The sequence below is a fragment of the Thunnus albacares genome, chromosome 15 (assembly GCF_914725855.1).
Source record: "Thunnus albacares chromosome 15, fThuAlb1.1, whole genome shotgun sequence".
NCBI lineage: Eukaryota > Metazoa > Chordata > Actinopteri > Scombriformes > Scombridae > Thunnus > Thunnus albacares.
In genome coordinates this window covers 1,676,906-1,940,711 of record NC_058120.1, presented here as the reverse complement: position 1 = coordinate 1,940,711, position 263,806 = coordinate 1,676,906, and the positions used below count along the sequence as shown (strand labels likewise).

Here is a 263,806-nt window from a genome sequence, read left to right as displayed (position 1 = left end):
TTTGGTTCATATGTGTGCAGCAGAAAAAAGTACAAAAGGGCTGGGTGAAGGTGAATATAGATCATAGGCAGATGGTGTGGGCTTTTAACAGTTAACTATAGTTGAAAGATGATAGATAGATAGATAAATGAAATAAACAATAAAAATCAATCATCAAAAAAAAACAAAAAACAAGCTATAACCAACCAGGTGTGTGTAGAGGTGTGTGCGTGGTTATTCTGGTGTTATTTGCATGTGATTTAATTAAGTTAAACACAGACTATGTGTAATGGCACCGCGCTCTGGTGCAGCACTTCAGAGGCAATCAGAGGCTGCAGATTTATCAACATATCAGTCCTGCTGCCTTCAGATGCTGCAAGGATTTAATGAACTGAAGGAGAAGCTTTTCATACAGCATAAAGCAGCTGTGGACAGCAGAGACTGTAAGAATCAACCATGTTACTGACTTTCCTGTTTTAACCACATTAAACGTTATTTTTGTTGCCAATTTAAACACATCTACTGGCTGGGGAGTGTTTAATTAAACATACAATACTAGGTTATCTGCATTATGAGCATTATTCTATTATTGTGGCACAATTGCTCCATTTAAGTTTGTTTGCTCTTGGCGACAAAATCAGATCAGCATTGTATTGATGTTCCACAAGAAACAGTTGTGATTCTGAGAGGTCTGCTCTCAGCTTCTCTTGCTTTGCATTGCTTCATTTGAATAAACCTCCCACCTGTTTGCGTCTCTCCGCCCACCTGCGCACCATGCGCTGGGCACCAAAATACCACACAGATGGGGACAAAAATACCCAGTCACAACTGGGCAACTAGAATCCATGTATACAAACTGAATGGCTCAACCCACATTTGTTCTTTCTTGCTTCAAATGGTGGTAAGCAGAAAACCCAACCTCTGGCTTCTCAACATTCCTTCAGAAACCTACAGTTGGCATCACAGACATGATTATTATTATTAATTATGTTCTAATATTTTCTTGACCAATTTTTATATGCGCTCTAATACTTAAAGAAATAAATACTCTGTCACATTAGGAAAGGTTGTGTGCGTGGACCTGTTCTCCATGCAGAAAGGAAGCACAGGAAAGGTAGTGTTTGTACATGCCAGTGTATGGAGGAGCCAGCCTCAGGTCTGCACTTACTCCAGTAGTGACAGTTTGTATACAGATGGGTTACAAATGAATAGAATGTCTGACTTCGTCACTGTTTTAGGTTTGGCAGCCGGAAAGAGGACACCAATGCAGACACAAAGGCAGAGCAGCTTGAGCTAAAGGTACTTTCTACTTGCTGGTCAATAAATTGACTAAATAGTTGACAATAGAATTCAGCCCTAAAGGGTAAACACATGTGACAGGGCAGAGGCTGTGCAACAGGTAACACATTGGCAGCAGGTCAAAACACTGTCAGTTAATGACTGGTAGTAACTTTCCAAAAACTGGGGAAGAAAACAAACAATCAGGAATGTCTGGAGCACAGTGGTAACTAAGCAGCACTGAGCTGGCAGCAGATTGAAGGACAGAAGCTGTGTTTGTATTCTAGGACTTAATGAGCAAATGAGGGACAGATGTGCAGTCAGTATTGGTTTATTTTAACATATTTGACCACAATCTTTCACTAACCTTAACCAAGAAGTTTTAGTCACCTAAACATAACCATACCTCAACCACAGATGAGGCAGTTGTTTCAGTAATATAGTCATATAGGTTGTTTAGGACACCTATGGGGTATTTTGTGTTAGACAGCGTGCCCCACTACCATCCTCAAAACACCAAATGAGAGAATATGCTTTAGAAGAATGTTGTTCAACTCTTCAGCAGAGTTTCACACACTTGGAGACTCAATGACAAGATGCACTCATGATGGAACAATACCTTAATTCATCACCATCGTGTAGTTAACATCCAAGTGGATATATGTGAAGAGAGTGAAACAACATACTGTATGACGGCATATCATAACTAGCTTCTAGCATAGTATAGCTTCACTATTTACTGAATTTTTTGACTGTTTCAAAATACAGAACAGCTGTTTCAAATGCTTGTTGTTTCACTGCTGCATCTCATTGGCTCATTTTTGGCAGTTTGAGAGAGAGAGAGAGAGACAGAGAAGCGGTGGTCGAGCGAACTAGAAAGTAGATGAGGAGACCGAGCAGTTGTAGTGAGAAAGCCGGTGAATGAGAGGAATAAAATGTTATTTTCTGATTGTTTCACAGCAGGTACAAATAATAAGCAGAGAAGTGCCACAATGCCTGATAATGGTGCTGCAGCTGCCAAATACACATCATACGTGAACTATGGTTTCGTCTATGGTCTATGGTCTATGGTCGTTTTCATGTATGAAAAGATGCAAAATGAACAGTGTAAGAGGACTACTTGATTACTATAAGCAAATTTAAACAATATTTGTATAGGAATTATTCTGTCCTGAGCTTTTTGATCCATATAAGTGGTTGATCACTGTAACCGTGATCACTAAAAGCATTTCAACTGTATTTTCAGATTCAGTTTCTGCATTAAAATGCATTTTGATACCATTTCTAGTGAGAAATGTGTATCGTTCAGTGAATGTATATGATGTTTAGTTTGTCAGTTATTACAAAGATGTTTGCAGGCTTTCTATCGTGTGCATGTTATTAGAATCATTGTTAGGGTATTAAATATCCTCAGCCACATATTCTTGGAAATACCAAATTAAATGAGCAACTTCACATTTAACAATCACAGGCTATAAAACACTTATTCTTTACAGAGATAGTGGTGTTTCGATTCGGGTTACGGCAGACTGGTGCCAATTTTAAATGGAATGAAGCCCACTGATGGCAGCCAACCCAAAACAGTAGTCAAACACATCACATCTGCCCACAACACAATACTCTTTTGTAGCCTACTGCCATCAAAAACTGGCAAAAAAATTTTTTTTCCAACGATCGAAGGAGAAATAATTAAAACTGGTGGCCTTAACATTAACCTATTATATTGTTGAGTTATCAAGGACACTTTCATATTTTTGTGTTGAGAAATGTTCAAGACAACATTAAAGATAACCTTAACATAGTGACAGTGAGGAAAGTACTGTGATTGTGAAAATGTCTCACAGGTTATCTCATCTGTGAATGCAGTTGTCAGTGCAGAGATGTCAGTGTGGACATGAGGGGAGCTGCTGGGTATCCACTCTGAGAACTTACACCCTGGCTTAGAACTACTCTCAGTTCTGCCAGCTGTGTGCAGGGTTTTCAGAATAAGTGGACCATAGATTGGTGGATGAGCATTTTTTCCCCCAATACAATGTTTAAAGTATGCATTAGTCTTGGTTTCCTTTCCTTTTTTTCTTTTTGACTTTTAAAGACAGAAAAAACAAAAACTACATAAACAAAATTAACACCATTTTCAGCCAATTCTTAGTTGGAGATTTCTTACAAGCCACCAATAGTGTTCTCAACAAATATTTATCCTTCCTCCTTCACTCCAGTTCCTCCAGCTTAATTGGGTACATCAGCTCAAAACTAAAAAAAACTTTTATCACGACCAACATTCTGCTTTTGAGTCCAAGTTAAGTGAAATGTCATGTTGCTTTCCTTTTAGGAATCAGACAGTGAAGTAGAGGACAACTTGGACGACCTGGAGAAACACCTGTGAGAGAAGGCCATGAGGAAGGCCCAGGTGTCTCCATCACAGATGTCCTGAAAACAAGGGGCTTTTTCTCTAAATTTTCCACCTTCTCTTGATGTTTAGCATCAATCTGGTTCAGCTTTAAAATGCACAAATTGTTTATTCTTGAGTCTTTTGTTTTCTTTTTACAACTATGGTACATTTGGAACAGTGTGATTCAATAAGAGCTTGATTTGTCAGTTAGTGTATTATCTAAACTGTGAAAAAAGCTTGTGTTGGCCATAATTTTAAATTGTTTAGCAGGGAAACGGTTTAATGTCGGAGGTTTGAGTTGGGCAAGTTTCAGATCTTTTCCAAAGGCAACAGTAGATTCCATTGAGAAATTATTGCATGTGCAGTGGTTGTCTCTGATGTGCATGAACCACTGACCTTACGGAGTGTAGAGAAAACAGCAACACACAGTTACCATTGCCTTTTTATTAGTGGAAACAGTGGCACAGCTGTACCACGGAAGTACATGTGAAGTCCACGCTCTAAGAAGTCTGGGCTCTGCTGTAGTAGATGGCATTGTAACGCCATCGATGTGCGGCGTGCATCGGCCCGGCGGTGGACAGTGAACCCGGAAGAGCAGGAGGATTTGAGCTGTCAGCGAGAGAAAGTAGAGTCTTCATAGCGTTGGAAAGTTTGTCTTTATCATCTTTTCGTAGGAGTGGGACGACCATCTCCCTGAGATCTCACCGGAGGTAAGCAAATGTCCGGTTGAAGATATTAATCGCGGGGAAAAGAGCCGTGTCCAAGTGGGCTATTACATGGATGCGTGTGGAACGTCTGGATTCCAGTTTATCAGAAGCATGGCGTCTGGAGGAGAAGGGTTCCGTGCGGATGTGGTGGCAAAGGAGGTATCTCGTTGGTACTTCTGGATCGAGTCATGGACAGTATGTTGCCAAGGAACGTGGATCACAGAGCACGGGCAGGAGGTAAGCGTTTGCAAGCCTGTCATAGGTCACTTGACAACTGAGATGAACGGGAGAGAAAGGGGTTAGACACGTCTATATAGGTATGCACAGGTGAGACACGTCTATATAGGTATGCACAGGTTAGACACGCCTATATAGGTATGCACAGGTTAGACACGCCTATATAGGTATGTACAGGTTAGACATGCCTATATAGGTATGCACAGCTTAGAGACGCCTATATAGGTATGCACAGGTGATTGAAGTTAGTGAGAGAGAGGGGCGTGGTCTTGTTCCTGAACCTTAGTTATAATAACTTCATTTAAAAAACTCTGAACCTGGGTTAGGGTTAGGGGTTAGGGTTAGGGTTAGGGCAAAATAACTGCCTCTACTGAGGTATCGTATCATCCAGAACCTTTGGTCCATTGGCAGTTAAATACTTTAAGGGCATGACAGTTTGATAGTTGCTAAGATATGCAGAAAATATTTTAATTTCCTCATACCAGCTTGTCAGCAGGTTGAACAATGGCAGCATGAGCACGTCATGTCTGTACATCCCTCCCTTGTTTATCCTGTTTGTTCAGTTAAACTCAGTGGTAAACAAATAACTGAGATTGACTACGTACTCTGATTTTTGCTCCTGCACTCTTTTACTCTTTTTGAAAACCAAGACAATGGTGCCACAGGATGCAGATGAAGTGGATTAAACTTTTAATTCACTCTGTGGTACATATCATGGCAGTCTGCCCATTGATGTGTTTTTCTCTGAAAACCTGTTTCCTGTTCATACTGACTATTAAAAGATCTCCTTCAAATGTGCTTTCAGTGTAAGCAATGGGGGACAAAATCCACAGTGTGTCCACACAGTCATTTAGTGCAAAAATGCATTTAAAAGTTCATGTGAAGCTTATATGAGGCTTCAGCAGTCTGAGTTAGTCAGGTGGATATCTGACACATTTACAGTCTTTTTAGCATCTTTGGTGGAAGAATAGTAACAAAAAGAAGGACTTTGGCACTAAAAAGAACAGAAGATTGAAAGATATCTACTTGATTGGACTCATTTGGACGCAGAAGCTTCATATTAGCTTCAGATAAACTTTTAAATACATTTTTGCACAGAAGGAGGATTGTGGATTTATGAAGGGATCTTCTAATGGTCAGTATGAACAGGAGGAATGATTGCAACAAGAAAAGCATGTTTACATGTTCATTTGGGCTCCTGACTGTTTTCAGACAGACTTGAAAGGTTGTGAACTTGTCCTTTAAACTAAGATGATGAACATGATAAACATTATCTGCTAGACATCAGCATGTTAGTATTGTAATTGCGAACGTGTTAGCATGCAGATGTTAGCTCAAGCACCACTGTGCCTCAATACAGCTTCACAGAGCTGTTAGCATGGATGTAGACTCTCAGACTCTTGTAATATAAGAACTGTGAAAATAAACATTCAAGATTTTGATATTTGTTTTGCAGAAATGGAAACATTGACCCACTGGTGATGCTAAAGGAAAGGTCAGTTAGTCACCTAGATTGTAAGGAATGATGAGGAATGACATCCTGCTCTGGACCAAAGTGGTGGACAGACTGACAGATTGTCCATACTGTCCATGAAGTGATGCAAATGAAAGGAAATGAAAATGGAACCTTGCAGTAGTTCAGGCAGGCATTGTAGTCAGTTATGTATGTCCATGAACTATCTCTCACATTGGTGCTCATTCAGTCTGCATACAACAATGCAGAGTTATGTCTTCGCTGTTACACTGCTGCCTGCTTCAGATCTCCCTCCACCTCCCAGTCTCCTCCTGTATTAATGTTCAATTGTTTGTGAATTCTCAGTGTTTCTTTTTAATGTATTCATGTTCATCAAATGGTATGTGTCTCAGGCTCTGCTGGGGGGTTTGTGAGCTCAGGTACAGTCTGTGTCAAGCTTGATTGTTTTAGTATTGAGTTCTATAAATGCTTTCAGGATATCTTGACTCCCTTTCTTACAATGTTATATAATGATGTTATAATGTCTAAATAAATTCCTATCAGCATGTGAACAGCTGTAATTTCATCAATACCCAAACCTGGCAAAGATCTTTGAGCTAACTAGATCAACAAGGCAAGGATGTCCAGTCTGATCAATAATTTTGATATTGGCATTGGAACCCTTAACATGTGCTATTAGAGCTAACCAACAAATAAGTGGTATTAATATATATGGTAATGATTTTAAGATAAATTTATATGCAGGTGATATATTATTAACACTCTAAAATCCAGCAACCTCAACCCCACACTTATTTAAGCTCATAAATGAGTTTGGCAATCTTTCAGGATATAAAGTAAATTGGAACAAGAGTGAAGCATTTCCACTCAACTGCATGACTTTTCCAGCCCATCTTACCAAAACTCATAGTTTGGAAGAAAGAGGGACTGAAATATCTTGGTATTAATATCATCTCCCCCATTGAGAAGATGTTCGAGATAAACAGTCCTAAATTGATTAAAACAATCAGAGAAGATCTTGCCAGATGGGGAACACTTCTGCTGTCTTTGTGGGGTAGAGCAGAGATAATTGAAATGAATGTTTTCCCCAGACTGTCTTTTATGTTATCTTCGATTCCACTTAAATTACCTGATTATTGGTTTAAAGAAATTAAAAAGCTTTTCATAAAGTTCCTTTGGGGGAATCAAAAACCAAGAATTGCTTTTAATAAACTGACAAAACATAGGAATAAAGGAGGATTAGGGATACCAGAAATGTATACATATTATTTGGCCTTTAATGGCAAATGCCCTATGCTCTGGGCCTATCACAAACAGTGTGAGGCCGGCAGTTGGAAATGGCTGGAACAAAAAATTGTTGGTGAGAGCAAAAAACAATGTATCCCTTTCTTCTTTGTGGTATTGTACAAAGCTCAATACAAATATTAAGAACCCAATTATCAGTTTTTCATGTGAAATAGCAAAAATAATTCAAAAGAAATGTGCAATTAATGGAATACTTTTGTCTTCATGTCCATTATGGGAGAACCCCTTATTCACTGCTGGAGGGAAGACTCTTATTAATAAGGAATGGGAAAGCCACAACGTTAAGAACCTAGGCCAAATCATAAAGCAGGAGAGAATAATAAGATTCAATGAGCTTAAAGCTAACTTTGACCTCAACGTTCGGTGTTTTCCGCAGTATCTACAGTTGAAATCTATTATGCTGACACTTATCTCTCAAGGTATCATACTGGCCTCAGATAAAAATGCAGATAATAAACTGAAAGAGATTGTAACAAATAGAGGCACAGTATCTAAGCTTTACAGAGTTATATCTCTCTCCTCCTGCTGTGGCGTAGATAAAGTCAAATCACAATGGGAACGTGATCTAAGAAAACACACACCCCTAGAACAATGGGACTCTATAATGCGACATAAAAATTATTTATCGAAATGTGTCAAATATAAACTTATACAGAAAATTTTGTATCGAATATATATAACTCCACAGAAGCTGAATAAAATTAATCCTAATATGACAGATCTATGTTGGCATGGATGTGGAGAGAGAGGATCTCTAATACATATGTTATAGAACTGTCCAGAAATAAGACAGTTTTGGGTAGGAGTACATAAAATGTTCAATATTAAATGTAGATGTATCACTATGTCCAGAAGTGTGTTTACTGGGAGTTAAAGTGGATGGATTGAAATCTGTAGTAATACAACATTTGATAACATTGGCTTTTCTTCCTGTGAAAAGAATCATTCTTATGAACTGGAAAGTAAGGAAATTAAATAGTTTTTGTTTGAATCACTGGCTAAAGGACTTCATAGAACTGATAACGTTGGAACGTGCAGCCTCAGCCCTGCAGGGGCTTTATAGAGACAATGGCTTAGATGGACCATGGACACTTATATAAGACTATATAAATAAGAGACTTTTAAGTTAAGTTTTTTTGACTGTTAAGAATAAAACCAGCACAATTAAATAGAAACCTGATCCTTGTAGATAGAACGGAGTAGTTCTGTTTAAGAAGGATTGGCGATGTAATGATTTCTTAAACAAGTATATTATATTTCCTTTGCTTATTGTCTGTAACCTCTGGTGTACTGTTTTTGTATTGTGTATGTGTGCTGTGTTGGGTCTGTTTTTGTTTGTTTTGTTTTTGTCTTTCTTCTTTTCTTTCAAAATTAAAAATGTAAATAAAAAAAAAAGCTTGATCAGATTTGTTCCAGAACATCATCTGAAGAGAGCCAAACTAAAATGCATGTTGTTGCACTAAATGATTAAAACCTTGATGATGTGAGTGTCCTGACTGAACTATAATGGTTCCTGGTGGTCCTGCTGACAAGAACTGTGGAATTTCTAGGACAGAGATGATTACAGTGACCATTAACACTTTTATCTCTCATAAGAGCATGTGTACTGTGTTGTGTTAAAAAACTGTGAACCTGTCTTTCAACACCTGCATACCAGCTTGTCAGCAGGTTGAACAGTGGCAGCATGAGCACATCATGTCTGTTCCTCCCTCCCTTGTTTATCCTGTTTGTTCAGTTAAACTCAGTGGTGAACAAATGACAGATTGACTGTGTACTCTTTCACTCTTTTTGAAAAGCAAGACGATGGTGCCACAGGATGCAGATGAAGTGGATTAAACGTTTAATTCACTCTTTTCTCTTTCTGTCTTTCTGTCTGAAACCTGGATGTGGTGAGTGACATTTCATCAGTGCTACTGCAGAATTGAGGCATACTGTGTAAAGACAGAACTGTAGCAGTCGACTTAAGACAAGACTGTAGTGTCTCAGACTTAGTAGAAGTTGTATTTAGAGGAAATTGTAATTCTTAAACTGATCTCAGAGCAGGATCTTTAAATTAGAAATGCAGGACTTCTTTTACACAGTGGTATTGCTGATTTCACTAAAGCAAATGCTTTGTCATGTTACCTTTTCCTGTGTTGCATGTTGTCAAGAGAACCATATTTGTCTGAGAGTCCTGAGATGTGATTGATGTACGGAGATCAAACTACTTTGCTGCAATAACTTAAATCCTAATTGTGAATTTAATAGATATGTGTATAATTTGCATGTCACATAGCATCCATGGCACTTTATCAGTTTATTTTGGAATTGTATGGAAGTAGGTGGGAAGATGTTTGCATTAAGGATAACACTGTACTAACTTGATTATTCTTGGATTTATTGACATTGACATGCAAAGAAGAAACTTCATGGTGCAGTTGTAATCAAGTATAAAGTATAAATACGCAGGAACAAGGACTTCAGACAGTATCATGACTGCTGTACAGACAAATGACTATGAAACCTGGAAATATGTTGTCAGCCTGGTATGTAAAACAGACCAGACCAAGTATTGATGTTTCAGCAAAACCCCAGGTGACATGTAGATGATAACTGGTTGGACTCTGATGTTAATTTATGAGATGTGATTCTCATCATTAATCATAAAACTAAACTTTGAAAGGCTGAAAGTAAAAACCTTACCACATATTAATTTGCCTTAATCACATTAAGTTGCATTTTGATGCACTTTTATGAGTCTGCAGGAGATAAAAATGTACAGCAAAATGAAAGAGGCAAAACTCAGCATATATACAGACAAGTGCTTTCTGATTCTGGAGAGATCTGTGTGTTTGCGCTTCTGGCAACTGAAGCCATGAAAATTACCTTCTACTGTGCTGCTCAGGCTGTATTCATCCAGTAAGGGACAAAAATGAGCTGGAGGCCCCTGAGCTGCACCAAGAATAGAGTTTCAGATGAAAAAGAATTCTTTTTAGTATTTTAGAGAAACACTGAAGAAATGATTTTGGTCTGTCGTTAAAGGTACTGTGTGGAGTTTTTGTCCACCATGGAGAAATGTTCTTATAAGTGTGTGAACATGAGCATGAAGGTACTGCAATCTTACATCCTGCTGACTGTAATTAATGTGTTGACAAAGAATCAAGATGGATTTAAAATATTTTAAAAGTTGATCTGTATTTTGATCTCTGGGTGCTCATAATGAAGCAAAAATCAGTTTCATAATATTATGGCACTGTTGTCATCAGATGTTTTTATACAAAATAATAATCTGCAAGCAACTGGTAACTAGGGCCTATAAATACATAATAAATGTAGCTGAGTAAAGAGTACAATATTTTTCCTCTGTAATGTAGTGGAGAAGATGTATAAAGTAGCTGAAAAAATGGAAACACAAGTATGAGCTAAGCTCAGAATTGTACAATTAGTGCTTCACTTTGCTTAAATGTGGGACTGTATTATCCTCATAGATCAGATGACTGGCTGTGTTCAGAGTGGTATGACAGTGAGCACATATGGTGTTCTTCATGAATATTATGTTGACAGTCTGATTGGGGCCTAGATATGAATCATATATGATGAAATCCAAATTGAAAGCGTAAGTGTGTGATACATATCATGGCAGTCTGCCCACTGACGTGTTTTGAAAACCTGTTTTGCTATAGTCCTTCTCAGTAATGTGTTTGTTTCTGTTAAAGGACTATGTGCCAAACTAACTGTGGTGTATAACAGAAAATTAAGGAAAAATTCTCCTGCTGTCTTGTGTGTATATATTGAATATCCAGCAGCAATTCAGCCCCCTTTAGGAAAAGAAGGGGGTAGATGGGTGGGTGGACTAATGTCTTTTACCTTTGCAAAATGATCAGTACAACAGTGGAGTGGAATGTAAGAGTGCTGTCAGTAATGTTCTTTATCTACAACATTAGTAAATGTGTTGCACAACTTCCAGTGTTTTTCTTTGTTTGTTTGGGGGTTTTTTCTTCTTGTTTCTGGAAATGTGTTTGTTTAGCATGTAGTTGAAACACAAACAAAACTACATCAGTTCAAATAAGGCTCAAAAAAGTGTTTTGGTCCTCGTCTACAATGAGTCATATTTGAATAACAATAATTAGAAAATTTTTATCCCAGAACTATGCAGAACACCACATAGCGTCTACATCTTGTCAACCTGTATAATATTCCAGACCTCTAGGCCTAACCTTATGGGAGCTAGGGACTTTTTAGTTTGTGGTGTCACTGCTGTCCCTGAACCTCTCCAGTCATCTCCCATTGGCCAAACTGTGCCAATTGCTTTGACTCATTACTGTGTGATGCTACCGATTACAACTGGCCTAAGGATTTTAAAAGGTTAAATGACCCACTTCTTGACTGTAGAACTATTTTATTTTTCTTTTGATTGATAAGCATCAAGTCTTGTTGTGAGCTCCAGTTGATAGCAGTATGTGCTGTGTGCTTTGGAGGAAGATCACAAGAACTTGTTTACTATCAGCTACACTATTTTACCAATTTTTACTTAACAATCTGCTCACTACATCATTACATGATTAGAAAACTCCCCTGGTGAGGTCCTGCTCATTACAGTGGACTGTCCTCAGAGAGACTACAAACCTGTGTACAGTATGATCAATGGTAAACATTCAGTCCAGTGTCATGGCCTCAAGATAAAGCCCAAACCTTAAAAACATCACTGAATGAATTCAATCAATATGTGTCAGTGCATTTAACACAGATAATCAGGGTGTCTGAGTTTCAATTGTTCAAATATCTTTTCTTTTTCAGGTTCCCACTCTCTGGTGTTCTTGTCTACAGGACGTGTTAGGACTGGAGATCCTCCATTAACTGAGCAACTAACTGTATTTGATGGAACCCCAATCTCTCACTGTGACAGCCTGACCAAGAAAGAAGAGTTCAAACAATCCCTGCAATCCAAACATTTATCCCCACGCTGTGATAATGCAATTGTTGATATTTTAGAAACACTCTATGACATTCCAAAATACATCAACAGCTCAGTGTGTAAGTTTTCCAAATAACTTTCTGTGAGATATTGATCACATTTTGGTGACTGATATTATGCAACAAAAACTAATGAATCTTATACTTCCTAGATATTGTGCAACGGCGGCGTGGCTGCATCCAGTCAACCAATGAGACTGTCTCTGCTTTTGAAAGCTGGGCAGTGAATGGGAGCGACTTCATAAGCTTTGACCCTGAATCCCAGAGGTGGACATCCCAGTCTCCCTCTGCAAAATATGTTGAACATCTCTGGAACAATAACAAAGCAAGGAATTCAGTATTTAGAGGCTTCATCAGATATCAATGTCCACAAATGATCCAGATGATCAAATTAAGACCAATAAAGCAAAATACAGGTGAGAGCTGGAGCAGTCCAGATAAATATACATATGTACACAAACATGTATATATTTTTTGTCAGAAACGCTGCATCTCAAGTCATGCTGCACTGAGCAGTGGTCAGTTGGTGTCCCCTCAGCATCCGTGTTACACACTACATAGCCACAAGGCCCTACAGTTGTACCCCTCCAGTCCTCTGTTGCATTGTTGTTGGGATGGAGGGAGCTAGTAGAAGTTGAGTGTGTAGTTACCCTTTAAGTTTTATGATCTTTTAAGGCCTTCTCAGATGTTAACATTGTTGTGTATTGTGTGGAATGTTCAAACCTAGAGTGAGTGAAATCACACTCACTGTTAGCTTCAGCTTCACAGGAGATTCAACTGCCTCATTAATTTACACTTCATATTAAATTCTCAGTGCTTTTACAATTTACACTTTCCCTAACACTTCAACTGCTTTCACCTCTTACATGCCAATTGACACTTGAACCCACTTTTACTCTTCAACTAAAAATTAATCTACTAAATTAATCTACCACTTACATGTTAACTGATGTTTGAACTGCTTTCATCTTTTACTCTACAATTCATATGCTTCTTTGACTTCATTCTGTGTTGACATTCTACTTCAACTCCGACTTCAGTGTTTCAGTATTTCCTTAACCTTCCTTAACATGATGTTCTGTTCATCCCACCAAGAGCCCAATGACATTAGCAAAGATTTTAGTTGTATGATAAATGGTCAGACAGAATGTCAATGCTGGAGACAGTGGATACGCAACTCAATTTTGTGCACCTTGGATAATCCATAAAACTTCAGTATGGTCCACTGTCAGATATAACTTCTTGAACTGTAGCAAATTATTTCTTCTTCTTCCACTTGTTTTCTACTAGCTTAGCTTCTCATTGTTGTGTCAGATCTGACTCGAGTTTCACTTTCACGGGTGTTTTTATCATTAAGAAGTATATGTACTTTGTTTCGTATGGAAACCCCAACATCCATGGGGTTGATGGATGAACCTATAACAGTGACCCTAAGTCATTTTTGTGTCTAAACCTAACTGAGCCTTGATGAGGTGTGACAGAGTAGAAAATGCTTGTATAGGTCCTTTTGTTGTTTGGTTTTAGGGACATATTGTAGACACACACACACACACACACACTTCTTTAATGGTATATAATGCTGATATATTATTTCATTCCCCCCAGAACTGCATGTTTTTGCAAAGCCCACTGCTAACAAAGACCAGGTACTACTGAGATGTCATGTGACGAGTACCGACAAATCAGTGAGCTCGGTGCATCTGATTGGAGACGGGGTTTCCAGGGCCCGTTGGATCACAGTGACTAGACCATTGCCTTCTGGAGATGGATCAGTGATCATTAGACTGACAGCTGAGATCTCACTGAGACGAAAGACCAACACCTACGGCTGCACAGTACAAACTGGAGGTGACAACATCACTGTCTTTTGGGGTAAGACCTTTGACATTTTACAAATGAATAGACATGTGTTTCTGAAATTCCATCTCTCTAATATTTTCTCAGTATTCTATAAATCCTGACACTAATGACTGATAAAACATTGATATTGAACAAATATGCAAAACCCTGGATTATGTTCAGTGACAACATGCCAGCATTCAGTGCCTTTGTTTTTTGTTTTTTTTTTTGTTTGTTTTGTTTTTTTACCGGTATCTGTGCATGGCATAGTAGCCTACGGTTTAGGTTAGGTTACCTACTTTATATACACCATACTACCAGCCATATGCTGTAAACTATACTCTCTATTTTATTAAAACTCTTACAAAGGTTGGATTTATTGCAGTTGGGTTGAATTACCATAGATTCTACAGGTGCATCTAATAAACTGGTAATTAATCAAATATAGATCTAGTTAGACCTCTTAAAAATAATGGTTTACAAGAGTCCATTATAAAGGTTCTGAAGTGATTTTGCTTTAAAGGTTTTGGGTGAGATAACTATCAATATGCTATGGAAGATGATGAGTATCATGAATAATGATTTTATAGTTATGCTCTGTAAATGAAAAAAGTTAGATTTTGTAACATACTGGATATGTGGCTCTAAGGTAAAAGAGGAATCAAAACTAATCTCAAATTCTTTACTATATGACTCTAAGAAAGATAGATTTGTTGTCAGAATAGCAATGAATGAAAATGTATGCTGTATTTTTCTGACACTGTGACCAATTGTAAGCATGTACACACAGAAAAAGTGTTCCAAGTTCAAATGCTATATCCTATTAAGCATTTAACCTTGGGAGGAAACGGCTTTATTGTATATACACTTTGTGTTCTGTCAGAAGCTGGTGCTGCCTGGTTCATATCTTCAGCTCATATCTGATTTATCGACCGATTTCCAATCTCCCCTTCATGTCCAAACTGAAGGGGATATGGGGAATTGCTAAGTGTGTGGATCAGTCTTTTCAGTATCAGATACCAGAAAAATTAGACTTACTGATGATCCTGAGAATAGGACTTCTCAGCAAAGTGAACTGTTCCTTTATGCAGTTGCGTAGAATAGGATCTGGAACATGTGATTGATTTGGAATGATAACAAAGTGTAGGATAGAAGGGGATATGAGAGACGTAATTTATTTCCTGAAGTGTTCAATCTGTTCAATCTCAAATTAATCACAGAATTACAAAAAATGTAAATACTTTAAATGGTATTTTGAGAAAAATTAAAGGTAACATAGATTTACATGATGCTATGTGAAACCAATAATTTATGATGTAACTGGTGATGGTGTGTGGGAAATATATGCACACTGTACTGGTTGTATTTTTTTTAAAAGTGAATTCCCTTCAGACCTTCTGTTCTGGTGGTATTGTGTATGATTTTTGGCATTAGAGTTCTCTTAATCATAGTTTTAAGGATTGTAAATACCTACACTGACATGATGGCTAACCTCAGTGGTCAGAATGTTTTCAGAATCTTCTTTCTTTTCAGATGGGAGTACCCTTGATGGCAGACACCTTGTTTATGACTTATACAAATGGGATATTCTTATTATAATAACTGGATTCTGCTCTGTGGTTTCTATGGTCATTCTGATTTCTTGTGGAATGATGTTTCTGCTTAAATGTGGTAAGACTTCTTATTTTTATTACCAGTCTTAAAACCCATACAAAAAACACGAGACAAATTTAATTAATTCAAATTCTGTGTATTAACAAGCGTGTTTTCTGAATACAGAATACACTGAAAGTGTAGTTCAGTCTCTTTACTTCACAACGTACATTAAAATAAATAAATATGTAGGCATAAAGCTGAGTACCACACAGAATATCTGTACACTACATGCATCTGTAGTTGTGTCATGTGCCTGAAATGCAGCACAAAAAGGCCATGAAATCTGCCTCTCAGTATACTTTACTGTTGTCATAGTAGAGACATTTTTAACAGTGTTAAAGCAGTTGGGATGTGACTGTAGGCTTGCAAAGTTTCAAGTGTCTTTTAAGTGCAGTCTGCTGTACCAATCTGAGTGCCTACACAGTTACACAGGTCAGTCAAATATCCCTGCTTACTACACAGGAATAAAGTATTTTTAATGACATGTTGTTGTTTGTGTGTCCAATTTTCCTTGTAGTCAAGAAGAAGCCACGCCCTCCACCAACAGTTGATCCACAGCTGATTGTGCAGTTTACCAGGATGATGGAGAATCTTACCTCTCCAGATCTGCAGAGTGTGATGGCTGCATACAAACAAGGTTTCAAGAGAAACAGAGAATACCAGGACCAGTGGGAAGAGTGGATTAGATCTAGGGATCGAAATTACTATGATCCTGAATACTATGCCAATCAAGTTTATGTAGTTTAAAATATTAACTGTAAACATCCTGTCCCTCAGAAGAGAAATTACTTCTCTCCGGTGCTGCCATTTTACACTGATCCATTTATTACAGAACTGTGGTCACTCCCTCATTCATTATAATAAATAACACTCATGACTTTACACAATAGTAAGTAATAAATTGATATTACAGACACTTATACATCATAATCATTTTGTGTCATCATTGGAATGTTGTAATGGAACATAATTGTAATTTTCACAGCTATCAAAAGCACTTTAAGTGGTGCACATGCTATGTTCACTACTTTTTCCGTCCATTGTGGACATATTTGGAGGCAATATTTAGTGCATAAACTTTACACTGATCATTCTAACAACTCAACAAAATGGCCGAAAGTAAATATAGTGATTTTGGACACAGCTTCCCTCTCAACTCAATGTGCCATTATTCTGTAATTCCCACTTGAGGCCACAGTAGACACTGTTTAGCAAACATTATACAGTCTTGCTTTACATCCATAAAGAGCAGCCATCACTGATCATATTTTAACTTGATCATATAACTTTGTAATCATATTTTCATTGATTTACTTCAAGAGATACCTAACTAGTTATAGGTGATATTATGTGCAGGTCTTCCTTTCTCCAGGCAGTGGTGCATTGTGGGCATGCTGCCATTCAGCCTTACCTGCTGTCTGAGGGTCGTAGAAATGCATTCTGGTAAATGTAGGACATTATTAACCAATGTAAAAGTAGGAATGTCAGGATGAGGGAAACTCTTAAATATTGTTTGACTTAGCAGTCTAGTCTATTTGTTGTTTACATCATGTATATTTATCACTCTTTTATAGTCCAAGTACTACTGTTTGTAAATAAACAAAAAATAATTACATTCATATTTTCTACTCTTCCATTTTTTTTCTGCCATTTTTCTTCTTCCACTACTGCTGTCGCACTGGAGGGAGGAGGGTCACAAGGAGGGAGTTCATGCAGAAGTTATACTTCAAACCTAAGTAATTCATTAAAAACTAAAAAATCACAAACACAAACAAACAATAGTGTTTGTAGGCCAGTAACATCAGAGGTGAAAGCATGCATGCAAGTGTGGGATGTGGAAGTTCAAAAGCAAAAAAGGTGCTGCAGGGTGAATGTCTGCTGAGAAGAAGAGAGAGGGGACTAAGCATATTGGCCAGTGTTTAACTTTATATCGCCCAATATCACAAAACTGTCAAAACAGTCAGACAAAGCTGTCTACCGGATGAATGTAATGAAATGTAAAGATAAAGGGCATCTCTAAGCAAACCTGCCATTTTAGTTCATATGTGTGCAGCAGAAAAAAGTACAAAAGGGCTGGGTGAAGGTGAATATAGATCATAGGCAGATGGTGTGGGTTTTTAACAGTTAATTACAGTGATAGAAATAGATGATAGAAATAAACAATAAAAATATTGCTGAAGCTGTTCATATGATTGCATCCAAAAAAAAAAAAAAATACAAAGTTATACCCAACTAGATGTGTGTAGAGGTGTGTGCGTGGTGTTATTTGCATGTGATTTAATTAAGGTAAACACAGACTATGCAAAATGGCACCACGTTCTGGTGCAGCACTTCAGAGGCAATCAGAGGCTGCAGATTTATCAACATATCAGTCCTGCTGCCTTCAGATGCTGCAAGGATTTAATGAACTGAAGGAGAAGCTTTTCATACAGTATAAAGCAGCTGTGGACAGCAGATACTGTAATTGTTGCCAATTTAAACACATCTTCTGGCTGGGGAGTGTTTAATTAAACATACAATAATAGGTTATCTGCATTATGAGCATTATTCTATTGTTGCAGCACAATTGCTCCATTTAAGTTTGTTTGCTCTTGGCGACAAAATCAGATCAGCATTGTATTGATGTTCCACAAGAAACAGTTGTGATTCTGAGAGGTCTGCTCTCAGCTTCTCTTGCTTTGCATTGCTTCATTTGAATAAACCTCCCACCTGTTTGCGTCTCTCCGCCCACCTGCGCACCATGCGCTGGGCACCAAAATACCACACAGATGGGGACAAAAATACCCAGTCACAACTGGGCAACTAGAATCCATGTATACAAACTGAATGGCTCAACCCACATTTGTTCTTTCTTGCTTCAAATGGTGGTAAGCAGAAAACCCAACCTCTGGCTTCTCAACATTCCTTCAGAAACCTACAGTTGGCATCACAGACATGATTATTATTATTAATTATGTTCTAATATTTTCTTGACCAATTTTTATATGCGCTCTAATACTTAAAGAAATAAATACTCTGTCACATTAGGAAAGGTTGTGTGCGTGGACCTGTTCTCCATGCAGAAAGGAAGCACAGGAAAGGTAATGTTTGTACATGCCAGTGTATGGAGGAGCCAGCCTCAGGTCTGCACTTACTCCAGTAGTGACAGTTTGTATACAGATGAGTTACAAATGAATAGAATGTCTGACTTCGTCACTGTTTTAGGTTTGGCAGCAGGAAAGAGGACACAAAGCTAGACACAAAGGCAGAGCAGCTTGAAGTAAAGGTACTTTCTACTTGCTGGTCAATAAATTGACTAAATAGTTGACAATAGAAGTCAGCCCTAAAGGGTAAACACATGTGACAGGGCAGAGGCTGTGCAACAGGTAACACATTGGCAGCAGGTCAAAACACTGTCAGTTAATGACTGGCAGTAACTTTCCAAAAACTGGGGAAGAAAACAAACAATCAGGAATGTCTGGAGCACAGTGGTAACTAAGCAGCACTGAGCTGGCAGCAGATTGAAGGACAGAAGCTGTGTTTGTATTCTAGGACTTAATGAGCAAATGAGGGACAGATGTGCAGTCAGTATTGGTTTATTTTAACATATTTGACCACAATCTTTCACTAACCTTAACCAAGAAGTTTTAGTCACCTAAACATAACCATACCATAATGTTCAGTTACTCCTCTGCCTCCTTTAGTGATAGTGATAAGTGTAATAAGTGTAGTCTATTTGCAGCACTGGAGGCAAGGCTTAGTGAATTGGAAGCGCGGCTCCGCACCATGGAAAAACAATCAGCTGCTAATATAGTTAGCCAGCCCCTAGTATCCGGTGCGGGCCGACCTAGCGTAGCTCCCACTCCCCCGGTAGCTCCCGAGCAGCCGGGAAGCCAGGGCGGCTGGGTGACTGTCCGAAGGAAGCATAGCCCTAAGCAGAAGCCCACGGTTCACCACCAACCAGTTCATGTTTCTAACAGGTTCTCCCCACTCAGCGACACACCCGCTGAGAAACAAACTCTGATTATTGGCAGCTCCATAGTCAGAAACGTGAAGTTAGCGACACCAGCAGCTATAGTTAAATGTATTCCTGGGGCCAGAGCGGGCGACATTGAGTCAAATTTAAAACTGCTGGCTAAGAATAAGCGTAAATATGGTACGATCGTCATCCATGTCGGCGGCAACGACTCCCGATTACGCCAATCAGAAGTCACCAAAATTAATGTTGAGTCGGTGTGTACATTTGCTAAAACAATGTCGGACTCCGTAATTTTCTCTGGACCGCTGCCTAATCTGACCAGTGATGACATGTATAGCCGCATGTCACAATTCAACCGCTGGTTGTCGAGGTGGTGTCCAGCAAACGATGTGGGCTTCATAGATAATTGGCAGACTTTCTGGGGAAGACCTGGTCTGATTAGGAGAGACGGCATACATCCCACTTTGGATGGAGCTGCTCTGATATCCAGAAATATGGCCAAGTTTATTAGTAAACCAAAACCATGACAACCCAGAGTTGAGACCAGGAGGCAGAGCTGCAGTCCTACACGCTTCTCTGTGCTTCCATTAGAGCAGTTACCCACCCAAAACCACATAGAGACTGTGTCTGTCCCCCGACCACATAAATCAATTAAATCCAAAGTATATAAAAGAAGAGTCATTCATGAAAATCTAGTAAAAATTAAAACCACTACTGCAATAGTACAACAAAATAAGATAATTAAATGTGGACTCTTGAACATTAGATCTCTTTCATCTAAAGCAGTTTTAGTAAACGATTTAATTTCAGATCATCGTATTGATTTATTTTGTCTCACTGAAACCTGGCTGTGTCATGAAGAATATGTCAGCCTTAATGAATCCACTCCCCCCAGTCATATTAATACTCATATTCCTCGAGACACTGGCCGAGGAGGAGGAGTTGCAGCCATTTTCAACTCAAGCCTAATCATCAACCCTAGACCTAAATTTAATTATAACTCATTCGAAAGCCTTGTTCTTAGTCTCTCCCAGCCAACCTGGAAAACTTTACAGCCAGTTCTATTTGTTATAGTGTACCGTCCTCCTGGCCCGTACTCTGAATTCCTATCTGAATTCTCAGAGTTTTTGTCATATTTAGTCCTTAGTACAGATAAAGTAATTATAGTAGGTGACTTTAATATTCATGTGGACGTTGATAGTGACAGTCTCAGCACTGCATTTCTCTCATTATTAGACTCAATTGGCTTCTCTCAGTGTGTAAATAATCCCACTCACCGTTTTAACCACACCCTAGACCTTGTTCTAACTTATGGGATTGAAATTGAACATTTAATAATTTTTCCACAAAATCCTATTTTATCAGATCATTTTTTAATAACTTTTGAATTCCTATTACTGGATTACACACCATTAGATAAAAATGTCCTCACTAGATGTCTATCTGATAGTGTTGTAGATAAATTTAAGGAAGCAATTCCGTCAATACTGAATTCACTGCCATGTCTCAATACTACAGAGGACTCTTATGTTAACTTTAGTCCCTCCCAAATTGATAATCTTATTGATAGTGCTGCAGGCTCACTAAGACAAACACTCGACTCCATCGCCCCCTTAAAAAAGAAGATAATAAAACGTAAGAGGTTAGCTCCATGGTATAACTCCCAAACCCGCAAATTAAAGCAAACATCGCGAAAATTGGAAAGGATTTGGCGTTCCACCAAAGTAGAAGATTCTCGCTTAGTCTGGCAAGATAGTCTTAAAACATATAGGAAGGCCCTCTGTAATGCCAGAGCTGCCTATTACTCAGCATTAATAGAAGAGAATAAAAACTGCCCTAGGTTCCTTTTCAGCACTTTGGCCAGGCTGACAAAGAGTCATAACTCTACTGATCCATGTATTCCTATAGCTCTCAGTAGTAACGACTTTATGAGCTTCTTTAATGATAAAATTCTAACTATTAGAGACAAAATTAACCATCTCCTGCCCTCAACAGGCACCATTCTCTCCCCAAACACAGGAACCTTGGTAACGGCAGTAAATCCTGACATATATTTGGACTGTTTTTCTCCAGTAGACTTGTCTGAACTAACTTCAATGATTTGTTCAGCTAAACCATCAACCTGTCTCTTAGATCCCATCCCAACTAGGCTGCTTAAGGAAGCCTTACCCTTAGTGAGCACTTCTTTACTAGATATGATCAATCTGTCTTTAGTAACAGGCTATGTACCACAGTCCTTTAAAGTAGCTGTAATTAAACCTCTTCTTAAAAAGCCTACTCTTGATTCAGGTGTTTTAGCCAATTATAGACCTATATCTAACCTTCCATTTCTATCCAAGATCCTTGAGAAAGCAGTCTCTAATCAGTTATGTGACTTTCTACATAACAATAGTTTATTTGAGGATTTTCAATCAGGATTTAGAGCGCATTATAGCACAGAGACAGCACTGGTGAAAGTCACAAATGACCTCCTAACTGCATCAGACAAAGGATTTGTCTCTATACTTGTCCTGTTAGATCTTAGTGCTGCATTTGACACAATTGACCATCAAATCCTTTTGCAGAGACTGGAACATTTAATTGGCATTAAAGGAACTGCATTAAGCTGGTTTAAGTCCTATTTATCAGACCGATTTCAGTTTGTACATGTTAATGATGAATCCTCCGTGAAGGCAAAAGTTAGACACGGAGTTCCACAAGGTTCTGTACTTGGACCAATTCTATTCACCTTATATATGCTTCCTTTAGGTAATATTATTAGGAAACATTCCATAAATTTTCATTGTTACGCAGACGATACCCAATTATATTTATCAATGAAGCCAGATGAACCCAATCAGTTAAACAAACTCCAAACATGCCTTAACGACATAAAGACCTGGATGACCTGCAATTTTCTACTACTAAATTCAGATAAAACTGAAGTTATTGTGCTTGGCCCTAAACACCTTAGAAACACATCATCTAATGATAAAGCTGCTCTGGATGGCATTACCCTGGCCTCCAGCACCACCGTAAGGAATCTGGGAGTTATCTTTGATCAGGATATGTCCTTTAACTCCCACATAAATCAAATTTCAAAGACTGCCTTTTTTCACTTACGTAATATCTCAAAAATCAGGCACATCCTGTCCCTAAAAGATGCAGAAAAACTAGTTCACGCATTTGTTACTTCTAGGCTGGATTATTGCAATTCCTTATTATCAGGCTGCCCTAACAAGTCTCTAAAGACTCTCCAGCTGGTCCAGAACGCAGCTGCACGTGTATTGACTAAAACTAGAAAAAGAGATCACATTTCTCCCATTTTAGCTTCACTACATTGGCTTCCTGTAAAATCTAGAATAGAATTTAAAATCCTTCTCCTAACTTACAAAGCCCTTAATGGTCAGGCACCATCATATCTTGAAGAGCTCATAATACCGTATTATCCCACTAGAACACTGCGCTCCCAGTATGCAGGCTTACTGGTGGTCCCTACAGTCTTTAAAAGTAGAATGGGAGGCAGAGCCTTCAGCTATCAGGCTCCTCTTCTATGGAACCATCTACCAGATTCAGTCCGGGGTGCAGACACCCTCTCTATGTTTAAGAGTAGGCTTAAAACTTTCCTTTTTGATAAAGCTTATAGTTAGGGCCGACCAGGCTCGCCTTGGATCAGCCCTTAGTTATGCTGCTATAGGCCTAGACTACTGGGGGACTTCCCATGATGCACTGAGCTCCTCTCTCCTCCTCCTCCTCTCCATCTGTATGCATTCATGTAACATCAATGCATGTCACTAACTTTGCTTCTTCCCCGGAGTTCTTTGTGCTTTCTCATCTCACAGAAAAACCTGACTCCCGGGCCGAACCTTCGCGGTCCTTCACAGTCCTGATGGCATCCTTCCCTGTCTATTGATGCTTGTGTTTGTTGTTGTTTGTTGTTGTCATTGTTTTTCTTCTGTCCCCCCTCCCCCTTTCCCTCTCTCTTTCTCTCTCTCAACCCAACCGGTCAAAGCAGATGGCCGCCCACCAAGAGCCGGGGTCTGCTTGAGGTTTCTACCCGTTAAAGGGGAGTTTTTCCTTACCGCTGTCGCCAAGTGCTTGCTCATGGGGGAACTGTTGGGTCTCTGTAAATTAAAGAGTACGGTCTTGACCTGCTCTATGTGAAAAGTGCCTTGAGATGACTTCTGTTGTGATATGGCGCTATATAAATAAAGATTGATTGATTGATTGATTGATTGATTGATTGATACCTCCACCACAGATGAGGCAGAGTAGAAAACACTCATATGAATTCTTTTTGGAAATATAGTCATATAGGTTGTTTAGGACACCTATGGGGTATTTTGTGTTAGACAGCGTGCCCCACTACCATCCTCAAAACACCAAATGAGAGAATATGCTTTAGAAGAATGTTGTTCAACTCTTCAGCAGAGTTTCACACATTTGGAGACTCAATGACAAGATGCACTCATGATGGAACAATACCTTAATTCATCACCATCGTGTAGTTAACATCCAAGTGGATATATGTGAAGAGAGTGAAACAACATACTGTATGACGGCATATCATAACTAGCTTCTAGCATAGTATAGCTTCACTATTTACTGAATTTTTTGACTGTTTCAAAATGCAGAACAACTGTTTCAAATGCTTGTTGTTTCACTGTTGCATCTCGTTGGCTCGTTTTTGGCAGTTTGTCATAAGTTTCAAGGAGACTATGCTTTTCACTGAGCTAAAATGACTTTTTCCTTTTTTTTTTCCCGTCATGATTTCAATGTGCACACAGCACCAGCCTCAGGTCACCAGCTGGCAGCAGACTGTTTTAGGCTGTGGGGGTGGGGGCCGCAGGGGCGCTGCAGCGAGAAAGTTGAACCAGAATCAACTTTTAGAGAAATGCAACCTGTAACGCTGTACAACCCTGCCATGAGGGAAGACAAAAACATTACTAGGAAGAGGGGAGGACATTTCTCTTCCTTTGATAACGTTACAAGTAAAGTTAGGCTTTGCTGACAGCTCCCCGACTCATTTTAAAAAAGATGAGAGAGAGAGAGAGAGAAGCAGTGGTCGAGCGAACTAGAAAGTAGATGAGGAGAGCGAGCAGTTGTAGTGAGAAAGCCGGTGAATGAGAGGAATAAAACGTTATTTTCTGATTGTTTCAGAGCAGGTACAAATAATAAATAAACCGCACCCCACACCTCCACACAACCCTGCAGAGGAGTGCCACAATGCCTGATAATGGTGCCGCAGCTACCAAATACACATCATACGTGAACTATGGTAGTAAGGTAAAAAGAAAATAGAATTACCATAGTTTAAATTTTTTTCCCCATATGTTTTCATGTATAAAGAGATGCAAAATGAACACTGTAAGAGGACTACTTGATTGCTATAAGCAAATTATTTAAACAGTATTTGTATAGGAATGATTCTGTCCTGAGCTTTTTGATCCATATAAGCAGTTGATCACTGTAACCGTGATCAGTATAAGCATTTCAACTGTATTTTCAGATAGTTTCTGCATTAAAATGCATTTTGATACCATTTCTAGTGAGAAATGTGTATCGTTCAGTGAATGAATATGATGTTTAGTTTGTCAGTTATTACGAAGATGTTTGCAGGCTTTCTATCGTGTGCATGTTATCAGAATCATTGTTGGGGTATTAAATATCCTCAGCCACATATTCTTGGAAATATCAAATTAAACAAGCAACTTCACATTTAACAATCACAGGCAATAAAAACACTTTTTCTTAACAGAGATAGTGGGTAAATGGATAAATGGAATGAAGCCCACTGATGGCAGCCAACCCAGAACAGTAGTCAAACACATCACATCTGTCCACAACACAATGCTCTTTTGTAGCCTACTGCCATCAAAAACTGGCAAAAAATTTAGTTATCAAGGACACTTTCATATTTTTGTGTTGAGAAATGTTCAAGACAACATTAAAGATAACCTTAACACGGTGACAGTGAGGAAAGTACTGTGATTGTGAAAATGTCTCACAGGTTATCTCATCTGTGAATGCAGTTGTCAGTGCAGAGATGTCAGTGTGGACATGAGGGGAGCTGCTGGGTATCCACTCTGAGAACTTACACCCTGGCTTAGAACTACTCTCAGTTCTGCCAGCTGTGTGCAGGGTTTTCAGAATAAGTGGACCATAGATTGGTGGATGAGCATTTTTTCCCCCAACACAATGTTTAAAGTATGCATTAGTCTTGGTTTCTTTTCCTTTTTTTTTCTTTTTGACTTTTAAAGACAGAAAAAACAAAAACTACATAAACAAAATTAACACCATTTTCAGCCAATTCTTAGTTGGGGATTTCTTACAAGCCACCAATAGTGTTCTCAACAAATATTTATCCTTCCTCCTTCACTCCAGTTCCTCCAGCTTAATTGAGTACATCAGCTCAAAACTAAAAAAAACTTTTATCACTGACCAACATTCTGCTTTTGCGTCCAAAAGCAGAATGTTGACGACCATGTCCCTGAGATCTCACCGGAGGGGAGCAAACATCCGGTTGAAGATATTAATCGCGGGGAAAAGAGCCGCGTCCGAGTGGGCTATTGCATGGATGCGTGTGGAACGTCTGGATTCCAGTTTATCAGAAGCATGGCGTCTGGAGGAGAAGGGTTCCGTGTGGATGTGGTGGCGAAGGAGGTATCTCGTTGGTACTTCTGGATTGAGTCATGGACAGTATGTTGCTGAGGAACGTGGGTCATGAAGCACTGGCAGGAGGTAAGCGTTTGCAAGCCTGTCATAGGTCACGTGACAACTGAGATGAACGGGAGAGAAAGGGGTTAGACATGCCTATATAGGTATGCACAGGTTAGACATGCCTATATAGGTATGCACAGGTTAGACATGCCTATATAGGTATGCACAGGTTAGAGACACCTATATAGGTATGCACAGCTTAGAGACGCCTATATAGGTATGCACAGGTGATTGAAGTTAGTGAGAGATGGGCGTGGTCTTGTTCCTGAACCTTAGCTATAATAACTTCATTTAAAAAAACTCTGAACCTGGGTTAGGGTTAGGGTTAAGGGTTAGGGTTAGGGTTGGTCCATTGGCAGTTAAATACTTTAAGGGCATGACAGTTTGGTAGTTGCTAAGATATGCAGAAAATATTTTAATTTCCTCATACCAGCTTGTCAGCAGGTTGAACAATGGCAGCATGAGCACGTCATGTCTGTACCTCCCTCCCTTGTTTATCCTGTTTGTTCAGTTAAACTCAGTGGTAAACAAATAACTGAGATTGACTACGTACTCTGATTTTTGCTCCTGCACTCTTTTACTCTTTTTGAAAACCAAGACAATGGTGCCACAGGATGCAGATGAAGTGAATTAAACTTTTAATTCACTCTGTGGTACATATCATGGCAGTCTGCCCATTGATGTGTTTTTCTCTGAAAACCTGTTTCCTGTTCATACTGACTATTAAAAGATCTTCTTCAAATGTGCTTTCAGTGTAAGCAATGGGGGACAAAATCCACAGTGTATCCACACAGTCATTTAAAAATTGATGTGAAGCTTATATGAAGCTTCAGCAGTCTGAGTTAGTCATATCAGGTGGATATCTGACACGTTTACAGTCTTTTTAGCATCTTTGGTGGAAGAATAGTAACAAAAAGAGGGACTTTGGCACTAAAAAGAACAGACGATTGAAAGATATCTACTTGATTGGACTCATTTGGACGCTGAAGCTTCATATTAGCTTCAGATAAACTTTTAAATACATTTTTGCACAGAATGAGGACTGTGGATCTTCTAATGGTCAGTATGAACAGGAGGAATGATTATAGCAAGAAAAGCATGTTTACATGTTCATTTGGGCTCCTGACTGTTTTCAGACAGACTTGAAACGTTGTGAACTTGTCCTTTAAACTAAGATGATGAACATGATAAACATTATCTGCTAGACATCAGCATGTTAGTATTGTAATTGCGAACGTGTTAGCATGCAGATGTTAGCTCAAGCACCACTGTGCCTCAATACAGCTTCACAGAGCTGCTAGCATGGATGTAGACTCTCAGACTCTTGTAATATAAGAACTGTGAAAATAAACATTCAAGATTTTGATATTTGTTTTGCAGAAATGGAAACATTGACCCACTGGTGATGCTAAAGGAAAGGTCAGTTAGTCACCTAGATTGTAAGGAATGATGAGGAATGACATCCTGCTCTGGACCAAAGTGGTGGACAGACTGACAGATTGTCCATACTGTCCATGAAGTGATGCAAATGAAAGGAAATGAAAATGGAGCCTTGCAGTAGTTCAGGCAGGCATTGTAGTCAGTTATGTATGTCCATGAACTATCTCTCACATTGGTGCTCATTCAGTCTGCATACAACAATGCAGAGTTATGTCTTCGCTGTTACACTGCTGCCTGCTTCAGATCTCCCTCCACCTCCCAGTCTCCTCCTGTATTAATGTTCAATTGTTTGTGAATTCTCAGTGTTTCTTTTTAATGTATTCATGTTCATCAAATGGTATGTGTCTCAGGCTCTGCTGGGGGATTTGTGAGCTCAGGTACAGTCTGTGTCAAGCTTGATTGTTTTAGTATTGAGTTCTATAAATGCTTTCAGGATATCTTGACTCCCTTTCTTACAATGTTATATAATGATGTTATAATGTCTAAATAAATTCCTATCAGCATGTGAACAGCTGTAATTTCATCAATACCCAAACCTGGCAAAGATCATATGCAAATGAATAACTACAGACCTCTTAGTTTGCTTAACAATGACTACAAGTTATTCGCTAAAATACTTGCAATACGTCTTGAAAGAGTGGTTCCCTCATTGGTCCATTTTGATCAAGTAGGGTTTGTTAAAGGCCGTCAGGCCACAACTTACATAAGAAGGTTCTTTCAGATAATGCATAGAGCCACTTCACTTCATCATCCAGCAGTAATGTTATCGCTGGATGCTGAAAAAGCATGTGACAGGATTGAATGGCCATATTTATTTTATACTTTAGGAAGATATGGCTTTGGACCTATATGTATGCAGTGGATTAGGGCACTGTATCACAAACCACTTGCCTGTGTGAAAACAAATTGAATTCTGTCCTCACCCTTTGAGCTAACTAGATCAACAAGGCAAGGATGTCCAGTCTCATCAATAATTTTTAATATTGGCAATGGAACCCTTAGCATGTGCTATCAGAGCTAACCAACAAATAAGTGGTATTAATATATATGGTAATGATTTTAAGATAAATTTATATGCAGGTGATATATTATTAACACTCTAAAATCCAGCAACCTCAACCCCACACTTATTTAAGCTCATAAACGAGTTTGGCAATCTTTCAGGATATAAAGTAAATTGGAACAAGAGTGAAGCATTTCCACTCAACTGCATGACTTTTCCAGCCCATCTTACCAAAACTCATAGTTTGGAAAAAAGAGGGACTGAAATATCTTGGTATTAATATCATCTCCCCCATTGAGAAGATATTTGAGATAAATGGTCCTAAATTGATTAAAACAATCAGAGAAGATCTTGCCAGATGGGGAACACTTCTGCTGTCTTTGTGGGGTAGAGCAGAGATAATTGAAATGAATGTTTTCCCCAGACTGTCTTTTATGTTATCTTCGATTCCACTTAAATTACCTGATTATTGGTTTAAAGAAATTAAATAGCTTTTCATAAAGTTCCTTTGGGGGAATCAAAAACCAAGAATTGCTTTTAATAAACTGACAAAACATAGGAATAAAGGAGGATTAGGGATACCAGAAATGTATACATATTATTTGGCCTTTAATGGCAAATGCCCTATGCTCTGGGCCTATCACAAACAGTGTGAGGCCGGCAGTTGGAAATGGCTGGAACAAAAAATTGTTGGTGAGAGCAAAAAACAATGTATCCCTTTCTTCTTTGTGGTATTGTACAAAGCTCAATACAAATATTAAGAACCCAATTATCAGTTTTTCATGTGAAATAGCAAAAATAATTCAAAAGAAATGTGCAATTAATGGAATACTTTTGTCTTCATGTCCATTATGGGAGAACCCCTTATTCACTGCTGGAGGGAAGACTCTTATTAATAAGGAATGGGAAAGCCACAACGTTAAGAACCTAGGCCAAATCATAAAGCAGGAGAGAATAATAAGATTCAATGAGCTTAAAGCTAACTTTGACCTCAATGTTCGGTGTTTTCCACAGTATCTACAGTTGAAATCTATTATGCTGACACTTATCTCTCAAGGTATCATACTGGCCTCAGATAAAAATGCAGATAATAAACTGAAAGAGATTGTAACAAATAGAGGCACAGTATCTAAGCTTTACAGAGTTATATCTCTCTCCTCCTGCTGTGGCGTAGATAAAGTCAAATCACAATGGGAACGTGATCTAAGAAAACACACACCCCTAGAACAATGGGACTCTATAATGCGACATAAAAATTATTTATCGAAATGTGTCAAATATAAACTTATACAGAAAATTTTGTATCGAATATATATAACTCCACAGAAGCTGAATAAAATTAATCCTAATATGACAGATCTATGTTGGCATGGATGTGGAGAGAGAGGATCTCTAATACATATGTTATAGAACTGTCCAGAAATAAGACTTTGGAATTGAATTTTGGGTAGGAGTACATAAAATGCTATGTTCAATATTAAATGTAGATGTATCACTATGTCCAGAAGTGTGTTTACTGGGAGTTAAAGTGGATGGATTGAAATCTGTAGTAATACAACATTTGATAACATTGGCTTTTCTTTCTGTGAAAAGGATCATTCTTATGAACTGGAAATTAAGGAAATTGAATTGCTAAAGGACTTCATAGAACTGATAACGATGGAACGTGCAGCCTCAGCCCTGCAGGGGCATAGAGACAATGGCTTAGATGGGCCATGGACACTTATAAAAGACTAGTTTTGACTATTAAGAATAAAACCAGCACAATTAAATAGAAACCTGATCCTTGTAGGTAGAATGGAGTAGTCCTGTTTAAGAAGGATTGGCGATGTAATGATTTCTTAAACAAGTATATTATATTTCCTTTGCTTATTGTCTGTAACCTCTGGTGTACTGTTTTTGTATTGTGTATGTGTGCTGTGTTGGGTCTGTTTTTGTTTGTTTTGTTTTTGTCTTTCTTCTTTTCTTTCAAAATTAAAAATGTAAATAAAAAAAAAAAAGCTTGATCAGATTTGTTCCAGAACATCATCTGAAGAGAGCCAAACTAAAATGCATGTTGTTGCACTAAATGATTAAAACCTTGATGATGTGAGTGTCCTGACTGAGCTATAATGGTTCCTGGTGGTCCTGCTGACAAGAACTGTGGAATTTCTAGGACAGAGATGATTACAGTGACCATTAACACTTTTATCTCTCATAAGAGCATGTGTACTGTGTTGTATTAAAAATCTCTGAACCTGTCTTTCAACACCTGCAGGGTAAAGTAATAATTTGGTAGGTGCTCAAGTATTGAGAAAATATTTTAATTTCCTCATACCAGCTTGTCAGCAGGTTGAACAGTGGCAGCATGAGCACGTCATGTCTGTACCTCCCTCCCTTGTTTATCCTGTTTGTTCAGTTGAACTCAGTGGTAAACAAATGACAGATTGACTGCGTACTCTGAGTTTTGCTCCTGCACTCTTTTACTCTTTTTGAAAAGCAAGACAATGGTGCCACAGGATGCAGATGAAGTGGATTAAACTTTTAATTCACTCTTTTCTCTTTCTGTCTTTCTGTCTGAAACCTGGATGTGGTGAGTGACATTTCATCAGTGCTACTGCAGAATTGAGGCATACTGTGTAGAGACAGAGCTGTAGCAGTCGACTTAAGACAAGACTGTATTGTCTCAGACTTAGTAGAAGTTGTATTTAGAGGAAATTGTAATTCTTAAACTGATCTCAGAGCAGGATCTTTAAATTAGAAATGCAGGACTTCTTTTACACAGTGGTATTGCTGATTTTACTAAAGCAAATGCTTTGTCATGTTACCTTTTCATGTGTTGCATGTTGTCAAGAGAACCATATTTGTCTGAGAGTCCTGAGATGTGATTGATGTACGGAGATCAAACTACTTTGCTGCAATAACTTAAATCCTAATTGTGAATTTAATAGATATGTGTATAATTTGCATGTCACATAGCATCCATGGCACTTTATCAGTTTATTTTGGAATTGTATGGAAGTAGGTGGGAAGATGTTTGCATTAAGGATAACACTGTACTAACTTGATTATTCTTGGATTTATTGACATTGACATGCAAAGAAGAAACTTCATGGTGCAGTTGTAATCAAGTATAAAGTATAAATACGCAGGAACAAGGACTTCAGACAGTATCATGACTGCTGTACAGACAAATGACTATGAAACCTGGAAATATGTTGTCAGCCTGGTATGTAAAACAGACCAGACCAAGTATTGATGTTTATTATTATTATTATGTTATGTTTATTATTATGTTAATTTATGAGATGTGATTCTCATCATTAATAATAAAACTAAACTTTGAAAGGCTGAAAGTAAAAACCTTACCACATATTAATTTGCCTTAATCACATTAAGTTGCATTTTGATGCACTTTTATGAGTCTGCAGGAGATAAAAATGTACAGCAAAATGAAAGAGGCAAAACTCAGCATATATACAGACAAGTGCTTTCTGATTCTGGAGAGATCTGTGTGTTTGAGCTTCTGGCAACTGAAGCCATGAAAATTACCTTGTACTGTGCTGCTCAGGCTGTATTCATCCAGTGTCCAAGGGACAAAAATGAGCTGGAGGCCCCTGAGCTGCACCAAGAATAGAGTTTCAGATGAAAAAGAATTCTTTTTAGTATTTTAGAGAAACACTGAAGAAATGATTTTGGTCTGTAATTAAAGGTACTGTGTGGAGTTTTTGTCCATTATGGAGAAATGTTCTTATCAATGTGTGAACATGAGCATGAAGGTACTGCAATCTTACATCCTGCTGACTGTCCTGCTGATCGACAGTTTGACATTAATGTGTTGACAAAGAATCAAGATGGATGTAAACTGCAGGATTTCAAATATTTTAAAAGTTGATCTGTATTTTGATCTCTGGGTGCTCATTATGAAGCAGAAATCACAATATTATGGCACTGATGTCATCAGATGTTTTTATACAAAATAATAATCTGCAAAACAACTGGTAATGAGGGCCTATAAATACATAATAAATGTAGCTGAGTAAAGAATACAATATTTTTCCTCTATAATGTAGTGGAGAAGATGTATAAAGTAGCTGAAAAAATGGAAACACTCAAGTATGAGCTAAGCTCAAACTTGTGCAATTAGTGCTTCACTTCACTAAAATGTGGGACTGTATTATCTTCATAGATCAGTTGACTGGCTGTGTTCAGAGTGGTATGACATGCGGGTGTGTTTTAAATATGATGTTGACAGTCTGACTGGGGCCTAGATGTGAATCATTTGAAGAAATTCAGATCGAAAGCATTAGTGTGCGATACATATCATGGCAGTCTGACCACTGACGTGTTTTGAAAACCTGTTTGGTTACAGTCCTTCTCAGTAATATGTTTCTCTCTGCTCTGTTAAAGGACTATGTGCCAAACTAACTGTGGTGTATAACAGAAAATTAAGGAAAAATTCTCCTGCTGTCTTGTGTGTATATATTGAATATCCAGCAGTAATTCAGCCCCCTTTAGGAAAAGAAGGGGGTAGATGGGCGGGTGGACTAGTGTCTTTTACCTTTGCAAAATGATCAGTACAGCAGTGGAACAATACTGTAATGTATAAGTCTTACATGCCAATTATTATGTAAGAGTGCTGTCAGTAATGTTCTTTATCCACATCAGTAAATGTGTTGCACAACTTCCTTTTTTTTCTGACTGAACACCAGAGGCTGCATATCAGAACCATATTATCTACTCAAAATTTATAAGGTGGAGTTGTGGAGACTCAGATTTTCATATGTTGAGTTTCCACACCTCCAATAAGCTAAAAAGGTGAGGTGGTGCCTGCAGTAAAGTTTCACCTTTGTAACATGATTTCATTCCTGTATCAACTGAGCAACAGTTGGGTGGATGTTTGTGAAATAGTGACTGACTGGGCTACGTTTTCTATGCTTCATCATTAAACAAAACATTAGCCTATGTGTCTAACATAGACTGATTACAACTTACAGTCAAGTAAAATGTGGAGGAAAAGTGCAGTCTGACAAACAGCCAGTGCATCATAAACATGTACTAAGTTACTGGCCTCCTACTGAGGTGAAGACAACATAACATTAAGTTATTTTTTATGGAACTACAGAAGTTTGTTTGAGTTAAATGACCCACATCTTGACTGTAGAACTATTTTTAATTTTCTTTTGATTGATATGCATCATTCTGATAGGTCACATGGCTCGTTAAACTAGTTAAATCACTAAGTTAGAGCTGTTTCTTTCTTGTTGTGATAGCAGTATGTGCTGTGTGCTTAGATGGATTTGGAGGAAGATCACAAGAACTTGTTTACTATCAGCTACACTATTTTATCAATTTTTACTTAACAATCTGCTCACTACATCATTACATGATTAGACAACTCCCCTGGTGAGGTCCTGCTCATTACAGTGGACTGTCCTCAGAGAGACTACAAACCTGTGTACAGTATGATCAATGGTAAACATTCAGTCCAGTGTCATGGCCTCAAGATAAAGCCCAAACCTTAAAAACATCACTGAATGAATTCAATCAATATGTGTCAGTGCATTTAACACAGATAATCAGGGTGTCTGAGTTTCAATTGTTTAAATATCTTTTCTTTTTCAGGTTCCCACTCTCTGGTGTTCTTGTCTACAGGACGTGTTAGGACTGGAGATCCTCCATTAACTGAGCAACTGACTGTATTTGATGGAACCCCAATCTCTCACTGTGACAGCCTGACCAAGAAAGAAGAGTTCAAACAATCCCTGCAATCCAAACATTTACCCCAACGATGTGATTATGCAATTGCTGATATTTTAGAAACACTCTATGAAATTCCAAAATACATCAACAGCCCAGTGTGTAAGTTTTATCTGTCTTTGTAAATAACTTTCATTTTGGTGACTGATATTATGCAACAAAAACTAATGAATCTTATACTTCCTAGATATCGTGCAACGGCGGCGTGGCTGCATCCAGTCAACCAATGAGACTGTCTCTGCTTTTGAAAGCTGGGCAGTGAATGGGTTCAACTTCATAAGCTTTGACCCTGAATCCCAGAGGTGGACATCCCAGTCTCCTTCTGCAAAAACTGTTGAACATCTCTGGAACAATGACAGAGCAAGGAATGCAGTCTTTAGAGGCTTCATCAGATCCCAATGTCCAGAAATGATCCAGGGGATCAAATTAAAACCAATAAAGCAAAATACAGGTGAGCGCTGGAGCAGTCCAGATAAATATACACATGTACACAAACACATGTAAATACCTTTTGTCAGAAACAGAAAAGCAGGTGAGAGCTGTCCTGTTAAAATACAGACATGAACACACATGCACACACACACACACACACACACACACACACACACACACACACCGTCCTCACAATTAAAAAGGGACAGCATTGGTCATTTGACAAAAAATCAATTAACTCAAGGTCCACTTAGAAACTGTCCTCCCAAGAAAAACAAACAGCATCTGACGCAAAAACAGCATTTATGTTCAAGAGACAAAGCCCTGTAGATGTAGTCAATTTTAACCCAAACCGTGATCTTTCCTTGATTCTAAACAAGTAGTTTTTGTTCCTAAACCCTCCTAAACCTCAACAATATTACATCAGAAAACTGTTTTATTTCTGAAATGGTGATTCGTAACACTTTTCGAAGGCACAGATAAACAATGTTGTCCAGCTGATAGGGGCTGAGATTAGAAAACACTCAAATACATCATTCAGAGATGATTTTATCATTAAGAAGTATATGTGCTTTGTTTCATATGGAAATCCCAACCTCCTTGGGGTTGATGGATGAACCTATAATCCTGACCCTAAGTCATTTTTGTGTCTAAACCTAACTGAACCATGACGAGGTGTGTCAGACTAGAAAATACTCATATAGGTCCTTTTGTTGTTTGGTTTGAGGGATGTTTTGTAGACACACACACACACACACACACACACACACACACACATACACACACACACACACACACACACACACACACACTTCTTTAAAGGAATATAATGCTGATGTGTTATTTTATTCCCCCCAGATCTGCACATTTTTGCAAAGCCCACTGCTAAGAAAGACCAGGTACTGCTGAGATGTCACGTGACAAGTACTGACAAATCAGTGAGCTCGGTGCATCTGATTGGAGACGGGGCTTCCAGGGCCCGTTGGATCACAGTGACTGGACCATTGCCTTCTGGAGATGGATCAGTGATCATCAGACTGACAGCTGAGATCTCACTGAGCCGAAACACCAACACCTACGGCTGCACAGTACAAACTGGAAGTGACAACATCACTGTCTTCTGGGGTAAGACCTTTGACATTTTAAAAATGAATAGACTTGTGTTTCTGACATTCTGTCTTTCTAATCTTTTCTCAGTATTCTAGAAATCCTAACACTAATAAATGAAAAAACATTGACATTGAACAAATATGCAAAAGCCTGGATAACTATATTGGCACGAGATGTAAATTGTGAGCTGTGCCGTCTAACAATGTGTTCTAACAGAATGCTCAGTGAATTTTTCGCACAGCGTGATTAGATACAAAGTCAATGCAAAGATGCAGTAGATGTGAATTTGCCCCCGGCAGTGCGAGGGAACATGAATACGTGGTGCATGTTGTTGCTAGCTAGCTTATAGTTAATATACAGTAATGTATTTGGGCTGTTTGGAGCAAATTAACACAAATGATCCAGTGGTTAAAGTCATGCAAAAAATCGCTTTGTGTTCTCTCTGAACACAGCTAAATACAAATATGTTTCTTTGGATGCTAGGCTGGTAATTCAGCACTGATATTAATTACGGCTTTACAAATGGCAATATACAGTATAAGTAAAAATATACTCTACCTACTGTACATACTACCAGCCATATTCTACTAGCAAAAACTATACTCTTTACTTTATTAAAACTCATACAAAGGTTGGATTTATTGCAACTGGACTGAATATTTAAGGATCAAGGATTGGTCTTTTCAGTACCAGATACCAGAAAAATTAGACTTACTGATGATTCTGAGAATAGGACTTCTCAGCAAAGTGAACTGTTCCTTTATGCAGTTGGCTGGAATAGGATCTGGAACATGTGATTGGTTTGGAATGATAACAAACATGTAAATGGAGTGTAGGATAGAAGGGGATATGAGAGAAGTAATTTCTTTCCTGATGTGTTCAATCTGTTCAATCTCGAAATACAAGGTAACATAGATTTACATGATGCTATGTGAAACCAACAATTTATGATGTAACTGGTGATGGTGTGTGGGAAATATGTACAGGTTGTATTGGTTGTATTTAAAAAAAAAAGTGAATTCCCCTCAAACTCTCTGTTCTGGTGGTATTGTGTATGATTTTTGGCATTAGAGTTCTCTTAATCTCAGTTTTAAGGATTGTAAATACCTACACTGACATGATGGCTAACTTCAGTGGTCAGAATGTGTTTTCAAAATCTTCTTTCTTTTCAGATGGGAGTACCCTTGATGGCAGACACCTTGTTTATGATTCACACAAATGGGATATTCTTATTATAATAACTGGATTCTGCTCCGTGGTTTCTGTGATCAATTTGATTTATTGTGGAATGATATTTCTGCTTAAATGTGGTAAGACTTCTTATTTTTATTATCACTCTTAAAACTCATACAAAAACACATTACAAAAATTAATTAATTTGAATTCTGTGTATTAACAAGCGTGTTTTCTGAATACAGAATACACTGAAAGTGTAGTTCAGTCTCTTTACTTCACAACGTACATTAAAATAAATAAATATGTAGGCATAAAGCTGAGTACCACACAGAATATCTACACACTACATGCATCTGTAGTTGTGTCATGTGCCTGAAATGCAGCACAAAAAGGCCATGAAATCTGCCTCTCAGTATACTTTACTGTTGTCATAGTAGAGACATTTGAAACAGTGTTAAAGCAGTTGGGATGTGACTGTAGGCTTGCAAAGTTTCAAGTGTCTTTTAAGTGCAGTCTGCTGTACCAATCTGAGTGCCTACACAGTTACACAGGTCAGTCAAATATCCCTGCTTACTACACAGGAATAAAGTATTTTTAATGACATGTTGTTGTTTGTGTTTCCAATTTTCCTTGTAGTCAAGAAGAAGCCACGCCCTCCACCAACAGTTGATCCACAGCTGATTGAGCAGTTTACCAGGATGATGGAGACTCTTATCTCTCCAAGTCTACAGAGTGTGATAGCTGCATTCATACAGGGTGCAGAGATAAACAGAGAATACGAGGACCGGTGGGAAGAGTGGATTAGATGTCTGCATCAAAATTACTATGATCCTGAATTCTTTGCCAATCAAGTTTAAGTAGTTTAAAATATCAACTGTAAACATCAGGTTTTACTTTAAGTCTCTCAGAAGAGAAATTACTTCTCTCCGGTGCTGCCATTTTACACTGATCCATTTATTACAGAACTGTGGTCACTCCCTCATTCATTATAATAAATAACACTCATGACTTTACACAATAGTAAGTAATAAATTGATATTACAGACACTTATATATCATAATCATTTTGTGTCATCATTGGAATGTTGTAATGGAACATAATTGTAATTTTCACAGCTATCAAAAGCACTTTAAGTGGTGCACATGCTATGTTCACTACTTTTTCCGTCCATTGTGGACATATTTGGAGGCAATATTTAGTGCATAAACTTTACACTGATCATTCTAACAACTCAACAAAATGGCCGAAAGTAAATATAGTGATTTTAGAAACAGCTTCCCTCTCAACTCAATGTGCTGTAATTCTGTATTTGCCACTTGAGTAGCCACTGTTTAGCAAACATTATACAGTCTTGCTTTAAATCTAAGAGCAGCCATTACTGATCATATTTTAACTTGTATACATATAACTTTGTAATCATATTTTCATTGATTTACTTCAATAGATAACTAGTTATAGGTGATATTATGTGCAGGTCTTCCTTTCTCCAGGCAGTGGTGCATTGTGGGCATGCTGCCATTCAGCCTTACCTGCTGTCTGAGGGTCGTAGAAATGCATTCTGGTAAATGTAGGACATTATTAACCACTGTAAAAGTAAGCATGTCAGGATGAGGGAAACAGCTCAGTCTTTTTGTTGTTTACATCATATATTTTTATTGCTCTTTCATAGTCCATGTACTACTGTCTGTAACTAATATATATAAAATTATAATAATATTTTCTACTTTTCTATTCTTTTCTTCCATGTGTAGCATTAATTACAATATAATACTGTGAGTTTTTTCTGAGACCTTACACAGCCTCATCTCCTTATATTCATGTGCTATTGTTTTGCATTAGCAAATACATTACAGGGGAAATTTAATGTTCACATTGAACGTATAATTAATATTTGCATATGTCTTGTCATGAAGTCATATTGACTTCAGTGTCAAAACCAAATTCTTTGTGCTATAGGTGTCTCCATCACAGATGTCCTGGAAACAAGGGGCACTTTATCTAAATTTTCCACCTACTCTTGATGTTTGTCATCAATCTGGTTCAGCTTTAGAATGCACAAACTGTTTATTCTTGGGTCTTGTTTTCTTTTTACAGGTATGGTACATTTGGAACAGTGTATTTCAATAAGAGCCTTATTTGTCAGTTAGTGTATTATCTAAACTGTGAAAAAAGCTTGTGTTGGCCATAATTTTAAATTGTTTAGCAGGGAAATGATTTAATCTCAGAGGTTTGAGTTTGGAAAGTTTCAGATCTTTGCCAAAGGCAACAGTAGATTCCACTGAGAAATGATTGCATGTGCAGTGACTGTCTCTGATGTGCATGAACCACTGACTGTATGGAGCATACAGTAGCACACTGTTACCATTGCCCTTTTATCAGTGGCACAGCTGTGTGAGCTGTTAAAGAGGCAGTAACAGAATGTCTTGTCCCATATTGTAATTTAATGGAGGTGTTTGGCATTGTTTAACCTGCTGTTTGTCTCTGACTTTGAAATAGTCTTGTTTGATGATTAAATCGATCTGATGTGATACTGAGTTTGCTTTAATTTTTACAACTGGATTGAAATGCAATTTTATGTTGACACTCTTGCACCAAGCTAATCTCTGTGGGATGTCTTTATGATGTGTATGTAGTACCCCTGACTCCTGTCATCTTGTCATCCTCTCAGAATTAAAACATTTTTAAAGGATCTGTGTGCATTCATTTGTGTTCAAATTTAAAGCTCTGTAAGATTTTGACATTTCTGATTTGGTGGGGATCTGTCTAAGTTGATATAATAGAGGAGATGCAGAAAGAAAAATGAAAGCAAAGTCAGTAGTTATTGAGTTTGGATTCAGGCTACTGTATGCAGTAGGTCTAAATCTGGTGGAGTTGGTTATATAATACCTCCATGTGCTACTTCAATAAAAGGAGACATGAACGACCAAATCTTCTATATTTGGCCAACAAAGTCAAACCTCCCATGACCCAACATACTGCAACATATTTAATCAGAGAAGTGTGTCCATTGTAGCTAAATCAATAGAACTACTTTCTCCTTTGTTACTAGCATGATCTAATAATGAAAACCCTGATTATCAAACCCCCAATAATAATATTTGTATTATTTAATATCACTGAAAGGTATTCACTTCACACACAACATATTCCTTACATTGAGTGGCATTATTAAATGACAAGCAGCATTATGGAAAACCAGGCAAAGCACTAAGTTCTGCATTTATGTTAATATAAATTGAACAATAAAAATAGTTAAGTAACATGCTAATAAAACAAATATACAATCGAGAACTGTGTAGACTAAAGTAAATGATGGACAAAGAAATGCCTCATTTGTCTGGTCTTTCTCTTTTGTTTGATATAATTCCAGTTTTGCCATTTAGATTTATACATGACAACACTCGTCTATATTAAAAAGGACTTGACAAAATCCTACAGTTTGCAGGTGTCATAAATGCAGCAAGTTAAACAGGACGTTGACAAGCTTCAGAAATTCCCACTTGTCCTGAACGAAGCATGGTTGATGTCCTGGAGGTGGGCGGGGCTGGATGTCCAACCCCGCCTCCCTGCAGGCTGCAGCTGCTACTTTTTGAATTTTAGAGCTCTTATTGTGAAACTAATACATTTTGCACTGTGGACCAACGTAGTCTCACATTTTGATGTGAGACTGGGTTGGATATAACTCAGCTGTCATTATATTATGACTTTACTTGAATTTCATATTTTATCAGAGTGTTTTTTCTCTATGCTGTTTTGTTATCATGTGCAACAAAAGCTGAGATTAAAATGACAACTTTCAAAGCAGGACAAGTCAGAGATTTCATCTGGGCTTCCTGATCCTAATCCTCATGGAAAACATTTCACAAAGATTCACCAAAGACATGCAGGCCTGTGCTCACACATAGTGTGTGTGTGTGTGTGTGTATGGGTGTAATAGAGATTCAAAGCATGCTATTCCCCAGATGAGCTGAAAGTCAGCTGACATTTTTTAGTTGTAATTCCACATCACAGATGATCTGGTCATAAACATGATTAAACCTTTTCACATGACAGAGTGCACATGTGGATGGAGGGTTAAATGTTTTACTGTAGATGCATGTGCTGCTCCAATTCTCTCTCTCTCCCTCTCTCTCTCTCTCTCTAAGCTGTAATGCACTAGAACAGCTGGCATCCTCTCAGCACTTCTTCACACACTGAGTAGCCAGCCTGCTGTTGTTGCAGCAGCAGAATCATCCTCTTAAACACAACAAACACAGTCACACTCTTTGAAAGGCTTGTTGGGATTTTGCGCAGATTCTCCTTTTTGCTCCAGAGAGGATCAGAAGTCTGCAGGATCTATGGAGGATAAGGTAAAATGTACAGATTTGTAATGGCACTGGACCATGCTCTTCCTCTCTGTGAGGATCCGTGATTGAACATACTTTTAACAGCCTTAAAGCCAGTCTCATGTGGAAAACCAGTAATTATATTGAACATATATTTTAACAGTAAACACTGCATCTTCTCTTTTCAGTCTTACTGAACACACAGTTCTAAGCAGTTTACTATTTGTTAGATTATTTGTTGCCTTTAATTACTGTAGAAATCCCTCATTTTCACTATACTTGCTTGCTATGCTTTTATAATGACAATTCACATTAGTATGTGTTATGTATCAAATTTATAGTATGATTTTACAATATGGAAATACTTTATATTAATATTCTAGCAAATATTTTTAATTTTCCTTTTACATTTTCCCAAAAGTGACATGAGAGGATCGATATCAATCTCCAACCCTGGCTCTTTAAAATGATGTGTACATACAGTACTACTAATTTGCAACAGCAGTAGTTTTAAAGGAAACATAATGCTGCCTGGATTATGTTTTGATCAGAATAAGGAAGAAAGATTCATACTAAATACCTGCAAAACAATATCCATAACATCTGCTTGTAACAATGGAGCAATATGAAAGTTTGTCACACAAGTATGTAAAACTGTAGACTACAAAAAGCATTTGCCAGGGATCATAAACCAGGCAACAATTATGTTTCATATATATATATATACATACATACATATGTAAAATGTCTTAGTAAGGTGTTGGACCACCATATGCCACCAGAACAGCTTCAATGCGACTACAGTCTCTGAACTCTACTGGAGGGATGAACACCGTTCTTCCAAAAAATATTCCCTCATCTGGTGTTGTGATGATGGTGGTGGAGAGCACTGTCTAACACGTTGGTCCAAAATCTCCCATAGATGTTCAACTGGGTTGAGATCTGGTGACTGTGAAGGTCATAGCATATGATTCACATCATTTTCATACTCATCAAACCATTCAGTGACCCCTCGTGTCCTATGAATTGGGGCATTGTCATCCTGGAGGAGACCACTCCCATCAGGATAGAAATGTTTCATCATAGGATAAAGGTGATCACTCAGAAAAACTTTGTATTGATTAGCAGTGACTCTTCCCTCTAAGGGGACAAGTGAACCCAAACCATGCCAGCAAAATGCCCCCAAGCATAACAGAGTCACCAGATCCCCTCACTGTAAGGACATAGCATTCAGACCTGTATCGGTTTTTCCTTTAGTCTGGAAGTAAATGGAAGTAAATTCTTTCATTTCATTCATGTGCCAGTCGGACATCAGCTCAGTCAGAGGTAGTCTCCTACATGCATGCTCTCAGCCAGTCTCTATGCTGTAGTAGGGATGCTCTAAAAATGCAGGAGGTTTAGGTGCCTGGTGAGAAACGTTTCTCACCAAGATGGGGTGTCATCTCAAAATGCAGTATCAAGGTCTTTTTAATATATCCATTGTGAATATGTTTAGCCTAGCTTAGCACAGAGATGGGGGCCAGGAGGAAACACACAACTCCCATCTAAAATGGTCATATTTACATTTCTGTTTGTGTACAGATTAAACAACACGTTAATCAGTGAACTTTAGAGGTGTTGGTAGGTGTATTTTTGAACTTTGAACAGAGCCAGGCAAGCTGTTTCCCTACCACATCCTGACTCCAACTCTGTACATGACACACAGATCGATATCTGAACATCTCATTCTTGGAAAGGAAGCAAATAATTACATTTCCCAAAACTGAGGAACTATTCCTTTAAGACTTTGGCAATGCTTGAGAACATCTAAGTAAATTTTTTTCTACTAACAGAAAAATATGGGGCAGCAAACATGTTTGGAATATTGAAAGCAGACAAGCTGTATTGGGTGAGAAGAAAATGCAAATAAATGAGTTCTTCCCACTGAACCTGAGACGACCTCTGACTCTCAGCACCATTGATTCTCTAATCTAAATGAGAAGAGATGAGATGAGAGATTTCTGATGCAGACTCCAAATGCACTCATATAATCTATGATCCAATGTAAACACAGGAGTCATGGTTAAAAAGTTCTGATTTGTCCTTTAAATTATATTCAAAGCAAGCATTAATGTGTATATGTATGTTTATTTGAGATGTTTAACAATGGAATGTCCCTTTAGCACAGTTCATTAGTGCTGTGTTGAGTGTGATGAAGGGGTGTCAATACCTGTGTTGGCAGTTTTATAAGTCTACTCTGTAGTCTCACTGACAAAATAAACTACAATTAAAGCGAGGAGGATACACCAATACACAGATCAAACAGTTCCTATGATATTACACAGATATCAGAGTCCATGTTGAGCTACAACAGAAAATGTTACTGTTTGAATATAGTGAGTCAGTAGTGATGACAGACAGATGTCATATAGCCTAAAAGCGTTAAGCTCACTGTAAAGTTAGTAAAACCTACCAGATACTTTAAGCTTTTTACAGGAGTATTATAACTTTTGTGGAAGGAATGAAATTATTGATAGTATTTATTTATTTAGTTTAAATCAATTTTTCTTGTAATCATAGGAAGCTTCCTGGAAAGAATTGTAAGTTGCTATTAAAGGGAAATAGGCATTGTCTTGAAATAAAAGCTCAATTTAATTCAAAATCACTATTACTCTATGTTGAAATTTTATGTTGAATTTCATACATGCCTGTAGACAAATTTCACATTTTTAGATTTTCAGGAAACCTGTTGTGCACTAATTAGTTGCAAGTGCACCAACTGGAAATTGTCTCTATTTTTCTTTTAATTAGTAAAGGTACATACTGTAGTTCTTTCTAGGAAACACCTCTGAAAATATTTGGATTGTTTTTTGTTTTTTTTTAGAAATTACAGACCCTAAAAAAATGATAAAAAGCACTTCCAACAAAACTCCTCTATGTATCGTGGTTAGATAATGCAATCCAAATAAAGCTAGCTGTTCAGGTTACAGCTTAAATGATACTTTTACACACATACACACATTCTTACACACATTCTGTACATTTCAACCTTTTTTCCCCACAAAAAGGGAAAAATATGCTACATAAGTCACTTTGAAGTAAAATAGGCTAGATTAGGTCATTTGAAGTTGTAAAAGATGTGTTTCCTTATTGTAAAGATGATATTGAGTCATCATTTTTTCTCAAATGGACCAAAGAGTATGTCATAGGTAAAGTTTGAGCCAATGGTGTTGCAGGAAAGATCAGAGGGTCAGCGCACCACACCACAATGCATTTAATGTAACCTGGATCTGCCTGACAAACATCACTGACCCAAAATAAATCTGTTAGTAAGTCATTAAGATGAGAAAACAGCATAAATCATAAAATATCATACAGTATACAGTTTATTATTTATAAAGCAATTACAAATATCCAGACCCAGTCTTTATTAAGCAGAATAGTAAAGTGTATTACTACCAAAATAAAACTGGAACATTATGATACATGTGGGCTTAGTGAAGAGAGGAAAATAAAAGTGTTTCATGTTGTGTATGAACACATGCCTCAGCTGTTCAGAATCACCAACAAAGATTAAAGGTTGACCCATGGCATAGAGTATAATCTGACTATCTGCTCAAATACTGACATGAAATCCTTTGTCATTTGGGTCAGATGCTTAACATTAAAGGAGCAGGGCATAAGAATTCAGGTCAGTGGTATTCATGAGTGAGCTATGACATGCTAGTGAGCTGTTAGCATGACTGATGACAACTGAAAGTGAAAAATGTAATTTTATATAAGAAAATTAGGATGATTTGAAGTTTTAAGATAGATGATTATTGAAATAACTGAAACTTGGTGTATTACTTTAAAGCTGCAATAATCAATATTTTTATATTAACATTGGATAAAAAAAATTAATAAATAATCTTGGCCACTGTATCAGCTCATATTAGCTTATTGTGAGTTACTGGAAAATATGTGAGCTGCTTAGTAATAAGAAATATAGAAACGCCAAAGATGTATGTGATAGAACTGAAAACCAGTATCTCCATTATGTAGTTTGTCCACCACAGAGCACTGACAAGCTGCTAAACTAAACTTTGATCATGTTTATTTAGTTGCCCCTAATTTGTGTTGTGTGTTGTGATCCTTGCCTGCTCATTTTGAAATTCCAAAGTTGACTTTAATATATATATATTTATCGATCTGATGGAGGCATCAGACACATAAGTCAGAGGGTCAAAAGATTTCTTTTTGCAGACCATGAATATCCACAGCAAATTAAATGCTTATTTAAACCAGCAGTTGTGATAATGTTAACAAAATATTGAATGAACCAACCAACAAACTGACTAAATCCTCATCATAATATGTAGATACCAGTCCAGTAATGTAGGGATTACGCTCATATTGGACACCTCATGATTTACTGTATGTCCGGTGCCAAGGTTAATTGAAAAGCATTCCAGGTGATGACCTCATGAAGATGGTTAAGATATCGCCAAGAGTGTGCAAAGTTGTCATCAAGGCAAACAGTGGCTACTTTGAGAAATCTAAAATCTAAAACATATTTTGGTTTGTTTAACACTTTTTTGATTACTACATAATTCCATATATGTTATTTCATAGTTTTGATGTCTTCAGTATTGTTCTACAAAGTATAAAATAGTAAAAATAAAGAAAAACACTTGAATGAGTAGGTGTGTCCAAAGTTTTGACTGGTTCTGTACATACATACAATACATTTTATTTATAGAATGCTTTTAAAGATACTAAAACAACAAATTAAAAATGATCCAGATGAACTGTGCAGCTTTTTTTCACACATAGTCCCAATTTTAGGGGACAGAAAGTAATGGGACAAGAGTAGTACAGAAGTCATACCTATGCGCGTGCGTCCGCATGTGTTAGAAAAGCGTGTGGTGTGCTGTATGCGCATGCGTACCTGTGGACACATCCACGTGTGACGTGATGACGCATATGACGTTGCTGGATATGCCCCCCTAGCGCCGTGATTGGATGGTGACTCGGATGACGTGGCTGGGCATGTCTGAGGTAAGTAACACCTTGTTTTAACACCTTGTTGGGCGTGTTTAACCAGGGACCAGTATATATATATATATATATATATATATATATATATATATATATATAAACAGCAGATGCTGACAGAAACATCTAAAGCCCTCTGCCGTTGATACCGCTTGACCACCTCCACACCGTTTTTATTTTTCTAAGCAGCAGAGGACTTCAACAGTGATGGCTGGTGCCAAAGTTTTCGGATTGCTGCTGTGTCGCCGGAGTTAACGGCATGTCTGCTGATGCTACAACTCCCAATACAGTCATGGATGCGCCCCGCTGCAAAAAGAGACGTGGAGAGGGTAGTCTTACTGCTGCAGTATTGCCATAGTTAAAGATAGAAATTGAAGGGGTTGAAGGGTATGTCTACTCTGTTAACTATTATGACGGTAAAGTTACGCTGTGTGTGGGTGGTCATGTAGGTGATGACGGTGATTTTGCAGCTGATGAAACATTGAGTGGGTGTTTGTCTGTAAAAGATTGGAAGATGTTTCGTTATTTTGCATGCTTAGACTTTGACATGGCTGATTCCCCTGAGACACCCGCTGTGTCGCGTTGGAGTAGCACTACAGGTCTGGAGATGTATCGTTTTGAGGCGTTTTGTTTCAACAAACCGGCCAACAGATTTATTTCTCTGAGTGTTTGTGAAAACAGGGAGAGAATGAGTGTAGATTACGAATATGCCACGTGGTTTAAACCACTTTTCTCTATTCAGTGGTGTGACTGGCAGTCTCTGCAAAGAGTGTTGACAAGGCTATCAGAAGAGACAGAATCAACACTTCTTAGAAAACATCTTTTTTTGACAATATATCAACTGGTGCGCAAACTGGCAGCCCTACTACCCTGTGTAGGGAGGAAATCAACAATCGAGTCTGACGACCAATAAGAAAATGGTGGGTTGTAATGTGTGTTTGTGGTAAACTTATCTGTGATGAGTGTGTTGGTGTTTTCCAATCTAATATAATGTGTTTATTTTGTTAGAGTGAGTGCCCGGCGCTGAGATGACTTCTACAACACCATCGTCTCCTCCTCCTCCTTCTCTGTTCGTCCGGAGCCCGCCAAACCCCAAACTTCATGATAGTCTAGTAGTGGATACAGAATATGTCCCTGCAAACTACAACAGATACGGCTCATACACGGTTGGCCCAGAGGGGTTCCTAGACGGTGTTAAAATAGCACGGTGCTGTACGACCATTGGAGGAAAATCTGCAACGGGTGCTGTATTGACCATCCCAGCCAGGACCAGCACGAGTGTCTGACAGAAATCCGTGAGTTTTTCTATGAGAGAAACTACACCTCTCTCATGAACAAACTCTGGACCCCGCACTTTATTCCATCCATCCAAGCTTTCTTGGAAGCATGTGGCATCCATGCAAAAGACGACAGGATCGCAGGTGTTGCAGCGTATATATGCTGCACTCCTTGAAACCGACCGTGAAGATCACAGATACACTCTGTGATGTGTTGTTTTGATTTTGTTTGTTTTTACTATTATGCATGTACTACTGCTGTGTAAAATATCATAATGTCTTAGATCATCATGATGATGCCTATGATAGGGGTATTAAATAAAAAAAAGTTGTAACAAACACATTGTGGTCATTTGTTCGGTACAACCATGGAAAGTACACTGCAGAGGATTTATTATGACCCATCACATCCAGGGGGTCTCAGGGGTGTGTATAAGCTCTGCAAGGTGGTTAGGAAATGTACGGGGGTGACGCCTAAGCTACCCGAGGTTAAACATTTTTTATTGGGGCAAGATGTGTATACACTCCATGCAAAGGCAGCCAAACATTTTCCAAGAAATAGGGTACTTGTTAGTGGTGTAGACAAACAGTTCCAAATCGATCTGGTTGATATGAGCGAATATTCTGAGGAAAACAATAACGTGTGATATCTGTTAACATGTATCGATGTGTTTTCTAAATATGCCTGGGTCAGATGTCTTAAAAACAAATCTGGTACAGCTGTTACAAACGCCTTTAAAGACATTCTGAGTGAGGGTCGTGTACCGGAAAAACTCCAAATGGATGCAGGTACGGAGTTTTATAATAAACAGTTTCAGCATCTAATGGATCAGTATAAAATTAAGGAATTTCCAACATCAAATGAGACTAAGACTAGTGTGATCACAATACGGCAACGGGTTAGGGGGTATATTTCACAATCTGTTTAGGATGGCTATAACAGCTGCTACAAACATCGTGGGGGATGTGGTGTCCAATATAGCTAGAAGTACTAGTCAAGAAAACAGGAGGGAAACGGCATGATGGTATACACCTGGACACCTTTGAAAAGACCCCCATCTGGTCATGGGTGTAAACATCCTGTGTCTAAAAAATGTAAAACAGTTGCTAAGACACCCAAAGGTGCCAAAAAGAAACGAGTCACCAGCACAGGCAGAGCTCCAATCAAACACTCCAATCAAACGCTCCAGGTTTTTGTCTAAAGACATATTCTAGCCAGAAACCAGTGGAAAACAAATCATGGCTCTCATTCATAATCAGTCAGAAGAATGTGTGAAAACTGAACTGGAACTGTTCACCGTACCGTACACACAGACCTCCATTGAAAAATCCACAAATGTTGAAATCCCACTGGTTTCAGCAATAACAGACACGGGGCAGCCGATGTGGGTTTCATAAACTATCCAGGATGCACGCTTTTCTTCCAGGTCTCATAACACAATCCTCCAACACGTATCCATACCGTGGAATAATCAAGTGTTTGATTAACGATGGGAAAGACACACTGGATACACAGTTTAGCCCAGGCCTGTTCTGTGAAGACACAGCCGGTCACATGGACGATGCGTCTATAGGTGGGGACAATCAGGGTTTGGTGGCGAGAGGCCGATACACAGGAGACAGCCGCATCATGGAATTAATTGCACCAATACACACCGATTTGTTTTCTCAAGAAAAATTATTGCTGAACGGTGTTGATGTTTCTTTGAAATTTATACGGTCGAAAGATGAATTCACACTAATGACCCCTGCAAATGCACAATAGTGTTAAGAACATGTTGGCGAGTGTGTTTGTAAAAAAAGTTTCTGTAGCACCTACAGTCAGATTAGCACATAGCAGGGCTCTACAGCACACTAATGGGCAGCTGTGGCTCAAGAGGTAGAGCGGGTCATCCACTAATCGGAAGATCGGCGGTTCGATTCTCGGCTCCTCTAGTCCACATGCCGATGTGTCCTGGGGCAAGATACTTAACCCCAAATTGCTAAAAACATATTGAAATAGGCTCAAAACAGCCCTACAAAAACAATAGAAAAACGCGGCAAAAACAGATGGGATAAAAACAGCTTGAAATAGCAACAATCAGACCAAAATCACAACAAAATCGATATGATTGTGTAGCATCAATACCATAAGGCATCAGCTGTTTAACCAGCATCTGTTGTTTATATATATATACTATCTTCTGGTTAAACACGCTCAACAAGGTGTTAAAACAAGGTGTTACTTACCTCAGACATGCCCAGCCACGTCATCCGAGTCATCATCCAATCACGGCGCTAGGGGGGCGTATCCAGCAACGTCATATGAGTCATAACGTCCCTAACCAATCACGGCACTAGGGGGCGTGCCCACGAGTATGCACGCGCATACAGCACACCGTGCACGTTCACGTGCACGCGCATTTCTAACACATGCGGACACATGCGCATTATTTACTACTGACAAGTATCTTCATATATACTGACACACTCCAGTAGAGACCTGACAGAGGGATCCAGCCTGTGGATTAAATACTGTTGGCTGTCTTTAATTCTGCAACACACATGCTCATGTAACTGCACAATGAACACATGCACAAATCCAGCAGCACACAAGATTACACTTGTGTACTGTGGGTAGACTTTTGTGTGTATCACAACAAAAGCTGACAGTCTTTTTGAAGCACCACATCTGTTCTGGATATTACTTCAGTTGAGTTTAATATTTTATTTTTGGTACAACAGAAAGTGCAAGATCCATCATGCCCGAGCATTGTGGGATTGAAGTCATTCCACTGAAGGTGAGTAGGAATGGGACATTATTACTGTCATTGCTGAAGTTAAAAATGTAGGTAATAATAGCTAGAATGTGTCTCATGTATGCATTTGTTTCTTAATCTTTTTATCTCTTGTGCAGTCGTGTTTATGTACATGCATGAACATGTACAGGTACACAGGCCTGCATGCATGAATGTGCGTGTGTCAGTAGTGAATGCGTGTGTGTCAGCAGTGAATGTGTGTGTGTCAGCAGTGATGAGTGAACAGGCACTGGTTCTCGTCCCTCCATCATCCTGCCTGGGCTCAGGCCACCGCACGGCTCTGCACCGAGCTGCCATGGTGGGAAACAGTGATGCCATAGCTGCTCTCATCCAAGGAGGCTGTGCTGTGGACCTGCAGGACAGAGTGAGTGGTGGACATGCAAAGGAAAATCTATTCCTGTATATGTAGTTTACATAACATAGTTAACATAACAGTAATTCACAGATAGTTCATGATGATAATGCTTCGTTCTGTGTTACTTTGAGGATGGCAATACTGCGCTGCATGAGGTGTCCTGGCACGGTTTCTCTCAGTGTGTCAAACTGCTGGTCAAGGCTGGAGCTGATGTACACATCAGGAACAAGGTATGATTACTGAGATGGACTTTGCATTTATATAGTTGCATTGTAGTAATATTTTCTTGTGTAGCACTTTTCAAAAATACATTAAAACGGTGATTAACACAACAGAAATTATGACGACAAAAGGCAAACCAGAGACAATAACCAATGAAGGATGATAAAATCTGAAATGAGAGCAGCTAATGGAAAACTGGATGTTGTGAACATTGAAATGAAAAAGCTTCTCTGTAGAAATATGTAAGGTGTAGTTGCACATTTTAGGGAATATGTATTCTCTTTATTTCATTTAGTGAGATGTTCAGATGAATATCAATCTCACAACTGTGTATCTGGAAGCAGAATGTGGTTCATACCCTGAACCTGCTCCTCCTAGACCGACAAACCTGCCAAATGTCAAGTTTATATACATGTACGTAAATATGCATGGGTTGAAAATATATGAAATATATTTCCAGACTCTAAGTCATGCGTCTTGTTCTTGGGAACTTCAGGGACTCTGATATTATAAGATTTACACACAAAATCGCTACCATCTAGCGTTCCTAAAATTACATTTGGACCATACAGTATTAATTTCTCCAAGACTGTCATGATTTATGTTGAAACATGACACGTCTGTCACAATTGGAAATAGAAGTTACACTGACATTAGTTATTACTGCTGTGATAAAAGTCAGAGATATTTTTTATGAAAATGCACAGAATATTCCAAAACATTAAGTTATTGTATTCATATTGCAAATAGGTTTTCTGAGACTTAAGGTGGTCTTGGATTAGCTGGTTTTATGACTTGTGCACTACAGTATAGTAACAGTATTGTGTTGATGCAGACGGGGAACACAGCACTTCACCTGGCCTGTCAGAATGCACACGCTCAGACTGCTCGACTTCTGCTACTGGGAGGATCCACACCAGACACCAAGAACAACGTGAGTCCTCCAAGATTAATTAATAAAAAGTCTCCACACTATGTCACTGTTGAACAGTCAGGAATTGTTTCATAATGTGACACGTCACTAGGCATGGTGGTACACCTTGATGAAATGAGGACTGTGATTTGGTTCCAGGTGGGTGACACCTGTTTGCACGTGGCTGCTCGCTACAACAACCTGACCCTGGTGAAAATCCTGCTGAGTTCACTGTCTTCTGTGACAGAGAGAAACCAGGTACAGGATGTCGGGATTATTAAAACTGTTATACTGGGTTCTAGTTGTTGACTAATACATTAATAAACATGTATATCTGTTTATATCTTCATCATAGTGTGTCATAAACTGTTTCTGTTTAAATATTGCTTATATATGCTAAGTAGGGGGACTTAAAGGAAGGGCTCACGATCTTTCAAGTCTGTCTGAAAACAACAGTCAGGAGCCTAAATGAACATGTAAACATGTTTTTCTTGCTGTAATAATTCCTCCTGTTCATACTGACCATTAGAAGATCCCTTCATAATGCACTTACAATGGAAGTGATGGAGGACAAAATCCACAGTCCTCCTTCTGTGCAAAAGTGTATTTAAAAGTTTATTTGAAGCTAATATGAAGCTTTAGCATCCAAATGAGTTAAATCAAGTTAATATCTTTCAAAGTTAGTAATTTTGGGACCCTTTTTGTTAAAATCCTTCCACTGCAGCTGAACAGGCAAACACTGTCAGATAAACTTTTAAATACATGTTTGCACTGAAGGAGGACTATAGATTTCGGCCCCCATCATTTACATTGTAAATGTGTTTCAAGGGGATATTCTGATGGTCAGTATGAACAGAAGGAATGATTACAGTGAGCAAAACCTGTGTTCAATTGGGTACATGATTATTGTTTTAAGAAAGACTTGAACAATTGTGAACCTATCTTTTAAAGTAAAGTGCTACCAATTCATGTTAGTGCTTGAGTTTCAGTCAAGTTCAATACAACCACATATAAGGTTCTGAAAGAAACATCATGTTGTGTTTGACTGTAGGGAGGCGACACAGCTCTGCATGTGGCTGCTACTCTGAACCATAAGAAGACAGTTCAGCTCTTACTGGAGGCTGGGACTGATGGAAAAATCAGAAACAATGTAAGATACATCAACAACCCACATTTAATACCACTAAATATAAAGCATTTTTATGTTAAGATAATTTGATATTTTGACATACAGTAGTTAGAAAGCTACATTGTGATGTACGAGTGCTTACAACTCTGTCAGTCACATTGATTAAAATGCTTTTTGTTTTTTTTTTTTGTTTTTTGACAAACCTTTACCAGAGCATTCATGCTCTGTAGGTCCACAATCTAGCAACTACTATAGTTATGTAAAAAACATATTTAAGCACAGTCTGATTTTACCAATTGTAATTATCATTTTTGGCTGTCTGTTTATGCAAGCAAAAAATACTACTACTACTGCATACTACTGTGCAGAAACAAGATGCATTGCATAATAGATCCTTCAAAATGTCATCATGACACACCTCAGGGACTGGCAAAGTCTGGCATTTTGACCTGTTACAGTGTTGTAAACCAGCAGGAAACAGTGCACAGTGTTTTATTCCGATTAAACCGACAGTCCAATGATTAAGTTTTATATAAAGATGGAGGACTCACATGAGATTAAGAGATTAAAAAAAGAATGGTCAAAGTCTGTGCTGCAGAGGCTGAAATGTCTGGACATTAGTAATATGGATCCAACTCCTAAACCTCTGGATCCTACACTACATTTCCCATAATTCAACTCAACAGCGTCTTTCATCAGACCCATGAAATTATGACATCATCAGGGGTTTTTTAATTTGAAAGGTTCCTTCGAATAGCACTCTTCATGATGAATGAACTGAACTCTGTTGGAAGTGCTCTCATTATGACAGTGGAATACAGCGTAAAAATCACATTCCTGTTTTGTTCCAGGCAGGTAAAACAGCGCTTGACAAGGCCAGAGACAACAACCATAAAGATGTGGCACTTCTCCTGGCCAGAGCTCCTCAGGTTGGTGTCTGTATCATAAGTTTGGCCTCGATTTTATTAGATTAAATTCTATCAGTAGATAGATACTTCCATTCAAACATTAGGAAGCACAGTGTCAAGAATGTGATTTGTATGCATTTGATCTTTTTTTCTCTTTATAACTATCATAATCACAGTTTTTAACAACATCAGCAAACATCTTGTGTATCTTTGTAGGATTACTGTTAGCAATACAAAATCAAATGTAGTGATGTAAGTATAGTAGATTTTGTTATTGTCTTCAGGTACATCGCTTCATGCGAGGAAGAACAATAAGGAAACGAAGAGAAAGACTGACAGCTGAGCGCAGAACCCAGTCTGTCACCAGAGTAGAAATACTACAAAACAGAGTAAGAAGATACCAGAAACAATCATTCTGTATAGCATGTACTGTAGGAGATAAGAGGATGGGTATCAAGAGCTGCTGAAAGAAATGTTACAGTCATATTAAGTTAAATCCTCAAAATTTCAGAGTGATTGAAGCATTTGCTGTTGTTATTTCATTGTTTGCAGTTTTTTGTTTTGCACTGGATTTTAATTTCATTCTGGTCCTCCTGGCTGTGGCTCCTGAGCAGGACAGCAGTTCTGTGGTGGAGGAAACACCCAGCAGTGAACAAATGGAAAGCAGAACAGCCATCCAGGTGGGTCCCCCCAACCAGCAGCAGCAGCAGCATGACCACAAGACCCCAGCTGCCATCAGCAGCCCCCACAGCCACCGTAGGAGGAGGAGAGTCAAAGAGCAGGTGAGTCAACATAACAGAGACCTCTGCCATACCCAGCTAGTCCAGTGTTTGTTTTCATGTGAAACATTGTGCCCAGTACTGTTAAACTATCTTCTTTTAATTTGCTGCTAATTTAATATTGCAGGTGATTCTGTATTCTGTCCTTGTCCAATGTCCAAACTAGACAGACAGCTAACAGAGTCCAATAAAGACCCCAGGCTGGGTTTTCACTCTTTATTACATTTCTTCTGCTCCAATTGAAACCTTAACCGTACTCTATGTAATATTTCCTCACAGACGTACATGTCTACATCTCCACGACAATAATAATATTATTAACTATTAATTAATAATATCGCATGCTGCTGAGAATTCTGATTTGATCTAAACAAACAATAAGGCATATCAAGTATGTCAAATATGGTAGCTGACATTGTGAAGCTAGCCAATTTACACAACCTGTTAGCTCTTAATTATCTTAATTGACACATTCAACAATTCTTTAAAACAGAATATATTTGATGCAGTAAACTTCACAATTATATGTGAAATTCTGCTCTTACGCACCCGTCCACTGAAGAGAAGAGGATGGGAACTGCAGCGAGGCACTGCCTTTTATACTCTTTGGGACACATGAAATCGGTAGGCATGTCCTGATTGGCCAGTTACGTACATGCAAATTTCAGTGGCCGATTGCATGTGTGTGATTGGAGGAGGGTATTACCCATAGAGTCCAGTAGAGGGCAGAGTCTGTGTGAGATAGAACCACTTTTTGCGAAAATTTACTATCACTACTTTGTCTTCTTTGCAGCCTTTAAATCAAGAGGATCTGAGAAAAGGCAAAAATGACTTCCACATTAAGAAGAATCTGCATTGTCATGATGATGATGATGATGAAGATTATACTCCCCAGAATGGGCATGCCTATCAGCTTTACACACTGTACCGTGACAAGGATGGCAACATTAGACAGGTAAGATTTTTTTTTTTAAATCTTCAAACATTTCTTTATTTTAAAGCAGTGGTAATGCTCAGAGCTTAATTTATAAATCAGAAGGTCCCAGAGCACTGGAAGGACAAAATACTCGACGATGACAAAACTCATCAAAACTGTAGAGCTTGGCACAAAGTTTGAGAACATCCTGGTGCTAAAACTAAAAAACATGTTGAGCTATTTGAGGACATATCCTATATAAGACCTGATGGAAACCTTCCAATCGAGTGTGCAGTTTTTTGGCTTGTTTACAAGTAGCCATTTCTCTTTAGGCACCGGCCAATGGGTGCCACTGTAAACCTCTGCTCAAGAAGCTGGAGGGCCAACTGAGAGCCACGCAGGAGGAGATGAGGCTGCACATCCTGAATGTCCAGGAGCAGGTTGACAGCAGGCTGGGCAAAGTGGACCGCAGGAACAAACACCAGGTCTGCTTCCACTGTCTGAGATTACATGTATAGCACATTGCTGAACATTACTTTAGTTCATTTGGGAGTTTGATACCAATATCTATTTTTGAGTTTATCTGCTGCTCACCTATATTTTGTGTGTCTAAAGTGAAACTAAATTTGAATTTTGAACTGTTTGATGTGACATGACTCGGAAACTGGAAGCTTATTTTTTCAAAAAGAGGATCAAACCATTTTTAGATATACAGTAAACAATGTTGACTAGTCAAACACTAAGGAAAAAAACAGGATATCTGCAGATTTCTTAACATATTTGAATTTTAATTTCAGTTTGTCTTTAAGTTTGACAATTTCAATGCAATAGAGTTCTGAAATTCTTACACAATTGCTTGATTCAGTCAGATTTTCCTACACTTTGGTTTGGACAGATTAAAGTGTTGGACATGCTGAATCAGGAAAGAGCAGTAGCTGAGAGGAAGAACATGATTTACAGGATCAAGCAGGAGGTTGCCCGGAGCAGAGAGGAAGCCCTGATGACACAGGTATCACAGTTACAACCTACAGGATTTCTTTCCATGCAGGGAACACATAGGAAGCTCATATTATATGTTTATGTGTTATTATCATAACAGACCAGGAAAAAGCTGATACATTCATACTCTGATTATGACAAACCAGGTCATTATGACATTGAAACAACTTGCTGCTTCTAGTTTCAGCTGTCACACAGTGTGATGAATAAAACATGTGAGTTTACCCTTGAATGCAAAAAAAAGAGAAAAAAAATCTCAATTCTGGAATGAAAATCATAATTCTGAGAGATTGAGATTGAAATATGAAGATACAGGACTGTCATGGCTAGCAGCCTGTAGTGATGCTGATCTTTTAGTACAATGCAGATTGAGTCGTTCGAGTTTAATCTCACAATTTCAACAATGAAGTTCTTATGAAAATAAAGAAGAGAAGAGTCAGAAATGGAGGTTTAATTTAGAGTTTTGTGTTTGACAATCTTTCTGATACAACATGAAGAGAGATGAAAATACCAGTTGATAAGAGCTAATGAGTATGCTGAACATTTGATCGTACAGCTACTTTATTTCTCAAGCAGGCAGTAGTGAGTCATGAAATGAAGAAGTGGTGCATGTCCCAGCTGAAGGACATGGATGTCCACATCCCAGCCAAAGCCCAGTACTACAAACTGCTCTCCTCACCCTCTGTGGAGCAGTCTGTGGCAGACGCTGACCTGGAGTCACTCCCCCTGCTGTCTGTGATATCGGGAGACAGCAGCACCTCACTGGCTACCTACGTCAACATCGTACCATCCAGATCTACCCACAGTCTGGGAGGAACAGAGCAGGAACAGATGAGGAGCAGGACATACTTTGAAATGAAGGTGGACAGGTCACCAGGTAGGCGCTGTATGTCTAAGCTCTAACAGTAGGGGCATCTGTACGGATCACTAATAGTTTGCTTTAACTGTGCAATATTCTAAGTCTCCATCTTTGTTAACAAGGAAAACTTCTACAATGCAATCAATAGGGACCATTTTAAAGGTGTATTCAGTAATATATTAATTGCTCTATATCAACTGAAAAAGCATCAGCTGGTCGGTGGCACAGTTTACAGTGGCCTATAACTGAAACATGAAGACATTTTTTCACAGCAGAGAGGAGTGAAGCTACCAATGAGATCCAACAGACCAGTGCAGTGGAGAAGTAATGTATAAATTGGAAAAACCTTAGAACAATAATAGTCTGTTTGTCATGTTATTTTGATAAGAACTTTTTTATTCCATAGCTAAACTGAGTAGTGATGCTCTTTGGTTATGAAAATACAATCCCCAGTATCCTAGGAATTATTCCCATATTGGACAATTCTGACAATGTATGTCCGGTGCTGGATGTAGTATGTCCTATGTAGTAAAGTGGAAAGTGAAGGTGTGGAGGTTGAAGTACTAGATGGATGATAGATGGGTGTGTAGTGTGCTGAATTCTCATACAGGAGACTATAATTTACCTCAAGTAAACTCTAGTCTAGAGGACTAGAGTCCTAACCTTAACCGTACTGTAGCTGCAATGAACAGATATTACATAAAGTGAGAATTTTAATAACATTGGCTTTTGGTATAAAAAATATTGGTATTTAACATAAACCTGGGTTTTGAAGATTCGGCCAATACTGATGTGCTTGTGTGGCGATTAAGTTGTTCTGTTCAAATCAAATGCTCCCACTTGCATTAATAAAAACATTAGATAGCACTCCATCGAGAGATGACAGGTAATGAACAGAGAGATAGATATAGACTTCTGTGTGCCGTGTACACAGTGGGAACTTGGCGGTACATACACAGGTAGGGGGTTGGGGTGGATGATCAATGGGCGTGATGCTTAAAGTCAGGAATTCTGGCAGGATTGCTCCCTTGTTGAAAACAACGTATGATAACGTAAGTCTTGTATCTAACCAACTAAATGCTTGTCATTTGTATATTGTGGTTATTTGCTGTGGAAATATAAAAAACTTTATTGAACAGTATTCTGTCCCCTGCGTGCGTGGCTCTACATGAAGTGACAGATAGCTAAACAGGTGTAGTAGGTACTGAAAGGTTTAAATGATGACTCAGACGTGGAAGTAAAATACTTGTATATCTTCGTCAACTTGCTTTCTTGCAATGCTTTTCCAGAAACTCTGAAACTGAAAATAAATACACAAGAAAATGTTCTTAATGTAACTAAAAAGAGTGTAGAAATGTAAACACTTGCTTAATACTACAAAATTAGACCAATGTTTGCACTACATGTTGCCAAAAAAGGGATTTAGGTAATTATCTATAAATCTCCCCAAATATGAAATAAAACAACGAAATATGCATCAATCCTTATCCATAAAGATAAAACATACAACATAAACTTACAAACAAAGCTTCTCCAAGGTTCAACACAGATCAAATCAAAATCAAAAATGGCTAGTGTCAAACTATGCCCTACCCATGTGATCACAAATAACAAATAGAAAAGTACAATCAGCTGACAGCAATCTTCAAAGTAGCCACTAGGAGATGCTAAAAGGCTCTTTACCTACATGTAACAAAACAAACAGATCCTCTGTGTCAAAGTGATAACTTATTTTTCTCCCCACAACTCTCTTGTCAGATGACTATGAGAACACAGCCCTGTTCCCTTTGCCTGCCAGCCAAACCTCAGGGCTCCTGCTGGGCTCTACTGACCCCTGCTGGCAGCCCCTGGGAGTGCAGGACAATTCCACAGCAGCAGTGGTGCCACTGTGTGGGGAGAACTTCTCAAGAAGCAGCAGCCAGTCCAGCATCAGTGACCAGGGACCCTCAAGGATCCAACATCAGGGACCAGGCTGTGATAGACAAAACAGGAAACACTTTGGAGAGCTGATCAGAGCAGGGATACATGCTGACTGCACCAGAACACTGGAGTTCTTCATCGACCGTCCTGCTGAGCCCACATTCAGCCAGGAGAGGAACAATCTGCATGCTATGGAGGTGAGGATTTCAAAAAGACTTGGAAAATGTCAGTCAAGCAGACATGCTCCAAAAGATGCTTTTCCTTAAGCCTTAAAGGATACTGCTGGCTCTGTCCAACACTTAGAAAATACATCTACAGTACCAACATCTTTAAAGCTCACTAATTAACACTCTGTATCTCATTTGTGTAATCTGCTAGAATTATTTATTGGTTAACAACAGTTTATCCATTCACCCAGATTTTTGGAAGTTACTGTGCTCGGCTGTTGTTTGGTAAGAAATAGTTCCTGCACATAAAACCACAAACTGTTTTTACATTTGTGTTTGTGTACAGACTAATGAGTTACAATGCATTAATTAGTGAGCTTTAGAGGTGTTGGTATGTGTTTTTCTGAGCTTCCACTCTTTATGCTAAGCTTGGCTACTTGTCTCTTAGCTCTAGTCCTGTACGTAAGGGGCCCTGTGGAGTTTCCTTAAATAAAAGTCATGTTTACATGAGTGTTACTGACCAAAACACATTGTGTATAATTGAGGTTGTGTGATTCATTTTTTCTTCAAAAAAGATTTGCAAAGCTACTTTTTAAGTATTTCAAATCCTGCCTTGTTTACTTTAACTAGCTTGCAGTCTTCTTCTTCTCTTCCTTTGTTGGCACATTGCTGGGTTTTTTTTTCATAATCGTACATAATCGCCACCTGTAGATCAGTGGATAGTGTGAAACTATTGGCAGGACCGTGTGTATATATGCATCCGTGTACATGAGAGAAACAAAACAGGGACCCATTCATAAAAAACAGTTCCATAGTGCTACTAGTGGTCAGAAACTCCACAGGGTGCCTTTAATGCACGGACATGAGACTGATATCAACCACAGCCACTGATCTTAAAACTTCAAACCACTTTGAGTGTGTCGTTGCCTTCTTGTCAGGTGACTCAGCGTTTCTTTGAGACGGTGTCGGTTCAGTTGGAGCGCTGGTATGACAGGAAGGTCCTGGAGGTGGAGCAGCAGACAGAGCTCAGAGCGCAGCAGGACAGGAAGGAGCTGCTGCAGCGAATCAGCACGCTGGAGGAGGAGCTTCAGAGGCTGAAGACCAATGAAAATGTAGAAAGCTGACATGCCCTGACAGTGATCAATCCTGGACTGAGCCTGGATAAACCTTTTCTCTTAGACTGTGCATTTAAAAACTTAAATTGCTTAAATTGCTTTAGGCAGCAAAATGAAAAAAGTACATGGAATAATCCATACCCTATATACAATTAATACATCTTTAATAAACTTGAGTATTGCTCATGTTAAGCCCCTTTCAGATATACTCTTCTTTATGTAAATGTGATGTCAATCTAACATGTTGGTCTCATGTCTGAATAATCACTGTGTGAATGTCAGAATGTCAGTTTTGGAAAGATACAGAAATGGCTCCGCACAGCCCCTCCTAATCCACTGTCAGAAAGGTGGACTATATGCAGACTACATATTGTAAAACGTTCGTGTAGGACTGAAGGAAAATCAACACTCACAGTCACGTGGTAGAAAGTCATGTCATTTTCATGATGCTGGGATAATCATGACATAACGAGTTGCAAGTGTGCAACGTACTAAAAAGTGTGAAACCATGCAGACACTGAAACTGTTTTTTTTGATGACATCTAGTTTGTGAATGTGGAACATTCTTGAAAAAGAACATTCCTGCTTAACAAATCTACTGTTGTTATAAAAAATCACTCCAAAAAAGACAAAAACAAAGATTCTGATTAATAGAACAAACAAAATCATTGTTAATCACCAATTACTCATGTTTTACACTAATATATTACACAGTGACCTCCTGTTTGACTTGTAACACGTCTTGAACAACAAAATCAAACGAAACAAAATGAAATTAACATTTTGGCATACAACTGAAATAAATGAAACAACATTGCAAACGTATTCCAGTTTTTTGGTGGGGTGATTTGTTTGTTTTTGTGTGCTACTTTGGTTGCAGTTTTGAAGGCAGCCACTTGTCTTCATATGCATCTGAATTATATAGGGTTCTAATCATGTTCTGGCACGAGACAGCCAGGCCACTGGGGTTCCCTTGCATTTTAGGGAATAAAATGGACCGTCCCTCACTGGGGGGTAGCAGCAGTAATTCTGTGGTGTGGGTTTGTCCATGCTGCCGTGGGTGAGAAGATAGGAATGTGGGGTATGTGCAATCCATCAAACCTCTCAGAATTTATGCTGTTAGTGATTCCCCTCCATCCCAACACTCCTTCCTGTACATAGGTGTGTTCAACCAGACCATGGACATCCACCAGCAGGCCTGTGCCTCTGTTCATGACAATGGACTTGATCAATGTGACAGGGTCAGGGTGGCATGCGTTAGCTCTGCAGAAAACTTCTCTGTCCCAGGAACATACGCACTGGGTTTTAGGTCTATGTGGCATTGTGAGGCCTTACATGAGTCTTGGTCCCATGCTTATAAAGCAGCCGACCTCTGGCCAGCGCCACCTAGCGACTAGAGACCTGTGTTGAGTAGGCACCACCATCTTAGCCATTGTCTCTAACCAAAACACCTTGGTCACATCCACCATTTGATTCTCATGTGACATGACTTCTGCCCATCTGGACTCACGCAACGTCATCATCCCAGATCAAGTCCGCCATCTTGTCAGACACACATACATTCACACACATTGTTTTATGTGTGTTTGCTTAGGTAGTGTTAGTCTTAGTACAGTAATTTGATAACTAAAGCATTTGTTAATTGTATTAATTCTTGCTGAGATTAATGAATTCTGCTGTACATATAAAGAGAAGCTATTGTGATTATAGTGTTTACTTGTTGTGATAAGAGGCTGGTTGAGAGAGTCAAGAGCTCAGACTCAAACCTTCTTCCTTCACCCGTGGATGCTGGTACCCCTCAGATATTAGCATTCCTAAGTGAACTCTTTTATGAGACTACCTTACTGTTTGATTATTGGTCCTGGTTTCCGGGTGGTGCCCTGCTATTATTAATTCGTATTAATAATGTTATTGAGTCTAATAATTGTCCTTCCTTTATGGTCCATATTGTTTTGTCCAATTTCTTTGACATATGCCCAGTGAGCATTTTCTCCATCATCACCTTGTTTGCCTCCATCTGTGAACACATAAAAGACAGGTTTAAAATCGGATTTGGTAGATGCACTCGGTAGTTTTGGAACTTTTTGGCCTTCTGTTTTGAAAATTATCTGGCTGTTTGTGAGAATTAAATCCCACTTTCCCCATCTGCTTGCTAAAGCTGTTGAATCCACCAGGTTTTGTTTTGAGGCTGTCCTGGAAATGAAGAAACAATGTAGATCTGTTGGGCTTGGGCTTGCTCTCTGCGGGCTCCATAAAACTGATAGCTTCCCATTTGTTCCTGTGGGTTATATTTTAGCTCTGGGGGTTTAAAGGGAGGGTGTAGCTGTTCCAGCTACAACATGTAACAGAGCATCTTTTAGTTTTCTCCACTGTGTTCGGTGGGGAGCATCCCTTCTCCACTTCTAAGCTTGCCTTTTATTTTATGGAGGGGAGCTGAGAATGGTCTTCACAGTGAAGTAGGATATTGTTGTTTATGTTTACATGATGTCAGAGCAAGTTGAGATTGAGTCAGACACAAATTTGACTGACTCATCTCGAACTAGCCTAACAGAGATGATATCCCCGCTGTCTCCTTTAATTGGAAAAAAAAGTCCACACACTGTCAATTATCTCATTAAATCATAAAGGCACCATTTTGGTCAGATGGAGTATTTTTATAATTAGGATTATTCAGATCCTTTATAAGTAAAGGATCTGAATAATTCTTCCACCACTGCCAGAGGTCTAATCAGGCAGAATAACAGAAAACACCTGTGTGGGTATGCAGGGCTTTTAAGGAACAAAAATTCTGTATAATTTAGCAATAAAGGAAACATATTTTTGTACTGTAGATGTATTCTTAAAAGCACAAATATAATTGTATTCTAAAATAAGTTTGTGTGCATTAAGAGGAACTGACAGGAATAGCAGTGTCTCTTGAAATGTTTTTTGTATTGTATTGTCTGATTTTACCTGAATTTAAAAGTGTAACCAGGGACAGAGGATGCAAGTTGGTTAGATTCCCTACTTACATTACATCTGTTGCACTACTTTTTGTTATGTAACAACATTTATCTACAGTGTCTCTATTAAAGAAACTAACTTTTTTTTTTTTGAGAGGGATCTGGAAGATGAGGGGGCGTGTTCTGATCTGGTCTAGAGTGCCTCAGAGGCAAGAAGCAGCAGTGGTTAAAAGTTAGTGAATGAACTTGAAAGTCCTCACAAGGATATCAAGACTAACATGTGGGTGAGTTAAGGCACAGTGTCAACATACAGGCAGATTAGACAGTCCCGCCCTCACTGCTCAGCTGTCAGTCAGGCTGGTGGGCGGAGCCCCTAATGAGGCAGCTATTGGTTGTGTAACCCAATAATCCTGGTGTGACATCTGGCATTTGGCCTCAGCGACCACATAGCAGCAGCTTCTGAAGGGAAAATCAAATCAATGCTCCATTGACTCTGTCAGCGTGTGATGGAAACCTAATTAAAGGCCCTCCAGGCACAGCTGGTCATTTTATGCAGCCAAGCACCAGGGCTCTCAGATGAAGCCAGTAATATGTACTATTGCTTTACTCTGAGGGAGGGGTGCTGTGGGCATTCGCTGAGCAACACAGTGTCAGCATTCAATATGCTTAATTCATGCGTATGTGCTTGTTGTGCCATTGTTGAACCATTTTTTGACATACAGCACTGCATTCTGGTCTAAAATACATTGCCTCAGTACACTATACACAACCAAACCAATGCATGTTATGTCACTATTAGGCTGCAGTACAAAAGTCAATAGAATAAGTTCCAAAAAATGGTCTTAATACTGCAGAGACAGTTAAAACATCTAAATTAGATCATCACTTAATTTTGGTTTGTTTATGAATTTCATTTTCATGAAATGAACTACTTGTTGTAGTTGCAGTTTTCTATTTACACACCTAGCAGACACATGCATTAATTCAGCTTCTGTTTGGTCTCCACCAACTCATACGAAAAACATTTGTATTTTTGCTGCCATATGCTCCACTATGTTCACTAGCTAGTCTCTAACTGTGTCTGTCTGCTTCTGACAGTGGGTTTATCAGAACTTTTTCACTGAAAACAGCTGCTACTGGAGATCAGCTTGATGAGAGCGGTGTTTGTGGGATTTAAAACCAAAACAACAAGTTAAAAGAATCTTAAAAGCTCTGCAGAGCTGAGGGGAACTGCAGAGTTGGTGATAATGCTCTGTGGGTTTGTCACTATGAACGATCTCTTCCACGTTACACATAATCATTTGATTCATTGTTTATATAAAAATACTGATTAGTGCAGCTTTAACTTAACTAAGGTTACATTTGTAACTTGTTACTCTGACAATGTTAAAGGTTTACATCAATAATACTTTTAAAAATAACACAGGAAAGCATATAATTATTTTATATTATATTTTATATTTAAAAATGTGTTAGATTTGAGTTGAGATAAATATTTATCATCTGTCAACATGCTACTGTTTGGGTTTAGTCTGCATTAATCTGATACCATACATCTAATCTGATCTGCACATTTCTGTGCTGAAAGAATAAATACAATATTCTGCTTTTTAATACCAAGTATTACTCTTTGTCTATTTTTCCCAAATGTTTTATTCATAACAAAATCAAAATGATGCCACGTTCAGTCATGTTTGTACCTGTTCTTTCAGAGTTTTCATGTTGAGACTTCTGTGCCTGCACATACTTTTTTTTGATTGAACTGACACAGCAAGGGTGCCAGGCAGTCATGCATGCATGTACATGGACTCACATACATAACCCACATTAAAAGCTGTGTGCAATAAAGATGGCAGGTAGGACACGACACTGAACCCATTATCCACATCACATTGACTTAGAGAAGTCTGAGTTTGAACTGTGGCTTCCCAGTTCCGTCTTTATGTTGAAGCAGGCCCTATGTGAAAGACAAACCATAAACAATTATCTCCTTTCTCTGTCAGAGAGGGTCATGTTGATGGCACTGGTTGGAGTTGGCACTGCTGGCGTGGGAGAGGGGAGGGGAGAGGGGGGCATTGTCCCGTCGAGAAGTGATCGATGCTCACATCCTGTGAACCCAGCATGTAACACGGGAGAGCACTCCTAACACAGGCAGCCACAGCACACACAGAAACACAGAGAGACAAAGACACAGGAGAACAAGGGGATGTGTATTGGAGTTTGGGAGCGACACAAGAGGACTTCCAAACACCTTCATGGGGTAGCCATCCTGACGCAGTGAATTCCTAGGATGCTTATATAAACATGATGAAGTGCATCAAGAGGCAAAGAGGGAACCCATACCAGTGAAATGTAAGTGCTTCTGAGATTGCTGTTTTGTCATACACCTAAAAGTGTGACTTTGCAACCAACAGTTCCAGGAATAACAAATGTAAAATAATTTTCTCAGATGGCCTAAATGGTGTTTGTAAATGTCATACTTTTTATTGTTATTGTGAAAAGACAGTAAAGGCTCCAGCTGATTTTTTTAACCAAAACCAGGCTACACACATATTTGGATACTTATAGAAGGGAAAATCCACCCTAAAATATAATTTTCATGTTATTTCTATGACACTTTTGTGTGTGAATGCCACTGTATCAGGAGGAGTTGTCTGGTAAATGCATCAGGTGCTGGTCATAGCAGTGAAATATTTAAAAAGAGGATGACCGTACACTAAGCTCCAATAATTTTACTGTATCACCAATCTTTCAATTACATGGTTCACATTTCAACCACACTTTTCTCAAGCCCTTTAAAAAGATCCAAGTGTGGTTGAAACATCAGCGACACAATCAAATTATTGGAGTGTAAGTATGTGTAAGTGTATCCAAACACCATAATTGTAGTAATGATGTCATCCAGAAACAACTTATGGAGCTGCTCCATAGTCTGAATAATGGAACAAATGCTAGTTTCAATGACAGCAGCCATGGTGATGTACTGAGCTATAATATAAATTCAAATCAAACTGATTTGATCGAGTATCTCAAACAAAAGCCCAAAAACGTAATCAGTTCGCTATCTTGGATTGTAATAAACTGTAATAGATAGTGCATGTGCACTCAGGCTTTATTACATTAAAGTTGTGTCACAGTGCCGGGCCACTGTCTTGCTTGTCTCGGTTCGGTCTGACCTGACATTTGCTCAGGAAAAGCATAATTTTAACATAGGCTGTACAGAACATGACTCACAGTTATCTTCCTTAGTCAGACATCAGCAACACACTTCCTACACAAGACTGTATGAGGACATCACTTGCTAGGATGTCACTGCCCACTAGTGTTTCTGAATACATTTGTTGAGAGAAATGTGCCATGCAGGTGCAGAGCTGGTACTGATATCATATCTAAAACAGCTAGACAAAACAATGAGCCACACTGTTGTACTGGGTGACATGTTCCTTCATTACCATGAACACATACACTGTAGTTTATTTTGACTCAATCCTACACACACTGCCAGAAATACTCACTAGAGCACCAAATATGCAGGAATCAACTGCGGTAAATAATAGTCTAATAGTTATTACAACTTTATTTTCATAGCCTTGGCCACCAAATGGTTATGATAACATTGCACTCACTGAAGTAACTGCTCAGGTCTTGGAACGCAGCAACATTGATACAAATAGGTCCAATGTGGTAACAAACACGAACAGTCATGTCACATTTATATGAGAGAGAAAATGAATGCAAACAGAAAATTACAGCCCAAACTATCCAACTTTATATTTCAACTTAAAATAGTGCACTTCAGTTTGTTTACAGCCTGTCTGATCATCTGACTGTTCGTGTGTCTTGCCTTGTTGGACGTACTTTTAGTGATGTCTCCGCATCCTGAGATCTCAGTAATTACTTTGGTGAATATATTACCATCAATGACAAAACTGATGGCCAGAGCTATGAACATGAAACCAAAGTTGTTATAAACTGCAGTCGTCCTTCATAGTAGGTTTTTGCACCTTCATAGCAAAAATGTACCTAATGGCTTTGTGAGGCTGAAGTGTATGTGAGGTGTATGTGAGGCTTATCCAGGTGTGAATGCTGTGTCTCCACAGTTTGAGGTCATGTGGCAGTGAAGTGGTGAGAAGCTGACCATGGGTGACTGGAACCTGCTGGGCAGCATCCTAGAAGAGGTCCACATTCATTCCACCATCGTGGGCAAGATCTGGCTTACCATACTCTTCATTTTCCGCATGCTGATCCTGGGAGCAGCTGCTGAGGATGTATGGGATGATGAGCAGTCTGAATTTGTTTGCAACACTGACCAGCCAGGCTGCAAGGCAGTCTGTTATGACCGTGCCTTCCCCATCTCTCTCATTCGCTTCTGGGTCCTGCAGGTGATCTTTGTCTCTGCCCCCTCACTGGTCTACATGGGCCATGCCCTCTACTGCATCCGAGCGCTGGAGAAGGAGCGCCACCGGAAACGAGCCCAGCTGAAGGAGGAGATGGATGAAGCTGAGCTGGGATTGGATGAACAAAAGCGCATGGAGAGGGAGCTGAAGAGGCTGGATGAGCAGAGGAGGGTCAAGAAGGCTCCTCTCAGGGGCTCCCTGTTGAGAACCTACATCATCCATATCCTTACACGCTCTTTGGTGGAGGTCTCCTTCATCCTGGGCCAGTATGTACTCTATGGTATCCAACTTGAGCCACTCTATAAATGTGAAAGGCTGCCTTGCCCCAACAGTGTAGACTGTTACATCTCCAGGCCCACAGAGAAGACCATTTTCATGGTCTTCATGATTGCAATCGCTGGTGTGTCACTTTTCCTCAACATTCTGGAGATATCCCACCTGGGCATCAGGAAAATCAAACAGACACTCTATGGAGAGAGGTACATGGAAGATGACAGTTTGATTTACAAGTCCAAGGGGAAGGCGTCCTTACCGCACCTTTGTGTAATGAGCAATGTATCACCTTACAATGGGCCGTTGACTCAGACCTTCAAAGTGATTCCAGAGGCAGACATGAAGCCTCCTAATTACAATGCCGGGCTCAAAGCCAACCAGGAGGCCCTGAGACACAACAGCCTGGCTCATCTGGGACACAGTCAGACCAGCTACATTTGCCCCCAACCAAGGATGCCACCCAAGTCTAGCCAGAACTGCTCAATCCAAGCCCCCCAAACCCATGAAGGTCCAGAGGTCCACACAACCATGGTGGACCACCATCCAGCTTGGGGTTCTGCTACGTCCAATGTAGAGGGAAGTGCACCAAGCCATCAAAAAGATACCCATGAGGGAGAGCACCCTCACCCCAGCCATTTGGAGGCTCTGCTGTCCAGTAGCACCTTAAGGCCCAGGGCTATCAGAGACCTGCGTGAGGATGAGCGTAGGGAGTCAATGGGGAGTGAGGTCCTGCTCCCCAACCCCAGGAAGACCAGCTTCATGATCAGGCCGCCATCTGAGAGCTTGTCGTCAATCAGTGGCTGCACAAGCCCTTCATTACATACCTCGGAGGAGTCGGATGAACTGGGCTCCCTGCAGGGAGACATGCCCATGATGCCGCCTCCTGGGGGGCGGAGAATGTCAATGGCAAGTAAAGAGCAGAAATTGTCATGTGTCATATTATCATGTGTCCAAATCACATTTCACACTAGAACAGGATGTCAAAGTTATAAAGTAAAGAGTACAGCTGACAGCATCTCCCACCTGGGTTTCTTCTGCAATTGTTGTTCAGACCATCACTGTGGTAATCAGTCATATATATATATAAAACATTAAGCATCATCAAGACTGTTAGTATATTATCAAAGAAGTCAAAGGGAAAGAAATCATTCACTCATTCCCTGTTAGAGTCATGTAGTCCATAAGCTACATAACAAATGTGGCCAAAACATGCCACAGTAGAGTGAGGGAACAAATTAACTTAACTTAATACTTGAAGAGTGAAAGATGCAGGAGGAGATGAAGTGATGGATGGACAAGAGAAAAAGAGAGAGACGAAGATACGCTTCAGTTTTGACAGTAGACCAACTAAATGAAAGGCAATTTGAAAAGCAAAACAGCAACAACAAAAGAGAGGAGTCCATGTGCTGTCATTACAGGTAGTGCAAGAATGGATGGTGACAACCAGACCTGGTCCTAGCTATAGGCGATTTAGGCAACTGCCTAGTAAATCTATTATCTGCCCTGCAGAAGCACCAGATACAGCCTCCTCTGCCCAGCCTTGGGAGCTGGACACACCTGTTGCTGCTGAGACAGATGAGCCACTTTCAGCCAATCCTGCTGACTGGCCCTCACATCTGATAGACATATATATATATGATATCATACATTGTGATTGTAATTAGAATTTTTTTAGTAAGTATTGTAATAAATCTTCGGAACCATTGCTGCATGTATTCATTTATTTATCTATTTAATTTTGACTTTTATTTTAGTAACAACATTAAAATAAATTTCATAAAGTAATATTGGACATGAGAAATATGTTCATTAGATACATATTACTTAGTTACTGATACGGGATCTAAACGTAAAATATTCTGATAAAAACTGATTAAAAATGTACCATTGAATTCTATTTAAAGTATATAGATTATAACTAATCCTCTATAAACACACCAGCCGGACTCCATAGATTTCATGTTTTATATTTTAAAAAAATCCTTATATTGCTGCCTCATCAACAATGGCATGGCCAAACAACTGAGCATCAATAATGTTCCTGCAGAAAAATATGTATATCTACACACTGTGTTTTTCTTCCAAAGACTAATTTTAAAATAGTAGTAGAAGATTTATTTGTCATTCTTTTTGTTTTTCCCAGATGATATGTCATGTTTATAGAGATGTGTTTATGCATTTGAATGAATGATAGAATCGTTGCTTTAGTCAGTTGGACACATATTGAAAGATTCTTGCTTTACTGAATTGCATGTATGCTCTTTGTGGTTTATGTTCAGCACCAGCTGAGTTACAGCTGTCTTCTTGTCTTTCTCAGAGTATGTTTCTGGATATCTCTTCTATCATGAAGAAGTAAAAAGAAGAGGCTAACACCATGGCCATAGGAGCTGTGTTCCAAAGCCCAGCTCAGTGTGGGGGAGAAACTGTATCAATGATCCAGCCATCAACATTGATCCACCACTCAAGTCACATGGGGCCAAAACCATTCAAACAGTCAGTCATGATGAGGCAGTGGACTCAGTGCCAAAGCCCTTCTGTGTTTGGATTAGAAGCACCTTAGAACGCATACATGTGGGCACTAACACGAAAGGATTGTATCTTTTTAAAAATGTGGACATCTTTCCTTGTGTTGGCTGTATTTTTTAGAAACAGCACTGTGGATTATGAAGCAAATTCCTCAGAGGATCTGTTTGCTTCTATAACATGGACTGTATAAGCTTAAAATACATTTTTCTAAGTCAAAGACTTGATTATAATCTGTCTGAATCTGTGTATAGTCATTTACATACAGTCATTTCATGAAAAATTATGAAAATTTCTATTATATTCAGATTAAATGCTTATTAACAAAACAGCAAATGTTTTGTCAACAGATATTTAATCTCAATCCACACAACACCACACTAGAATTCTCATGCTTTTTATTTTATTTCTCAACAAAAATTGCCTAGACAAAATGTTGTTTTTTTTCTTCTTTAAAACCTTTTTCATATCAAATAAACAAAACATGACATGTTGCACAATATTTACAAAAAAATCAAAACTAAACACAGGTCATTTGAACATTCAGAGATATAAAATGAAAGTAAAAATGCTGAATCTGCATATAACAGTCATGTTGCAGGTACTCAAAAAAAAGGACACGTAAAAAATGGCTCACCAAAATCTACAAATACAATGATGTAACCACTGTAAAAAGTTAGAAACAACGCCACAGAAACTGTCTACATGTCTATCATACAGTCCTTACCCATATGAAGAGGTATGCTGAATCATCCAGGTAGATAAGTGTCAAGAGTCAGTTCAACTGAGGTGTAAATAAACCTCAAAAGTCATAATCTGAGATTCAAGCGAAGCTGGATTACAGCTGCAGTGGCCCCCGATTTACGCCTATTGTAAACAGATCGCTTTAATAACTACTCCCTTTAGTCTGCCACCATGTACTGTAATTACCAATGAAGGCCTTTGATTTCAAAATGCTAACTTCCATATAGGAAAGAGCTCTTTCCTGATAACCACTGTGCAATATTTAAACAATAATTGTTCCTAGATTAGTGCTGCATTCAGAGATGTTGGAAAGTTGGAAACTCTGACATCCTATGAAGAGAAATGTGATGTTACAGCCATTTGAGTATCAAAGTAGGATCATGTCAGTAATCTGATGTCATATTTATATGGCAGCATACAGTGGAAACAAAGTGGTTCTCAACCAGAGACCCAAGAGTCTGCAGGTTTTTGCTTTAATCTACTGATGAACAGACCTTCAGCACAGAGAGACGATCACCTGCAGTGTTTGAAAACATGCAGAGTCTTGGTGCCCCATGCTACATGGATTACTGTCAAAAACACAGTATGATATTTTTCTAAAAATGCACGTCAAGGGCCATACAAGTGGTTCTTGCAGTACTTACATTATTGCTGCGAACCATTTTCCATATACACTCCTGGGTTTTTGAATGCTGTCCAGGCAGCTATCGTATTTGATTTTTTCTGGTACAATCTGATAATCAATTTGCAGAGACTGGAAACTTGCTTGGATTAGCTAATCCATCAGAGTGAACATCACGTCTGCTTTTACTGTTGTCAAATTTTTGCTTTTGTGGCATGGTGATGCAGCTGTAAGTGCAGATTGATTTGAAAAGTCTGCATTGCATTACTACACGCCAATAATGTAACTCTGACAACATTAAAAGCATGTGATGGATTAACTAAATCAAGCAAGTTTTAATGTCTCCACAAGTAGATTGTGACACCATGTTGAAACCAATTCAGAACATATTCTACAGTCTACAGTGTGTTTTGAAGAATGGTTAGCAGCACATAGTATATGCAATATGAAGTAAATGGGTAAAAAAAAAAGAGAATAAACACTGGTATTGTTCTTTAAATGCATATTAGCATTTTTAACCTCACAGCTATCAAACAATATGATAAATTGTTTTGAATTCAAACTTCCACTTGTGTTACGGATGTTCTATGCTAACTAATACAATGCTGCTAGATACTGATACAGTACAGTTGCTGTTGCATGTACAGTATATGGAAGAGGACAAGGGCCACATGGAAAAAAGGGCCAAAATGAAAAAAGTGAGTATTCTTAAGAATTTTATATGTTTTGGTCTGATCTTATTCCAATTCGAGGGAAAATAAAATAACTAAAGAAAACTGTGCAGCGTTCATGTTGCTCCCTGACCTCTGCTGGACTTGGATCAACTTGAAATAACAGATTTTTCACATCTCTGATTGCAGCCTTCAGTTCAACCAGTGGTAAGAGTAGTTTCTATTACATTTTAGCATGAGGAGAAAAAGGAGGGAATGTTTATGCTTGATAACATCAGAAAGTCAAAAGGAGGTGAATCATTTCATGGCATTTATTCATCTGTTTTATGTTCTGCAAAATGCATATATGGTGCAAAGAATTGAAAAAGAAAAAAGAAACGCAAGTTTTGCGTAGTATAGATTATTAAATGCTACAAAATGATTTGATACCTCATTTTGATGTTTATTCAAGTGTAGCATCCTTCAATTTTCTTGAGCTCAAATTACAGAAAAGCCACTTATTAATTACATCGAGTAAATTGTCAGTTTTTAACAGTTGGTATTCTATTATGGTATATTCCAAGGTGATGCTAAGAAAAAAAGCATCTGGCTTTTCTATATGGAGATCCAAAGTGGTCAATACTGAATAAATAAGATGCTATATAACAAATAATCAAATTAAAAAATATATAATGTAGCCGCAAAATTGTGAAATAATCAATACATTTTTAAAACTTTTTATTATTATTATTATTATGAAATGTTAATTTTTATTTCATTCCAGGAATTATAATTTCTTTTTGTTTTTTTCCAAAGCCAGTTTTTATTTCACACCATTTTCATAAAATGGAGTAATTATTTCATAATTTCATTACATATTTTGCCAGTATTTATTGAAATGATTATTTATTTATTTAGTTACTATTGAACATTTTGTGTCTCCATATTTCCAAAGGGGTCATGAGAAGAAGCTTGGTGAACAGTGAAACAAAAAGTCAGAAGAGGAGTTGTACTGTTGTGTCTGTCCCTCTTGAGACTTTATCTGAGACAAATACCGCACATTGTCAGAAGGGGCCACATCCATGTCTTGAGAAACTTGAGAAACTGTTGCAACTTTTGCAGTTTCTTCATGCTGCAGTGTTGTTTCTAATTAATAAAATCCCTTGTTCCCTTATTGGATAGTTTGGCCTCTGTAACCTCTAAGGCAAGAAATTGTAGCTGCACTTGTCAGATGCTTATTTTTCTCACAAATTCATCAACACTTTTAAGTTATGTAAAAAAAAAAAAAAAAACTTTTCTATTCAACTTAAGTCTCAGCTCTTAATTTATATCTTTACAAAAAAAAGAATAGGTAATACACAAAATTGTAAACATACACCCCTTTAAGTTAAAATATTACAACTTAAGTTAAGTACATGTGTGACTTGTAAATAAAGGCTTATTTTTTCATGAAATTGTCAACAATAAAAAAATACAACCATTGACAAATCAACTATAAGAAAGAGTCGCAATTCTACATTTTACATCTATGCAATTTCCTCTAAACCTCACCCAAACCCCCAACAACAAGAGTTCAAATAAATAAATTAACAAGTTCACATTAAGGAATTTAAGTCTATGAAAACCAGCTGATCAGTGTTCTTCTGTGTATTCTGAGAAATCAGTACATCATAATGAGATTGTCATTGGTTTACAGGGTCCTGTGGTTACAGTATATCATGGGTAGTATCAGTTTATTTCCCTTTCAATACCGTGGGCAGATTTGTTTTTATTGTTAAAGCTAGTATGGTCACGTTGCCATTATCTACTGATTCAACTGGTTTTATAAATTCAGTTAACTTCCATTAACTCCCATTATTTTAAGAATTCCTAACCAATTTCCACAAGTGCAATGATATCATGTAAATTTAATTCTTTTTAAATTCTAGTTTGCTCTTACTTTACTAAATGTGACTTCACTCTAATCTTGATGGCTAAAAGCTCAAATGCATCCGGTGTTCAAATCCAATGAACCTGCTTCACTGTGAAGCTCCACTGTGAAGCTGAGTGTTGGGCAGCAACAAGGCAGACAGCAACAGCACTCACCCCTGCCACGTGCCTCACTATCGACTTTTCAACAGCAGATGAATTTGGCATCTCCCTAACTCAATAATGCACCAGTGAGTTTGTTTGAAGCTTTGAACTTCATACTGTGCACTATTAAGGATACTGATTTGTATGTGGATATTGATCATTTTGCTGTGTGTCCCCACAAAATTACATATGATATGCAAATTTGATAATGTAGGGTGTCTAACACCCAGATCCTGTACCAAATACTTTTAGTAGGGCTATCTATGTACTATACAAGAACAGTGCAGCTAAATACATGATTACTGTTAGGTACAAACACTAAATTTTTACTACATATAACACAATAAATAAATGGGTCAAAAAGAGCACTTATGACTTGTTTATGCTGATGTTTAAAGGACCTTACCAGTGTTTTTTTTTTACAATTTTAGCTCATTTAACATGGATCATATTTACTTTACTATAATACTGTCCATTTTCCAAAGCATAACATTATGTTTCTTCTACCTTCCAGAGGACTATTGATTTCCATTCATTTCACTCTATAATAATGTATGATATATTTATTAACTAGCAGAGTCGCTTGAAATACGAAATACATCACAGAAAATGTGTGTTCTTATTTTTGATAAGCATTTTATCCATTAATTATTTCAGTTTTGTTGTCCTAATGTGTAGACTTTTCAAGTCAACCTGGTATAACACTTTCTGGTAACACTTTACTTAACAGGTGCCGTAATTCCTTATCATTTCTAAAGAAGTTTATTGGAGAGGACTATGTTCTCTGGTACTAATTATGTAGAAATAGAGATAATGTAAAATGACTGACTTAAACCCACAGATATGAATTTGTTAAAAATGTTATTTTCTATATTTGGTGAATTGTATAATTGCCTGTAATTTACAACCACACAGAGAGATAAATAATTTACATTTTGGTTATTTTGGTACCAATTCATTTTAATTCAACTGAACTATGTATAATTATTACAAAATGACATAGTCCTTTTCCAGGAATATTCAAGTTTCTTGTCAGGAAATTATAAGGAAATTTAGAACCTGTAAAATAAAGCATTATCCAGTTTGACCACCATGTATGTAACTCTGACAACACCAGAAGTAGAAAGGATGTAATGGTTTGCCTAGCTCAAGCAACTTTCAACTTTCCTCATGTTGATTTTCATACTATACAGAGATGAGTGAAAACCAATGATAAACACACAGAAGCAGTATAGCAGACTTTGGAAAATGGCCAGCATTAATGTAAATGTACATTGGCATGATCCTTTAGTCTATTTGGATACCCAGTGATTGGCTTGGGACTTGAGTTAAGTGCCAACGTCACAATGTGTTTGTTCATATTCAATGCCCAGCACCTCTTGGAGGTGCTGGGCAGTGCTTCAACTTTGTAATGTAGTTCTGTCTCTTAGCGCAGATTTGAAAAAAAAAAAAAAGGCAGAAGAGAAACATGTAGAAACATCCATCTGAGTACAAGAAAAAGTAAAAGTGAAGTTTGACAAAAGAAATTTTGCATAATGAGAGTTCATGTCACCATTTCATCTAATGTAAAATTTTACAAATACACACCTTTGGTAACATTTTACTTTAAAGTCCTGTCTCACTCAACAATTACTTGGTCACTTGAAATATTAAGTCATATGCCAAAAGGAAGGCTATTTTATGTCGTATCATATAGTTAATAAGGTAAGGATTAGTTCAACATTTTGGGTAATATACTTATTTTCTTTTTTCTGAGATGAGAAGATGGATATCAGTCTCATGTCTGTGTGTTAAGTCCAGAGCTGCTAGCCTAGCTTAGCATAAAGACCAAAGTTCAAAAATACACCTCCAAATTTGTGGTTTTAGTAGGAGTTACATGCTAGAACTCTTTCTTGGCTAACCAGATGCTATGATTGTGTGAAGCTTTCTGAAATCTTGTCCCATTGTTCAGACCATGAGTATGAGGAGCGAAGTTGGAAAAAAAAAATCATTGATGTTAGCCTAAAAGTTGCCTCCACAGTTTACAACAGCCTGCGTTAATTATTAGAGGTAGTTAGATTTAGATGCATATTGATTACATGATAGCAGCTTCACACATATTAGCTGATATAGTTAGTTTTTTTTAACTTTCCCTTTGAAAAATCTTGTATAAATATGACATCACTGATATGCAAATTAGCACACAACATCTAGCGGCTTTTCAAGCTGGTTTTTAGCTACTTTTCATTGAATATAGTTGGCAACAGTGGTGTCAACAGGCCAGGAGCAAAATGGCTGCAAAGCCACCATTGCTAGAAGTTACATCTGAATAAAATTCAGTATTAACACTAATACAATCAATATAGCTGGTGTGACTTTTGAAGGCTAGCAGTGGGGGTAACCATCTTAGAGTAATGTGCAATGGGAGACTTTTCTGTTATTCCAATTCTGCCAACATTGCAAGAATGCAACATTATCACAGTGATGTTGCCAGGTTTGAGACAAAATCAGAGCCTGGACCAACTGCATCTGGTAGCTCGCACTATAGACAGACGTGCTGAGAAGATGGATAAACCTTTCTCAAGAAATACTAGTTGCAGCAGTCTCTCTTAAATTTAAATTGTGACATTTCTATTCATGTATGGGTTAACCAAACAAGATAGATTGTGTCTACAAGTCTGCCAAGTCTGCTTGTTGACAGGGATGTTTCACTTTGGACAGAGCCAGGCTAGCTGTTTCTTCCTGCTGCCACTCTTTATGCTAAACTAAGCTAAGCTAAACAGTTTCTGACTGCATCTCTGAACACACAGACATGAGATTATCAATCCTCTCATCTCACTCTGGGAAAGAAAGCAAAACCCATAATGTTGCCCTTTTCCCTTAAGTAAACCAGAGGTGACAGATTCTCAATATTAAAACTGACTTGGAGATCAAATATGAATAATTTACTTCAAACCACTCATATGTACTGAAGTAATTATCAAGATTTGACAGGACTGTAAAGTAAAGTGCATGTACATGTTAACAGGGACATTAGGCTACTGAACATTCTGAGAAATTCCTGAGTTTAACCTCCCATGATGCACGAGGAGGGAGGGAAGCTGACAGGAAGAAAAAGTCAGGATGAGACAGAGAAAGAGAGAGAGAGAAAGAGAAAGCTGCCAGTGCTTTTGTTTTATCACCTGTCCAAAAATACCTATTGAACAGTATTGCTGAGAAGACAGCCATGTGTCGTCCATTACAAAAAAAAGAAAAAAAAAACAAACTTCAAATATCAAGGTATAGACAAGTATGAATAGACAAAAACTTTGCCACCAGACTCTAAGTACAGTCATGTCTCTTCTGTTCCTCCGTTGTGCATTTCTCAGTCATTTCCTGACAGAAATCCACTGTTACAGTGGGGCTACATACTTCCTCAGTGGATCCAAGCACCAGTGCACACTCTGGGTTCTCCTGCTCCAGACCAGACACCTCCACCCCTGACTGCCTATCCTCTAGCCCCCCCTGACTGGAACCCATCTCCGACAGACATGTAGCTTCATTTTGTTGCGGTGACGTGCCCTCATCAGAAGAAGGCGATGGCGGGTTGGATGTGAGGTCAATACTGGCAGAAACAGCGGGTGGCTGGCTGCCCTGCACCTCCCTACACACTTGCTGGGAGAGGAAGGAGAGGTTCTGCCACAGCTCAGACATACACACCTTCAGCTGGTTGCGCTCGCTCAGCAGCTTCTCCTTCTCACACACCTAAGTTAATAAGACAGAGTGTCATCAGGTCAGCATGGCAGATATACTGTACATAGGGTATACCCAGACGGTCTTCACTGTAAAAATAACAGCATTAGTCATTTGTTCAAAGGCCAAATATGATCTAGGTATGTAGGTCCGTGTTCAGACTGACATTACACAGAGTGAATGAAGCCACTGCATTGACATCATCTGTCAAAAAAGTGGAAACAGGCCCAACTTTTTGTGTGATGTATCATCATGCACCGAGGCAGCGTGATGGTCAGTCACATACATGCAAGTGCACATTCCTGTTATATCTGAAATCTTTCTACTGTTTAGTTAGCGATTGCTGTGGTGAAAAGTAAAATGATTGTCCATAGTATATGTGCAGTTTTTGGTGACTGATGAACCTTAAACTTGTGGATCTGTTACTCAAACTGGACTTTCTGGATCATATTTCATGTCTCACTTTTACCTGAAGCAACACACTCCTACCAACATACTCTGTTGCATTTTAATTATGACTCTTGTCTCTCACAAGCAAAGGAGGAGCTAGTGTGATGTGGATGTAAAGCCTCATAACTCAGTAGGTCAGGGTAATTGGATGGGTCCACAAAGCATGTGACTTTGACATGGGAGACCACTGTTTGTTTCCTGCTTCCTTTATTTAATCAAAATCACAATCAATCCTTAACTTAGCAGTTTTAACCATAACAACAAGGGATCCCTAATCTTTGTTAGAAAGACATTAGAACAATTAACCATAGTTTTGGCTGATAACAGTCATAATCAGTTGTTTTATGATTGTCCCTGCTGATAGGGCCATCAGATCAGAAATACTACTAAGGGTTGTTTACAAAGGCAATGAAAAGTGACATATTTTGTTGATGAATTTGGACTTTCCCTGAGAGTCAAAAGCCAGGACTTGCCTGTTCTGAATGCTCCATTTGCAAAGTTACCTCCACTTTCCCGTTGAACTGATGCTAGATTGTTCACACATGCCCACAAGTAACATCTGTTGCGTAGCCTTTGTTACTAAGGTTGTTCCGTGGGCTGTCTGCGTTGACCACTTGCATATTTCAGGTTACATTACTTTTATATTTGATCTGCTTCAAATTGTCATATAAATTTGCTGGTTTTGTACACTTATGGAACGATAAGTGTGTGTGTGTGAGTGTGCTTATCCATGGTGTGTGGTTGTTACTCGATCGTACCAGTTTGCGGATCTCGCCCTCAAGATTCTGGATGCAGTCCAGTTTCCTCTTGCGACAGCGCTGGGCAGCGATGCGGTTTTTGCTGCGCCGGCGGATGTCGTGGATGAACTCCAGCTGCTCCGAGGTCAGCTTGTGCATCTTGATGAGGATCTGGAAGTCATTGCGTGGTAGGTTGGTGATCTGGTCCACAGGGAAGGGCAGCTTCACCTAAAAGCACAGCAGGGTTTTACTTCATGTTATGGCATTATTTGTCCACCAAAGCAAATTCACTTTCAGTACCAGCTTTTTCTGGAGCTTCCAACTGCATCTCATTAGTCTTCATCAATGGGTGAAGTTTGCTCAGTTGTCATGGAGACAAATTTCGTGTCATCATCATGTGATCGAAATATGGATCTTTGGTGCCATGATAACAGATGATGGTATATTGTGGTGGCTCCATGACTAGCAAGCAAACTGTTGACAAAGACTGTGAGATATCTTTGAAAGCCCCTCTCAAAGCAAATTAGTGAACCTTGAGTTCCGATTATTTTGTCAAAATACAAAATAAATAAACAACATACTAAATAAACATTCATCCTCAGAAAAACATGAAATAGTTAAAATAAGTTCTTTCTCAACCAGCTACAACATTAAAATGCTGCTGACTCAGTATTCCATCATAAAAAAATAATAAGATAATATAGAATGTGTACAATGTAATGTCTTTTTACTTATGATACAGTACTTTAAGTACATTTTGCTGATAATACTTATGTATATTTATGTGTGGGAAAATTTGAATGCAGGACATTTACTTAATAAGAAAGAGAGAGAGAGTGTGCTGAATCTAAAAAAGAAAGGACATTAATTTAAATGATTTTCAGACCTTCATTGTCTACAACAAAATGCATAAATCACTGACAGCACATGCTCTGTATGATACTGGAAAAATCTGTACAAATACTAATATAGTTGCAAATCTTGTCTTGGTTTTTGAGATAATCTTGTTTTTTTTTTTAGATAAAGTTAGCAAACTTTAACACTAAATAAACATTTGCATCGTTAATCATCTGTACACCAGAATATCTCAGGCGATTGTTGAACCATTTCAAGGAAAACTTTAAATCATCACAGTAAATTTGTAAAATACAAAAGAAAATTAATCTTACTTTTCACTTCTACATCACACAGCTCATACAATCTGTTTTCCTTCTGAATATTTTTGAATCTGTCGACCTTATTGGCCAGAGGAAGAACAGCAGTTCTCAACTAAGAAACTAAAGATCTTTGGCTTTTAAGTATGTTAAATATGCAATACAATATGTCCTTAATTTTGGTTTTGAAAATATATTTTTAAACCATTTTTCTTTGAACTTGAATAAAATCTTGCAAGTCATAGAATTAACAGTTCAACATAAATGATTCCTGCGGATATAGAGCAAAGCAGACTCCTAAGAGAGTGTAAGTAAAGCTCTTTAGCCCATGGAGATAAACTATATAGAAAACTATCAAGTCCAAGCAAATCTACAGTATGAACACCCCAAAATATAGCTCTATAATGAAAAAAGTGTGCAATTTTAGATTTTTTAAAGTCCCATATCTCTTTGGGGCTTTTAAAGAATCTCTGCATAGATAGGTAGATTCATAGTTGCATATGTGTATGAATGTATGTATGTGTATGAACAGTATTGCCAACAGGACTTGTACCATTACCACCACTGTACTGCTATAACATCAGTAGTGTCCAGTAATAGTCATATTAGTTTGAAGTTGCTAAATGGGTGAAATGTGGTGTAGTATCCACTAGGTGTCACTATAAAGCTGCATATGGAGTCCAGCAGCTCTGACACAAAGAAAAAAACAGGATGAGCTATTTGTGTCACATTTAGTTCAGTGTTCTCCTTTTTCTTTGATATATGTTTCACATATGTTTTTACTTTTTTGCTTATGTACTTCTTTCTTTCTTTCTTTTTTTCTTTCTTTCTTTCTTTATTTGGCTTATGTATTAAGCTACTTTGCATGTGTTTTTTTCTTGTTTATGCTTTCACCTATGTATACATTTCTTTCTTTCTTTGGGTATTCATTTATTTAATCATTCACTCTAGTATCTAGTTAATACTTTGTTAAAATGTGTTTGAATCTTTCTTTTATCTATTAATATACAGTTGTCTTATCAACGTATTCATTTATCCATCTATTGATTTGCCTATTTATGTGATCACCAAAAGCAGAATATCTGTTTTTCAAACATCACTCATTTTATCCATTAAAGCACTGAATGTTGAATACTGTACACTATATGTTGCTTTGTTCCCCCCGTGATATATTGCAGCAGTGGAGGCTACATCAGCAGTCCATGCTGTACAACGATGACATCATTCGCTTCTCTGACAACAGAGGGAAGGGAAAAGAGAGCTGAGTGTGTGTGTGTGAGAGTGTGTGTGTGTGTGTATGGTGTGTTAGATGCCGCCTGTCCTTTACTCTATAGATGTCTATATATAGCTCCATGACTCTCAGCAGTCACATAATAAGGTTGGAATGACAAAGTGAGCTTTGGATGTTTCATAAATCCCCTCACCAGTCTCTCTCTCTCTGGTGTTCTGCTTTCCATTTTTAACTCTGTGGGTTTCCTTTGAGACACTCTTCACTTGCTTTACTTTGTTTAAAGTGCTCAACATCTGCAATGTCATAAATAAAAAGAAAAAATAATAATTGTACAAAATGTACAAGAAAAAAACATGGACATGCAGAAAACCCAAACAGAAGAAGATTGGCACCACATGATGTGTGTATTTGAGTTCTGAAATTATGTCAACGTGACTTTTAATTAATTATTAATATTTTTTATTATCACAAGAAAGAAAAATGGTCTCAAGGGATATATCAGAAATGCTCCTTTAGTCTGAAAGCCTCTGAGTGGTGTACATGTGTGATTGACGGAGAGACAATGTAAACAAACTTGTGCTAGTAACTGTAGCTTACAAGCTTAAGACAAAATGCACCGTTTTGTTAGCAGTGGCAATGAAGATTAAGGCACCATTAAACATCTAAACTGACTGATGTTACATTTACAGGTAAGTTTTTAATCCATTCAAAGTGATACAGCTGATTCATAATCCTGGTATATAGTGCATGATGCTGCCTTAGACAATAAATGGATCTTAGCCATCATTAATGTTATCTATGTGTTATCTAATGTTATCTATTGGCTGTATGCAAAGAAGTTCACCATCTACATAGACAGGGAATCAAAAGCATTACGACACAGCATTAAGAAAACAAATTTCATACATTTCTCATTTTTGGCTAGTGAGGCTATCCCTACTGACCTAGTGACCACAAGGGCTTAAAGGAGAGGTTCACACATTTTTCAAGTCAGTCTTAAAACAACAGTCAAATGTCCATATGAACAGTGAAAGAGCTTTTCCTCGCTGTAATCATTCCTCTTGTTCATACTGGATATTAAAAGATCCTTCAAATGTGCTTTCAATGTAAGTGATCAGGGCCAAAATCCACCGTGTGTCCACAGTTATTTAGTGTAAATATGCATTTAAATGTTGATGTGAAGCTTATATGAGGCTGACAGTGCTTCCCTGTTGAGCTGCAGTGGAAGTATAAGTAAGTAAGTAATTTTATTTATATAGCACCTTTCAAGAGCAGAGATGTCACAAAGTGATTGACAGAGGAGGTAAAGCAAAAAGTGTGCATACAGACATAAAGATATTGTTTGAGACTCTGAGTAGAGCTGTTACTGTTGAATGCAACCAGCGGAAGCCAGACTGAAACTTATCAAAGATATTATGCTCATCTATTGTAGTTGTGAGCTGCTTAGCAACCACTTTTTCTAAAAGTTTGGCTGCAAAGGATAACTTAGAGATGAGCCTGTAATTTTCTTGTTCTTGTTAGTATATATACTTATATGCTTGCTTGTAGTATGCTTAGTCAGTAGTTTTTATGGTAACAAAAAGAGGGACTTTGGCACTAAAAAAGACTGTAACGTTGAAAGATATCTACTTGGTTTGACTCATTTGGACGCTAAAGCTTCATATTAGCTTCAGATAAACTTTTCAATACATTTTTACACAGAAGGAGGACTGTGGATTTTGTCCTCCATCACTTCCATTGTAAGTGCATTATGAAGGGATCTATTAATGCTCAGTATGAACAGGAGGAATGATTACAGCAAGAAAACCTCACCTGACTGTTTTAATACAGACTTGAAAAATTGTGAATCTATCCTTTAACCTAAGTAGTTACATGATATCATTCCAGTAAAATAGCCGTGATACATGCCAATACTTACTGCCATTAGGAAATTTTATATCTTTTATATCATATTGTTTATTTCTAGTGTCAATGAGTAATATTAACCAAAAGAAACCAGGGGCCTGGCTCCTGAAACAGGATTAATTATAACCTTGGGGTTATCTCAGTTCTGTTGCCATGGTCAATAGTGCCATAGACCAAACCTGCAAGAAACAGTTTTTTTTTCAGGCTTATGGATGAAACATATGAAAAAAACACACCTCCTCACCAATTCACTGTAAGGAAAATTTGAGTCAGCACTCCTGCAGGAAAATATAGTAAATGTTTACACTATAACCAGCATCCCAGGCCTTAAACAAACACGTAGGCAGGTTATACTAGTGTCCATCATAAAAATATTGACACTTTTATGCCTTTTTCCTGCTGCAATGACCACAGTTCTCATCAGGGATCAACAGTCTTATCTAACTGCATATTAAATAAACTGCTCTGGATCTGTTGATGTTTCATGATGTGGCTGTTTGTTACAAACCCCACTTCTTTCATGCGTGTGCATTAGAGCTGGATGGGAAAAGAGCAGGGTTAACAGAGGTGGTGGCTGGTAACCAGCATTGTTAGATAAATTACATTGGATCACCAGTGGTGAATTTAGTGAAGCCTGACTTAGTGAGACAAGGCCCTGGTCTCTGTATTTAAAGAGGATTTTTATTTGATTACTCATTTAATTGTTAGAATAACCTGTAGAATACCTGATCAACAAAATAATCAAGAATTAACCCAAAAATCAACTATGAGAAGTCATGTAAATACATATTACTACTTAAACAATACTTCAATAAGGAGGAAAAAAAGCAAAACTGCTGAATGCAAAGAGGGACAGAAAAGGGAGTCTTGGTGAGCTGGCCTAATTGGAAAGGCCAGTTCTGGGGTCAGAAGTAGCAGATGGTGGAGAAAACATGGACAGGACTCCTTCCACCTGCCTACAGGGCACCCTAGGGTGTGTGTGTGTGTCCGCTCTATGGGTAAGACAACTGGGTCAGGGCAAAGAAGTGGGACAGACCACACACACACACACACACACACACACAAACAAACACACACACAGGAGTATATATGATGTAGGTGTGTACAAGCACACACATACCTAAAAATTAAAACAACTAAGTATGAATATACAAAACTCTATTTTACAAGCTACACGTTTCCCAAAGTGCTTAGGTGGGTAACAATGTAACATTAGTATAACTTTGTGTCTTAGCAGTGATTCTTTTTCAGATATTGTTGACATTAATAGTGTCATCATTGTCAGCTGCCTTCTTAGATATTCAGACTGCTTACAAAACAGTGTCAGAAATCAAACAGCTCCACTAAATGATGACATTTAAGCCGTTAAACTTGTGCTTTTATTGAAAACAAGTAGTTGAGTTGGGAAAATATCTAAAAGAAAGAAAATAATATAATAATAATAGTCCTAACACTTTGTGATCACAACCTAGAAATTGAAAGAAGTGGAATTCTGAAAGGTTGTTTTTGACTTTGTGTTTCAACAACTAATTCAAGGCAGAGGAATGAAAATATGGAATGGATTACCATCACAAACACACTTATTTACACTTAAGATATAGTGTTGGGTACCGGTTGTCATTATTGTTTTTCATCATTATTATTAGTTTTTATTGGTGTTGACTCATTGTACTTTTTTCCCCTTTTCTTTTGCCTCAAATTTTATCACACTATTGTTTTGCATTATGATGTAATGTTTACTTGTGTGGAACCTAGGAAGAATAGTTGCTACCTTGGTAGTGGCTAATGGGGATCCAAATATAATAATAAATACATTAATCAATTAATTAGTTAAACGCACAAAATGTATTTCTGCCAGTGGGGGTCTCTCAATCAAAACAATAACAAAAGACGGAGTGTGATGACGGTGTGAAGTAGCATGGGATCATGGGAGTCGTTGTCTTCATTGTTAAACTATCAACTACCATCTATCTATCTATCTATCTATCTAGGCTATAGCCAATAAAAATGTTTTTGTAGAAACGCAGTAGGGGCAGATAAGATATTTGGCACAGACATTCATGTTCCCCAGACAATGAAGCCTATTGTCTTAGATATAACAATAAAAGTGAAAAACAAGTTGTTTTCTGGTTTTGGTTTAATTTCTATTCAAATAAACAATTTGAAGATGAAAATGGGAAAAGCACATAGATTTCAATTTTTCTAATTTACACACAAAAAAAGGAAAAACTAAATAATGCGTTGTGTATTTGTTTATCCTGGTATCAAACAAGTTGAAGACAGCTTTGGACAGAGGATAAAGCGACCCAGGTCACTATACCTGATTGTCTTTGTAGTAAATTAATTGGCTTGTTAGCCAATATATTATATTACAAAGAGGCTGACTGGTAGCTTAAAAAGCAGAATGACTTCAGTCAGCCTAATGAGCACACAAAAAATTTTGGATTTGTGACTATAATTACATTCCAACATGAATATAAGCGGAGATGGAATATCTGTAAGGTGCCAGAACATCATGGTTAATACTGTAGGTACACAGGTCTAAAAATAGTTATGCACATACACTTGTAGTTGTCATGAGAGCAGAGCCTGAAATAAATGGACTGGGTTTGTAGTTGTGACCCCTGTAAAATGGCTCTCCAAGTGTCTGGTCCAGTATGTCTATTCAGAATAGCTGACCACCTTTGGCCAACACATTCTCCAACACATTCCAGCACTTACTCATGTTCACTGACTCATCCACAGGCCAGAGGCCACCACCACTCAAATCTAATAAAGCTAATATCTTCTGTGTGTATGGGTATGTGTATGACACATAGAGAGAGAGAGAGAGAGAGAGAGAGAGCTCCGATATAAAACTCACCTCACATCTCATCAAATATTGCTATGTGCTAGGGCATCACCATGGCAACCATATAGCTCTTTTAACTCAAAGGAGTATGTGAGAGAAGTGTTTGCGTCATTTCTCCTGAGAGAGGACACTGTCTAAGAATAGTCCCAGCTGTAAATAACACCTATAATGTGCTTGAAAGAAATGACTGATACAAGCTACCAACACAAGAATATGTGCTTTTCAAGTTAGGGTTAAATAGAGGCCAGTCATTGCTCAGAGTCATTCTTGCTGAACATAATAAACTGGTGAACTGGTGAAAATGTTGCCATCATAAGCAGTACAGAGGAGAAAAAGTGAGTGATAGAATGGGAAAATAAGTTCTAAAAAAGCATGAACAATATGCACAGTGGTCCATTTGTAGATAATTACCAAGAACACTAATATGATGTTATATGAATGTCTTTTAAGCTCTTTTGAACTGAGACTATGTGGCTCAATATGAGAAGAAATGACACAATCTTCCTTTTATGAATGAAATGAATTTATAAGAAAATTCAATACACTCAGGGGTTTGTTGCCACAGTCTTACTTGGTCTTGTATGCGCAGCAGCTTATGGTGGCTAGTGTAAGCTTACTTAAGATAAATAACTGCTAATTAACTGACACTGAGAAATGGTTTCATCTTTAACAATGTGTTGTATTTTAAAAGCTTGTTATATTATCCATTGTGTCAAATCTTCATCTGATTCTAAAGCTGTCAAATAAATGTAGTGGAGTAGAAAGTACAATATTTCCCTCTGAAATGTAGGTGAATGGAAGTATAAAGTAGCATCAAATGGAAATACTCCAGTAAAGTACAGTACTTGAGTAAATGTAATTAGTTACTTTCCATAAGTAGCAATTGAAATGTTAAATTACCCTTCATTTCCCAAGGTTAAAACTACTAGTGTATGAAAGATGTGGAACATTTTGAGGTTTCAATTGAGTATTAATCAGTAAATAAGAGTTGAAAATGCACGAGAAAGGAGCTGAAGAAGTATGAATAGTTGGAATTGTGGGAAAGGGGTGAAGGATGCAAAATATAGACTAAGCAATGAAAGAAGTTCAAATAGGAGTTTAAGAGCAAGGACTTAAATGAGCTTAAGTGCACTGAGATGGAGTTGAGGTTTCCTGTAATTGTCTTTGTTGGATAAAACATCAACCGTAGTCTAAGCCTTGACAAGAGTTGAACTATAAGCACTTTTATTTTATAAAATTAGGTCCATTCCTAGTTTCCTCTTAACATATATTGACTGATATGGGCTTTTATTTTGAAAAAACGTGCCTAATTTTTCAAAATAAAAAAACAGCCATGTCCTGAGTTCCCTGTTAAGATACAGTTACCTTCTGGGGCTTTTATTTTGAAAAACGAGGTCCATCCCTAGTGTCCTGTTAACATATAGTGACCGTCGGGGGCTTTTATTTTGAAAAACAAACCTCATCCTGACCTTCTTGTTATGGTAAAGTTACCATCTTGAGCTTTTATTTTGAAAATCGAAGATGACTGTGTGTGTGTGTGCGTGCGTGCATGTGTGTGTGTGTGTGTGTGTGTGTGTGTCAGTCTTATGGACCAAACTACTACTTTTACTGCAGACACTTTAACTACATCAAGCTGATAATACTTATGTACTTTTATTTAAGTAGATTTTTTCATGCAGGGCAATTACTTGTAATTGAGTGTTTTTACATTGCATTACTTAAATAAAGGATCTGAATACTTCCACCACTGGTTGTGATCAGTGTTCAACAAAAGTTACATTGTCTCACTTTAACAAACCAGAGTAGCTGAATGTACCTTAACATAAAGATCAAGCATAATAAAGAAAGTATAATAAAGCACCACACCAACCTCAGGGCCAGAGATTCTGGTGACGCTACTTTCACTGTCTCCCTCTGAGAACGAGCATGATTCATCGCTGGAGTTGCCACCACTGGCACCAAATCCCATCTCACTTTTGATCTTGGTGCAACCCTGAGAGAAGACAACCTCTCCACTGTGAGGGTTTCTCTGCTCCACCACCCCAGCCAAGCAGTGAGACAGTCCAGAGATGGAGCCCGAGTGCGGGGATAAGGAGAAGTCAAACTGTCGCAGGCTGGAAGGTGAGCTGCCACTGCCTGCGTCTTCTGGGTAAGAGAACGAGGAACGGGAGCTGGAAGTCTGAGTTCGGGGCTCAGAGGGGGAGGGAGAGTGGGCTGATGTCTTGATGGGAACAGGGCAGCTGGCACTGAGGCATGACCTGCCAGAAGAAGGAGCTTCTATCTGCATTAGGTTTGAAACTTTTTCTCTGAACTTCTCCTCCATGTAGGAATGGGCCAACATTTGTTGTTCGCCAGTTGCTGAAGAGAAAATGACACTACGTCTGTCTAGCTCCCCCTCATGTTTAGAGGAGGAGGCTTTGGACACTGGCCTTTCCATGTTCCTGCCAATGCCAGTCAGCGCTGCTGGTATAACATCTGCAATTCTGTTCTTGAGGCCCACTTGAACCAGAGATTCCCTCTTATCCCTCTGCTTATCTTTGACCAGTTCCCTGTAGTGGTTGAGGGACAGTCTGTTGGTGAGGAGCTGCTGGATGGTGGTACTGGGCACTCCACTGAGATCTAGGCCACCTCTCTGAAGGTAGGAGCGCAGGCAGGAAGAGGGTGAGCCTCTGCTTGGAGAGTGCTCAGCTGCTTCTGGAACCCCTTCTACCTCTAGCTCCATCTCCAGTACCTCCTCAGTACACAATTCTGGGTTGCATCCATTCCTGTCATCTCCTTCCTCAAACACAAAGGGTTCCTCTTTGATCCTGGAAGGAGTAAGAAGAGTTTGTGGAGCAGCACTGCTGTCTGGGAGCTGGGAACTCACTGGGATAACTGAGGTATGGTTGGCCAAAATTACATCATCATCGCCATGATGGTTTTCGCCATTGTGCTTCTCACAGATCTGGTACTGGTATTTCCTGTATTTGGGACATTGAGGAAGGTCAGAGGGAAGTGACGCAGTGCTTGCTACATGATTGGGTTGCTGCCTGCTCTCTGCAGAATCATCCAAGGATACTGCCTCAGAAAAGACTGTGTCATCGGCCGTGATGTGATCACCATATTCCACCTTGCTGTTAATGGCATGTTGGCTGTCATTCTGTAGCTGGACTTGAAGGAACCGGAAGCAAGAGTCCTCCAAATTGTGAACACCCAGGAAGTCAGCACACAGGATGACCTCATGGATGTTGTCCTGACTTAAAATCAGCTTGGCTGTGTAGGCAAACTGGAGAAGTGGAGCAAAACCCTTAGCCGTCACCTATGGAAGAGGGAGTACAAATTTCAGTAAATAATATTTAAGAATGTATTACTTGTCAGTACCTTAAGCATACACTTAAAATTAATACATAGTGAGATTCTGACTTGTACACACGTAAACAGCAGCTTTAAATATCAACAGGTGCAATGATCTTAACATCATTGATGTGCACAATGTAAAAAAAAAAAAGACTCAACCTTTCTGTTTTATGGCTGCTCACACAGATCAGGGCAATGATGTCAAATGATGTCAGCCACTTTCAAATTTTCCTGGAAAACAATCTGCTACAAATTGAACCCTAACCCTGGTGAACCCATTACAGTTAATATTTACAAAACACCCATGATGCCTGACAACACTTGATCATGCTTATCTTGCTTAGTTGAACCAATCCTCACTTCTCCCCACACAGTGTAGCCAAGACTTGATGAACGTGTTCAGGAATAGGGCCAGCAGTTAGGAAGCTGAAACTTACAGTGCAATGCTTTTGTCCTGTATACCTGAAAACAACAATGTGCTGTCTGTAAATGGTTAACAAAATATTAAAGACACCTTTCAACAATACCACCACTAACTACAACCTCATAATTACCATGGAGATGAGTCAACTGAATTGTGTCATACAGAAGTTTGTATTTTTTCTATTTTGAGGCTTTGAAGAGATTCATTATAGTTAGTATTGCTTGTTCTCAGTAAAAGAAGAACAGTATTGTGTGTTATGACATCATTTTAGGGGGGGAAATACTGCATATTACAAATTGGATATTAAACAATGAGGTTGTGAGCTTTGAATGGATAAAACTGAAGCAAACAATCCATTTTATTCATAGTCAGTTATTTTCACACATTCCCTTTTTATCATCTTATCTTTGTCTTCTTGCATGGATCCTTTGCTTGTTCCCTCCTCTCTCACACTCTTCACCCCTCTTCTCCCTTGCTGTCTTCTGGTTCCTTACAGTCAGCATGGCTGCTATGTTTGTTCATATGTGTGTGTGTGATGGAGGGGATGTTGAGAGTGCGTGCTGCTGTATGCATGCGTTTGCCCTATATTGCTGTGTGTGCATGTGTGTGTACATGAAAATGTATGTGTGTGTATATTGGTGTGCAGTGCATGTAAGCCTATTTTCAGCTAGCATCAGCAGCTGCTGCATTCTGTGCAGAAGCACATCTTAAGAGGCACAGAGAGGAGCCAGGAGAAGCTTCACTCCACTATTCTACCAACCTTACAAACGAGCACCAGCACAGAGAGAGATGGAAATAATCAATCAATATGAGTGATTGTTAACCACGTAATATAGTGTTCCCCTTTTTCTCTTAAATGACTTCAAGGTGAATTTAGACTAATAAAAACACCAGATGAGAGCTACATGTGCGCTGCATGACCCCGAGCATGTTAAAAGATACAGCCATTGCAAAAATGGCAGTGATCAGCTGTCATAGTCATTATTATTTTCACATCTGCAAAGCATACTTCTCTATCTGATGAACAGTAAATGACCATCACACAACTGAAAATACATCTAGAACTACACTTTTAATGGCTAAGAAGCCAAGGAATTCACATTCAATATATACCTGAAGCAATACACAGATTTTTTGTTAGATTTAACAGATCAGATTTGTCAGGCGTGTGTAAGATGTACAACTGAAAATACAGCCCTTAATTTTATATTCTTTATTATCCCCATGTTCAATCATTCTAAAGTACCATAAAGGTGCATAAATCAGTATGATCTACCATCAGATGGAAAACAATAACCTAGACAATAAAATTTTCCATTTTAAGAGAGCCAAGAACACCAGAGTATCACAGTAATACAGCTGTGTCCTTAGTTGTGAAATTCTAAATTCCATATCCAAACTTGTATTCAGCACTAAGCCACACTGAGTTACAGTCATTCATGAAAGGGTGAGTGAAAGGGCGGCAGAAAGGATGTGGAACATAAAGCCATGCTTAGAGTCATTAGGGGATGGAGTTTGATTTGTAAAGTGGTGGCGGCCTTGCCAGTGATTACTGTATAAGGTAGTATCACAGAGACATATTAATCAATATGACAGATCTGGGACATTATATGGTAATGCCAGCCACTGGGATCATGAGCTGCTCCCTGATCAGCTTTAGTGGTGAATGGAGGAGGCAGCAACTAACAGGGTAACAGCATTAATATCAATGCCCAACATGTTTTGATACACAGACCAAGTTGTTTCAGCCCTGCTGTTTCCATCCATGTACCCTTCCTTCTCTTTTTACCTTATTTATCCAAGGAAGGTCAAGTTTGCTCCACGATTTTGTCCAGCATCCTCCTGCAGCTACTTTACATACATACTATCCTTCACAGTCACAAAGGTAAAGGTAACTACCCACAACCTTTACTCTTCAGTTCTTCAGAGGTCCTAGGAAACAAGGCCGACCCAGGACCCAAATGGTACAGGGTCCAAATTATATACAGCACAGGTTTTAGGTCTTTGTGTCAATATGTCAATACCGAAGTGATCACATGGTTTTTCACCATCATCACAGGCGAAAAATGTGTTTTTTGAGACAAAAGGAGAGTATGAACTGTGAAGTGCATAACAAATGACATGTATTGCTGCTATTTTCCACTGCAGCTGCTCAGTAATTGATGGAGCATCATGTTGCTGTCTGTGTTGCTGTTCACTTTCTTTCAAGTCTGTTCAGATACACTATATTTAGGTTTGGAAAGTCTCAGTGGACTCCAGACTGAGCAGTTATCGGATTGCCTAAAGGTCAATTTATGGTCAATCAGAACTGGTTTTACGACGTGCTGTACGACCACGTGGGAAATCAAATGTGTTTATAGACGTTCTGAATGGCCAGACTCAAAGGTGAAGTGAAAAGCCAACCATCACAGAGAGGGGAGGGGAGAGGGATGAGGGAGACATGCTATAATTTAAAAATTGGGATAACAGTGCATATTTCCAGACAGTCTCTCCTGGAAGACAATCATAGCGTTGCACTCTGTTGCTCACATGAAAAATGAGAGAAATAAGAATGAAAAAAAGAGAGCTAGTTTGAAATGTTTAAATCCTGGCTGCTCTCTCACCTCCACACAGTTCAACAGTCATTGCTGAAGTGGGTGTGAATGTCACTTGACTGTGTCAGAAAGTTACAGAAATGGCCCTACGCAGTCCCCCATAATCCTGTGTTGGAGAGGTGTGGGGGTGGGGGTTTTGTGAAGCTATTTGACCATCCAACAAGCTGTTCTGAAGGAATATACTGGTCCTTTATAAGTGTCTGAAATCCCATCCCCCTACTCCTCAGTCAGAACTCGGTTGGCAGCGTCAGATCATTTTTGTAACTTCACAAATAGACAAGCCCACTTCGAGCAGTGATTGGCCAGTTCTGTGAAGGTGTAAATGTTGGCGTGGTTTGAACTTCTCTTAAGCTCTCGTTTTTCATTCTTTACAATGTCCTTTTTCAGGTGTAGAACCAGGTGCAACACTATGAATGCCTTCGAGAAGAGACCTGCTGAAAATGTGTACGCCTATCCTACTTGTACAATACATTTCATCTCACCATTCTCTATAACAGCAGGCTCTGTGCAACGCCTGCTAGTGTGACCATTACATGTTCACAACATCAGATCTTCATTTTGAATTGATAAAGTACCCGTGTAACACTGGCTCTTACAGAGACTGTTGAATTATGGGTTGTTGGTAATGGTAATGTTGCTAGCAAGTGTCTTCATGTCTCTTTATAGTTTGTCTGTTAGAGTCAGTCAGCCCTGAAAGTGTTTGGTTAGCTCAGTTTAATCTACAGGGGTTTCTAACCATGTCTTTCTGCAGCAAAGGAAGTGTCTTTTGACGTTTTTACTGCAGAAACGGACCATGGACTGAATCATCTATCAAGCTGCCAATTACTGCTTTCAAAGATGGTGAGGAGCTCAAAAGGTCAAAAAGTCTGAAAAATGTTAACTGCCAGAGAAAATCATTTTGACCACTTCCATGAGCCTGACAAGAGAGTGTGAATGTCTGACTGATAGACAAGATACACAATTGTGGGATTTACATTCTGCTTTAATGGTATTATTGCACTTTTAGCAGAGAAAAGGGGGTGGGGGGTCATCTTATAATCAGGGTCATCTTACATTTGGTACATGTTAATGACTACCTGAATTCCAGTTTACTACTGTGCATTACTTTCTTGATAGAGTTATGGTGTGCATAAGACAGCTGGAAAGCAATAAAGTGTGTGAATCCTTGCACCAAATCCACAAAGAATGGATTGCTCCTGCTAACAGGACCGTGAATTGTGCATCATTTACACCTGCAATTTGCTCTGTTTTAAAGCCCTGTTCACAAAAGATTTTGCGCAAATGATAGGCCAGCGCAAACACGCCCATAAAGTTTTGCAGTTGAGTGCAATTTGCCCTTGTTTTGCGTCTGTTTGAGTGAGCAGAGCAGTTTCTAGTGTTTCAGGCTTTTCTCCACATTTCAGCACACAGATTGGTCCATAATGAAAACTGCAGAGAGCACAAAAGCCTCAAATTAAGTGTCTTTAATTAGCAGAGGAGCATACACACAAGCTCTCCACAATCACAAACCAACTTCCATGTATTTTGCTTCTTTGACTTCTCTAGTATTTCACATCTATAACATAATCTACTGAAAGTCCATCAATATAGACTACAGCTATTAATGTGACTCAAGCAGGTCTGAAACATGTTAGATTCATGTCTGAATCTTACAATAATGTTGTTCAGGTGTCACTGAATGTATCCGGGATTTTGCAGAAACATCAGTACTGATGTTCTGTTTGTTGCCCACAGCTGGCTGTGTGTCACAGCTGGCTGCAGCATCACACAGCAGCTGAAACGATAAGAACGTCTCCAAACTGAGAAAGAGGCTGTATGCAGCACAGCAGTGGTGACTTCAATAACACCGGATCAGTCAGGATCTGACGGTAATTAATGTTCTGAGTTCTGCTACACATTTACACAGGTCAGCTGTTACACACAGATTCAGGTTTATACGGTGGGATAAATAATAATAATAATAATAATAATAATAATAATAAAGCAGAACTTATGGAAGAATCCTGAGCTCCATCAGAGCTGTCAGGACATTATTTTTTTTCATGTAGCTGAAAGTCCGAGATAAACCTACCACCCCATACCCACTTGATCCCCCCAATGTCTGGCTGAAGACTTCACCATTGATATCATTCAATATCAATTCAATATCATTCAATGCCTCACACCTGAAGCCTGAAGATTTGAAGAGAGAGAGCGAGAGAGATAGAGAAAGAGAGGAGTGAGTGTGCACCAACACCAACTATCTGAAGACGCTAATAACTCAACCCTAACTGTGTGTGACAATTAGAGCTGGTCTTTGTGAATTAGAGTTTTTGCAGCAAGGCTTATTTGCATTGAAAGGGGCCAAATTTGTGCCAAATGTATGAATATCATGCTATTTGCTTGGCAATGCAGTTTTGCAGTGAATTTCACCCTTTGCGGGTTCTCTTTTTGTCTAATTTGCAGAGGTTTAGTGGCTGCAAAAGCCACACAATTCTTTTGTGTATTTGGCCCTCTATGTTTAGTGAGTGTCAGTATACAATTGACTGTTCTATCTACTGTATATTCTAGTCTTTCTGGATAAAATATTTAAGGGGTACTCCAGGGATTAAGTATTGCACTTCCATAAAGTCAGAGGCCAAGAGACAGATTAGAAAAAAGAATGGTCAGAATCAAAACAGCAGAGGCTGAGATATTTGGACCTTGTCCTCATTGTGGCCCTTTACCTTATCTGGCAGATTAATGATGGGCTCTGGTTCTCCTGGTGACCCATGGTGCCCCAGCAGGGCTTGCAGGAAGTATCGGCTACTGGCAGCGAGGACGGCCCTGTGTGCTCGCACCTCCCTGCCTTCCACCAGTATGGTCACATCGCACAGGATGCCTTGCCGCCGCTGCTCCTCCAGGCTCAACAGCACATTGGCACAGTGGACCTTGGATTCGTACACGTACACAGGCGCTGCCGCCTCACCATCCAGCTCCTCGCCTGCCGACATCACTCCCACTAGCACCCTGGACAGAAGAAAGACAGAAGGGAAGAGATTTCAATGTAGGACACATTGTTGTGATTAATGTAATTAATGTCATCCAAAGTAAGACAACTGGTAGTGGATTGCTATGAAATTTGGGATTATTTGGTATAGTATTCATAGTCCCTGGTCATGGTCATGATTCCTTATGATTTTAATGACCCCATGACTTAAGTCATGTGCAACCATCAGGCAAAAACTTCCAACAATAAGAATATCACAATCTAATCTGCAGATTGCCAAGACATCTACTGGTTACGATTACGATGGGAACAAGGTATTTTAACAATAAGATGAATGCAATGCCTCCTAAAAAGAATGCAATTGGTGCAGTTCAGAAGTATTTCAGGTTTGTATTAAATGATGAAGAAAGAGGAAGCCATAAATGCAAATACTATCCTCGGAATTTATAACCCACAAACTACTGCAGCAATGAGTGTATTGTTGCAGCTGCTATCCAGGCAAGACCTTCAATACCCTTACAAACCAACAATGATAACAATACGTACATTTGGGAAAAGTGAATATCAAAGAGGCCTGATGGGGAACAACCTGCTGGAGACAGGTAAAAGGGTTAGGTAAAGGTTAGGGTTAAAATGTTTGATAATGCATTTTGATGTTGTTGAATCATCGAGTGTGTTTATATTTGTATCCTGGTCATGATCAGATTTTTGGAGAATTGGAGTTATGTGTTGTGTATTCAAACACTATATCCTAGTTTTAGAGACCTGAATGAGATCATATCCTGGGTTTTGAGAAACCAGGTTATGCTAGCTAGACTTCTCTAATAGAGACCAGAATTCTGTGGCATTTTAACACTTTATCCATGTTACTGATTGTTCTCTGCAATGTATGTCCTCAACTCAAGTTACGTAGTAGTTAGTCTGTAAAACAAGAAATATGATGTAATATATTAAATATATGAAATGATGCAAAAATGGTCAACACCCTAGAATTAAAGGAAAGTCTGACTTCAGAAATGCAGTGCAGATTATAGATTGTATTGTCTTTCTGTTGCTCTTGGTTTCCATTACTGGTGATCAGATGGAGAAGCTAAATCCAACAGAGTTCAGACAGCCAGAAACCAAACTGTGTTCATTCTCAACCGTTGAAATAACTCAATCGGTACACAATAAGTGGCTGAGATGTTGAGGAAGCAAAACACACCTGCAGGCGAAACCTGGATACTGTAATGACCATGTAAACAGGGATATGAATAACCAGGTTTCTTATATTCCATGTAAACATTATATCCATAATATGGTACAAACCAGGATAAGACTGAAATACTAATAATACTAAGACTGGTACTGATACTAATTCACTTATTGAAGTGTTTTTACAACATTTGTTCTTAAACATGTGTAAAAATGTCAGTGATGTGAACCACCATCATATGGCAAGAGACATAAGAGCAGTGACCACATTACTTTAGTACTTTCCAGTCCCTCCAGTACACCAGTATTGTATTACAATAAGTCAGTGATACAATATACCAATATATGGGGTGGCTTTAGGGTTAACATTGAATTGTTCCCAAGCTCAATACTGAATTAAACATACATATATATACAGCTATATGACATCACTTTACATCTTCAGAAAATTGTGATGGGCATTTTCACCAATTTATTAACATTTTATAGCAATGAATAAACAATAATAATAAACACAATCAATACAGTCAAGAGGATGAACTCGTTTCATTTGAAACAGGGTTTCTGTAGGGTTCAACAAGTTTAATTTAAGACCTATTAAATACCCAATAGAATGCGCTTTAATACTTGTTTCACGATCATACTGGCCAAAGAATTTAAGTATGATAGAAAACCAGTAGGGATGATGTGGCCCTTTTTAAAGATGATTTTTTGAGGATTTTGCCTTTATTTGACAGACAGTATAGAGAGAGGAAATGTGGGGAGAGAGAGGGATATGACATGCAACACGTATACCCCGGGTGGGGGTCCAACCATGGATGTTGTGGTTATGTAGTATGTGACTTAACCATTGGACCACTAGGGCACCCCAAATACCCTGTTAAAGGCCCTGTGGCCTCTCCTTTAATGTCACAAAGTGTATACACATAGATAGATATTAGAGAATGATACATAGATATAAAGCAGCCTTCCACATCGATTGCAGGCAGCTCTATCCAGTGGCTTTTCATTGTGTTTCATTTCTATACTGTAGTACGTAACCCCCAACACAGACAGCTGAGCATGCAGTCTGTCTGTCTCATCAGCCCTGAGCTGTGTGTGTGTGTGTGTGTGTGTGTGTGTACAAGCACACACTCAGCAGGCAAAGAGGGGGCTGCTTTCTGCTGATTCATGGCTTTTGAATAGGCACAGCCCAGCACTGGGGGCTTGCTGAGGTAGTGTGCTAGCTTTACTCCCTGTGGCCCATAGGCCAATCATTTCAACATTGTAGATCATCTCCTGCTGCCCCTCAGGAGCACTTCAGACACACTATTCTCTACTGCTTTTCATGGTGCTTATAAATTGTTCACTAACACCATTTATCCACTATACTCTGTTTTGAGCAGAAAAAAAGCATTTTACATTGCTCTTTGTGTCTACTCATTCTCTGTATTCAACAGAGTACTGACTAAGATGAATTTACAATTAGTGTATTGTACTGTACCCTGCTGTTCACAACTAATTTCCCAGCCCTGATTGTGTATACGCATAATCCTGATCAGAGGCATAGAACAAAAATCTGGGCCCCGAAATAATGCTCCCTCAGTGGGCCCCTCCCTTACATCCACTGTCACGCCTGTACAAATAACTGACTTCACAAGTAAACACATGCATGTGTAGTAGATATTAGGGTAATCAGTCATGAAGTGTTTATGGTGCATTTAAGAAAGTCTGTGCAATCTGAATTCTCAGCATATTTCAGCTTTGTTTCCCAACATACTGTACTCACTGTGTGAAGCTATAACTGCAAGGTTTTACATTATCATTTCCTTCGTTAAACCCTGTTTAACCCCATCAGACAAAGGTGTAAAGTCATCTTACTGTGTCTCTACACTGAGAAAGGATTATTATTAACAAACTTAAATAAGATCAGTTGTTAAATTTGTGCAACAAAACTGTGAACAAAACATGGGTCTTTGCACTGAACATCAACTTGATCATTTGATATGAGATTTTGTCTACATTGCCAAACTGTAATATATATCAGTACTGGAAAAATACATTTTCATTATGCTTGACACATTTCAGGAAGATCCAGGGATTATTTGTCAAGATGCCTTGTCACAGATAAAAGTGTTTGCCGAGAGAAAACCTGATGGTGACCCTAGATATAAAGTCAGATTTCTTGCTCTGTGGCCCTGTTTACACCTGGTATTAACATCCAATCACAAGCGGACAGCTCTAAGTACAGGTGTAAACGAACCCAAGACGTGTTGAGGATGGATTGAGATCCGATAACTCAGACCACATTATTCAGAGATGGTCTGGGCTGCATGTGACCACATTCTTTCAGCAGTGTAAACGCAATGCATCCTGGGCCACACTGAAGGACCACCTACTCAACTGACGTCCTCTATTTTCCAGCAGACTAGACACAGGACCCTCTGTCCAAAGCTTTTCAACTTGTTTGATAACAGGATAAACAAAGGCTAAACGTTTCTGGATAGTTTCCTCTGTTCTGTCAAGTTGATAACTACAGTTTTTTACAATGAGCTCAGGATCTATCAGGAGGACGGCTGCTTTACTCCAAACAGTATGAACCTGGACTGTGTGTGTGTAACAGGTGACCTATTGAAGAACACAGAACATTCATCAACAGTAGATCCTGACCGATCCTGTCGGCATGTCGGAGATTTAAATAATCAGTGAAGTTATGCTGCTATGTCTTGTGCGTGAATGCGCAAGTGAATTAGAATGCTCTGAACTACTGTCAAAATAGTTTAATAATCCACCTAGTCCAATGTGTGGAACAATAATTCTAGAGCACGAGTTCCACCCTGAACGTTTTGTCAGCGGACCACTAATACATCCATGTAGCATGCTCATGGGTGACTTCTACCTAGAAACAAACCAGTCACCAGACAAAAGTGAATGCAACTTCTGGGAAGCAATGAAAGCATATTTGAGAGATTAGGTCATATCCTATTGTGCTAACATGAACAGGAAGAGAATGGAACGTCTCGATTACCTTCTTTCGCTAATAGCTGCTGTTGATCAGAAGCATGCGGGGTGCCCTCTGCTGCCCAGTACAAAGAAAGGTTAGCATTGCAGAGTGAGTTTATATCCTCTCAACAGGGATTACTGAGGAACAGCACTTGAGGTCACAATTTGAGTATTATGAACACGGGGAGTGGGTGAGCAGGCTGCTTAGCCAGCAATTCAGACATTCCGCGGAGGCGGGGCTCATAACAGAGATTAATACACCAGACAGTGTCACAACAGATCAAAGATTAATTAAGGACCAATTCACGCAGTTTTATCAGGACTAATAGTCTAATAGAGTTTCTTAACGATCTGGAAATGCCAACCATTGAACCCTTTGTTGTGGAGGACCTGGATCAGTGGCGGAAATTAGTAGAGTATTTCAACAAATTAAGGGTGGTAAAGCCCCGGGGCCAGATGGCTTTCCAATTGAATTTTATAAAAAATTTTCTATCAAATTAACACCTATCCTGTGTTAAGTATATGCAGAGGCTCTAGCTTGGGAATCACTGCTACCTACAATGACACAAACCAGGATTTCGGTCCTTCTGAAAAAAGAGTGCTATGTTGTGACTACAAAATCCTAACCAAGGTCCTGTCTGCTAGGCTTGAACCAGCCATATGTACAGTAATCCACCTATAGCAGACCGGTTTTATGGCTTTCTGCCATGTATGTAGATTGTTCAGTATCTTATACTCTCCCAGGAGTGGGCAAACAGCAGAGGTTTTGACTTCCCTAGATGTTCATAAGGCATTTGACTAGGTAGAGTATGACTATTTATTCAAATTTTTGGAAAGGTTTGGGTTTGGGACATCTTTTAATTTATGGATCAAAGTCTCATATAACTGTCCGCAAGCATCAGTTCCCCCGAATAAGATCACATCCCAATACTTCTCTCTTTATAGGAGTACTAGTCAAGGGTGCCCACTTTCACCTCTCCTATTTCATGTTGCTCTTGAACCACTGACAATAGCTATCAGGGGAAACACAAGCTTATCCGGTATTAGCAGGGGTGGGCAGGTTCACATACTGTTGCTGTATGCTGATGACCTTATACTCTACATGTCAGACCCATGTACTTCTATCCCTATGGCCATGAAGACTTTTTATACATTTGGAGTGATCTCAGGTTACAAAATAAATTTTTATCAAGAGTCTATTATTTCCAGTTAATATACGTGCACAGCAAATGTCGTTTGAAAAACTCCCTTTTAAAGTGACCAAAGGCTCATTTACCTATTTAGGTGTCTCAGTAACCTGGGAATATAAAGGCCTATCTAAAATAACTTTGAGCCAGCATTAGACAATGCTAACAAGAACACTTCCCATATCGTTTGCTGGACGAATTAACTCTGTGAAAATGACCATCATGCCTAGATTTCTGTTTCAGATGGTACCTGTTTTAATTCCGAAGGCATTTTTTAAGGAATTGGATGCAGCTTTATAATAATTGGAAAGGCAGAAGGAGGAAGGGGGCCTGGCATTGCCAAATTTCTTAAATTATTATTGGGCGGTGAATATCCAGAAATTATCCTACTGGGTCTCTGGTCTTCATGAAGAGAAGGGACCAGTGTGGGTTCAGTTGGAGCGAAACAGTGCTTCTCCTGTATCCATCTTGTTGTTACTGTCTGCTCCCCTGTCCCTCAGAAGATAGAGATGGATACACAAATAACCCAGTTGTGATTGGCTCATTGAAGATATGGTCACAGTTTTGGATGCATTTTAAATGGAAACAGGCTCTCACCGTCCATCCCTATCACAGCCAATCCTTTCTTCCCTCCCTCCAGCTTGGACTCAGCGTACCAGGCTTGATCAAGGAAAGGGTTATGTTGTGATTTATTTAGAGATAACATCTTTGTTTCCTTCCAAAGGCTAAGGAGGGAATATGACATTCCAAAAACACATGTTTTTAGATATCTGCAGCTTTATGCAAAAGCACTTTCCCTACTTCCCATATTCTCCACCTGATAGCTGGATAGAGGAATGTATACATTTAGATCCACTAGACAGGGGCCTTATATCCAGATTGAAGACTTTGCAAATGAAATCTCAGACACTACTTGGCAGTTATCAATAAACAGGATCCACTAAACATCTATTTGTATTCGACATGGACTGCTGCAGTTCAAAGTGTTACACAGACTTCACTTATTCAAGAGTATGCTCGCCAAGATGTACCCTGGCTTGGATCCAACATGCTCTAGGTGTAAACAGGACTCAGCCACCCTCTATCACATGTTTTGGTCACGTGCATCTTTGGTTCCTTTGTGGTCCTCCATCTTTGAAACATTCTCCTACATCTGTGATAGGGACATTGATCCAGACCCCACCATTGCTATTTTTGGAGTAGCCCCTGATGGGGTTACACTCTCTGGGGCAGAAGCTAAGGCTGTAGTTTTCTCATCATTTCTGGCCCAATGATTGATTTTATTGTGCTGGAAATCAGTTGCCCCTCCATCCCATGCATGTTGGGTCAGTGATGTTATGGCCCATCTCAAATTGGAGAAAATGAGGCACATTATGCATTGTTCGGCTCAGAAATTGTGTGTGTAGAAACTGACTGTGGAGTCTGTTTCTGGATTAGACCAGAAATACCTCTCTCCTCTTAACACCGCCTAGTAGAGACACAGGGATCTGTGTCAGTGGTTTGATTTTGACTGGGGCTTGACTTCCCCTCTGTGTTACAGTTATAATAAATGTGCATTGTGGATATATAGTATTTATAAGATTTGGCTGATGCAGATACTGCAAGGTTGTTTTTTTTTCGTTTGTTTGTTTGTTTTGTTCTGTTTTTTTGATGGTGGTATGCTAGAAAACATGATACTCAATGGCTAATACATCAACTGCAAACTTTATTGTAATTACTGTAATCTTGTGGATGTTATAAATGATGTTAAAATTTGGCTGATGTAGATACAGCAAAGCTTATTGTCAGAAAACATGAATGTCCTCAACAGTTAACACATTCCCTGCAAACTGTATTGTAATTAACTGTAATTTTTGTGGATGTTATCTTGAGGTCCTTAGTTGTTTATGTCTCTTTTACTTATTTAGTTATTTTGATTGGGTGAGAGGTTAACCTAACCTGCATGTTTTTGGTCTGTGGGAGGAAGCTGGAGCACCCAGAGAGAATCAACACATATGCAAACATGCAAACTCCACACAGAAAGGCCCCAGTCAGCCGGTGGGTTCGAACCCCTTGTGAGGCAACAGTGTTAAACAATGGACTGACCACCATGCTGCCATAAATCAGTATAAAACAGCTGTCAGCAGGTGTCCTGTTTCCTTACAAGACCAATGAGCCATTGTAGAGTGTTTACATTTTGCAAAATAAAAGACCAAAATGTTATTTTCTACCACTCTTTTTTTTCCTGCTGTACCGAAATCATACCGAACCATGAATTTTGTGTACTTTTACACCCCTAATTAAAAATTCCATTAATATTTCCCACTTTCCATGTTTCCCCATTTCTTGCTTTGAATGAGCTGAGCCTTTGACATTTAAAGCTCTGCTTCTCCATATTTTTCTTTTTTCCCTCCCAACCATGCTTGGTAAATTGTTCAGAGACAGTTGAGGGGCTTTGGTAAACAAGACATTGCCAGTGGTTTCATCATCTTGTCTGCGTTGTGCTTTAATATGCGTGAGGGGAGGATGGCGTGTTTCAGCAGCAGGCTGGGCTGACAGACAGCTTACTGATATCTATAATCCCCAAAGTGTAAAATTACTCCTGAAGAGGAGGAAGGAGCAGAACAGAAACACTGATAACTTTTCTAGTGTAATTGGGCTAAATAACCTGCTGTAATATCATCTACTGTATGTTAACACAAAACACAGATACAATTACAGCTTGGGTCCAGATAAGACAGATATGTGTTTAACAGTTGATTTTTCCTTTAGGTTCCTAATGTCTGTATTCTACATAAAGGGGACAGTAGGGTGTGTCCTGTATGAGGTTGTCTTTTCAAACTGTGAACAGCAATAATGATGAAGAACTGATCTGCTCAACTGGGCCACTTGAAGCACAGCCAGGTGCGCTGAATACAGAGCTACCTGAACCTTGTTGAGGACTGTATGAAAACTATTGTGTGTGTTGTGTTTTCTCAGCCCACATTTATTTAGGTTACATATATATCTCTTTGTGTTTGGCTGTTGCATGTTTTTTTCTCCACAGATTTATATTTCATCTCCCTTGGATGACAATCATGTCTGTATTAGAGTTTTATTTTCTTCATTTGAAACAACTATTAGCTACTAGGATCAATATAGGGCTGCAACTAATGATTATTTTCATTATCAATTCATCAGTCAATTATTTTCTCAAATAATCGATTAGTTGTTTGGTCTATAAAATTATATTATATTACATTATATTATATCATATTAGTATATATTAGGCTATGTTAAGCTATATTATATCAATATTAAGTCATTCTCAATCACATAAAAGCCAACACCTGCCATACAGATTTACAGATAATACATACATAAAATATATAATTTTACTTAAAATAAACAATGAATACAGTTAAATACGTTAATATGTTAAGTATTTTTTTCATTTTCTTCAATTAAAATGAGCAGTTACTTAAGATCTACAAGGAAAAACAAACAAACAAAACAAAAATTTTAATGGGACGTGAGCTGCTGTTGATAGGGAGAGAACAATAATAATGTTGTCTTGTTTTCATGTAAACCAATGATGAGAGAGCCACATAACACAAATATGAATTTGGGAATGTGTAACACCACAGAGAATGCACAGACAATGATGGATATCCGTGTTCTACAAGCAGCCAAAACCAGTTAGTGAAGTCATAGTTTTGCCGGTCGGCTCAGATTCAGTCTTCTCTGTGTTGAGATCTGAGATGTTTCAGCTCCTTTCAGCTGTTTTTTGTCTTAAATCTTTTCATCGCTCCCCTGACGCTCACTTTTTTTCTGACTGCTGAGCTCCTGCAATACTGGGAACATAGAAAGCATGTTGTGTTAATATGACAACCGGCAACAGTGAGTTGTCATATCAGCTGTGACTGACAGTTTTTAATATGGTGATTTTTTATATTTATTGCTTATTCATTCTGTTTTGATACATTTGCAAACAGAACATAAAACGTAGTTAATATAAATGTTGCCGATTTTTTACTGTAGTGAAATGTTATTGAAAACACATAATAGATGAACAATGGTAAGATTAATCTTACAGCACCCTAGCCCATCCTCACACTACCTCACTCTGGGGACCACTGTAATAGATGAATCGAATAATCGTTGCAGCTCTAGACCAGTCAGGTTTTCACTAGCCTACAGTCATTCCCACCTTCTCTTTATTCTGCAACATGACAAAATTAGAACTAAAGTCAAGTCATGTGTCATTTAAAGTTAAGATATGGTCATATTTTTGCTGTGTGAATATTTTCTTTGTGTCCCTGTCATTTTATTTAAGTCCAATGATGGACAAATCCAAGAATGTTGTTCAGTTTTGACTGTGTGGTTTGTGTTTCCCATAGGTCGACTGCTTTGGGGCGGAGTGGCTGAGATTGACACTAAAATAAGAATAGCTAGTCCACCTTAAAGGTCAGTCCATCTTAAGTGAGCCTGGTCAGCTTAGGTTAACCTATTGTCACTAACTTCATGGATAACCCCCTTCACTATTCCAGCACTTAAGGAAACATCAGAGACTTTTCTTGATTTTGAGAAGCTGCAGCATTTATTAACTGACAGATTTGACAGACTGGCTAGACTGCACTGAAGTCGTAGGGAGATCAGAGATCGAGGTTCACATTCTGACTCCTGTGTATTTAGGCTTAGACAATGAAAGCACTTTGGTTCATTTTGATCACAATCAGTCAACAGGCAAAGCCCAAGTGAAGTAGAGTAGCAGGAGTTTCCTCCCGTCCAAGTAGCACTGCCAGTATTTCCCATAGTGCAGCTCTCTGTGGCTGTTCAGCACTTTCCCCTCATCAGTCATATGCTCTGTTAGCATTCTACATTCAACCTGGCAAAAGCATCAATCAAACACACACATCTAAGGCCATTTAAACCCCTGAGACAGCCAGAGATGAGCAAAGGTGGCCACAGGCGCACACACACATTCTGTACACACACACACACACACACACACACACACACACACACACACACACACACATACAGTGCAGCCCAGCAGGCAGAGTAGAAACATCCAGGAGTGAATTATTCATCACAGGAGCAGTAGAGCCCGACACCAGGCACACACACAAATATTAATTAACAAACACTAATAATTCACCAATTCCACTGTGCATGTGTGCATGTGTGCATGTGTGTGTGCGTGTGTGCGTGTGTGTGTGCGTGTGTGTGTGCAGTCCAATCTACTGCTCTGCCCTACTTTCCACCTTCTCCTCTGCCCTGATTCTGTCTATTTTTTCATGTGACAGTGTCTGTGGGCTATACTGAATAGTGCTTATATGTACAGTATATACAGTGTGTGTGTGTGTGTGTGTGTGTGTGTGTGTGTGTGTGTGTGTGTGTGTGTGTGTGTGTGTGTGTCTGTCATAGGCTACTTTCAGGGACAAATTTCAGACTAAAGACCAGCTAATTGGGGACGCTTGTCTCCAGGTAATGAATGTAAGTCTGTGTAATGTCCCAAAAGTGACCTAAAACAGTGTGTGTGTGTGTGTGCGCGTGTGTGTGCGTGTGTGTGTGCGTGTGTGTGTGTGTGTGTGTGTGTGTGTGTGCACGTGTGTGTGCGTGTGTGTGTGTGTGTGTGTGTGTGGGTGTACATTTATGAGATAAATTAAGAATCATGAGTTTGATCAAGACATCTGATGACATATATTTGCTCAAAAAAGCACTGTCTAGCTTTTATCATTTATGAAGACTAATACTTAAAAATGTTAAACATTGCTATTTAGAGAAAGCAGTAAAACAAAATATAGTTAGGGTGAATGAAACTCAATTGAGTGGAAGGAGTTGATACAAGTTGGGTGCAACTTTGCTCCAGTTGGCATCTCATCACACTTATAGACACATTGCGACTACTGTCCAGCTGTTACAGTAGACTACTCCACTAAATCCATCACTACTACAGCTCACTCCACTCTGACTAACTGCCTCACTGAAATTAAATCATGGATGCAAGCCAACTGTCTTGAACTGTGATAAATCAGACATGATAATCATCTGTCCCAAATCCCTCACCAAAACCACTCCATACCACTCCACTCTCTTTTCCACCTAAAAAACATAGCTTGTGTCTGCCCGTCATGCTCCTCCTCCTCTGCTGAAGCTCTGATCCATGCTCTCATCACAGCCAGAATGGACTACTGTAACAGCATTCTTTATCACACATCATCCAATGTCCTAAATGAACTCCAGCACATCAAAAACTCTTCTGCTCACCCACTCACCCACTCCCATAACCACATCACCCCTGTCCCCCAGAACCTCCACTGGCTCCCTGTCCCACAACGGACTGAATTCATCAGATTCAATTCAAGTCCTTCTCTTCACTCACAAAGCCCTCCATAACCAGACCCTCACCTACCTCATTAACCTGCTCCACCACCACGTTCCTACCCACGGCCTCTGATGCCAACCTCCTGTCTCCACCATTCAGGACCAAGCACTGGACCTGGGGTGACAGGAATTTCTCCAAAGCTGCCCCCTCCCTCTGGAACACACTGCACTGATCTATGTTCAAATCACTAATCAAAACTTACCTTTTTAGAACTGCTATTAATATGTGATAAATGTTGTGTGCTACCTTGTGCTTTTGGTGTTTTTGTAGTTGGATCCTTTTACCTTGTGTAAAGCATCTTTGAGTACCTTGAAAATTGCTCTACAAATAAAATGCATCATTGTTATTATACAAATCAGACATTGGTGGAGCTGGTGCCAAGCCTCAAACAAACAGATAATCCATAATATTAAACCAAGAAATATCAAATGATAAAAACTGCTTGCTTGCTGCTGCTTCTATGTGACATTGACAGTTTGAACTCATGCCAATAAAGAGAGATGAAACTTAATCTCAAGAAGAAATTTCCTCAAAACAGTTCACAGCTAAAGATAGTGCTGAGTGCTGGCTACATTACCGGGGCCCTCCCTCGGGAGTTCCTGAGTTCCGGAAATATACCACCATGACATCAGCGTCTCTCATTCAACAAAAAGCCTTTGTTGTGAAAGCAGCTCTCACTTGCACTGTGGTCACTGAGATCCTGATAAATGACCTCTGAGGTCATTGCTAACAGTGTTTGCTCAACCCTCAGCCTCCTTCGACCCTGTATAACTCATCTTGGCATTGTCAAGTGGAATTGGATTTAGTGCAAATGAAACCACTTCATCCCTCAGGCATGTAGCCAGCTCTCCTGACAGAGTAATCATATGTCAGAGGACTACTGTAGATGTGTGTGAAGGGCAAGTGGCCTGCTGTAGCAGTGAGGGATTATGAGTAGCAAATGGACTGCTAGGGGTTGGAAGATGGCACATGGAGACATATATATATATATTGGTATGAGTAGGGAGGGGTGAGGATAATGTCTGCGTGTGTGTGTGTGTGTGTGTGTGTGTGTGTGTGTGTGTGTGTGTGTGTGAGTGTGTGAGTGTGCGTGAGAGAGACAGATAGAGAGTGTTTAACCAAGGATTAAGTTACAATCTATAGATGCTGAATAGCTGACCTAGGTACTTTGGTTCTCATGAATTCACACTCTCCATCAATACCTTCACCTTTTATCCTACAAGCATACACACACACACACACATACACACACAGAGTGTCGCAGACTGCACATGGGTCAAGCAGCACTAATGCAAAGCACTTGCTGCTCTAATCTGCTTCTATCAGGAGAGCATTTGTAACCCTTAGAAGAGCACTTTCACTACTTGGACGTTCAGGAAAGGCACTCTGAGACATTTCACTGCTTTTAGCTCAATTACCAGACAAAAACACTGATGTAGAATGATTCTGCAAAACCCCAGATTAGATTCAATGACAACATTTTTTTTTTTACATCCAATGCCAATGCTTTTTAAAATTTGCACTTTCTACAATATCTGTGCATGGAAACCTCTGTACTGTTAAGGTGGTTATGACAAATAAGGTGTGATAGAGGTTAGGCAACTAAACCACTTGGGTTAGGGAAACATTGGTACGGTAATTAAAAAGGCAAATGTTAATTACAGATTTGTGACAGAACACAAACTTTCCAGCATGAAGTCAGACAGATGACTGAAAAATGTGAGCGAAACATCTCCTGTATAGACACACTGTAATGGTTTTCTCATAGGGATCCAAGATAGCATACAGAAGTGGGCCACTTCAGGCAATGATGCGTCACTGCTGGCCTTCTTCTGGCCCGGATAAAATGGATGTGAGCCTTAAATGGCCCACATGTTAAATAGCAAATATGGTCCAAATATCCCAACTCAAATTTAGGCCTTTTTTGGTAAAGATGTGGTACTCTCAATGGATTTGGGCCTGTTCTGGTTTATCTGGTTTGTTTTTGGTTGACATTGCTATGGCTTGCTTGTGGCCCAAATCTGGGAAACAGGAGTGGACCGCCCAAGTGCCATCATTCCACACGGTTTGTGGGCCAGATGAAAGTGCCAAAAGTGTAGAGTGTGAGCCAGATCTGGGCCACAGCAATTTTGCTATCTGAGACGGTTTTTCTGTTTTCAAAATTATTGTACCGGGGATTTTGACGTTACATCTTTTTACGATTGGTTCCATGTGTGGTTCAATACTACGCATCTTCAAAAGTCTTCACATAGTCAACTTTACCACCACACTGCTGGGCAGAGCAGCTTACACACAAGAGCAAATCCTTTCATTAGACATGAAGACAACAACTCGTGTCAGAACACACTGAGATAAAAACACAAAGAACAGGCAACACATGATGATCTTTTTTATGGCAGTCTGTGAAGTTGCATCACTTTTTTATTGTATATATGTTGTTTTTTTATTGATCGATGGTGTAAGAAATGTGTATATTGTGTATTTGTCGCTCTCTATAGAATGTACTTCAGTGTTTTCAACAGGAATGAGTCATAGAGATGCAGCAGGAAAGCTATCAGTGGGCTTTGTTTCTGACAGAATTTCTAGTTTTTTCATTGAATATAGATGTATTTCAGTGTGGTTATCGTTTGGCAGATTGCTGTCCTTATGAATACATGTTAGTTTTTGAACATAAACTGAAGAGTTCTGAAGTGAGGATGTAAACATTTGTAAAATGTGCTGGAGATCCACAGAGGTCTGTTGGTTATTGTTGTTTGAGTGAGAAAAGTTTTCAGGAAATTTGAAGGCTGTCGTTACTGAATGCTTTTTGTGTGAATGAAATGCAAATGTCGTCACAGTTTTCATAATTGTTGCTGTTCTGTAGTCTGGAACACACCAATAAAAAAACTATTCACGGTCAGCATTTTTTCTGCAATAGCTATACAATGTATTTTCATTCAGCAATTACCTCTGTATCTAGTATTTTTTGTATATTTTTCATTTAGAGTCCTGCCCTGCCCTGGATTCAGATTGCCTACCTAAGCATGAGGGGAAACAATGGAGCATGTAATCCAGCACATTTTTATCTCATGATATCATCTTTATTGTTTAATGTTCACCCTCTTTACATCATATCAGAGCTGTATTAAGTCACAACTTTCCCATGTCCAGCTGTGTGTGGAAAACAACTTGCATCATGCACAGCATGAAATCAGATGGTGGATGAAATTATCCTTCTTTATTAATACATCCTGAGTTTGTTTGGCTGCACTTTAAACAGATACACCAGCTGCTCCTCTGTTGTATTTCTGACATAGTAGCTGCTCAAGGAATGTTTGCTGTAATATTAAAACACACCCACTGTTAACATGGTAACCAAGTTACAACTATGGGTTACAACTTTAACATACAACTTGGGCAAACCTATGAAAATGAGATCCACTGGTTCTATGATAATACAGTATAATATATCTAATGATTTATTTTGCGAATTTTATTCTTTATGCAGCCCCTCAGTACATACAGTTTCTCATTACAGGTTGTTTTAGCTCCTGTTTCTTTAAGGCCCCCCTCCCGATGAGTCCACTCTGTTCTGATTGGCCAGCTTTACGTATCAGAGTTGTGTAACTTTACTGCCAATGCAAACCAAATATTTCTTGCTTTACTGCTTCAAATTAAAAACTTTTAAATGACTAAATAACGGGAGACTTTTATTGTGAAAATTTTACAGAAGTGAAACATGTTCCTCACTAAAGTAGCAGAGCTTCATTAGCAGCGCTAAAAAGCTCAAACAACAACATATGGAGATATATGGAACTATTTGTTCAGTGGATCAGTTAGAAATAACACAGAGAGGAATAGCAAAAGCACAAACAGCCATAGTGATGATGTTTTATGAAGAGCTGCAGATGACCAGCAAACCTCCAACAGGTAAACTACTTATTTTACTTTGCTGTGCTGTGTAATGGAGTCATAGTTCAGCGTGACTACCCCCAGAGCAGAGTAGTGAACTTGCGCACTGTGCATGTAGCAGATGTATAAAGATAAATAGATAAAGAAATCCATCACAAGCTGACTTCAGCTCGGACTGAAAGTAGAAAAAACCCTCGGAAACTTAGTGTTCAGAGCAGTCTGAAGCCGGTGCTTTTTTGCACACCAGGATTACTTCTACATACGTTTACCTCGTTTAACATGAACATCCGACATTGTGACACTATATATATGCCTGAAAATAAGGAAAAGCATAATATGTCCCCTTTAAGGTATGCCAATACAATAATGGGAGATGTCTGGAAGGAGTCTCGTGTGTCACATGGCTAATTTTTGAGATGTTGTGATGTACAAAGGATAAGAGGATAACGTTGTCTTAAGAAAGAAAGGTTGAATAACGGCTTGAGCTAAAACATATTCTCCTGGTGGTTAGGCTACAGTTAATGTATTGTATAAAATACTATAAGAATTGGAAGAGAGACTACCTCTCCTTCAGTCATTATCTATGCACTGCTGATGAATGGCTCTTGCTTCCAAGCAATAAAGATCTTCTGAGAAAAGAAATATTGAGTCAACTGGTATTTGACCTATGCTCGAGACTGTTCCAGGTGCCTCTGGTGACCAATGGTGACGTAAAGGTAGCAGAGAGAACCACGTGGATGCCACTAAAGGTGCTCCAGAGGAGAAACAGGACAACAATAGCAACTGCTAATTTAGCAGACTCCAACACAGCCTGCAAAGAGATAGAGCCAGAGAGAAAGGCGTGGCACCCGTTCAGGAAAAAGGGGTGTGGAATGAGAGGTAACCTGTGCTTCTATACCCTGATCAGTCTCCTCATCACTGTCTCAATAATGCTGTGGTATAAACATGGGACTGAATCTGATGATGCTGACCTTGAGAACAAAATCCAACCACAGGTTGAAGACCTTGCTGACCCAACTATACCTGAGAAGACGTAAAAGAGAGCTGTTCAAGGGTGACAAGTGGAGGCTGTGGGGGTTTGATGCAGACTCCCTTAAAGCTAACAACCTCAGCAACAGAAATTCATGGTATTTGTTTCTCAGGTACCTAACAGCAGTCTAAGTGGGAGAACCAGCCAATTTTGGCCATACATGCACTGATGTCATGGTCTAACATGTTCAGTTTGACTGCCAATCCAACACCCTGCCTCCCACAAATCCTGAGTATCCTGTATTGCCAATCCACATTGAAACCAAATATTCACAAGAATTGGGCACACAGGATGGGAGCATGTGTGGCATCTGCACAGTCTTTGGCAAACACTACAAGTTTACTCATTCCAGAAGTTCTAGCTTGTACTGTCCATTATTGTCAGACAATGCTTGAACTTTCCAAACGTAGTAATAACAGCTATTCACCACCATAAGAAGCTCCATATAAATTTGTTGAGGTGAATGGGACAGTTTGTATCTGTAATAGTGGCAATAAAGAGTCTGTAGGGGTTACTAAATGTACTGTTGATTTGGCAGGTCTGACTGGAAATCCAACCTTCAGAAATATTTCTCTAGTAATGTTGCAGTTGTTGCTAACAATTCCATCAGAGCAAATTTTGCTAATGGAGTTGGCCCACCTCCAAATTGTTATTGGCAGTGTGGTAAGAAGGCTTTTCTCTACTTACCTAAAAATTGGAAGGGATATTGTCAATTGCTGAACCTAACTCTGAACAGTCTTGTATTCATACCAATGGAAAAAGCTAAACCAGGTCCTAGTCAGCATGAGAGCAAATGGCTAAGTTCAATACCCTCGAGTCTTACCACTGAAGAATCTCTCTAGGAGAAAAATGGGGAATTGGTCTTTTCCCTTGGTATGGTGTCACTTTTCTGGCATATTACATATATAGGATAACCTACACACTGTCCGGGTTTGTTAATGAAACATCTAAAGTTTCCAATTCCTCTCAGACAATGACAGATCACACTGCTTAACTCTTCTGAAGCATGAAATGGCACTTGATCACCTAATGGCAAAGATGAGAGGATTGTGTGTAACTTTGAACCTTACAGGAGAAGCTTGCATGACACTGATCCCAGACAATAAAGATAACATTACGAGTGTGATAACTACTCTTGAAAAATCAGAGATGCTTTTGGTCCCTCAGATTCTACAGGCTACAGTTTCAACAAATGGCTGTATGACAAATTTGGTCCATGGGTAGCAGTTATGGTTAAACTTCCCATTCTGGTTTTGATGGTGTTTGGTATTCTCCTGTGTATCTGTACTTGTACCCTGACATGCATGAAAGCTTTGATGAACAAGTGGATAGGTGCTGTTGTAGGAGGAGAGACTGAACACTATGTTCAACGCGGCACTACTGATCCAGACAAGGAGGAATACTTAAAGTATGAGAAGTATGTGGACTGTTTTCCAACTAGTGAACAATTATATTACTTGACAGAAAGGAACAGAACCATGTAAGATGAGAGAATAATTTGCTTAATCTTTGCTAAATGCTATGCTTAAAGAATGATTAGCTTTGTGATATTAAAATTAATCAAAGGGGGGAATGTGAGGGAAATTTGTGTCTGTTAGCTACAGTCGTGCTTTTTCACTCATGATCATGTTGTTGCTAAGTACAAATAGATGTATTCTTTTATATCCATACAATGTTTAAAGTTGCTGTGAGAACCAATAGAAAACTTGTAAAACAGTTTAGCCTGGGTGGGGATTTAAACCTCTTTCTATGTAAAATGTATTCATAGAATAGGTTAATGTATGCCTATACAATAATAGATGTCTCATGTGTGTCACATGGTGAATGTTTGAGATGTTGTGATGTACAAAGGATAAAAGGAGTAAATTGTGTCTTCAGAAAGAAAGATCGAATAAAACCTTGAGCTAAAACATGCTTTCCTGATGGTTACGTTACAGTTAATGTATTGTCTAAAATACTATAAGAATTGGAAGAGAGACTACCTCTCCTTCAGTCATTATGTGCTATGTACTGCTGATGTATGGCCCTTGCTTGTAAGCAATAAAGATCTTCTGAGAAAAGGAATATTGTGTCAACTGGTATTTTACCAACGCTCATCTGAATTAGACAGTAACTGATTTTTCAGTGTCCATGTGTGTGCAGTCTTTTTTACTACTGAAAAAAATGATAAGGGGCGTAATGGTATGTGTATTCCTCCCAAACTGTATGGTTCGGTTCCTGGTTTGTCTCATCTGGTTTGTTTGTGTGGAAATCAAAGTTGCTGGCTTCAGACTGTTATATGAACAAGATTTCTGGCTGGATGACCTGAATTCTTCACCCCCCAAGCAACACTGAACAATTGACCTTTCGCTAAGTCCTGCTCCCCTTGGTTAATGTTGCTATGCCTGTCAAGTTTTTGCACTCGGTATGTCAATCTATGGTGTTTTCAACGATATCAGTGAAAGATATTCCAAAGGAAATATTAGTTCTGAAATATCAGAGAGAAGTAGACAGAAAGGACTACAGTATGCATTTGAGAGCTACATTCACAATATAATTTGTCGGTGGAGTATTGTGAATGAAGAGGACATTAAAATTGAAGGAAAAGCTCACTGATCCCAATTCAAGTGTCAGGCACCCCATGTCTTGACAATTCATGTGCAGGACAAACATATATAGGAACAACATTCTTGCACAGCAGGGTAAATCAATATAGAGTTTTAATTTAAGCTAATGTTTAGTTATGACTCCCTATAGCTTTCATCATCTAATATATATTTTAGCCCATTGCTAGCAAAACTAAATTATCCCAATTTTCCAGTTGTTTAAAGTACAACAGGATATTGCTCCCACATCGTGGGTTTGAGCCATATATTGGATCTCATAAAGGCACGACAGGAAAGCTCAACTAAAACCTGCTCAAATTTGCCACAACAATGGCACAAACCAAGGGATGGTAAAAAAAAAAAGACTGTGCCCATATCATCAGTGGTGGTTGCGAAGGCCAAGTGGAGACCAGTTGACTGTCACTACACAGGAAGAAGGTAAATTACAGGAGGACAGGGGTATTCCAAGTACATGATTTAGTGACCAAAAAGGTTAATTCAGAGTAAGTGGTAAACCTCATAAAAGAAGAGCCCTTTGGTTTTGTTTTGCTGGGATAAAGAAACCTCTCTTAGGAGGTTTACCACATACTCTGAGTTAACTTCCCCAGGTTTGTCACGAAACCATGTACTCGTAACAACTCACTGTACTTGTCATATAAAAAAAAAAATAGCATAATGGTTTATCTATTCAGTAGTCCATAATACAATGTATTGATATTAAATTTTACCAGAAGCTCCTCAATAATGGATGAGGACTTGGCATTACTGAGATGGCAGATGGGAGCACTCATCAGCTACTTAATAAACAGACCCCCTGTTGATATAGCTGTAGGAGAAAACAAGTACCTGTGAAGGAACCGATGTAGACCTGATTAACCCAGAGTGAAGAAACTGTCATGAGACTGAGATGTCTTAAGCAGGAACGTTTATTGAAGCTAAATCGAGAAGAACAGAGTTACAATACAAGTGAAAAGACTGTGCAATGCCACTCAATTCTGTGGTCTACTTCTGGGCAAGAGTTATTTAAACTATTCACCAAATCCCTACCCTTACTACCTGTCCAAATAAGGTTATTCTTCACTCATCTATGTCTCTATTGGGTATTGAACTATAAACAAGACATTATGCTGACTAAAAGTTATCTGAAGTAACGTAGTCTGTACACAGGTCACATGCTATCCATTCTACAAGAAGACCAGTCTAACCGTCTGCAGAAAGCACAGCATATCTCCACCCGACCTTGGTTGCCATAGGACACAGCCAGCCTTACCAAGACAGCTGCTTATCCCAGCCAACCTCAGTAGGCAGAAAGATGAACTGCTCTGAAAGAGACAGGTCATGACTACTGCTCCCAGGATAGAAGATGACAAGAGAATGACTTGGGGAACATTAATATTTCCCCCACAGTGCCCCCTTGGAAGTGGTTTGAGCCACCAGGTAAATGAATAGATTAAACCTGACATAGGACATTAAGTATTTCAATTACAGTCAAAAGGTAGTTTAAAATGCAACCTAAACATGGCAAGTATATCTCAAAATTCACATAAAGGATTTAATGGACAGTTTGAAGTTGCTGGAAGTCTGTATTTTGATTAACTGTTTATCTTACATCACCCACCATCACCCTGTATTCAAACCTCAGAAATATATTGAGGGAAATCCCCTCATTTTGAATGTAGAGCACTTAGATCACCTGCCTTTGATAATGTGTGGTTGGAAATTGGACAGCACGCTAACCACCTACCATATCTGATTTATGTTTCCAAGACGGGATGTTGGATTTCTACCAGAAACAATCTTACCTTTTTTTAATTTTGGCAAATCCTCTTTCCACATGAACTCTGTGCTTTGTGATTTTTTTTGGTCATCTCAACATCTGCATGTGGCATCTGACGGTTGGATCTGGCAAAATGTAGACTGTTCAGTTTGAGACCAATTTTGTCCACTTATTTCTCAATCAGAAAACCCTTTTCAGTCATTAATCCATCTCCAACTTTAAAGTAGCCACACTGAGTACAGCCCCGCAGTAGCTCTATATTATACTGATTAAAGATCTCTTTGTCTGAGATTGATCCAGTGAAAAGGGCAGACACAAACAGAACTGCACCACATGGATCACAGGCAACTAGAGACTTAAGTGTGTTGGTAGACTTCTATGTATAATATGTCTGACTCTTTAGCAGTAATAAGCTGGGCCTCTCTATCTTCGGTTCTGTACAGTCCAGTATTGCAAATGTATTTGGGAAGTCCTGTTTAAAGTTAGCAGGCATGTTAAATCACATCTCTGTGACAGTTGACTAAGTCATACATGTAGTCTACCCAGGAGTACGGAGTGCGCTGACACTCTGTAAATTATGTGAAATGTAAATACTAAATCTTGTGGTCCAAATTTTGTGTCAGTTTCATTGGTGTGAGGAAAAACTGACTACACAATGGCATTTTTCGGATCTCAATGTCTACCATTTTGTATGTGAGAATTCACACAATCTGTTGAACTGATCATAGGTGAATCCACTGCTGTAGTGCAAGTAACCAGGCACATGACTTTGGTTTAGAGACTCTGGGGTTAATGTATCTGTATTGCAGCATTTTGAAGTTCTTTTAGAGTTCAATCTTCAGATTTTCCTGTTTCTATTCTGCTAGTTTCTCCTTTAGAGTCTTCAGTTCCTCTTCATGCTTGCCTGTGTGATGATGTGCCTCTGTAAATGTCAAAATGACAAAAAAACATTGACTTAATAATTTGTGTAATTTTCTTCTCTTGAATGAAAATAGGGGTAGACCTAGAACCCATAGCAGTAATGCAGTACTTTGAGCTCACAGGCAATCTCGTGTTCCCATGTGGCTTTGTGGTAAATCCTCATGATCAACACCTTGGCACTTCACCAGACAGGAAGGTCATAGAGAGGGGGGATCGTAACAGCTATGGACTTTTGGAGATCAAGTGCCCATCAAAAGACAGTTTCAAAGACTGTCCCTATCTCATGAGGTAGATAGATGGTATCTACATGCTAAAGGACAGTCACACATATCACTACCAAATAATAGGGCTGCTGGGACTCACAGGCATACCATAGTGTGACTTCTTTGTAATGTGCACTGAAGCCTACCACCTACAGCATATACATTTTGATGCAGTAAAGTGAGGTGAAATGAAAAAAAACAATTAGATTTCTTTTTTTTCGACTACTTCCTCAGCAGATGCTATATGTAATAAATAAATAAATTAACAAATAACTAAATAAATACACTTTGGTTATACACTTATCATTGTCACTGTCAGTACCACTGTGTTGTGTTACGGTTTCCTCAATGGGGTTTGAGATGCAGGCGTGTGCAGCAACCTGTTCATCACATCTGGTCCTGTAAAAGTTCAGTTTAACAATCGTTTAGTTACAAACAAAAAACAATTAAGTGATTAATAATGCCTGTCAAACGTTTTGTTTTGTTACATGTTAAACATGTACTTGCAGCTGCCTGGGGGGTAATCCAAGTATGTGGTTTGGTGACTAACCGTGATAAGTAAATTCAGATTAAGTAGTAAGCCCCCTGAAAGAAGAGCCCTATGGCTTTGTTTTGCTAGGAGAATGAAGCCATAGGGCCATTCTATTAGGAGGTTTATCACTTACTCTGATTTACCCGGGTTTGTCACTAAACCACGTACTTGGAATACCCCCCTGGAATCAAAATTGATTGTACAGTTGTGTTCTTAGTGTTATAATCCTGTATGAGCTGGGTTTTGAGACAAGAAACTAAAATAAAATACATTCATTCACTGTACAATAACAAATGTATGTACATATTCTTAAATAAATCTCTATGAAATCAAATCAAAGTTTGTCAGCTGCACAGTACAAACAGGTAGTTAGTACTGACAATGAAATGCTATGTCCTTCCAAACTGAATAATATCTGTACTTTGATTTGTCTAATGTAGTTAATTATGAACCACTATGTTCTGATTTGCATGCCAACCTTTTTGTTGGAGGTTTTCAGCAGCCCCCATGATATTCCCTCCTTTGGACAGGTGCAGGGAGAGCAGCTACAAGATTGGAGTTCTCGGGAGTAGGCCGTCCATTCACAAAATGCTAAAAGATATTGTATGTTAGAATGTGTCTCTGTCTTACAATGTTACTAGTGTTTCTTTCTCTGGTATATTTGCACAGCCTCAAATGGTACCTAACTTAAAATTAAAACATAAGTAACTTATAATTACTATTCAACCATCTTTGTTCGCTAACAACTGTGTGCTAAGCTAGCTAACATTAATTAGCATCTTACCTTGGAGCAAATGAAGGAGTTTTTGTTGATCTTTGATGAATTCAGCTGTGAGTGAGGTCTTCCACACTGTTTAATCCATATGCAACATCTGTACTCTCGCGTTTTTGGCTTTGGAAAAGCAACACCCCCTCTTGGTCTGTGTTTGCCTTTAGTGCGGACATGGATTTGAACTTGTTTTTAACAGGAGAAGCTGACTGCAGAACACTGTTTGTCTAAAAGAAACTACAACTGTGGGCAGTGTGAGAAGAATTTCAGCTGCATTACACTGTGCCTACTGTTCTAGCTGCCTACTTGGCCAGGCTCATTTTTAGCCTGATGGCTAAGCTAACTGACTCAACTATGCCAACTATGCCCCATGAGGACTACATGCTACTCCAGAAAACGAACAAAAAGATAGCTAACCTTAAGGAGGATATTTGACAGCTTTCTGACAAAGTGCAGAAAAAAAGACTCTCTTTGTCCAGTTTCATGGACATGGCCTCTGGGCAGTCCAAACAGATTGCCTCTCTCAGCGCAACCATCCAAGACACAGTTCAGTGGGACCCCTCCACCAGTCCACGGCTTTCTTCCTGCTAGACACAGGGGCAGCTATGGCTCAGGATCTAGAGCGGGTCGTCCACTAATTGGAAGATTGGCAGTTCAATTCCCGGCTCCTCCAGCCCATATGTTGTAGTGCAAGATACTGAACCCCAAATTACTCCTGATGGCCGCGCCATCGGTGTGTGAATGTGAGTGTGAATGATTAGATCCTACTGACGCGCAGGTTGGTACCTTGCATGGCAGCCCCTGCTATCAGCGTATGAATGTGTGTGTGAATGGGTGAATGTGGCTTGTAGTGTAAAAGTACCTTGAATGGTCGGAAAACTTTAAAGCTAATATATAAGTGCAGACCATTTACCATTTACACCTAACCATCAGTCGTCCAGGGCCAAAGTGGTTGTCCATGGTTGCAAGAGACACTTGGACGGGGCTGCTTCACCATTTCTCCTAAGGCTCTTCAACCACTATGTGACCTTATCTGCAGCTTTTTCACCATTGGTGGATAGCAGTGTTCGGGTGGTTCGCCATTCCACTGAGAAGCCAAATCAACAGCTCTCATCTTTAGAGATGACCTCCTCTCCCCATCTTAAGATCTTGAAAGAGGCTGTGATCAAATGCTTTGGAAGTCTTCCATGCCCTGAGCCAGCAGGGAAGTCCTCTCTCAGGTCTAGTGCCTCACAACAACACTCGCCTGCTTGGACACTGCGTGTGGAAACAGAATTCTCCTGTCATAGAACCCACAGCTGTCATCTCCTCATTCCCTTTTCCCCAACCACATTAATAGTTGGGGATTCCATAATCAGGAAAATCTGTTTTTTCAATGCAGCCACACACTGCTTCCCTGGAGCCATGGTCCCTGACATCCTGGATAAGCCCCCGGGGCTGCTGCGCTCACTCCCGTCTTCTGCCATATGAGTTATCATTCATGTAGGAACAAATGATGCCACTCGTCAGCAGTATGAGCTGACCAAAAATGATTTTAACAATCTTTTTAACTTTTTAAAGCTGGAGTGCAGGACTTTTGTCTACCTCTTCTGGCAATGAGAGTAAAGGGGGGTGCTCGGCTGTGATTGCCCGAGTACAAAGATGTTACTAGGATGAGGGGAGGACATTTATCTTCATTTAATAATGTTAAAAGTAAAGTTAGACTTTTCTTTCTTTGTTTCTGTTGGCTCATTTTAAAAAAGATTAGAAAAACAGAGAGAGAGAGAGAGCTGAGAGCACCAGTGAGAGAGAGACCAGCTGTGGTCAAGTGAGCTACAGAGTGAATGAAGAGACGGCACGGTGGTAGCAAGAAAGCTGGTGAATCAGATCAATAAAACATTATTTTCTGATTGTTTCACAGCGGTTACGTTCTAGAGCACAAACACACCTGCACCACAACACACCTCTGCTCAACCCTGCACCAGTGTGCTGCACACCTGATTTGGTCTGAATATGGCCTGACACAGGCATGCAGCACGCTCTCATGCGTACCCTGAATGACAGGCACACAGAGAGGGCTGGTAAAAACAGATATGTTTTGATGGTCCACTGGCCCAAAAACGTATTTTTTGATGGCCCACAAGGATTTGTCCCAGTATGCCCAATGGCCAGTACATACTGGCTGTAACCTATTGTTGAGACTGTAAAACAGTCGATAAATTGTTTTGAACATCACAAAACCTCCACGAAATGACCAATAACATTTGGAAAGTCTAACAGCCAGCACAGGAATGTCACCCCCAACATGAGATTTAAAAACTCCATATACTGTGAAATACAGAGAGATTTATCTGGCGGTGATCGGCTCAATCAGCATTGTGTGAATTTGTTTAGCAAGGGCTTGAATTTAATGGACATTCATTTATATGTAAAAGTTCCGCACTGCAGGTGTAAGTAGTTGTGGAAAGTCTGTTTATATTTCTGGACCAATTCCCACACTGGCCCGTGGAACAGGGCGCTTCAGCAGAATCCTCAGCCTCCAGACTTGGCTCCTCACCTGCAGAGCTCACAATATAGGTTTTATTGTCAATTTTGATCTGTTTTTGGATTATTTCTCCCTCTTCAGGAGAGAACTAAGAACTGACTGAAAACATCACTGCATGAAAAAAAAATGCAAAGGGCTCCATTGGTGGTAGTATGTTGCCTCAGGCACTGTTGAGATAATGAAATACAATCCAGGAAAGCCAGATGAGTAACAGATGCCTGAGTTTGTAGGCTATAAACTGCGCAGCAGTTTATAACACTATGATACTGGATCTTACAACTCTGTACAGTTATCATATTGACAATTTATTCCATTATTGACAATCAGGGAAACAGCGGATAATACATCACTTTGTTACAAAGTAACCTACCAGGGATGTGTAGCTGCACATATTCGATTGGCCAATGCATTAGAGGTATTCAGTACATGTACAAACAAATCTTAAACATTGAATCTTTAAACTGAACTGATGAACTGTCAAAAGACGAATCAGTAGCTTTTAGCAGTGGGGCACCACTGCCGACTGAGCTGTGACGCATTGTATGTTACTTCCTCATTTACCGAGCGACTGAACAAACTACTGAAGTGAAGAAGATCAGTCAGTGCTGAGCAACATTGTAGTATGAACAGTGATGTGTTCACTCACTGATGTACGTATGAAGTGAATTAAATGGTGATGCTATAGCCCAGCTTAAAATAAAGTGAACAAACTACATATTCAGTGACTACAAAACTTTGAGAGGAACTGAACAAAACGATTCAAATCGAAAGTTAGGGTGGGTTCAGCTTTGTTTGCCAAACAAACCCTGCATTTTTTGTCTGGAAGCCTCGATGCCCTCACCAAATCAGCGTCCTAATTGAAATGAATGAGGGGGCTGTATTTTTTAATGCAGCACTAATGTCAATCTGAACATGGACTTGGTCTGTAAGTGGAGGGTCCACCCTCCAATGATTGTTGATCCTAATGAGGTAACTCCACAATTACTGTCAAGACTGCCACACAATTTGATAATGATGATTCAAAGTTAAGGCACTACTTGACCGTTCTACTAGCTTTAACATCAAGCCAAGCATTCCACTTAGACACAAAACATGTCTAAATTTAATAGGCAGATAGCCATAGAATCTGCTGAGCACATTTATTCTCCACAGAGAATAAACCCTTATTATTCAATTTGTCCTCATGGCCTTTCCAGACACCACCAGCATGGCAAACATTTTACATTTTAGCTCCACTTCAGATAAGGCTGTAAAAATGGAAAAATTATCAGTATGGCGTTCCTTCCGTCTAACATGTTGTATGAGGCGATATGACAGGACTTGTTGCTTTTCAATTTCATACATCACACTGTTTTATTTATCTGTAGACTCCATAAGTTGAGCTATATTTGACAATTATCAATATCAGCAAGAATTTTTCTTCCTGGACCATATGTAGATTTTCAAAGGGCAGTTAAAGTGCAGAGGAACAGTTGTGAGCACTGTTGCAGAAAAGGGAACTCCATTATTTAGATTTTCAGCGCCAATCAACACTTCATATCATAAACTGCTCTTTCTGCTTCCTTTTCCACATGAAAAAAACAGGCCTCAATCATTCATCAGTATGTCCTATCACACAAAGACCGCCATGCTTCAGCATTTAAATACAGGGCAGAGTAAATATACAATATCAATTATGTGTTCTTATCTGGTGCAAGGCCAAATGTGCCACATCAAAACAATAAATTAATCATTTTTGAGAAAAAGCTGTCAGTTGCCAAATGACTCATAAAGGCAGAGATGTTTGAGCAGAGGATTATTTCATCTTCTTCACAAGGCAACATAGCGTAGGCGTGAAAATGAAAGTACACATGTGGGCTGCTAGACGCCCACAAAGTTTCCATAGAGGAAAACTGACATGATTAACATCACCTTTATGAAATGCAGTGAATCCTGGCAGTCTTTCATATGTTTTGTATTGCAGGGAAACCAAAAGCAGCACCATGTTTTTGGAAGTACACTACAGTGAATCAACATGGAGTCACACTACAGCAAAATAAGGAGCTTCAATGAGCCAGATGTTGATCTCATCCTTAGACTCAGGATAGTTTCCCATGTTCCTTTGCAGTATGTTGTGTTGGCATATCATCACTCTCCTCATATCTCTTTCTCCTGTCACACTTAACATTGCAGTGACGGCACTGACCTTATTAACCAAAAACCATGAGAAGGTCCAGTGAATTTGATTCCACCTCTCTGACGGTTACGGATGTGGCGGAGGAGGACTGTCCCTCCCCAGGGAGCTCCTCCATGCTCATCTGTGTTTCTTGACACTTCCATTCCCTCCCTTCAGCTGGGAGGCTGGGCTGACATCACTTTGCCTTAGGGTGCTAGGGAAGCGTAAATTGGATCAGGCTTGTCAGATTTCAGGGAAAGTGAGGCTAGGTTTTGCTGCGTGAGTCATGCTCTGGATGGGAACGCTGCAGGAATTCAAATGGACTACACTGGGAAGGCAGCCAAGCTAAACAGAAATGAAGAGATAGGATCAAAACAAAAAATAAAATGCTCTTGGCTGCAGATGTAACCCCTCAGTGTTTACTACTGGGTGTAAATCTGATACAGCCTAGAGTCTTGTGATTTATCTAAAAGGCATTTAGGAACAAGCTGCTTTATCCAAACACTAAACTGAACTCCATTTCTCCCTCGTAATAACAAGCAATCTGCATTTGGATTTGGTGAAACACAGGTTAATGTAGATGTAAATGCAAATATTGAAATTGAAATGTGACCACATCTGGAGGTGGTCTGGTTCACACTGTAACTGTAAACTACTAATCTGACACACTTCAATTTTTATGAGCTACTTGATTCTAATACTGAAGGTTAAAATATTAAGTTTACAGTGATGCTTCTTCCCTCACCAACTGTCTTTGATGAGTACAAACATTGGCTTGCAAAGAGCAAACAGCCTGTTAACATCCAAGTTTCATTTTGGCCTGCCAAAAGTAGTAAAAAGTAGCTACGTTTCAGCAGCTTACCTTAAGGTAGATGTCTGTATTCATTTCTGATTTAAAATCCACAGGAAAAGGCGCATATTAAAAGATTGATCTCGGATTTTATGAATCGATATTGATTTGAATCGATTTGGACCGGATAATTGACTTTTTAAACCCAGCCCTCTCTGTGAGTATCTGTCTCTGCAGTTTGGTGGGTGTTAATTGGACATGATGATGCTAATTAGCAGAAGCCCCAAAGACCCTCAACAGCAAGCACTAAGTGTCAAACAGAAATGACTAGATAACATGGTGCTTAGTGCAATTATCACTTCTACTGCTGGTAACAGACAAAGTTGGCAGTTGAAAAAACAACACATGAAATAATGTCCCACACTGTACTAAAATACACTAGGAGCAAACAACCATATGCAAGAATCATCCATCTGAAAATAAATGTCTTTTAACCTTTAAACCATTGCGACAGTAATAAAAGGATTAAATATATGGTACTGTTATCATTGGTGTGTTTGAAATTCACATTATCAGAGCAAAGTGCCTGCAGTTAAGCTCTTAAAACACTGAAAAAGACAGGAAGAGGATGCAAAGCTCTTTGTTCTGAGGCTGTAGAGCTATACCAGAACTCTATTTCTATGCAACATTTTACAATAAATTGAAACATGACTTCTCTATCTTGTTGGGCAGAGCAGAGAGCACATATGCCAATTACTCAACACATATTGAGAAATGTGCTACAAATACAGAAATGCTGAAAAACACAGGAAATGTCTGATTAAAAAACTGATTATGTCAACACATTAACAGTGATGTTGGAAAATTGGCTTAGTTTCATTATTTCAATTGCTTAATTCCAATATTATTGGAGATACTGGCTACACGCCTTCTAACGTCAGCTTATTAATTAGTATCAGAAACAGCTGTAGAGTCGTAGCTTAGATATGTTGTTGAATAGGATTTGTAGCGTTTCATATATATATGTGTACTTGTGTTGCGTGTTTTTGCACTGTGCATCTTTATGCTGCATGTTGTCAAATTGATGAATGTATGTCATGTTTCCCTGTTGGTCTATGAACAGTTGATATAATCTGCCACTAGTTGTCATTTTAAACAGTACAGTGGTGGCCTGTGCTAGCTAAAAATGAGGAGCCTGATAATGTTACCTGAATGTTTTCCAGACTTCTGTTTGCTGATAAAAAGGTAAATTAGGTAAAAAGGTTCCCTCACAGATTTGTTAGCACTGAGGCCTATTATTTTACCAACTGGAAGCTGGAGCCAACACAGAACCAGTTAGTGGAAACTAGCTCTAACTTGGACAAAAACAGCCTCCTCATTCATCTTCATTCAGCTTTCATAAAATATGTGGCCCTAGAAGCTTGGTGATGTAGTAACTACTCAAAGGTCTAGATGGTAAATGCTATAGCTAGTGAGCTAACCACCAACACGATAGCTAGCTGGGAACATGCTGCTTGAGTCACTTCTTTATAATTGTCTCTGTACCCCCAGTTTACTCCCCTCTGGCCTGTAGCCAAACCTTAAGCACCACTGCCCCATATAAGGGTGAGATATTATTTGGCACTGGAAAACTTTAAAGGACCAGTGTGTAAGATTTAGTGCCATCTAGCGGTGAAGTTGCAGATTGCAGCCAAATTAATACCCCTCCCCCTCCAAGCGTGTAGGAGAACCTACAGCGGCCGTGAAACTTGCAAAAAAAAAAATACGAAAGGCCTTCTCTAGAGCCAGTGTTTAGTTTGTTCAAACCGGGCTACTGTAGAAACATGGTGCAACATGGTGGGCTCCGTGGAAGGGGACCCACTCCCTATGTAGATATAAAGGGCTCATTCTAAGGTGACAAAAACATAATTGCTATTTTCATGGGATTATACACTAATAAAAACATACTGATGAATATTATATTGCATCCGTTCTGCTAGATGCCACTAAATCTTACACACTGAACCTTTAAAGGGGATACTGAAGCAGCAAGCTGGCAGGTAGGAGTATGTGCAAAAAGGTGACATTTATTAACAGTAGTATTAATGAAAAAGAGGCAAGAAAGATGAGACATTCAACAAAAAAGTTAAAAAAAAACAAACAAATAATTTCTGCAGTGTCACAGCAAGCTGCCAACTGCTCTTTCATACTGACCGGTGAATGGCATTTCACATTATCAGCCTCACATAAAAGGAACCTACCACCCGCTGGGGTAAGTATGGGGCAAGCTAAACCGATATGAGACTGTCAGTATACAGAACAACACACAAATAGGATTTCTCTGTTACCACTGAGGGTCAGTATAAGATAAATAAGGAGTTTTTTGAACTGTCAACCATGCAAAGCTACGCTAGTGAAATCCAAAAATAAAAACATAGAGCTGGAAATGAGCATAATAAGTCCCCTTTAATGAACTTGAGATGCTTTTCATATAGTACAAAGCAGCTGCGGACAACAGATACTGTAAGAATCATCCACATTCATTTATAGATCAATGGAGACTGATTTACTGACTTTCCAGCTTCAAGCACATTAAACATTATTTTCTGTGCTGATTTTGGTTGGAGAGTGTTTAAGTGAAATATATTATTTATATTTTAAGCATTAATCTGTTGTTGCAGCATGTCTGCAGCAAGTATTTAGTTTGAAAAAAGTTGAAAAAATCATGGACACAGGTCAAGAACCTTGTAGTGGTACAAGGCTGAGTGGTACAATCCTGCCAGTATAAACAGCCATGTTGTACCTTGGTGTACAAGCAAACTTCTCATTTCATATTTCATCCTCTCATCAGCACCCTGTAACAACACACCCACACTAAAGCAGCTCCGTGTATTGTTTTGCTGCAGTGCTGTTCGGGCTGAACGCTGCCTCAAAGCTAGCCACTTTTGCAAAGCATGACGACGTGTCTGTTTATCGCCTCTACTGCTAATCCTTCATAGCACACAAACCCTAATTGCATCACATCAAAGCCAGAACCATGTCTTCCCTCAGCAGACATGGAGATGAATCTGAGAGCATGTTAATGTGTCTCGACAGGTGGAACCTCCACAACATCAAGCAGCTTTTACAGCTTCATCGGCACAGTTACATCAGCCCACGAGCAGCTTGAGAGCCCTGCTCAGGCCAGGAAACACTGACAAAATAGAAACTGCACTATGTGCCATCAAGTAGTTTGAGTACACATGGGAATTGTCCCTTCAGTCATCATCTGTGATGTGAAAACATCATATTTGCACATGTTCAAGGAAATAAAAAAGTAAGTGTACTGGTCATAGTTCAACAATAAAATCCTGCGCTGTGGAGCCTCTCTCCTGATTGGCTTCTGACAGTGCACTTATTCAGTGCTGATCACAGTGGATGGTAGTTGAAGAAGCTGTGCCAGCTAGAGCTGCAACAATTAGTCGACTGATTACTTGATTGACAGAATATTAATCAGCGACTATTTTGAGAATTGAATAATCATTTTAGTAATTTTTAAGCAAAAATGCCCAAAATCTGCAGTTTTTGGCTTCTCAAATGTCATCACTGTAATGCTTTTCTATGTCATACATGATAGTAAACTGATGTCGGACTGTTCGGTCAGACAAAACATTCAACATTAAAATTATTATAACAGGCATTTATCACTATTTTCTGACATTTCATGGAAAAAATCATCATTTCAATCAACCTGCCATGTTGCTTTCCTGTGTTGCTCTGTTCACAAAGAGCAAAGAAAAGGCTGAAGATTAACTGACGTGAGATTTGAATCAGTTCTATAGGCTAAATGTTACAAATGTTGAAATTCCTCATCCCTCTGAATGAAGTGATGATTAATGTGTGGAGCTGGTTCCACTACAATGTGAGAAGCAGCTGATTGGTTGTCAGTTCAAAAAACATACGCGTGTTTATGTGTGTTTTCATTCACTTGACTTTGATGCACTCAGCAACCCCTTAAAGCACATGATCCCACATCAGCACACACACACTCATTGAGAGTGTTTTGATGATGTGGGCAGCCAAACTTCTCTCAGTCTTTCTTTAGTGACCTCACACCCTGCACTGGTGAAACATGCAGTATTATCCTCCTCACTGGATCAGCTCTTTCTGCAGAGCAGCACAGATGGAGGTGAAGCGGTTCTGGGTGTCGTCTTTGAGTATAACAATGGATCCCCTTCCTTCCCCATGTCGCTCCGGGTTCACTGGGTTCACTCAGTGAATGGGTGACAGTGTTAATGGGACTTGAATGCATTCCAAGAATAAACCTCATGATGATGTTTTTGCATTTTGTGAATATTTTTCTAAAGCATGGGATAGACTCATAACCTCAGAGTGTATTCTATATGGATTGCAGACTATTGGCACTAATAGATGTAGATTTTGTTTTGTTCTTGACTCAATAAGAAAAAGTTCACTTTAACTTGTACAATGTTGGCCCTCCAATAAACAGTTCTGAAAGAAGTGGACCCTTGCTGACATCTGTTAAGCTAAGTAGAATAAATAAAGTTATATTTTATAAAATACAACAACTATACCTCCTGGGGGCTGTTCCAGAAAGTGTGTTTAGTGATAACTCTGCATTTGCTAACCCTGAGTTGAGAGAAAGTGTTTTCCATTCCAGAAACATTATTGAAAGTGATGCGGTAAGCTCTGTTTAAATAAAACAAATCTGTCCCAAGCTTTAGACGACAGAAGATGCTGTATTGCAACAAAGGCAAATGTGTGATTTGTGATATTGAGCTATGCAAATAAAATTGGCTTGACTTGTATGATTGGTCTCATTGATGGAACAGTCCTATCATGGTTTTCATAGCATATTGTAGATTATATGTTCATATTTCTGAGTGAGCAGGATTGTGGTGCGGCTGCAGAATTTTTAGTTTTTCTAAGGCGTCGTGTAGTCTGAAGGTGTTTGAACAGCATTTCAGTGACATTTGCTGAAACAGTTGAAATATAATCACTGAATGCTGTTGAGTCAAGATCCAAACAGATGTCTTAAAAATGTACCCTGTTTGAACCTTGATGTCTTTTCAACCTCAAATCACCAGACTCATTATTACTGGATCAGACTGTGAGCTTACAATGGTGTCTCTGTGTAAAAGGGTTAGGGTATTACCTTTATTATTTACCTACAGCTATAGTTTTTGTTGCTGCCCCGTCAGATTAAGTCAGAATAAATATATTTAAAATGTAATGTATAGGCTTATATACTTAAGATTTCACCACTTTATCATCCATTAAGAAAATTCAGGTCTGGTAAATGATGAATGAACAGACAACGCTGAATAAAACTTTATTGACATTTTGACTAACTCAGGCTCTGTCACTGCTGCTGTGTTTTTAAAGATAAATGTATACTGTCCATATATATACACGCATTCATGTTTCTACTTCCACTGGATTCAACTGGAGGCTCTGCCTTTTACATACCTGTTGCCATGGTGAATTGTAGTATTGTAGTAGTATAGCTGCTCTTTATATCAGTTTTTTTCATTCACTAGGCACTTAGCTGAGTGAACATACTGAGAGTTGATTGAACTGATCAGCTGTTAAACCAAAACCTCAGAGTTCAGGGTTAGGCTCAGAGATTGTTACACCTGCTTCCTGAAACAGGCCTCTAGGAGACTTCTGGGATATGTAGTCGTGGTGTGTTTACAGCATAATTATAGTTTGTTACAACTTGGGTTTTATTTCTTTTATTTTCTTCTCATGGAGAGTGTAGATTCATTAATAAATATAAGTACTTCATTAAAACATATAATAATAATGAAACAATTAAAACATATAATCATGATAATGATAATAATACATATTTAATGTCTGATATTCATGAAGAATATGAAGACATCTGTGGTGCTTTATATTGTCTGGCGTTGATGTTAATAAGCACTTTAAAATATCCTCTTTATATCTGCTTATAACTACATAATGTGAATATACTGCTTATTAATGCTAAACAGTGAGGACTGTAATAAAGATTTCCACATATTCTTTCTTTTTGATCAGTGAACCAGTTCAGCTGCCAGTCCTCCTGATGTGAAAAGCATGTTTAGTTTTTAGTTAATTATTCCACAGTGTGACAACGGTCTTGGATCAGAGCTTCTATCTGTTGTGTTCTCACCTCTTCACTTCTTTTATTCTCTTTCTGCATCAGCTGTGTCCCTCAGAGACTCTGATCAGACACTCAGCGAGCTAAACAACAGATTTAGCTTTAGCTAAGCAACCCCTACATGGAATATGTGGATTTAAGCAGCGCCTAAAACAGCTGACCATCATCTCACCATCTGCCCCCATGTCTGCACCAATCACCGGCAGCCATGCCAGATGGGTTGCCAGATCTGTGGCAAGGTTATTCACCAGATAAAGCAGAAATGCCAACAATGCCCTGGGCGGTGAGAAGCGGAGGAGCTGGAGAGACGTGTCTGGGTTTACTAGCGTACTGCTCAAATTCTACACTATCACTGTGTCATTTACACAGTAACATCCTCTACGCTGTGAGGATACAAAAACCCCACTCCTGTGGACAGATTGTCTCCTCATCAGGAATCTCTCACAAGTCCAAACAAATGCTGTTCAAAATCAGTTGGAAGACACAAATAAGAAGCAGCAGCCTTGGCGCTCGATAAAGCGCTTTCATGTCAGGAACGCCATCTCTCGCGCTGGGATTAGAAGATGGTTTTCTGCCATGACAAATTTGCTGCTGGTGACACTTTTCATTGTTGCAAGGTGTGAACAGATGGATCCATGAAATATTGAATGTGTAATAGTACAAAAAAAAAAAGGCAGCTGTGTTCTTTTCCACATGTAGGCCAAGTCAATTTCAAAACCAAAAGAAGCTTCTGGAATATGTTGTTGCACACTGCTTTACTGACGGTGAGGAAAGCAGCATGTAGATGGAGCCATATGTACCAGTATTTCTATAAAAGTAGTAACATTGCTCTTCATGTATGACTTGAACATTTTAATATGTAAAGTCACTGCATTAACAATATATATAGAGAATAAGCTGTGACATTAACCCTTCGCCTCTGAGGGATGCAATGTGAACCCCTGAATCTCTCCATCATAACTCTGTCACATCAGAATGCAGACTTATCAAACACACACTGTCCCTTTACAAAGAGGCAACTTCTCCAGAATCTGTTCAGGATCAGCATCAGTTTCATTTCAAATCCACTTAAAGGGATAAAAAGATGCTCCTTATAACTTGAGATCTTGCTTTATAATCATCAAATCTCTCCACTTCCTCTCCACTAAATGTTTTACAGCTACATCCTTCCTGTGTGTTGAGAAGCAAAATGCAGCTATGGACAGATTTATCATCATGTAAACATGACATCACAACTTGAGGTGAAACAGAATGAGCTCACAAAACACACTGCTGCTTGATACAGAACAATTACAATCAGCAACACAATCAGAGTGGGAATGGCTTTTCCTGTGTTTTGTTTGTTTGGCACTGTTCGTACACTTTCTGACATCACTAAGACTCATATTCATAAGCTCATCAACATGCTTCTCATGTTCCTGGAACTCTGACAATCTGCTCTATACGTTCACATGTGGAGATTTGTGCTGGATTGAAAACCTCTGGCGGGAAAAAAAAATCACAAAATTTGTCCTGAAAAAAAAAAACAATATATGACATGTCTGGGTGACACATACGGTGACTCTTCACAAGCTTCTACATGAAGGGAATTAAAAACAAGCAAAAAATCCCCCAGGGTTCAGAGGATTAAGGATACACACTTTAAAAATCATAAGATCATCTTTTTTTTTTCATGCTTCCACAACAAAAGCTTCTGCTTTGAGCTCCGCAGCTTGAAAACACACATACACACACACATGCTTTCTGACCAGCTTTTTATAAGTGCACAAAAGAGCAGAGTGAATAAGTGACCTGACAAACACAATCCAAAACACACACTGTGAAACACTAAAGAGTTAAGACTTTTTGTTCTACTTGTCCAGTGAAGAAGGTTTAATTTTATGTTGAAATGATCTCAGATGAAAATGGGGATTTCCCAGAATTTGGCGAAGCTCTCGGGGAAACTCCCATTTTCATCCCAGATTATGTAAAGAGGCCGACTGACCTGTTCTCTCTGGCAGACGGGTGCACCGGCTGTCTGAGGGGGAGAGAAAACCTGACTATGGAGAAGTGCATGTATATACAGAGATTTGGAGTATAATCGTGTAAGGTAACCTGGTTCAATAATCAGGTTTCTTGTCGTGCGTGTTAACATACTGATGTTCTTGCTAGTCAGCGTAGCTGCAGTGCAACACCAGGGGACCAGACGCATAAAGGATATGTACACACAAAAACCATGCATAAACAGGTATTTATAAAGACACCATGAGTGGTGAGAATGTTCACACCTCATGATAATTCACATGCATCTGTGGGTGATGTGATGAGGTGGAGATGAAATATAAGGTGAGAGACGGGATCTTTTATAAAGACTTGTTTGTTTAATATATATAAATAACCAGCTACACTGATTGTGTGATTTTTTTTTTTTTTAGTGTGTATGCAGGTATTTGTAAAACGCCAAATAAAGGAGCATTTATTAAGTTAACATGAATTACTTGTGTTTAATTTGATCATTCTTTTCATTTACACAGGAATCAACATTTTATTTTGCTTATTATTCTTTTTATTTAATATCCTTAGTTGTTTTTTTAGATATGAGCTACTAATTATTGATGACACTTCTGAGATATCACTGCTGACGATGGTTTACAGTCCATGTGATGAATGAATGATGCGGACGCCTCGCTGGTGCTTCTTCTTCTTCTTTCCTGTTAGTTTCATTGACAGCTGTACAGACTGGTGGAGCACGCAGCTTATTCAGGGTGTGTCTTCATCCATTTCTGCTTAATTGTGGGGATGGAAATGAGGCTGGTGCATGTGCGCCGAGTTCCACAATGACTGAGGTTTATAAAACACGTGGCTTTATCAATCTGACAAAAAAAGAATGTGTATGCATGTTTCTGGCTTTGTGCGTACACACAGTTTAAGTCATGAATCTACACAGAGTTTTTTATGCATCTGGCCCCTGATTGGCTGAAACAATCAACTTTATAGTCAGTTCTGGTCTCAGCCAGATCAGGACGAAAATCGGCCAGTTTTGATCAGCGGCTGATTGGTGGGCGCACCCCTAATACAGAGTCATTCCACTGCAGAGATATAGAGAGAGGTAGCGAACTCCATCCTCTGATGAAGACCTGAGATGCAGTTGAAAGCTAGTGAGTGTAAATAATAGCTGACTCTGGGAAAAAACATATTCATATTTGTTGGAGTTTTATGTCTAACATAGAAACCAGCTCTGGATCAGATAGCTGTTAGCTGTTAAGTGTAAATGCATCCAAGAAGGGTCATGGTTCTGTCCCAGTCTGGCTCTATGTCTCTCTATCAGTCCACCACATGTCCATTTTCCCAGTTTGCTGAACTGGACTGAGTGGCCCTTGAAGTTGAAACTGTTGTGAAATGTGATACAGCTAGTTAGACGTCTAAGATACAGCAGTGTTTATTTCACGTCTTGTGTATTGACATTCAGGACATTTAGCAGACGTTCTTATCCAGCGACTGACAGCTGTTTGTTGATTGGTTCATTGGTTCTCTGTGTGCCATGTTTGAGGAGCTGCGTTATCATGAGATTGTGTGTAAGAGTTTTCAGGCTGTGATGTGCCTGTGTGTTTAAGTTGTATTCATGTTCATTCATTCATTCATTAGACAGGTTTATGTGTGTCGGTTGATTATGATGAGGATTGTGTTTTCTGGTTTCGTGGTTTTCTGCTACTCTGGGTTTACCTCCTGTGTCTCTGTTCTGCTTTTCCCTCCACACCTGCCCTGCTCCCTGCATCTTCACCAGCCAATCAGCTCCTTTCCTGCTCTCCTGTTCCACCTGCAGCTCATCCCCTCCCCACCTCCCCACTTTACTTTGTACTGAAGTCCAGCAAATATCCAGATAACAAGACTTCCTCTCCTGTGTGCCGGTCATTGTTTACAGTCTGATTAGCAACTTGAGACAGTCCAGACATTTCGGCTAATCTCTATAAATAGATATACGCATATGAATGCAGATAAATAAAAAAAAAGCTGATAAAAATCTAAATTGCCATCAGACAATAGCCGGTGGGTTCCACCTTTTTTCTTCTTCACATGGACTGGCTACCTGCATGCAACTAAAGTCTGCTCAAACGTGATTGGTCAATACTACCGAGACTACAAACGGACTACAAATGGAAACCAGAATGCTTCCAGTCTCGTCCGGTTGCCTACAGATTCTGCATTCATATGCAGATATCTGTTTATAGAGATTAGATAAAAATAGAGGTGTTGAGAGAGCGAGTGTAAGGACTGAAGAAAGCAAGAGAGAGAGAGAGAGAGGGAGAGAGTTACAGACAAGAAAGAAAGAAAGAAAGGAAGAGAAAGAGCCTGTGAGCCAACACATCCATCAGACATTCTGAGCCCAGTTTCCTCTGTCTGCCCTGAAGCTGACTATACCTCCTGGGACAGTCTGTACTCATCACCTTCACACATACACACACACACACACACACACACACAGAGTTGTGTGAGTGTGAATTATGTATTGCTTTTACACAAACAGTGTCTCAGACAGCAGCAGAGAAGAAGACTACCTAAAGTCTGAACTGTGATTCTGATTTTTCAAATGAAACACTACCAGCTGTCTGCAGAATAATATTCATCCTCATGTTTCATGTTAGGTTTAGAGGTCAGCACTTATTGCTGTGATGTTTTTACATGTTAAGTTGACAATAGATCAAGAAAGGAACTGTTCATTCTAATCTATCTGTCTCCACACCACACACACACACTATAACCAGGGTCAGGGACCGGATGCTTTAGTGCAGTACTGCTGTACTGTGGAGGGTGTGTACTGTATACTCCTCTGTGACTGGGGGAGCCCTTAATGTGACAGCAACATAATGAGGCAAAAACACTGAGCTTTGACAACATGTCATTATATTCCCAATGAGCAACATGTTGTGTAAAATTGTGAAGAATGTAACACTAAATGGGCCTTAATGTAAATTCACTAACCTATATAAATTTTACAGAATGTTGAGAGCCACAAAACCTCACAATACAGTAGAGAAGAGCTCTGGTTGAACATACTGTATGTGTGAGTTTACAACAAGCTTTGAATGAATAAAAGAGGTCTGGAAGTCATCACAAACAGTGACCTCAAAGAAAACTTGATTTGTGGAGGGGCCGATGGCGTACTAGATACTGATGAATATTTAGCAAAAATCTCATTGTGTAAATATGTTGTGAAAGAACCAATAGTCATCCCTACAATATTGTCTGTCACAATATCAATATTGAGGTTTCTGCTCAAAAAAATATTGTGATATTTGATTTTGTTCATATTGCCCAGCGCTATTTAATAATACAGGTCAAATGTTTCTCAAGTTTCCAGTATTTGACCAACCGTCTACAGCCATGCTAGCATGCTAGTAGCTACAGTGCTAACATCAACATGCTAACATGCTCACAGTGAACACACTAACATGTTGATGTTTAGCAGGTATAATGTTTTCCATGTTCGCCGTGTTAGTTTTGTGCATTAGCATGCTAACATTTGCTAATTAGCATTAAAGACAAAGTACAGCTGAGTGTCTACTTGCTCATAAGCCAAAGAAACTGACAAAATGACATTTTGACCGCAATAATTGTCAATAAAAAAAACAGAAATGCAAAGCTTATGGTGGTGCTGGATGAATAGTAAGACTATCAGCGAAGTCAAACATCATCTGAGAAGCATGAATGTGTGAACACAAATGTTTTGCCAATCCATATAACTCCATATAAAAACTCTGTGCTGCTAGTGGTGCTGGAGGAAAAGTCAGAGCATCACCATAGTTAGCAGGATTCATCCTCTCGGGACCACAAATGTCTGCACACATTTTCACAGCAATCCATTCAGTAGTTTTCATATTTCATTTCACCAAACTGCTGGGCCGACAGTTATGTCGCTAGCTTTCACCTCTTTATCTTCTAGTTTTTCTTTCTGAGTAAATATAATCTTCCACATTGCAGTGACTACTATCCTCCCTCCAAAAGCCCACCAAACCTATGGTTCAGTCCATTCCCATCAATGTAACTGAACCTAGTTGACTACAGAGCAGTGTGAGCAGAGCTGAGAGATGGAAAACACAATCAGTGGGATGTTCAGAACAACAGAACGTACAGTAAGGCCTCTTGACAGACATTTCAGTGAAATGCTTTGATTTCACTGTGTGTGTCACACACAGGGTGGAGATGAACATCCTGAAACATCACCATTAACTCAATCTGGCTGTGCACATGTCCAGAATAGATGCATATAGATGCACACAAATGTGCATATAGGAAACACTAACACAGTATAGACATGTGTCTCACACACACACACACACACACACACACACACACACACACACACACACACACACACACACACACACACACACACATCCCCCTCAGGGAGTATGTCCTCACATGACAGAGTGAGGATGAAAATAGACTGAGGGTACAATGAGTACTAGTTGCTGTGCTTAACCCTTTGAAATCACAGGAACAGCACTTCAATGAATAAGTTTAGAGACTGGCCAGACATGCAGAGATGTGAAAACTGATGCACATTTGTTTCTTCACGTTCATGCTTACCGCTGACGCACGGCAGCGTTGTCAGCGACGGAGGCAGTGTGCTTTCACAAACGAGATAAGAGAAGCGGATTTGAAATCAAGTTTAGCCTGGACTGATGTGTTGAAGACAGACATGTGGATATTAGAGCTGCAATGATTAGACGATTAATCAAGTCCACAGATAATGAATTGTTAATAAGTCTAGCTTCTCCACTGTGAGAATCTGCTGCTGCTTGACCAACATCCTGAATATCTTTGGGACACTCAAGAACAGTGATTACCAACCGAGGTGCTTGAGCTATTTGAAATAACATATAGAGAGAAGAGAGAAAAACCCTTTATTAAGATCATCTGTAAATATGTCATAGAACAGTTCATTTAAGATTTTTGTTTTGTTTTGTTTGTGTTGCACAAACATGCTTTTTGCACATGCTTCTGTATACACTTTGTATATGTATAACCATAACATGCATGTTTTGTAAAATAGTGGTGTCCTGTAATCCAGTGTGGGATGGGCCAAATGTTTGGCCTGACAGTAAAATAAAAATAAAAACATAAAAACTATATAGAGAGATGAAGTTTAGTTGTTGTCTAGTTAGTGAGGTAACAGTACTGGAACAGACAGCTGGATGAACAGATACAGAGCTGAAACTACACAACTACACATGCAAACTTGACCCAACTGACCCAAACTTTAGTATTTACTCAATCAATTCAAATATGATGGGCAGGGTCCATGGCAGGCTATAAATATTCTACAAGAGTATTGTGTGTTACACATCTAGTTGTAAATAAAAGAGTTTCTAGTTTGTAGTGATGTCAGTGGACTGTTTAAACCAGTCACAGCAAGGACAGCACAGGTGTAATGAACACGTATACTGGCTGTATTCCAGGGCTCTGGCATGGCAGGCAGCCATCATTACTGTTATTCATTACACCTGTGCAGTGACTGTTAACATGTCTGCAGCGTCATACTGCACATCTCCTCAATCTTTCATACGGCTCTGGAATCACATCGCTTGTGGAAATGTGGATTGTGTATCGAAGCTCATTTCATAAAGCATGGCGGGTTTGTGATGGGTCAAATTTATATACCAAATATACAAAGATAAGCTAGCTTTTAAAAAGTGATTTCTGTAGTAGATAAGACAATGAGCTCAAAATAGTACTTTGTTTACAAAATACTACGTTTCCCAGTAAAATGAAAAATCATTACACAGCTGTTTCTCCAGCTAACCCACAGATTAACAAACTACTGAAAGTTACAATAAACATCTCAGTTTAAACTAATACTGACATCATTAGTTTAATGTGAAGGTTGCTGCTTTTCTCTGTTTTATATCTTTGTAAACTTAATATATTGGGTTTTATACTGTTCAATTAAGCAGAGATGTTAATGAATCTGTTAGTCGGTTGATAGAAAATTAATCAAACTATTTTGATAATCGATTAACTGTTTTAGTAATTTAGTTTTGGTCAGACAAAACAAGATGTTTGAATACATATCCTTCAGCTGTGTAAAATGATATCACTATCTTCTGACAATTCTTCAACTAAACGATGACCAAGAAAGTCATTTTTCCCCTTTTGTTCTCTTTTGTGTAGTGACACTCAGATGAATTTTCAAAGTAAAATGTCTTCATAAGTCTTCCAGACAGCAAATATTTTCTATTGGTGTACTCAACCATGATTTTTAGTTTTGAAAAAGTCTTAATTTACCCAGATTTCATAGCAAATATTCAATAACTAGACATCTTTGTGCAATGGCTGAATAAAGACATCTAACTGGTTAAAGTCTATCTTTGTGAAAGTGACCTGTTTGACTGTCTAGCCCAGAGCAAGATACTGTATCTCAACAACTGGCCAGATGATTTCTGACCTAATATCAACCACCTTTTACCTGGCCAAGAATTTCACTCGAACAAAAGGAATATGAAAAGTATGTACATGGATATTTTCACAATCCTCCTATAAATGATTCCTAATGGTTCTGATGACTCCCTGAATTCTCCTACAGACATCAGGAGCATCAGATTTCCATACATATTCATGCTCTACACTCCACAAGCTTTGCTCTAACACCACCTTACATTCCTGCTTAAGAGTGATTTAAATAAGAATTCGGGCAATTTAGTACTGCATTCCATAAAGTTGGAGAACCTGCAAAAGACCAATTAAAAAACAAACGGTCAAAATCTGTGCTGCAGAGGCTGAGATATCCTGACTTTTAGCCCTTATGGGTCCAAAACGCTGGATCCTACAATTCCCATAATGCAACTCAGTAACATCTTTTGTCTGATGTCTCTGACCCCAGTTTCAGACTTTACAGAACATGTCATCAAATGTATTATTTTTATAAGGAAAATTATTTTTTCATTCTTTTCTCTAACATCACCTGTTTATAATTATTACACATATCTTACTTTTTAAAAAAATTCTACTCTTTTATTATTATTAATGTGTTCATATGTTCAAGTATTTTTCAACTTAAGAAGTACTTTTAATTTAGTAAAAGTACTGGTTCCACTAGCCAATTATTGGCTATGTGAAATGAATATTTCATGTAATGGCCAGTCATTGCTTGTTTAATGTGTTGACGTTAATGGTTAAAAGTTCTGAAAAAAAGATATGCCTCTTTTAAATAATTCTGTATGTTTTGTGGACGTTCCTGTTTTCAATAATATAACTCCAGACAAGAAAGTAGGCAATATTTACAGAAAAGCAAGAGAGATATTTCAGTAGTCTTTGCTGGATAGAACTGTCTGCAGCAGAAGCGCTGGTGGTAAATATTTCATTGGCCTCAGTCACCTCTCATCTGCTCCATTCAGCTGAACTGTATGTAAACCATGAGAGAGAACAGACCCCCCACCCCACCCCCCTACCCCCCCCACAACCATTACAACCAAGTGCTGCCTCTGTGCTCTGATGTAGCTGTTTTCCTGTTAGGAGAGAGATGGAAGATGGAAGAGAATGGCTTTGTATGAAGGAAGGATAAAAGGATAACAAAGAGCTAAACTGTTCACAAGAACGCATGTTCACAACGGCTTGAACAAGTCATATAAACAGCTCCAGTTACAATATATTCTCTTAATTAAAGGCGTGCGTGTTAATTAGATATTACATTTCTATGTACTATATTAACTGGGCTTCACTGAGAAGAAGACCTCATTTATTCATGTTTTAGACCTGTGAGGTCGCGTATTGTCATGTAGGTGAAGCGCAGAGCATTTTGACAGATTTTCACAGTCATACACAGCGGTGAACTAAAACAAGATAAACGACATATAGTCCCCACGCGCGTTCTTGCTTTATTCCGTGGTGGGTGTTTGCTGCTCGGCGGCTGAGGGCGGGAATGAGGGGGTGGGAGGCTGGGTCCTTTGTCCCTCTGCAGCCCCCTCCTCCCCCAGCATGACAGGAGCGCCAGCCGCGGTTGTGGCAGCATTTGTCTCCCGTGCAAAACATGTGTCCCCTCGTTTAGTCTACCTTGCTACATGTTATGGAATTCACTGTGAGCATGATGTGCAGTTAGCTAATAATACTGAATGAGTGAAATAAAAAGACCGTCAACTTCCTTGTAGAATTAACGGACGCGTGTGCTCTGTCATAGTGACTCCACTCACGGGGTTGGTCATTTACTGACATAAAGCACCATAACGTTAGGCGACTAGTGTGTACCAAGCAGCTACCACGATGTCCATTCTTCCTAATGACATGAACCGGTATTAGTATTTGGGTTTTTGTGCATACAATTCTTTTTTGAAAAGTTGTGTCTTTAGCAAAACTAGCTGTCCAAAAACACAAAGCCACTTTGCTAGAGCTTCTAACGTTAGTTCCCCGACATAATATCGAGGCTCAGGGAAACACATTTTTGAGCGAAACACATTGAGGCACAACATCTAACTGTTAGCTAAGACACCAAAACAGCATCTCTGCTAACCTGCGAAGACACCACGGTGTGAAAACCACAGCAGGTAGAAACACAGAGACACCGTTAAACCAACTCCAGTCTGACTACAACACAAACAAGTGAGTGAAGCCAGTGCGAGCAAACAGATTAGTAGAGACAAATCCAACGCTGACAAGCGGCTCATGTAGTCTGCTTTATTCAAGCGTAGTAAAACCCAGTGGCTGCTTATTATCCTTGTAACGCGGGCACCCACTTACCCGTTTTTCCTGCTCGTCCGCGGTCAGTTTCCTCAGAAATAAGAGTGAGTCCACATTGTGTTTTATCTCCGCAGCTCTCAGACAACAAGAACCGCTGATTTTAAAAGACTGTAGGCATCAGTCGGTGTGTGGTAGACGGGTCTCTAGTATGTGTGTGTGTGTGCATGTGTGTGTGTGTTAGAATGAAACGCCTTTTCTCCTCCAGGAGCTGCATTGTTGACATTGGCTTCCTGACGTCATGCTGGCCCTCATTCACAACAACGGCCGCCCCCCCCCCCCTGCTCTTAGGTAGTGGAGCCCCCGCCTTGTGATGCAGCGGAGATGTTTGGTGAATAACGCCCCCACTACTACCGTGCAGCAGGGTTGACTTCACTGTTACACCCGGAGACTTTGTCTTTTTTATGAATTATTTTCAGTATTGATTCATCTAATTATTTTCTTGATTTATCAAATATGCGTTTTGTATATAAAAATGGCTAATAGAGAAATAATACCCATAGCACAACACATGTTTTGTGTTTTGTGTTTGTTTGTCCAAACTCAAAATACATCAGTTTACTACCATATCTAACAAACAAAGGAATCAAATTCTCATATGAGAGAAACTGAATGTTTGGCACCTTTGCTTGAAGAATTACATTATCAAGTGTATATCTATCTATCTATCTATCTATCTATCTATCTATCTATCTATCTATCTATCTGTCCATCCGTCCAGGCGTTTGTCTATGTAGGGCCAGCCCTATAAATGCATTTGTCCCTTACTGAGTGATGAAGTTACACCATTGGTCAGACAGCCAAGTATCCCAGAATGCATTTTGCACTAACCGGCAGCGACCATCAATGGCGGACATTTTGAGCCAGGCTAATAACTGTAATTTTCACTCTAGGGCTGTTAATATGGCACTTTGTAAAGTTTTAATGTTTTTTCAGGCTAGAAAGTAACCATTTAGATTTAGATATGGAAATTTGCCCCAACGTTTTTGATGATGTGAAGAGTTTTTGGCACACTTCCCGGGGGCTTGGTTGCCACATGTCGCCACTTCCTGTATCTGACGTTTCAAATTAAAAGCCCGCTAGTGTTTCATACACGGTCCAGCCATATACCAGGTTTTGACCTAGTCTTGTTTGATGTGCGTAGGCATTTTTCATAGCAGCCATTTCGACTTGCAATAGCAGGAAGAGCACAGGTGTTACTAATAACTGTAATGATGGTTCAGTTGTATTCAAGTGTCCCAGTAATTTATTTATTTACACTTGTGCCTTTCCTCCTGTGACATGTCAAAATGTCTTGTTACATTGTCTGCCACAAATAAATCAGTGGTCACAAGGAGATTTTTTAAAGCTGATGTTGGAACAGTATCTTTTTTTATTTTCAAAAAATAAAGACATTCCAAGAGTTTTAGTACCTACAGTACATATGTATATGTATATATATATATATATATATATATGTGTGTGTGTGTGTGTGTGTGTGTGTGTGTACAGGTCATAAACATGCATGCACAATGGATGGACAATGGAGGATGGATGCTCTCTCAGATCACTTAGTATGAGTCTCTGTAAATCCTGAATATTTTGTCTGTGAATGAGACTTTTGTTGGCTTTCACTGTCAGTTTACTGAGCTTTAGTATTTTTGAATTTAGAATTATATCATTTTTAAACTCCTACAGCTATTACTGTAATATTCATCCAATGCTTTGTAAGAGCAACATACAATAATGTAATGCACTGATGTACTTTTCTATTTATTTTTATGTGTGTGTGTGTCTTAAGGTTCAGTTTGTCAATACTGAAGTTCATGTATAGCAACATGTTGTATCATCCAATGGTTCAATAAATAAAAAAAAGAATAGACCTTTTTCACAACAGACATTTTGACTTGTCAAACAAAGGTGGAACTCATAACATTGAATTGATGCATCTTTAATGTTGTTCGTTCCACCTGTGGGTTTCCTAAAATGTCCAAGAATCTGATTCATCCGGGAACAATAAAGAAACTGTCAGTACTGTATTTGAATTTTCAAGCAAAAATGCCAAACATTCACTGGTTCTCTCTCTTCCATTGTGATGATTTGCTGCTTTTCTCTGCTTTACATCTTTGTGAACTGAATATCTTTGTTTTCTCATTACATTAAAGTAACAGTCTCAAAGATCTCTGCTTTGCTCTCTTTGGCGGCACCTATGGCGATAAGCGTTAATTACAGGTGTGTTTTTGGACCTCACTTCCCAGAGATCCAAACAGTACCACCTGTGTGACATCAGTCAGTTGGCAGAGACTGGAAAAATAGTACGCCCCTTCACACACAAGTGAATTGAAGAAAAGTGTTAACTTCCTTAACTAAAACTATGACTAAATAAGTTTGTCAACTACCTTTTATTTCAATGACTAAGACAAGACGATGACGAGACGGCACCAACATCTTTAAACACTGTCTGACTTTATCAACATGCAATATAGTTGACAAAAAAAGACTGCAATGTAGTTTAAAAAATAAATACTTTACCGACTTTTTCTGTCTTTATTTTCATTGACAAAAAAAGAGAAGACAAAATATTATAGGCTGTTTTTTTTTTATAAAGTACAATCCAAATATCCTGTTCATTGGATGGCATGTGCAGCAGTTTCATGTCTTGTGCTGTGTGTGCCATATCAGAACTACACCAGCACAATGAGCACAGTGAGGAGTACATCGATTATTACAGAAAGCAAGTTAACGTTAATAATGACAACAACAGGGCTTGGGAGAAAGAAACAAGCTGACGTTTGGGCTCTTTTGATTACAGTGAGGCTGAGAAAAAAACCCAAATCCATTGCTTTATCAGAAGGGAAGCAAAGAGGCCACAAAATAGCTGGTGAGAATACCACAAAACTGAAGAGACTCACCACAGAGAAACTGAGGTAGGTTCACATCTTGATGTTAAGGTTAGGTTGGTTTTAAGTTATATTAAGCCAACTATAAGGCAGTGGTGTTACATTATGTAGGCTGTGTTTTACAGCCAAACCAAGCTCATTGAGCTAGGCTAACAAATTGTTGTGAAGAAACTGAAAATGAGCAACAAAGGTAAAGTAGGAATGACTATGGTCTCTCCAGCTGATCCGGAATGCAGCTGCACGTGTAAAATCCAGAATAATATTTACAATCCTTCTCCTCACCTACAAAGCCTTTAACGGTCAGGGCCATTACATCTTAAAGAGCTCATAGTACCCTATTACCCCACTAGAACACTGCACTCCCAGAATGCAGCTTACTGGTGGTTCCTACAGTCGCCAAAAGTAGAATGGGAGGAAGAGCCTTCAGCTATCAGGCTCCTCTCCTGTGGAACCATCTTTCAGATTCAGTCCGGGGTGCAGACACCCTCTCTATGTTTAAGAGTAGGCTTAAAACTTTCCTTTTTGATAAAGCTTATAGTTAGGGCCGACCAGGCTCGCCTTGGATCAGCCCTTAGTTATGCTGCTATAGGCCTAGACTGCCGGGGGACTTCTCATGATGCACTGAGCTCCTCTCTCCTCTTCTCCATCTGTATGTATTCATTTACTATTAATGCATGTTACTAACTTGACTTCTTCCGCGGAGTTCTTTGTGCTTTCTCATCTGCAGGAAACCCATTAAACCATACTGGCGTGTTGATGTCATTCTTCTGTCCTTCTTCTGCCCTGCTCCAGCTGTTGTTGCTGTTGTTGCTGTTTGTTGATGCTAGTCATGTATCTATTGTTGTTGTTGTTGTTGCTGTTGTTGTTCTGCTTCTCTGTGTCCCCCACCCCCCCTCTTAACCCAACTGGTCAAAGCAGATGGCCGGCTACCTAGAGCCGGGTTCTACTTGAGGTTTCTACTTATTAAACGGGAGTTTTTCCCTACCACTGTCACCAAGTGCTTGTTCATGGGGGTATTGTTGGGTCTCTGTAAATTAAAGAGTACGGTCTAGACCTGCTCCATGTGAAAAGTGCCTTGAGATGACTTCTGTTGTGATTTGGCGCTATATAAATAAAATTGAATTGAATTGAACTGAATAGTTTAGACATAATGTTAGATGGGCTAGTATCACTTAACAATGGGACATTGCTAACGTTAGTTGCAATGGCTAACCATTTGCTTAAAGCCGTGTTATACAGATTGTTTTCAGTAGATGTTTTTGTAGGTAGCTAGTTTGTGTATCATTCTCAAAGCCCTAAAAACAGCTTTTACAGCATGTAGTCTGCAAAATACAGCAATTAATAAGCTAGTTAACTTTTAAAAAAGACAAAAATGTCAACAGTTTTCATTGACTAAAACTATACTAAAATAGTTACTTTTATTTGACTAAGATAAGACTACAATGCTCGGACTTCTAGTTAACTAAAACTTGACTAAAAACAAACAAACAAAAAAAAGGAAAACTAACAAGGACATTTGACACAGGACTAAGACTACATTCAAAATAGCTGACAAAATTAACACCAGTTGAAAACATGGATTCATTGTGTTAGTGCGTCTGTTGTGTTAGGTCCACCTACCCTCTCTGGCAGACCACCCACTGCCAGTGATGGAAAAGGCGTCACTAACTGTGCACCGCTTTGGATTTTGCCCGCGAATGTTGCCACCGACACCCAGTTCATAATACCACAAATGTAAGGGCTTTCATCAGGATGGCATTTTATTATGAGCATGTAAGCATGCTGATATTAGCATTTAGCTCAAAGCACTGCTGTGTCTAGTGTGTCTTATCACACACTTTTGCACAAGTGAAACTAATGCAAAACATGCAATTCATGTTCTTGATAATATTAGTTTAATAAAGCACAACTTGGCTTCTTTTGTTACTAGTTTTCCTGAATACCTTGATGTAAAAGTCATTTTGGCTTCCAAAGTGGGGCAGGACAGAAAAGGTATGGGAGCAACTTGTCTAAAGTAAGGTCAGAAATAATGACAAGTGCTGATCATACATTCCCAGAGATGTCTTCAGATTGCTTATTTTGTCTGGCCAACAATCAAAAAAATCACAATGTTCTATTTACATTGATATGAAGTCTGAATAAATCTCAGCTTCACAGTATTTAAATTCTTGCTATCAAATATTCTTTAATGTTGTTTTATTTCATATCATAACTGATTAATAATGTCAGGGATTAGTTGGAGTTATCATATGTTGATATTTGATTGCGCTAAGAACAAAAGGAGCAGTCTCTATAGCTACTGTATACAGGTGTAGAAATCAGAGAGTAAAACAAAGAAATATAAATGGGATCATGTAAGGAATAATTCCTGCTTGGATGAAAATTAAATCACATGTATTTGAAGCCATATTTGCAGTGAGCTGAAGCCATTCTGAACAGGACAGTAGGTACGATAGCGTTTCTATTATCGAGTGTAATCCTGAGGGAGCTGGCAGAGCTGTTACATTTTATCAGTTTGCCACAGACAGGCACCTCTTGGGCCTCATTCTGAGCGGCTGGATTCAAATCAGCCCACATTCTCAATGTCAAGATGTTATAAATAGCCAGAACTGATTTGTACAGCTCCTCTGGCAGCTACGATCAGCTCAGCGGGACGTGATGTTCTCAGGGATGGATCTAGGGGTTGCCTGATAGGCTTGGAATGGTAAAGATGAGACAAGCTAGCTGGTAGCAGACTCCTGAAGGGACAAGTACAACTCAGAGGGATGATCACACTCACTGTGTTTGTTGATACAGTGAAATTATTTGCATTGTCAATGTCATTGATGTTGAACAATCACCTCTTATATACAATATGTAAGTCGCTCTAAACAACAGCCGAATGAAACACAATTTAAAATCAAATTAGTTCATTGATGAGACTGGTTATATTTTATTTTATTGGAATATTAGAAAAGACAAAAACCAACAATGTGTTGGTTTGTCTTGCAATAGTTTCTGACTTCCCTACTGTCTCTGGCACTCAGCCTCAGTCCCACTAGTTCTTCCTGAAGATGTAATTCTCTTAAAACAGCTCACACATTTTCATTTTTAAAAAAGACTCAGTAATTTCCTAAAACACCTGGTCATTGTAGTTTGTAACGAACAAGAGGAAACAGTAAATTTGTCGGGGACTATTTTCTGCAGTGGATTAATCCACATTTGGTGCTCTAGTAAGTATTTCTGGCAGGAGGACAGTGTGTGTGGGATTGAGTCAAAATAAACTACAGTGTGTGTGTGTGTGTTCATGGTAATGAAGGAACATGTCACCCAGTGCAACAGTGTTTAGTTTTTGGACAACAATGGAGCTATATGGCACAGAGGAATAAGATATATCAGGGTTTGATACACATGCAATACTGGTTAGTAGATCAGTTCACTGGCTGCCTCGTCACTCAGAAGACCCTGTGGTCCCTCATCTCAGTCAAGGCTCTTCTGTGTTCCTGCCCGTCAGTGGTGGAATGAACTCTCCACTGAAATCAGAATGGCAGGTCACTGCCCATCTTCCACCTTTTCAGACTGTACCTCGACTACCCATGAGAGCACTCAATGTTTAGTTTCTTTTCTCTTCAATTCATCATCTACATGCTGTAACCAGCTCAGATTATGGAAAACAAGTAAATATCTGACCATAATTATGCTCACTACAGATTAACATAACAGTACTACCAAGTGACTTTGATACCATACAATCACTGAGTGAGTACATTGAGGAAATCAGTAATTTGCCAAAATTTCCTCAAAGATAAAACTGAAGCAGTTTTCATTTTAGATCATTGTCTTTTTTATCCTATTCTTTTAAAATGCCTTGTTTCTTTTAAATCTTGTCTTAATGCCTCTGTTCACTTTAAAACATGTTTAAACTGATGTGTTGAAAGGTGCTTTACAAAAAAATGAAATCACATTCAGTCATTCCTTTTTGAAGTCAAAAATAATGTCAGTGTTTTTTAAATGTAATTTTAATATTTTTTTTATTATTAAAAGGAAGAAAAAAATGTCTGGGCAAATACCAGAAATGCTCCTCAGCAGCTGGAGGGGCGTGTTAGTGTCTGTGTTTGATTGACAGCAGCTGGCAGGCTGAGCTCAACAATAACAAGAGACAAAGTACACAGACTTTGCACTGTAGCTACAATGGACATTGTGTTGTTAGCAGTGCTATTAAGGTGAAGGACCATACCAGCATCTAACTGTACCAAAGCCACATTTTCAGGTATGTTTACATGCTGTTTAATGTGCTGCAGCTGAGCAGCTAATTAGCTGTTTAAGCTGTATACTGATGTTAGTGGTGCACTTCTTAGTGGTGTCCGGTGAATGTTTGGTGGCTCATTCAACAAGCTAAAGTGCAGGAAAAGACCTGTTCTAGTTTGTAAGTTAGATAAGAAGAAGACTTTAGTGGGAAAGCTAATGTGGGTTGTTGTTCAGAGTCTGTGGCTCTTGTGTAGCAGGATGCTGTCAGGCTCAGTGTGACCGTCTGCTCTGCCTATGATAAAATGACATGTTACAGCTGTACCAGACAAAAAACAATTTAATTTCAGTTGGACTCAAATTACAGCAAAGAAAAAAAATCATAAAACAGGAGCAGGACTACAGACAAACACCATGAAAATGGAACTGAGTATATCTGGCGCAGAGTTGCGTCTATTCTGGGAAATAAACAGTGAGTGAGAAAGCAACAGTGGTTGTTCCTATAGAAACAGCTCTTAGCTTTGAGATCCGTCTTAAATAAGTCACTTTATTTTTGTGTGTATCTAAAACTCATTAGAATAATATTGCAGTACTGAAGGCTTGCCTTAATAAAGAATTCTAACTTGCAAATGGTGATTCCTTTGTGTTTTCTCTTCCTCCTTTAAAAGGTATGAAGATGACTACTGCTGAGTGGCAGGAGCTGCTGATGTCTGTGTCGTTCTGTCATGATGGAGGGTGGTGGGTTCGAAGTCAGTCTGACCTATCATCCAACATCTTTCTGCATGCGCATTTGTGTGTGTTTATGTGTGTGTGTGTGTGTGTGTAAAACCACATTACCACAGAGCATGTCAAACTGTTGTTGAGGGGAGTACTGGGATCTATAAAAACCACTGCATTGCTATGGAAACTGCAACCTCACATTTAAGAGAATCCTGTCCTTCACTTACACCACACACACCTCCAGTGGAAATGAATGTTAACAGCAATAACCTGCTGTAGCTGCTGATGACTCACTGCTTCACCTCATCTGTTTTCCAAATTCACCAACAAATCAAAGCAATACTCTCAACTCATTGTCATTTTATTTTCTTAAATGGCCTGTTTAAAGATATAAACTAAACTAAGCATGAAATTAGAAAATATAATAACTTTTTTTGTTTTAATTTATACGAGTATGTAATTAGAATACATATCCAATTACATCATGTGTTGAACCAAACTGTCCTCCAATAGCTGCTACCTATTGGTGCTCTCATCCTTCTGACCTAGATGATATCCAGATGATATACAGAGCTTGTGAGTACACTATTGAAATCTCTGCAGAGGTCTGGATAATTGTGGTACCCTACAGGTAGCCTTAAAAGCAGCCACATGTGTGTGATTGTGGTCTTCGCTTGAAGTCTGAGGTTTTGATGAACTCTATTTTAATTGGTTTTTCCATCAAATTGGAACCAAACTGTCCTCGAGAGGTTCTGGAATTTGTCTGGCATTGCAGATGTTGTGAAGTACCGCACAGGCTGTAATGACTTTGCAGACCTTATAGAAATAAATCAGCAGAATTTAATTCAAAGCAACTGAAAATGTGAATAATTTTCAATACATGACAGTGTTGGCTATTTGAGGGAAATATTTAAATTACTAGGATACTGCAACACATTTATTGCTCTTCAAATTTTATTTCCATGCATAATAATTCTATGCTACTATTTAGGCTATCTGTTGTAAATTAGCTGGTTCATGGCTTGCATGTATAGCCACTGTCCCCTAACAAGTGGCAACTTCACATAATGTCCCTCAAAAAGCTGTCTCAGGCCACTCTCAGACAGCCTCCCGACATCATGTGTTGAGCCAGGCCATTTTGCAACAATGTCCAAAAATCTTGTAGTTGGTTGAAAAGTGCAGCTGATGCTGTGGTACGTCTGTCTGTTGACAAAAATGTCTTCATTTTCTGATGTGCGTCCCATCAATTACACCAATAGCACCGGGGGAGCTTGCTATGTCCATGAATGTTCTTTTGTGAGCCTGCAAGGTGTGAACATCCAGTGGAAATGAAATGAACTGTGTCACAATATGAGGCTGCAAAAGCACTGTAATTGTTTGTTTGGTTGCGACAGACCCAAGTCATCACTGCTGCACTGTTGCATTTTTCCAGATGCCAAATATCTTAGTCACTGCTTTCACAATGTAAGTCTATGGGAAAAATCTTTTTGGGCCGGTGTGCATCATGTGACATTATAATTACACAGTTTGGCCACTATGTCAAATTTACTTTAAAGCCCGGCGCTCTTCCTGTATCCAGTTCTCTTCATACATCCATATGGCCAAATCACTAAACTTGAGGCCTAAAAACAGCAGTTCACAAAGAAATGGGTGACATCACAGTGACTACATCCATATTTTTTTTACAGTCTATGCTCTACTTGCAGTGCAAGGGGAGGGGCCATTCACAGGGGCTTCAGTTTGTGAGAGAGAGTGGGACAAGTAGGGTCTGCCAATAAATGCTCTGCCTGCAGCTATAAAATGAAATAAGATTTTACTCATTTTAAATACTGTTATGGTCAAAATTGATAATGTGGCAGGCCATGACACATAAATCTATATATGGGAAACACTGTATCTACACAATATATGGCATGCACTTAATAGAGGTATAGGTAAAGTAGCAAAGCATTCATCTGGACCTGTGATTAGCAAACTACTGCTGGGACTAGTTCATTGTTGAGGATTCACTCGGGTACAAGAGATGGTATGGTTTTTACACAGGATGTTTCACCCCTCTGCAAATGGTATGTCCCATTTCTCATTTGGTATGGTCTATTTTTCATAGTAGAATAGCAAACGACACATCACGTAGTCTATTCCACCTCTTGAATTGTGCACTGGATGCTAGTGCTCCAGTTGTCCTGTTGTAGCGTGTCCCTTTTTCTTTTGGTGTGCATGCATATAAAAGTAAGTATTTCCATAATGTTTATACAGTTTTCTGTATAGTTATTCACTTCATGAGAGCTATTTCAAGTAAAACCTGGTAGTCGCATCCACTCATTGTTATTCTTGCTAACTAGCCCATGCCCAAGCCTTTCCAATTAATAAGAATTTAGGAGGCTCTGAGCCCAGGAGCACGCTCCCCCGGAAGAACATTTTGTACATTTTAAAGTGAAATGCATCAATCTGAAGAACTTTGTGCTCTTGCAAACAATTTTGTGCTCTAGTAAACAATGTAATCCTAAACTCATTGGTTCATATGAAAGGTGACGACATGGCAAATATAACCAACTATTTTCTGACATTGTTTTGTGTTCACTAATTATTCCTGCCGAAATGAAAAATCAGAGTCGCAATGATTGATCAATTAGTTGACTGACAGAAAATCAATTGGAAACTTTTTTTTTGATAACCAAGTGATTTAAGGAAAAATGACTAAATTTGCTGGTTGTGTCTTCTCAAATGATGATTTAAGCTTTTTTGTGTGTGTGTCATACATGATAGTAAACTGAATGTATTTGGATTTGGACAAAATGTGACATTTGAAGACATCACATTGATTATAACCAACAATAACTATTTTTCGACATGGTGTTGTGTTACTTGTTTCTGCTTTTTTCACAGGAGGACGAAACATCAGTTAATGCAGGTTCAATGTTTTATGCAGCTGTGCTTAGAGATATCAGTTGAGCTAAAATTAAAAAAGGACTGTTTAATTGCATTTACTGAGACTTCCAGGGTGTCAGTGAACATGCTGTCAGCTCAGAGGTGACGAAGCCTGTCAGTCACTCCTGATACATGAGCTGTAGCCAAAGAACCAACCACACTGGGCGGCAGCAGAGGAGGCTGCACCGCCGTCTGGTTCAAAATGACTCCAGCTGACTTCACTGCACTCAGCGCTGGAGCACGGAAACAGAAATGAGCTGTTTGTTTCCAATACAGCTACTTTTGCTCTCAGATAACATTAAGACAAGACTTCAATGTTTATAGTTGCTCATGCTATTGTCCTGCGTAACAAACTGATGCTTGAAAGCAGACAATAGTGATCCACTTTGTGTTTTTTGTCCCCAGATTGAACGAAATACACTTTTAATGCCAGCACTGAGATAGACTTGTTGCTCTATCTTTCAGTAATTCCTCTCTTTATCACTGAAATATGACATACTGAAGTTGCAGCTTTGTGTTAACATGGAGCTGTGATGGTTAGCTTAACATGCCTATAGGTAGTAGGCTAAAGCTACCAGTATTTAACCTGCATGCAGCCACAGCGGGGCTCCAGTGTTGGCAGCTGAGTGAAAACACACTTAAATCATTTCACATAAACAAGTCATGTTCAGACAAACCCAACAACAAACCCACCATGAGCTTCAACATAGCTGAAGCAATGGCACAAAACACAACATTAGAGATCTTTGATGTTATTATGAGAAGTGTAAAAATATTTTTAGTTCAATATTAATGTGTGGTGGACCACCACAGTCTAGGTAAATAATGGGAAACACTGAGTAGGATTTTAAATGCAGGATTTTACATTTTAAAGGGGACCTAATATGCTTTTCCTTATTTTCAATATATATATATATATATATATATATATATATAATGTTACAATGTCAGCTGTTCATGTTAAAAGTGTCAAATAATGAGGAAGAAGTAGAAGTTATCCCTGTGAGCAAAAAGACATCAGCTTTTTGCTCACAGCCACAATTTGCTGGTGGTTCTCGAAGAAGGTGTCCAAAACTCGTGTTGCTGTTAAATGTAGCTTGGTACACGTACAAAACGATCGTCAGACACAACTATGTAACTAATAAACAACAGCTAATGATTAATGTTGCCTTGCTAGTTAATAATCAACTTAAATTACAGATGCTTGGAGAAGGTGCACTGTACTTCATGCTTCGGGGGGAAAGCCTGGTCTGTTGTGCTGTCTCTCTGTATATACACTTCTATATACACTTCTTGTGCACACAAATGAACCAAAACGTGGGAATGAATTGTACTATCTTTTGCGCAATATCTTGTGTAATATCATCTCGAGCGGTCGATGTAATAAAACGTGGCCTCGATACATATATATATATATATATATATATATATATATATATATATATATATATATATATATATTTGCCCATGTCTCCTTAGGGGCTCCGTAATTTTAGGATTTTTTTTATTGAACTTTATTGAACTATAAAATGTATCCTGCTCATGGAATGATTCATTCTCTGGGGAGCATGAATGTACTCATGGCAGGGCGATCTTCCAATTATATTTCTTTTGCACAAATGAATATTTTGGCACTAGAGAAAAGGTCCCCATAAAAGATGAAACACAGCAGATTCGCGGAAATCCTCCAATAATTACCTTTTTATTGGCCAAATTGTTTGTGAAGGAGACATTTGGCTTGATGGTGGTCCTAGAAAGGTCATAAGAGGAGGTCATAAAAATGGTTAGAATTTTTCCTTTGGGGACCATCTATACCTAATATTAAGTGGTCATTAGATATGTTGGACTTTCTATTGGATTGTTCATTTTTAGGCCTTGGCACTTTATGAACAAAAATAAATTAATTTCATAATATATAGTATATAGAAGCAAAGCAGATTTTCGTCAAGAGGGCTCTTTGACTGTAAATGTAGGTGGACAAGCCTTTTAACTGGATACAGGTGTTAGGAGTGACAGTGAGCTCAGCAGACAGGCCCTGGATGGTTGTATGAGTGGGAGGTTTAGCCGTCATCCTGCAGACAAAGCTCTTTCTCTCTGACATGCCGTGAGCTGCCCTGTCAACACTGATGTGTTCCCCTTCTTCACAGAACCAACCTGCAATTGCAACATCAATAACAGCAAGACTTGCTCTGTTCACCACACACTGTGTACGTACCGGGAGAGGTTCTGTCAGCCGTGCACACAATGTTGAGGCTTTAGGATATGAAACTATGGTACCTGCAGGTTTCAGTGAGTCTAATTTAAGACCCAATAAAAATAAAACAAACAAAACCACATAGTTGTATCACTACAGATAGGCAGAATAAGGTGATTAAGAAACTGTTAAAGGGAAATGAAGCTTGTTTACTACTAGACACTGATCTGGATTAATTTAAGACAAGACACGCTATGCAAAACTTGATTGCAGGGTGAAATAATGAAAAGCTCTATAAAGTTGACCTGTGACTTTGGAGTTCCACTTCAGAAACAAAGTTCAAACTGACATTACAGTATAACTTACTCCAGAGGAAAAATGACAAAACTTTATATGAAAGGATAACTCTGTAAACTGTCTCTAGCAATCAACCAAACGCGATGTCAATATTTAAAAACAGCTCAAAAATATAGTTTCATTTTTAGAAAAAAAAAAGATTCAGTAATTTCTTGAAACAGCTGGCCACTGTACTGTGGGCTTTATCAAACAGGAAGAAAATAGTGCATTTGTTGGGGACTATTTTCAGCGGCGGATGAATCCACATTTGGTGTTCTAGTGAGGATTTCTGGCAGCACCACAGTATGTGTGGGATTGAAAATAAAAATAAAATGAAGCACAGTGTGTGTTGATTGTGATGAAGGAATATTGTTGGTAATTGTGTCTGCACATATTTGTAGATATGAAGAAAAATATAGAATATTACCAGACTTCATTTTAGCTCATATCTACAGTATAAAGTACAGATACCTGCATAATATAATGTGCACATATTGCATTATAAGAGTTGCTTGAAGCCCTCATTATGATGTTTTTAAAGAGCAGTCATGTTTTTACAATAAACTAGAGCAGTGCCCGTTCAAAACGTGCCTGTTCAGAATGGGAATGGGCCAATTGCTTATTATTCATTTCTCAAGAGGGAATTAATAAATTAAACGGTTTAAATCAGAAACTTCACTAATGAGACTAAACTGAGGTTGAACTGTAGAAGCAGTTTATGGCCTTCCATTGGTTGATTCTGCTGCCAATCGAACATGTCTACGCTCCTATTGGCTAGTTTTAGTGCCTCCGCCTCTGTTTTTTTTCGCCCGTGTATGCTCGTTCTTCTGTCTCGAGCAGTTTAACTGAACGAGGCACGTGCCTTTGAGAGCCTGCTGTTCATTTAACCAGTTCACATTTAAGAACTTTTTTTGTCCGCTGCTTTTGTCAAAAGAGGACATCTATAAAGTTTCTGAGAGTCAAATTTAACTGTCAAAACTAAGGCAGCAGAGGCCAAGACATCCTGACTGATCCTACATTTCCCATAATACCATTCTTCTGTTAGATACAAGGGGCATTGTTGTTCATGGTCAGCATCTTAAATCCCTTCCAGTGGTGGAAGAAGTACTCTGATCCTTTATTTTAAAGACAGGTTCACATTTTTTAAGTCTGTCTTACAACAGTCAGGAGCCCACATGAACATGTAAACCTGTTTTTCTTGCTGTAATCATTCCTCCTGTTCATACTGAACATTAGAAGATCCCTTCATAATGACCTTACAATGGAAGTGATGGAGGACAAAATCCACAGTCCTCCTTCTGTGCTAAAATGCATTTATAAGTTTATCTGAAGCTAATATGAAGCTTCAGCATCCAAATGAGTCAAATCAAGTAGATATCTTTCAGTGTTACAGTCTTTTTAGTGCCAAAGTCCTTTTTGTCACTATACTTCCACCACAGCTCAACAGGGAAACACTGTCCAAGGAAACACAAAGAGGGAATTTGATGCTAAAAAGACTGTAAATCCACTTGATATGATTAACTGAGATTGATGAAGACTCATATAAGCTTCACATCAACTTTTAAATGCATTTTTTCACAAAATGTGTGGCCCCCCATCACATTTGAAGCACTTTTGAAGGGGTATTTTAATAGCCAGTATGAACAGGAGGAATGATTACAGCGAGGAAAACCTCTTTCACTGTTCATATGGACACCTGACTGTTGGTTTAAGACACATTTGAAAAATTGTGAACCTGTCTTTTAAGTGAAAGTACCAACACAACAATGTAAAAACAGTCCATTACAAATAAGTGCACTGCATGTAAAATCCTACTTAAATAAAAGTACATAAGTATTATTAACTATATATATATAGTTAGCTAGTTTAGTTCAGTGGCCCCTCCCAAAGGTCACATGATAAATCTGAGATGATTAATGGGAGAGGAAAGAAGAAAAAACAAAGTTCTGATACACAAATCTGTTTTCAGTTTTTTGACTTCTCTAATCCTTGATTACAAGACACTGATTTTATACAACACAACTACCCACTGATTTTTAATGAGGTCTTGTATCAAGAAGTAGGGCCCTTTAATCTTTATTAATGCATTATGTCTAAGTTGAAAATGGGTTTTCATGTAAAAATGTAATTTCAAAAGTAACCAGTGACATAAAGCTGTCAGATAAGGTTTTGTAGAAAAAAGTTTCTCCACTTAAGTGCATCCAAAGTAGAATCAAACATCTTTATATGGCACCCAGGCCTACCTAAACATCTGTGTGTATTCATTATTGTTTGCACAGCAGTTTCACAAGCTTCATACTTGCACTAACAGCCTCTTCATCACCCAACCAACACTTAATTCTTCAGTTTGGCTGAAGTCTGCTGAGGCTGAAATTCACTCTGATCTGTTGGTAATGATGTAGTCATTCTTCTTACTGCAGTTTCAGAGGTTGTGTCGCTAAATGTTAGTCAACTGAATTTCCCATGTGCATTGTATTTTTGACCAACAGTATTATAATTTACCTTGGTGAAAACGATCCCAGCTGTCTGTGCCTCCATTGTTTCACTGTGTGTCACACTAATAGCACAACAAATGCTCCACTCATCCAGAGTTACACAATCACTGACATCTCTCCTGCTGTGACTGACAGCTGGAGCTTCACAACTCACAATCTTCCTTTAGACAGAGCACCAAACTTGCAATAAAGACAGTATTGTATAAAATGACAACTGACAAAATACTACAAACATTTTTTTACTTTCTCTAAAGCATATATAACTGCAGCCTGTACATTTTAAAATCACAGAAGAAATATTTCAGGAATTCTTGGGCGTTCATTCATTCAAAAAAATGTGTACTGAGATGAAAAAAATAAACTGTACAGGAAAAAATGGCAAGGCAACATCTGGACAAATGCATTTAAACAACAACCCATCCCAAAATGACCCACTGTCATAGAAACCCCCCACACAAATGTGATAGCAAAACATATGCTGAACATTTCTCCAACCCAAATAAGTGCAGTGAAGAATAATGTTAATACCATTCTGTGAAATATAACTGTGTAAAAAATAACTGCAGATAAGAAATTAAATGGATAAAAAAATTCTGTCAGGTTCATTATTTTACAGTTATTTCCATTTCAAACAACCTCTCAAAAAAAGCTTTTCTTTGCTCCGAGGCAGCATGTCTCTGAAGCACAGTTCCTTTGGTAACACTTGTATTCACAGTAAAATTGGTTTAAAATGATGCGGCCCACAATGTCAGCGCCTTTCTTCTTTTCATGAAAGATGATAAAAAGGGTGGGATAAACTGAATATATGAGTAAAAATGTACAAACCACAATTGTAGTTACTTTTCAACGATTCAGAAAAAAAAAACACTGATATTAAATAAAACTCACTGTCTAAAAGGCAAGTCATTGTCTAACCCCAAACAAATCCATTTAGGAGTAAGTATTTAAGTCCATGTCAAGTCTCTTTGGATGATTGAAATGAAGCCCATCACTAAATTACAGAGGCCCAGAGAGGACATGCTAGCTGCTACTTTTTTTTTGGCTTATTAACTCTCAGCCATTTCATTATCTCTGGATAACACATATTGCTCACACTAATTTTAAAGTCAAACTGAAATTCATCTTGATAGAAAATCTGATGGTTGTTTTGTACATATTTGGTCAAATCTATGTTTTTGGTCTCAACTGATGATGTCAATATTGTAATTTGATTGGTGTCAGTTACTCTGTATGTTACTTTCCATAGCTATGTTACACTGTGAGTCAAATCACCTGTCACATTACTTCCTGTTGCTGTGAGTTTGGACAGTCTAGTCATTTGCCTCACCTCATTTAGGCCTATGTAAGAAAAGGAAGACAGCTAATGCTGAGTAGAAATAAACAGTGCTAATGTTAGCGAGTGAGGCTAACTAGCTTCTGCTTTCATGGAGGTGGAGTGTAATAAAAACTTAAAAGGAAATTCCAATATTTCTCTTCTCATAACTGTGGACATTCTCAATGCTAACACACCACCTCCATTGTAGTGATACAGGAAAACACAAACTCCAGCAAAACAAAGTATACGTATGAGGGCAGCAGTGCAAGATGGTTTAGTAATTGAAGCTGTGCTGCTAGCTAACAGCTAATCGCTCATTTCCGTGTTTATATTAACCAGACTAAGTGATTGGAAAGATTTATGTACAATTAAAGTTGATTTGGAAAGTTTTAGGAGGCTCACACTGCTTCCCCAGATTTATGTTGTTGGTCTCTAAAATGGAAGTGGCACATGCAAAGTTAGCATGACCCACAGTCCAAACAGACAAGTATGACATAAAATACAGGCTGAATTCCAGAATTTTCAGCTAACCGAGGTCACGGAAAACACTCAGAGGCTTGAGGGTGAGACACTGTTACTACAGATTTCTCTCTTCCCTCTTTTGATATTTGCCTTATCATTATAGTTTATATTTCATTACACAAAAAGTGAGAAGAATTCAAGTTTCAGTTTGACTTTAAAGCCACTAATGACATGCTTTTAATGTTATCTTGAGACATTCTTTTGTGGTAAGTTAAAGGTCTTATTTTCCCAGGATACTGGCTTCCCTGCTTCATGGTCAGCTCATGGAGTGATTCCTCTCAGCCTTCAGAGAAAAGAGTAAAATGACTGTGGAGACATGGAGTGTGTGCTGTGTCCCAGCCTTGTGTCCTAGCTGTGGTGCGGGTTCTGACTCTTCAGGCTCAGGTTACTCTTCAGGCCCTGGTAGTAGGCAGACAGGCTGCTGTTGTCCTCCAGCAGCTTGCTGTGCTCCTGGATGAGTCGAGATGAAGTCTGCTGCTCCCTCTGGTCTTCCTCCAACTCAGACATCAGCTCCTGTCTGAACAGACCAAGCAGCAGAAAGCCTCACTTTCACTACATCATGGCCACTTCTAAATAGACAGTGAGCTTAGAAGTCAGGATGGGGTTAACCTAGCTTAGCATTAAGACTGCAAACTGGGGGAAACAACTAGCCTGGCTCTGCAGTTTAAAAATACACCTACCAACGCCTCTAAAGCTCACTAATTAACACATTGTATCTTGTTTGTTTCATTTGTACAAAAAGAAGAAATACAAAAACAAAAATTTGTGGTTTTTACATTACATTTTTCATTTCTAGATGAAAAGCTAGCTTACACCTGTGGTTACAGATTAAACAAAAAAGACACACAGTGAATGAGTGAGCTTTATGTGAGGTGTTGACAGGTGTTTTTTTGGGTTTTTTTTTTTTTGGACAGAGCTTATCTAGCTTATGCTAAGCTAGCCTAACCACATCCCACCTCCAGTTCTGTGCTTAACACAGACATGAGATTGATATACATATGAATCTGTTCTCTGGTGTCACAAAGAGCTCACAAAGAAATGTCTGACTGTGAGATTTATCAGTCCAGGGTGGAACTGGACCTCATCTGTTGTCAGTAATGAAAGAGGCATCTTTTACTGTAATATTACATGGACATAGTTACTGTGTGGTTTCTACTTTTCACTCACTTTTCAATGAGATGATAAAATACACACACCTCTGTTTTAAATCCTCACTTCTAACTGATAAAGGCACTCATTCACATACATGTTACCATGGTTACCAAATGATCTTACATACATATATACTGTAAGTCATTTACACAGCTAAGGAGAGTGCCTCCTTGACAGTTCATGATAATTAGGTGGGTTTAACAGTAGTTCAATCTTTTGAATTCATGCTAACTATCCACTATTACTAAAATCCTGTTGTTTGACTTACTTCCTCCGAACAAGGTGAGCGATCTCTGACTGGACTTTGATGTACTCCTGAGCCATCCTGATGTGCTGCTCAAACACAGCCATGGACTCCTTGGAGTTTGGACACGGGGCTAGAGGCTGAAAGCAATCAATACACTGTTCCATAACAGGGTACATGCAGGTTTCAAACAGCCTCGTTTAAGAACAGGATGAGAGCAATACTGTAAAATGCTAATAGCAGTATCAAACTAAAAAGCAATAGCAATACAAGGGGTACCTATACACCATTTTTGTTTTTATTGTATCATTTGTGACTTATTGATTGGAAATTTGTGCAAAACTCCTTTAAAATCATATATGTATCCTATTCATATTAATGCTTTTATTTCCCTTGTGATGAGGATATACTGACATGCATAAATAATGTGATTAGATTATTATGATGTCACTCGTCATTTGCCTGTGGGTGTTTGCCTACAGAAGACCTGTAGTTGGACAAAACGTTGCTGATAAAAATTAAAGGGAGATTTATTTTAGTGTGCTCTTTTAAATTTATTTAAACAACTAAATTATTTATGTATTTATTTATATTTGTATTACTTTCACTTACAATGCATGTATGCATTGCCACGTGTGTCTGCATATATCATACAGTATATACCAAGACCTCAAAGTAACAACCTCAAGGCAACAAAAGCGAGTACACCTGAGACTCCAATTCACACTAATTGCCTGAAAAGGTTATAAAAGAACCTGTGAACACAACAACTTTCTCAGTTTTGGCCGTGGTTGTGTCTGATGCAACATGGCTCCACATGGTGAGGAATTGCCTGAACAAGTAAGAAACCAGATTGTGAGACTTCATAAAGATGGGAGAGTAGTTGCAGCAGTGGTTAGGAGGTACAGGAGGACCCATACTACCAATAACAACTGAAAGAGGTCACTGATTTCATTACTTAACATTTTAGTGATACTGACTGGGGCTGTACTCAGTTTTGTTATGTACTGTATGTGTATATATGTCTTTAAGTATTGATATGTTCTTGTTACTCCCCTGCACAAGGTTAGAGAAAGTGATTGGAAGATGCAACACAGCTGTAATCATGTACTTAAACAAACCAAAATAAAATTTCATACCGACTCATGTTCTATTTGAATAAATAACTGATCACATAAAAATGTTCTAGACATAACAGGCAACATCAAAACATTACTATTAAGGTTCCATCTAATGAACGCAAAAACATAGTTTCAACTTACCTGTAACTGGTGATCCAGTTTCAGGCATGCCATGGGAATGGAGCTGTCCAAACCATTGGTAGCTAAGGACACACACACACACACACACACACACGCATACACGTACACAATCATTGTCACTGGAAAAGAGCTACTGTAGCACAGAGCACACACACATCTGTAATGTTACACTGTAATGCCCCTTAGTGGTGTATTGAGGACAGTGCAACATACACAGGAACTTCACTACCCATAACTGTTTCTACTTACTACACTCATCCACACCTTACACCACTAACACTACTGACATCCACACCCCACACTGGAAATATTTAGTTATTTCTTTAATTTGAGTAAATTTGATTTGTTTAATAAATTTGTGGCAACTTTATCCAGGTCATAACACCTACACTCCTGTAGTCCTCATGCGTGGGTTGTAAGTATGGTGTTTCTTTTGATAAGTTAAAAGTGTCAAAATTAATGCAAGAGGAAATGATCTCATGATGCAAATCACAGCTTGCGTGTTGCAAATTTGGTGAAATGGGCCCCAGGTATGAAGTAGAGAGAGCAGGACCAGCAGCTCCAGCGTGTCCTTCAGCACCCAGCGCTGGACAGCTGGCCACTCAGGTGGTCTGTTGGTGGTCTTGGGTAACCAGGTTACTCAGAGAAACCAGTTTATGTGAGTAATCATGGAAGGTGTTTACATGCAGTGTAGTAACCTGCTTACACATGCAGCAGATCAGTCAGCAGATTTGTCTCTTACTGCCAGACTTACTGATTTGAAATATTAGTGACAGAAGACATTGCTTCCTGACTTTCTCCTTTTTTGTGTTTGTGTGTGTGTGTGTGTCTCACACAGCACAGTGAGAGACAGAGTGGAGCTCATCCTCACAGCATGAAAGTGTTTGAATTTAAAAGTCAAATGTTGAGGAGTAAACTGACTTATTTAGACTCCTACAGACTACTTCTTTTTTAGTTTCAATTTTAGCCTCCGCTTTGGATGCAGTGTTTTATGCGAGGACGCGTCGCCCTGTGTGATGATCTCTCCTTTCATCTAACCGCTACGTGCTGTGCTTTTCCTGTTAAGCACATGTAGAAAGCCATTAGAAAGCCGCTAACACGTATACATGGCAGACTAATCTGCATTCTTCAAGAGAAATCAACCTGGAGAAACAAGCTTTCTCTAGCACTAACATTTAAAAGTCCTGACATGTTCATGTGAAAGAAACTCTATATTAGCTCTGAGGTTTTCACTGCTGTCCTTCCCACACTAGAACTGCACTTGGCAACAAAACAGCACATAAACATGATGATGTTTGTCACAGTGTTGCTATATGTTGTCGCCTCTGCAGCTCATCAGTGATGAATATATTCATAAACAGTTTAAAAAACAAAGTGAACAACAAGGCAGAACTTGGACCTACTAGATCTCACCTCTTTAACATTACAAGGAATGACAGTGAGCTGCTGTCAGTCAGTCATAATTCAGTTAGCAAGGTGCTGCTAGAACTTGAAATGGAAAATGCAGCATTTCATGTAATTCTCTGATGAGCAAGTGACTGGTCTTCTTCACTTGTTAACTAACTATTAACTGATAAATAGACTAATGTTACTTTTAGTCCTGCACAAGGCAGGTGAAGACACGCTGTCTGATTCTACTGATTCAATAAATCAATGCTGTTACCAATCACCTTTAGACAGTCAAAATAACATCACTCACTAGTGTTCATTTCATTAACAAGACTAAGACAAGACGACGACGAAATGGCACCAACGTCACTAAACACTAACATGTGATATTGTTGACGAAAAAAGACAAAAGTAAAATGTTTAAAAAATAAAAACTCTACCAAAATCTCTCTTTATTTTCCTTGACAAAAAAAGGAGACAACATATTCTAAACTATATTATTTTCTAAATATAAGTGGTGAATATGAGTCTTCAGCCATAAGTTCTGTAGTTGGGGGTGGGAGGTTGCATAAATGAATAATATGTTAAGAGAGAGAAAGAGAGAGTTTGTGGCAGTTTTCATTGACTAAAACTATACTGAAATAGTTACGGTCAGGATGAGGTTAACTAAATATGATCAAATAAGAGGACATTTGACGCAGGACTAAGACTAAATAAAATGAATACTGTCTCTCACACGGTATCAGCTGTTATCCCTACCTGTGGGACTAAATGTCATCCTCAACTCTGATTGGCCGGTGGTGGCTGCAGGGCTGCTGCAGTGGGTGGGGCTTTGGGAGCGTCCTGGCTGACTGTCCACGCTGGACACTCTGGACATACTGGTTCGCAATGTTGCCGTCTGCTGGGGAATAAAAAAAAAAAAAAAAAAAAAAAAAAGGTTGAAATCATGAAGTAGAGGTGCCAGTATGTATGATGCTGTGCTATCAGCTGTTATACTTATGTTACCTTTGAGGGTTTGAACTGTAGTGGGAATTTGGCCTCAAAGCTTTTCAGGGTTTCCTCTTTGCCGACAGAGTTTCTGTGTTCTGCGTTGTCGTCGCTCTTGTTACTGTTGATGGTGTAGTCGGCGTACGAGCCTGCGGGTGGCGAAGACTCGTGTTTGAAACAAAAGGTGGTGTGTAGAAACAAATATGCTTGTGTTAAAGCTGCAGATGTTTAGCTACCTGTGCTTGTGGCTGATGAAGAGCCGCTCCTATTGGCTGAGGACTGGTTAGGGAGCTTGAGTGGTTCCTCAGAACCTGGGAAGTACTGGAACATCAAAGTTCACCACACATAAGCAGGCTGTTTTAAAAAGAGCTGAACCATAAAGCTTGATTAGAGAACATTTATCAGAGGAGACTTGTTGATTCAGTAAACATTAACACATTCCACATAACATAACTAATCTATTGCTGAATTTACACGTGTGTGTTGGTTTAGTTTTACTTTCTAGTTTAAACGTTAACATCACTCATTTTACCTTAAATGTCACTTATCAGTGTTCATGAAAAAATATAGACTTAAAAATGTACAAAACAAGGAAAACTTCAAACATGTCGTTTTTGGTTCCTCCTGCAAGTTGTGGAGCTTCTTGAGAAGCTCTCAGGCTCCTACAAAAGTGGGTAGGAGCCACTCCTTCATCTAGCCTCATTTCTAAGAGCATCTTCAGTTATGATGCTTTCATGAAACACCTCTTGATTTGTAAAAATGGATTTTACAATCATCTTAGCCATGAGATGCCTTTGGGAAACGAGGCCCTGGTCAGTTGAAAAGCAAACCGGCGAATGTGAGTGGTAAAATGTGAGAACGGTGCACCTTCATGAGACGGCTCATGGTATTCTTGACCTCCTCCATGGATGGTCTCTGGCTGGGCTCTTTGTCCCAGCAGCGGGTCATCAGAGTCTCTATGGGCTCTGGGAGGTCTTTGATCAGAGGAGGCCGTGTACCTGCATCACAACAAACAGTCAGTGGTCTGGAAGCTCTGAATTCCTAAATGTACATTACAGTGCTGTGTGTGTGTTCACCTAGACCTTCACTAGTACAGCTGATCCCCACTGAGAATCAATAGCAAGTCTGAAGCTCTGTGAGGCTTGTGAGGGCTCACTGAACCTTTTAATCCATCTATTTATCCAATTATCCAGGCCAGGTTATGCTAAAATGTGTTTGTACTTGTTCCCCAACAGGCCACACTCTTCAGGGGCGGTCTGAAGCTATTGGATGGTCTGACAAGCAGTTCTGACATAGTATATACCAGCCAGACCTCCTTGACCATCTTGGCTTCAAGTTGAACAGGGCTGCAGACTGAGCTGTTGATTCTTAGCAGGATTAGCCGACCGCTTCACATCAAACCTCCACAAAACAAAAGTAAAGTGTCAGAGCAGCTGGCGACACAGTTGTAGTTGCTCCAGGACTCCACTCACCTCTGTGGACAGCCCACATTATACAAAACGCTGAGCCGCCGATCTCATCGAAGGGTTTTTTGCGTGTGATGACCTCCCACAGGATAATGCCCCAACTGAACACGTCACACTTTTCGCTGTAGTTACTGCCTGAGGAACACAAACCGACATCACATTTATTGTATTCAGGGTGAGAAATTCAGCAAGTTAAATGCAGGAAAAAAATGTGTGCAGCATCAGTGAGGGTGTATTCAACTGCACCTGCTACTGCACAAGAAAAAGAGTACGGTGAAGTGTAATATAAAACCTGGGATGTAGTAATTAAACAGTAGCTTATAAGCTTGTGTCATATCTTTTAAACAGCTGTCCTAAACACATGGGCTTCTGATCCACACAACCACATGTGCCACAGTTAAATTAAGAAAATGTGTTAACAAAACGTTCTCACAAGCTCCAATTGTGTTGCATCACAGCGCTTGTTACTGGTTCAAAGATGCACCCTGACTGGCTGAAAACTCCTCTGTACCAGAGAATGAAGCCAATCAGAGTCAAGTCTAGCTGTGATGTTAAACTCAATGAAAAAAAGTACAAATTTAGTCACTAATAGTAGCAAAATATTTCTGCCTCCTACGGTATTTCATAAACAATACTGATCATCAGTTTGAGCTCCTGAACGAGAAGTGAAAGTGACGAAGTGACTGTGGCTCACCTTCAAACACTTCTGGTGCCATCCAAGCTGCACTGCCTTTGTTGTTGGTCATGTAGGTCTGAATGTCACACGCTGTTCCAAAGTCACATATCTTCAGCACAGTGCCACGAGACACAAGGAGCAGACTGAAACAGAACAGAGGACAGCCGTTAGAAACACAAGACTACAGCTCAGCTGTTATACTTCAGCATCTGGGGGGGAAAAATATACTGATAAAGTGCTTTCTACTACCCTCTGGTTGTGTTAAAGGACTAATACAACCTAAAAAAATCAATTTACTTCAATAAAAAAGGAAAAAAACTATGTGTAACTATTCTTTTCTGATACTGTAGTAGTCCACATGAAGTCCTTTTGCTTTTCTGCTCTCTGGATGCTGCTCATCAGCAAACAGTCTAAGCCACCATCACCTAGTAATCCCTCCTCTACAGCCCTCCATACCTGCGTTTGCTTTCTGAGTTCTTAGAAAAACTCTAAACTGTGCAACTTCCACTCTGTTTCATCATCAAGAGTCTTACTTTGGTGGTTTGAGGTCCCGGTGAATTAAGGCCTTTGGTTTCATAGCATGCAGATAAGCAACACCCTTGGCACACTGCAGACACCAGCTCATAGCGTGGGAAGCTGTGTAGGGGGCTTGCGGCTCAGCACTGTGCAGGACTGATTGATTGAGTGACAAGCAGACAGAGAAGTGTGTTTACAGTGCCGCTGTACATCCTTTACAATGAAGAAGAACGATGGTCTAATGTAGTCAACTTCAATCGACTAGAACTTGTGATGGACATGATATGACTTACGGTTATATAAAGAGCCACATTCTGCATACTCCATGACCAGACACACCTGAGAACAAAAAGTAAGAGTAATTACACACGGATCACCTGTAACTTCCTCTAAACCCACTGTTAGAGCCATTTGTATCTAACTGTGTTAAGGTTACTCCCTGGTTGCCACAGTAGGTGGCTATTGAGCAGCAGTCTACGGAAATGTATATGTAGAGGAAGAGGCAATTACTCCTCAGGTGTGCTGCTTACCGGGAGAAGCACACAGTTTTTTTGACCGCCGTTTAGAGGCTAATCTTTATGCCTTTTTGTTGTTTTCATGCAAGTTATAGATGTAAGTGTATGAATAGCAAATGTTTTAGTGGGGCACGGTGATAAATAAAATATCTGAAGCGCAAGTCCGAGGATGTTTTGATTTAATACACGGAGACGCCGCATGACGGACGCGTCAATTACATGTCCCGGTAACAGCCCCTCACTGTGGCTTAGGTTTTGTTTTGGTCGAAATCAAGTCACTACACCCACCTGCAGCTGACTACACATTAAACAGAGATGATGAGCTAAACTAACGGCTTTATCACTGTATCATTGCAACTGATGTCAGCACTTGATGGGTACTTGATCAGGGATCAGTCTGGCATCTGTCTTATTGACAACAAATCCCATTAAAAGACCAAAACAACGATGTGTTCGTCTCAAAATACTTTCTGACTTCCCTGCAGTGTGTGTGTGTGTGACCACTGTAGTTTTTAACAAACGTTACTCAAACAGGAGGAAATAGTAGATTTGTTGAGGACTGGGAATCCACATCAAAAGCCAGATGTTAGCAGCAGGTAGGTGCTATTAAAGCCTCCACACTGACTCTGACCTGGACAGCGTCTGGCCAAACAGTCTTCACCAGGCTGACTGACGGCAGAAATGTACTCAACCAAAATAGATTTCATGTTCACAGGAAGAAATCGACATTGTTTGTATTTATTGATTCATTGATTTTATTTTCCCGCCTGCCGTAGCATATAGTGAAAAGGTCAAGCTCACAGCCACACTGGGAGCCTTCATCAATCAATATAGATACGCTTAATAAGTTCAGAAAATATAAACAGCAGGAGATTTGTGTGATTCAACAGCTGTCTGTGGGGATTACGCTTCACTAAACGTGCAAGAGGGAGAAAAAATTAGACTCAGAGCGTAAATAAAGGTGAGTTGTCTCCAGGTGATGTGTGTGTCTCAGATATATTCAATAAAATGGAAGCGAGTGACAGACACTTATAACACTTCTTCTAAAAACACTTTCTATGTGGACTGGAAGATTGAACAGTGGCTAATGGTACTGTTGTTTTAGTGAAATAATCCAAATCTTAGTAGTCTGCCACTTTGACTATTGTTATGATGCATAAAAAAGTCTGATATACTGATTCTTATTGACATAATCTGCTGCTGTAGTACATTGAACTAGCATAAAGAGCACAGCGCTGCTCTTCCACTGACATATAACACTTCTTCTTTCTCTATCCACAGCATTGCAGTGTTTCTTACTAAATGATGGGAAGTTCAAAGTGTATGAAGCAACAGTCCTCACTTCCCTCTCTAAATTCTAAACTGGCTGTCAAATGAGGTGATGAATGACGGTTTCAGATGATCGCTTTTTTAAATTCAGTACAGAAGAGATATCTATGACAATACATAATTACATACCTTATCCTCACAGTTATGCCTGTTATATACTTACTGGATTGTCACAAGAGCCAAACAGCTTAACAATGTTGGGGTGATTCACCCTCGAGAGCTGGCGCAGCTGCACAGAGACAAAAAGGGGCAGATGATAAATATATATGTTACTATGAATGTATTAATCCACATCCTGATGTCTTTCTCTATCTATATAACATCGCTGCAGTAGATTATGTTTCTATTTATCTTGATATACTGTACGTATTTTAAAAGGTGATAAGCAGTTAACACATTTACACTGATCTTTGAAGATTATGCCTGTATTAACTGTACTCAGACCCGTATTTAAAGACCAAGCTCTACTAGTTGGAAAAAAAAAACAGGAAACAAGTCATCCTGCTAGCACAGCGCTTGAATGCACCACAGCATTAAAACAATCAGAGCAGCCTGCAGCAGAAAAGAACAAGTTGCACCTCAACATGAAAATATCTATATGCACGGATTTGAATGTTCAAGCTGTTCTGTCTGCAGCAATGTTGTGCAACCGGCAGCAGAATCTTACAAAATAACCATAGAAACATCTGTGCTTCTGTTTACATCAAGTTGATCATTTATGGTTCATTATTATGTACAGTTTCTAATGTAAATAAACAGGTCTGGTCAAAGTGTCCACATGCATTTTTATTTACAATACAGGTAGATGTGAGGCTGCAATGAGCCACATGTGATTACATGTTGGTTACATTTTACACAAGAACCTGTTATTTTAAAAAATTATCAGGATCATGTGTGTGTTGAACTCTGAAGATTTGTTCCCAAAACTTCTGCAGTTATTTTGCACAGAAACAGTCAAAGCTTATGAATTTGAACTTTAAAAATTATTTCAGCAATAAATTTAAAAAAAAAAAAGACATACAAAATACTAAACCACATTTTTATATATGGCACTACAGAGGTATTTAACTGTCTGGACTGGTTATTGTATTGATCATTGTGATGCCGAGTCAAATTGCAAACTACAACACACAGAAACCATGGTGATTACTGGCTCATTAAAGTGTCCAGAAAAGTGAATTCAACTTACAAAAAAAAGAGTCATGGTCTGCTCTTGCCAGTATATTTGAGTTCCTGTATTCATATTTGAAACTTTTTAGAACCTCGACAACAATAAATGTCCTGTGAGGTCAACTCTGCAGGGGGAAGCCCTGTGTTTAAAGGGGATGAACATAGTGAATGTGATTGGTCATGACTGTCACAGCCTCCAACACGTCCACCTATGATGTCTGTTATATATTCTTTCTGATCCCGCCCTGCATCCAAGAGCACCACTGGTGCACCTGGCTACAAAAATACTAAAAGTGCACTGGTCACACCTCCAGAGCACTGCGCAGGACACACCTGACTGTGATCTGTGTCATGCTGCTCGGTTCACTAAAATAAGGCCCAAATGTCTTGTTCTGTCCAACCAACAGCCCAACATCTAAAATATATTCAGTTTACTACATTGCTCTTTATGCTTTTAAGACGTTATAAGTATTATTATTGTTGACATCCAGCAGGACATCTCCAGGAGCACCTCTGCTCCCACTAATCACTCCGATGACCCTGAGTGTCAGAATATGCTTGTAATGCTGATATACTAAAAGCTGTTTTTAACAAAGCAGTTTCAGAGCCACAGGAACTCTACTAGGAACACTCCTGTGTGTGTGTGTGTGTGTGTGTGTGTGTGTGTGTGTGTGTGTGTGTGTGCTCTTAGCTTGTGCACTCACTCACTTGGCCATCAGAGAGTATTTCCACCAGAGCACCAAGCACTATGGCAGAGAAACTGAAATTTGTCCCTTAATCCTTGGTAAAAGTTCCCCTGCCCTTGTAAAAGTTCCTGTGGTGGACGCAGGCTTTAACAAAGCACCTCGAACAATTCTGAACTACAAAGCTGGCTGCAAGTTTTATTGCAGCACATACAGAACACAACAACCGAAAAAAAAAGTGTTTGCAGTACCTCAACGAGGAAAGCGTTTCTTTCATTGTCGCTCTCGATGGTCTTGATTGCTACATCTTTTCCTTTCCATACGGCCTTGTAGACAACTCCGAATGTACCTCTGCCAACAGCCTGGAGGGGAAAAGACAAGAGGTGGTGATTTAGACAGAAAACTGAGCCATAACAACTACTGTCTGGACAGCTAACTAACAGCTTCAGCCCCCAGCTTCACTCTGTGGCAATTTGTTTGCGGTTATCTGGGATTTTAGTGAATATGCTCTAGAAGTGCTCGCTTTACTACTTGCTCCTGAGGCCCCATCATGAGAACTAGTTTTAAGACCATCTTAGCTTAGCTTTTGCTTAAATAGTAGGCAGGATATGCTTTCCATATGCTTGTTTGTCCATCAAATATAATTTCTTTATACCTAGGCCACGACATAATAATGCATCAAGCATTTTAAGATGAACTGTTAAAGTCATTTTTGTCAGACATAATTTAAAAAGACAGAATATACATGTTAGCACCCTGTTCCACACCAGTGCATATTCCTACATTCATTTGTGTTTAAGCAAATGACCACAAAGCAAACCTAAGGCTAGTCTAGTCTAGCACAGGAGTACTGAGCATGATGCAGAGAAAAGGAGAGGAGCTGAGGGTTAACAAGGGCCCAGCAGCAGTTTTTACCCCCAGTTCTCCCTGACAGGTTAAAGAGGCCGTAGTAAAGAGGACACTAGCCCTCAGTGTTAGAGGGGAGGTTAAATGCTCTCACTTTTGTTGCCTTGAAAGCACAAAGTGTAATTCACCAGCTCACTTCTCAGCACTTCTACAAACAACTAACCAGGGTAACATTTTATAGCTAGTCTGAGGCCTTGTTCTGGTTGTTAAACTGCTTTTAGGTTCTTCAGTGGCAAATGTCATGTTTCATGGTTTGTTCAGGCCTCAGTTTATTATCCTCTCTCTGTGTTTCACATTAGAGGACAGTGAACGGTAACAGCTCCACTAGCAGATTTTCTCACGTAGCCCCGTGTCTGTCTTTATCTGAGCCTTGCTCGTCAGCAGAAAAAAAAAATACGTAGCAACATTTCAACATTTAAACTCCTAACGTTACTCCGGAACATTTTCCCAGCGGTGGAGAGCTAACGTTAACGTCCTCTCCAGGCGGGCTGTTGTTGGTCAGTAAGTCACTAAGTTTACCGCTTCGACTTGGATGTCTTCATGCTGGATGTCTTCAAACAGGCAGCCAGCTGGAGTCTCCACCATCGCAGCAGAGCGGCGGCACGACGCTGGAGCCGTAACCCGAAGCGTCTCTTATGGTTATCGGTTCAAAATATGACAGTGCGGCGGTCGTTGGCTCTCAAACAGCCGCTCTCATCTGTTGCTGTGATGTGAAATCAGGAAGTGGGCACAGCTGTTGCCAAATGACACATATGTTGGCTGGGTGCTCGTGAACATCCCGCCGCACGGAGGGAAAACAGCTAAAAAACCTTACGTACACTCAGGATTTCTGACACGTTATACGCTGACGGGAGGACTTTTAACCGACCTCATCCAACATTAAGACTGTAAAGTGCGACACGAATTATCTGTTTTATAATATGGACATGTCATACAACCGTATACAACCGCTCCGGTGCTGCGCGGTCTTGAATGCAGCTTTGTTTTGTTTCTGCTCCACCAGGGGCGACAAATAATATTTCCATCGCTTATACGGAACAGTACACTGACCCCCACGCCCCCACCCCACCCACACACCACCACTGACCAACAATAAACTGATCTTCTAACAAGTGTTGTGATGTATCTTATTTCTCTGCGCCATACAGCTCCACTGTTGTCCAAAAACTATTAAAACACATCAGTGAGCCACACTGTTTTACTGGGTGACATGTTCCTTCATTTCCATGAACACACACACTGGAGTTTATTTTGACTCAATCTCACACACACACACACCATCCTGCTGCCAGAAATACTCAGCAGGTCAGTGATTCCCAGCCAGGTGTAGCTACTTACTTACCCCAGAGAATACTTTTGCAGCTGCCAGAGGGTACGTGGAAAGATTGCGGAGTAGGCTAGCTCAAATAATTTGATCTAATAAAAAATATTTGTCATTAAACAATACTGTATGTCTTTATTCTGAGAACCAGAACACCCCAGTTGCAACTAAGAATATGTGAAAAATGGTGTGCAAGCAAGCAGAGACGCAGAAAGAAACAAATGGTTAAAATATAATAGTATAGATAGTATTTGGATAAACTGTTACTTAGCTAATGGATAGTAAGTACAGTTTATTTGGGTGAGATTAATGCACATTTGATCATTTTAATTAATTAGAATGTAGTTATAAAATTAAATTGAATCACTAATTTCCTTTCAACATGTGTGATAAGGAAGACAGAAGTTTGCAGACAAACACAAAAGCCTAATGTCAGAGGTACGTGACTGGGTAACTTGTTAATCAACGGACATCGTGTGGTCAGTTATGGGGACTGACAAAAAATACAGGTCTTAAAGAGTGAACCATAGGTGTCATTTGCTTCAGTTTTAAACTCTTTGTCGAGCTTGTCATGACTGTATTCAAATAGACAGCGATGTAAATAGGGCAAGCATTCTGATGGTAATACATTTTCATGTAACTTGTCGGAGTCAGGTTTGTTACATATAAACATAAAGAGAGAAAGTGCAGTTTACTTGAAAAAGTGATTTAAATATGTTTAATTAAAGATGATATTTTTCAAGAGAAAAAATGGTGGTCTTTGTATTAAAGGACCTCAAAGAGGCACAGATTTCATGTTATTGTTATTGTTATGGTTACCATAGACATTTTATCACATTATAGGTAAGTTATTGCATCATTAACTTTTATCACATTACAATGGAAATATTACTATGTTATTTGCAGTTATTACATTATTGGCTGCTACATGGCCTTCTCCCATTAAGTCCAGTTCGACAAACGAGGAAAAAGTCTGTGGGCATCTGGTGGGCTGGTTGAGGGACATAGAGCCAGACTGGGATAGAACCATGACAGATAGAATAAATGAAGTTTAATTAAAAGAAAAGTTCAACATTTTGGGAAATATGCTTGTTCTCTTTTTTTTCTCTGAGAGTGGGATGAGCAGATTGACATAAATCTCAAGTCTGTTGTTTAAGTACGGAGCTAGGCTAGGCACACTAGAATCACAACATGGTTAGCCTATCTTAGCATTAAGAATGGAAGCAGGGGGAAAAACTTAGCCTGGCTCCATCAAAAGTTTAAAATACACCTGAAAGGAAGGATGTGTGATGATATCGTTCAAAGGAAGAGCTGTCGAAGTTCTTGTTTTGTAGACGTTTATTAGACGATGGCCATCGGGTCCATTCCATATACAAAGATGGTCTGGGCAATGTACCACTGTCGGTGCACAGCTTATATAGGGTTACACATCTGTATCTTATCATATGAATAACATGTTTTCCAGGGGCACTCCCTCCGTTGGGAGCCATCCATCAAGTGATTGACAGCTATCTCACAACATATTATGTGTCACAACATGCCCACATCTGGAACAGTTCCAAACTTAACCATGGATCCATTGTTTGTATCTAAAAGGCCACCCAGAAGGGCTATGCCATTTTACCCAAGGTGTCATACAGACCAGGGAATGTTTCTGTCACACGTCCAACATCCAAAATCAGTAAAATACATAGGGTCAGATAAAAATCATACTAACAACACCTAACAACAACTCTAGAGCACAGCTTTTGGTTTTTGTCTCTTTACGTTCACCCTCACTGTGACTGTAAGTGTTGTTCCCCAGGTTGTGTTGAACAAACAAGATACAGTGTGTTAATTAGTCAGGTTCGGGGGTGGTTTATTACGTTTGACAGAGGCTAGCTGTTTCCCCCCGTTTCCAGTCTTTATGCTAAGCTAGGCTAACCACACCCTGACTCTGTACTTAACACATATCTATCTGAACATCTCACTCAAAGAAAGAAAGAGAACAAGTTCATTTCCCAAAATGTAAAACTATTATTTTAGATGGTTAAATAGCTTGTAAAGAAACTTTGCAACATTCCAAACATATTGGAAATATATGTTACAATATAATCTGTGTCTACTGAGCTATTTTACATCTGTGTACAAAACATTCTTTTCCTTCCTTGCTTACACTCATAATAACATAAAATATCCGTAAGGTTCTGTTTTGCATCATGTTTCTGGACTCTCTCTCTCACTCCCATTCAGTCAGCCCCCCCCCCCCCCCCACGAGCAGTTGGTTGCACACAAACACACACACAGCGGCTCCTGCTGTGCTGTGGCCAGTGAGAGTCAATCCACACCATGGACAGAGGAAAGGCAGTCAGCAGGGATTTACGCGGAAAATCCAGCCCAGATCCTTCACATAGAAATCAGTCCACAGGCTGTTACAGACAACCCAGAATCTCATTTTTGAAGTTCTGTTACAACCCGTTAACTCATTGGCAATAAAAAACAATTAATACATGTCAATTACTGCATAATTCCTACATATAGAGCCTTTAAATAAGTAACCTAAAATAACACATGAAAGAGTAGTACATGCTTTAAGTCAAATAAACCATTTCCCATGCTAAACCTCCACTTGGCAATGAGAAGGAAATATCTCTACATCTTTGGTTAGAGCATGTTTCACTTACAGCCACACATACACAAAAACTAGTGCAACTTGAATTCATGCAAGAACATTACTTTCCACACCACCAATATGCACCATCTGCAACATCTTTCAAATGATTTTGATGGCACATGCTTTTTGTTTGAAGAAAAATGACTCAGTCTTGTTGTTAGTGGGTTTAGTGTGCACATAGTCTTTTTTGAGACTACCACAGGGGGCACCAAAGTCCACATTTTTAAAATCCTGAACATATAGACTTTTAAAAAAGTATTTTCTGTTTGGACCTGTAGGCCAGATCTTATCGAGTTCATGCTTGTGAGTTTCTGGTCTTCTGTGTATCCAACAACCTTCCCCACCACTGTCACTGTGCCACTGAGAGCGTCATGTGTTTCAGCGGGGCTGTAACAGTCCCAGTGAGGTGCTGTTGTCCACGTAGTGTCACTGATTTAGTTTTGTTGCTGGTCTCTCCCGGCTGTTGTCGAACAAGTTGTGTCTCCGCTGTTTTCTGCGATTCATTTTGGACAGATCCTTATCGAACACCTCTCCAGAGCGCAGAGCAGATACCAAGTCATCAAACTCACCGCCCTCCTCGCCATCTTCATTTGCTTTGGCTTTCCTTGCCTTCTGCTCCCTGTCTTTCTTCAACTTGAGAGGAAAAAGAGAAGGAGAGGATGGATGTTATGATTCATTTAATGTTTTTACTCATTTATCCACTTATGAGGTGACCATCAGACTTGGTATCAATTTATGCAGAACTGGGAAAGTGGGTAGGCAATGTCAGACATTAGCTCTCCACAGTGAGTGTTGACACTTGTGCCTATTTCAACATTTTCTCATGAATGCATTCAAAGGTTAGAATACTTTTCATTCATCTAATGTATGTAAAAATCAGCTGTGTATCCTTTTAAGTGATCTGCCTACAGTACATCTCTGTGCCTGCGTGAGCTAATAATGTCTTCTAACCTGTGCCTCCATGAGTGCCCGTTTCTCCTCTTCCTCCTTGCGTCTGGCCATGTTCTCGTTGTCCTGTTGGGCCTCTGAGAAGGCAGTGAGGAAAGTGTCGAAGATCCCAAAGAACTCATCAGGCTGCAGCTTGGACGAGTCTTCCCCAAAGTGTCTCAGCACCTTTCCATACTTCAACAAGAGATATGAAGAGTGACAGTGGAACAGAGAGTGAAGGACATAGAGAAAAAGAGACAACACACGCGCAAGTCAAATACAGGGGTGTAATTAATCATTGTGAAGACTTGTAGTTACTGAGGATGTGTGCTGGAACTGACTTGTATAGAAATTGAATCTATGGCATCACATGCACTTTAATAATCTAGTCATAATGTGCTTAAAGTAGTGTTGTAACTAGGAATGAACCCTTACAAACACTTAGCATGGAGACTGTAAGCAGGGGGAACAGCTAGCCTGATGATGGTGGTGGAGACCACTATCTAACACATCACTCTAAATCCCCCATAGGTCTACCACTGGGTTTTTAGTTACTGACTGATTTTACACCTTAAAACTTATTGTTATGATGATGTTTGACATTTTTTGAAGGCAAAGTAAAAGTCACAATTGCCAGTTGCCCACTCACCAGTTCTTTGGCTTCACTGAGTGACTCCTCTACCTCAGAGAAGCTGAAGGAGGCTACAGTGATGAACTGACTGACCACTGGAACAAATTTATCAGCAGGACCATGAGAGGACTCAGCCTGCTGGTACTGCAGCTCCTGGAGATGAACAAACACACAGGCAGACATATTGACATTGATTAGTTAGATTGATGTACAAATACACTGACTTTGAAATTTTCCACACATGCATTTTGATTATTTTTATGGGTTTACAGGTCCTTGGTTGATTAAACGTTCTCAGACAATACTGAAAAGATTTTCAATACTTAATTCTGTGTTCTCTCACCGCTTCAACACTCTTTAGACCACTTCTCAGATTGCCAATGTCCTTCTCCAACTCTGTCATACTAGAGAGACGATGAAAGCGAGAGAGAGAGAGATGGGGGGAGAGGTAATGATGAAAGGAATAGACAGTAACATGAAAATAAAAGGAACATCAGTTTTTTCTCTGATATGTGTCTCTGTGGTTTTAGGTGGAGCTGGAACTTGAACTATTTCTTGTTTATCAGCAGTTGGGTGCAGTGACTCTGAGGAGTTTTGTGGTCACAGTGAGGTTGTCAAGTTTGCTACCATGGTGCCTGTACAGAGACCAAAACCAAAACCTGTGCACCAACTGTATCTGGCAACCTGCACCATAGCCGGACACACAGCAAAGCAATTAAGTGCACGCTGGAAATAGTTCCAGCATGTTAAAAGACACGTTCTAGAATTTTCAAGTCTGTCTTAAAACAATAGTCAGGTAACTAAATGTACGTTGAAAAAGGGTTTTCTTGCTGTAACCATTCCTTCTGTTCATACTGGCTATTAAAAGACCGTTTCATACCACACTCTCAATGTAAGTGATGGGGAACAACATCCAGAGTCCTCAATCTGTGCAAAAATATATTCTAAAGTTTATCTGAAGCTAATATGTATGAGCAGAAATTCCCTCTTTGTGTTACTGTCCCTCCACTGCAGCTCAGCACAGAAACACTGTTTGGCTTAGCTAGGCTAACCACATCCATATTTAACACACAGACATGAGATGGATATCAATCCTTTCATCTCACTCTCTGGAAGCTAGCAATTAAGCATATTTTCCGAAACACTGCGCTATCTTTTTAAGATAAAAAGACAATACTCCCGTGAATCATTTAGGGTCTACATTGGAAGGCAATATTTTATTATTTTAGCATCTCCTACATCTCCCAGTTCTGCTGTACTTGACTTACATACTTGATTAGAGAGTGAGACAGTTACATATCCTACCTCTAGTTTTATAAATATGTTTGATTGCGTAACCGGATTCTGTTTTTGCAGTCACTGGCATAATACTATATGTGTGTGTGTGTGAGTGTGTGTGTGTCTATTTGTGTCTGTTAGTTCTTACTTGACTCTCGAAGCTTCTGGCACATTCTGTAACTCTTCACTGAAGGCTGCCACCTTAGGAAACTTCTTCTCCAATACGTGGATCATGTAGTGAAGTAGAGTGATGTTTCTACAGAGACACACCGTACACACTTATCAGTCATTTATCACTCCCCAGACTTCTCAAAGAAATGGTCAAACTAGAAAATAGGCCTCACAGCACACATTTTGACTTGTTATAGTTGGAAAAAACAAAGATGTAGTGTCCCTGTAAAGCATGACAGTGAGTCAGCATGTGGAATACCAGGATCCTGAAACTGAAAGAGCTAATCACACCTTAATTTACACCTGTTCTTTTCATACTGTCTTGTATCAACATGTCTTCCATGAAAAAGGTCTATAATATATGAAAGCATGCTGTGAACTGTACTTGTCAATGCTTGACTTGGTGTCAGCTATCTTGTTGAGACTTGAGACTTTAAACCCATAGGCATTTCCTCGCTGTCCTTTGTTCATGTAGTTCCCAAAGGCCAGAACCACCTCTAGGAGCTGACGCAGGGTCCTGCTCTGCACCACCTCCATGGATGCAAGACACAGAGCTGCAACCACAGGCACAAGGAGGCAGTATCACACAAGATGTCTTCATATGCAATATTCTTCTCAAATACAAATGATATCTTGCATCTTGCAGTGTTGTAATGTCTAATACCTTGTAAAACAGAAGTAATAGAAACCTTGAGAGAAATGCATAACATGCTATGTTCTCAAACATTTACTTGCATCCATTCACTGAGTAAACAGATGACCCTTTGGGGTGGAAAACAGTACCTTTGATTTTAGGTTTGACCTCAGCCACTCTTTCAGCAAACTTCTTTTTGAAGTACAGAGATAAGAGTCTCTGTTGATAGTGGTTGATTCTGGAGAAGAAGAAAATAAACAGTGAAACTGTAAGTGAATTAAAACGTGGAACATCGCTCAAAGGATGGGTTCACAATTATTCAGGTGTGTCTTCAAACAACAGTCAGGTGTCCATATGAACAGTGAAAGTAATCATTCCTCCTGTTCATACTGGATATTAAAAGATCCTTCAAATGTGTTTTCAATGGAAGTGATGGAGGCCGAAATCCACAGTGTGTCCACACAGTCATTTAAAAGTTGATGTGAAGCTTATATGAGTCTTCATCAGTCTGAGTTAATCATATCAAGTGGATATCTGACACATTTACAGTCTTTTTAGCATCAAATTCCCTCTTTGTGTTTCCTATAGTATAGTAACAAAAAGACTGTAATACTGAAAGATATCTACTTGATTTGACTCATTTGGAAAAAGTCAAATCAAGTAAAGAAAAACATGTTTCAATATTCATTTGGGCTCCTGACTGTTGTTTTAAGACAGACTTTATTAATTGTGAACCCGTTCTTTTAGAGATTTTACTTTTATCACTTGAAGTAAAACCCTGTTTTAAGTGACTAAGCAACTGTGAATCAAACTTCTTTGAGTCTAAATAAATCTTTTGTCAAGGTTATTGTAAAATGTTAAAGTATTGTAAGTGCTGTGTAAAAGCAACATGTATGATGAAATACCATGAGAACCTGACCTTTGCCTACAACTATTCTGCAGCGCTTTTATCTTAAAGAATAACTGCACCATTATGTGCAGCAGCAGACTGTGGTGACATATACAACCACACCCAGCTGTGATCATGGGTGTGATCAGAAGTTCAACTGAATTTCAACCTAGTAACAATGCTTTTCCTCTATATATGTAAGTTCTATTGTGTAATTACTCTTCAAAGTGTATAATGCCTCCTGTATGTTCTTGCTGCAATCAACCGCTATGCTGAAAGACAATAGAAATCCAGGCTGTGTGTTGAGATGGCTGCTGTGTGTGTGTGTGTGTGTGTGTGTGTGTTCTGGTGTGTACCTGCTCATCTCATACAGGAAGCGGTCTGCTTTGGCCATACGCTCCAGCTCATGCTTGTGTTCCTCTAACAGCTCAATGTCACTTTTCTCAGGAACAAACTTCAGAAGCTTCACACACAGACACATAAACACAAACAGTCATTAGTGCATTTCATTTGATTGTTTTTTTACTGTTACATGTATGAGCCTAGATAATCAAAATCTCCAACTGACTCATGTTTCCTTGACCGCTCCCTAGTACAAAGTCTGTGTAATCTCTAATTGAGCCCATGTGTGAATATACGGGCGTGTTGATGACATTTCATGCGGCTGGCAAACACCTGTTATCACCTTGTAAAGTTGTTATGGCAAATGCAGCAGACACAGAGCAACATTAGCATTCATGTGGAGTTCTGTTTTTGACCATCTAATGAATGCAAGTTCCATATTCACTCTCCATACATCTTTAGTTATAAACACACATGATTCTACACTGTAAAGTCTTCATTTGAAACATGTTCTGATGATGTGTATGTTTAGGTACCTGCTCCAGCATGTCTTTGGGTAAGTCTTCCTGTTCATCCATGGTCAGGATGGCATGACGGATCTCCTCATTGGTCAACTTCAGTCTGTGATACAAACATGTAATGTTACTTAAACCTGAAATACCAGATTTTCTGGGCACTAGTGTGTGTAAACGACTTTACCAGCCTGCCTGTAGAGATGAACAATGTGTCCAGGCTGCTAACAGCAACAAACACAGTTTATGTCTGACTTCCATCGTTCAGCAGTGTTTTTTTCATTCATTCATTCAATCCTCACACACATACACACACTGACCGTGAAAGCAGAATGTTACAATTCTGTGCTCGGCGACCATCAATAACTGACAGCTCCTTGACTTTCTTAGCAGAAGTATGGTCATCCTCAGCCTCTTTCTGTTAATACAGAGAAACGTGTTATAATACAACACAATACAAGATTGGGAATTTGGCATTGTGTCATGATCTCAAGGTAACAGTGCACGTCATGAGACAATAAACACAATCTCTAAAGAAAAGAAAATAATTTATTCATGGCTGTGACTCAATGGCCGTGACGCAGTGAAAAGAAATCTATGAATGGATAAATGGATATGTCAGTGAAACAGAGAAAATGAAAGGAGGCAAAAGAGAAAATTCCATTATTGCTGAAGGCATGGGAAGGCAGGGGTCTTATATGTTTAGTGTCAGTGTGTAATACATTACTTGTGGCTTCTGGTAAGCTGAGAAGGTCCTCTGGAAGTCGTCAAGATCCAGAACTTGGAAAACCTTGAGATCATCAATCTCTGTCCATATGGTTCCTTCTAACTTGTTCTAAAACAAACAATAATGCAGTCTGACAAAAAAGAAAACTTCTCTCTGCCGCTTTCAACCATATCCACATAGCTCTTAAATCACTGCAAAGCTCAGTAAGTCACTATTTTCCTAAAGGAGTTCCCAAGGAAGCCTGTGAGCTGCTGTTTGGTGTTCATGAGTTAAGTTATCATCATCAATTATGATCCAGAAAGCAGCAGTATATTGCTTCTGTGTTGATCATCTTTATATGATTTATTTAATAAAATATGTTTGCCTCACATGGATGTGTATATATCATTTTTTCATTTTCAGGATTATATTGAATGTGGCGCTTAAAATGTCAATGTTAAAATGTCATGAAGACATCAGAATCAGACCAAGATGTTGGTTCAACCATTTTAGGACATGCTCATCTATACTAAATATGTACTGTATACATAAATGTTCATAGACTAGTTAAAAAGGCCTGTTGATGATAACATATTGTCATGTCACTGGAACGTTGAGGAAAGGCATTCAGGTGACAGCGAGGGGAAACCTGGGACATCGGTTTAGCTTTCATTTTGGAACTTCTTTTAGCCATGCTAGTGGTGTGGCTCTATGGCAATGTTGGCCTGTTGGCCTGTCGTCAGTCAGTCAGTCAGTCAGTCAGTCCACCACTTTGGTCTGACTGACACACTAAAATATCTCAACTGTTGGATGGATTGCCATAACATTTTCTACAGATATTCATGGTTCCCGGATCATGTTGACTTTGGTGATCCTGACTTTTCCTGTGGAGCCACTAGCAGGTTAAAATCAGGTTTTTAGTGAAATATCTCCAAAACTAATGCATTGCTAAATCTGGTGCAGACATTCATGCTCCCTTCAGGATGAATTGCAATAACTTTGGTGATCCTGACTTTTCATTCAGTGTCATCATCAGGTGAAAGTTTTTATTCTGTCCAATACTTCAGTTTATGACCAAATACATGCAAAAGTAATGTGTGTGCTTAGTGTTAATTAGCAAATGTTAACATGCAACACACCAAAATAAGATAGATACAGTGTCATTATATCAGCTAAATCTGCTCAGCATGTTAGCACTGTCATTATGAGCATGTTAGCATGATGATATTAACATTTAGCTAAAAGCACTTCTGTTTTTTTTGCGTGGGTTTCGTCCAGGTGCTCTGGCTTCCTCCCAAAGACCAAAAATGTGCAGGTTAGGTTAATTGGTGACTCTAAATTGCCTGTAGGTGTGAATGGTTGTTTATCTCTACTGCTATATGTTAGCCCTGTGGTTGACTGGTAACCTGTCCAGGTGTACCCTGCCTCTCACCCAGGGTCAGCTGGGATCAGCTCCCACTCCCCCACGACCCACTAGAGGACAGGTGGTAAAGAAAATCGATGGATGAACTTCTGGTTTAAATACATGAGGATTAGTGTAGTAGTAACACTAACAGCTGTAATATTAGTAGCAGCACTGTAGTGGTGTATGTAATATGTGTATGTAATTGTATAATAACAGCAGTACTGACAGCGATGGAAGGTGTTGTAGTAGCAGTAGTAGTGATAGTAATAATAATAATAATGATAATAATAATAGTAATAGTAATAGCAGGCCTGGCAATAGTAAGTACCTCAGGCAGTTTGCTCCAGTTGAATGACTTCAGTGGGTTTGATGGCTGAGGAATATTCTTCTTCTTCTGGGGGGCAGTTCCTAATGAAGCTCCTGGAGGAGGAGGTGGAGCAAATGGAGCCATGCCAAAAACTGGTGGGCCTCCTGGAGGAGGAGGAGGAGGTGGTGGTGGAGGAGGAGGAGGAGGAGGAGGAGTTACAGACAGGATAGGAACAATAGGTTCTACACCACCAGAAGTCACAGGAGGTCCACCTGGAACACTGGTGGTCTAACAAGACAACAGAGAAGAAGATAACTTAAAATTGAATCATCATGAACAGACAGATGAATGATCATTGTGATGCTGGGATGCTATCACACAAAAATACAAAACACAGATAAATGTATCTTGTGTTGGTGAACATACAGAGTTTAGTTGCTGCAGCCGAGCAGACAGCTCTGCTACTTGTAGTTTAGCTTGCTTGTGGTCATTGCTTTCTCGCTCCAGTTTGTCTTTCATCTTGTTCAGCATGGCCATCATGTCTTCTTTCTCCTTATTCTTGGCCTCACACTCTCTCTCTTTCTTTTCAAAACGCTGCTGTAAGTTCTGATGCTCTGGGGAAAAGAGAAGGTGAGATGGATAGAAATTAGAGACTTACCATATAGGACAGTGTTCATTCCACAAACTGCAGTTAAGTTATTCAAAGTATAATTATTGGAGGAAGAGCTGCTGGGAGACAAGAGGAGCGGAGAGGCAGAGCCAAGAACAAACAAGCTTGTAAGTTTCTGTATCTGCACTAATTTATCATGGTTTCTGATATACCTGCTTGCATGTCTAGTATAGTTTGTGAATTACATGGAACACTTATGCCCAGCTGATCAAATCAGCTAAATCTGTAAAATATATTTTTTTTTTATTATTTAAAACAAAAAAGATTAAACCAGTAGAGCCAAAGTCTGTATGTATGCTCCACTTTTTTCCAATTCTGGTCTAACAGAATGCAAAGTTTTAATCCCTTCAGTATGTATATAGCGTATAAATGTGTGTGTCTGTGTGTGTTTACCTTTTCTCATTTTATCTGCTTGTTCTTTCCATTGTTTGACCTCATTCTCCTTAACCAGCCTGTAGACACAAACCCATACAAACATGACTAATAAGGTATTTTACACATGGTTTGCGTCTACTACACATATGCACACACCATAGTTGGGTTTTTTTTGGAGACTGGAGTTTTCCAGGGTCATCTTGCCTCCCCTTTTAAAAAAAACCTTTCATCATTTACAGTACAGAACTGTTATTTCAATAATTATTTTCAGTTGTTGTTGAAAAAATAAAAGCATCATAGTATGTAGGCTAAAGATTTGAAACAACATAGATGCATCTTTGCTAGTCATAAACCAAATTATACCATAAACAACTGCAGTATAACTGGACTATCTATCACTGGTGTCAAGGGCGAATAATCTAAATCTAAAATCTAATGCAGTAGCCTTCTCTGAACAAGTGTCTCTATGTTATACTCATAAACATGTTACATGCTCTTCTTAGGTAATATGTCAAAATTACAAAACAAAGAGTTTTTGTCAGCAAAATGATTACGTCATGTAGTTATTTGACTTTACCTACTGTGTATAAACAGTAAGAGGTAATTCCATTAGATAGCTCTAAGTTGATGGTTTCTTATTGAAATATTACTGAAATATGGCACAATATTTCTCTGGTTCATTATGACCCTGGAAACTTACATGCGAACAATGTTCTTAACGTTGAAGTCCTCCAGTGGAGCAACGTCAGGGTTTTCACCTTTGTCTGTCTGCAGAACCAGCTGCTGAACTATTCGGTCCAGCAACACCCAGTACTGAAGGGTGTTACTGTTCTGCTTATCTAGAGACACAGAGAGTGGTCAGCAGGGAGGAAAAGCTGCTACAGGCATGGATCAGTCATATAAATCTGCATACAGTATATTATGACAGTCTTACATGGCATCATGAGACAGTGCTGCAGTGCAGACAGGAGGTGAGGGTAAGCTTCAGTGTGATTCAGATTCTTCTTGATCAGCTCAAACATCTGGCTCGCACTTTTAGTCTCTATATGAACCTGATGCAATGCACCAAAAGACATTAATCATCAGACTTATATCATCTGATTTGCATTTTCACATTTTATTTGACATCAAATAGAAATGCAATGCATAATATGTATTTATTATAATAGAACACATTGTTCATTTTGCCATCTTTGCATTCAAATGCCTGATTCTGCAGCATGTGTTAGCACTGCATTAGCAACTTGATCAACACATTTAGATTTCCAAAAATCAACGGCATAAAGGTTTGAATAAATGACTTACTGCATCAAAGCGTTTGGACAGCAGAAGTTCATCTTCATTCCTCAGCATCTCAAAAAAGTCCAGATGTCTGGAAGAAAACAACCACATAACAACCAAACTCAGAGAGTCATTTAAAAGTCAAAGCATAAACACTCTTCTGACCTGTTGTTTAGCTGATTAGGTCCATGACACAGTGTACATGTTTCTACATGCTAGCACCTTGTTCACTTTCAGTGATGATGTACCTGTCCAGGGTGGAATTATCATGAGAGTGTAGTTTGTCAATGACCGGCTGAATTCCCAACATCAGGAACTCATAGCGCAAATGGATACGGAACTCCAGACTGGTCTGAAAACAAACACACACACACACACGGCAACATGGCAATGGGACAGGTAATGTCAACAAGATGAAGGGAATTTAGTTAAGTGTTTGCTTTAGACAGACAGTAACACACCTTAAAGAAAAAATGCACCTTAATATTCTTTAAAACAGTTAAAACAGCCAGATCTAGAACACAGTTCTGAGGGGACTGGTTAAGTGTTCAACAACATAATGTTAATCCAGGATACTCTCAATAAAGCAACAATAACATCTGAAATAATTGCAGCAAAAGAAAACATCAGGTAGTAGCATCTTTCTTCTACACTAATCTGGAACAAAATATTTCACCATCAACAACATTAACAGACCACAGTACAGCAAGAAAATATGTGAATCTTTTGTTTATCACAGAGAGAAGTGAGGTGAAGTCTTTTTGTGTATTTGTTGACAATAAGAAAACTACAGAATATCACCAGCCTTATACTCTGAGGAGGCCGGTGGAAGAGAAGTGAGTACACCCAAAAACAAATCATATTCTATCATTCTACATAACTCCTAGGAGATATTTAACATGATAAAATGATGATATATAGAAAGTGTGAAAGTTCACTTCACCTCTCCTGCTCCTTTGCTGAGCACAGCATTGATGAAGGACATGATTGCAGTCTTCAGATTAACTTCATCTCTGTAGCGACCTGTGGATCTATCCAAGTCTGTCAGCAGGGTCTGCACACAAAACAGAACATACACAGCTTAAACCACCATGAAGCATCTCATATTTCATGCTTATATTGAATACATAGATTTAGTTCTTCTCTTTATAGTTTGTTTGACATTGTCCTCAGTTTGGCCAGCTAGTTTCAATGTGTACTTTCCTTTTCCTTGGTTGCTGTGGACTCTAAATATAATTATTCAAGACAGTCCATTGGTCAATTCAACATGAATAGAAGTGAAATCTGGTCTGACAGTGTAGTCAGAGCTTAGGTTATTGTGTTAAGACATCAGATTAATAATCATCTATTTAATGCACCATTCATTTTACAGAAATTATATGAAGCACAAACAAATGAACAAACACAAACAGACCTGAAAGCGTGTTCTCTCTGAGGCAAATGTCTGGTAGTGCAGCATGGCTTCCAGAACTTTCTTATGGCCTCCTGGCACCAAACACACTGCACCCAGGATCTCTAACACTGCAACCTACAGAGAGAGAAGGAAGGGTTGACTAAAAATCACAAGATATTATTCCTGGTTTCACAGTGATATTAGTGGGAAAAGTAAAAGTTGGACTTCAAAGAAAGAAAATGACGAAATCTGTGATCAGAACCACTCAGCATAACCATGCAAACCATGACAAACTAACTTTTAAGTAACTCTTTGGTTCCATGTTCCATCTGTTGTTACCACATTCATTTATTGTATAATGTCAGATTTTCTTTCCATAAACATTTTGTAGCTGAGAAGACTGCCATGCTACTGAATTAAATTCCAACAAAACCAAACTAGTAGTTTTACTTTGACTCTTCAGTGTGTGACTAAAAGTACCAAATACAACTATATAAAATACTCTCATTACAAGTAAAAGTCCTGCATGAAAATCCTACTAAAGTATTGCAGTAAAAGTACATAAGTATTATGAGCTTGATGTAGTTAAAGTATTGCAGTAAAAGTAGTGGTTTGGTCCCTCTGACTGATATATTATTATATATGACATCAGTAGATTATTAATAGTGAAGCATCAGTGTTAGAGCAGCATGTTACTGTTTTAGCTGCTGGAGGTGGAGCTAGTTTACACTACTTTATATACAGTTAACTGGTTTAGTCCAGTGGTTCCCAACCTAGGGGTGGGGCCCCTCCAAAGGGTCAGCAGATAAATCTGAGGGGTCGTGAGATGATTAATGGGAGAGGAAAGAAGAAAAAACAAAGTTCTGATACACAAATCTGTTTTCAGTTTTTGGACTCTTTCTCTAATCTTTGATTTTTGCTGAAACATTGAATCATTTGAACATTTATTGAAATGAAAGCATGTGAGAAGTCAAATAAATGTAGTGGAGTAGAAAGTACAATATCTCCCTCTGATATGTAGTGGAGTGGAAGTATAAAGTAGCATCACATGGAAAGACTCAAGTAAAGTACAGAGTCCAGAATGGTGCCCAATCACAAACAGCATTCACGAAACAAACATATGAACCAGATCGTTCATGATTTAAGAGTAAGAGACAGTTTAAAAGTATTCTATGATGTAGTTAGCGTTGCACCTACCTTGGTTTTGATGTTTTCAGTGGCCAGACTTTGTGCGATGATATTGATGCTCTCACAGTGACCCAGGACATGAGCTCTGCCCTGTGAGTTGTTCATCAGAGCTTTGATGCAGCCAATCAGTGAAGTGTGGATCGGAGACTCTGTTGTCTCATAGTCCATTGACTTGAGGAAATTCAGGATACAAGACAGGCCGTCCAACTCAATGAAACGTGTGACAAAGCTGGGGGAGATCAATCAGAGTGACAGGTTAAGGTTATATTCTACATATTCAGAATGATGTTCATGTTAGAACTGGACTTGTACCTCATGGGCTGTGTCCTCAGGGCTGTCTTCAGACCTTCTACGATCTTATGTCTTCCCTGTTCTTCCTCATCCTCCAGTGCCAGCAGAGTCTTCCTCTGTGGGAGAAGGGGTGAACAAAATAATGCCTCTCAATGTGTCACTGTTCCAGACATACAAACCTACTCAGAGGCAGTAATGGAGAATGTTTGGTCCTTCACTAGAACTAAGTGTTGGTGGTTTATAGTGTAAGATAGGGGCATTCTGTGATATCAGTGGACATGACATTAAGAAAAACTGCAACATTCATCAAATGTACTCCTACTTACTTTAATAATCATCAGTATTTTTCACCTATTATAAAGCAAATGCAAGTAACAAAACAAAATATGTCTTTCTGTGTCTGTGAATGAACTGAGAACAGATTATGAGTATTACTCACAGCAGCTATGGACCTGAGCTGGTCAATATAAAACTCTGGCCAGCTGGTTGCTCCTTTATTCTCTTCTGTTTCCTGAAATACACACACACACACACACACACACACACACACACACACACAGGTCAGGGCTATGCATATACTTACCCATGTTTTATCTGTAGACGATTGGCTGCACTAGAAGGGTTCACTAGGAGAACTCACAGTAGATTGAATAGTAGAAAATGAGAAACCTGCAGCTGCTCTGAATAAAAAGTGAGTGCACTATGGATGAGGTGTGTCTAAGTGTGGCATTTTTATGTGGAAGATTTTTTACATTTAAAGTCCATCTGAAACTATCTATAAAAATGTTTGCTAAGAAACATTTTTATAGATCCATGATGTTTATTTTGACTTGTGAACTTTTTTAGTCAAAATTGTTATTATCAAAAAATCCTAATTTGTATGAAAGGTTGTATGAAAGCCCTGGTTGAGTTGAAGAAGGACTAGCAAGCAGCAACCACTGATGAAACTGTCTGAGACACCTTTCAGTCATGCAAAAACACTCCCTGAAAATGAGCTTTAATAATCTCCATAACAGGAAAACACACATTAAAACACTCAACTGTTATTAACTATAAAAAAAGTTTTTCTTGGTTCCAGCATCTTGTGGCTATTAGAAAAACTGTAGTGCAAGACACATTAAAGACAAGATATGGCAAATGTCAAGGCCTCAATATGCTTCAAATGACTGTCAGCTGTGTGGACGTGAAAAGGTGGGCAGGTTTGAATTCCTCTCTCAAGATCTTATTTTCAGTCTTTATGCAACCACTGCTGTCACTGTTCATACATACAATTGGGCCCAACACCATCAATACCTTCCAGGAGATATTGTGTAAAAGTCTGTGTTAGTTGATTCATCACATCTCGCCCCTCTCTATGAGTGAAGCTATCTTTCCTCTTTAGCCATGTTTGGACAACACTTCTACAATGTACAGTGTTTGAAGCATCAGTAGAAGCAGTAGCTCCTGCACTAGGAAAGCAGCTGCCCTATGAACAGCTTATACAGGTAAGTTGGCTATAGTTGTTAGAGTTTCTTACCATTTTCTTACTACAGTAGATCTGCCATTTTTTCTCTGCTGGCAAAGCAAACATGGCGACTCTGTGCTCCTCTGTAAGGTCCAGTTCATCCTGGAAAAGAGGGAAAAAAAGGGGGAAGGAAGAAGATAAGAAGCAAGCTGTTGAATAATTATGGATCTTTGAAGGCACATATGAATAAGCAGTGTTCAGAAAAAACAAAACATTTTCTCTCTGGTTGTGTACTCACCACCAGCTCAGTGAACATAGAGTCCAGCTCTTGAAGAGGGGGCATAGGCAGGTTGGGTTCCAGTACAGTCATAGTGGTGATGTTATCATGGCAGTAGGTGATCTCTGGTTGGTCACTTCCTTTGAGGCAGCAAGAAAATAGAGATGATAGGCTGCTCCCTTGTTGCTGCTTCCCCCGGGACGCCATGGTTACGGCCAGAGCCTGATCAGAAGTAGTGACTGGAAAGGAAAAATAAAATATCAGTAAAAAGATGATGTCAGTTAAACTAAAAACACACAGCAAACATTTCTTTAAGTATCCCAAACAAAATACAAACCCTCATATGTTTTTCTGATGTCTGTTTCATCAGTTGAAGAGCACCAATGTATCACCACACTGTAGCCTGTAGGTGTATATCATCCTGCTAATAAAGATGTTTTACTTAGTGAATCCAGAGCAGATTTTGTCAACAGCTATTGGTCATGTTGATGGGTTTGATATTCATGGCACCCAGAGGATGATGCTATTCCATCAAATATATCAATTCACACCAGGAAAAGTGAATATAGCACATTAACTATAAGTCAGTATGTGAACTTACTGTTCACCAGCTCAGAGAAACATAGAGTCTGCGGGCTTCATTTAACATGCACAGTTTTGTGCATGTGCTCATTTCTACACATAGAATCAGATTCATCAATAAATCTCTTCCTGTGCTTGAGTGTGCACACATATACTGTAGAACTACCCCTGACCAGGTGTACCAATAAACCTTAGTGGTACTCAGGTGTAAACTACAGACACACAAACCCCAAGTCACCTGTCAACCATGATGTTAGCCTAACTGGCAGACTGACCACCTGTGGCTCCACATTAGAAATTCAGAGAATGTGTATTCACTTTACTGCAAATCATTATATGACCATCATGTAACTGAAACCTTTTTTGCCTGCCCATACCCTGTATCATTATTTATTTGCTTTTTTTGATGTTTTTTAAAAAACGTGACTATTTAGATTTCATTTTCTTTCAAAATACATAGACGTTCCAAAAGTTTACAAGAATGACTTCATTCCAGTATGAATTTCTTTTTCTATTCATGGCAGCTTTAATAAAATGTTTTAGAAATTAGCAGTAGATTTTGATGCATATTGATGAGACAATAGCAACCTGAAAAATCAAAATAGCTAATGGTAAAGCTAGTTGAAGTCATTTATGTCAAGTTAGAGCATGGTGGAACGTAGCGACATTTAATGACTTTTCAAACAAGCTTGAGCTACTTTCCATTGAAAATATTTGTTAGAACAAATATTTGTAAACTGATTTTTCTTTTGGGGTAAATTAAACTCTCTTTTTTGAAAATTCACATGTTATTCTTCATGCCTGCCAACATGGTCCATCACACCCCATAACTGGAAAGGTTAAACATTGTTCCATCCAACACTGCTACATTTTTATACTGCAGGGTTTCATGAACGCTGAACCCTTTAGGTGGTGCAGCTGGGGCTTTCCATTTTTAAGTAGTCTGTTCAAAGATGCAGGCTTGATAAGCAACCAGATCTCCAACCTCAGAACAGAGAGTTTGAACCTATATCCATACATTAATATCACAGGCACACCTTTTGAATACAGACTTACTATCTCTTTAAACATGAATACATAAAATGAGCATTAATATTTATTAGCTTGAACACCCATAAACATGTCTCTAACATTCTCAACAACACACACAACACATCAAGGTGAACAAACACACACATAAAAGAACAGACAGACACACATTCATTTGGGTGTGATGAACAAACCACAACTGGAAGTGTTCTTGTTCACCCCATTGAGTCATGAGGTGTGGTTCAGTGCACTTCCACAACAGTCATGTGTTTGATCGTTTATTTAACGGTTTGATTTATGACAGACATGGCACTTTGGTATGTTGCCTGAAAAAAAAAACAGTTTCATTGTAAACTGTGAGTAATGTCTACATACTCAGGTCCTTCCACAGTCCTAAGATACCTGCTGAATATAGAAGTCACAACAAATAAGGTTATGTGTTTCTACTATATACATTATCTAACCAGCAACAGAGTGGTAATACAGTTTCAGTTCAATCAGCCTTTGTTGCAGCCAAAGTGACACTTTGACTGTAAAGAGAATGTTTTTGTTTGCACACTTACAAACATTTGACTTTTTTTAAAAAAAATTTAATTTTAACTTTGTATTTAAGTTATAGCTAAAATCATGAACATTCACAACATTTAATGGAAAAAGCCAACGACTACTGTAAATGTGGCCAGTAGTTGTTGAGTTAATGTATTGTTTCAGAAGTAAAATGCTGGACAGATCGAAACACTGACTGACTGAAATCACCATTCTCTGACAACCAATCAAATAAATAAAAGTACTGGTACTTTTACAACAGATGTCTGTGGATGTTTGTTAATACACTGTACACTCAGGTTCCTTGCCTCAGTCACGTAAATGTTTTTCTTACATAACAGCATGTCAATGGTTGCTGCAGGACTCCAATAATGATCAGCACAGTCTGTGTGTGTTCATGTTGTGTATAGATTGATGGGAGGGTTATAATTCATCCTGATGCTCAGATGAACCTGCCAGCTCAGAGTTTGTTGGGTTTAATCAATACTTCATTGATCCCTGCAGGGAAAGTGTGTTTTCTCTGTCCTGAGCTCTTCCACATGGAGGTCAAGGGTCAGTGTCAGCCACACAGAAGTCAGCTGTCCTGGGGCTCAAGGACAGTTCAGTCAGTAAATGTTTGCTGGAGCTTGTTGTTTCCCAACATGGATCTATGTTGTTGATGAGGCTGCTAACCACATGTCCTCATCAAGCAGAAAAGCAAAACTCCCTCTGTATCTGTCAGTATCCCTGCTTGTGTTCTATCAGCTCTCAGATGTAAGTCGCTTTGGATAAAAGTGTCTGCTAAATGAAACTGTAAATTGTAAATTGTATCTGCTAATATAATTGCTTTTATGAAATTTATTTCAAGTTTCAAGTTTATTTTATTTGTATAGCACTTTAGAAATCAAACAAGTTTTGCACCAAAGTGCATCACAAAGACAGACACATACTGTATGTATACACACACAAGCATAAAGACATATATGTGCATGACAGATGTTATGAAAATAAAGCAAGATTAAATCTTTAATCATCTTTACTCAGCTAATGAAACAGCTGCAAATGACTGATCTGAATGTATCATCATCATGTAGAGGTTGTGCCCCAAATTTTTAGTCCAATGTAGTTTTGTATTGTAGGATGTAATGTACTTTGCAGATTCCAGGGCCACGTGGAAGTTTGATGGCAATGATGATGTGAATCTCCAGTCAGATATGATAAAATGAATTTAATACTTTGAGTTGGATCAGATGACTTAACAAGCTAAGAGTGACCTGCTAGCAGTTGCCAAACAGTAACACTACAAACTCAACCGCACACAGCAAGCCTGTGTACTCTTTATTTGAACTCCAAACTGTTGCCCCAGATAGAAGATCTGTCAAGTTCCAAAGGCCAACATAACATCAGCATCCAAGGTCAGTCACAGCCCTGCTAAGTTTTACTTAACTGACCACTAACTATTTGCAAGGGAGCTTTCATTTACAATAATTCTGACAGATACCACAAACGTCTCGTGAAAGTCTTATTGAACTTTTCGAATTAACTAGATAAACGTCCTTAATCAAGTAAAACAGAATACAAGTCTATATGTAAAGGAAAAATACTGATGGATAAATCTCAGGGATGTAGGTGAGGTCATGTCCTCTGTGTTGTTTCTGGGTACTTTGGTTGTATTTTTTCTTGAAGGCAGGTTACATTCTACAATAACATTTATATTACACAGGATGCTTGATATATGTTATGTATTCAGCATCTGTAAATATGACTTTTTCTTTGCCCATTTCTGTACCTAAAGGGGACCTTTTATACTTTTCCTTATTTTTAGTCCTATATGTTACTTTTCACTTTAACAGCTGTTTCAAATATTGAACATTTTACTGCACTACATTTAATTGACAGCTTTAGTTACTTTCCAGACTATGATTTTACAATAAAAAAACATGTATGATAAACTTATAAAATACAGAATTCAACGCATTGTTAAAGATGAAACAAGAGGTTCTTAATCTCTTTGGCTGAGCCTTTCTAAAGGAGCTGTGTCTAATTAGAGCCCAATATTTCAAATTATCCAATATTTAAAAAAAACAAAGATTAAAGTCCATGATGAATTCATATTATTAAGCAGAACATTATTTTATTATCTTCTCTCTATCACATTAATCATTCTGTCCCCAGATTTATCTGGCGACTCTTTGGAGGGGCCCGATCCCTAGGTAGGAAACCATTGGACTAACTAGCTAACTGTTTATAAAGTAGTTCAATATGTACGTAGTTCAGTATGGAATGGCGTGTACATTATTTTATTCATTTATTTATTTATTGGGTTTTTATATATTCTGTAGCTTCACATTAGTGCTCCATATGTATTCAAATTTTTGGTCAAAGTATATATGTTTTAGCATCAAAATGCCAATTTTAATAAGCCCTTCTAAAACCTTTTTCTCATGTGACCTGACGTAGGTTTCTGCATGATGACGTAGCTACATATAAACCAATATAAATCCCCTAACCCTCAAAGTTTCCTCCCGCCAGCAAATGACTCCTAATCAGAGCAGAGTCCAGTGTAACTCGCAGGTGTTATTCGTCCCTCTTTCTGTCTCCTCCAGAGTTATCAGCACTCAGCAGCTGTCTGTCCCTCTGTCCGGTGCATTTATAAAGATCTCACACTCAGATTCAGCGCTGCAACATCGCTTGTTCATGCTCTAACATAAAGCAACCGAATATGTCACCATCAGCATTATCATCAGGGGAGTGCATCAGTGATCTAACCTGCATCACTGCTTTTTGCTAATGGCTGGGTCAGCGTTTCCGTTCGGAGTCGTTCTTTAATAATCTAATCATTTCCTAATAATCAGTCATAAGCCCCGTTTTTCTACAGAACAACGTTTGATACCTTGAGGACACTTTGCTTTTACTTAAAATCCCCCTTCACTCAAAAATATGTTTTTCTTCTTGTTCCTTCATTTGGATATTTGAGTTTCACTGTGCACAATGATATATGTGCAGAGTTTGACACTAGAAAGCTGTTTTCACATTGATCTGCTGAGTTTAAGGGGCGTACCTATGAGTATAATTTGTGACATCATGACTAAATTAGAGGCAAGTGAGGACCAGTATACAATTTACACAAGTAACTCTCTAGTGCACATTCACTGGGAATAGATTTTTCAGTAAAGTAGGAGACATCTTGTATCCAGCAGCTAAAATTCCCCTCCAGACATGTTTTAAGATATATAAAACTACTCTGCTTGGAATAATAATATGTCTAATATGGTTTTTACACACAAAAAGTTCAATTACCTCATTAAAATCCTTAAAATTACATGTACTTCTTCTCCCTCATTAAAAAAAATCCAGACTCTATGAATATGCAAATATATTAATTTCAAAGCTTTAAGTGCTGGACACAAGATGTCTACTTCTTCACTTTTAAGTCCATTCTCAATGTATGTGCACTGCAGGCTTCAAGCTTCCACATAACACTTGTGTAAGTGGCATACTGGACCAGGATTGGCTCCAAACTAGTTGTGATGTCACAAGTCATGCTCGTAGGTCCGCCCCTTAAACTCAGATTTTCTATGAGCACAGAGAAACTTTCCACTTTCAGAAGAGGGAATGTGAGAACAGCCTTGTAGTGTCAAACTCTGCACATATATCATTCTGCGCAATGGAACTCAAACATTCTTGTAAAGGAACAAGAGGCAAAACATTTTTGAGTGGAGGGGGACTTTAAGTAGAAATTTGAATGCAGGATTTTCTTTTAATGGAGTATTTTTACAGTATTGTACTGGCACATTTACTCCAGCAAAGGATGGGAGTTCTTTTTCCACTACTGTGGAGATGGCTTTGAAACAGCATTTAGTCATCATGTGGTGAGATACAATTTACAGAATACCTCAATATCTCTAAAATCCTGGCTGCAGGTCCTGATAAAACACATTAAGTGACATAAAGTGTATGGATCATCTTGGGTTTCTTACCTTTGTGATGACAGTTCCAGCTCTATGTAATGCAGTGAGATGCCATGTTCAGTGTATGTAGCAGTCAGGTGTCCGGTGAACATCTATGACAGAGATCATTCACTCTGCTCTCACTGTATATCATTCCAACATTATAACAGCTGCTTATCACTGAAGACGTTCTTCAAAAAACAATCTCAATAACTGTGCAGACACTGGTTCTTTCTCTACATGTTTTATATAATCCAAAGAGAGAGAAAGAGAAAAGAAACAAGAGACTAAAGGACGCAAAACAATGCTGAAACCAGACTCAAACTCCAAGAACCCAGACCTTCACAGAACTCTTAGGCTGAAAATTTAGTGTCAAAACTAAATGTTATTCTGAATCTTAACTCAGCCTGTGGCATCTTCATTAGAGCTGAAGTCATTTCAAATGTTCAGAGAGAATCCACAGTTGTAATCCACAGAGAGTTTGTTTAGTTGGAAACTGAGTAAAAAATGGAATCCACAAATGTTTAGAGAAAGAAAAGTTACAGAGATCTGGTTTGATTCAGTAGTTTCCTCAAAGTTTGGCAGAAACATCCAGGTGTCCAAGAAAAATACAAATCATCTATCACTGACTTCATCTGTCCACACAGCTCCTGTTCTTGTATTTCAGTCTCTTCTTTTCCTCTTTCCACTCTGATGTGTCCATGAGTTAAACTTGCTGTGTGTCTCTGTGTATGTGTCAAGTAGAATGTAAAGAAAAAGTGACAGATCAGCCTGGGTGAGTGTGTACAGTATGCGGAGAGTTCAGAACACACACTACTGCATTCCTGGTGGAGGCAGTCACGCCCAGACCTCACCCACTGCATTGTGTGTGAGGGAGAGAGAGGCGTGTGTGACAGTGTCTGTGATCATATCTATGCAGCATCTCATCACGTCTGATAAGCAATATTTGTTGCTGCTTCAGAACCAGTTGGTCTCACATGATCATGCTCTAATCAACATACTGTAGACTATGTGACTGGAACGTATCTGAGTGGACTGTCAGTAAGGAACAGAAGGAAGTGAATTAGAAGTTTTGTAAATGTAAGTTTTGTGTTGTTCTTTTTTAGCTCATGAATCTCATGTTCTGTTCTAGTCTACTATTCTGCTCTCATCATTAACTCTGGTTCTTACATTTTGTAGTACAAATTCACAAAATAAATATATTTCTTATAATTTTTTTACACGTTAATTTTGTCACAATTCTGATCTTTTCTCAGTGGTGAAAAGTAACTAAGTACATTTACTCAAGTACTGTACTCAAGTACAATTTTGAGGTACTTGTACTTTACTTGAGTCTTTCCATGTGATGCTACTTTATACTTCCACTCCACTACATTTCAGAGGGAAATATTGTACTTTCTACTCCACTACATTTATTTGACAGCTTTAGTTACTTTTCAGATGAAGATTTGACACAATGGATAATATAACAAGCTTTTAAAATACAACACATTGTTAAAGATGAAACCAGTGGTTTCCAACCTTTTTGGCTTTTGACGTCTTGCAAAAAGCAGTGTGTAGTCAGACTGATATAACAGTCCCTCTGATTGATATATCAGTCAGACGGACCAAACTACTACTTTTACTGCAATACTACTGCAATACTACTACATAAAGCTGATAATACTTATGTACTTTTACTTCAGTAGGATTTTTCATGCAGGACTTTTAATTGTAATGGAGTTTTTTTTACGTTGCTATATTGGTACTTTTACTGAAGTAAAGGATCTGAATACTTCTTCCACCACTGTCATTTCTACATTTGACAACTAAGAAAAAACGACTACAGAATTGCTAACATAATTGTAAGGTTTTGTGTGACAAAATAACCTCATCTTAAAAGATCCACTCAGCAGATTGAGCTGAGAGCAGAGAACAGTGTCACAGCTCTAGAGGGAAGGCTGCATCATCATCCTACCTCTCAACATTAGACAGTAGCTAACACAGGACCTCAGCTGATAGACAACAACTTCAACTTAGATCAGATCACCAACTGTTATGTTGTGTCTTGACACCACCTATTTCATGCACAAAGATCATATTTACAAGCAGACTAAAAGAATAGCCATGAGGTCACCTGTCTTCCCTACTGGACTTTCCTGAAAACACCTTCTACCATCTGTCATCAGATACTGATAAAGAGCACAGTGTACAGGAAACCCACACACACAGAACTTAATTTGAACTCTGACTACTTACAACATCAAAGATCAGTGTGAGGAGCCTCCTACATCTTATCAGTGAGAAAGAGGATAGACAGAGGGAGGAGCAGCAGGTCCATGAGCCACTGTTGACCGACAGGTACAAGGATGATGACAATCCCACCAAACCTCCCTTATATGTCTCTGGACAGTCAGAACATCTGCCCAGAGTCTTTCTAAACCATTCAACACTTTCAGATCTCTGCTGGTACACCCTAAAGACAGAACCCCCCCTGAGAGGAAGACTGCAGTGGAGTATGACATCATCATGACATCACATGTGACAGTAATGGGGAACACTACATAAGTGAAACAGCAAGGACCCTGAATAAAGAGACTGAATGAACACATCAGCTGTCTGTGAACACCAGACCAAAACCACTGCTATCATCCTCTGAGACGAGGTCAAAAGTCATCAAGCTGGGGGCTGTGAAGTCCAGTTGAAAACTCTAAAAGCTAGTAAACCAGTATTGTTCCTAATAGGTACTCAGTATTTACAAAAATGCTTACTCTAAAATGTCCAGTTGTTACTCCCTTATTCCCCACAGTCTTGTTTTCTTTACCAACATTTCAGTACCAGTAGGAACTGCTAAGTATTTTATTGGTACTTGATTCATACAATGAAATGACACTGTAAAACACTGGCTGTGTTGTAAAGTATTACTGATTTCTGGCATCATTATATCTAGAATCCTGACTACAACTCTGCTGTAACTTAATGACCAAGAACTGAGGTCACTGCAGCTGTAAACGAAATGCTCAACAACAGTTTTCACATGGTGACACATTTCAAGTCACCTGTGCAAATGTTCACCTCTTTGATCACCTTTGAGAAATGACCTGTCAGACACTGGAGGTTCTTCAAAATGAGACCCAGATGTTATCTTACTGTTATGTCATCAAACGTCATCAGAGTGTAATGAATGCCTTCAGATAATTACTCTCCCCTTCCCCTCTCTGAGCGTTTGTGTGTGTGTCTGTGTGCATGTGCATGTGTGTGTGTGTGTGTGTCATGAGGCCAGGTGGCATTCCAATGCACTTAGCTTGTGTGCTGTTGCAGTGCAGTGACGGGTGTTGTTCTTTTGTCTCTAGTCTTAAACACTAGACTGATGGGTGATATCAGCTTAGCAAGGATAAACTCATTATCTTTGAAGCTGTCAACAGTTTGTTTAAAAGCATGGTTGCACACAGTTTACTGTCTAAGGCTAAAAAGAAAAAAAAATCTGACCAAACATGCATCAACTGCAGTAGTTTTCTGTTATCAGTCTATTAGTTTGAGAATTACTATGAAACAGCTCTGCTACTGTTCAAATAGAACAAAACTGAAAGTCTAAAGCTCTGCTAGCTCCCCCTAAAGGCTTTAATCTTCATTACAGTGCACCATACCCAAGTACTGTATGTCAGACAATATGCTTACTGATATAGTCATTGTTATAAGCAGCAGCCAAGGACAAGTTAATGTTAACCTCACTACACAGCAGTCATAAAACAAAAAGCGTTGCTCTTTACATTTAGTGCAGCATACATGATATAATTCTAATGCACAAATAATAGAGTTCATGTCTCACTCTCATTGTTATATTCAGTGCTTGAATTGGAATAAAAGAGGGTCAAGCACTATCAATCTGCAGCATATGATGGTGTGACGACTGAAATGTATTTACAGTATCATACAGTCAATGTACTCAGTTGGAACTTTAATGTTCAATACATTGTTAGTGAACAAGCTTTTTATGTAGTGTCTAGTGTACAAAAATATATTTTTGCAATTGGGCTTTACCAAAGGCAAGTGATATCTCATTAATTGTTATGAATTTGTAACTATATCATTAAAAACAATGACACTGAGACAGACTGAAGGGAAGGCTATAATGTTTGGGACAAGAGTCAAAGCAAATAAAATGTCTTGATTTACTGTGTGTGAACACACTGGTTGGTTAAAAATCACTGATTTGACCAATATTCTTCAGGGTCTGAAACTTCCTCTTTTTTTCTTTTGCCATTCTAAATCGATTTCAGGACATTTTTGCTACTGTTTTACTGTTTTCATACATACTGTTCATATATACATATTGTACTTTATATACCACAAACTCCATCTGCTAATGAAGACTGTAAAGTCAGTTTCAAAGGGTTTAAAAACATTAAATGTTTTTATTTGATGTATTACTTTTAAAATTTAGCAAAATTTATCATACATGTCACCCATATTAAATGTGGCACTACAAAGGTGCTCTGCAAAATATTAAAAAATAATAATATTTAAGTTAGAATGCTGAGGTCATTTTCAAGGAGTTGAATATCAAAATGGCAAATCCATTTAATATATGGGAGGATGTAACACCACATCATCCAAAATGTTTCCTACAGGTATGAGGTGGTCTGTGATTAATAAAACAGTGTGCTTTCCTCTGTCAGATCTCCTGTCCTGGCTGTTTGTCTTTAAATAGCTCTCTACAGTAACAGTCTTCAAAGAAAGATGACCTTTAGGGTTCAGAAAAGGATGTGAACTGATAAAAAAGCTCTCATGACACAGGACAGCAGCTACCCTGCTGCCACAAACTGATCCCCCCCCTTTCTTGTTTGGTCTATGAAACTCCTCGGGTCAGATGTATAAATGATGCACACTCACAACTGCCATTTCCCACAAATAAGCTGCTCAAGACAAAACAGGTGGTAAGACTGTGTGCACCTCACACAAACACTGTAACAGAATGTTTGAAATACATTTTTCCATGGCAGAGGTTGATGATGACTTCATAAAATTGATATTAGCAAACCAAACTCTCACTTGATCTCTTTATAATACAAAAACAAAATACAAACAAAAATTGTGTATTATTGTTGATGAAAAAGTCAGTGAAAATGCACTGACAGGTATGTTCATCCATGCATCCTGGACATTTGATACTCTCCTGGATCAGCATGGTCTCAAGGTGAGGGTCATGGGGCAGATAGAAACAGCCGAGGGCATCAGTAGATTATTTTTAGGTAGCCTTTCTCGCTTGTATTGTCAAAATGTAATCAGTGAAGACATTAACACAACTATCTTTTGAAAAACAGTCAAACAGCAAAGTCAACCTCAACCTGCTGTGCTTCTTTATTCTTTCACCTCTATGTGGTTTTGACAGGCAGTATCACTTTGATTCAAACAATTGCTTCAAAAAATGTTCAAATGTAAAAATGAATATGAGAGAAACTAACTAAATAAAGACTTGTAGCATGCTCATCTCCCCCCGAATATACTGTAACATTATACCCTTCAAGAATATTCACGCCAACAAAACGTGTAGTTAATCAGACTCTGAAAGCCAACATTAGTTACTTTCCATTTTCTGTATTTCAGCTCAATTATGACAGAATAATTCCCCCAAAGTCTTTAATATGTGGGTCTGTCACCCAGCAAAAACCTCCACCAACTCTTCTGGCTGAAGAAATATCACCTCTTAAGGGCATGAACATTAAGGTGCCCCTCTTGTGAACAGTTGTAGATCTTTGTTGCATGTCATACTCCATCTCTTTCTCCCCTCATTCCCTGTCATCTCTCTGCAGTCAAGGCATAAGCAGCAAATATATACAAAATGTAAATTCTTTGTGTATGTCTATGAATCTGTAACTCTGCTGCTAAAAGGTGGTTTCTGCACTACTTAACTTTATTCACAAAGATAATGTGGGCCTTCTGAACTGAATTAAACCCTTTGAACCAGCAACTGACTGAACTTACTTTGAATTCAAGAGCAAAGACCATGTGAAGCAGCACCGTAACATTTTAATTGCATAATAAAAAAAAGCATAATTTGCAAACTAATGTTCGTTTGATGATGTGTCACATTGCATAAAAAAAACAAAAAAAACTTGAACTGGATGAAACAATTCTAGACAGCAAAATCATTATAATGTCCACCTGTGACACCAAGTGTAGTGTGCCCATTGTATAGTTCAGGGGGCCTGGGAGATTGTTGCATTGTCAGACAAAGCCGGTGTATACGGGGCTAGAACAGTTAAATTTTGGCATTGAGAATACAATTTGGTATTGAAAACAATACCTGAACTGAAAAAGGAAACATTGGCATTGAAACACTTGTATTGGAAGTTGTATTGGCACTGAAAAAAGTCCCACTGAAAAATAAAACACGAACATTCAAAAAATTACATTCTTATTTTATTGTGATATTTTTTGCATTATGATGTTTTCCAATGTCAGTCTTTAGATTTTGTCTTCATGTCTGTCTTTTTTCAGTGACAGTTTTTTTTTTACACTGTTACTTTTCTTTTTCAGTGTCACTACTTTTCTGTTTCAACTTTCTGTCAGCATTTTGGTGTAGAGAGGAGGGCCCTTGCTGGGCCTACATTACCCAGTATGCCTTGCAGTCCGCTGAAGATACCTGGGGGCAGATTTTGTGCAAGACTGTTGTAGTTTTCTCTCAAGGACTGTAAATATGTCACTTTATTAAGATTTACTATTTTTCCAGCCGAAAAAGTAACTGTGTAGATTCCCAATATGTAGTCAGTTTATCCAAATAACGCCTGTTAGTAAATCTGCTGCAATGCTCTGGAGCCGCTGGCCAGGTGAGACCAGCCAGTAATCTCAGCCGCAAGCAGCCTGATTCCTGAGATGATCAGCCGGTCAACATCCATCGTCATCATGGAAAGAACATGAGCAAATTAACTGATCTGTGCAGCTCTTTGTTAATTTACTGCTGGCTCTAATGTCTGCGTAGTGTTTGGATATATGATATAATTCCTTTTGGAAGATAAATGTTGGTCTCACAGACAAAATCTAACACTTGTAGCTGCCACATTAGTGTGTCTGAATGTTAAGTGAAGCTTCATGTTTTTACTGGACAGAGCAACAGCACTGCCTGTGGGGCTCTATATGTACAGATATCACCACATTTCAATAAATTTAAATGTATTAAAATGAACAGATCAGTCTATATTAAGATCATTTTGTCATGGTAGATGTGTTGAGGTTCAACTCGGGAGTACAAACGTCTAAAGATGGGAGGACACTTAATTTGGATAAACAGACCACGTATTTACCTTCTCTCCTGAAAAAATATTAAATCTTAATAAAATGACATATTAACAGTCCTAGAGTGAAAATTACAAAAGTCTGGCTCAAAATCTCTATAATGATGCCATTGTCCTCAGATATCTTCATTGGACCACAAAGCATACTGGGTAATGTGGGCTCAGCAAGGGCCCTCCTCTCTACATCAAAACGCTGACCGAAAGTTGCAACTGAAAACCAGTGACATTGAAAAAAAACTGATAGCGTAAAAACAATCACTGAAAAAAGACAGACATGTAGAAAAAATCTGAAGATTGACATAGAAAAACATCATAATGCAAAAAATATCACAATAAAATAAGATAATAAGATTGTAATTTTTTTAATGTCCCTTTTATTTTTCAGTGGAACTTTTTTCAGTGCCAATACTAATTTCAGTGCCAATACAACTTTTTCCAATACAAGTGTTTTAATGTTTCAAAGTTCAGGTTTTGTTTTCAATGCCAAAATGTAACTCTCACTGTTCTAGCCCCACAGTGTAGCCCTGCTGGAAACCTTGAACTCTCAGTAGTCATTGACAGACTGACTTTGACACTTGTGAACCACTGCTGATAACTTGTGGTCATTTTGTGTTAAGTGGCTGATTGCACTTCAAGTCAACTAATCCATATGTCTGATGTCAATGTGTACTACTTAATTTGCAATCTAAACTTATCTCAGAGTATATCTATTCATTATAAAACAGTTTGTCTCTGTTGTAACAGAGATCACTTCTGGTTCACAAGGTTAAAACGTTTCCGTGCTATATTTTTAAGAATGTAACCCAAAACATGTTGAGACACATTCAAGCTAATACCTTTACAAAAATTAACAATCATAAATGCAATAAAAACTAATGCCATACGCCATGACTCAAAAATAATGCCACAACAGTCAGACAGGCACAAATGCAACAAGTCCTCACACCTTAAAAACAAAACAGGTCAAATGTCAGTGCTGTATCCAAAGTAACCCATATGACTGTTACAAAAACAAATCATCTGAGTATTTTCTGATGCTCAGAAAAGGTTTGGTTAAGGTTAGGCAACTAAAACTGCCTGGTTAAGGTTAGAAGATCATCATGGTTTAAAGAGACCAACATTGACTGCTCATAAAACAGAAATGTCAATTGTTGTCTCCTGTGTCCCAGTCAGACACTTTGTACACCCAACCAACCAACCAGCCACCCTGACCACCTCCTTTATGACCATATGAATGCAGAGCTGGAGAATGCAAAGCAGAGGAAGCTATCATAGCCTATTAACTGTGTCACATCGTCTTCTTTAGTATGTAACCTGCTCTGCTCGAGTATAAACTGACACAAATATTCAAGCAAAGATTTGAAATTTGCGAAATTCTAGTGAGATCTGTACACTAACCTTAACCTAACCCTAACCTTAACCCCAATCTTAACCTAACCATAACTCTAACCCTAACCACACTCGAGAGAGTTCGTCTCTCCAGCTGATCCAATCTAGTATTTACCATCGTGACTGGGTAGCATTAGCTAGTGTGGCTAGCTAGCTAGTCTCTTAGCAGTTAGCTCGCCAGTTACAGTTATTCTCCAACAAGTGAGAGTACATCAGCAAGCTTCTAGAAACATGTATTTCACAAGGATGTGTGGACAAACTCAGCTCTGACACTTTCTAGAGTGAGCAGCTGGCCATTAAAGGTTCCGTCTACTCCTGACCCTGCTTCTGATACAGAACAGTCTCATTATTATTCACATGACCAAAAGAGGTTGCTTGTTAGGAAACAGTAAACTTAGGTCATTTTAAGCATTTGAACAAACAGCCACTGCTGTGGTTTCTCTGGCGAGGACAGTCTGAAAATGACATGTACAGTACATTACATTTAAAGCATGGAAGAATTAGGATTAAGAAAATGCTCAAGTTTTTATCAGTTTTCCACATCCACATGCTGCATTGCCATTTACATACAAAATGATATCTGACATGATGACCTTTGTAGCACAACACAAACCTTTCATGGTTAACTAAATCACAGTGGGAGTTCCAGAGGTCCTGCACATGGATCCTTTGCAGGACTTCATGGTGTCCTCACCAAATAAATTAATTTTATTTCATCATCATTTTACTTCTGGACAACAATAGCCTTTTGAATAGTTATCATCCTCACCAGCATTGTCTTCCCACATTTCAGTAGAACCCCATCTACAAACTGATTTAGCCTTTGTTGATTGCTGGGACAAAATCAGGTGGTGGTTTGGATCACAAATTTTTTTTGAGTCTGTAAATGTCACAAACCAACAACAGCATTCTTTAGATCCATACCAAACATATAAGATGAAAGCAACTATTAGATGGTTCAAATATTATCCAAAATGTCACAGGCTGGTGTCAGCTGTCTTCATTTTTGGTGCACTGACAGTGTTGGGTAGTGTTGCAGTGTCAGGCTGGGCATCCCTGCAGAAGAACACAGCAGGGTTTTTACAGGCCCACATTGCCACCTCTCCTCCCCCTCCTCCTTTTCCTGGACTTGAACTCGACAGTCGGCTGTTATTATTCACCCCCACCCGACTCACATAGCGGTCCCTTATTCTCTCTGCTTGGTTAAGCCGGACCTCACGGTTCTGCGTTTGGCTGGACAAGTAAGCTGCTATATTTCTGGTCCGATAGCCCTCCTCTCGGCTGCGCCCGAGTAACATGGATATGTTGGGATTCCTCAGGGCATAGATCAGAGGGTTGATGGCTCCATTTGCCCAGGCTAGCCAGATGGCAACTGTGTCCATTGCAGGGTTGAATGTGTAGTCCCCCATTGCTGTGACCAATCCCATTAAACAATACGGTCCCCAACAAAAAATGATGAAAACAATCATAATGAGAACTGTGGTGGCTGTGCGCATTTCACTATAGAAGCGCAGTAAGTATGCATACGTGGTCACCGGCCTGACTCGTATTTCAGAGAGCCGAACTGTCTTACAGATGTTATAATGACAAAAACACATGAGGGAAAAGGGCAGTAAATAACAGACGACGATAAGGCAGATGCTGTAGGCTGTTCCCATGCGTGAGGTGCCAGAGTGGAATACATACATACAGTGGTAGAAACCTCGCTTATGTATTTCTGTAGGTGTTCGGACTAACAGATACCAAGGCAGAGAGAAAATGACTGCAGTTAACCACACAGCTATCAACAACCGAGTGGCTTTCTGGCGCCCTATTTTAGCCTGTGGCTGTCTGACTATGGCGTAGTACCTGTCAAAGGAGATCAATGTCATAGTCAGGGTGGAGATGATGCCAAAGCAGGTGTTGAAAAACCCATTGGCCACGCAGAAACGATCCCCGAACATCCAAATACCGTCCTTACTGAAGAGCATGACGAAGGAGAACGGCAGGCATAGAACAGCTGTGAGGAAGTCTGACAGCGACAGCGACATGATGAAAGCATTGGTCACTGTCCGGAGCTGTCGGTGTTTGATGATGACGATGACAACCGCTGAGTTACCGAGGCTGGAGAGGAGGAAGATGGAGAGGAGTACCAGGGCCTGAGCTGCCACAGTGATGCCCTGCAGGACCGAGTTGCTCTCAGCAGCGCTAAGCACCGATGGGGTTGAAGCCTGATGGATTTGGCTGAGCTCGCTCCCTCTTTGGTCTCTGAGCACTGATATGTTCCCTGTGGTTCTCACTGTTGCCTCTGTAGTGGCAGTCACTAGGCTGGTCACTATGGAAACAACCCTAAAAAACAAAAATATGAGAAATCATTGTACAACAAGAATAGTATGTATACAACTAACACTTCATGCATATTGAAGAAAATTACAATCTTTATTAGGATGGAGTGCTGTATGAAATGTTTTGATACTACTGTGATACAGTACTTTCAGTACTGATACCAAAACCATACTTTTTTGGATACCTTACTTTGCCAAATATAATGTTCTCAAATTGTAAATGTTATCTAAATGAACTTAAATAATAGATAAAATATAGTACAAAACTGTCAAAATTTAGTCTGCAACCATCTTAAAGAATGAGTAAACATAGAATGAGTCAACATGAGTAAACATTACTATAGATCTGTATTTCTGTGTAATCAATACAAAAACTGTAATAATTTTGCTAACTGCCAGCAGAAAAAAAACAATTACACACCCAATTTTTACTGGTCTTCCAGGCCTTCAGTCATAACTAGTTCCATTTCTCACTACAGGACAACAAAGTGACATCGGGTAGAAACCCTATATTGCTTATCAGAAAATGTGATGGTATATTGTCTCTGTTCAATGGGCTATGCTAGTCATAGTTCATAAAGATCCCCTCCAGACATATTTCAGGACATATAAAAATACAGAGAAAAATGCTTTGAATAAGCTTTGTCTGATATGGTTTTTCTGTAAAAACATTTAATTTTTCAAGCACTTAAGGAGCTGTTTTCAGGTGCTGATATCAATTATTTTACTGTAAAAATATAACCTTCTTGTTTGTGTCAGCTACAGATCACTCTAGCTCGAGGAAAAGGTGTATGGTGGTACAGGTGCCAGAGAACTCTCGCTTTTATTGAAATACCTTCTGCCCACAGAATTCTAAGATAACCTACTGCCTCTCTTAGTCAAATAATTCAAGCAGTTCAACTCTCTTCTAATGCCACCCACATGCAAATGTGTACAGTGTAGCTTTAATTCCAAAAGCAGAAAGGAAAAACGGAGCAGTGGATGAATTACCTTGGCACAACAGGTGAGGCAGTGCTCAGCTGGTTGTTGAAGCTCAGACCTGAGGTGTCAGCTGTATAGTTGCTGCCACTGCTGCCCCGCAGGGCTGTGCTAACAGGTGTATCCATCGATGAAGCACAAAAACAGTACAAGAACACTCATCCCTCGTCTCACACACACATATCCATTCAGATTTAGAGTCCGTGCTGGTGTCCTGGATTCAAACATAGATGACAACTCCTTCTCATCCATTTGTAGTTTTCGATTTTCATCATCTGACAAATGCTGATTTATTAGGCCTGTTTGAAATATCTGTCATAGTGCAATATATAGTTTGTTCTGGTTAGTAGTAAAGTAAAACAAATGTGTTTTGAGATTAAAAGAAATCACACCTGACCATTTTTACACCACTGTTGAAAACTGTCAGTAATTGGACCTGTGAGTAATTATGTGTAACATCAATTATGCTCCATTGCTAGAGCAGCTTCTGGCTATGAATTTTATATGCCACACAGCTCCCCAGCGACATTCTTCTATTTAAGCCCAGCTCTCAAGATTAAGAGGTCATTGACTGATGCCACCATTGATCAACAGGAGCCCATCATGAAAAATGCATGCGTAACGCCGACAGATTTAGCAATTTTGTCACATAAATTCAACTTCGGAGAAGGTTATTATCTAGAATTTCCAACTGTGATATGATTCATTGCTCATCTAAGTGTCAAGAAGATGGAGCCACCTGTAGTTTTTGTTTGTTTCATTTGAATTCTCTAAGTGGAAATCTATTTGTAATCTCATTTAAACACACACTGGCCAAAATGTGTGCTTCACAATTATTATTTAACTAATAAGCTATACTAAATTACACCAAATTACAATGTAGTACTTTACCAGTTTTTGCCATATGATATAAAGTATCACTGCATTTCTGTATTTAACAATAGGTAATAAGGTAGAGTAATACTGTGGCTACACTGCTTCGAAAATTACACACATTCTGTAGTATTTATATGCAGTTATAACGCCGGAGTGTGATGTGTAACTACATTTGCAGCTAGCATTATTTAGGTGTTATCACAACAAAGCTTTATAAAAACATAACATTTAGCTACAGGCCTATACCTCGAGAACAGACAAATAACTTACCGGGAAGTTATTTGTATTTTGTTAACATTCCATCAAAATTTGAGAAAGAGTCGTATTTATATCTTGCTGAAGCATCATGTTTGCTAAATTACATGATACATTTCCAGCCTGTCCACAGTCTTGTTTTGAAAACCTACACGGAACAAGTCGTTGTCTTTATACGTTATTAAGGTCCAAACTGTTTTCTTGATGTTCCAGCTTTGTTCTAACGGAGCCCGAAACGTGTTTTCTTCTGGATATTTTTGAGAGAACACAGCCTGCATATCCAGCAAAGCCACGGTAGCGATATATGCACAACTCCATGTCGTTACAAACAACACTGTAGGCTACATGTAGCGTTTCCATTTGGCCTTTGCAATCCTGCATAAGGAGAGGAGAAGAAAGTCAGTCCATTTCTTTACCATCAGCTGTGTCTAACGCCGCCGATGAGATCGGAGAAAACAGCGGCTCCCACCCTGTTGTGAGGAGAAAGAAAACCTAGCTCTGCTTCTGCCTCTTTGATGCTCCCGTTTTAACATCTGTGTAACCTCCACTCGCATCTGTCTCTACCTGCGTCTTATCCCCTCTCTCCTTCTCTGAAACCACGCCTTCTTTATGAACCATGTTGCCATGGTAACTGGTGATCGATTTTGCATTTATGTCCCTGTATAAATAAAATGACATTATAAGGTGAAAACTGATGTATAGCAGCCTGCGTATATGACAATTGGCTTTGTACAAACAATGCATTTACCATTGTATTAATAGGTTACATCAGTTATTTAGCCTTTCAAATAAAAGTGAGCTGTTGCCAATGGTCGGAACATGGGCAACATAAACAGCCCATTTTGAGTAAAATAGCTGTTGTCAATTTAGGGTAGGCTATGTCTCAGTGTTTTGATGGTTGGTCCATTTAGAGCTAGCTCTTAATCCAGTTTGACCACCATGACACCAGATATGGAAGTCTGTGTCTGCCAATATTAAAACTGAAAATTTAATCAAACTGAAACTTTATAATTTTTATTTGTATGCATGTCTAACTCTGCCCAGGACTGTCTTTCAGCACTTTATTGCCAGACACCACAGATCAGCATAATTTTCTGCATTTATAGAGAAACAAAGCATTCACATGGTCTCTCTCTCTGGCATAAAAGCTCCCCTTGGGGAAAAGTTCAAAACAAAAAGACAAAGGGAAGAGAGTGTAAAGCAACACATACAGTTAATAAAATAAAGCAGTCCTTATACCTCACATTCACACATACTTCCACCATACATACCTAGCTGTTGATCTGTTGTGTTTTAGCTAACTAGCTGCTGACCTGTTGTGTTATAGCTAACTAACAGCTGTCCTGTTGTGTTAGAGCTAACTAACTATTGACCTGATTCTAATACTCTTGGCAGCAAACTGTTGATTTGTTGCATTCTGCAAGTAAATGTGAGTGTGGTGTAGCCTGACCGGATTAGCTGGTCACTTGGTAGGAGGCAGACAAAGGAAACCTCGTCCAGGTATCAAAAGGTGGTTTATTTACAAGAAAAAGTGGTAAAAATATGTACAAAAAACAAAAAAAACCCAACTAAACAGTTGGTCTAACTGATCAAAACTCAACTCATAACAACTCAACCTATATTAATTTATCAAGTGCACACAGCTACACATTGACATACTAACCCCCTAACAGCCAAAAAGCAACTGCTTAAATAGACCCTTCCATCAGCAGTCCATCAGAGGCAATCTGGACTGTACCATTGCTGCAGGTACATCCCATGTCTCTCCTAAAAACAGGTAAGAGATAAAGTTATTCAATCTCACTAACTCCCAAGGTGAAACACTTTTCCATAGCTCATCATATAACACACTTGCAACCATACATAAACAGATCACAGTCACAGTAAATAACTTACTTAACATAGTTTACCCCCCCCCCCCCCCCCAAACATAATGCAAACCACAAACAAACCTGGGATAGTATGTGTCTGCAAGTTACAGATTGATCATGGACCTATGTCTAAACAAACAATTAACAAGCATGGTTAATGTGGCATTGACGGTGAAAATAGGGACAAATGGTGTATTCTCACCCACTTTGTCACAGTGAGGTAAAATTAAACCAAGATAAAATGCAGTTGTTTGAAAATGTGACTGGGGGTCCACTTGAAAATACTGTGTTGTTTTGTTCTTTATTAACAGTGTTGTGACTGGTTGTATTTCTCTCAACCCAACTGGTCAAGGCAGATGGTTGCCCACCCAGAGCCCAGTTCTACTTGAGGTTTCTTACCGTTTAAGGGAAATTTTTCCTTGCCGCTGTCGCCAAGCGCTTGCTCATTTGGGAATGTTGGGTCCAAGAAAATATGGTCTAGACCTGCACTCTGTGAAAAGTACCCTGAGATAACCTCTGTTGTGATTTGGTGCTATATGAATAAAATTGATTTGATTTGACTTGACTTTTTGACATTCTTCTCGCAACATGGTTATAGACGTGCTGCTAAGGAGGAGATTCAGAGGACAGATTCATGCATCTGTAGTCTCTGAAGATGATGATCCCAACTGTACCCCACAAGGTCCAGATGTGGTGAGTGTGCCTGAGTGGGATCAGCTTCACATGACTGTCAGCATAGTTCACTACAATATTTGAAACATCAGCAGTTGGTGCTCTCAGTGCAACAGACCCATGTACAAGGATCACAGTGGCAAACACACCATGGTTATTTGTGATTGTCCATGAGGAGACAACAAAGGAATACAAGTCAAGTCAATTTTATTTGTATAGCCTAATATCGCAATTCACAAATTTGCCTTAGGGGGCTTTACAGAGCAACAGGAGGGATCCCTCTCCCAGGACAGAGATGTGCAATAGATGTGTGTACAGAACACAATATAGATAGACAAATTACACAATATAGCATTGAACAGCATAACAGAATTATAATGGATTTATATGAAGAATGTGATCAAGAGGATGCTAAGCAGCTTCTGGGTGCCACCAGAACAGAATAGGACCTGAGGCATGCCACTTCTATTACCATGGAGACCTGGGAGGAGGACAGACTACATATGGATATAGGGGAGACTCACATTACATCATTCACATACATGGAAGAAGAGACAAGAAAAGGCATGATTCACACAGGAGAGAGAGAAGGATAAAGATGTCATTCACAGCAAGAGACATGAGGTCAGGCTGAACTCCTGCAGGATGGGAAACCAGATCCAAAACCTCAGGAAATGGCACCAACAGCCATGGAAGCAGGGCAGATCCAGGATGGGTGTTGGCCCAGCAAAGAGACGCCTGAGAGACAAGAGAGGACAGGAGGAGAAAATAGGGAGAAAGAGGGAGGATGAAGAGATGGGCACACAGCTTGGATGCTCATGTGCTTGTGGAGCAAACGAACAGAAGGCTAGAGAGATGCAATGGTTATCAGAACAGTTGCATAATTTCGTCAGCAGGACAGCGATAAGTAAATTCATTGAAACAGAAACCGATCCACCATGCAGTACAAGGTCATGAGTGGATTTTGACACTGTTAGGTTTAGAGAATTTTTGTCAGTATTGTTCACTACAGTCTTAATGATGATGAATTTTTCTGTCCAGATCAATAACACTATAATCAGTTATGTGATGTGATGTGATATAGTGATGTGTATATTATAAAGGGAAAGTCACAAATGAGTATGTTTCAAGCAGGGGAGGAATTTAATGGGGGCCATGAGCACCATGCCCCCTCAGTTTGGCCTTATGCGCCTCAAAAAAATGATATGTCCTGCAGCCACAGTAGCCTTGATGCCTCGCCTACACTGCCCCAGCTGATTTCACTTTTTTCTCCTCTGCCTCTTTCCTGTCGCTACAATTTTTAGAACCAGTGTCTGAGATTCTGAATTCTTATTGGGCAACATCAAGTGAAACGCTGCACACATAACCAGTGTTGGTTACTTTTGACTCACGAATTCTAACAAATATTGGTGATTTGTAAATAACAATACATTATTTTGTGAAATAAACAGCCCCCCCCCCCCCAAACATTTTTTTCTCTCTACATAGCAAGACCGACAAATGAATATAATAATATAATAATATTTTACAATAATACAATAATATTTTATGATATATTACAATGAAACATTCAGCTATGTATCAAATGATATTAACAAAATTAAATGGAGGAGACCAGAATAAAAAGGACACAGGAGTAGAAAGGCAGAATGGTCATTTATTTATTTATTTTTGGAGAGAACATGGACAGTGCGTAATACCTCCAGTAGATGGCTGCCATGCAATGAAAAGGATGCAGGCTGCATTTCAACCGCCATTATCTGTATTTATTTTACAATATTCAAATTAGTATTGAGATAGAATTTATTCCAGTAAAATAAAAACTCATACCAAAAATCTTTGGTACCAACTAGCACACTAAACGAAGCATCACTCTGTAAACTCTGTCATAACCTGGAGTTACAGATCATCCATTGAAATCAATACTCATCGCGGAACATTGTGAAACAACAAAAACTGTTACTAATTTTCTCTATCGCACTTTACTCCAATAAGAATTTAACTGATTCAATGTAATTCTACAGATGCCCTGTGGAGGGCAGCTTTGCTGCGTCTAATCTGCCGCAAATTTCATCAAAAGAAGAAGAAGACCGCGACTTCCTGTTTGTGTTACCTTGTTTCAGACTGCATCCGGTTTGTGTGCTAAATGAAAATACATTAACTACACTGAGGCTGGAAACCTTTTGTTTAATCGTTATTTGGGCCAGAATGAGTAAGTGTCTTTTATCTTACAATAGTTGACTCGTTAAGATACATTACACTAGCCACTCTACGTAATAGTATTGTTTTATTAGCTAAATAAACCGCCCCAAATTGATCATCAGGAGACGTCTCTCGTAAATAAAATGGTGACTGTAACGTTATACATGATAGTTTAAAGAGCGACTAGTGAAAGTAATATGTGCCATTCTTCGATATTTGGGTTGGGTTGGTCCTGAGCTATCACTGAGCTTCTTTCCAGGAAGCTTGACACATTAGTATGATATAATAAACGTAACCGCATCTTTATCTTTATGAAGATGTTCTGAAATGACAATAAACAGAGAAGCTGTCGGCAGCTGTTACTGTCCTCTCTCTGCTTCTGTTTGGGAGAACATTCAAACTGTAACGTTACACCTCTTTTTAAAGTTGGATATAACTCATTATAAAATACTGTTGACCTGAGCAGCATCATGCTTTTAACGTTACTTTTTACAGTTCACCTCAGCTCTCACGTGGAAAATATGAAGTATATGGGAACTTAGAAACACTGCAACAAGAAAAAAAAACTACTCAGAGTGTTTATGTTTGAAACCATTCACGTACCTGTAGCAAAGTGCTGAGTACTTCTACTCAAGTACTGTTATTAAGTACAATTTGAGGTACTTGTACTTTGAGTCTTTCCATGTGATGCTACTTTATACTTCCACCCCACTACATGTCAGAGGGAAATATTGTACTTTCTACTCCACTACATTTATTTGACAGCTTTAGTTACTTTTCAGATGAAGATTTGACACAATGGATAATATAACAAGCTTTTAAAATACAACACATTGTTAAAGATGAAACCAGTGGTTTCCAACCTTTTTGTCTTTTGACGTCTTACAAAAAGCAGTGTGTAGTCGGGGTCACATTTCACATGTCTATGAGTTGTTAACAGCTCCACCAAATAGTGATTTTTCCCTCTAAACTTCTCACATGCTTTCATTTCAATAAATGTTCAAATGATCCAATATTTCAGCAAAAATCAAAGATTAGAGAAAAAGTCCAAAAACTGAAAACAGATTTGTGTATCAGAACTTTGTTTTTTCTTCTTTCCTCTCCCATTAATCATCTCACCACCCCTCAGATTTATCTGCTGACCCTTTGGAGGGGCCCGACCCCTAGGTTGGGAACCACTGGACTAAACTAGCTAACTGTATATAAAGTAGTGTAAACTAGCTCCACCTCCAGCAGCTACAACAGTAACATGCTGCTCTAACACTGATGCTTCACTATTAATAATCTAATGATGTCATATATAATAATATATCAGTCAGAGGGACCAAACCACTACTTTTACTGCAATACTTTAACTACATCAAGCTCATAATACTTATGTACTTTTACTGCAATACTTTAACTACATCAAGCTCATAATACTTATGTACTTTTACTGCAATACTTTAACTACATCAAGCTCATAATACTTATGTACTTTTACTGCAATACTTTAACTACATCAAGCTCATAATACTTATGTACTTTTACTGCAATACTTTAACTACATCAAGCTCATAATACTTATGTACTTTTACTGTAGAAGGATTTTTCATACGGGACTTTTAATTGTAATAGAGTATTTTACATTGCTGTATTGGTACTGTTACTTAAGTAAAGGCTCTGAATACTTCTTCCACTGCTGACTACAGTACATATGATGTTATATAAGGTGTTTGCATGTCCTTGCAGCTGTGGCCATGAGCTTAACGTGTCCAGGCCTGTACTGTGGCAGGATGATGGTCAATGGATCAGTGGAGGGAGACTGTGGTGTGAGTACTGAACATCAGACGTGTGTGTGTGCAAAAAAAAAACGGAATTGTTGTAATTGTGGGTCTATACTAAACACTGTAAAAGAGACAGTTGTAAGTTGTTGAGAAGACTCTTCTCATATCTGGTCAGTCTACAACTGGAGCAGCTCTCTCTCTCTCTGTATTATACATTTACATTCATAACAGCTGCATGGATGAATAAATGAATACCCAGCAAACTCTTCACATACAGCATGTGAGCTAATAGGAATAAAATGAACATCCTGTCATTCAGTGTGTGTGTGTGCATGTTGGACTTTATACAGCAGACAGCAGAATTCCCTCTCCAATCATTTTAAAGACACTCTGTGGAGTTTCTGTCCACTAGTAGCACTATGGAACAGTTTTTTAATGAGCAGCCACATGCACATATATGTGCACATTGGTGAGGCGATACACAGTTCCCCCCAATGGATTCAAACTATTCCAATCATCTACAGGTGAGAACAAGACTGCAAGCTAGTTACTGTAAACAATACAGGATTTAAAATACTGTACTTCAAAAAGTAACATTGCAAATGTTTTGTGAGGAAGGAAATGCATTCAAAACTTTTTTCACATCTCAAGAATAGACTTTCGTTTCCAAGAAAACTCCCCAGAGCTGCTTTACATGATGGAACTGACATGAAGAAGTATCAGTGGACTCACTGTGAGGAGCGGGAGTGAACATCCTTCACACTCATGAGTAATTAAGGCTTCAACTGCAAAATAAGTTTTAAAATCCATCAATGATGCAGCCTGTAAATAAACCAAAAAAAACACAATTCCCTGCTGTTCTAGCCCTCTCTGCTCTCTGCTGCCTCTTTCCACAACTGTCATGTCATGTGTGAATGAAGCTGTAAGGAACATTAGTGTAAGAGTCACCTCTGTTTTTACAAAAGCCATCACTTTAGCAGGAAGTGAAATCTCTTTTTGGCTGGCTGTAAATCAGCATATTTGTGCATGCAGACCTCCTGCACCCATAATGCACCTTGATGCCCTGAGGATGATCTCTGTTGCCATGGTAAATGGTGGAATGGAGACATGCATTAAAGGGAATTTTTGAAAAGAGAGTGACAGAGTTCTACTTCCTGTCAGCAGGTAGTGAATCCAGATGTTAAATGTGACTTTGTATAATCTCTGTAGTTGGTGTACATCCATCCGTCACCTCTGCAGGACACATATATTAGTGCTGTAAAGGGACAGACTGCTACACAGAGGATATGAGGAGAACATCAGCTTCTTCTATGTAAGGAACTGGCTTGGGAGTTTTTTGTCGGGTTGCTTCTAATCCCTCTGTGCTGTCAGGTGTGTCCTCGTGGAGAACGGGCCAACGTCCAGAAGGTGTGTGAACGCTGCACAGAGTCCCCTGAGCTCTACGACTGGCTCTATCTGGGCTTCATGGCCATGTTACCGCTAGTGCTGCACTGGTTCTTCATCGAGTGGTACTCTGGAAAGAAGAGGTGTGGACACACAGTAGAGTAGACACACACACACACACACGCATGCTTTTCTTTATTCAGGATAATGACCAACAGACAGGACAGAGGAAACTATCCAGAAACGTTTAGCTTCTGAAATATATTTTTTTAGACAGACAAGCGAAAAAATAATGGTTTAATTTCTTTTCTAATTGTCGATTTGAAGAGGGAAACCGGTTAGGGGAACAGGAAAAACAGGAAAAAACGGGAGGTGGATTACATTCTTAATTCACATGAAAAACAAAATAATTTGTTGATCCTGTTATCAAACAAGTTGAAAAGCTTTGGACGGAGGGTCCTGTGTCTAGTCTGCTGGAAAATAGAGGACATCAGTTGAGTTGGTGGTCCTTCAGTGTGGCCCAGGATGCATTGCGTTTACACTGCTGAAAGAATGTGGTCACATGCAGCCCAGACCATCTCTGAATAATGTGGTCTGAGTGATCGGATCTCAATCCATCCTCAATGTGTCTTGGGTTCGTTTACACCTGTACTTAGAGCTGTCCGCTTGTGATTGGATCACCCCAGACGGATGTTAATACCAGGTGTAAACAGGGCCACAGAGTGTTACCATCCAGCAGCTAAAGTCCATTGAACTCACATACAAAGCCAGCACTCACTAATTCTCTTCTTGCATTTTTGTGCACACAGGTTTTATGTTAAAGGACGAGTTCACAATTTTTTCAAGTGCAGTCAGGAGCCCACATGAACATGTTTTTTCTTGCTGTAATCATTCCTCCTGTTCATACTGACCATTAGAAGATCCCTTCATAATGACCTTACAATGGAAGTGATGGAGGACAAAATCCACAGTCCTCCTTCTGTGTGTGTGTGTGTTTAAAAGTTTATCTGAAGCTAATATGAAGCTTCAGCGTCCAAATGAGTCAAATCAAGTAGATATCTTTCAACGTTACAGTCGTTTTGTGTCTATACTTCCACCACAGCTCAACAGGGAAACACTGTCTGAGGAAACACAAAGAGGGAATCTGATGCTAAAAAGACTGTAAATGTGTCAGATATCCACTTGATATGATTAACTCAGATTGATGAAGACTCATATAAGCTTCACACAGACTTTTAAATGACTGTGTGGACACACTGTGGATTTTGGCCTCCATCACTTCCATTGAAAGCACATTTGAAGGATCTTTTAATATCCAGTATGAACAGGAGGAATGATTACAGCGAGGAAAACCTGACTGTTGTTTGAAGACACACTTGAAACATTGTGAACCCGTCCTTTAAAATGTTTCAAGACAATTCTGATTTATTACAGCTTGGGTCTGTTTTTTTTATCAGTTATGATAATATGTCCCTCTCCAAGGTAATGGTTGAAATCTGGGAAAACATTGACTTCACTAGTAAAGAAACATGAGTAGTAACATGATCAAACAGCTTTGAGAGACAAACCAACAGTTTATCCAGATGAGATAAACTGCTTTATTTGGAGGTCAAACTGAAAGTGGGAGTAATGTTTTATTATTACTTTCCATTAAGAGAAGAATGATTGGTTTCAGGTTTGTTGGTAGGTGAAGCAATATGATCCCTTCCCTGGAGTTATGTGAGATCAGATTCAAATCAAAATGTGTGGTATCACCTGAATTGAAGCACACAGTATAAAACTGTATATATATATATATATATATATATATACATACACACACATCACACATCACAAGTGTGAGATGTGTGATATATATATCACACAAGTGTGAGGTGTGAACATTCTTACCGTACATTCTGCACATGCATGGTTTTTGTGGTTCCCTTGGTGTTTCTTCACTAAGCGTGAGCTGGCATCAGACGTGGCTAAAACAAGAGGCACCCAGAATGCAACAGTAGCCCTCAAAACACTTCAGACTCAGTGAAAACTATTCCAGATGCTACATGCTACCGCAGTGAAGTGAGAGGTAGAAAATATAGAGTCATTTGTGTGTTAGACTGTATCGCCCCTTACTGTGTGCTTACTCTTGTTATTTGTCGCCTTCAGCTCCAGCGCTCTGCTGCAGCACATCACAGCCATGCTGGAGTGCAGCGTGTCAGCTGTGGTCACCCTGCTGGTCACAGAGCCAGTATGGATGTTCAGTATCCGCTCCTGCCGGGTCCAGATGCTGTCAGACTGGTACACCATGCTGTATAACCCCAGTCCAGACTACATCAACACATTACACTGCACCCAGGAAGCCGTGTACCCACTGTAAGTACTGACCACAGAACAGCAGGTCTCAGGTCACAACACACTGACTTTCACTGGCATTCTGGTCACCGTGTTCTAGTTTTAGAGCGGCGACTAATGATTATTTTCATTGTCAATTCATTTTCTTGACTAATCAGTTAATTTGGTCCATAAGACGTTGATGAAAATGTGGATCACTGTTTCCCAAAGCCCAAGATGACGTCCTCAAATGTCTTGTTTTGTCCACAACCCAAAGATATTCACTTTACTGTCATAGACGACTAAAGAAACCAGAAAATGTTCACGTTTAAGAAGCTGGAATCAGAGAATTTGGACATTTTTTTCTTAAAAAAAATGAAACGATTCATTGATTATCAAAATAGTTGGCAGCTAATGGATTCATTGTTGCAGCTATAAACATGTGACTTCTATTTGGAATTAAATTTGTAGCGTTTCCAACTGCTGGACATGTGAATATTCAACAGCCTCCACCAGGGCAGTCAGGAAATCCATTTTATATTTTTACATTTCCTCACCTCTCAGAAACATTCTATTCATCATAGTAACGGAAGATGCTTGTTTTATATCATGAGGCTTAGAAGATTTACCAACAATGTCAATATAAGTATTGTTCATTCAAATATTGGAACAGTGTGCTCTTCTACAGAAACTGTCTCCCATTCACACTGTATGTGTCTGTAGGGGAGATGTGGTGATTTGTCTCATTGTTCAGTAATCCTTCCAGCTGCAACGAGCGACTGCTCTTCAGTGAGCTCGCTGCTCCTCCTGTCATTCAAAATCTCCACGTCCTTAAAGTGGAACTCAGAGTTTTTTTACCTTCTGCTGCATTTTATCAGCTCAGTGTGAAATTTGACTTATGTGTGAAAATGAAGGAAGTCAAAAATAGATAGATGGAAACATGCTTAACACCAACATATCGGGAACCAAAATGACGACAGAAAAAATAAAAGCATCAGGAGAGCAAGACCCCGTTAATCATCATTTTTGCTTTTCTCTTTCAGCCCCATTTTTAGACCATATTTGTTAACATTTTGGCAAATAGTCTCCAATAAACATCTGCTGAATCAGCAATTAGCAGCTCCTGTTTGCAGTGTAACATGGATGTACAGACGACTATCCCTGGATACTGAAGAAAACTAAAAATGTGATGATTGTCAGTTCTGAAGCCTCTGTTAAGCTCACCTTCAACTCTCCAGCACCACCCCGGGGCATGCTTTTGGCTTTGTCCTGCTACAGATCATATGCTTTCCTCATTTCCCCATGGTTCAAATGCTGTCCAGAACCATGAAGAGCACATTCCTCACCTCCCTCAGAATCAATGTGTCTCCAACTGCTCCATCCAGTAGGAGAAGCTGTAGTTCAGTACCAGGTCTGTGGTAGAGAATGTGAACATTGCTGACGGCAATAGACACAACATAATCAATCATGATCTTTGTGAAATCCTCTCTTCCAACATTTCTTTAGTGCTTCAGAGACGCCCCGTGGCTCTGTGGTGTTACTAGGCCGCAGCCTCTCCTCATTAATGGGGATGCGAAAGTAATGTTTTCCCAGAGTTTACAATCATAATACTGATAGAGTCTCTATATAAAGAGAGAACAGTACTTGCACTTTAATCATTCATGAGTGGAATAACCTGCTCAAAGCTTCAAGTCCTAATATATGAAGATAGCTGCAGAAGATAAACCCTGGAAGTGAAGCAGAGAGGAGTTTCATTTCTTTGATCAATCAACTATTCACTTGCACAGTTAGAGAAATGCATGTGCAGTGTTAAACTGAATATGTAAACATTGTGAATATGCTGATGTTTTCTGATACAGTGTAGTATGTACCTGCAGTTTTACTGTGATCCATAGGAAAGTTTTATGGATAAAAAGGCAAACTGATGAAAGCTATAAGTGGAATACTGTGTAGTCCCATAGGTGGAACTCATAAGAAGTGTAGAATGTGAAACTCATACTTCTCAGTGAGAAAGGTCTTTATTGAATTATAGCTTAATTGCTCATTGACAGTGTCTGTGACTGAAGTTCCTCTTTGTTTGTTTGTTTATTTGCACAATATAGAAATAGAAGATAAAATATAACAGATAAAAAATATAACAGGTTAAATCACAAGGAAATATTCATACAACCACAAGAGATGCCAAAAAGCCATCATCATCATCATCATCACCACAACAACATCATATTTCAGGAGCAAAATATCTACAGTCAACATCCATGTGCTTATCTGTGCAAAGCAGAAACTGTGGACAGGAAGTGTGATGCTTCACAATAAAAAACATTTGAAACAAAGAGAGAGGAACTAAAAGTTAACAGTGAGGAAAAAGCTCTGAGCATAAATTTACAAAATTACTGGAGTTCCAGATTCTAGGACCCCTGTTAAAAATTCTGAAACTGATGATAGAAGGCAGGGTTAGGGTTAGGGTTAGGACCAGGGTTAGGGTTATGGTTAGGGTTAGGGTCAGGATTATGGTTAGCGTTAGGGTTAGGGTTAGGACCAGGGTTAGGATTATGGCCAGGGTTAGGGTTAGTACCAGGGTTAGGGTTATGGTTAGGGTTAGGACCAGGTTTAGGGTTAGGGTTAGGGTTAGGACCAGGGTTAGGGTTAGGGTTAGGGTTAGGGTTAGGACCGGGGTTAGGGTTAGGGTTAGGACCAGGGTTAGGGTTAGGGTTAGGGTTAGGGTTAGGACCGGGGTTAGGGTTAGGGTTAGGACCAGGGTTAGGGTTAGGGTTAGGGTTAGGGTTAGGGTTAGGACCAGGGTTAGGGTTAGGGTTAGGGTTAGGGTTAGGGTTAGGACCAGGGTTAGGGTTAGGGTTAGGAAATCACCATAAATACACTCAGCAACCTCAAGTTTATTTTTTGTAGTTGATAAATCTTTTTCAGTTTTGTTTTGCGTGTACTCGTCAGAGCCATATTGCAGTAACTTATATGAGGATAAATAATGAAGTAATTGAGTATAATGTAGAGCTGAAATTAAGTATCTAGTTTTGCCAATAATTCCTGTTTTTTGCTATTTTTGATGAGATAATATTAATATGTAATTTGTACATCAGTTTATTATCTATAATTACTCCAAGGAATAGTGTAGAAGTGGCTCCCTCACAAAGCACATTATGTATATACATTATGTATGTTAATAGATTTGTTTGTTAGGCCCAAATAAAATAAAGTGAGTTTATTTATCTTAAATCATTTTGATATATGATTTAGTTCATTATTCAAGATGGCAGTCAAGTTAATTTGCCTTTAAATAAAATATTGTATATATTTTCTCTTCCTCAGCTACACCATCGTGTTAATCTACTACGCCTTCTGCTTGGTGCTGATGATGCTGCTGCGTCCTCTGTTGGTGAAGAAGATTGCGTGTGGTCTGGGCAAATCTGATCGCTTCAAGAGCATCTATGCCGCTCTGTACTTCTTCCCCATCCTCACTGTGCTGCAGGCTGTGGGAGGAGGACTGCTCTGTGAGTATCAGTTAGGGCTGCTCACTATTTCAGAGTGGAGTTGTTTTACTGATTGCAGAAGCAGCAGTATTCATCTGTTCAGCTTCCACAACAAAGTAACCGAACAGGTTGAGCAGCTGTGAGTGACAGTCTGTGTGTGTTTCAGACTACGCGTTTCCCTACATCATACTGGTCCTGTCTCTGGTCACGCTGGCTGTTTACATGTCTGCCTCTGAGATACAGGTACTGTTTGTTTCTGTGTTCATAATTTTAAAAAATTCTTTTGACACGTGTCATTTATGTGAGTAATTTTTACTGTAAAAGTCAGTGAGAAGTTCTTGAATTAGGTTTTTGAATGTGTGTGTTATTTAGAGTCTGGAGTGTGCCATCACAGTAATTATAGACCTTTTCTATGATTCACTTTAATCATGGTTAATTCATAAAATCAAATATTTCATAAATATTATTAATTTAATAAAACTTAAATTATGCATGAAAAAACTCATAATTAAATTGGCCAGTTAATAATTCAAGCAGTTCAGAATTAACAATAAAAACTTGTAATGTGTAAATCAAATGCAGAAAGACTTTTAAATTAGACTTTGATATTCTGTTGAACTAATGTTCATTCTTATCACACTCTGGTTCACAAGCTACAAAACCTTTTCACTTTTCATTTAGTGATTGCTTTCATTAAAAGGAAAATCATATTCAAAATAAATGAAGTCCAACTGACACAGCAGCAAAAGGAGCTCTGATTGGCTCATACTCCAACAAATTATAACAGCTGGTTGGTTTTTAATACGTTATTTAAATTAATATTTAATTAGCAATTTATAATATATTTGTCAACTGCATCAGTTTATGAATCTATATCTATATTGTAACTCTCCAGGTATGGTCTGCTATCTAGATGGATTTAGAAGGGGAAAAAGGATGGGCTTCATTTTTACAAACTCCAAGCTGTTTAGAAACTTGATTGGAATTCTTGAGAGTAGGTAACGTTAGATCTCCTGGTGTTATTACCAACCTGTTCCTCTCTCTCTCTGTGTCCTCCATCTCTTCCAACCTCAGTCTTTTAAGAACCTGGTTGCTAAGAAGAAACGTCTGGTCGTGCTGTTCAGCCACTGGCTGCTCCATGCGTACGGTATCATCTCTATCTCTCGACTGGACAAGTTGGAGCAGGACCTGCCGCTGTTGGCCCTCGTGCCAGGTCCCGCCCTGTTCTACATCGCCACCGCCAAGTTCACCGAGCCCAGCCGCATCCTGTCTGAGGGCGGCAACGGACACTGAGAGATGAATTTTCATTCATTGCTGCTCTAAAATCTTTCAGCTTCTGATTCTGAGCCATCAGTAGAGACAGAGCAGGTTTGAATTAGAGTTAATGTGATCAAACTTGCTCAAACTGTTAATGTCCATGTAGTGATGACATCACGAGGTTTTCAGCATGGCTGCACGTTTAATGTTGGGGAAACAACTTCATGATCTCCTGCTCTAGGCTTTTAATCATTAGTGTGTTTCCATTCATGACTTGTAAACAGGCCACAAGGTCACTGATTGGTTTGTCGGATGAAGGCATGTTAAGTGTCGTCTTCTTTAAACAGAAATCTTCCACCGGATTATTATTCATGAAAACTAGCTCCTCACTCTTTTTGCATGATCCAAGTGGAGAGCTTGAGTACCCACATAACTATTTACAATATTTCATGTTAGCATGGCTGCAATTAAAGATTATGTTTATTCAAAGTAGATTATCAATTATTTTTCAATTATCATTTGAAAATAATGACAAATGCCAATCACAGATTTCCAAGCAGAGCCTTAAATGATGTATTTGATCTGTCCAACAGTCCTAACACCTGAAGTGATAATGAAGCCAAACAGAGTGGAGAGGCTGGAACCAGAGTTTGGTATTTTTACTGTATTTTCTATGAGCCAAACAGCTTATTGATTATTGATACGTTTCCGGCTCTACATCTTATCTCATTCAAATCCTGTTTTTTGAGGAGTCCCATCTTTCCTGCCTATCTTATATTTATTTAACATCCACCATCAAAGGGGGTTGACATATTTCTTTTTTTTTTATATATATATTTTTGTGCACCTTGTACATTTTCTTGTGAGAAAATGAAATGAAAAGTTAAGAGTGTCCTGATTGCTCAGAGCACCTCAGGCTGAGGTAAAGAGACTCACTCAGCTTCATGTATATAATAAAATGTCATACATCCAGGTAGGTGATTGTAAAAATGTAAATAACGTGTGTGCTTGTATATTCTACTGCATTGTATCGCCCTAAAGATAAACACTGACACTGTCGATAGAGCAGCAGCTGTCTGTGGTGTGTTATGTTGTTTCAGCCTGTCTGATCAACCATCACTTGTTTTTTTTCCCCGATCCTGCCCTGAAGCGAAGTGTGATGTTTGTACAGCTTACATGGGTTAGTGGAAGGTGTGTGTACATTCATGTAAATCTATATATGTTTGTAAATAGTGTGTGTTCGGCTCTGTTGGCTCTACAGTGAGTGTAAAATTCAGTCAACCTACCTGTACAGTTTGAAGTCGACTTGTTCTCTGTATCTGCTCACTGAACCCTGTCAGTGTGAGCTCACACCTCAAGTATTTATGAGTCTCATAAACGTATATCTGCCTGATATTTGACTACCTCAGGTTAATGTAAGACAGCTCCATCCACAGTACATGCAGAGCAGACATCACTGCACCAGTGTTCTGTTCTCACAAGCGATTAGAAGTACTGGAGTCGAGCACAAGTTAACCACATAACTGCAGGAATTGTTTGGAACACTGGGTGTTTTTTTTTGACAACACAAAGGTGCTCAGAAAAATCAAGAAATGGAAACATCTATAATTCCATGACAACTGTTCAAACTCTGTCTGCTGAGGAACATAGTGTGATGTGATCAAAAGCTCAGACATGGCTATTAATGGACCATGTGGTGAGACAAGAACGCACTTTCACTCAATCAAATGTTTTTTGTTGTGTGTGTTAATGATAATGTAGGTTTTCTGCACTTTTCTTTCCTTTTGATGTGCCTTTCTACCCGCCATCCCTTCCTTTTCCTCTCTTTTCTTTGTGCTTTCCAAACCTGCCAGGGGTAGGGTGACGAATTTTACACTCAGATTTTTGGCATCAAAGACTTAATATTTAAAAGCCCTACAGACCACCTTCAAACAAATGTTGTAGTGACTTGTTTTTTTGTATTTAATGTTAATGTTTCATGAGGCTTCTCCACAAATAAATGCAAACACAAAGAGGACCTGGAGTCTTAGTTGCCGGATAGTTCTACAACATGTTTTTGCTCTAAGTTCATTTAGGAGTGACACTTGCAGAAGCGTCACAACATATAGTAATGATTCAGTATTTCAGTGTGTTTATAAGAATCTATTCTATCAAGATTTGCTTAATTTAATTTGGCTGTTGATTTTGAGTTAGAGCAAAGACCTTTTCTGAAAGACTTGTCAGTTGGAGGAAGTGTGACTTGACAACTTCGGTGACTTGTTTGTCAAAGGAGAGTTCATATCTAACACTACACCCAGGTTTTGGGCTGCAAGTAAACAAGGAGGCAAGACTGTTCAGTAGAGAAGATGTGGCTAATACAATTATTTATTGATATATTTTATTGATTTTTATTTAGCTGGAGTAAGTTTTGGGATGTTCAGCACTTGATTCCTGATAAAGACATTGGGTGATTAGGCTGCATTCTTCACAGTTTTTAATGCGACATAGATCTGAGTGTCATCTGCATACAAATGATAAGAAATATGTTTGCAATTATGTACTAGTGGGAGCATTATATAGAGAACAACAGGAGGCCAAGGATTGAGCCTTGGGGGACACTACATGTCAGAGGGGCCAGTGAAGAGGAGGCATCACCAACAAGTGAGAAAGCTCTGTTTGACAAGTATGATCAGTATCCCTGACGACAACCCTTCTGTCAAGGCGATCCATGATGGACAGTATCAAAAGCTGAGTTAAGATCAAGAAGATCGAATTATCGATAGAATTATAGTTGTACAATCACCAACATCAGCTGTTAGCACTTGATCATTTGTTTCCCTAATAAAGGCAGTTTCAGTGCTGTAAAGAGATCGAAATTGACTGAAATACAGCCAGTTGTTTTTAGTGATGTTGCTGTGTTCCCAGATCTGAATAATTCATTTGGTGGGTAGTTTTATTGTTACTGATAGACATCATGGCCAAAACCATGTAAACAAGACCGAAGTTCTAAAAAGCCCTGAATTATCCTTTAATTACATACTGACAATAAAACATGCAGTTGATCGTCCACAGTTTGATAACGGAGCACAGTGGTAATGTGACAAATGATCTGATCATAGATCACATGACTCTCCCAGAACAAATCATTTCAAGTGTATGATGCTGACACATACATGTTCATTCAGACTTGCCAAAAGATGCTAAAGAACTCAGTCACAGCCAAAAAAACATTTTTTTAGGAAGGCTCACTTTTAATGATAAACATTGTTATACATGTAGATTCAATATTTATTTTGTTATGCATAAAACTCTCAGTGCAAATGCCTCATAAACAATAATGTATATTCAAAATAATAGAACAAGGACAGATGCAGCATAGCTACAGTAAGTCAGTGATGACCATACTGTGCATCAGTAATGATGTTTCCCCTGGAAAAATGTAACAATCAGTAGTAAACTTCAAAATCTGTGCATCATTTCCTCTACAATCACGTTTGAATCTGTCAGCAGAAAATACAACAGAAAAGAGTAAAATATGTTGAACTTTAAAACTACCTGAGACCACCAGAGCAATGAAAGTTCAAATCAAACTAAAATCCACCTTTTAGATGCTCCCAGACCGTTTGTGACTCAAAACACATTTTGAGACATTTTGCTAAAATCATTTTTTTTTAAATTTCATTCCTTTATCTAACGCATTTTGCATTAGATTCATAAATTTGAATGGAAACTTCATGCAGCCCAGTATAGGTTTCACTCTTGACAACAACAGTAGATGAACAGATTTATGGTTATAGGAAATCTGTGCCATTGGTTACAGTTTGGAAAAGATTGTGGTCTTTGTTAAATATTATAAAGTCACCTCATCAAACACCACAGTACTTCCTGCGCTTGGAGCAAAACGTTGCCAGTGAATGTGAATGGCTGACACAGATAAGTTGCACATGCAGGTGATGGAGAGGAAAAGGGTTGGCCTCATCTTCATCTGTCTGAAGTGAGAACATTCAGCTTTGGATTGATGTGTTTGTGTTAGACTAACAACAGCTGAACTGAAGAAGATATATAAAAAGAAGATGTTGTGTTTGATTAGATATGATGATTATAAAGAGGCATTTAGTGTACATTGAACTCAACTAAAACAGTCTGATGGCTTAAGATATGACTAATGTGGAATATCACAGTTGGTAATCATCTCTCTTATCTGGTGGAGGGAGGAGGTTGATTTCAAAGTCTAGAAGAATTGTCTGTGAAGATTCTGCATCATCTAGGTCATGGTTATCCAAGGAGGGTTGAACTGAGGGCCACTGGACTTGGTTGTAGATACTTGGAAGATATTTTGCCTCTCATCCAAAGGGCTTCTTCAGTTCTAACTGACTGGTGGGGAGTCAGTCCCAGGTATTTCACTTCTGTGGGGTTGTTATCAAGGTCACTGATACCACTTGGTTTGTAAGTGCTCCTGGATGTTGTGTCGCACACATAGAAGAGGACAGGAGCCTCCACACTGGAGTATACAGGAAACCCACACACAGACCAATACAATAGTTTTTGACTCTCCCCACCCGCTGGAGTTTAAGCTAGGAGTTATCAGAACCCTGCACCACCGAGCTGATGCCCAGGCCCAAGAGAAGGAGCACAAACACCTGAAGGATGCACTTAAAATTTGTGGATATCACAACTGGACCTTTGTGAAAACAGCCACAAGATCCAGAAGAACGACAACACTGCAGGTGGTGAAGAAAAGAAGAATAAACACAACAACATAGTTATTCCATACATGTCTGGAGTATCTGAGAAACTCAGAATGATTTTTAAGAAACATTGCATCCCTGTGTTTTTCAAATCCAGCAATACACTAAGACAGATACCGGTCCACCTGAAAGACTGCACACCCTAACACAAGAGCAATCTAGTGTATGCAGTCCACTGCCCTGAGGAATGCACATGACTTGTACATTGGGGAAAGTAAACAACGATTAAAGGTTTTATACGTAGAATTGTGAAGCAATTCACACGTATTAATTGTTTTTTATTGCCAATGAGTGAACGCGTTGTGACGTAACCTTCCTGGACTTTCTTGGATGTCTGCAACAGCACCTGAAAGATGAGGGACATTCTTTCGAGGACAACAGCATACATATTTTGGATAGGGAGGACAAATAGTTTGATAGAGGAGTGAAGGAGACCATTTACGTCAAAGTAGAGAAACCATCTCTCAACAGGGGAGGAGGTCTACCACACCACTTATCCCCCCCACTTACAATACTGTCCTTTCATCCCTTCCAAGGAGATTTATCAAGCATTCACATTTGGCCATGTGACAACTCCAACAACTGTTGTTTACACTGGGCCTCAGGTGACTCCAACAACTCTTAATGACTGACTGTGGTTACAGCCAGGAGCACTAACAAACCAAGTGGTATCAATGACCTTTATAACGACCTCACAGAGGTTAAATACCTAGGACTCTGGGCCAGTCAGTCAGAACTGAAGAAGCCCCTTGTCTTCAAGTATCTACAACCAAGTCCAGTTACCCTCGATTCAACCTTCCTTGGGTCTGTAAGAAGAATTCATCACATTTTAAGATACATGGCTAATTAGGATAAAACAGCTACTTAGTCAGTGTTTGGTTTTAGCTTGTGCATTATGGTTCAATATTAGCACAAAGACGTTTCTGTTCTGCTAGTTCTGTCTCTCATACTAATGAGAACAGCTGATGTTGATTAAGGTAAATTGTAACCATTCTTCATTTTATTATTTCCTCTGTGGTATCTGCTGTGTATTTGTGTCACATCCTCAGGAAAATACAGCCACTGACAGACAGAGAGCAGAGGAGACAACGTTATTTAGAAGTGATCCTCATTCAGAACCAGGTTTTGCAGGTGGCGATTCTCTGCACAGCAGATTGTAAAGAGGCTCTGCATTGTCAGACGTAATCATCAGATGAAATTCTATTATTGGAGCGATAACAATAATTACACTTCCTCATTTATCATCCGACTCCCTCGCATCTATCACAGAATAAAAGTTTTACAGCAAAAAGCCTTCACAAGAGCGTAACGTACTGTTTGCCATCATACATTCAGACACTGTTTCTTATGATTGATTATTGGAGTGATATTACTGCTGGGTTTGCACACCACATGAACATCTTGCATGGTATAGATCTCTTTATCTTTTTAAGCCAAACACACAGTTCTGTTTCCTGCGAGCTGGCACTCCCGAGCTTCCTCTCTCTGTTAGCCTCTGACACACAGAGACCAGACACTTCTCACATGTCATGTTCCTTTAAAATCAGCTGATCAACACCATTAAGTCATGAGGAGAGCAGCACTCCCGCCACTGAGGCAGGGGAAGCTACACACCACTTGGATTTGCTCTGAACGAAAAACGCTCCATAGCATCCACATAAACCCGCCGTGTCCATCGGCACCGTCACCAGAGCAGCACAGACCCAAACCTCCGTCAGTGTGAAATGAGTCCTGCGTGTGTGTGAGCATAAACCAAAGAGAACCGCAGGCTCCGCTCTGATCAGCAAGCTCATCATTCCTTCTGGATGTAGATGATGATGATGCACAGAGTTCCCACCAGTCCGAGCGCCTGGATGCCCAGGAACCAGAGGAGCAGCCAGAAGAAGACGATCACCACCGGCTCCACTATCTTGTCCCCAAAGTACATCTGGCTGAAGCCCATCCCCCGCAGACACTTGTTGATCATCCCGAACAGAGTCCCCATCCGCTCACAGTCATCCGTCTGAGGCTCCCTGGTAGTGGGGTCGTCCATGTGTGGCCACCTGCTGCCGGGGTTGCTGGGAGGCCGTGGTCGGGTCCTGATGGCGTCACCCTGTGGAGGCCAAACAGGACAGGTTATACACACAGACACACACACACCGTCATTGGACTCACTTTCGTATATGGGATGGCTTTATGGAGTTGTTGGAAAACAGTTTCTGTTTATGAAATCATAATTAATGGCTTTGTTCAACTAACAACCATGAACTATTGTTTCTACATACAACTGTATCATGACAAAATTATCATATGAATACAATTTTAATGTAATGTACTGTTTAATGGATAATTAGTTCAATTTGATCAAACTGTAATTAGAAGTAGTTGATGTGGATAAAGTCCTCTACCACACAATGTACTATATAACAGTGTTTATTGTGATATACAACATTAAAAATGTTGTAATATATATAATAAATAATAACCAGATGGAGATGAATCTTTTTGGATAATGCAGCAAATGAAATATGTGAGGAATAGAGCTACTACATTATATTCAGGCAAAACCTCATTTAGCAGTAAACGAACGATATGCAACATTGACCAGAATTATGAATAATGAGTATTATTAATACACAGAGATATTATAGGATAGACACAACCGTATAAATATTAACTGTCACTCAGTGCACTAGGTCCTGACAGCATTAACTCATTCCACACACTTCATTCAAGTCCTGCTGCTTATAATCAGACTAATACATTCTCTGAACCAATATACTGGCAGATATAGAAGAGATATCTGTAGAGAAATGCAAAAATACTTGATGTTTTAGGTGATTTTGAAAAACTATGTCCTTTGTATGTCCACCAGAAAGAAGTTGAACTTAGACTAAGAGTCTACAGCCACGCTAACAGAGTCTGTACTCAGGCACAGTGGTGCTTGGAGCTAAATGCTAACATCTGCATACTCACCATGACAATGCTAACAAGCTCATGTTTGGCAGTTATGTTTCCCATGTTCACTATCTTAGTTTTGCATGTTTTCCTAACATTTGCTAGTTGGCAATGAACACAAAGTGCAGCAGAGGCTGATGACATATTTACAGACATGCTGCTAGCAAAGTCATTTAAGGGATTCATTTAAAAAATGTCTGTTCATGTTATGTGTTCATGAAAAAAAGATTGGATTTCTTAAACACTCAAAGCTGTTGGCATCAAAAATCCAATATCAGTCTGATTTTAGTTCATGTCACATCCATGATCCAAAGGTGACTGTGATTATTGTGGAAGTTGTCTGTTGTCTGACAAAGAGAAATTTGTCTTTGTATGTTTATTTATCTTTTGCACAAAAGGACTGAAACCAACAAAGTGACAGTCAGCGACTGCTGAGGAACCTGAGTGCATCCTCACCAGGGTTTATATATGCATGAGAACAAAGAGTCAATAGTTGCATTCAATGAAGGGATAGACATTAATGATTAATGAAGGCATTTCCCAAATGAAGACACACTCTTGTCTCAGACCGATAAAAACAGGTCAATGTGCAGGCTAGGATATATTTCAACCTTCCGTCATTTAGCACATAAATGTGGTAAACAGATCAAGCACTGTATTAAGAAAGACAGTTCATTTATACTATCAGGGGTTCAAGTAAAGTTCAGCAGAAAGGGAGCCAGTCATGCTTTCTACAAAACAGTATAACACAGAGAGTCACACTCACTACTTTTCCTCTACAATTATAACTTGTAAGCTTTCACATCATCACACAACTCAAGACAGCAATTACAACTACCACTCCTACTACCCAAGACTGTAATAACAGCATTACAGCTGTAGTGTGCAGCTACACAGCAAGACAGCATGAACAATGACTAGCTCTTTCACACTGTTTTTATATTTTAGAGCCAAGTCTAACGTATGAGTGAGCTTTAAGACAATACACGGTTCCCAGCTGTAATTAGAGCTTACATACTGACATGAACAGTACCAATCAAACGACAGTAATTACAGTCACTTCCTCATTACAGCATTATGTCTCTCAACGGTTCCCAGAGTGCAATGGAAGAAGCAGAGAGCTCACTAACTGGAAACAGCTTGTTCAGTGTGTTTCTTCCAAACAGTTAAAATAGTACGAGTCACCTCATTATGAGCTTGTACAGTACATTCTTTCATTTGCTGGCACTACAGCCTGCCTCACTCTGAGCCAGTGTTGCTAGATTGAACAGCGTTCAGACTACTTTTCATCTGATCGGGTAGGTAGAAATCGTTTTGGTCAGGTTGTGATAATTCAGGCTGCTTTTTGTACCATTTGGGCAGAAACCAGAGGTGATAGAACCCATATATATGTGAAAAAAGCCTTTCAAGAATTGGGCTACATTAAGACAACTGGGCAGGTTTTAAGCTTTGATTTGGCAACGTTTTGTCCATCTGGCAACACTGCTCTGGGCAGACATGTTGATGATGAGATGTCATTATCATTGAAACTCAGAGCTGTGTTACCACTGGCCCATCTGTTTCCTAATGTAACTGAACCACTAGCATAATGAGAGGATGATTAGAACAATTCCCTGACCGCTGAACAAGAGAGAGATATGAGACACACCCCATCATGTCGCTCTGATACATTTCACCTGCTGCCTTTCTGAACAAAGCTCACAGTCCGTACAGAAATCGCCACAGGCGGGAAAACAAGCTGACTTCTAGACAGCAGCAACACCACTCGCTGCACACCCATTCAAAACGAAAATCTTGCAGGCAAACCTTAAAACCTTCATCCCAGCAAGGCTTTACCACAGTGAATAACTGACACACACATCAAAGACTGTGACTACACACTAGGGACGGGTAGCGAGAACCGATACTAACTTGGTAACAGTTCCCTGACTGATCAGTACTGAAATACTGATAAGCTCCTGGATAAATGGTGCTGCTATCAGTAACATAGCTGCCATTTTCAAATCCCTAACCGCCTCCTAATGATGACCAAGCTGCAGATGAACTTGTGTGACTGTGTGTTTACATTCTGTGAATTCCAGTCTTGGCTGACAGAGCAAAACGTTTGAAAGTGTGTCTGCTCACTTGACTAAATTTAGTAAAAAAAAATGCAGCTAAACACAAAATATGTAAAAAGGTAGTTGCATGTAAAGGAAGTTACACCAGCAACCTCATGAAACACTTCCAAATACAGCTCTATAAATCTGAAACAGTGCAGCATCAAATCAAGGTAACACTTGTTATCGTTAAAAATAAGTCTGTGGTTATTAGATTAGGTCACAGTTAGCATCCGTTATAAACGGCAACGTCAAGCAGCAGCCACAGCTTTGTCCTTTATTATATAAACAGGAAACTCAGCAAACAATTTAATAATAAAACAACTGTTCACATCTTTTCATGTCATGTCTTTTATGGAGAGTAGTATCAATAAGATTATCGATAAGTATGGGTATCGATAAACAGAATCAGTATTGATACTGGTATCAACAGCATCCTAACAATCCCCATCCCTACTACACACTGATAGAAATTACAGCATCATGTCGAATAGAGGTTGTGGGTTGAGAATGTGGATTAACTTGTTGGTTTGAAGCTATAGCGATGCCTTTAATTACAACGTAGCGCTGCCACCAGTCTGAACTAAAAATGATGTTGGATTCGAAAACAACTAGCGCAATGCTAATATAATGACAACCCTTTTTATTCAAGCTTACTTGTAAAATAACTAAACTGCACCAAGACTTCAATATAGTTTGGTGTTTACAGTCTGAAGTCCTGTTGTAATTAGACCCGCTGATAGTAGCTACCTACCCAGTCTGTTAAACTGAACTCAAGATTAAACCTCGCCTTGTCACATGATGTTTTTTTTTGAGAAGATAACGTGTCACCAAACTACATTTATACTTGCTATGCTGCCCAGCCGAAACGTTAGGTACACACACACACCCAAACTAGTAGGACTTGACAAGTTTGACGGGGTACTTAACGTTACATGTTACAATACACGAGGCAGCTCATACAACCTAACGTTATTAAATATGTAGCTAATTATCTATCGGGCTCAAGTATATCCCGAATTGAGTACTTAATGTTGTTGATTCATTTTAGTTCATAAGTCGTGTTCTACAAGGTAAGTTAAGTATCGCCTGACTTAAAAAGACACATTCATTATCACATGTTTAAGTGGAGTTTGGCACAGACCGCTCCGCTGTCACTCAGGGTTACAAGTCAGATTGATAACTGTAGAGTCGCAGTAAAGTGACCTTAACGAACACGGACTCGTTCTCTCACTGGCACAGGGTCTCGCTGTAAGCTTAGTAGCACCACCGTTGACTCTTGGTCAGTAAGGGTCCAATGTCAGGACGACCGGGTTAGCATGAAATCATCTGACGTTTAAGCGGCTACAGCTAGCTTGCTCATGTACTTTACCCGGTGTCGCTGCTGGTGTGGTGCGATCTGCCGCGCGCCGAGGACGGGCTGAGGAGGAGTGTGACATCTGCTCTGGTTTTCAAACGACGGCTCTTCAAAATCACGTCGATGGAAAACATACTGGTCCTGCACAGGCGGCGTTACAGCGGACATTTTACAGCGAGTCCACTAACATTAACTTTCAGGAATCAAACCATTCGAAAGAGTGAGGTGATCGTACGCCCTGTGAGGCGCGTTCGCGACAGGTTCACGAGAACGCAACATCATCATCCAATTGGAGCAAAGCCGCATAGCCAGCACTTTTCTATATAGTCTATACATGCACCACCTGCAGGCCTGGGTGGTAATTACAGCAGCACTACTTGCAAATGTACACTACACTCAGAGCAGGACGTGACATTTTCCTTGTTGGAGATAGCAAGGGGTGCACATCAGTGACCATTTGCCAGTTTTTGTGACCTATGACTGTGATTATGGGAAGGACAATTATGCCAGTAAATTAAAATACAGGTGAGCATTTAGACATGAATCATTAACACAAAAATGGAAAGGAGTAGCCTATATGATGAGGAAGATATTGACAAAGCCTATGAAACATTTCTAAAACTATTTGGATCATTATATGACAAAAACTGTCCAATAAAACAATATATCAAAACGCAAAATTATAGAGATAGGCCGTGGATCACAAAGGGGGTACAAAGTGCCTGCAAAAAATACCCTATATAGAGAATTCATAAAATATAGAACTATAGAGAGAGAAAATAAAGATTATAAATATACAAAATATGAATATATTGTATTCTAATTATATCTGGATTTTAAACAGAATGTGACGTGGAATGAGAATGATATTGATTTGTGTAGGTTATTATTCGAAGTAAATTGTGTCTCAAAAACATCAGTCAGTTCGTCCCTTTTGAAATTTACTCACTTTATAAATGATTATGATTATCAGTACGTTTGATTGTCGTTTTACAGCGACTATCTTCAGTTGCGCGTTCCCCCGCGACCAGATGGCAGGAGTGCCACACAACGACACAACACTGCGCAGCACCAAATACAAAACAGATACAGAAACTGCGTCACCAAAAGTTACAGACTGGCCCACCGTTGGCCATCTCTCTCACACATAATGCACGCATATGTGCGCTTACACACACACACACACACACACACACACACACACACACACACACACACACACACACACACACACTCGGGGGGAAAGTCCAGGGCACTAACAACGTCACCTTCCAATAACATCGATGTCAAGTCAAGCATGATTCCGTTTTAATATAATGTTTGACAGTTGACAGGTGTTTCGTTGGCAACTTTCAGCTGAATGCGTCGTGGCTGCTAGTAGTAACGGCACCCGGCTCCTAGAAAGCCTTATCATTTCACTTGAATCAATAGATGTGTTTATTATCTACACTAACCATTTACATAAGTTAAACTGTGCTCAACAAGAAGCATTCACCTCGTAAGGTTTCTTATAATGTGGGAAAGAAACGTAGAATGTAAGCTGGCAGTGCAGCTTTAGTCTATCTTGTAATTTTATACCGTTATCCTGAATCGGAATTGTGGATATTATATTCATATAATCAATTGACTTTGACCAGCCTAACGTCTGTTGAACTTGTGAGCAACAGTGTGGATACTGCCATGAGATTCAGCGTTTCATCTCAAGCAAGCTATTTAAAAAGATTAATTTCAGAAAAATAAGTGAGGAAATGTAAATGCTCTTGTTGGCGACACCATCCAATTTACATAACGTAATACAAAAAGACTAGACGAATACTATTTGGAGGAAGCGTCACCACGACAACCACGACACGTTCAGTTCAGAGCCACGTGATAACTCGGTCACACCGCGAAAGGTGTTTCGGTGTAACCAGCGCCTGTGTGAGTGAGTGTGTATGTGTTAACTGGCAAGATTCAGCTGAATGAGTTGTGGTTGCTCGTAGTGACAATCGCTGGCCTCTAAAAGCTGGCCCCTAAATCAATGTTTATCTACGCCAACCATTTGTGTGAGTTAAATTGTGCTCAGCAAGAAGCATTCACGTCGTAACGTTTCTTAAAATGTGGGAAACAAACCGAAGCCTATAAACTGGCAGTGCCGCTATACTCTATCTTGTGATTTAATACCGTTATCCTCAATTGCAAAGTGGCCCATATTCAACCAATTAACCTGCTTTGTCATTGTGCACACACTAAAAGTATAGAGTGCGGTCATTATTCACTGGGATTGACCAGCCTACCGTCTGTTTAACTTGTGACTATGACTGTGAATACTGCAATGAGATTCAGCGTTTCATCTCAAGCAAGCTATTTAAAACTACTGATTTCAGAAAACTACGCGAGAAAATGTGAATGCTTCTTGTTGGCGACATCGTTTAATTTACACAATGTAATACAAAAAGGATCATCCGAATATATACTGTGTTGAACATACGATCATTTAAGACTTTTGGGAAGACACCGACATGTTCTGTTTGTGTTTTCAACAGCTGCTGTCATCACGACACGTTCGCCTGAAAATCACCAGATAACACGGTCACTGATTAAACCGACACACAGGCCGGCATGCTAACCTCAGCTAACCGCTTTAACTTCCCGCTGCGGCGTTACAGGCCGATAGAAACTCTGAATAACAGTAACTGCCGCAAACTGACGTTCAGAGGGTCAAACAACCTTATTAGAAATATAAAGAGACGGCAGAAAGGTTAAAAAGAGTGAAACTAAAAGTGTAAAGTGCAACAGTTGCACTTTCGGTTTCCGCTTAGGAGCAGCAGAGATACTAAACACGAGGTGACGTCTCACTTCGCTCTAAATCGAGACACCACAAACGGACAAAACGTACAAACGAGGCAGGAGTCTTTTAATCCCTTGGGCCATTTCACGTCGTTGGACCCGGGGCTTGAGCCCCGGTAAACCCGGTAATCTAATCTGGACAAGTGTGTCACATTATGCATGCCACACAAATATGGAACAGTTCAGAGAAACATGTCTATACTGGTCTTGTCTATTTAAAAGAGGGGTGCAGCACACAAATGTGATCAAATATAACACAGAATCTTTATTAAACTACATACATCTAATTTCATAGAATTCACTCCAGTGTTAATTGTTGACAGTAAAGTCGATGATCATAATCACTGTGTAATTTCTGTGATTATTGCACACAGTTTTATAACGCCTGTGAAATAGAAGAGTTTTAGGCTTTAACTTAATCCCCATCAAGGGGTTACTTTCTAAACTAGAGACCATTTCTGCCCCTGTATTCTAATTTGTTTTTCTGGCAAGGCAGCAGAAGCAGAATGCTCAAGCATGTATGTAAAATACAAATACAAATACAGACTTTTTTTTTCTCACACAGCGTCTTTATTATTAATTATAACTGTGAATGGATCCACTGACAAAAGCCCCAAAATAACATAAAAATCATTTAACAGCTGTCTGTTATTGTTATTCTTTAAACAGTGCAAACTCAGGTACCATGGAACTTTCCTGAGTTTACCACTGGTATTTGCCAGTGTGTTGACCATTTGAGCAGAACTTCCTTGAAGCAGGGCCAGCCTGGTCTTCAGGGTCCTCTAGAGGACCCACCTTTGTTGCCACATCCTTCAGAGGATGCAGTGCCTGGACAGGGCTACAGCTATTGTTTGTTCACTTCCTGATGGCTGAGCCATGACACATATCATTCTGCACTCATATTGTATCAAGAATACTTTGCTGAAAGGACTAATTATTCTTCTGATGCTGTTGTAACAGGAAACGTGAGACAGAGAGAAAGAGGAAGGTATGACATGGCTGTAATTGATGATTATTTGCTTAGAACTTTATGTGGACCTAAACTCTACAACAATTTGGGTATTTAAAGACCTGACACACCTTGCTCCTTTGTTCAGTAATATTGTAATGTAACAAACTACATTTACTTAAGTATTGTACAGTTTTACAGATTTGAGGTACTTACAATGCACATTACTTGACAGTTTCCACTTTTTGATACTTAAAATTCTACTCCAGTAGCTATCAGAGGAAAATAATGTAATTTTCACTCCCTACTCATTACTATGCTGATTCATGTTTTACACAGAAAACAGATGATGACCTAGATATTACACTGCTCAATAGTATGAGAATGGTCTTTACACATGAATGCACTAGTATTAAGAATTGGCCAATACAACATAAAGTACTGTGACAATCAATAGAGCCATATTTCTGTATAAAGAGTACTTTTACTTATAAGTCAAATTTCGAATGAATTTTTTCTAGTAATGATTCTTACACTGTGGTGCTGTTACCTTTACTTCAATAAAAGACCCACAAAATGTGTTTTTAGCTTTTTACCGTGGGTGATGGGGTCCTGTCAATCATGTGCTCACTGTCAATCAAACCTGATCAAACCACTCCCACACAGTCCTGATAAAGCAGAGTAGCTTTTGAATGTTAAACTCTATAGAGAAATACTTTGAGATTTGAAGCCCAAGTTTTCAGGGGTAAAGAATCTAAACAATACATTCCTCATGGAAACACTAGTGTTAGTTTTCAGCATCACTTACAATAATAACACTGTTGATTAGGGGTGTAACGGTACGTGTGTTCTTGCCGAACCGTCACGGTACGGACGTTATGGTTCGGTGCATGCAGTCATATGAAGAATACGCTCTGTGACCCAAACAATTACTGTCAAAATAGTTTCATACCCACTTAGTCCGTAGTGCGGAACAATAATTCTACAATGCGAGTTCCACCCGGAACGTTTTGACAATGCACCACATAGCTGGAGCCATGGATGTATGAAGAGAACACGTTTTCTGTATACATCCATGGCTGTGGCATGCTATGTTAGCCGGTTTAGCCAAGGGTAGTCAGGTTACCATGTGTTGCAGCCATCAAAGTGATAATCGAGAGACCCGTAACACTGACCGAGTGAAACATTATTATTAAAATATGCGCCGTTATCCCCCCCCCCCCCCTCTCTGTGACGGTTGGCTTTTCACTCCACCTTTGAGTGAAGCCGTACAGAGCAACGATAAATACATCTGATTTCTGACGCGGTCAGACAGCATGTTGTAAGAACGAGTTCTGAGAGAGAAAAATGTAACGTTAATTAAAGTATTGCAGTAAAAGTAGTGGTTTAGTCTCTCTGACCAATTGACCAATTATGATTATATGACATCATTAGATCATTAATACAGAAGCATCAGTGTCAGAGCAGCATGTTCCTGTTGTAGCTGCTGGAGGTGGAGCTAGTTTACACTACTTTATATACAGTAATTATTAATAATAATTAATAAATCAGCATAAAACAGCTGTCAGCAGGTGTCCTGACTCCTTGCAAGAAACAGAAAGCTTGTTTTCCTTTTCCACTGCAGCGACTAAACTGTCAGTAATAGTTGGCCAATTAGCCATGGATGTTTACGTTTCACAAATTAAAGGACCAATATGTCATTTTCTAACTTTCCTTTTCTTCCTTGGTGTACCGAAATCGTACCTAATCATGAATTCTGTGTACTGTTACACCCCTTCTGTTAATAATTGCATAATTAACAGTCCCATTTTAGGATTATACACTGATGCCTTACACTGTTGTTTGATGTATAATGCTGTTTATGAAATACTCTACAGAGTGGAGTGGTGGGGTCAAATTGTCCTCAAGGTCCCAACGGCCCTGATGTTGTGACTTGTTCTTCTGACAGTGAGGCGTGGGATTACATGCCGCTTGTAAGCAGTGTAATCCCAGCTAATCTGGGATTCAGTTTCACTCTGCACTGTGGACACAGCCTCAGACTGGACATGACTGGGAATATGGAGATACAAAGGGCCTGTGTGAATACGGGATTTGTCTGAAGGATGTATCTGCTGGTCATTCTTCACATCTTGCAGTCCTCTCTGTCGGTGGTCCACTCCTGTCCAGCTTTATGTGCCTGCACTTATGGGAACACTGGAATAGCAGAGCTCAGGTTGAGTGAGGTTGACTTAATACACTTTAGCTCTCTCTCTCTCTCTCGCTCTCTCTCTCTCTCTCTCTCTCTCTCTGTGCGCAATTAATTTCTGCTTGAATGTAACTCATTACAGCCTATTATATTTTAAGAATGATCATATTAAAGAAGTAACACAACACAGTAGTGCTAATGCAATAAATATTGTAATCAAATCTATGTCAATTCTGTCACTGGATAGCATTCTATATTGCAAATTGAGGGTGTAATACATACATCATATTCTTTGGAGGAGGAGACATTATCCAAAAGCAATAAGATTCCATTAATGACTGCACATTTTGATATACATGTCTTCCCCTGTGGAGGCTGCAGGGTGCCACCAGAAATGCTATACATTTTTCAGTGATTGGTTATTATAAATCAGGATAAGTTATTAAATAGTAAATGTGACCTGGACAACCATCAGCATGATAAGAACTACTTAAAATGATAGAAACCATCTTTAGGAAACATTTTTTAGACTGGCTCATGTCCCATCCACTAACATGGAGGGGGCGGGACTTATGACCTAGACTGCAGCAGCCATCTGGGGGCAATCCAGATGTTTTAGCTTCACTTTTGGGGAGCTGTCATAACCTCCATATTTATATACAGTCAATGGTATTTATCTGTCCAAACCTTAACCCTTACAGGTTTGTGTTTAACTTGTCAGGTTGGTGCAGTGCAGTGACCCTGGAATCTCAGCTGTTCCCATTAATGTCCCAGCTGACACAGTCAAGCTGCGCCTGGAGAAGACCCTAATCTCCAGGGTGCCCCGAGCAGCCTTCTACAACCTGTCAGAGCTGCGCTTCTTGTGGCTGACCTACAACTCCATCACATCAATCCACCCCAGCAGCTTTGTGAACCTGAAGGCCCTGCGAGAGCTGCGTCTGGATGGAAACCTCCTGACAGCCTTCCCCTGGGAGGGGCTGAGGGACATGCCCCGCCTTCAGACTCTGGGCCTCCACAACAACCGTCTGTCCAGCCTTCCTGCCCACGCTGCACTCTTTCTCCCCAACATCACCTACCTCGACCTGTCCAGCAACAGGTGTGTCCAACTGCTAAAGAACCATGTAACCTCAGAGGTATTCAACAGACATGTTCAACTTCTCTCCTCTCTCCTCCTCCTCTCTCCTTTCCTCCTCTCCTCTCCCCACTCCTCTCCTCTCCTCCCCTCTCCTCACTCCTCTATTCTTCTCCTCTCCACTACTCTACTATCTTCTCCCCACTCCTCTCTTCCACTTCTTTCCCTTCCTCTCCTCTCCTCCTCTCTCCTCTTGTCCTCTCCTCTCCCCACTCCTTTCTTTGTCTCCTCTTCTCTTAACTTCCCTGTCCTTTCCTCTCCTACCCTCTCCTCTTCTCACTCCTCTCTTCCTCTCCTCTCCACCACTCTCCCATCCTCTCCCCACTCCTCTCCTCTCTTCTCCTCTCCTCCCCTCTCCCTACTCCTTTCTTTTTCTCCTTTTCTCTCCCCTTCCCTTTCCTCTCCCCTCCTCTCCTCTCCTTTCCTCTCCTCTCCTCTGGCTGATTATGCTTATTACAGCTTGGTGAATGATATTGTGGGGTTTCAGAAGGTCGGGTGTATAGACAGGGCTGTGTCTACTGTGGGGGAGGAGGGTCTCTGTAGATGTATCTGAATGTGATGACTTGATATCATGGTTTGTATATTGTTTTGTTGAAAATTGAATGGGTTAGTCCTTTTATATGAAATGCTGTGGTATAGCTCTGTGTGTGTGTGTGTGTGTGTGTGTGCGTGTGTGTGTGTTTGTGTGGTTATGGGTGTTGAGGAGGGATGATGAATGGAGTTATGGGTGTCTGTCAGATGGGTTGTTGGTCTGTTTTATGCCTTTGATCAATGGGTAGGAGCTGTATGTGGTGTTGTAAGTGCCTTTGTTTTTCTCTTTAGGCTGACTATATTGCCTGCTGAGCTGTTGGACCTTTGGTTTCCTCTCCCTGGTCAACAGGGAGGACCAGTACAAAGAAGAATTTTGGGTACAGTATGTTTTGGATGAATAGAGAGACATTACGTGCTACTCCTATCAACAATATGCTTACTTGGTTTAGATCAGCAAAGCCATGAAGAAGAGTGAATGTGTAAATATCTTTCAATAGAGGATCCAGGTCAATATTCATGATGTTGAAGAGTTGCTCACACAGTTAGTTGATTTACAGTAATGTTTATATTGTTTATAGCATATACAAATCACTAAATGGAACCTGTGAGTTCAACCTTTTGACAGAAATGGACACGACTCCACGAGTCATTTTCTTTTCTCCATTTCAGTGTCATTTCATTTTGAGGAGGAACAAAAAAAGTTGTTAACATCATTGAGTAAGCACCATTAAATGAACTTGTAATTTACCATCCTCTTTGGAAACGTCCTCATGAACACTAGTAGTATTGTGAGCTCATAAGTGGAAAATTTGTCAGAGTTCAAAAGTTTTGTAAAATGCTGATTAAAAAAAAAAAAGGATGAGCCCCCACAATTTAGTTATCTTTGTGGTCCACTCTTTTCTCGCTCCTCTGGATAGTGTTGAAATGCAGAATAAGTTCAATCATTTACAGTCTTTGAAGTGAGAATGTTAGTATTTGCCACAGTATTTGTCACCACCTGCCTAGAGAAGGAGCTCTCAGCAGTGTTAAATGGGACTTCCATACAAGAAAACAGGAGCGGGACTTTCACATAATTTTTTTAAGCTTTCATACATCCAACTTGGTGCTAAATACTTCAGAATTGTCAGAGAAGCAAATGCCTCACATGGATTGTGAATAGACATCACTGTTATTTTCACTGTGAAAATATATTTGGCAGAAACTGTCTGTAGTGACAACAATACTGAATTAAATTACACAAACCTGTCATTACATCCACACCATTTCTCCACCCAGTTTGTGACCTACAGCAAACATTTCAATGATGAAAACAAGCCCAATTTTCCTGGATACCCAGGTCTCCATGACAACCCCTGGTTGTGTGACTGCCAGATCTCCATGGTGATGTCACTCTCCATGTCCCTGGGGAGTCCTGTGGTTCTCATGGACCAGCTGCTGACATGCAGCAGGTCTTTGGGTCAGTCAGGGATGCTGCTGACCCAGGTCCAGCTGTCCCGCTGTATGAGGCCCTCTGTCCAGCCTGCAGCCACCAGAGTCATCTCTCCACTGGGCAGCAACGTAATCCTCCGCTGTGACGCCACTGGCTATCCAACACCAACTCTGACCTGGATCAAAACCTCAGCCAATGCTGGTGAGAATTCCAGGTCCCTCTCAGGTGATGAATTGGTTTTACAAACATTTTGAGTCTCAGTTGAGTCATGTGGTTGTGATCTGGTACTCTGTACAGATTGCTGCCAAAAGAACATCCTTGACAACTCTGAACAGCTACCCAGGAATTTGGAAAGCTGTAAGTTGTACTTCTTTGTCTCATTAAAGTTTTAAATATGTTTATACCATACAGTATTCATTCACATTACAACGGTTTTCATAGGCTCAGTAGCACTAACTATGAAAGGCAAACTGAACCTGACATGTGAAATCAGTGAAGTGCCATTTTAATATTTTTTGCTAGGAAAGATTGTATACCTCAGACTCCAAATGACTTCAGATAAATGTAAATACAACACTACTGGTAGCTAAAGTGAACAATTCCATCCAAATGAACTGTAGTTTGAGAAAATGATATAAATATATTTTTTATATTTGTAAATTATAAATGCTAGTGTGTCTTGTGATTCTGAAGCAGGTCACCATGCTAGAATACTTTGAGGGGAAACACTGTGTGCTGAGAGTTGACATTGTGCAACTTCTTCTGTTCTAGTCATGCAGGAATCTCCTCGAGTAGGAGTTCGCTGGTCAATAATCAGCCTGAACGGGTTATCCTACAAGGATGCTGGTGAATATCGCTGCCAGGCACGGAACATGGCAGGAATATCTGAAGCTCCAATTAAGCTGAAGGTGGTGGGACTCACAAGACTAACCCGACTCCCAAAAAAGAAGTCCCAGAAGACACCACCCAAGTCATCATCAAAATACAGAAAGCCAAACCAGACTCTAGCTGCCATCCCCACCCCCTCAATGAAGGAGAATCAGATACTCCAAAACATTATACCACCTACCCCAATTACATAACAACACCCATACAGCTTCTGATCTTGTGTCTAAAGTCTTCCCCATAGACAAGTACATTAAGATGCAAATGAGACAGATTCAAGACAGATCAAGACTCATCTGAGCGGTCAGACAGCTCAACCACTCGGATGTCAGAAACACTTGTATGAGATACAGTGAAGTTGGTCGGTGTCAGTTACTTCAACAAGGAAAAATACAACTTAATTGACTTTTGTAGTTTTAGTGTTTCAGCCCTTGTTGGGTTCATTCTGCACTTCAAAATAACACACTGTATGTTGATGAGACATCCAACTTGTTTGCAAAAATAAAATGTGTGACACACAGAAAAGTGGATGTGTCATGTGTCTGTTGGTGTGACCTGAAAGTTCTCTCAAAGGGGTTTTTGAAACTTGGAGTTTACAACATGAGTCACAAATCCAGCCTGAAGGACGATTTCACAATGTTTCAAATATTTAGAACTCAGTATTATATGTGGGCTGCAAATTTAGATTTTTCTTCTATTTTAGGGCAATCTTTTAATTTTCTAGTGGGTTGCAAAATCTGAGAAAAATAACTGGCTCTTTATTTCACATCTAACATTGAGCAAATAAACATTTTAGTTAGCACCAAGAGCATTCTGATTCACATCTGACACAAATACATCTCTTCCTGTCTCATCCACAAGGAGAAAGCTACAGGTCAATGACATGACTTGCAGGTAGGTGCAACAACAGATAACAGCAAATCAAACAGATAATAACAGAGGAAGAGCAAGAGATTAATAGAAAGCCAATTATGATCAACACTAGAAATCTTCTTTGACAATGTGACATGTCCAGTAGATGGCACCAATAGATAATCTCCAGGTTTTGAAAGAACTCTTGAGAATTTGAAAGGGACAGTCCTCCTGTGACATGAGATTATTAGCCTTTACTTTCATGTGTGTCAGTGGCCATCGGCTGGCTATTGTCTTGTGGTTCTATTTGATTTACTTTGTGTAACAGTCTCATCATGCTTTCAGTAGAAAATCTTTGCCCTGATAGAATACAACTTTATTGTCCACAAAAAAGGAAAATTGTCTTTGGCAGTTCATTAAAACACATACACCAAACAACAACACTCCAAATGATAAAATACAAAACACACAATTTATGAAAAGCATCTTGACAAAAAAAAAAAAAATCACTGATCAGTCTAACATCTGTATTTGGGGCCTCCCAAATACAGATGTTAGTCCTGTGTGTTTGTTCTTCACAAGCTCTATTTATGTATGTTTTTCACATAATGCTTGTGTTCCGCTGTTCAAGACCAAAAATACATTATGTATGAGGAAAACTAGTTCCAGCTGTTCAGGACTTGCCCTACATACACCCCTACTTACACAATGGAAAAATATGTGGTAGGAATCCCTGTGTGAATCACACAGGCCAATTCCTCCTCCAAAAGTGCAAACTAGGACTGAGGTCAAATAAGTGACTGCTTGTACTGTACACTACTGGTGAGATCACTTACACCAACAGGTGCCAGTTAGAAATTACCCATAACCCGGTAGCAGAATGAACTGGTGAAATACAGTGTTGGAGGAACATTAAACAGAACTACATGTTGCATAAAATGAAGACAAATGAATACAGTATGACATGAACAACCTCACATGGACACAGTCTTAACCTGGAGGGGATAGTTGGCATCAGACTATCCACTTCTTGCTTAGCTATAAAGCACCCAGTGCATGCTGGGAGGTTAGTGCATATTGAAGCCAGCAACCTGTCCATTAAACAGCACCAAGAGACTGTTCATGAAACAAGCTTAACTTAGTGCAGAGACTGCAGACATGACTATCAAGGGCCAGGTGGTTTGGTGCAGTGTCCTCAGCAGTCCATTTGTCTGCTGTACACATACAGGGACATTAATAAGCCATGGCCCTAATTCAGTTTATAAACTGATTTGATTTAAAGCACAGACATGACATCACTGCCTCTCTAAGTCAGAGTGGAAAAGTTGGCAATTTTCAGAAAAAAACAAAACAAAAAAAAAACAGGTCTGCCTGCTGCAGCTGTACCTCTGAGGTGAGTTCACACTTTTAAGAAATAGATCATCATTTTTTTGGAAATTGCTCACTTTCTCTCAGAGTTAGATGACAAGATGGATATCAATTTCATATCTGTTTTAAGTACAGAACAGGATGTGGTTAGCCTAGCTTAGCACAAAGACTGGAAGCAGGGCGAAATAGCTAGCCTGGCTCTGCCCAAAATTCAAAAATACATCTACCAATGCCTCTGAAGCTCACTAAACGTATGTTGTTTTAGTCCAAATGTAAAACAGAAATGTAACAATGTCAGTTTGTGGTTGCGACATGCTGGAACTATTGAGGGACAGCAGTTTCTGTTTGACCAACTATAATCAACAGACAAGAAGTTGAAGTTACAATGTTGGATTCAGAGTGAATATTATTAAAAACTACTGTCAGGAGCCCAAATAAACACTGAAATCTGTTTTTCTTGCTGTAATCATTCTTCCTGTTCATACTGACTGTTACGACCCTCTAAAAACCAGCTTGCCCACAGAAGGGCCAACATAAATAGGAGTCAGGATTTTCTAGAAAGATTAAAACAAATTTATTAACAAAAACAACCAAATAACAAAAGCTGGTGAGCCAACTAAAATGAACAAAAAGCGCTCTCCTCTCTAACCTGAATCCACATAACTAAACCTAACAGAAATAAAGCTAGGACTACCAGAATCACCAACCCAAACCAATGAACTAACAAAGGCAAAACTGCAACATAACAGAACAAACACAAGAACCAAACCACAGCTGCTCAGGCTGGGAAAATGGAAGAGAGTCCAAGTCACATTCCTTCCCCCTTTATAGGCCCTCCCCCCTCAATCATCTACTCAGGGCCACCTGGGAGAGAGCACAAACAAAGGGTCAGTCATAAGGCTGGACATGTTACTGGACAGTGCGTCCCGCGGGGAAAGTTAACAAACCAAAAGTGTACAGTCTGGTCAGGATTCACTGTTCAGGAACCTGCTGATTCCAGACGCGACAATGCGTCAGCCAGAACATTATCCCTGCCACGGATATGTCTGACTTCCACATTGAAGGCCTGTCGTCGCAAACTCCAGCTCAGACGCCTATTCTTATTTCGCGTCCTATGCAAAAAAGAAAAAAAAAAACAAAAAACCGAGCGGATTATGATCCGTATACACAAGTACGGGAGCGCTAGACGAGCCGACATAAAACCTCGAAATGTTCCAGAGCCATAATAAGCGCCAAGGCTTCTTTTTCAATGGTTGAATACCATTTCTGATGGAAATCAAAGTTTTCTGGAAAAACAAGAAATCGGATGCTCTACCCCATCAGAACCATCCTGTAAGAGAACAGCGCCCACGCCGGTGTCACTCGCATCCACAGCTGACTGATCAAAGCGCGGTGCAGCGAGGACGGGTGCATCTAACAGGAGACTTTTGGTCTGTTCAAAAGCGGACTGGGAGGCATCAGACCGCTTAAAGTTCACTTTTGGACTAAGCAGGTCAGTTAAGGACGAGGCAGAATCCTCTGTAATAGCCAACCATAGCTAAATAGCGGCGAAGCTCAGTTCGAGTGGTTGGAACAGGAAACACCAAAATACACTCTACACACCTTCGCCTGAACAGGACGAACCTGACCTCCCCCCACCACCTTTCCAAGATAAATCACTGTGGCCTGCCTGAACGCACATTTAGACAGGTACACAGTCAAAACCGCCTCCTTCAGACGGCAAAACACTGTACGCAGATGTTCCAGATGTTCATCCCACGACTCAGAACACACAACCAAATCATCGAGATATGCCTCACAGAAAGACAACCCAGCGAGAACGACATTCAAACGCTGAAAGGAGGCCGGCGCATTACGCATGCCAAAGGCCATGACGGTGTATTGAAGAAAGTCATCAGGTGTAACAAATGCTGAGATCTTTCGCACGCTCAGTCAACGGAACTTGCCAGTATCTTTTTAGTAGATCTAACTCGGTAACAAACCTGGCTCCCCCGACACGATCTACACAATCTTCTATCCTCAGAAGAGGATAACAGTCTGGTTTTGTTACACCATTCACCTTTCGAAAATTGGTACAGAAGCGATCTTCACCATTAGCCTTATCAGCAAGCAAGCACGAGGAGCTCCACGCACTACAGCTGGGCTCAGCAATATCATACTGGACCACCTGCTTCTTAAGACGGCGGCGTTTGTCTGGGTTTACACGATAAGGACGCTGCTTAATGGGCTGTGAGTCACCCGCATCAATATCGTGAGTCAACGGGTGTGTCTGAGAGGGAACAGTGTTTTGTTAGACTTGTTAGACTCAATTAACTCAATCAAATCCTAGCACTGCAGATGAGACAAATGAGCAGGGAGATTTTTGTAAGACCTCAGAGTTTGACAAATTTCCCTGGGTCAGAACTACAGACAGAACTCCATCACTCACGTCAGCACTGGACAGCGCAACAAGACTAAACACATGGTGCAGTGACTTCAGCACTGGACAGCGCTGCAGAGGTCACAGCAGCGCCACCTGAACCAGAACTGGACTCCATCCCCAGCTGTACATTCTCCCTATCACAGTAAGCTTTCAACATATTAATGTGACAGATGAGCTCTACGCCGCTGATCAGAAGTGGCTACTATAGTCTCTATCACTAGTTTTTTCCTGGATCAGGTAAGGACCACTATAGCTAGCCTGCAAGCTAGACCCAGGAAGCGGCAGCAACACCAAAACTTTACCAGGCAGGAATTCTCTGCTTTTAGCGTGCTTATCATACCAGCCCTTCATCCTAGCCTGCGCTGCCCAGAGATTATCTCTGGCTATCTCACAAGCACGTCGTAGCTTGAACCTGAATTTACTGACAAAATCCAGCAAGTTCTGCTCTGTTCCTTCCCCCCAGCCACTTGTCCTTCAAGAGCTTCAAGGGACCACGTACAGTATGAGAGAAGACTAGGTCTGATGGACTAAACCCAAGAGATTCCTGAACCACCTCCCAGATAGCAAACATTTGCATGTGAACCCCCGCATCCAAGTCCTTTTCAAACTCCAGGCAATAAGTTCGCTACATAGTTTCTAATGTCTGGTGAAAGCGCTCAAGTGCGCCCTGACTCTCAGGATGGTACGCGCTGGAATAGCAGTGTTTAATCTTGCGCTGCCTCAGCAGCGGAGCAAACACACGCGACATAAAGTTTGAACCCTGGTCTGTCTGCACAACTTTTGGTAGACCAAACAATGAAAAGAACTTAGTCAGAGTTACGCAAAGGAAACACCTCTGGAAATCGAGTGGACGCACACATCACCGTCAACAAAAACTTATTACCAGATTTTGTCCGTGGAAGTGGGCCCACGCAGTCAACCAAGACACGTTCAAATGGTTCACACACACACATCATAGGAATTGGATACAGTGGAGCAGGAGGAATGGTCTGGTTTGGCTTCTCAGCCACCTGACATATGTGACAAGACTTACAATAACGTGCAACATCCCTCTTTAACCCAGGCCAAAAGAAGTGCCGCAAAATGCGGTTGTAAGTTTTCCGGACCCCCAAATGACCAGCAAGAGGATTGTCATGTGCCAGATTCAAGATTTCTGCCCGATATGGACCTGGAATAACAATCTGAGTCACAACTCTCCAGTCATCTGCAGCAGTGGCATTCAATAATGTCCACTTACGCATGAGCAGGCCATCCTTCACAAAATAACCTGTTGACAAAGACTCAACTTTATCTCCAACTGCCGCAGCTTCAAATAGAGGGGACAAGATAGCATCATTTCTTTGTTCAACAATTAACTGCTCACGAGACAGGGACAAGTTTTCAACCTCAGGTAAGTTTTTAACACACATGGTGCCACTCTCAGCAGCGTCTGGAGGACAGGAGCTACTATCACCAGTATCACAGAGAAAACTGTCACTCAAATCAACCTCCTCATCATCCTTTTTACCCATAGATCAAGTAACAGCACAAGCTGCAAAAACTCTGAGAAACTTCTGAGCAAGCTCATCTGGAGACTGCCTAACAGGGACTGGCGTCACTTCAGGCGTAACAAGCACTTTTCGCCAGCCAAATAATTCCCCATTAGAAAGGCAACTCCCTGAACCGGGAAACCAGGGCGCACTCCCACAGTTACTTCACCGGACACCAAGTCTGACTCAACCAGGATTTTATGCAACGGCACGCCTATGTTCTCCATGCCCAGACCCAACACCAGACAGCAGACTCATTGCCAAGTGGAAAAACACCCTCCAGAATGAGGGACTGGGAGGCAGCCGTGTCCCGCAGCATCTTCACCGGAACTTTAAGATTGTTGCCAGGCAACGAGACAACACCATCCATCACAAAAGGAACAAAGTCCGACAGCCCACTGGACATTTCAGACATCCCAGGTTCGTTCAAGTCTTTATCAAACTTGTTTACTAAGGCTACTGGTTTTACATTTCGTTTTTGCAACACAGGGCAGCTTGCCACAACATGCCCCTTTTTCTAACAATAGGTGCACATTACATTATCCTTTACATCCTCCCTGTCAACCTTAACATCAAGCTCTGGGGGACCAGAACCTCCGCCACTCTGAGACAAAGCCAAACTTTTAGCACCATTCTTCCCATTACCATTCAGGCTTTCAAAAGACTTATTAACGTAACTGAAAGGGTGATCCACAAAAATGGCCTTCTGAGTGAAGACATAGTCATCAACCAAAACAGCAGCTTTAAACACATCACAAACTTTATGTTCATTCAAATATGTTGACACCCTCTCCGGGAAACAGTTTTTGAAGTCCTCCATCAGCACTAACCGTTTAAGCAGCGCAAAATCACTAACGTCATTAGATATACACCAGCGGTCAAAAAGAGCCTCTTTCTCGCGAGCAAATTCAACATAAGTTTGATGTCCTTGCTTTTTCAACCTGCGAAACCTTTGACGGTACGCTTCAGGCACCAGCTCGTAAGCACGGCAGATTTTACTTTGTCAAAATCAAGACACTCTTCCGCCGGAAGCAACGAGTAAACCTTCTGCACTTTACCACTGAGGACGCATTGCAACAGCGAAGTCCACACATGTTTTCGGCCACTTCAGCGTAGAAGCCATGCGCTCAAACATGATGAAATATCTACCAACATCCTTTTCATCAAAAGGAGGGACCAAACGAATGTTTCTGCTCACATCAAAATCTGCGGATTTAGCGGAAACTTGAGAAACAACACCAAGCTTTAATTCACGCAAGCGAACTTTCGTTTGCTGCTCAAGCTTTTTTGTTTAAAGATCGTTCAAATACCGTAGTTCTTTCTCTTTTAAAGCCAAACGCTGTAACTCAACTTCCAATTCTTTAAGTCTTACTGTTTGATCGAGAGTTTGACATGACCGGTCTGGAAATTTAGGAGTACTCTGCAGCGGCAGAATACCCTTATCAACTAAAGCAGCATATAACTCCGCTTTAACCACCTGTTTTTTCCATTTGTTTAGAAACAACAACGTTAAAGTGATTGGCAATTAATAGCAGATTATCCTTAGTACACTGATGAACCCCCCCCCAGGGTAGGAGACTCAACGAACTGCTCCAATTTAAATTCCATCTTCAAAAGAGTCAACAAAATCCAATCACAGCAAAAAATGTTGCTACACACAGCCTCAAAACAGTAAATTCCTGACTCAAACTACTGCAACCTAAATTACAGCAACATGCACAAAGCCAACAAACTGTGTCCACAAAAGTCACCAAAAACACAAAAGGCAACACACAGTACACCTGGCCTCAGGCGTACAAACCACTACTGCCACTAAGCCACCAAATCTAGATGCCAGAAAACACACATTGAAAACTTCAAAAGTCTTCAATGAGCTTCGACGGGCCCCCAAAATTATGTTACAACCCTCTAAAAACCAGCTCGCCCACAGAAGGCCCAACATAATTAGGAGTCAGGATTTTCCACAAAGATTAAACACATTTATTAACAAAAACAACAACCAAATAACCAACTAAAGCCAACTAAAATTAACAAAAAGAAGAGGAGACACACAGACTAGCCCACAAAGGGCTGTAGGATCTGGGCTCTTCTCTAACCTGAATCCACATAACAACTAAATTTAACAGAAATAAAGCTAGGACTACCAGACTCACCAACCCAAACCAATGAACTAACAAAGGCAAAACTACAACAGAACAAGAACCAAACTACAGCTACTCAGGCTGGGAAAATGGAAGAGAGAGTCCAAACCACATTCCTTCCTTCTTTATAGGCCCTCCCCTCAATCATCCTCTCAGGGCCACCTGGGAGAGAGCACAAACAAAGGGTCAGTAATAAGGCTGTACATATCCCATCCAGCAGGGGGGGAGTATGTAACACTGACCACTGAAGATCGCTTCATGATGCACTTACAATGAAAGTGATGGAGGACAAAATCCATAGTCCTCCTTCTGTGCAAAAATGTATTTAAAAGTTTATCTGAAGCGAATATGAAGCTTCAGCGTCCAAACGAGTCAAATCAAGTAGATATCTTTCAACATTACAGTCGTTTTGTTACTATACTTCCACCGCAGCTCAACGGGAAAACACTGTCTGAGGAAACACAAAGAGGGAATTTGATGCTAAAAAGACTGTAAATGTGGCAGATATCCACTTGATATAACTAACTCAGACTGCTGAAGACTCATATAAGCTTCACATCAACTTTTAAATGCATTTTTGCACTAAATAACTGTGTGGACACACCGTAGATTTTGGCCCCCATCACTTACATTGAAAGCACATTTGAAGGGGATCTTTTAATAACCAGTATGAACACTGTTCATATGGACACCTGACTGTTGATTTAAGAATTGGGAACCTATCCTTTAATATCCAGTTAGATCAGAACCTCCACACATGGTTATTATGTAATATTAACAATCCTTTTTTCTTGTTGATGGGACTGATAAGAGTAATATTGCATATCTTACATTGTCAAGATCAATATTAAATATCATATCCATTTTCAAAGATTTGGAAAAATATGTTCCATTCTTATAAAATGTTATCAGACAAAAACCATTCAATATATCATTGTCTTTTGTCTCTTGTATGTTTAGTAAAGCTACGTGCTTCTAGAACTTCTAACTCATTGCTAACAAACTAACAAATTGCTTTGTGCTCTCATCTGAATGTGTGTTTTTCACTGTCATCTGACTGTGACTGTAATACTTTTTGGCTGATCTCACTCCTACTTCAATAAATCATTGAGCTCAACTGTGCCATGTACTTAACAGTGTTTGTATTTGCGTGAGTGATGGGATGTGCTTTTGGTAAAGAATGTCCCAGTGAGCTCTGGTAAACTTCCACACTCCTGTGGTCTTAACAGGCACCTGGGCTCTGTGACAGTAAAAGGAACTACGTCACACAAGTAGCCACTCGACTACTTGCAAACACTGTAAATGTGGGTATTGGAACAGACCTGACATCAATGGAGAAAATGAATGTAACACACCACAATGACAAGACTCCAGGAGGTCACTGCACCTGGCTGTTGTTTCCTGAAAAAAAAGAGTACCAGGGATGCCCTGAAACTTAGTGGTTAAAATAGTGATAAAATCACAGCTATATAGGAAATGGTAAAATGTTCTATTGCCTCACTAACAGAGAGAGCAGTATGCAATATGAGGTTTGTGACAGAACAGAAACCTCTAACCACTGAAATTCCTTTGTCCTTGAAAAAGCATCATGAAGAAATTTTCCTTCAGCCTGCCATCAGCTGGCTGTGGAGCAATGAGCACCGACAGCAGGTGTGCTGATAAGACCATCACTGTGGAGTGAGACATTAGAACAGATTCACCAGGTTTCATGTCTTTTCAACACATTCAACAGTCCTGAAAAGATCCAAGTAACTGTCAGTTTTGAATTTTACTTGATGTTACATTTGGATCCCTTTCCAGTCTACCTGGAACTTGTCCATGTTTACTGCAAGTTAACAATGTTTTGGAATTAAGTTACTGATTATCTACAAATCTCAATGACTCCTGATAAATTAGAAATAATAAACATCAAATTACACAAGACAGTGAAATTTATATGAGGGGAATTATTAAAAGACCTTCAAGAACACATTGGGCCTCATTCACTAATATGTTTGTTGAAATGTTCTTACTTTGTGCACAAAATAAGTGTGCACGCAAAATTACTGTCTGATTCATGAGATGCAGAAAAACTTTACTGCCACTGAAATGCAAACAATAGTTTCAGAAGTAGAAGCCAGAAAAGGCAGATTTGGCTGGTAAACATGTCATTGCACAACTGCTTGAAGCCTGATTGTGAATCCTGTATACAGCCTGCATACCTGTTGCACCACTACCACGCAGTTTGTCCATATCAAAATAAAAAGTTGGTAAATTGTAGATCTGTGGAATTGATTTAATAAATCTCTACTGCTGACCCTGAGTGACCAGTAGAGCAGAACCTGAGTGACCAGGAGATGCTTTTGTAATAAAATGTAATTTACTAATAATAAGAAGCTCTACATTAATTATCTTTATATAAGGTCGAGTATGAAGCTTTAGCGAGCTAGCTGTCCATTTGTTGGATGTGGGTATCGGATTGTTTATGAGGCTGAACATCTTCCACATCACTATCATTGGTTACGGCCAAAGGCTGAAATATGTGTCACATGACACATGAGATAAGACCTGTGCCCGTCGGAGTCTGATCCTGAACAAAGGGAAGAATGTAGCCAGAGGTCACTAGCTTAGATTTAGCACAGATATATTATATTCCTTTAACTGAGTAACGGAAAAAAAATCATGTTTCAAACCTTCACCCAAAGATTGAAGATGAAGAAGGGGAAAACCCTGTAGAGTACTGAGTCTTGTTAAGCAGACTGTAAAATGTGCCGAACACACACACACACAAGACAAAGGTTGTCTCCAAAAATGAATTTCAGCCATTTCTGATGTAAATGTCCATCGTCTGGATGGCTGTAAAGACTTTTTAGCTGCTGAACAACCAACAACACTTCAGTGTCCTGCTTTGCTCATCATCCAAAGCCTAATACATGCATCATGGCCTTACAGTTCTTCTGTTATAAGCTTTTCCATTTGGGTATGCCAAATAGGTGAAAATTCTATAAAAAGGGTGGATATTGAGGGGTTAAACAGAGGAGGCAAAAAATACAACTGGAGGGGCCATAAGCCTAGGGAAGTATATCAGTTCAAATCAATTTCAGTGTCAATTTTAGCCCATAACACAACAGATGTAACAATAATTGCTTATTTTAACACATAAGAAAATATAAACAAGTTATTTTGGGAATTATTTATATATATATTTGGATGTTCTGTTCATCATAAGCAATAAAATAAACTTGTTGTAATCAATGCTTCTTGGCAATAAATCTTATACCGTTGGAAAGCGTGTTTATTTCCCTTTAAATGGTGCCACATTTGTAAGGAACATGCATTTGTGGGATGAGCAGCAGAGCTGAGTATGTGGGTTGTGCCCATGAAAAATTTGCCAAATCTTTTCTGCCAATGCCAAACAGCTTACTTTGCTGTTGCTATTGACTCTTGTTTTGAGCTTCTGGTACCCCCAGGTGAGCATGGGCCCTGCTACAGTGGTCAGTAGGTGTCTGCTCCAAGAATCGGCATGCCACGTTTGACCGATCTTGATAGGGCCTGTGCGATAGGGCAACTTCAAGCTGGTGTTCTGCAAAACCAAGTTGCGGCATTATTTGGAGCGAGCCCTAGTACTATCTCCAAAGTGAGGGCCAAGTTCCATATAACACACGAAGAAGACCGTTTCCTCACCCTGTCAGCACTTAGGTACCGTAGGATGTCTTCTACAGATTTGCAGTCAAGGTTTGCAGGACGATATGGCCGACGGCTCACTGCCCAGACAATCCGGAACAGACTGCACGCAGCCAATCTCCGGTCTCATAGGGCTGCCAGGAGGCCTGCCATGACTGCCCTTCACCGCCAGGCCCATTTGCACTGGTGTCAGCAACACGTGCACTGGAACCTGAACATGTGGAGGAACGTTACGTTCAGCGATGAGTCCAGATTCTGCCTATGGCAGTTGGATCGTAGGGTCAAAGTGTGGAGAAGACGTGGAGAACGCTATGCTGATTGCTGCACCGATAGAGTAACATCTTTTGGTGGTGGCAGTGTGATGATGTGGGGCGGCATCTCCCTCACTGGAAAAACGAGGCTTGTCATCATTAGAGGCAATCTCAATGCAGAGAGATATCGAGATGAGATTCTGCAACCAGTGGTAATCCCATATCTCCATAGTCTGGGACCAAACTCTATCCTCCAAGATGACAACGCTCACCCCCACAGAGTGGGGTTTATCAGAGACTACCTCCAGAATTTGGGAGTGGAGAGGATGGACTGGCCTGCCAGCAGTCCTGACCTCAACCCTATAAAACACTTGTGGGATCAGCTTGGGCGTGCTGTTCGTACCAGAGTGACCAACACAACCACATTGGCTGACTTGCACCAAATGCTGGTTGAAGAATGGGATGCCATCCCACAGCAGTGTGTGACCAGGCTGGTGACCAGTGCGAGGAGGAGGTGCCAGGCTGTTGTGGCTGTGTGTGGTTCTTCCACATGCTACTGAGGCTCCTGTTTGTTAAATGAATAAATTGTTAAATTGCCAATATGTCTTGTTTCTTCAAACTTTAATCATCCAATCCACCAAACACCAAGGAAGAGTCAATGGCAGAATAAGCTGTTTGGCATTGGCAGAGAAGATTTGGCAAATTTTTCATGGGCGCAACTCACAGCACCTCTGCTGCTCATCCCACAAATGCATGTTCCTTACAAATGTGGCACCATTTAAAAGGGAAATAAACATGCTTTCCAACGGTATAAGACTTATTTCCAAGAAGCATTGCTACAACAAAGAAATAATCTACCAAACACAAATTTCCTTACTTTTTGTGTTGAGTTTAGATACATTGTACTTATTTTAAACTAAAAGCAATCTGTACATTGTAAGTTAAATGTAGTCTTAAGTACATAAAATATCAAAGTAAGTATATACATGTATATCCTTTTAGAACATAATAGGAGGGTAAAATTTTAAATTTGCTTTTCTGAGTGCATGGAGAATTAAGGTGGCTCTTTCAGCAGCAGCTGCTAATTCTGCCCTTTCCCCATCAATGGCTGAATTAGCAGCCACATACCTGTCGTTACTTGGCACTTATAGAGGAGAACCTGATGCAGAAGTCTCTTCCTCCAGCCACTCACAACATCTTTTTGTGACTAATTTAAGCAAACTGCTTTGCTTCACCATACAAAACAGTTACATTAAATTACTACATTAAATTTTAAGCAGCTAGCTAGTGGAAACAAGGCTTCTCTGTGCAATGCGCAGGCTGTACACTGAGTGAAAGAGTAGGAGCTGCTCACTGCTCGCAATCTGGCATTTGAGAAATGCATCATCATTATCATCATCATCATATGGTAAATAAGAAGAAAGAAAGAAGAAAGAAACAAGAATTGACTTTGATTTGAAATTGAAACAGTATTCATTGACTGCTATTCACTGGATGATCCAGGAAAAAAGAAAGCCTTCTGATTGCTACAGGCCAGACTGTCACTTGGGGGAAAGTCAACAAGTTTGTGAATAATCTTTTTCTCTGATGGAACTTTGATGATCATAGCCAAGGTTTAGTCTTGATAATTAAATTAGTAAGTTACCCATTATAGTTCTTGGAGACAAGTGTCATAAATTGTTAATAAAGTGGTCATGAAGACATGTTGGCCATCTTCACCTTACACATGAATCATTTCAGCAAGTGAACATTGGATATATTACCATTTATATTTCTGCCACCATCTTAACCATAAAGGCGTCATGCTTCACCCACATGTCGAATGGTTGAACAGTGTCTGAACCTCCGCCTGATTTTAGTTAATTTAGTTGATTTCAACATCATATTTAAAAGTAAGGCATTATTATTCTTAAGCCAATCAAGTGTTTTTCCCTGTTCATACAGGTATTAATCGCTCATAAATTTTGTTTGTACCTTGTAAAATATAAAAACAAAACAGTCTGTACATCTGGTTCTTGTATGAGGCCCATTGAATGTGAAAACTCTTTTTTTTCGTTTCTCAAGACAGATGTACAGAAGCCCTGGGAGGCAAGTGAGAAAAAAAAAATGGTGATCCATTTTCTTAGTCTGATCTAAATTGTTTTCTCTCTTGTGTTTATGACTTAAGAACAAGTGAAAAAAGGGTTTTGCCAGGATAATCTTTCTAAGTTCCTTGATTATTTTTTTCATCTGTGAAAACAGATGGCAGGTTTTTTTTTTTGGTCAGGATTATTTTTGTTTGCTGTTGTAATACTCAAGAGGCTGCAGTGCATGAGAACCCCATTTTCTAAATAGGACTAAAAGCAATGTTATATAACTTGCTAACATGCAATATATGCATGGAGAAACTGGAAGAAAACATGAATGCTTTTAATCCTATTTAGAACACGGGGTAGTGGTGCACTCAAGCGGATAGCTGCTGGTCTGAAAAGTGAAGCCAGTGCGGAAGTGCCTTAAACCTGCATTCTTTCTAATGGCCATTAGGGGGAGACTCCACTAACTGCAAAAAGAAGTCTGATTGTATGGAAGTCTATGAGAAAATGTCCTTACTTGATTTATTATCTCATTAAACACTTTCCTAATGAGTTTATGGTCTCAACCGCTAGTTTCAAGTCTTCTTCTATACATCATGATGTTCATTTTGTAAATTATTTATTTAGAGTAAAATAGATGATAAAGGAGCATATGCTTTAGGGTGTGGCTACACTGTGATTGAAAAGTCGCTACCATGGCGACAACGTTGATTATGTAACGTAACCATGGTGTACAGGTGTAGCTGCTGCTATTTCACAGTGTGTTTTCAGTTCATGAAAGTTAATTGTAACATTTTGGTCGCCTAAAAAAAGTTTTGTTCAACATTTGGTTGTAATAAAAGACCCTCTAAGGAGTTGGATGTTCACTTTTTCGAGTGAGTACATTTTGTTTTAACAGTTTTAGGCCTGTTTTTCACTTGCGAAAATTAGCATTAGCATTATCACTGTTAACCATAGATTGTAAATGCACTGTGCCAACTAATCTAGCAGCTATCCCTATGGTCAGCTCCACCCTCTCATCCAAATATGGTCACTTCTGGTCACTTCTCGCTCCAAAACCCAAACATGGCAACGGCCAAATCCAAGATGGTGATGGTCAAATTGCTACAGTGGATGCTTAGAAACGGCAGTTCACAAACCAATGTCACGGTGACTACGTCCATATTTGTTTACAGTCAATGGGTGAACTTCAGCCTCTTGTGGCCGAAATGAGTACTATAACACAAAACACTTAGGGAAATGTTCCCAAAAAATAAAAAATAAATAGAAAAATAAAAATTCAACTGCCAAACTTTTTTTTCCCACCTGTTTTCACATATGTAAAAAAGTAACTCAGAAAAATGATCCTGGCAAAACATTTTTTTGTTTTTTTTTCACATGGCAAAACTTTTTTTCCCACCTATTTCAAAGATGAAAAAAGTAAGGGACTTAGAAAAATTATCCTGGTAAAACCTTTTTTTCCACGTGTTCTTAAGTCATAAACACATGGGAGAGAACAATTTAGATCAGACTTAATTTTTTTTTTATCTCACATGCCTCTCAGGGCTTCTGTACAGAACTGACCAATTGAGAATGTGAGTGTTGTTTCTTTACTGCAGATATTTTAGTGGAGGTCAAGGATGAGCGAGTCATAACATTTATCAGTGTCTTATCTCTCTTGCAATCCTGCTAAGACAATAAAGATACAATGTGATGAGGGAGCTCAGGGTCAGACTAGTTGCATAAGCTGGACTGCTGAAACTGCTTTGGCCCTTTAGCTCTTTTTAGAAACAAAACTAAACATTTAGAGCCCTAGTATCACCCTGTAGAGGCTACAATGATCATGTGTTGGACAGACCTGACAACATATTAACCTAATGGTAGTATTGTGGGGTCTAAAAATGTAAAGTTTGTCATGGAAAAGAAAGACCATAGGCTCATTAAAGTCAGAGGGAATTATCCTCTTGGCAGTCAATTCATGACCATGCTCTTATTAGATTAAGAACTATACATGGGTGACATATTGAAGAAAAAACCTGAATAAATGAGTATCAAATACAAATGCGTCTATACAGGTCACAGGGCTCACTCAATGGTTTGAAGAGGATGGAAATGATATGAGTCATGCCCTATGGCCTTCACCGTGACCAGATCTCAACCCAACTGAACACCTGTGGGTGATTTTTGTTAGACAGCGCTCTCCACCACCACCACCATCAAAACTATAAATGAGAGAAAATTCTGTTCATCCCTCCAGCAGAGTTCCACACACTTGGAGGATCTAAGACAAGGAGAATTCAAGCTGTTCTGGAGGCTCATGGTGGAACAACACCTTAAACCTTGTTTAGTCTGACACTAGAGTTGCATGAATCAACACCGTATCCTGGGAATTAAGTACATATCCATATAAGATTCCACACCTCACATTTTACATCCAATTCTTTACTTTTTGTAACAGTGACCAAGATCTTTCCCTGACCATAGCAAAATATTTTAGTTGTCCAACCCTAACATTACCTTAAGCTTAGTTTATGTGATGATCTGTCTTAACCTTAAACTTATTGTAAGTTTCCATGCACAGGTATTGCAGAAAACTTTGGCACTGGACAAAAATAATTACCATGTCATTGAACCCAATCCAGGATTTTGCAGGATATCTACTTTCTTATCTGGCAATAGAGTTGTAAAAAAAAGTATTCCTAGCATTCATTTCAATAAATTATGACACCCATTGTGCCAATGCAGGGCCAATAAAATATATGCAAGCGCATATTCCTGGTAAATTACTTTGTCATTTGCTTATCAAGATGAGGATAACATCTCTCTCTCTCTCTCTCTCTCTCTCTCTCTCTCTCTCTCTGATTGTGAAGGTCATAGCATATGTTTCACATCATTTTCATACTCATCAAAGCATTCAGTGACCCCTCGTGCCCTGTGAATGGGGGCATTGTCATCCTGGAAGAGACCACTCCCATCAGGATAGAAATGTTTCATCATAGGACAAAGCTGATCACTCAGAGCAACTTTGTATTGATTGATTTGTATTGTATTGATTTGCAGTGACTCTTCCCTCTAAGGGGACAAGTGGACCCAAACCATGCCAGCAAAATGCCCCCCAAAGCAAAACAGAGCCACCAGATCCCCTCACTGAAGGGCTCACACATTCAGACCTGGACCAGTTTTTCCTTTAATTTGTCACCCGTCTGTACATATATAGATACATAGAAACGGTACCCCGCTACCTCGGACCTAAGTTAACGCTAGTTTACTGGGAACACTGAGCGCTGCACACCTGGG

The 263,806-nt window shown here is 39.3% G+C and overlaps 10 protein-coding genes and 2 long non-coding RNA genes across 14 annotated transcripts; 7 read left to right on the top strand and 5 right to left on the bottom strand.

Moving 5' to 3' along the window:
- The first annotated feature begins 12,148 nt into the window (after nt 1-12,148).
- On the top strand, nt 12,149-17,269 carry LOC122998769. The gene is made up of 5 exons (XM_044375758.1): nt 12,149-12,382; nt 12,475-12,738; nt 13,928-14,194; nt 15,695-15,832; nt 16,335-17,269. Exons 2-5 carry the CDS (start codon nt 12,696-12,698, stop codon nt 16,562-16,564), a joined length of 678 nt encoding a protein of 225 aa, XP_044231693.1. The 5' UTR covers nt 12,149-12,382; nt 12,475-12,695; the 3' UTR covers nt 16,565-17,269.
- A 32,959-nt stretch (nt 17,270-50,228) lies between these two features.
- On the top strand, nt 50,229-61,887 carry ankrd6a (ankyrin repeat domain 6a). Its single transcript, XM_044375329.1, has 15 exons — nt 50,229-50,773; nt 50,890-51,155; nt 51,278-51,376; nt 52,204-52,302; nt 52,441-52,539; nt 53,333-53,431; nt 54,262-54,339; nt 54,603-54,707; nt 54,933-55,100; nt 55,891-56,052; nt 56,346-56,498; nt 56,909-57,022; nt 57,589-57,889; nt 59,630-59,988; nt 60,897-61,887. Exons 2-15 carry the CDS (start codon nt 50,898-50,900, stop codon nt 61,080-61,082), a joined length of 2,280 nt encoding a protein of 759 aa, XP_044231264.1. The 5' UTR covers nt 50,229-50,773; nt 50,890-50,897; the 3' UTR covers nt 61,083-61,887.
- A 6,253-nt stretch (nt 61,888-68,140) lies between these two features.
- Nucleotides 68,141-70,305, top strand: gja10a (gap junction protein alpha 10 a). Its single transcript, XM_044375440.1, has 2 exons — nt 68,141-69,591; nt 70,195-70,305. The coding sequence occupies exons 1-2, from the start codon at nt 68,155-68,157 to the stop codon at nt 70,303-70,305; spliced, it is 1,548 nt and encodes a 515-aa protein (XP_044231375.1). The 5' UTR covers nt 68,141-68,154.
- Nucleotides 70,306-78,058: 7,753 nt separating this feature from the next.
- On the bottom strand, nt 78,059-142,765 carry bach2a (BTB and CNC homology 1, basic leucine zipper transcription factor 2a). The gene is made up of 5 exons (XM_044375316.1): nt 142,445-142,765; nt 96,396-96,678; nt 89,207-90,634; nt 80,217-80,423; nt 78,059-79,020 (listed from the first exon to the last, which is right to left on the bottom strand). The coding sequence occupies exons 2-5, from the start codon at nt 96,660-96,662 to the stop codon at nt 78,598-78,600; spliced, it is 2,325 nt and encodes a 774-aa protein (XP_044231251.1). The 5' UTR covers nt 96,663-96,678; nt 142,445-142,765; the 3' UTR covers nt 78,059-78,597.
- LOC122998422 lies at nt 142,680-145,561 on the top strand. Its single transcript, XR_006407424.1, has 3 exons — nt 142,680-142,772; nt 144,679-144,735; nt 145,233-145,561. It is a non-coding gene; the product is annotated as an uncharacterized LOC122998422 (long non-coding RNA).
- Nucleotides 145,562-158,443: 12,882 nt separating this feature from the next.
- LOC122998391 (mitogen-activated protein kinase kinase kinase 7-like) lies at nt 158,444-173,313 on the bottom strand. 2 transcript variants are annotated; one of them, XM_044375282.1, is made up of 14 exons: nt 172,869-173,313; nt 171,695-171,805; nt 169,754-169,819; nt 168,040-168,085; nt 167,764-167,902; nt 167,249-167,373; nt 166,561-166,689; nt 165,956-166,086; nt 165,325-165,409; nt 165,107-165,237; nt 164,861-164,999; nt 162,713-162,774; nt 161,475-161,590; nt 158,444-160,571 (listed from the first exon to the last, which is right to left on the bottom strand). In XM_044375282.1, the coding sequence occupies exons 1-14, from the start codon at nt 172,932-172,934 to the stop codon at nt 160,403-160,405; spliced, it is 1,515 nt and encodes a 504-aa protein (XP_044231217.1). In that variant the 5' UTR covers nt 172,935-173,313; the 3' UTR covers nt 158,444-160,402. The 2 variants fall into 2 exon arrangements, with proteins under 2 accessions (XP_044231217.1, XP_044231216.1); XM_044375281.1 differs by having other exon boundaries at nt 164,861-165,002; nt 172,869-173,311.
- A 2,223-nt stretch (nt 173,314-175,536) lies between these two features.
- On the bottom strand, nt 175,537-197,884 carry daam1a (dishevelled associated activator of morphogenesis 1a). The gene is made up of 26 exons (XM_044373903.1): nt 197,161-197,884; nt 191,066-191,283; nt 190,840-190,929; nt 189,763-189,834; nt 189,345-189,439; nt 189,042-189,261; nt 187,866-187,979; nt 187,395-187,505; nt 186,700-186,803; nt 186,476-186,542; nt 186,105-186,222; nt 185,871-186,009; nt 185,189-185,247; nt 184,552-184,739; nt 184,147-184,413; nt 182,435-182,542; nt 182,028-182,125; nt 181,732-181,816; nt 181,210-181,316; nt 180,114-180,202; nt 179,716-179,884; nt 179,308-179,415; nt 178,225-178,285; nt 177,900-178,034; nt 177,275-177,445; nt 175,537-176,956 (listed from the first exon to the last, which is right to left on the bottom strand). Exons 2-26 carry the CDS (start codon nt 191,249-191,251, stop codon nt 176,750-176,752), a joined length of 3,168 nt encoding a protein of 1,055 aa, XP_044229838.1. The 5' UTR covers nt 191,252-191,283; nt 197,161-197,884; the 3' UTR covers nt 175,537-176,749.
- Nucleotides 197,885-204,829: 6,945 nt separating this feature from the next.
- LOC122999001 (G-protein coupled receptor 135) lies at nt 204,830-210,831 on the bottom strand. Of its 2 annotated transcripts, none has more exons than XM_044376063.1 (3): nt 210,242-210,831; nt 209,108-209,309; nt 204,830-208,121 (listed from the first exon to the last, which is right to left on the bottom strand). In XM_044376063.1, the coding sequence occupies exons 2-3, from the start codon at nt 209,221-209,223 to the stop codon at nt 206,771-206,773; spliced, it is 1,467 nt and encodes a 488-aa protein (XP_044231998.1). In that variant the 5' UTR covers nt 209,224-209,309; nt 210,242-210,831; the 3' UTR covers nt 204,830-206,770. The 2 variants fall into 2 exon arrangements, with proteins under 2 accessions (XP_044231998.1, XP_044231999.1); XM_044376064.1 differs by having other exon boundaries at nt 210,643-210,831.
- A 4,036-nt stretch (nt 210,832-214,867) lies between these two features.
- Nucleotides 214,868-227,192, top strand: LOC122998690 (jnk1/mapk8 associated membrane protein). Its single transcript, XM_044375655.1, has 7 exons — nt 214,868-214,981; nt 216,703-216,782; nt 218,109-218,263; nt 220,269-220,475; nt 223,758-223,939; nt 224,085-224,161; nt 224,993-227,192. Exons 1-7 carry the CDS (start codon nt 214,978-214,980, stop codon nt 225,209-225,211), a joined length of 924 nt encoding a protein of 307 aa, XP_044231590.1. The 5' UTR covers nt 214,868-214,977; the 3' UTR covers nt 225,212-227,192.
- A 1,188-nt stretch (nt 227,193-228,380) lies between these two features.
- Nucleotides 228,381-236,582, bottom strand: fam241a (family with sequence similarity 241 member A). Its single transcript, XM_044375137.1, has 2 exons — nt 236,308-236,582; nt 228,381-231,994 (listed from the first exon to the last, which is right to left on the bottom strand). The coding sequence occupies exons 1-2, from the start codon at nt 236,458-236,460 to the stop codon at nt 231,695-231,697; spliced, it is 453 nt and encodes a 150-aa protein (XP_044231072.1). The 5' UTR covers nt 236,461-236,582; the 3' UTR covers nt 228,381-231,694.
- Nucleotides 236,583-241,645: 5,063 nt separating this feature from the next.
- On the top strand, nt 241,646-247,509 carry lrit3b (leucine-rich repeat, immunoglobulin-like and transmembrane domains 3b). Its single transcript, XM_044373925.1, has 6 exons — nt 241,646-242,282; nt 242,977-243,351; nt 244,210-244,295; nt 245,255-245,548; nt 245,645-245,704; nt 246,119-247,509. Exons 1-6 carry the CDS (start codon nt 242,173-242,175, stop codon nt 246,427-246,429), a joined length of 1,236 nt encoding a protein of 411 aa, XP_044229860.1. The 5' UTR covers nt 241,646-242,172; the 3' UTR covers nt 246,430-247,509.
- A 73-nt stretch (nt 247,510-247,582) lies between these two features.
- Nucleotides 247,583-254,144, top strand: LOC122997760. Its single transcript, XR_006407266.1, has 2 exons — nt 247,583-252,264; nt 252,388-254,144. It is a non-coding gene; the product is annotated as an uncharacterized LOC122997760 (long non-coding RNA).
- Nucleotides 254,145-263,806: the final 9,662 nt, after the last annotated feature.

Excerpts from the sequence above, each read along its gene's own strand:
- LOC122998769 (XM_044375758.1), top strand. The coding sequence starts at position 12,696 with ATGATCCAGATGATCAAATTAAGACCAATAAAGCAAAATACAG. Across the intron at positions 12,739-13,927 it reads ACCAATAAAGCAAAATACAG|AACTGCATGTTTTTGCAAAG; the intron begins GTGAGAGCTGGA and ends CATTCCCCCCAG. Across the intron at positions 15,833-16,334 it reads GATGTTTCTGCTTAAATGTG|TCAAGAAGAAGCCACGCCCT; the intron begins GTAAGACTTCTT and ends TTTTCCTTGTAG.
- ankrd6a (XM_044375329.1), top strand. The coding sequence starts at position 50,898 with ATGTACATGCATGAACATGTACAGGTACACAGGCCTGCATGCATGAAT. Across the intron at positions 51,156-51,277 it reads CTGTGGACCTGCAGGACAGA|GATGGCAATACTGCGCTGCA; the intron begins GTGAGTGGTGGA and ends TGTTACTTTGAG. Across the intron at positions 56,053-56,345 it reads AGGATGGCAACATTAGACAG|GCACCGGCCAATGGGTGCCA; the intron begins GTAAGATTTTTT and ends ATTTCTCTTTAG.
- gja10a (XM_044375440.1), top strand. The coding sequence starts at position 68,155 with ATGGGTGACTGGAACCTGCTGGGCAGCATCCTAGAAGAGGTCCACATT. Across the intron at positions 69,592-70,194 it reads GGGGGCGGAGAATGTCAATG|AAGCACCAGATACAGCCTCC; the intron begins GCAAGTAAAGAG and ends TCTGCCCTGCAG.
- bach2a (XM_044375316.1), bottom strand. The coding sequence starts at position 96,662 with ATGTCGGCAGGCGAGGAGCTGGATGGTGAGGCGGCAGCGCCTGTGTAC. Across the intron at positions 80,424-89,206 it reads CCAGAATCTCTGGCCCTGAG|GTGAAGCTGCCCTTCCCTGT; the intron begins GTTGGTGTGGTG and ends CTGTGCTTTTAG. Across the intron at positions 79,021-80,216 it reads AGGGCGAGATCCGCAAACTG|GTGTGTGAGAAGGAGAAGCT; the intron begins GTACGATCGAGT and ends TTATTAACTTAG.
- LOC122998391 (XM_044375281.1), bottom strand. The coding sequence starts at position 172,934 with ATGGTGGAGACTCCAGCTGGCTGCCTGTTTGAAGACATCCAGCATGAA. Across the intron at positions 165,238-165,324 it reads TTCATCAGCCACAAGCACAG|GCTCGTACGCCGACTACACC; the intron begins GTAGCTAAACAT and ends CGCCACCCGCAG. Across the intron at positions 162,775-164,860 it reads GATGACATTTAGTCCCACAG|CTACCAATGGTTTGGACAGC; the intron begins GTAGGGATAACA and ends GTGTGTCCTTAG.
- daam1a (XM_044373903.1), bottom strand. The coding sequence starts at position 191,251 with ATGGCGTCCCGGGGGAAGCAGCAACAAGGGAGCAGCCTATCATCTCTA. Across the intron at positions 189,835-190,839 it reads TCTACTGTAGTAAGAAAATG|GAAACAGAAGAGAATAAAGG; the intron begins GTAAGAAACTCT and ends TGTGTATTTCAG. Across the intron at positions 186,223-186,475 it reads TGTCCAAACGCTTTGATGCA|GTTCATATAGAGACTAAAAG; the intron begins GTAAGTCATTTA and ends GCATTGCATCAG.
- LOC122999001 (XM_044376063.1), bottom strand. The coding sequence starts at position 209,223 with ATGGATACACCTGTTAGCACAGCCCTGCGGGGCAGCAGTGGCAGCAAC. Across the intron at positions 208,122-209,107 it reads GCCTCACCTGTTGTGCCAAG|GGTTGTTTCCATAGTGACCA; the intron begins GTAATTCATCCA and ends TTTGTTTTTTAG.
- LOC122998690 (XM_044375655.1), top strand. Across the intron at positions 220,476-223,757 it reads CAGGAAGCCGTGTACCCACT|CTACACCATCGTGTTAATCT; the intron begins GTAAGTACTGAC and ends TCTCTTCCTCAG. Across the intron at positions 224,162-224,992 it reads TGTCTGCCTCTGAGATACAG|TCTTTTAAGAACCTGGTTGC; the intron begins GTACTGTTTGTT and ends TTCCAACCTCAG.
- fam241a (XM_044375137.1), bottom strand. The coding sequence starts at position 236,460 with ATGTCCGCTGTAACGCCGCCTGTGCAGGACCAGTATGTTTTCCATCGA. Across the intron at positions 231,995-236,307 it reads CACACCAGCAGCGACACCGG|GGTGACGCCATCAGGACCCG; the intron begins GTAAAGTACATG and ends TGGCCTCCACAG.
- lrit3b (XM_044373925.1), top strand. The coding sequence starts at position 242,173 with ATGTATCTGCTGGTCATTCTTCACATCTTGCAGTCCTCTCTGTCGGTG. Across the intron at positions 243,352-244,209 it reads CTCGACCTGTCCAGCAACAG|GCTGACTATATTGCCTGCTG; the intron begins GTGTGTCCAACT and ends TTTTCTCTTTAG. Across the intron at positions 245,705-246,118 it reads ACCCAGGAATTTGGAAAGCT|TCATGCAGGAATCTCCTCGA; the intron begins GTAAGTTGTACT and ends CTTCTGTTCTAG.